At 42.1% G+C, this 253,020-nt stretch overlaps 7 protein-coding genes and 4 long non-coding RNA genes across 32 annotated transcripts; 6 read left to right on the forward strand and 5 right to left on the reverse strand.

Annotated features, from left to right (window-relative positions):
- Nucleotides 1-30,056: 30,056 nt before the first annotated feature.
- On the forward strand, nucleotides 30,057-103,357 carry PHLDB2 (pleckstrin homology like domain family B member 2). Of its 9 annotated transcripts, XM_081002636.1 has the most exons (22): nucleotides 30,057-30,161; nucleotides 45,654-45,757; nucleotides 47,677-47,775; nucleotides 52,082-53,418; nucleotides 62,844-63,227; nucleotides 65,752-65,895; nucleotides 67,154-67,291; nucleotides 78,431-78,559; nucleotides 80,355-80,510; nucleotides 81,217-81,327; nucleotides 82,506-82,595; nucleotides 84,080-84,214; nucleotides 85,942-86,115; nucleotides 88,574-88,708; nucleotides 89,037-89,136; nucleotides 93,726-93,761; nucleotides 94,448-94,655; nucleotides 95,079-95,169; nucleotides 96,324-96,470; nucleotides 97,351-97,570; nucleotides 98,971-99,056; nucleotides 100,071-103,357. In XM_081002636.1, the coding sequence occupies exons 3-22, from the start codon at nucleotides 47,730-47,732 to the stop codon at nucleotides 100,209-100,211; spliced, it is 4,008 nt and encodes a 1,335-aa protein (XP_080858762.1). In that variant the 5' UTR covers nucleotides 30,057-30,161; nucleotides 45,654-45,757; nucleotides 47,677-47,729; the 3' UTR covers nucleotides 100,212-103,357. The 9 variants fall into 9 exon arrangements, with proteins under 9 accessions (XP_080858762.1, XP_080858761.1, XP_080858764.1 ...); XM_081002635.1 differs by lacking the exon at nucleotides 45,654-45,757 and having other exon boundaries at nucleotides 30,067-30,161; XM_081002637.1 differs by lacking the exons at nucleotides 30,057-30,161; nucleotides 45,654-45,757 and adding an exon at nucleotides 30,212-30,310.
- Nucleotides 35,904-61,330, reverse strand: LOC308475646. 2 transcript variants are annotated; one of them, XR_013985335.1, is made up of 3 exons: nucleotides 60,891-61,330; nucleotides 52,387-52,461; nucleotides 35,904-36,432 (listed from the first exon to the last, which is right to left on the reverse strand). It is a non-coding gene; the product is annotated as an uncharacterized lncRNA (long non-coding RNA). The 2 variants fall into 2 exon arrangements; XR_013985336.1 differs by lacking the exon at nucleotides 35,904-36,432 and adding an exon at nucleotides 42,840-43,037.
- Nucleotides 74,198-101,909, reverse strand: LOC308475644. Its single transcript, XR_013985333.1, has 3 exons — nucleotides 101,794-101,909; nucleotides 86,476-86,577; nucleotides 74,198-78,166 (listed from the first exon to the last, which is right to left on the reverse strand). It is a non-coding gene; the product is annotated as an uncharacterized lncRNA (long non-coding RNA).
- Nucleotides 103,358-106,317: 2,960 nt separating the features above from the next.
- ABHD10 (abhydrolase domain containing 10, depalmitoylase) lies at nucleotides 106,318-116,876 on the forward strand. The gene is made up of 5 exons (XM_081002766.1): nucleotides 106,318-106,486; nucleotides 113,189-113,372; nucleotides 113,591-113,702; nucleotides 114,864-115,001; nucleotides 116,171-116,876. Exons 1-5 carry the CDS (start codon nucleotides 106,381-106,383, stop codon nucleotides 116,504-116,506), a joined length of 876 nt encoding a protein of 291 aa, XP_080858892.1. The 5' UTR covers nucleotides 106,318-106,380; the 3' UTR covers nucleotides 116,507-116,876.
- A 5,712-nt stretch (nucleotides 116,877-122,588) lies between these two features.
- On the reverse strand, nucleotides 122,589-125,481 carry LOC308475658. Its single transcript, XR_013985350.1, has 2 exons — nucleotides 125,048-125,481; nucleotides 122,589-124,167 (listed from the first exon to the last, which is right to left on the reverse strand). It is a non-coding gene; the product is annotated as an uncharacterized lncRNA (long non-coding RNA).
- Nucleotides 124,353-137,631, forward strand: TAGLN3 (transgelin 3). 3 transcript variants are annotated; one of them, XM_081002789.1, is made up of 6 exons: nucleotides 124,353-124,559; nucleotides 126,757-126,867; nucleotides 127,576-127,757; nucleotides 128,809-128,983; nucleotides 135,184-135,286; nucleotides 137,085-137,631. In XM_081002789.1, the coding sequence occupies exons 3-6, from the start codon at nucleotides 127,578-127,580 to the stop codon at nucleotides 137,224-137,226; spliced, it is 600 nt and encodes a 199-aa protein (XP_080858915.1). In that variant the 5' UTR covers nucleotides 124,353-124,559; nucleotides 126,757-126,867; nucleotides 127,576-127,577; the 3' UTR covers nucleotides 137,227-137,631. The 3 variants fall into 3 exon arrangements, with proteins under 3 accessions (XP_080858915.1, XP_080858916.1, XP_080858914.1); XM_081002790.1 differs by lacking the exon at nucleotides 124,353-124,559 and having other exon boundaries at nucleotides 126,548-126,867; XM_081002788.1 differs by lacking the exons at nucleotides 124,353-124,559; nucleotides 126,757-126,867 and adding an exon at nucleotides 126,888-127,244.
- A 13,505-nt stretch (nucleotides 137,632-151,136) lies between these two features.
- TMPRSS7 (transmembrane serine protease 7) lies at nucleotides 151,137-176,219 on the forward strand. Its single transcript, XM_081002807.1, has 18 exons — nucleotides 151,137-151,310; nucleotides 152,840-153,026; nucleotides 154,172-154,302; nucleotides 156,762-156,829; nucleotides 157,127-157,320; nucleotides 159,320-159,358; nucleotides 161,494-161,722; nucleotides 162,286-162,416; nucleotides 164,294-164,406; nucleotides 166,618-166,724; nucleotides 168,052-168,188; nucleotides 169,517-169,624; nucleotides 169,718-169,828; nucleotides 170,882-170,998; nucleotides 172,774-172,951; nucleotides 173,717-173,985; nucleotides 175,030-175,166; nucleotides 176,047-176,219. The coding sequence occupies exons 1-18, from the start codon at nucleotides 151,260-151,262 to the stop codon at nucleotides 176,215-176,217; spliced, it is 2,478 nt and encodes an 825-aa protein (XP_080858933.1). The 5' UTR covers nucleotides 151,137-151,259; the 3' UTR covers nucleotides 176,218-176,219.
- Nucleotides 176,220-183,192: 6,973 nt separating this feature from the next.
- On the forward strand, nucleotides 183,193-210,303 carry LOC308475578 (suppressor of tumorigenicity 14 protein-like). The gene is made up of 18 exons (XM_081002684.1): nucleotides 183,193-183,393; nucleotides 183,539-183,707; nucleotides 184,605-184,729; nucleotides 185,780-185,847; nucleotides 186,862-187,058; nucleotides 187,148-187,186; nucleotides 189,551-189,767; nucleotides 191,175-191,317; nucleotides 192,232-192,329; nucleotides 194,099-194,211; nucleotides 195,404-195,537; nucleotides 196,971-197,075; nucleotides 197,671-197,784; nucleotides 199,175-199,294; nucleotides 205,157-205,340; nucleotides 206,404-206,678; nucleotides 207,177-207,313; nucleotides 208,240-210,303. The coding sequence occupies exons 1-18, from the start codon at nucleotides 183,313-183,315 to the stop codon at nucleotides 208,396-208,398; spliced, it is 2,478 nt and encodes an 825-aa protein (XP_080858810.1). The 5' UTR covers nucleotides 183,193-183,312; the 3' UTR covers nucleotides 208,399-210,303.
- A 972-nt stretch (nucleotides 210,304-211,275) lies between these two features.
- Nucleotides 211,276-248,343, forward strand: LOC308475592 (TPA-induced transmembrane protein). 3 transcript variants are annotated; one of them, XM_081002723.1, is made up of 10 exons: nucleotides 211,276-211,512; nucleotides 214,330-214,595; nucleotides 216,180-216,303; nucleotides 218,085-218,242; nucleotides 220,145-220,215; nucleotides 221,613-221,812; nucleotides 241,541-241,876; nucleotides 242,214-242,531; nucleotides 243,980-244,131; nucleotides 245,076-248,343. In XM_081002723.1, exons 2-10 carry the CDS (start codon nucleotides 214,509-214,511, stop codon nucleotides 245,178-245,180), a joined length of 1,551 nt encoding a protein of 516 aa, XP_080858849.1. In that variant the 5' UTR covers nucleotides 211,276-211,512; nucleotides 214,330-214,508; the 3' UTR covers nucleotides 245,181-248,343. The 3 variants fall into 3 exon arrangements, with proteins under 3 accessions (XP_080858849.1, XP_080858850.1, XP_080858848.1); XM_081002724.1 differs by lacking the exon at nucleotides 211,276-211,512 and having other exon boundaries at nucleotides 213,485-214,595; nucleotides 218,088-218,242; XM_081002722.1 differs by lacking the exon at nucleotides 211,276-211,512 and having other exon boundaries at nucleotides 213,489-214,595.
- On the reverse strand, nucleotides 218,741-220,138 carry LOC308475664. The gene is made up of 2 exons (XR_013985356.1): nucleotides 219,216-220,138; nucleotides 218,741-218,827 (listed from the first exon to the last, which is right to left on the reverse strand). It is a non-coding gene; the product is annotated as an uncharacterized lncRNA (long non-coding RNA).
- LOC308475552 (uncharacterized protein) lies at nucleotides 231,822-237,523 on the reverse strand. 9 transcript variants are annotated; one of them, XM_081002587.1, is made up of 6 exons: nucleotides 236,981-237,523; nucleotides 236,528-236,616; nucleotides 235,309-235,355; nucleotides 234,526-234,560; nucleotides 233,733-233,777; nucleotides 231,822-233,206 (listed from the first exon to the last, which is right to left on the reverse strand). In XM_081002587.1, exons 2-6 carry the CDS (start codon nucleotides 236,551-236,553, stop codon nucleotides 233,006-233,008), a joined length of 354 nt encoding a protein of 117 aa, XP_080858713.1. In that variant the 5' UTR covers nucleotides 236,554-236,616; nucleotides 236,981-237,523; the 3' UTR covers nucleotides 231,822-233,005. The 9 variants fall into 9 exon arrangements, 7 of the variants coding, with proteins under 7 accessions (XP_080858713.1, XP_080858712.1, XP_080858710.1 ...); XM_081002586.1 differs by having other exon boundaries at nucleotides 235,309-235,358; XR_013985307.1 differs by lacking the exon at nucleotides 236,981-237,523 and having other exon boundaries at nucleotides 235,305-235,358; nucleotides 236,528-236,974.
- Nucleotides 248,344-253,020: the final 4,677 nt, after the last annotated feature.

Genomic DNA, 253,020 nt, shown 5'->3' on the forward strand with positions numbered 1-253,020 from the left:
AAAATGAATGTCTGCATATCTTCTCAATCTTGCTCTTCTGCTTTCAGCTGACAAGCAATTGCCATTTCCCCCATAACTTCTCCCTGCACAACCTGTGACCATCCAAACCTGTGGCCTTCCAGGTTCTGTTGGACTCTAACTCCCATCAGCCTCAGTGAGCAGTGCCAATGGTCAGGGGTGATGGGAGTTGGAGGGCCACTGTTTCCCCATCTCTGTGCTAAACCAAGTGTAGGTCAACAGCCATGTGCTGTGACCTGCCATCTACTGTATGTGCTCAGTAAGAGTTCTGCTTTGGCAATCCAGTGCAGGCACCTAAATCAGTGTGGTTGGCAAGCACCAGGGAGGTTGTCCTGCATGGGCAGAGGGTTATATATTTGGTCAGGAGGTTTCCAACATGCAGCACAGTACATTTTTAAGCATCATAAAATTGCAAGGTCTGGGTAGAAAATTGAAGCTCTGTGCAATTTCCTGGCCAGTGATGAGGTGTGCGGCTGAGTCTATCTGTTGTTGGTCATAAAGATGAATATACCATAGCTCTTATTTTCACCACTAAAATCACTTTGGTCATGGAAATATGGCCAACTCTTTTTTGTTGGTAGTTAGGAATGAGAATTCCCATGGATTGCATTCAATATGAATTCCTATGCCTTTAGAGAACAAACCAGCAATGAAAGGTTTGGCATGTGTGGCTTCTGCCACTGTCTTGCTGGACAAAACTCTCCTAGTCAAATAGCAGTGAAAGTTGGATAAGCCCTCTTTGGGTCAAAGGTTGGCAAGATGAGTCAAAAACTCTTTAACACTGCATGCATGACCTTGGAACTGTTTCAGTAGCAAATCTCTCTTTTAGGGCACCATCACATTTGCTAAATGTTTGGCCCAAACGTTCCGGGTGACAGCAGGCTTATTTATTTTATGGTTTTTAAAAAAATTGCTGTCTGTGTGACTTCAGATAATAAATCCCTTTGTAGGGGGAAAAATGTTCGTTTAGGGAAACTGGTTATTAACTTCAACCTTCCTAGAAGGTTTAATAATACACTGTGTACAACAGGACAGCTGTGGTTGGAACAGGAAGAGCCAATAGGAGAAATAGCATTCTGTGTTTGCATATTAACCAACATCCCCCAAAGAGCATATGAGGATGGTTGGAGCCCAGAGTTATTTGGCAAGCAAATGGGCCATGTAAATATGAGCTGCATCTGGTAGGAACAAACATACAATATTCAATTGAATAAAGCTTGATTTTCATACGAATATCTACAAGTTTTTTGTAACAGAATATATACAGTGGTACCTAGGGTTACATACACTTCAGGTTACATATGCTTCAGGTTACAGACTCCGCTAACCCAGAAATAGTACCTCAGGTTAAGAACTTTGCTTCAGCATGAGAACAGAAATCATGCTCCGGTGGCGCGGCAGCAGCAGAAGGCCCCATTAGCTAAAGTGGTGCTTCAGGTTAAGAACAGTTTCAGGTTAAGAACGGACCTCCAGAACGAATTAAGTACTTAACCCGAAGTGCCACTGTACATATATCTATAATATGTAACTGAGAGATTTGTCTCAGGACAGCCTCAAGGAATATCAGGGTGATATCAAATAGCCATATGTAGCATGGGAGATACTTTAAAAGCTCCTTCATCAAGGCTCAAACACTGTAACCTTTCCTGAAATTCTTTAATATCAGATCAGACCCCTCCATGCCTTTCAAAGGATGGAATCTGTACGTGTTAATGCATCTCTCCTTTGCAGCAAGCATACACACACACAAACACTCTGAGAAGTAATTGTTTCCACTCTTAGACTGTGACAAATGACTCATGCTTTCCAGCAGAGCATGGGGGACATTTAACATCCCTCCCAATGATGTTATGTGGGCTGAGTCCTAAACAGTTACAATTAAGAAGGTTTTCCCTCTTGCAAGCTTATCAGCAAAACATTTGTTTCTGAGCCTTGATAGCAGCAAGGGTGTGTAACCTGTGGTCCTCCAGATGGTGTTGGACTCTAATTTCCATCAGCCTCAGCCAGGATGGCCAGTGGTTAAGGATGATGGAAACTGCAGTCCTCCAACAACTGGAAGGGAAATAAACAGAAAAACACGCACAATCAATTTTTAAGAGTAGTCATAAATACTGGGTGATATCTCATGCAACCTACTCAGAGTGAACCTATTGAAGTGAATGGATGCAACTAACTTAGGTGCATTAATTTCAATTATTATTGAGTTTTATTCAGCTCCCAATCATCATCATCTTCTTTTTTTTATTTTATTTAATATTTATTAAAGTTTTCAAAAAAAAAAAGAAAATACAAAATACAAGAAAAAAAAACAAATAAACAAAAAACACAACCATTATACAACAAATCATATCCGTTTTAGACTTCCTTCAACGTCACTGACAATCATTCGTAGTTATCCTTTTGGTACACATTTCTTCTTTTTTTCCATATTGCCAATTATTCTTCCCTTCCTCATAATCTCTACTAAACAATATTTATTATTTCTTTACAAAGCCTCTTTGAATCCCACTAGCGTTATTTTTACACCATAGTTACTTTCCAGATAACACACAAATTTCTCCCAGTCCTTTACAAATTTTTGATCTTTGGTATATCTGATTTTCCCTGTTAGTCTATCCAATTCAGCATATTCTGTCAATTTTGCTCTCCACTCTTCTACCGTTGGAACTTCCTCCTGCTTCCACTTCTGAGCTAACACAATTCTGGCAGCTGTCACCGCATACTGGAAAAGTTTATAGTCCTTTCTTCTGACATCCTTCCCTACAATACCTAATAAAAATGCTTCTGGTTTTTTCACGAAAGTGTACTTCAACATCTTTTTCAACTCGTTATAAATCTCTTCCCAAAAGCTTTTAACTTTCTTACACTCCCACCGCCCAATCATCATCATCTTCTGTTGTTGATAGCGTCCTCTCTTCTTATGTCTCACCAACTGTGGCTTCCCACAGATATGTGGCAAAAGCCATAATGTGTGTGTGCATGTACAGTGGTACCTCAGGTTACATACGCTTCAGGTTACAGACTCCAGTAACCCAGAAATAGTGCTTCAGGTTAAGAACTTTGCTTCAGGATGAGAACAGAAATCGTGCTCCGGTGGTGCGGTGGCGGCAGGAGGCCCCATTAGCTAAAGTGGTGCTTCAGGTTAAGAACAGTTTCAGGTTAAGTACGGACCTCTGGAACGAGTTAAGTACTTAACCCGAAGGAAGGTAAAGGTAAAGGGACCCCTGACCATTAGGTCCAGTCATGACTCTGGGGTTGCGGCGTTCCTCTCGCTTTATTGGCCGAGGGAGCTGGCGTACAGCTTCCGGGTCATGTGGCCAGCATGACTAAGCCGCTTCTGGTGAACCAGAGCAGCGCACGGAAACGCCGTTTACCTTCCCGCTGGAGCGGTACCTATTTATCTACTTGCATTTTGACATGCTTTCGAACTGCTAGATGGGCAGGAGCAGGGACCGAGCAACGGGAGCTCACCCTGTCGCGGGGATTTGAACTGCCGACCTTCTGATCGGCAAGCCCTAGGCTCTGAATTTAACCCACAGTGCCACCCGCATTCCAAACCTGAGGTACCACTGTATATATTTTGAAGATTTATACTATACCTTCCAATCACATCATTCTCAATGTGACTTAGAAACAACAGGTTATTTTTACACACACACACCCTGAAAAAAGCCTCTCTCATACATATGCACTCCCAGCAGCTATCCCTGATGGATCGGGCCAGAACATCTTCTCTGTGTGTTTTGCAGGCTGAGGAAAATGGGTAGTTGGGAGCAGAGTGTCCTATCTGGCAGGGAGGGAGGAAGGAAGGTCTCTGCAGCTGCTGCTTCTCTAACCAACACTTGGGCCAAGTTGATCTTCCCTTTGCCATGATGTTCTTCCTGGGAGGCAGGATGCACAGACTCCCAATGATCCTTGGTCGCCTGACCAGTGGCAAATGTCACTATCTCTACCCTGTGTCTCTTTGAATAACCTTACAATGCACACACATGTTTTATTTCAGTTTGACGCCATGCAGACTGAAACAGCTGGATTTCTCTAACATGCACTCCTCTTCCCAAGGGATGCTTACATTCATTCAGTCAAGCAAACAATGGACCTTTTAGTTTTGATTTATATTTCCTTAATGGTTTGGCTTTGTTTTATTAAAAGCAGCGACCGAGCATAGCCATTCTAAGTAGAGTGACTCTTATTTGGAAAGCGCATTTAATATGTACATATCCCGAGCAGTGCACGCTTAAGTAATGTAGCTGAATGTTTGAGGAACAACAGTGTAGTGTTTGTGGGAGAAGTGGGTGGAATCCCTAAGGAGAAGAGTCAAGCTTGTCTAACAGAGAAAGCCATTCTCCACCATGACATCCATCTCATTCGACCTTAAATGGAGAAATCAAACCATTATTCTAGCAAAATTCCCTGACCTAAATCCGCAGGCCCAGCAACCAGGGAGCAGTCAAACAAGAACCCAAATTGCTCGGAGCAAGGTTTCTGTGGCCTTAGGAGTGCAGGAAGCTGCCTCACACCAAATTAGACTATTGATCCATCTCAATATGGTTGACACAAACTAGCAGCTGCTCTCAGGGTGTCAGACAAGATGTTTCTTCCATGCTCTCTCTGGAGATGCCAGGTATTGGGTCCAGAACCTTTTGTATGAAAAGCACCAAACTGTGGGTAGAGCTGGTGTATTGGTGCAACAGACTCTTCACAACATAGAACCATGGAGGACATTGACATTTTGAGCATTGTATTTTGAAGTGTTTTTCCCCACAAACCAGCTTCTATCTACAACTTCTGTCCAGGTAATTTGTTCTATTTCTCCATGTGTCTGCCCTTTAAGGATGAGGTGGTGTGTGTGTGTGGGTGTGCAGTTTGGTAACATGACTTATTAGCTTTGAATTTACTCTAGTTCCTTTATTTCGAGCCAGTTGGGTTACAGAGGCAGAAAGCAAGACATGTGTATAGCCTGTGGCCAAACAACTTTAATAGGCTTAAGGTTTATGCCGCAAATGAGAAAGCCGAGTTATTATTGTCTGGTGATTGGAATAAATTCAACCCGGAGTGGAAAAACAGTGAAAAGAAGTAATGAGAAAAAGAGAGAGAGAGATTGGCAAGCAACAAGGTGTGTGTGCATGTAAGAAGCCCAAAGTTTTTTGTTTTGTTTTTAGTTAGGAATATTGTCTTAATCCAGTATTCAGGGAATATTAAACTTCTTAGATCAAAGACATATATCCTGCTAAATTGCAACATGATCAAAGACTCCCCCTCTCCCTCTCCCCCACAGATATCTCGCCAGAAAAAACCTTTTAGAAATCCATGTTCTACATCCCTTCACTTTGTTCTGATCATTTTATAACTCTTGTGGTTACATCTGCAGAGTCTTGTGTGCCTCTTGTTAAGGAAAGACACATACGTCCATGAATAATCTATTTTTTAAAGTTACCCCCTCTAACTATGCAGCAAGAGGCCTTGAATTAACAGAGTAAAATAAGAAACATTTTGTGGCCCAGTGGGGCTCAATAACTCTGGAAGTAGTTATTTAAAACCGCAAGACATCTGTACACTTTATTGCTGTGTTTTGACCTTTTCTGCAAATGGTATCTGATACCAGAGAATGCTGGAAGTTGGAATAGTGTTCCAATCTGATATGGATTAAGCATTCCTGTATAAAAGAGAAACTTGCTGTCTGGTTACTCTTACTCATATTATTCGTTCAGTTCTATATGGTTTTATATTTTAAAGGGAAAAAATCTCAAAGCAGTTTACAACCTACATCAAATTAAAACATCAAATAAAACAATCCAGTATGAAACATAAAACATAATCCAGTAGTCAAACATAAAAAGTATAACATTCAAAGAAACATGATGGTGTTCAAGCGATCTTAGGATCCAGGCCATTTAAAATGGTCTAATTGTTTCTTGTTTGCAACCCCCCCCCCAAAAAAAAAGACCTCACCCACCCTCATTTGTGTGCATTTTGTAATGGTAGTAAATACAAAACGGCTGGAAGACTTCCTGTTTCTAGTATTGCATTTAGTAGTACATGTATAAAATGTACCTTATATGCTCATTGATTCCTTGCAGTGAAAGAGTGTTCTGATTGCCCTCTTGTATATTTGCTGTGGTTGCTGTTTAAACAGCAGTTATGATTGCAAATATAGATCTCAATGAAATTCTTTTTATTTCTTGCTTTCCTCACCTGTGTCTCGGAAATAGGTGACTGAGCACTCCGCAGGAAACAGAGCACCCAATTTAAATAACCATGTGGATCAATATTCTTCCCATGTTAAAAATGTGTTTCCTGAAGGTGCTCCAAGCTTGCGGGTTTGTGAAATGTTAATTATAGAGGCACTGACCTCATGCCAGAAGTGAAGTTTCTCTTCACTGCGTGAACCGGATTTCCCTTCTCGATTTATAAACTTTATAAATAGCACCTTATTCCCCGGGAAAGTACTGTCAATGAAACAGTTCAGTTCAGTCAGTTCAGATGTACTGTTTATAAGCAACCGTAAGCCATCACAATATAAAACAAATACTACTGAACTAAAAGTCCCAGTTTTAAAAAATCAAGCCAGATTTGGCAACCAGCTGCTTACTTTGCAACTCAGGATTTTTGCACACTTGGACTACGTGAGGCATAATCACAGATTAAGAGCCCTGCTGGATTGGACTATCTAGCCCAGCATCCTGTTTACTCAGAAGTAAGTTTCAAGACCTCATCACAGAGAAACGCATGCAGCTATACTCATTGTCTTCATGACCTCAGTTCAGTTCAGTGACGCAGGTGGTGTTGTGGTCTAAACCACTGAGCCTCTTGGGCTTGCCGATCAGAAGGTTGGCAGTTCAAATCCCACCGACAGGGTGAGCTCCCATTGCTCTGTCCCAGTTCCTGCCAACCTAGCAGTTTGAAAGCACACCAGTGCAAGTAGATAAATAGGTACCGCTGAGGTGGTAAGGTAAACAGTGTTTCTGTGTGCTCTGGTTTCTGTCACGGTGTTCCGTTGCACCAGAAGCGGTTTAGTCCTGCTGGCCACATGACCCGGAAAGCTGTCTGTGGACAAACGCCAGCTCCCTCGGCCTGAAAGCGAGATGAGCGCTGCAACCCCATAGTCACCTTTGACTAGATTTGACCGTCCAGGGGTCCTTCACCTTTACCTTTTTACCTATATGTGACTATTTCATTTATTTGTCTCATAAAATACAATTGGGGAAATCAATAAAAATCCATATAAAACAACAAAAACAATATTCAAATAAGTATCCTTTTAAAGCTAAAAGAAAGCAGGCAAAAGCTATATACGACAGATAAAACTGAGCAGGGCAGAAAAAAGAAAATATTAGGAATTAGGAATCAGAGGCAGAGAGATATGTCTTTAAAAGGCTGTTTAAAGCTTAAGTTTATGACCAGGATGTGCCTGCCTCCCGTCTTCATTACAACTCTGGCTCTTAAGAATGCAGAACACTTTGAAGTTCTGATCGCACCACCTCTCCAGTTCAACAGTTCGTCCTTCGCTTTGTCACATTCCCAAGTCTTTTTGTGAGAGAGGGTGAAGCGGTCATTTCCTGGAAAGGATTTTCACCACCACCCCAAATATGGAGCTTTGTACTGAAGACATCTAATGATTCAAACGCCACCTTCCCCAAAGTGATGACTTCTTCAGAATCGCCTTCAGAAGTTTCTGCCATCAAGAGATGAGCTAGAAGTATTGATGCATATATGAATAACGTCATTGGCTTTATTTCTACCTTCCTGTAAACTATTGGGCTACAATGCAGTCTGATGCCGGTAACCCAAGAAAGTCATGTGTATCATATATCTCAGGGAAGGTCTTATTACTTGTTCCATGATTGTTGTTTGAATCTCAGTTTGTTTTGAGCTGAGTGTGACAACTATAGAGGATAAAGAAAAAGCCCTAATGTGAGAGGCATTAATACAGAAAGTAGCAGATCAAACCAGAACTGATGAGAAAGCTGGCATCTTTCCCTTTATGTACAAACAACACCTTAAATGGAGCTCACAAAAGAATTGGCACACCTCTGGGACATTTTTTGTGCACAGTTTAAAAATCTGTTGACTCAAACAGCAAGGATGCTTCCAGACCACTGCTATTTGGGGGTGGGATTCAGTTATACATCTGCAAACTTAGGCTGTTCAATTAAAGCTGCTTTGGAGTTGTTGCACAACAAAGCCACACACACACACACACACACACACACACACTGAAACTTTCACCCCCTGCCTGAGCTTTTGAGATAATTCATATAATGGGAAATGCACAGAAAAGTGTATGATAACTTTTGCTGGAGGCAACATTGTCTAACCTCTCTACAAACAAATTGGACTGATTGGAAGTAAGATAGCTCAGTTGGTAGATCATGAGACTCTTAATTTCAGGGTTTGAGCCCCACATTGGGCAAAAGTTTCCTGCCTTGCAAGGGGTTGGACTAGATGAGCCAGTCTTTTCAAATTCTACAAGTCTATGATTTATGAACTCAGCATGGTTTTTATTATTGTAACACAGAGAGAAATAAGTGCACCCCACCTTTTCTAATGGACGTAATTTAGATGTACAGAATTTGGGGGCCTTAATGCCATAACTCACTGTTCTTTGCAAATTTGTTATTCACCATAGCATAAAATACTGGTCATATTTAAAAAACCTCTCAACTGACATTCAGTATTAATACCCAAACCTGGCAGCTCAATCAGTGACTCCAGAAACCTTAAGGCATCATTTCACAGACTATTATTAAAAATCATAAAATTAAAAGTCAAAGCACATTGCCTTATATCAGGTCTGACCATTGGTCCATTTAGCCAGTGCTCTTTATCTAGAAAAAGAGGTGCCGGAGCTCACCATGAACTTCTCTCTTGTTCTCTTAGAATGGCAAAGGCACCCACCTGAGAAGTGCTGAGCTCTGGTGAACTCTAGCTGAAAAAAAGGCCTTGCATTCAGCTCAGGATTGTCAATTACAGTGGTACCTCGGGTTACATACGCTTCAGGTTACATATGCTTCAGGTTACAGAGTCCGCTAACCCAAAACTATTACCTCGGGTTAAGAACTATGTTTCAGGATGAGACCAGAAATCATGCTCCGGCGGCACAGTGGCAGCAGGAGGCCCCATTAGCTAAAGTTGTGCTTCAGGTTAAGAACAGTTTCAGGTTAAGAACAGACCTCCAGAACGAATTAAGTACTTAACCCGAGGTACCACTGTAATAGCAATGGCTCTCCAGGATTCCAGACACGGAATTTTCCCTTCTCATACCTGGAGATGCCAAGAACTAATGCTAGAACTTTTTTTTCCATGCAAATCATGTGCTCTGTCACTGAGCTACAGACTTCCTTCCAAAAGTGAAAAAGACAGCATAACAAATCCCTATTAATGGGGCAAAACTCACAGTTTTTTTTCAGTCACTGCAAACTGTAGAAGGCGATCTCTTTTACTTTCATGTTTGTGTGCATGTGTAGATTTGAAATATAAGTTTCTCTGCTTAGAAACAGAAACTTTGGAAGCCGTACTTGCCTTGCAGCGTTCCAAGATCTGCCTTGGCCAATGTAGAATAAATTGCCTGGAGCTGTTGCTGATTCACTTTTGACTTGAGTCGAGTGCTGTCATCGTACCATAGGAAGGAATTGAGAAAATCTGCATGTGAACCTGTCAGTTATTCTTTCGATGCTTGTGCCGAGGCCAAGTTTCCAGTTTATATATACTCAGCATGACTCCATTTTGTTTGGAATTCAGCACCAACCATATGCCATTTCAATTTTAACTTTAAAAGTCTAATCAGGTTTTGGTACACATTTTTACCTAGATACACATTTTTACCTAGATAAAGTATGTCTTAAAGAAAGTAGCAGAACTGTTATGGGTATCATATGTTCATGCAGGTATATGGCTATCATATGCTCCTGCAGGCACACACACACACAGAAAATTAAGTGATTTGGAATTTTGTACTTGCATTACATACAAGTTAATACTCATTTGCAGGGGTGGGGGGAACCAGTGTAGTGCAAAAAGCAACAACAACGTAAGTAAAGTTATGTTTTCTCAAAGCATCTCCTTATAGTTTGTCCCTGAGAAACACAAACTAGTATTTATATCTTGCTTTCCACAACAGTGAAGTCCCATAGATAACTGCCACCATATACAGTATGAAGTTTCTACTTTCTGTGTTCATAAGTTCATAAAATCACTTTGAAAAAATTCAGCCTGACATTGTAGAGCATTGTTGAAGGCCCTATGCATCAATTCAGCCCTCCTCTTGTACTGTTTGTGTGGAGAGGTGTTGACAGAGATTTTGACACAGTGCATTTAGCTCCTCCCACAAGGCCATGCTCCGCCTCCTGCCCCTGTTGCTGTCATCAGGTTCAGCATTACAGCGGTACCTTGGTTCTCAAACTTAATCCATTCCAGAAGTCCATTCCAAAACCAAAGCGTCCCAAAACCAAGGTGTGCTTTCCCATAATAAAGTAATGCAAAACGGAGTAATCCATTCCAGACTTTTAAAAACAACCCCTGAAACAGCAATTTAACATGAATTTTACTATCTAACGAGACCTTTGATCCATAAAATGAAAGCAATAATCAATGTACTGTACTATAAAATGAATAAGACAGTATTGTAGATGATAAAAAAAAAAAATTTCCCCTTACCTGCACTGATGATAGTCATTGTTTGGATGGGAGGCTTTTATCCATTTCAACAGTCACACAATCAATCAATCAGTCAATCAGTAGCCGAACTGGGTTCCACACAGCCACAAAAACAAAGTAACTGAAAAAGCCTCAAAAAACAAAAATGCAAAATAAATAGCAAAAACAAAAGTGCCAAACTTAATCCATTCCAGAAGTCCATTTGAATTCCGAAATGTTAGAAAACCAAGGCAAAGCTTCTGATTGGTGCAGGCACCCCGGAAACAATAGCCGACCACCGCATGAGACGTTCGGCTTCCAAAAAACATTTGAAAACCAGAACACTTACTTCCAGGTTTTCGGCGTTTGAGAACCAAGGTGTTTGAGAAGCAAGGTACCACTGTACATCAGCAGTGGGAGGCCTTCACAGTGACTGGAGGCTCCCTCTGTGATTTTGAACCCTGGCCAATCAGGATCGGGCTTCTCATTGCAGACAAGCTAAACATTAGAGCAATGGTGGGGGCGGGTGGAGAAGCATTAATTCTGGATAAGCGCACAGGCTGTAGTTTGTGACCATGTGCATGGAAAATTTGCAGAACAAAGTAATTATAGAAGTACAGTGGTACCTCGGGTTAAGAACTTAATTCGTTCTGGAGGTCGGTTCTTAACCTGAAACTGTTCTTAACCTGAGGTACCACTTTAGCTAATGGGGCCTCCCGCTGCTGCCGCAGCTTTTCATCCTGAAGCAAAGTTCTTAACCCAAGGTACTATTTCTGGGTTAGCAGAGTCTGTAACCTGCAGCGTCTGTAACCTGAAGCATCTGTAACCTGAGGTACCACTGTAGCTGTGTCACCAGGCATCCTACATGGTTAAATAAGCTAATAGCTGCCTGAAGAGCAATGCTTGTGTGATAGAGAACTCTGTATTTTGGAGCAATCCTGTAAATGTATTCTCCCAGGTAAGTGGATATGAGATAGCAGCCTTAATACCTCTCCATGTAGAGGAATACTTTACTTAATGACATGGTAACTGCATTCTTCATGTTAAAAAATAAATTTAAAAAGCACAGGCAACTGTATCTAAACAAGTTTCTGTCTTTATTTTGAATGGAAAAACTCCAGAATTCCTGCCAAATGTGTGTTCCAAGTTTCAGAAACTCCAAGAAGTTTGTCATGCCAACTGGGTCACTGAAAGGCTGCCTCCACTGTGGTCCAGGATTGCATCTGGCCTGTCCTTTTGGGTGTATTTTTTCTTGCAGAACTTTAGATAAATATAAAGATTGTTTGTTTGTTTGTTACATTTTTGACAATACTCCATATGTTGAGAGAGAGAGAGACGAGACAGCACTCTTCAGCTTTAGGAAATGTTTGACAAACTGGGCTGCTGTTTGGGGGAATTAGTTTGAAATATATTCTTTTTTTTCATAAACAAGTTCATAAAGAAGTGACTTTTACTTTAAAAATCAACAGTATGGTTTTTGGAAAGAGGAGGAAATGTATACAATTATTTCCCATTTCCGTGGTCTCTCTACACAAAGGACAATGGGCCAATTCACATTATCAGACTAGCATGGGACATTGTTGTGTTCAGAGCATATTATGTGGTAAAGAAATTAGCTCATTTCAGACCCTTATGCTGTTCCTCTTAAGCACACATACAGTGTGGGATGTGACCCTAGTCCTGATATAGACCCTGATATAAATATGTTCCCATTTGCAACATATCCATGCATGTGCACACACCACAGAAATGTGAGAAACATGCATCCGTTTCACTTTGCCACTGTTAGCCAGTTCCTTGCTTGACTTGCTAGTTAAATGCTAAGTATTATTGTTATGACAATTATATTATTATTATTATTATAATCTTGGAGACTGTGGTTTATTAAGTGTGCCGGGAATTGTAGCTCTGTAAGATGTAAACTACAGCTCTCAGATTCTTTGGGAGAAGCTAAGTGCTTTAAATGTAGGGTGTGGGTGTGTTTGGGGGGGAAGACACTTGGAATAGCTGTAATCTTTTGTTTTTTTGTGGTGGACAGTCTATGATTGTGCTCAGGTTTGAGAAAGGAATCAGTGGTAGTGCTGTTCTGCAGTCACTTGCATGATGCTGGCAAGTTTTTGTGTGGCCCTAGACCAGCAAGTCTGATGAGTTCTTATATATAAGCTCCTACCAGCATCTGCCCTGCAGGGCTGGTTTAAGATGGGTAATTACAAAACAACCACAAAATCAAAGAATGAGTAATGGCATAAAGAACATACGGTAAGTAAATTACTGCAATTTGAGGGGGTTCTTTTAAAAAGAAGCCCCAAAGATGTCTTTCTCAGCAAAAAAAGGCTGCAAAACTAGGGCCTCAGATGTTTCTTCACTTAGATGTGCTACCCAGTTTCCTCAGTCAGATCAGAAAGCATTCTGCCGACCTAAATAAACTTACCCAAGATGCCCTTTCTCTGCACATAGAGTCTTCTGTAGTTCCAGGACATCAGTTGCAGTTTCGGAATCCCCAAAAGAGAATTGTTGAAAGAAAAATAACGTATCTATCCAATTTCTGGTTACTGTCAGGCCCAACTGTAATATTGCAATTGCATTGAGGACAAATTTAAAGCAGACAACCAAAGATTAAATCCAGACGTGGTAGTGATAGAGAATTTCTTCAAGAGATTTCAGATATTTATACCCTATCTGTACTCCAAATGGGTTTGAGTGAAATTCATGTTCCATTGTGGTCAACAGCAACATTTTTAGATGTTGCTCACAACCTTTGTATCTGCTGCAGCTAATATTTAAATTATGTCTTTTGCATATCCAAAACGAGCTGAAGTCACAGACTTCCAAGTCAGTGGGAGGATGTGAACTACGGGCTCCTGCATGTTTATTCAACATCCATTCTGATTTTCTGGCATAAAGCCTATGCAGTGATTAGACTATGTCTGATCTTCACTGAGTGTTCATTCTGATTTGTTTACAGGGAGGTCATATGAGAGTGCACCCTGCATCTGTCCGGATTTGCTTGTGAGGCGTTTACACATCTTCCCAGGAAATGTTCATTTGGCACAAACTTTTCAATGCATTTCCCCATCACTTTGCAAACTGCAAAAACCTCCAGAAAGCTGAAGACTAACATAAAACTTAAACTAAAGGATCACATAATGGTGAGACAGCAGGTAGCACACTACCCTAGCATATGCATTTTTGTACATAATACATGGCTGGGGAACTACATTGCAAAATTCAGAGAAATACGAATTTCAACAGTTTTTGCATATTGGTTTTGAATGTGTGAATTGGTTACGTTCACCTTTAAATGAATCCTAGCTGAATCTTACTTAATTGTTCCAGTCCTGAATAAACACACTCTGTTTTTCAATACATGCAAATCTCCCAGACTTTTAACTAGTTACTAATCTAGAGGAAGACATGTGACATTTTCCTAGTTTTGGCATATTAACATTCTGGGAGATGCTAACAAATAAGTTATCATTTCCATTCACCCTGGATCTTGTTGATGATGGTAACCCAGTATTTATTGCTGCTGCTGTTGTCATCATCATCACCATCACCATTTCTGATATAACTAAATCCCAGATTACTTGAATATTAGTGTGTGCCACATAATATGAATTACATTAGCTCCTGGCATGTTGCATCTACAACAGTGGTCTGCATTGTTGCTCACCATCCCAATCCCCGAGCAGTGTGAGATTTCAGGGGTTCCAGGTACGCTTACCTAATGTTCCTGTTTCCTTTGGAATGAGGGACAGCAGAGAATGTGATCTTTAGGATATATGGTTTATTTACATACACACATATATAACTGGAACTTGTGATGGAGAGATTCTTCGTTATTCCAGGAATTGAATCTGTACTGGATTCAAGAATTAGAAGGGGGCTCAGGCATACTGCCTACCCACCCTCCAAACTCACAATAGTATATTCTTGGTATATATTTTTCAATCTAACTAGATTAGTAACTTGTAAAAATTTCCTTAACTTTCATACGTATAAACGTGAAACATTATTTTAAAATATTTTGTTGGGTCTAAGTTTTACTTCCTTTTTAAAACCCTACTTTCATCCATGAGATTCTTTTAAAAATCGAGTGCCATAATAGCTAAGAACTATGATTAAATAAACACAAAACAATATCAACATCAAAACAAAGTGTTCAAATAGCCATAGAAATGATGATGATGCCTAGAGGGGAGTGCAAGATGGCAAACATCCCATTTCATCCTCAGAACTCTATGATGTAGTTATCCTGAAAGATCATGATTGGTGCACGGTTAACCAGTGAGCTTCAGGGGCAAGAACTGAGGTCTTCTTTGTTCATGCCGTTATACTATCTCACTTACTGGCTTTTTGTGAGCTTCGAAAATGCTCCACAACAGAAGCGCAGCAAGAAAGATGTGAGGAGTCTGCACAATAAATGAGAAACAAATGTGCACTTAATATGCTATAAACCTGATTATGTGAAAAGGCCCTTAATCTTGAACTGATAAATTGAAAAACAGCAATGTGCGTTAATGTTCTACTTATGTAAAACTAAATGTAATTTAAAGCATATGTGCTATTTTCTCTTTCTGTGCGTCAGCATATAAGAATCTTGGCTATAGGATAACATGACATGATTGAAACCATATGTTCTCTCACAAACAGGTGGGGGGAAGCTGATTAAAAATGTGTGAGAAAAAGGATGGAATTGTTATTTCTTCCAAAAAGGTGAAGAACCTTGGGCCGGCACTGTATTCCAATTAATTCTTTTAAATTATTTAATTTAAAGAATGGTTTACTTACCACTTACAAGAGCAAAAAGCTGGACAGGAGGTTTATTATTCTGATGCATTTTTGGACCATACTGGTTGGTCCTTCTTCGGGGCAACAGCATGAAAAGAAGAGAAACAGACAGCACACCTAAATGTTTAAGCTTCAATTCTCTGAATTTCCCTGAAGAAGGACTAGCACTGGGTTGACATATTGGAACACTGAAAACAAAGCAGGTACTCCAGATGGATGGAAAGGGCAGGCAATCTCACTGTGCTCCTCAAATATTGGCTGAATCAGAACTGTCCAACCCAGAGACATCGCCAAAGCATGATAGAGATGAAGCCTAAGGCACACTCATTTGTGGAGAAGCCCATTTAATTCAGTACACAGTGTAGTTGATGTATCATGTTTTCCTGGGATTGTGACCCAGCAAAAAGTCTAATGGTCATAGCCTGAGTGCACATTATTGTTCTAGGATTAGGGCTTTGCGCAGATGCTAGAGCTGATGTTTGAGGCAGTAGCCAGCTGTTGCTGAGTTTAATTGTCACCTGTTGTTGGTAACAGCGTGACTGCCTAAGTTCCTGCTCACCCGCTTTTCATCACCATTGCATTACCCATTGCACCATTATTTTAAATCTCATATGTATGCATAGACATGTGCATACCTAAAAGGTAGACAAATGCAGAAGTGCTCCTGCCTCCTAAGAACTGATATTAAAGGAATGGTATACCCTATGCTTGCATGCTGATATGCCACATAGCTTTTTACTGGGCCCACATGAGGTCTCTGGCATAGGATTTATGTCATGTGGCGGATCTGAAGGAAATTTCCGGAGCCATTTTTTTCAAAACCACACCCCTATAGGAGAAAGTGAAGAGAAAGAAAATATTTGTTTCGCTTCCTGTTGAGTGTGTTCCATTTGTAAATTGAGTCCCCTGCTGCTATGGGAAAGCACGACTTGGTTTAAGACCGCTTTGGTTTAAGAATGGACTTCCGGAACGGATTAAGTTTGTAAACCAAGTTACCACTGCAATGAGTTTTAGCACATCAAAGGAGGGACCTTCCCCTGAGTTATAAAAGAGACCAGAACTTAGGGTAGGGGAGAGGAATGGGGTTAGAGATGGGAGTGATGTAACCAGGAAGCAGAGAGAGGAGCTGTTATTGCTGCTTTGATTCTGCTATGGAGTAAGCTAGCACTTTTTGGGGTGCTGCTGCCATGAGCCCCTCCACTGAAAGCTCCAGGTTGTATATAAGTGTAAATAAGCCAGATATCATAAAGACACTAGTCTCTACTGAGCCTCATTCCCAAAGAAAACACTAACACTGGGTAAACACTAATCCCAAGTGCACCGCTCGGCAATACTACTGCCCCACTGCTTAACCCTCAGTTGTGTGGCAGTGGCAGCATCCGGATTCTGGCGAGATCTTGTGAGAGAACCCAGAAGCTGATGTCATTTCTCCCCTGATGGGGTGGCTCAGTCTATCTCTTGAATAACCCAGTCCTGGTGATTCCTGTTAGCTGCTCTAACATGTAGAAGTATACCACAAATAGGAACTTAATGTGGAGGTAACCTGAAATCAGACAGGACTATAGCTTATTGCAATAATTTCTCCCCTTCTGTGCAGTTCATGTTATATTTTGCTTAGGTTTCCAAAGTCATATTTTAATGTGCAGATGGAGGAAGTGGGTGGGTGCTATCCTATTATTTCCCCCCCTTGTTTTATGATACTGCCTATGGAGGATACAGTTGCTAAATAATCTTGAATATTCTTGAGTAAAACAAATTTTGAAACAGCAACGAAAACAAAACAAAAGCCCACAAATAATCATTAGACAAAACTAACATACTGTTAAGTGTGGCCATTTAATTTTTATTTTTTTACCATTAGATGTTGGTTTTGTAATTTTGCTTAGTAAATGAAGTCCATGATCCATTTCCAGAAGTTAGTTCTGCTTGGTGACTGTGCGGGACTGAATATGCCTTTTGTCTGACCTAGAAGAGCTTGTCTTACAATCTTGATGCTCTCAACAGTTCTGGTAGGTATGTGAATCAGTCTGTGTGTTTGTGACAGGAGTAAAATGACAAATATCCATAGCTGGTAACATTTGCAGTTGCAGACTTACGTGCAAGGCTGCATACACCACCAATTTTGTTTTTTGTTTTTAATACTTTCTGAAATGTAAATTGGTGTGAAATACATCCAGATATTTTTCAAGCATTGTACATGAATAACTCCTGCTAAATATTTTGTAGAGGTAAGTTTGTGGGTTCAACAACACATGGGAGTATTTTTGCATTCAAGGCTGCTTCCATGTAAGGCAGTTGCTGTGAAATGGTCATGCTTTGTTCATTCATTTTATTAAGGGTGTGGAGAATTAAGTGGCCTTAAAATATTCACATGAACTAGCAGAAAATAGAGCAGACAGAGGGAAGGAAAGCAAATAAAATAACCCACTGTTTTTCTCAACGTTGGAGCTTATCCCACATCGAACAATGCTCTTTTCAATTCACGACCCCAACACAAAAAGGGTATTGCAGTCACAAAATGTGTGCTGGGTTCACTTTACTGCAAATAAACTTCTCCAAATAATTTGATAATATTTATATTCATTTGTCAACAAGGGTTCTCCGCTTAAAATATTTATTTAAGGTTTTGTGAAGGAAGGAAGGGAGAATCTAAATATTACAACGTGGAGCACCAATTATGTTGACTGTCTCTTGGGCAATGCAGATTTTTGAGGGAATATGTCCTGAGATCTTTTGTGGAAACTGTTGGTGCCGTATTGGTGACACCTGCCCTTACCTCTGAGCCACACTGCAGCAGCAAACATGAAAGACACACGTTGTGGAACATTTGTCTTGCCACCCAACTGCTAGACTCAGCCACAGATGCCGTGTCAAGGGAAGTAGTAGTAGTAGAAGAAGAGTTTGGATTTGATATCCCGCTTTATCACTACCCGAAGGAATCTCAAAGTGGCTAACATTCTCCTTTCTCTTCCTCCCCCACAACAAACACTCTGTGAGGTGAGTGGGGCTGAGAGACTTCAAAGAAGTGTGACTGGCCCAAGGTCACCCAGCAGCCTCATGTGGAGGAGCGGAGACGCGAACCCGGTTCACCAGATTACGAGTCTACCGCTCTTAACCACTACACCACACTGGCTCTCAGTGTGTCTTAGCTGCCTATTTGTCACTTCCAGGGAGAGGTTAGAAGTTCAAAGCAATGCTTCTGAATACCAAGAGCTGGAAACAACAGGAGATGAGAGTGCTCTTGTGCTTGAATCCTGCTTGCAGGTCTCACACAGGCATCTGGTTGGCCACAGTGAGAACAGGATGCTGGACTAGATGGGCCATTGGCCTGATCCAGCAGGCTCTTTTATGTTCTTAATGCTAGAAGAACAGTGGCTTCAGGAGGAGTTCTAGCTGCCTGGAATTGTTCTGCCCGTGTATCTTTTGTGCTGGTCTCATATTGTAAATTCCCCTGGCAAGGAGTGGCTTCTACCAAATCCTTTAGTCCTTCAGCCAGCACACTCTAAATAGAGGTTGACGTGTGACTTGATGAATCACCTTTTTCAGTCTAATATGGTTTTGTGTGGGCTAGTTTGGGTATATCTTTAGGATGTTTTTGCCCAGCTTGTATAAAGCACGTTCACTTACCTGGAATAGTTTTAATTTTTGGTTTAGGAGACAGGAAAAAATATTTTTATTTCTGTGGAACAGCCTCTGTCCACTTATATATTAAAAAACCACACCAAAAACTTGTCCACATTGGCAAAGGTTCCCACTTGTTTGGGTTGTCTCAAATTTATGTTTTGATGAAGAAGAAAAAGGGTACCTCAAGGTCAGAAATGAAGGTTTGGAGGCTACCAGGCTAATATGTTTTACAACCACATTATTTATATATTCAATATTTATCCATAGCAAATATTATAATGCTCATATTGTAAACTACTCAGTGATAAATGAATGAAGGGTAGTATATAAAATGAATGAATGATGGTAAGATAAGCATTGTCTCAAACTGAGCCGTAACCATATCTGTTAAGTGGTTGGTGATGGAATACTAGCTATTTGGGGAGAATTGTACATATTAAATGTGCATCTGTAAGAATAGTTTTATTGTTTTTAGAGTTTGTATTTTATTTTTATTGGCCTTTTGTTTTATAGGCCTTTGGTCTGATCCTCTTACACTTTAAGGCTCTTCTTTAAGGCATTTTGCACATCCTCAAAGGTCTGCTTCTGGAGCAGTCTGGGTAAGCCTTGGCCCCAAATAATCCTTGATGTTACAGTTGCAGACCAGGCTGACATAAGGAATTCAGAACAGATCTAAATCAGCTGCACCCCTAGAATGGAATGTTATACTAGGAAAGTATTTTATAAATGTCAAGGACCCCATACTCCACCCCTTCTCAACTGTAAGTGGCTACGTCCAGTAGAAGCAACTTGTAAAACACAAGCGACAGAAATTCAATGCAGACAAAAAGTTTTCTCTTACTAGTTAGGCAAGGGTCTGATACAATGTAGAATGGCCTTTCAGTGCTTGGCACCTACTATTCTAAATAGTTTTTTTAAAAAAACATCCTAAGTCAGTGACATATTTTTCTTCTGAGTCAACATGTTTAGCACCAGGTAGTTGGTCATTTACATTAATCAGGAGTTTGATTAAGGGAATGTTTTGACTATTTTCAGGAAGCTCTTAAGGGCTTAAGTGAATGGAAAACACATACAATTGCTGTAGCAACAAAGACAACAATTTTGTTGTGGCTGCAGACTGGCTTATGCACTAGCCTACTTAATCAGTTTCATGTTATCAGTCACTATGTTCCTTGTCTCACACAACCCCCTCTTTTTCATCCCTTCTCTTTACACACACACACACACACACACACACACACACACAGAGTCATTGTTGATCACTATTGAAATATACTCAGAGTCGCAAAGTGATTTCATGCTCTTTATTCAGCTCATAGTGGTGAGGAGGAATGAATAAATGTCCCCTCACAGTATCTGCTTTATATACATTATTTACACAATGGGCTGCACATGATTGGCTAATTCTGGAATTCTACTGTAAGCCAATCAGGTTGTGGATTCACTTCTATCTGGAGCAGGATTGGGTGGTTCCTGCCAACCAATCATACTGCTGCATTGTTCTAGGACCAATCAGACTGCTGCATTTTGGATCCTATTGTTCTAGGACCAATCAGACTGCTACAGTTTGGATCCTATTCAACTCAGTACATAACACCCCTCCCCTCTAAGTTCCAGTCCTGCCCGGGAGGTCGCATTCATAGTCCTCAAGGTATGCCGGCGGCCTACGTGTGCGTTGTGGCCTGGGGTGTTCCCTGGTCCGGGCTCCGGGTTCTGGCTCGTGTTCCAAGGATGCTGGCTGTGATGCGGCTGTTTGGTCTGGTGCAACCGGCTCGCTCAGTCGTGGTTCTGGTTCCGGTGTCCTTTCGGCCTCACGGGTCCTCTCTGTATTTACTGATTCTGCCTCTCCTGCTGGCCCCTCCTGCTCTATGGGCCTCACTGCCCCGCTGTTCCCTTGGGACTCCTCTGACCTGTCCTCCTCCTGGTTTTCTCCCGGGAATCGTCGCCGTATCTGGTCGCAGTGGCGGCGCCAGCATTGCCCCCCATCCGTTAGCACCTCGTACGACACGGGGCCAGTGACCCTGGTGATTGTGGCGGGTACCCATGCTGGGCCTGCCCCAAAATTCTTTGCATACACTGGGTCCTGGGCCTCGAAGGTCCGGGGGTTCCTGCCTTCCCCCACCACTATCTCATCCTGAGCTCTATCGGGGTGAAGGCGGTCCAATCTGATTGCAAGGCGCCGACCCATTAGTAGTTCAGCGGGGCTCCGGCCAGTCGTTGAGCTGGGGGTGCTGTGCTGTGCTAGAAGGAATGTGGCAAGGCGGTACTCCCAGTCCCCTTGCGTCATGCGGCGAAGGGTGTCCTTGGTGGTCCGCACCATGCGTTCTGCTTGGCCATTGGTGGCAGGGTGGAACGGCGCCGAACAGATGTGGCGGATGGCGTTCTGCGCTGTGAAGGTTTGGAATTCTCCTGACGTAAATGCAGTCCCGTTGTCTGAGACGAGAGTGTCAGGGAGCCCGTGGGTTGCAAACAGCCTGCGTAGTACCCGGATGGCTGCGGACGTGGAAGTGGACGGTACCAGTGCGACTTCCAGCCATTTGGTGTAGGAGTCCACCACTATGAAGAATGTTTTCCCCTGAAAGGGGCCAGCGAAATCCACATGCAGGCGTGACCATGGTGCTCGGGCGGACTCCCAGGACTGGACTGGGGCCCTTGGGGGATCTGGGCGGGATTCTTGGCAGGCCTGGCAGTGTTTGACCCAGGCCTCTATCTCTCCATCGATCCCCGGCCACCACACATAACTCCTGGCAAGGGCCTTCATTCTTACTACCCCTGGATGTGTCTCGTGTAGGGCTGTGAGGACCCTTTTGCAGAGGGGCTGGGGAACAACGACTCTGCTTCCCCATAACAGGCACCCCTTGTGGGCCGACAGTTCATGTTTGCGGGTTGTGTAGCCGGCGAATTCTGGCCCGGGGCTGCTGCTGGGCCATCCCCTCCACACCCAGTCCAGGACCCGGGAGATGACCCTATCTTTCTTGGAATGGTGTGCAACTTCTTGTGCCTGAATGGGGCGGTCGGGAAGCAGCTCCAGGCTCATAACCTCTTGTGCAGGTGCTGGGTCAGGGCCTGTTTCCGGTAGTGGTAGCCTGCTGAGGGCGTCCGCATGGCCCATCGCCTTCCCAGGTCGGTGAATCAGTGCATACTGGTAGCTGGCAAGGAAAATTGACCACCTGAGGACGCGAGGAGACAGCACTTGGGGGGTCTGCTTTTCGGGGGCAAACAAGCCAAGCAACGGCTTGTGGTCAGTCACCACGGTGAAGGGCCGCCCGTACAAGAAATCATGGAATTTTTTTACTCCCTTTACGATTGCCAGACCCTCCTTGTCGATTTGCGAGTAGTTCCGCTTGGTTGTGTTGAGTGTCTGGGAAAAGTACGCCACCGGTACCTCTCTTCCATCCGGGAGTTGGTGCCCCAGGACAGCTCCAATGCCATAGGGTGAGGCGTCGCATGCTAGCACCACCGGCAGCCTCTCGTCGAAGTGTGCCAAGACCGAGTTTGAGACAAGCAAGTCCTTGACTGCCTGGAATGCGGCCTCCTGGCGCTGGCCCCACACCCAAGGGGCCCGCTTGTCCAGGAGTCTGTGTAGGGGCTCCGCTACCGCCGCCTTGTGGGGAAGGAAGGAATGGTAAAAGTTCAATAGCCCCAAGAAGGCCTGAAGTTCAGTCTTGCTCTTGGGCGCTGGGGCATCACAAATGGCCCGTACCTTGTCCCCAGTCGGGTGGACCCCTTCTGCGTCCACCATAAATCCCAGAAAGTCCACCTGAGGCACTCCTAGTAGACATTTTTCCCGCTTCACCTTGAGACCCGCCGTCTGGAAACGGTGCAGAACGGTGCGGAGGCGGTCCTCAAACTCCTCTGGTGTGGGGCCGGCAATCAACACATCATCGAAGAAGGGGGTGACGCCAGGAATCCCTTTAAGGAGAGAGTCCATTATATTCTGGAATATGCCTGGTGCCACGCTGACACCGAATTGCAGCCGCTTTACCCTGAACGCTCCTCTGTGCGTCACAATCGTCTGTGCCTCTGCTGTGGCCTCATCTACTGGCAGCTGTTGATATGCTTGGGCCAAGTCCAGCTTGCCAAAAATTTTCGACCCAGCCAGGGTGGCAAGGACATGGCTGACCACTGGCACTGGGTATGCGTGGGCCGTGAGGGCCTTGTTTATGGTACATTTGTAGTCTGCGCAGATGCGGACCGAACCATTAGGCTTGACGGGTGTGACGATTGGGGTTTCCCAGGGAGCATTAGGCACCGGCTCCAGCACTCCTTGCTCTACGAGTCGGTCCAATCCCTCGTCTATACGGGGTTTCAAGGCGAACGGGACCCGGCGGGCCTTGAGCCTGACCGGTCGTACTGCGGGGTCAAGCTGTAGCGCAATGGGGGGGCCCGTATACTGTCCCAATTTCCCATCGAAAACCCCTGGAAATTCCTTGCATATGGCGTCCACGTCCACTTGTAAGCTAGTGTGGTTCACCCCGGTGACAGCTAGCCCCAGTGGTCCAAACCATGCCAATCCCAGTAAGCTAATGTAGGGGCCCTTGACCACAAGCAAGTCCAGTTGCCGCGTCCGCCCTCGGTATTGCACCCTGAAGGTCCCCACCCCCATTGTGGGGACCTTACGTTTCTGGAAGTCCCGGAGGGTGAATGGGGCCGGCCTGAGTTTGGGACCCCCAGTGGGACACAGTTTCCTTAAGGTCCTTGCCGAGATTATGGATAGAGTTGAACCCGTGTCAAGCTCCATGCGGCATGGGGCCCCCTCTATCTGTACCTCTACATAAATTTTCTCTACGTTGGGGTGGGGCAACTGGTATACCTGGAAGTCTGTGAGCTCCGTCGAGTTGCCTTGGTGCGTTGGGCCCCGGGACCTGGGGCTCTTGGATTGGTCATCTGATGCCTGGTGTCGGGTGGGCCGAGCCCGACACACCCGGGCGATGTGTCCCGATTTTCTGCACTGCCTGCACTCTGCGTTGCGGAAACGGCAGGTCCTCCTCTCGTGACTCTCCCCGCAGCTTGCGCAGTTCCCTCCTTCTCGTCGAGGCAGCTGTGGTCTGTGCGCTGCTTGAGTGCGCTGCTGTACTCGGTGCACCTCCTCCCTGTCGGATCCTGAGTCGTCGGTGAGGTCTTCATGGTGGACCCTCGGTTGGGATGGCAGGCTCGGCCGTGCCTCTTGGGTCGACCTCTCGGCAGCTTCTGTTGCCAGGGCCTCCTCCAGAGCGACCTGGAACGTTAGGTCCTTCTTAGCGTAGAGGCGTCGTTGCAGCTTCTCATCCTTCAGGCCACCGACGAGGCGGTCACGAAGCATGTTCTCCAGCTCTGAGAAGTTGCAGAACCGGGCGGCTTGGCGGAGAGAGGTCACAAACCCAGTTATGGTTTCCCCAGGGGCTTGCCGCTTTGCGTAGAAGGCATTTCGACGAGCCACCACTGAGGGCTGCGGCGAAAAGTGCCCCTTCAGCTGTTCCATTATTGTTTTGTATGGAACAGTAGCGACGTCTTCAGGCGCAAGGAGAGCCCGGGCGATTTCAAACGTCTCCTCTCCGCAGACGCTGAAGAATATCGCCCTCTTCTTGGCGTCTTCTTCGTCGGTGACCCCTTTGGCTTCTAGGAGGAAGGTGAAACGGGAGGCGTACGCTTCCCAGTCTCCAGATGCTGGGTTGAATGGCGAGAAGCTGCTGTTGGCTGCCATTCTGAGTTCCTTGTGCCCCGGAGCTGAAGCCTGGATACACGGTGCGAGGCAGCGGTGCGGCAGTTGGCGGTGCTGCGGTGCTGTGTGTGGCAGTCAGCTCAGCGGGATCCCACCTTCGTCGCCAGTGAAATATACTCAGAGTCGCAAAGTGATTTCATGCTCTTTATTCAGCTCATAGTGGTGAGGAGGAATGAATAAATGTCCCCTCACAGTATCTGCTTTATATACATTATTTACACAATGGGCTGCACATGATTGGCTAATTCTGGAATTCTACTGTAAGCCAATCAGGTTGTGGATTCACTTCTATCTGGAGCAGGATTGGGTGGTTCCTGCCAACCAATCATACTGCTGCATTGTTCTAGGACCAATCAGACTGCTGCATTTTGGATCCTATTGTTCTAGGACCAATCAGACTGCTACAGTTTGGATCCTATTCAACTCAGTACATAACAACTATCATTTTAATATTTTGTGTATTTGTTTGCTTGGCACATTTATGGCCCATCCCTTATTGGAGATCTCTGGGCAGGTTACAACACACAGGGTGCTTATTAACTAAGTTTTACTCTGAGGAAACTCATTGGCATAAATTAATATTGCAAAGTAAGGTCATGTGATTAATTTCAGTGGGTCTTTGATGAGTAAAACTTTGTTGAGTATCACCCACAGTTACAAGCTAAAAATAGCATCAAATCTCATCCTAACTCAACCATCACTTGGTGATACTGGACTAGTCACTACCTTTCACCCTAACGCATACCACAGGATAAAATGGGGGAGGAAATTCCTACCTTGAGATTTGTAGAGGGAAAGTGAGATGCAAATGTTTTTCTTATGTTGCTTTAAACATTTATGGCTTCCCCCAAAGAATCCTGGTGTAAACAGTCTTCACGAAGGCTTCACTCAACTTTATTGAAGTTGGTTAAATCACAGCGCTTGCCTTGCCAGGTCGTAACCATCACACCATGAAAGTATATGTGAAGCATATTGAACTCTCTCAAATCCTACAAGCTAGTAGCACATTCATAATTTGAACATGGATCCTTACATAAAGAAAATGGCGCCATCTAGGAATTAAGAGGAAGTCTCAGCTGGCTTGAAGGAGCCCCGAAATTTACAGAAGTCCACTATCTCTTGAGAGGAAAATAATAAAGGGGAAACCCAACACAGTGAAGACTAAACGTGTTAAGTAAGCAAGGAATGATGACACCGTGTTGATGGGGGGATCAAATGGAATGGACACTGGCATGCTTGGCTTCAGCACAATTGTCCTGTCATCATCACTACCATGCTGATGAAATGCCAGCTGGCTAATGGATCTGCCATTTTAAAAATAGTTGTGGGGGGGAACACACACAGAGTTTTCAAAGAGTATTAACATCAGAATCCTATACATGTGAACTCGGAAGTAAGCCGCATTGTGTTCAATGGGACTTACTCTGAGCTGCAGCCCAAGTGAAGCTATACATGCCTTTGTACATGTGGCATCTATACAGGATAACATTTGGAGTGTGCATAATCTGGCATATTTTATCCTAGTTTCTTTGCTGGGGTTCTAAGAGCTGGCAAGACTATACTGATGCTTCAAGATTTGCATCATGCTGTTGTTGTTGTTGTTGTTTAGTCGTGTCCGACTCTTCGTGACCCCATGGACCAGAGCACGCCAGGCACTCCTGTCTTCCACATTTGCATCATAAAGGTAAAGGTACCCCTGCCCGTACGGGCCAGTCGTGTCCGACTCTAGGGTTGTGCGCTCATCTCACTTAAGAGGCCGGGGGCCAGCGCTGTCCAGAGACACTTCTGGGTCACGTGGCCAGCATGACGAAGCTGCTCTGGCGAGCCAGCACCAGCGCAGCTCACGGAAACGCCGTTTGCCTTCCCGCTATAAAGCGGTACCTATTTATCTACTTGCACTTAAGGGTGCTTTTGAACTGCTAGGTGAGCAGGAGCTGGGACCGAAGGACGGGAGCTCACCCCGCCGCGGGGATTCGAACCACCGATCATGCGATCGGCAAGCCCTAGGCACTGAGGTTTTACCCACAGCGCCACCCGCGTCCCAACATTTGCATCATAGCCAAAACCTATTCCCTTCTGAGTATCGGTTTTATTTTATTTTAAAAAGATGAAAAAAAGCAGTAGAGAAGGGCATGACAAAGTATTTCTTTTTGTTCAGCAATATAACAACAGTACTTTTAAATATACTAGAGGTGTTGTTGTTATTCTTTAAAAAAAGAATAAATGTTTGTTTTGTTCTTGTGGATATTAAATAGGTATGCCTCTGTGGAATTGCTATAAAAGAACAAGATATGTGGGCTTTTGCCAGTTAACATTCCATGTCAGGGATCTTTTATAATCTTATTTATATAATTTACAGTAAATATTATGATAACTGTGGTTCTTTCGACTTTTGTCTAGACATTAGGAATTTTATGACTAGTTTTAAACTGCCATGCTACACCATGTTGTTTTGCAGCCACATGACATATCATCTTGAATTAACAAGTCACTAACTAACAACTAGACACGATTTACAAGACACTTACCAGAAAATGAAACCTAATTTCCCAGCAGTTACTGGACCTCTTTGCTGGATTCTGCATTTTGCACGCAGCACTCAATGGCTTCTGATAAACAGTAATCAGAGTATTGCTTGCATGGCAGATGTTGGTGTGTGGACTAGAATGGGAAATGGGGAGAGAGGAAGGGAAGAGAGCGTATTCGTTGTCCTTGACAAAGAAGGCATTTTGAGCTGATGCTGTTGCTGTGTTCAAAATGCCAGATGGCCACCATGTGGGGCAAGAGGCACAATAACGGTGGGCATAAGACCACTTTCTGGGTGAGAGCCAGGATGGGATGTCTACAGTGCCCTAGCTGAAAGTTGGGGTGGAATCTATGGATGTTTGAAGATGGAGTCTTGGATCCAAACTACAGATACATCATCTGGACCATGGTGGTGCTTTTGTGCAACAATTCTACTTTTGTATTGGTATCATTTTCTCCTCTGTTGAAACTATATATTGATTTTATATTTATTGATAAGATTGTTTATAATTGTTTCTATTTTTTAAAGCTATTGTTCATTTTATATGTTGTGAGTGAGTCGCTTTGGGCACAATTTGTGGGAGGAAAGCTGCATCTACGGCGATGGTACTTTTCTGAAAACAAAGGGATTTTGTCAAAGCCAGAGGTTGCAGAATGGACCCAAAGCAATAAAACAGCAGCCTGGAGCAGAAGCAAGAGCTACAGGCAACCTCTTGCCTTAGTAATGGAGGAAACTCTGGCCAATGTAGGCACAGACTTAAAAGGATTATGTTGAACTCAACACAACATTATCTGGGCCAACTAAATGAATAATGACAAAACAGAAAAGGCCCTCAGCGTTTCCTGTGTAAGATCACACATGACCAAAACAAACCCTCTTTTTTTTCCTCGTGGGGTTGCTATAACCATTTTGCAAGCAATTCAAAATAGCTCTCCAAAGCTCCTTTAGAGAGCAAGAGTTTCAAGGAGGCGAACTTATCCCAATCTTTTTTCTAAGGAAGTGCTATTGAAGGCTTGCTGCTTAAGCAGTCCAAAGGGTGGATGCTAAGCAGTCCCCCTCTGAAATGTCCTCAAGTCTCTGTGCAAGAGGGGAGAATAAACACAGCTGGATTCCTGAGAGAGTCCGGCTGCAGACATCCTTTTCCTGCGAGTCTGACTCCAGTCCAATCTCTGGACAGGAGGAGGAGAAGGAGAAGGGGGAGTCTTCTGAGACTAGACTCCTTTCCCTTCCCTCCCCTCTTTCTGGCTCTCCTCCTATTTTTCTTGCTGATGTCACAGATAGGAAGCTGACTCATGATGAATAACTATTTGTTGTTCCCCGACAGCCTGCCCTTTTGCAGAAAATCTGTGCAAAGTTTTACAAGAGATTTCTCAACCAGCTCCCCTAAAGCGCTCCAGGCACATTGCTCCTAGCATGATGTCACGGGGAGTAGTCCTGGAAAGGGGGAATTGTATTGCCGCAATCCAGGACTTTAGCCTGCAAAGGCTCTATCTGCAATGTGCTCTCCAGCAGCAGTGAGGAACTTGCGCCCTACAAGTCCGCCAAGGGAGAGAGTAGGAAGTGTGGCACCAGTAGTGCAATGACATAACTTTGCACTCCAGAGCTAATGCTTTTATGTGGTCTTCCTCTTTAGATGGTAATAGGTCAGATTCAGATTTACACTGCAAGCCTAACCATGCCAATGGGCATTCTTACTCCCAGGTAATTGGGGTTAGAACTGCAGCCTCGTTCAGGTTAAGTGTGCTTAGGACAGCAGACACACTTTCTTGGAAGTAAACCCCACTAATTTAAGCCCCACTGATTTTAATTGGGCTACTCCAAGTATGAATAGGTCTGGATCCAACCCTTATTTTTTTTAAAAAGTGACAATCCAGCCCTGCTGCTTTTGGGTGCCTTCCTGCTCATCTTGCTTTCATTGAATTGCAGAGTTGGAAGGGACCCCAAGGGTCATCTAGTCTAACCCCCTGTCATGCTGAGTGGCACCTTGGCTTTCTGCCCCCATCCTGCCCTAAAGTGGGTGTCACTGCAGCATTGGCAGCCACTGAAATCTACTTCCCAAGAGCCTCAAGGGAGGATTTCACCTTGTTCCCCAAAGACAAGCTTTCATCTCCAGAACTGGATTCAAGGCCAAACTGAATTTCTTCTCCAAACGGAGTCTTGTAAAGACATAACGGATTTACAAGCGCAGCCAATAAATGTCCACTCAGAAGAAAATCCCACTGACTTCAACGGCCTCCTTCCTAAGTAAGTGTGACCAGCAATGCAGTTTATTATTCGTATTACATCTTTATTCCAACTTTTCTCCAAGGAGCTCAAGGTAGTCCAGGTGGTTGTTCCTTCTCCGCTTTATCCTCCCAACAACCCTGCCAGGTAGGATAGGCTGAGAGACAGCCACTGGCCCTAAACCTTCGGGGGGCAAAGTGCAATCAGATGCAGAGCGAAGTATTTGGAAGTTTCCCCCCCCCCCCCACTCCTTTTCCCCTTTCTCCCAGCTCGTTAGCTTTCCTGTGCTCGGAAAAATCCTCTTTCTTCCTGACTCTGCGCGCGCCCCTCGCACCCCTCCTCTTTCGAGCCTTCCCGCTCTCTGTTATCCCGGAGGGAACGAACCATTGTAGCCGGGAGGGGGGGTGTGAGTTTGTGTGGCGGCGCTCTTTGGCTGGAGCTTGGATACCCTAATGGGCGGGACTGGCTTCGGCTGCGCGGGGAGGAATAGGAGCAGCAGCAGGAGGAGGCGGAGGAGGATCCTGTCGGGCTGAGGAAGGAGGCGGGAGGGGGGGGTGTCTCTCTTGGTAAGACGCCCGCGATGGGAGTCTCCGGAGTGGCTGGGGAAAGCGAAGGATGCACAAAAGGCAGCAGCGCCAGGAGGTGAGTGAGGCGCTGCCTGGAGCAACTGCTTTTGTCCCGCGCGCGTTTGGGTATCTGCGCGCCCGCGCGCGCAACGTGCGGGGAGAAAGAGCGCAGAAAGCGCGCAGCAGGCAGCTTGTGTGCCGGGCAGGGAGCGCTGCTTGAGAAAGGCAAGTCAGTCTCTCCGTCCGGAAGCTAAACAAAGCCCAGGAGAGGATTGTAAACTTTGCCCTGAAGTTTTGTTTTTGTTTTTGGAGGGAATGAATTTTGGAGGGCATCTCCGGAAAAGGCACCTACTTAACAACGCAAAACCTGTCTCTGTTGCCCACCAGGACTCCCTGCTCCTTTATTCTCTGTGGCAGACAGATTTGTTTTGTCTTTCATGGGGGAAGATTTACCGGTCGCTTTGCATGCATTTTAATCTTGCTGGGCTTTTTGCTTTTGCAAACTGTGGTGCGTTTGTTTTTCAACTTCTACAAATTTCTGCTAATGGGCTTGCTTAGATTAGGCTAAAAGCCTCTGCTGAGAATAAACGGGGACAGCACAGCGTTTGTTTGGTTTTTTTGAAAGTCCAGGGCACTGTTGACTTAATGTAAACTGTTCCCTTCCGCTGAGAATCATTCAGCAGAGCTTTGGTTAGGAACCCGCTGTAGCTGAAGGATTAGTGCTTGCCTTGAAAGAGACTTTGTACAAACACAGCTAGGCAGTTTCCTCTCACCCACTTGCTGTTTCCTCCTGTAGGGTTTCCCTCTTTTGTATGTTATCCCAGATGATTGTTGCCCTTTAAAAATGTCTCTTAAAGGAAGCTTTTTGTGTTCTGTTCTCTCTCTCTCTCTCTTCATAAGCCCAAAGACTTCATCTGTGCATTCACAAATAGGATCTGTTTGGTGATGCTCTCCTCAGTTTTGCGTAGAGTTTTTCTAAGCAAATGAAGATGTGATTTTACTGCTCTTATTCAAGCAAAGTTCATTGGTTGTTGTCAGGAGAGCACAGGACAGAAGTTGAAACATGTGCTTCAGATCACATAATCCAGAACTTGAGCCTGGAAAATGATAGCTCTGTTTGTCTGTTACAGCAAACACACACACACACACACACACACACAAAGAGAGAGAGAGAGAGAGACGTCTTGTGGTGTCTTAAAGACTAACAGATTTATTGTGGCATAAGCTTTTGTGGACTCGTCAGACACACAAAGTGCTAGTCATGGTAGACTGTTTATGTATTTTAAATCTGTAGGATAATTTACCCTGAGATGCTTATGGAATGCTGAATCAAGTTTTCTCTAAGATGTCACTAGACTCTGTCATTTTTGTGATCAAAGTGTAACATGCTGAACTCACAATCAGGGTGGTCAAGAGTTGGATAGCCCCTTCACCGCAGTTTGGTCCAGTACATAGACTGAATGGTAGCCAACATAAGGTCTTTCCAATGTTACTGGATTCTATCTCCCATCAGGCCCAGCCAGTATGGGGTGAATGGCCAGGAATGATGGGAGCTGAAGTTCAACACCTGGAGAACAATGTGTTGGCTCTGCCTGGCATAGGTTGCTGAACTGTGATCTTCTGGACTGGAGTTTAAGTCTCAGTTGCCAAAACTGTCAAAAACACAGAATGTCTTTGGATAATACAGTCAGTGCTACCCTTATGTCAGGCATGGGGAACCTCTGGCCCACTGGATGTTGTTGGACTCCAGGTAGCATAGCCAATGTTCTGGGAGGGGGAGAGCTGTGTCCCCATCTCTGCCTTAAGTGAGTGCACAGGTTCCTTGCACTGGCATTTTTGCTCTTCCACTGCAACTTGTGCAAAATTGGAGGTCAAGCTCGCACATCTCTGTGCAAGTACTGTACAGAGAATGTGAGCACAGAGAGTTCATTCACTTGCTAGGTAGCACTTCTAGTATCATCCAAAGTTGCCGTAGTGTGTAGTAAATCTCTGATCATCTTTTAAGCAGAAATAATGGAAACCCACTTCAAAGCTATTGTGAAGACAAGAAAGACGGCTAAATTCTTTACAGAACATAAAGGCTATGTGCATAGGTTGTACAGATGTAAGCAGTAACTTCCCTTAAGTTATACTCTAGTAGCAGTCTTCTGCAGGTGATGGATTCGGTGAAGTGCGTCACCTTCAATGAGTAGACCTTGGAATTCAAACATTATCATTGACTGACATGAGAGAACTGGTTGGGACTGGTTGACTATTATGGGAAGTAAGTTACAGTGTAGCGCCACCATCAAGATTCTGGTTCTTATGATGATTAGCTACATGGGAGGTTAAGACTGTGCCTGCACCTCGGAGTATTCTAAAGCTCATAATACAGCAGTTGCTTCTTCATAAAATTAGGGAACTGAATAAATGTTTTCAAGTTAGGAAAAACGTCAAGGTATGAATAGCTTTTCCAATTAGAGGGGTAGAATGCTACCTATATTATAGACAATTTCAGAGTCTGAGCAGAAGGAAAGGAGGCTGTGTAAATCTGAATTTATATTCCAGGACCAGCAGGGATAAAATAATGGGTGGCAGACTCATTGGTTTAGCATAGGATCCCCTATTCCTTTAAGCCTCAACAGTCTGCTGAAACAAAGATACATTTGCAGGCTTTCAACCTTTGAAATAGACTTAATGTTTGCATGCTTTCAACTTCCTTTGCTATACTTCTTCCTTCTTGATAATTATGAGACATAATTAATTCTAATTAGTTTGCACTGATGCACCCTCTGTTTGATAAGAGATCTTGTTTGCCCTTGATAAGGCTCCTATATAGTTTAGTTTGACTGGTTTTCTGCGATTCCCTGACCCACAAAACCACTGTGGAATGAAACCTCTTGGTGGTGGTTGGCCTCTGTATAGTGCAGCCTAATGCATTTATGACAATGTCACTCAAAAATCAAGGGGGAAAGAAAGCATATTCAGCTTGCATTGCTTTAAAAATTGATTTAACTTTAGAAAAAGGCAAAGGGATCACTGACCTTACAAAGAAGGGCAATGTCTGCTGTTGGCAAAGGTCTTTTCACAGCTCAGTGTGAGGTTTGGGAGATTCAAGGAAATCTAATGAGAATGAAAAATGCACTTGGTGAGAACACTTAGGAACTTATGCATATTTTTACTGGAAATTCTAACCTAGGAACAGGTTGCCTGAAATTGAAAAAGGTAATATGGAAGGTAATATAGAACCCATAAAGATTCAGATGTTGCAGCTCTAAACCTCTATTGAAGTGATATACAGTCATATCTTGGTTTTCGAACAGCTTAGCTCTCAAACGTTTTGACTCCTGAACGTCGCAAACCCAGAAGTGACTGTTTCGGTTTGCAAACTATTTTTGGAAGCCGAACGTCTGATGGGGCTTCCACGGCTTCCGATTGGCTGCAGGAGCTTCGTGCAGCCAATCAGAAGCCACACTTTGGTTTCAGGTTTCCAGAAATCTTTTAAGGTTTTGTCCTCCCACTGGGGTGGAAGATATGTTGACTTGTATTATCTCTGAAGCAAGGGAGCTATGGACTCTTATCTCCTTCTCCCACTGAAACAGCAGTGGATCTTCCTATGGTATATGGAAGCCCTGAAGTACAAAATAAATGCCAAAAGCTAAGGTTGCAGAAGACTTCTACCCAATTTGGCATAAAGTTCTTTAGAAAGACCATGTGATGACAGTGGAACGATCTTCATCACCACCATTGCATAGTATCATACTTCAGTCATTGGCTGTAATAAAGAGATTTATAATATTACTTTGGCATGTACTGCGTGGACTTCTTTCTTCCCACCTGGGTGTCAAATTATCTGTCGTTTCTGCAACAGATTTGGAAGGCACTTTACAGATAAAATTCGCTAATCTCCAATCTGACGTTGATAACATATTTGAACCAAAGTCCTGGGATTATTTTCAGTTTGTTTCCCCCTTGACAGATTGCTTGGTAAGAGGGAGTATCCATACTAAATGCTTGCCCTTCCTGGGTGGTTAAAATACATGGGAAAGGCTGGACCTCAAGAGTGATTTTTAGTTCATGAAGCGAATGGAAGTTTGCAACTGCTGAACACAGGGTTCATTTGGCTACTGTGTTAGAAATATTTACTTTATGTCAAAAAGCTCTTTTTCATTCTGCCTCCTCCTTTGTGGGAAAATTGGGGAAATCGTTACAGCAAGTAGTTGGCGTACAGTTCTAGGCATCTAGGCATTCTGCCTTGTCCTTTTTTCAATCCTGCTTCTAGCTTTGGAACACAGATTGCTTCAGTTGTTTTGAGATCAAGTTAGGAAGTTTCTGACCACTCTGGACCATCTCACACTATGGATGCCCAGATATTGATAAACCATAATCTTTATTTTGTGAGCACACAGGGGTTATCCTTGAATGCATGTGTGAGTTTCCTGGTTGATAACCTGTGGGATTCTTTAGTGATCATATCTGCACTTGTTGTTACCAGCTCTGTTTGTTGAAAGATAGCAAGCAGCCAAAGGTTCAGAGTAAAGTGTGGTAATACCACTCATCTCATTCTCCACTGCTCTAGGGGCAGAAACCTCTCTTCTGAATCACTGTCTGGGGTCAAGGTCAAATTATGACATTGGATCTGAAGCCATACAATACAGAGGTGGTGGCACTGGGGATTTTATTTACTCATTTAACGTATGGCAAAGATGTGACCTAACACAGCTATCCTTCTAGATGAATGGGACATGGGTGGCGCTGTGGCCTAAACCACTGAACCTCTTGGACTTGCAGATCAGAAGATTGGCGGTTCGAATCCCCGCAATGGAGTGAGCTCCCATTGCTCTGTCCCAGCTCCTGCCAACCTAGCAGTTTGAAAGCATGCGAGTGCAAGTAGATAAATAGGTCCCACTGTGGCGGGAAAGGTAAACGGCGTTCCCATGCACTCTGGTTTCTGTCATGGTGTTCCGTTGCACCAGAAGTTGTTTAGTCATGCTGGCCACATGACCCAGAAAGCTGTCTGTGGACAAATGCTAGCTCCCTTGACCTGAAAGTGAGATGAGTGCCGCAACCCTATAGTCGCCTTCCAGGAGTCCTTTACCTTTACCTTACCTTCTAGATACTGTAAGCACTGTAGGAGGACCTTATTATTTGAGTTGGCTTATATCACTGGAACTATTTGTAGTGGTGGAATTTACCTTAAAGCTTTATATGCTTGGTAGATAATACCTGTGTGCTCGTTTTAGATGTGCTCTAAGCCTCTGAGATAGGACGGAATACAAGTCATGATTAATAAGAATAAATGTTCTTCAGTTTTAGAAAATGGGTGTGAGTTTGAAAACTGAAGAGAAACTATTTTATAGAAATATATGGCTACTGCCTACTAAGAGCAGTTTGTTCTGGGATTGTCTTATTAACATTCTGTAGCACTCAGACATTCTTGAATAAGTACCTTAATAATTACAGTATTTTATGTTAACTGCTGCTTGCCACTTCCATCGCTGATGAGGTTTACTTCACATTTGGCAACACTGATGCAGTAGTTCTTGCTCTTATTAAAATGCTTTGACCATATGGAATTATGAAGCAGTCAAACATGTTCTAGTTGTTCTAGTTGTTACCTCAAATACATTGTCAGCATATGACATTAGGGAGAGAAAAACGAAGAGGAGGTGGTAGTTGGATCCAAGTATAGATAACTATTGGGACACGGGTGGCACTGTGTGTTAAACCACAGAGCCTAGGGCTTGCCGATCAGAAGGTCAGCGGTTCAAATCCCTGCAGCGGGGTGAGCTCCCATTGCTCGGTCCCTGCAAGAGCAATTAAAAGCCCCAAATGCATTTTGTTATGCTCTTATTCTTCCTGTATGTTTTATTTCCATTGTTGTGCCAGTGAAGTAAATACAAAACTGCATGTGAGTGCCGGTTGTCTCTTTTCTGAGGATCCTGCAGTGACAGGAATGGTGATATATACTACTCTCTGGTACTTCATGTGTTCTTTCAGGGATCAGGGATCTTAATCATGCTTCTGGACAGCTTTAATACAGTTCCGTCTGCTTCCCAGCATCCAGAGTTAGTTTGCCTTAAGCCAAAAACAACACCTTTGTAATGTTCATTGCACGGGGACAGGGTCCACTCATTGAGGTTTGAGGTTTCTTGGACTGAAAGGTCATTGTTCTAAATTTCACTCGAAATGAAATGATTTCCTTGCCATATGGTCAGAGTGTATGGTTTTTAAGCCTCCCCTCCTCCGAGATTATTAACCTTTTAAATGAGGTCCCAGCACTGTGGCTCAGTGGTAGTGCATTGGCTTTGCTTGCAGAAGATGCCAGGTTCTTCAGAATATCCTGGTAAGGCTGGGAAGGATTCCATCTGAAAACCAGGAGAAAAAGAACAAAATGAGAATATAAAATCTAGGTTGATTGGCTTATACAATCTTGAATTCATTTGTTTCATTTCTGTTGGAAGCTCCCATTCATCTTCATGCACCCATGAGATCTACAGCTTTGCCTACAAAACCAGCAAGGTGAAAGACTAGCACATTTGCTTTGCGACACACTCATATGTATGAAGTATTGTCCTTAGTTAGCATAAACATATATGCATAGATTTAGACAGATGATAGTCAGTGGGTGAAGGATGTTATACAAACGATAGGTGTGTCCTGTTGCAATTGACAGTCAAATGCAAACAAGGTGATGCGAAAAGGGGAAATGGCAAATGAGTAGGAAGCCTTCTCGACTTGTAAGGAACCTTCAAAACAAGATGAGTCATTGACATAAACACTGGATAAGGAAGAATTCCTTTCTGGAGGGAGCTATCTGCTCTCAGGCTCTCTTCACTCCCTATTTGATAGGTGTCAGGTCTGCAAATGAATTCCAGCTCAGCAGTGGCTGGTAGGTGGAAGCCCACTAACGCAGGGGTGGAGAGCCTCAGGGCCACCAAGCCTCTCTTATCTGGCCCTTGGAATCCTCCCCAGGCCACATCCCCTATTGGTCCTGCTTTGTGTCCTGGTTTTGCCTGGTTGGAATGTGTTCTTGAATTCTGATAAAAACACTGTGATTCTCTAAATGGAGAACAGAGAGGGGTGTGTGAAACTCGGTCTCCTGTACAAAGGTAAAATCTGCAACAGTTGCTCAGCTGCATTTGTCACCTGCTGCTGGCATTTGGCCCTAGAAGGGAATGTGGCCGCCAAGCTGAGGAAGATCGTATCCCTCAGTTTCTCTGTTGAAAATAAAATAAAAATCAATTCATCTCATCACACCCATACCCTTCAATAAAGTGTTGGATATAGGCTACAATTTTAAACACTCATCCAAGTGAGATACATTTTATTGGAGCTGGGATTATATATTACTCTTGTATAAACTGCCCTGGGATTGAAAATGTCCTATAACTACCTTAATTAAAATCAAATCAAATCTTTCCATTAAATAGAGGGAGGCTTACTTCCACAAATGATCTGCATGAAATGCAGCACAACTTATTTGCAAGTAAGCGTAACAATGATAAATCAGACTGTATGGACTTTGCATTTCAGGTGTATGAGCTTCTTGAAAAGGAGAATGTGAGCACTAACTTCAGCTGTGGAACTTCTGATTTTTCTCCCAAGAATACTAATAGTAGATTTCTAAACAGACTTAACATCAGAGCTATCTGATGATGACTGTAAACCAAACCAAACAACGATACCCTTCCTTTCAATGTAGAATTGGTTGGGTTTTGTTTCAAGCCAGCAAAACTTTTCTCATCTGTACGTGTGTATCCTACCTATGTACATCCTGAAGACAGCCTTAAAAAAATATTTTTTCAATAGATGTGGTCACCAGAAGTATAGATCATCTAGCAAACTACTGTAATACTACCCGTTTGTTAAAAGATGCTGCTCTTGCAATGTTCCACATGATTTCCTCTGAGGAAAAGAAAAAGTCATAAGAGCTTCCTCTGCCAGTCTTTTCCCACATTTGTAGTGTTACAAGGGCAGTACTTTCCAGTGGTAAATTGTGGTTTATATGTCAGGTTCTTTCTATAACTCTTCTGTGACACTAGCCCCTACCAGAAAGTTTAACATGCAACAGTCTGACAGACACCAATATCATCTTACTTCATTAATACATATACCCCAGATGTTACCGAAATACAACCTCAATGAATATTCAGGTTCATTGGATGATACCAATTTCTAGTCTAGTGAGAGAAGAAGAGAAATGTCTTTCTATCCACCTTCTCTACACCATGCCTGATTATATATAGCTGTACATGTCCCCCCCCCTTACTTGCCTTTTCTCTAAACTGAAAAGCTCCAGGTTTTTTAATGTCACCTCACCTCACTGCCTGAGTTGCTGTAGGCCATTGTTCATTGTTGAATATTACTTCATTTGATATAAGTTGCTTATTTTAAAGTTATGTTTTATTATCACATTTCTCTATTGGATTAGATTGTTATAAGGTGTACATTCTTTGTTTCTTCAGCTTGTAAACTGCCTTAGGTATTGTAAAAATAGAAAGACGGTATTCAAATTAAAAGTGATGGTGCTGCTGATGATTTTGGATGCCCTTTCCTGCCCCTTTTCCATCTCTACAATACCCTCTTTGAGGTGCAGTATTCCAAGTGTTCTCACAGCATATATTTGTATAATGGCATTATGGCAATGGCAGTTTTATTTATTTTCAATTCCTTTCCTAATGATCCATGACATGGAAATCTCCATTTTCATAGCAGCTTCCCAGTGGGTCAACACTTTAATCAAACTATCCATTGTTGGCCCTAAAATCTCATTTGTGGTCAGCCACTGCCAGTTCAGGCCCCAAGAACATATATAGCCATACCTCGGGTTACATTTGCTTCACATTGCGGCTTTTCAGGTTACGAACATGGCAAACCTGGAAGTGTTTACTTCTGGGTTCACCGCTCGCATAGAAGTGATCTGCACGCTTTGCTCATGCGCAGAAGCACTCTATCGCGCTTTGCGCATGCGCAATAGCAGCACTCTACTTATAGACTTTTTGGGGTGCGAATGGCACCCCGAAACAGATCACGTTCGTAAGTAGAGGTACCACTGTATGTGAAATTAGAAATTTTTACCCCAATGTGTATTACTTGACACTTCTTTCATTGAGTTTGCCATTTTCATACACCTTAATGCAGTTTGGATACATCCTTCGGAAACTCCCCATGACCCAACCCTCCTTTAACCACCTCAAATAATGTGGTATAATCACAAACTTGGCCAGCTTACTTCTGACTCCAGGTCATTTTATGAACAAGTTAAAAAGCACAGATCCCAGTCCTGATTCTGGGGGGACTCTGGTTTTTGGTTTTTTGTTAATATTTCCATTGTGAGAACAGTTCATTTCTTCTTCTGCCTCCTTATATCATGACTGCTCTAGCAGTCTTTGGTGTCGTACTGTACCAAAAGCTTTTTGAAAGTCCAGATAACTTCATCCACATGCTTACTGAAAAAGCTAACTCCAAGAGGTTAGTTAGAAATGACAAATTTTTGGAGGCCATGCTGGCTCTTCATAGAAGAAGAAGAAGAGTTTGGAGTAAGGAGTCTCAAAGCGGCTAACATTCTCCTTTCCCTTCCTCCCCCACAACAAACACTCTGTGAGGTGAGTGGGGCTGAGAGACTTCAGAGAAGTGTGACTGGCCCAAGGTCACCCAGCAGCTGCATGTGGAGGAGCGGAGACGCGAACCCGGTTCCCCAGATTATAAGACTACCGCTCTTAACCACTACACCACGCTGGCTCTCAATATTTCTTCTTCTATGTGCTTTCCTACCAGTGTTCCTAGAACATACATTAAGTTAAGATTAAGTTAACATTAACATTAACATTAACATTAAGATAATTTCCCATATCCTCCCTGAATCCCTTATTTAAAATTGGTGTTACATTGAACACTTCCTGGTGCTCAGATAAAGAAACCACTCTTAGGGACCAGTTACAGGGGGTCAGGAATTGTTTTTGTTTCTTTTTTAAAAAGAGCAGCAATCACATATTTAAGTTCTTTAAGAGCTGTTGGGTGGGTGCCATCTGGACCCTGCAATTTGTTCATTTTAAATCTGTGATGTGGCTGCTGTTTGCCTCAGTTCCTCAGACTCCCTCAGAAAGTCCCTTCAGCCACAGGATCTGCCCTCCATCTTCCAAAGTAGAATAAGACCTTAAATGGTAATAGTAGCTTTCAGATGTTTGTGTGTCTCAAACAGCTTTATTTTCACCTGGAATGGTTTTGAAAAGAATAACGGGATTGGGACAATTAAGAAAAAAAATTCAGTGTTTTAATAATAAATTGTTTGGCCATGAGAGAAATGCATAAAACAGGATCCACACAGATTTGATGCATTGCTTTGACTTTTTAAATGGCTCTGACAATGTTGTAAGTGTACTTCTCTGGGGGAAGGGTTAATCTGAAACATCTGGATCACCAAGGTTTTTCTTCTTCTTCTTCTTCTTCTTCTTTTGCTGAAATACATATTGCTGGATAAACTCTCTCACTGCCAAATTCTCTCTTAGTTCAGGATTTCAGAACTTAGTAGCTGTCGAATGTGTCAAAACACAGCCTCTTAGTAAGTGATCTGTAGAACAGATGCCACAAATCGGTAGTCCTGAATCAGATTACAGATTTTGTAGTTGCAAATTTGGGACTCTCACCTTACCCCACAACTTTAGAAACGGGACCTTTGTTCTGCGTTATCATTCTGATTGCATGATTTGATTTTGATGGTAAATATGTGAAAACCTTGCGTGACGTTTCTGTGATCATAAAATTCATTTTGGGAGGCAGAAATGCATATTGCAATTAGACTTGTGAAATGTTCAGATGTGTGCCATATGGGGAATTTTTGGCCTTTCTATCATCGTCAGCTCTTTCTGGCATCACAGTTGCATTTATTATGTTCTTTGCTTCTAAGGTATAAAACTTGGCTTTCTGCTGTTCGGATGTGAATATGCCGCATTTTGCTTATTAAGTGAAGATAAGGTTCCTTAGGGACGTGGGTGGTGCTGTGGGTAAAACCTCAGCGCCTAGGACTTGCCGATCGCATGGTCGGCGGTTCGAATCCGGGGTGCGCTCCCGTCGTTCGGTCCCAGCGTCTGCCAACCTAGCAGTTCGAAAGCACCTCCGGGTGCAAGTAGATAAATAGGGACCGCTTACCAGCGGGAAGGTAAGCGGCGTTCCGTGTGCTGTGCTGGCTCACCAGATGCAGCTTGTCACGCTGGCCACGTGACCCGGAAGTGTCTGCGGACAGCGCTGGCTCCCGGCCTATAGAGTGAGATGAGCGCACAACCCTAGAGTCTGGCAAGACTGGCCCGTACGGGCAGGGGTACCTTTACCTTTAAGGTTCCTAAGAAAAAGAAGTTTAATGAACTAAAAGTTTTGCAGAATACGGTATCAAATACACCACGATTCAAGGAGGGGCAGTAAATAGACCTGCATTGACACAACTGTTATTTTCACAGAGAAGTTCATCTCCCTTAAGTTCTGTTTTATAAAGCAGGGAGGGAAAACTTTCAGTCCTGCAGAAGTTGTTGGACTCTAAATCCCATCAGCCCCAGCCAGCATGGCCAACAGTCAGAGATGGGAGGAGCTGTTCAACAACATCAGGAGGGTCATACTTTACCATCCCTGTCATGAAATGTTTAGTTTCTCATTGAGGAAGGTTTTTTTTGTGTTGTAATTTTTGAGTCCAAGATCTAAAAGAAAAAGCAAAGAAGGCCCTTCAACATGATTTGTTGCTGCTTGCTTCCTCCAACCAAATTGTTGTCCATTCCCTCTTGACTGCATCTCCTACTCTTGAAAGAAAATAACTTCACAGCTACATATCACTTTCAGTACATATATATGAATTAAGAGTACAACTTAATGGCTTGGATCCTGAATTCCTTTCCATGGACCTAACAGGGCTCTGTTAACAGACTCTACGCATTTCTCTGTGTACCCTGAAAACATGAAACAGGGTTGGGGGAATCTTCTGAACAGAATGACATTATGTTATGGGGGTGCTTCAACAGAAATAGGTAATGGGGAGCATTCTCCTTTCACAAACAGAACTAATTCCACTTGCCCAACACTGAACCTCTGATCCTATGATACTAGTAATAATGTGAATTTTAAAGTTTTAATTTTGATTGATCGATGTTATCTTTCTCTCATTCTGCGAAGTATTTGTAACGAAACCCTTTCTTTCCCAACAATTCCTTTCCTTTCAGTGCACGAAGGAAATGGGTCGAGTTATGTTAGTTTTGTTCTCAGAGTGTTGTTACTGTACTCACAGGTGTGAAGAGTGGGGAAGCTGAGGAGAGAAAATATGGATTTAACTTGTTTAAAATATTTTAAGCGTAGCTAAACCGTTAATTTAGCATAGCTAAACCTTGAATTATGGTGCTGGAGGAGACTCTTGAGAGTCCCATGGACTACAAGAAGATCAAACCTATTCATTCTTAAGGAAATCAGCTCTAAGTGCTCATTGGAAGGACAGATCCTGAAGTTGAGGCTCCAGTACTTTAGCCTCCTCATGAGAAGACTCCCTGGAAAAGACCCTGATGTTGGGAAAGATGGAGGGCACAAGGAGAAGGGGACGACAGAGATGGTTGGGCAGTGTTCTTGAAGCTACGAACATGAGTTTGACCAAATTGCGGGAGGCAGTGGAAGACAGGAGTGCCCGGCATGCTCTGGTCCATGGGGTCACGAAGAGCTGGACACGACTAAACACTAAACAACTAAACAACAACAACAAACATTTAATGAGATTTTAAATTAAGGTTAAATCTAGTGTTGATCTGATACTGCAATCCAGACCTGGCTTTACACTCCCATTGGCGTCTGCCTGTGACTCTTTGTTTGTGCGGAGCTCCCTATTCTGCATTGCTGCCACAGGTAGAAGTGTCGTGGGTGGCATCTCACAGATGTGGTGAAATGTGGTCCTGAACAGACAGGCAGTTTCTTATACAGCACAGCATGGGAAGTCAAACTAGGACTGAAGCACAAGTAAGGTCTGCATTAGTGCATTTTGCTAGGGCTGCTGTATAATCAGTTTCACAAAATAAAGGAGTTAACATTAATCCAGGGCAGTCCTTGGCATTCATGAAACAGCTGCTGGTGGTGGCCCTGACAGAGGGCATTCCCAGGCAGAGAGAGACTGTGTTGGTCCAGGATCACATGACTGCATAGGCCTGGGTTCGGTTTCTGAGCCTGCTCTGGAATGGTGCATCAGTTTGCCTGCCCCTGACCTGTGTGAGTTGATGGGCTGCTAAGTCCTGCTGCCACTTGTCCGGAGTTCGAAATGTGCCCTAAGAGGCTGCTTTTTCTTTCAGACAAATTCTTAGTGAGGCTAAACTACTTCACAGATTTTCTACATTGTACATTTACCTTCCGATTTTTAGACAGGACAGATTAAGTCTTCTTTTTTTTTTTTTTTTTTTGGATCTCATGAACAGTTAATTTATTATGTGATTGGAATGATTTTGGTTTACTCAGCATGTTAGCATACTTGTCCAAATATAATGATGATTGTCCTTTTCCCTCTCAGATGAAAATGTTAGGGTTGAAAGCTGTCAAATGCTGTGAGGTAAACTGGTGCAGAAGTGATTTTTAAAAATATATTTTTAAAAAACAGTATTTTGTGGAGAGAACCTTGTCAGTCAGAGGAAACATTGATACAAAATGGCAAGAGAGTACAAATAATAAAACCGTTGTGTGGTGTTTTCTGCATTTGATTTTTAGAGGGCTCCATTTGGAGAAATATCCAACAATAAATGCTATACAAAATATTAACCTGCATTTTAACAGTGGGATTAGTAACATTTGATATCTTGCCTGTTTTCAGCAATATTTCTTCTTCTTTTTTTCATAATAAAATGTTTCAAGAGTAACACATGAAATGATTTAAACAGAAAATGTTACCAGCAGGAGCTAAAACAAAACAAAACAAAGGATAATAAAATGTTCCACAAATCTATTGACAAGCTGGAATGTGTTCAGAAGAGGGTGACCAAGATGATCAAGGGTTTGGAAACTAAGCCTTATGAGGAACGGTTGAGAGAGTTGGGTACGTTTAGTGGGCTAAGAGAAGATTGAGAGGACATAATATAGTTGTCTTTGGATACTTGAAGACCACAGGAGTGATGGGGGGACATTTCTGCCTAAGAGCAATGACACATTATCAAGTCCTGTCACTCTGGGGAAGTGGAAGTGTGGAAGGTGGAAGAAACTCCCCAAGTTGGCCATTGTGTGGTGTTCAGTATTATTCGGTGTAGACACAATGAAATTAATGAACATGACTAAGTTAGATACATTGATTTCAGTGAGTCAACTCTTAAGGAAAAACTTAGCTGAAGGTATTTTGAAATACCTTTTCAAAAAGGTAGAGAGAGGGGGGGGCACCACTGCAGGCCTTTGGCCACCTTATGTATATTTATTTTATTTTTAAAAAACAAATTTTGCTTTTGTGTTTCCCTACGTATTTTAAGCATATGCCATTAGAAATCTGCACAGAAGCAGGAAGAGGCACACTGGACTTTAATGGGTCCATTCATTTCTAGTGCTCAGTGATCACCCCCCTTTTTTTAGCGGGTGGAGAGTGTTCCACTGAAGCTTTCATACTGGAAACAGTTCCATTGGGCCTCATTGCCTTACTTGTCTGACCCTAAACTCCCTATTTTTGCATGCCACATTTTGAGATTCCTAAATAAGAGCACAAGAACTTGATATTACCTTATAGAGAGCTAGGCCTTCAGTCCATGCAGCTCAATCCATTGTCTACCCTGACTTGTAGCAGCTATTCAGGGTTTCAGACAAGGAAACTGATGAATCTGGGATCTTGAGTTATGGCACTTCCCTATACAGTAGTACCTCAGGTTAAGATCTTAATTTGTTCTGGAGGCATGTTCTTAACCTGAAACTGTTCTTAACCTGAAGCACCACTTTAACTAATGGGGCCTCCTGCTGCTGCCGTGCCGCCGGAGCACAATTTCTGTTCTCATCCTGAAGCAAAGTTCTTAACCTGAAGCACTATTTCTGGGTTAGCGGAGTCTGTAACCTGAAGCGTCTGTAACCTGAAGTGTATGTAACCCAAGATATCACCGTATTAACCTTCTACCAGATTTTTCTCACCTATCAGCTCTCTATAGCAAGCATAATACAGTCGTACCTTGGAAGTCAAACGGAATCAGTTCCAGAAGTCCGTTCGACTTCCAAAACGTTCGGAAACCAAAGCGCCACTTCTGATTGGCTGCAGCCAATCGGAAGCTGCGGAAGCCCCATCAGACGTTCGGCTTCCAAAATAACGTTTACAAACTGAACAATCATTTCCGAGTTTGTGGCATTCAGGAGCCAAAATGTCCGAGTTCCAGGGCATTTGGGATCCAAGGTATATATTTGAAAAGCAAAAACAAATGTTAAACCTTCAGGGTTTATCCAGAAAGTTACTTGCTGTTTACCAGCTTTATTTTAGCTTGTTTCTAAACCCTTTACTGTTTGCTTGTGGGTTAAAATATTTTTTTTATTTATTTTTGCTCATAGAAGGCAATAGAAACTGTAAGCTTGGATTAAAAAAAAATCTTTATTTTATTTTCTTTTGGTATTATTTCCTTAGACGCTTCAATAGTGAATCATTCTCCCACTGTGTTTTCGACAACTTGGCTCATGGCTTCATTTTGATGGAAGATTGTTTGTGAAGGCAGAGCCGTTGGAATTAAAGTTCGTTCCCATTTTCTTATACCAATAATATTTGTGCGGCACCTTTGATCTTTCTTGAATGTTCTTCAAACATCCATGTCTTAAGAACCTGCATACAAGGCTGCTTGCCGAGATCAAAATATTTTTTATGCATGTCCTCAAATAGCTTGCCTGTGTGTGGTATGCCAGCGAAACGCAGTGAAGAAAATAAACAAGCTCTTCCTCATTATGATCTTTTCTGATTTTATTAAATATTTTCTTCCCACTCTTCTGCTTAATGATGAAGTACAAATTACCTTATTTGTGTCAGTTTTAAAGAACTTATCTCCTGTGTGCCTTTTGGATGGGGCAGACTAAACGTGAATAAATATATGTTAAAAAAGAGATCACTTAATGATCTTTGGTGGAAAACATGCTTAGGCAGTAGCTACATGAGTTGTGTCTGAGAACCACATTCCCTTTTGGAGCCAGTATGGTGTAGTGGTTAAGAGCAGTGGACTCGTAATCTGGTGAACCGGGTTCGCGTCTCCGCTCCTCCACATGCAGCTGCTGGGTGACCTTGGGCTAGTCACACTTCTCTGAAGTCTCTCAGCCTCACTCACCTCACAGTCTTTGTTGTGGTGGAGGAAGGGAAAGGAGAATGTTAGCCACTTTGAGACTCCTTAGGGTAGTGATAAAGCGGGATATCAAATCCAAACTCTTCTTCAGTCACCCGAGGTCCACATGCCAAGGGTAGGAGGGCCAGAGGAAAAAGGGAGCAGAGCAGTGCAAACAACTTTTACCTTTCTACAGTTGCCTAGTTTCTGCAAAACATAGGGTCATAGACTCTTAGAGTTGGAAGGGATCCAAAAGTCATCTAGTCCAGGAATCTCAACTAAAGCATCCATGACAGTTGACCATCCAACCTCTGCTTAAAAATCTCCAAGGAAGTTTTGTTTTTCGTTTTTTTTGAAAAAAGAGGTTGCACACCCCTCTCTAGCCTTCATCCAGGCAAGTATTATCATAGTTCAAGGACACATTTCTACCAGACAAAAACAATTCAGTGGAAAACAGAGCTAGTTCTGGTCTGGAGGTAGGAATGTGGCCTGAGAAGAATTTCAAGGGTGTGTGAGAGAGAAAGACCTTGGAGGGCTGCTTTTGGCCTGAGGTTCCCCACCCCTGGTATAACTGAGTAGAAAGCATTGTTGGCATCCATCTGTCTCTAGAGACAATGCAGGGTGCTTCTGGGGGTGAAGTCAAACTGCTATGTTAGCAGCACCAAAGTGACCTCCCTGGATGCACAGACCTGTGTATGGAAGTCCTGGGCTGCCCAAATGACAGGACCCCCTCCTCTCGGACTCACTGATGTGGTCCAAAGGAAAGCACAGCAGTTGGTTTGGCACCAGCTTGGGTGTGGTCACTGTCACATGCTGACAGCTTCTAAGAGCCCCAGGTCAGAGCCCCTCCATTTATGTCACTGAAAGGGACCAAACAGCATATGCAAGAGGAATGACTATGTGGATTGACTCTTTCTATCATCATGAATGTGACTGGTGACACATATGTGTCCTCCGAATGCAGATTGGAGAGAATGGGGAACTTTGGAGGACATTGTTTGAATGTTAAAATCTTTGACACATATCAGTGAAATGTCTATCCAGGGCGTGTGTTTATCCTTTGACCCCACAGAGCTAATCTTTTTCTTGATTTGACTGTTGCTTTGGGGCCTCTTTCTTTCTGTTCTGCCCCCAGCCCACTCCCAGCTTCTGGTTCTGTCTTATTCAGATTTTTTATTTGTAATTTGTTTTTGGATTTTACGCTTATCAGTTGTGCTGCAGATCTGCTTAGTTTCAAATGGCAGGTATAATGCTTCAACAAGTAAATCAGTTTATGTTTTCAAAGCATTTGTGGCCATTACGATGATTGGTTTATTAAAGTAACACTCTTTGTTTTATTTACAGGTGTCAATATTTACAGGGCTCAGCCTGACCGTCTGCTCCTTCTGGCAAATGATATGATGTCAGAAAGAAATAATCTCACTTACCAGAATCTTGGGACAGGTATGAGTTGTGTCATTTATATTTAGAGGGATGTTTACTTAACACAGGGGAGGAAGCGCTACAGTGAATGGATTCTTTTTTGGCAGTGTGTGTACCCATGTTTTTTGAATGTGAGAGTCAGAGAGAAAGAGAGAGAATGGGAGGATGAGTGAGATGTGCTTTTGTGTGAGTGGAAATGAATTGATGTACACTTCAGGCTCTAGCCAAGCTCAGTTTTGGCTTCAGACTCACCTGCCACTGGCATATGCTTCTGTGAGGAAAATGTTCCCCACCTCGGTCATAACATTTAATGGTTCTGGTACTGTTTAAATGTTGATGCCCAACTCTGCTGTACAATTCTTTCTCCACCCCCATAATTCAGCCTAGACACTGAGGTCCAGCTCCAAGAACCTTCTGGTGGTTCCCTCCCTGCGAGAAGTGAGGTTACAGGGAACCAGGCAGAAGGCCTTCTCGGTGGTGGCCTGTGGAACACCCTCCCATCAAGGAAATAAACAACTATCTGACTTTTAGAAGACATCTGAAGGCATCCCTGTTTAGGGAAGTTTTTAATGTTTGATGTTTTAATATTCTCTTGCAAGCCGCCCAGAGGGGCTGGGGGAAACCAGCCAGATGGGTGGGGTAGAAATAATAAATTCTTCTTCTTCTTCTTCTTCTTCTTCTTCTTCTTCTTCTTCTTCTTCTTCTTCTTCTTCTGGTTACTTCAGTAATTCACAAAATAAACCTGCACATGCTTTTTCAAAAGTGAGTCCTGTATGCTCTGTGGGGCTTATTCCTCAGTAGATATGTTTAGTATTGCAACTTCACGTATGCAACTGTGGTCTGCTACAGGAAAACAAGCTTCATTTGGTTAGTCTTTCTGTTCAATAATGCTGAGTCTCCCAATTAGCTACCTATTTTAAGAAACCGGACAAGTAGGAAAAAGACAATGTATCCGTATAGCTTTAACTAGCAAATCCAGCCTATACAGATGAGACAGGCACTCTGTAATGAAAGCTAATCAATTTCAACTCTGGCTGACCTTCAGCTGGAAAAGGTTCTTCTTGCACCTATGAAAACAAACTGTTTTATCTGTGCTACATTGGAAGTGCCAATAAAACCATCTCAGAAGTCATACTTAAGCAGGGAACTCCATATCTGAAACAGCTTAAATGGAGTCTAAATTTAAAAATAAATGTACCGTATTTTTTGCTCTATAAGACTCACTTTTTCCCTTCTAAAAAGTAAGGGGAAATGTGTGTGCGTCTTATGGAGTGAATGCAGGCTGTGCAGCTATCCCAGAAGCCAGAACAGCAAGAGGGATCACTGCTTTCGCTGCGCGGCGATCCCTCTTGTTGTTCTGGCTTCTGAGATTCAGAATATTTTTTTTCTTGTTTTCCTCCTCCAAAAACTTATGGTCTGGTGCGTCTTTTAGAGCGAAAAATACGGTAGATCTGTGATCAGTGTGGTAAGGAGAAATGTGCACTTATTAACAGGAAATATTGCATTAACTTTCTGTGTTCCTAAATCGTCTTGAAAAATCCATAGCATTTAGCTGGAACCAAATCTCAGTCCCACAAACCTGCTTTGGCTACCTTAGTTCAGCTCCGGAACAAATGATGTGCTTTTCTGAACATATATTTTACCATCTACCACATTTGAGGTTAAGGGGGAGAGTTTTCCATTTCAGGGCAATTTTCCAGATCTTTATGGGTTTGCTGGCATGTTTGTCAAAGTTAAGTCTGTGGTTGGTCAAGAAGGGAAGTAGCAGAAACTTTCTTAGGCAATGGGCATCTGGTTGTGGATTGCTGGGATATTAAACATCCAGGCTCCAGTCCTTAGGTGGCTGGTATGTGAAGCTGCACATAATAACGCCAGCAGTTGAATCAAATTGTTCTTGTGCATGTTGGGTGGAGTAATGGAAGATACTTGCCAATGAATAAATTTTTCCATGTGCTTTGACTCCCTTTCACAGATGGATAGTCTTTTGCATCACCACTGATAAATCTAAACTGTGTTGTCAATAACTTTCAGGGGGAAATGCTGTGTGTTTTGTTAACTTGAAAACCTGGGTCCTTCCATCTAAGATTACAGGCCATGCTTAGGCAAAACAAACAGGTTCCTTCATAGTTGGAAAACAGAAATAAAGAGAAACAAAGCAATTTTATACAAACCGAACTGGTGATTAGTTTTAGGGGGTTTATTAGGTTAAAAAAAAGTAATAAGCTTCAGCTCTGTTTATACAGAAACTTCATATACCAAGGAACCTGTCTGCTTTTGCTATTGATGGAGACAGACACCTGGGGAATAGGAATTTTAAAATATATTTTCAAAATATGTAAAATCGTATACAGTGGTACCTTGGTTCTCAAACTTTAACCGTTCAGGAAGTCCATTCCAAAACCAAAGCGTTCCAAAACCAAGGCACACTTTCCCATAGAAAGTAATGCAAAGTGGATTAATCCATTCCAGACTTTTAAAAACAACCCCTAAAATATCAATCTAACATGAATTTTACTATCTAACAAGACCGTTGATTCATAAAATGGAAACAATAAACAATGTACTGCAGACGCACAATCAATTGATCAGTAGCTGAACTGGGTTCCACACAGTCACAAAAACAAACAAAAAAGAGCCGCAAAACTCAAAATAAATAGCAAAAACAGACAGACCTCAGCTTAACACTCAAAACAGAAGTCTGGTACTCAAAATGGAAGTGTGGCACTCAAAATGGAGCATGTTTGGCTTCCGAAAAATGTTCACAAATCGGAACACTTACTTCCGGTTTGCAGTGTTTGGGTTCCAAGTTGTTTGCGTACCAAGGCATTTGAGAACCAAGGTACCACTGTATGCATATTTGTCCCTGCAGTACTTTGAGGCAGTCCTAGATGCATCTGAAATGCGCATAGCACCTAATCTAAGCCTGTTGCCTCCTCACACAGCACATTTAAAATAAAGATGTATGTCCATCAAATTTGCTGTGGGTTTTTCCACACATACATCCAAGCAGATTTGGGGGTGGTGTGATGGGGGAAGAGAGGGAGGGGAATTCAATCCCTGTGTGGATTTAGCTGGAAAGAGCCCTATATTTTAAAATTAATCTCATGGCTTCCATCAGGATTCTAGACATGAGACTCCTGCCCAGGTAAATGTACTTAGGATCTTAGTCTTAGCCTAATGTGTCTCCTAGAATTTTCTGGGATTCTAACCCTTCTCAGGCATAACTAATTCTGTGTTTTTTGAGAACTAGCTGCTGCCATCCCTGATAAAGGCAGGATTGCACTACATAGTTCCTGTTGTACCGTTTATTAGAAATGACATCCCATTAAGTATGAGAAACTTTGAGACTTCAGGTTGGATTGTGCTTCTTGGCAGGCAGGGGCAAAATAAAATACTTCTCCATGATAGTATTTTGATTGGAACTGTATTCATATTATAAAACATGAGTTTTTGTTCAAAGTCAGTTTGCCAGCTGAATCCAGAGAGCTTTGGAAAAGGAACAGCATAGATTGTGAATCATGCTACTGTGATCTTTGCGAGTAATCCTATATAATTCCGCTATCTCGGCAAGATGAGAGACCTCATTAGGGGAGGGTATAAAGTGATTAGAGTGTTGGATTAGAACCTGGAAGACAAGGGTTCAGATCCCACCTTGGCCAGGAAGCTCGAACCAGTCACTTTTTCTCAATCTAACCTACATTTCAGGGTTGTTGTGAGGAAAAAATGGAAGCCGGGAGAGCCCATGCACACTCCCTTTTGCTTTTTGGAGGAAAAGTGGAATATGAATGTAATAAATTTAATAATGTGGTCTGATCACCAAAGAAATTCTGGGTAATCTGGAAGATTTAGACAGGCCAATGGTACCTGTGACCCAGCAAAGCCTAATGAAACTTACCACCCATATACAGTAGCCAGTCAGATCTTTAACCATCCAGCCCTTGTACCCCATTTTGCCAGGCAGGCAGCTAAAATAGGTTATTGTGTCCCTGGTGGGTCATTGTACATTGCTGATTTGGTAGAAACACGTGCTGGGCAAGTCTGGTGTAGTTATTGCTTCCACTACATTGAGATAACCCTCTTCTCCACCTTGATTTTTCTTACAAGATGGTTATTTGAAACCTCCCCGAATTTTTATAAAGTATTTTGGACACATTCCCTGAAAGTAACAATCCTTATTGGATTATATGACCATATTTACTAGAAAGGCGTTATGGATTTCATGCGATGTGAGTTTCTGCACATGAATTGTAATCTGATTGCAGGTTTAATGCCAAATAATTCACTTGCTGAAACTTTTTTCTTTTCCTTCTCTTCCTCCCTCTTTCAGATGCCAGTAAAATGATGGAAGAGTATGGTCACGTGCAAAACCAGGTGGAATTACAAAATCCCAATTTAGGGAAGGAGGGAGTGATGAATTCCCTTGAAAATGATCTCCAGGATATAATGGACAGGCTTAACCAGAAAAAAAATTCGCCGAGTCTGAGGTTCAAGGCAAACGGTGATTGTGCCGGTTCTTACTTAACACTCTCACAGCCACTGCCCCCCAAATCCAGCCCTGCGTCTAGTGTTAAGAGTATGTCGTCTGCTTCCAAGCTCCAAGGAAGCAAGCCATTGGCTTGTGAGAGCTCTTACCTTTCAGAAAAGAACATCTCTGGGAAACATCTGGGCTCCATTTCAGGCACGTCTCCATCCTTAAGTGGGTACAGCCTAGGGAAGAGAGACTTTGATATTTACATTGCCAGAGAAAATGAGAAACAGTTTGGACATCTGGATAAGTTTCCCTACTCAAAGTATAGTCAGAAGAATAAATCTTACGATAACGTCTACTTCCCAGGAGTGCTAGATGGGCGGAAAAACGCTGCGTCTCTTCTTGCCATGTGGAATGGAAGCTCAGGGAATGAGATAATTCTTTCGCCACTCGGATGCTCAGGAGCCGCTAGTATGCCCTCCAGCCCAAAGCAAGGCAGGAGGATGAATATTCAAGATCTCCTTTCACTTCAGACCAGACCAGCTAAACAGAAGGACCCAACCGTGGACATGTTGGGGTCTAGAACCAGGAAGTATTCTGGAGGTTCCCTGAGCCATATGGGAGTTTATAGCCGTTCTTTACCCAGGCTTTACAAATCGTCAGAAAGCCAGCTGGTGCCGCTAAGTTTACCCCCAAGGAGCTCCCTTGGGAACACCAAAAGAAAAAAGATTGTGGAAAAAGATCTTCTACCTCAGAGTATACTGGATGCTGACAATTACCTTAACTTTTCTTCCTACACCTCAGGGGTTTTGCCGCATACGAACTTTGCATCTGAAACCAATTCCTATGTGAATTCAACTCTCAGTGTTCCTGCCAGCCCCCGCATAGCTCGAAAAATGCTCCTGGCTTCTTCTTCCCCGTATGGGCCCGACGACTTTGACAGAGTTGGACTCTCTGGGACCAGCCCAATCAATTCTTTCACCCCTGCGGATCCCGAGAGAGTGTTCCCTATCAGAAGGAAAGTTTCCAGCAGTTCCATGGAGTTTGAGGAAATGGAGCTGGAAAGCCTCAGGCAGACCCCTTCCATCCGGGAGCGAAAGAATAGCATTAGTTCTGTTTCCGGAAGGGATGACCTCATGGATTACCACAGGAGGCAGAGGGAAGAAAGGCTGAAAGAACAGGAGATGGAACGACTGGTAATGATACTTTCTGGTTAATTTTTAACAAGATGTTCTGCTTCCAAGCCTTTGCCCAAGTTAAAATTATTAAGGTGTGTGTGTGTGTGTGTGTGTGTGTGTGTGTGTGCAGGCGCTCACACACTGCTGTTGTGTTTTCAGATTTGGGTGTCTGACCTTGTACATGGGTGAGACAGTGTTTATTCTGTCAACCTCTGAAGTCAATTGGCCATGTAGTGTCCTGCCTTGAAATCTGGGCGGTCTAATGAAATCATATGTATGATGTAGGAAATTGATAGGAATTTCAGCCATTCATCCTGCATGTTCTGCCAAAATGACCATATACTTAAAAGCCACAAATTATAGGCTGCAAGGATACAGCACTTAAAGAAAAAAAGTTGATGTCATTGTTTTGTGGTGGCTGGGTAAGTAACTCATGTCTCCAGCCTAAGCTGTTTGGAGGCATTCTTGTGTGCATTTTGTTGAAGGGAGCAAACTGGAAAATTTTGTGACAGCATGCAGACCAGAGTATGGTCTGAAGGCATGTGATGGCACCACCTTGTGGGTGGCACTGTGGTCTAAACCACTGAGCCTCTTGGGCTTGTTGATCAGAAGGTCAACGGTTCAAATCCTCATGATGGGGTGAGCTCCTGTTGCTCTGTCCCAGCTCCTGCCAACCTAGCAGTTCAAAAACACACCAGTGCAAGTAGATAAATAGGTACCACTGTGGCGGAAAGGTAAACGGCATTTCCTTGTGCTCTGGCTTACATCAAGGTGTTCTGTTGTGCCAGAAGCGGTTTAGTCCTGCTGGCCACATGACCTGGAAAGCTGTCTGTGGACAAACGCATGAAAGTGAGATGAGCGCCGCAACCCCATAGTCGCCTTTGACTGGGCTTAACCGTCTGGGGGTCCTTTACCTTTTACCTGCTGAAGCTAAACAGGTCTGGGTGGGTGGCCACCTGGGAACCAAATGTATGCTGCCTCAGGTTCTATATCAGAAGAAAGGCTGAATGTACTGGTAATTGCAAGAAAATAAATAAATAGATTGTTCAGTCGGAGCATATTTCCATTTGGGGGCATCATAGCTTGTGCCAGGCAGTTTTTAAAAATGGTGAGATAGCGCAGGACTAACCTTCAAAGCGCTTTTTTTCCAGGGAGAGTTCACACATGCATGTAAATCACTGCACGACTTGCAGTAAGTATCAAGTGGTGACTTGAATGTGTGAACGAGCCATTCCATAGAAAACAGAATACCTCAAATAACAGTGCAGCTGTAAGTCATCAAGCCCGTAAGTGATGAGAAATCTAACAATGTGTGTGCATTCTGCACTGGCTCTAAGCCTCTTGTCATTGGTTTGCAACAGTCAGCAAGTATTCTGGTGGTTCCTGTTCCTAGTGCGTTCTGCTTGAAGGATGGAATGTGCAGAGAAACATGTTTCAGAGGCCTAGTGGGACATTAGAGAGTCATACTAGGTGCCCTGTGGCCCCACACGATAGAGGATATTCATTGCTGATGTGGGTATACAGAGCTAAAAAGAGAAATCTCTTAATGAGAGATTTGGAGGAATCAGTAATTGTACCCTTGTGAAAGCTTGAGGAATAGTACTTATCATAAAGATAAAATGACAAAATATTTGTTTCTGATTCTGTTTGGCTGTTGTTTCCCTTACAGCAGCACTTTCTTCTCCCTTTTAACAGCTTTCATCCTGTAATAGGATGTAGGCCTGCTGGTTTGTGACATGTGGAAAGAGCCTCGGTGTTTACATATGAAGGAATTTCCTCCCACTTAATTTAGTTTTCCATTTTTAGCATTCTAGAAGGGTAATTGTCTTTCAAGTTGGCCACTCAGAGGGCTGGGATTGAGGACTTTGTGTTCAAACCTTTGAAGGGCGTTAAGAACCAACAATAACAGCTCTGGAAGGAAGCGTGTATTTGTTGGGCAGACCCCTTCCATCCTTGGCTTAATGCTTTTTTCAAAAGGTCAGCTGTTCTGCAGCTTTAATTGTACTATCCTTCAAAGGAACCTCTTGGTGTTGTGCTTAGTTACAGGGCAAGCTGTGACGCCAGACTCGCTCTGTGTTTCTGCCCTGTGTGTGGAGAATCAAGCAAAGAACAATCTAGATCCATTTCCAGTGGATAAATAAGAAGCTAGTTTTAGCATCTTCTCCTCCTTACTTAAAAAAAAAAAAGTGTTCAGCATTAATTATTCTCAGATCACAATAATTTATTCTGTTTTCTTGAGAACTCATTCAAATGCACAAGTAGGGATGTTACATTGTTACATTTCCAGGAACCTTGTAAGTATGCCATGGAGGATTCAGGGAAAACAATGAAATAATATGCAATATTAGTGTCTCACTTTGAGGCTACAATCTTAGGTCCAATTTATGTGGGAGTAAGCCCCATTGAAGCAAATGGGAAATACTTCTGAGTTGGTATGTATAAGATTTCTCTGCAAGAACATAAAATGTCCAACGTCTGGATATAATTCAGGGCTGTTTATTTGATAGTGACAGTGTGGGGTTGCTGGCTTTCTGGGTGGCGCTGTGGTCTAAACCACAGAACCTAGGGCTTGCCAATCAGAAAGTTGGCGGTTCAAATCCCTGTGACGGGGTGAGCTCCCGTTGTTTGGTCCCAGCTCCTGCCCGCCTAGCAGTTCGAAAGCACATCAAAGTGCAAGTAGATAAATAGGTACCGCTCTGGCGGGAAGGTAAACAGCATTTCCGTGTGCTGCTCTGGTTCGGCAGAAGTGGCTTAGTCATGCTGGCCACATGACCCGGAAGCTGTACGCCGGCTCCCTCGGCCTATAGAGCGAGATGAGCGCCGCAACCCCAGAGTCGGCCACGACTGGACCTAACGGTCAGGGGTACCTTTACTTTTACAGCACCAGAGGAAGAATTGTTTGACTCTTTCTCCTGCTCTATATTCCTGATCTAACTTACCCCCAATACAGTACTAGGCCCCTGTGAGTTCCACTTCCAATGAGGCAGATAAATGACTAGCAAGCAGGGAGAATTCCAGCTTCTGGAATTGTGCATAGATCCTTTGTTTACCAAGCAGAGATAAAACATAGATTTAACTCATAAAAGCCGAAGCTCCTTCCATTTCCATAGCATGCCTAGTTCCTTGTTGGCACATCAATTCAGGAACAGTAGTCAATATCATGCTTGATCGTGGTACTGACCCCTTTAGCAAGTTAGCATATTTTTAGTAACAGGGTTCTTCTGCGTGTCTGACAAGAGGCAGTGCTGAATCTTCTGGGATCTTTCAGCGACACGTGGCCAAATGATTTGGCCCAGTTGGTTAGCCTTTGCTTCTCTGTGTTCAAGCATTGGACCATGGGATAGCTCAGCTGGTCAAGCAAGAGACTCTGAAAATCACGGCATGGGTTGGAACCCCACGTCAGGCAAAAAGATTCCCGCATTGCAGGGAAGTTAGACTAGATGAGCCTCATGGTGCCTTTCAACTCTACAATTGTCTGGTTCTATTATTCTGTCTTGCTTTCATGCCTCAGGCTCCTGACATGTTGAAGTTAGGGAATGGACTGCTGAGAAGAAATGGACAGCTCTGCCTCTGGTGTCCAAATTGAGTAAAACCAGTCTGCAGTTTAAGGACGTGCACAGTTTTGCCTCTAGATGGTGCTACTTAATAAAAAATTCTGTAATAGATACGCAAAAGCACACATAGGGTTGGTTTCAGTTGTTTTGCATCCCATCTCAGTGATTAAAATAGCAACAAAGGTTATTTATGTATGCCACTACTGCGGCCCGGGTTTTGTTAGCCCTAAAATGGAAAACGAGCATGTCCCAACCAAAGAAGAGTGGCAACTTAAGTTGATAGAATATGCGCGGATTGCAGACTTAACATATAGAATAAGAGAACAAGAACATATGTTTAGAGAAGATTGGAAAATGTTTATTGAATATATGGGGCGAAATTGTGTACACTTGAATACATTGGCAGCATTAAGATAAATTCAAGAGCGCAAATAAGTTTCGATAGATGTAACAATGGAATATGGAATGGTTTAGTTTATGTTAAATATGCAGGGATTTATGGTATGCAAAATGAACTATGGAAAGAGAAGAAGGGAAGTCATTGGTATTTTAAGGATGTTTAGATGAGTATTCAAAATTGTAAAACAGAAAATTTAATACAAATTTAATATATACATTCCAGTCCAAGTGATCAGGACATGAAGTTCTCTGTCTGATGTTTAGAGAGCAATCCGGATCCTGGAGATCTGGAGATGAAATCCACTACAGCACTAAGATCAGAACATAAATCAGGCATAGGCAAACTCTGGCCCTCCAGATGCTTTGATACTACAATTCCCATCATCCCTGACCACTGGTCCTGTTAGCTAGGGATGATGGGAATTGTAGTTCCAAAACATCTGGATGGTCAGAGTTTGCCTATGCCTGATATAAATCCTCTAACTCAAGAGCAGCCAGAAGGATCTCAGTGCTCAGCACCGCAGCACTGGGAGGAGAGATAAAGCCCTCTGCCTGCTCTTTAACAGTAAAGAGTCAGTATTTCACCTGTACCTCAGGGCCGGAGTGGAGGATGTGTGGACATGTTCATTTCACGTTACACGTAGCTTTCTGTGGAGAGTAAAAGCCACGCTCCCCAAGCATTGGAGTGGAAAGGGTTGGAAATGCTGATTATGTGTGTATGCATCTGCATGTGTGAATGAAGGGGTGCTGTGTTCCTGCATGTTTCGTGAGTGTGCTGTGTATGTACATGTGCTAGTTCATGTAGCCCACAGAGAGGCATGTGGCCGTCAGTGTGACCTTAGGGCTGAAAAAGATTCAATCACCACCCTGTCACAGAATCATAGAGTTGGAAAATATAGAGTTAATTAATTCATTTTATATAAGGAGTATGTTCCGATCTGTGCTACATCTTGATTAGACCCTTGAAGCGAAGCAAAGAGAATAGTAACGTTTGCTCATCTCCTTGTATCACAAAGATCTCAGGGCTACTTGCAACAAGATAAAAAAGGGGGAAATATAGGAATTCGCACACACCAGGATGTAAGTGGTCACACACAAACAGGTAAAAAGCCTCATTCCCCAAAAACATCAGAAGGATCACTGTTAAAGCAACCACCACCAAGCAGCCAGAGAAAAAATTAAAATCCAATCCCTGGGAGTAGAGAAGAGTCTTGGCTGCTGGAGAGGCTGTTTCTTCATGCAAAATGGGGTTCTTATTTTGCTCTTTCTAGTGCAGTTTATCACTTTTCCTGCTTGCAAAAGGTCCAATAAGAAAAGTGACAGAAAATTGCACCGGAAAGTGCAGGATAACAGCTGTTGTCTCCCAGTGCCTCCCAGATACCTTTGCATGAACATATCGGGATGAATGCTCAGTAACTTTTGTATGAACACGTTAACATGAATGCTCAGTTGAAAAGCTGGTTAGGAAGCTCCCTAGTCCTGGCACTAAAAAAGGAAGTAATGCTGCCACCTGGTGGTTTTTTCTGGGGAGAGCACTCCATAGTCAGGGACCTACAATTGAAAAGGTTCTCTTGTTGCCACCTTACTGCCAGAGAGGGTACTCTGAAGAGGGCCTCTGCTGATGACCTAAGGGTCATATGGGAAGAGAGTTTCCTTAGGGCGCTGAGCCACTGAAGTCTTCATAGATCAAAGCCAGTGCTTCTCAAGGAGACACTGATCACATTACTCTTATTATTGTGCTATTCAGGATGGTCTCAGAGGCCATTGGTTGTGCTGCTAGTGTGTGTATAATAATAATAATAACAATTTATAAATTAAAATCTTATTGTCATTTCACATAGCAGATGTGGGATTTGCTACCTTTGGGGTGATAGTGGTGAAATATAATAGGCAAAACAATGACACATTACCTAAACGGCCTTGGCCCAGTCTACCTGAAGGAGTGTCTTCACCCCCATCATTCTGCCCAGTCACTGAGGTCCAACATCGAGGGCCTTCTGGCAGTTCCCTCACTGCAAGAAGTAAAGCTACAGGGAATCAGGCAGAGGGCCTTCTCGCTAGTGGCGCCCGCCCTGTGGAACGCCCTCCCATCAGATGTTGAGGAAATAAACAGCTATCAGACATTTAGAAGACAGTCCTGAAGGCAACCCTGTTTAGGGAAGTTTTTAATGACTGATGTTTTATTTTTATTATTTTTATTATTCATATTCTGTTGGAAGCTGCCCAGAGTGGCTGGGGAAACCCAGCTTGATGGGGGGGTATACATTATTATTATTATTGTTGTTGTTATGATTATGATTATTCCTCTTAAATTAAATCCATATATTGAAATGCTGAATTATGAATGTGCCAAAAGCCTGGTTGATCTTAATATCCCCATAATCCCTATTGCGGGTTGTGGTTGAGAAGTAGTGACACCTTAAAGACAGCAAGTGAGTTCATGCCTGAGGTGAGATTTGACACAAAGATTCCTAGTTCACAGCTCTTACCTGTAGACTAGAAAACTCAGGAGGTAGGGAAGCTCCAATTTACATTTGCAATAACATATTGAATCTATGTAACACCCTAGAACGTAAGAGACAGCAGTACAAATGAAACAGGTGGAACTTGTAAGGGCTGGAGATATGCACGTCTGCTTTGCACTCTGTTCCACCTTAGCAGAACCATAGATTTCACCACAGATTTCTTTTGTGTGAAAAGGTGGTTGTGACCCTATTGTTGAACTATGAGGCAGAGGAGTTGCTAGAACCAAGGACCAAGAACCAAGAGCATCTTCTGTGGCCAGCCATGGACTAATAGTGTCAAAGCATAGGACCAGAACCCCTTTCCTCACCTGAAGGTAGCTCAATCACAGAAAATAGTGTGCGTTTTTCACAGTCTAATGGGAAGTACTTGGAACCTACTGAGATACTTTAACATCTTAGGTGGTATTCAACTGCATTTTACTCAGCTTAGATCTGTTGAAATTAATGAACCTCATTTAGTCATGTTCATTCATTTTAATGGGCCTACAGTGAGTTATGCTTAGTTGAATACCACCCTCTCTAATAATCTCATTGTGTTTTTTCTGCTCTACCTAATTTCATGGTGGATTGTGCCCTTTGAATCTCCATAGAATAGGCAGTTGTCTTATAATGCGATGAGTGTCATATTTTGTGAAATATGCTGTGGTAATAAAAAGAAACTACGTGTGCACTGTTAATGCCTGTGAGTCTCCCGGTTGCCTCTCTGTTTTCCTGAGTTGCAAAAAGAAATTAAATTTATGGCATGAACAGAATGCAGGTGCAATGAAACCACGACTAGCTGGCAGCCAATAGGATGATGTGAACAGACAGCACAGAATAGCAGCCGACAGAACTTCCTGTGCATAAGCTTTCTCATACCACGTTGTGCAAGTCAAAATAGAAATGAAGCAACGCAACATAGTCTCCTATTACCTCTATAGCGAAAGGAAGCTATGCTTGTTATTTAGGCATAGAGGCGTTCTTTCTTGCAAATATAGGCATTTAGGGGCTTGTAGTTTCTCGCTGAACCTACCTGTTTTCAGCTTTTCCAGATTTAAAATCCACATCTTGAGTTGTATGTTTCAAGTATCAGCAGTTGCATTCAGAAAGATTTTCTCTGCATTCTCAGTGGTTGAGAATCAGTTCTTAAAATTGTGATATCCTCGAGATTTTTTCCTGCATTTTTTAAATATAAAAAACACCCGTTCACCCTAAAGTTTGGTGCATTCTAGACTGTCTTGTCAGTTCTGGGTTGAGAGCAAAACTCAGCCCGTTGCATTTGAGAAAGGCTAAGGTGAACGGCAGCCACGCAGCCTTCCATTTGATATGCCCTGTCTTCCAAAGAGTGGGTGAGGAGAGACGCCAGTACAGACACATCCTGTCGCTCTGTGTGGGGGTGGAGTTTTGTTTATCCCAACCGTTGCCGTGAAGGTGTAGCAAAAGTGCCAGCACAGTAGCCTGTTGCAGCATCAAGGGATGGATAAATGTTCCTGGCCAGCAGTTAGACGATGCTTTCAGAAATGGGTTGGCTACTCAAAGAATACGGGTTTAAGAGGAAGAGAGAAAATACGGGCTAAGCAAATGAAGAGGGAGCTGGAGGCTTGTGGAGAAAATGCATGGAGGGAACAAAGGAGTTTTGAGGTGCAAGGATTTTGTTGTCATTTTGTCTTTTCATTTTACTGTCTTGAGAGAGGAGAAGAGGGGAAGTCAGGTTACAAGATAATTCAAGAATGCATTTGACTAGCTACGCTAGCTCAACTATACTGATATTTTCTCCATGACTAGAAGGTAGAATTCAGAAGCAAGTACAGAATTTTCTCATAATCTTATCTTTTTTGGGATAGCATTGGGCTCTTTTTTCATATACTTGCATGTTTTTCATGGATATGCAGAAAATCTTGATTTCACAAACTCTGCTTGCCTTTCCCCCAAGATTTAAAAAAAGGGGGAGGAGGAATGAGTCCTTTCTATAACATTGTTAAGCATTCTTATTTATTTTTAAAACTATCTGTATACGACCCGCTTGCAAATCACCTAGGGGGTGCAGACACACTTATCCTGGAATAAATTCTATGAGACTTGTTCCTATATAGACATGCATCAGATTGTGCTGTAACATTGCAATCCTGTGCACATTTACTTGGGAGTAAGCTCCCTTGGACTCAGCAGGCCTTACAATCATAGGCTTGGACTAGATCTTATTTTTTGTGTCTATTCTTATGTTCAGTTTGCAGACAGATTGAAGTTGAGTACTCGGAATAAGGTTAAGGTTAAAGGAGCACTTCTGAATGCTGAAAATTAGGTAGCTGGCAGCTGAGACTCTAGTTGCCCTAGTTGTCATGTACAGTGCTTTTGAATGCAAGGTTAAGGCTACTGTAACATGTTTAACTTGCATCCTGAAGAACCATCCTTTAAAACTTGACTTTATACTGTACCTGGAGGTATGTAAAGCTATGTGTTGGTGACAGCTTTCTCAAGCCTTTAGTGGTGTAATTCGGCCAAACCCTCAGCCTTGCAGTCACATGAACTGCACAAGTACAGAGTACTCATATGTTGAAATGCAAGCATGAAGTGTGGTTTGCAGCGTTTCTCAAGAGGAGATTCAGCAATCACTGATGTTGATGTAGTCGTAATCCTTCATAGTCTGCTTAGATCCTAATGTTTGCATTACCACAAATGTTTATTTAGAAGATTTGCCCTTCTGAAGTCCATTGTTTTCTGTGAGTGATCATAATTTACTAAAAGTTTATGCCTTGCATGACCTTTGCATGTTGCTTGCTTAAATTTATAAAGTATGTATGAATTGCTTGCTAATTAGAAGAATGTTAGATTGAAATCCATGATGCCTACATTCCAGGATATAGGATTCAGGATCAATGTGCCAGTTTTTAAGTACCCTTTTCATTCAGTTTGATGCTAATATTAATTTATGCATGTATCCTAGCCCTCACCTTTAATGGTTTTCATTGCTTCTTTCAAATATTAGGAGCGTCAGCGGCTGGAGACCATTCTTAACCTGTGTGCAGAATATTCCAAGCCAGACAGTGATCCTGCCACTGTCACAACTGTAGCTGATGTTCAGAAAATCAATAAAGAACTTGAAAAGCTTCAGGTATCTGAAGAAGATTCTGTCTTTGACGATTCTCAGATGACTCCCGAAACGAGATTCAGAAATCACTTGCAGATGCCAACTGGAGATTCCGACTTCTCTGAGTTCAGTGATCTAGGTCAAAATGCTATGGGATTCTTTACCCCCCGAGGGATGAGAACAAATAAACATTTAGGTGACAACAGGACAACATCACCCTTACCTTCTTCTCCCTTCTTGAAGAGTGCCAATGAATCGTCCTACCTGAGCATCATGTCCAAGGTAATGGCAAATACTTTATAAGACAAACTGGCTGGGGATCCCGTTCTGTGTTAGATCAGTTACCATGAGAAATAGTTAAAATCCACAAGTTTCAATTGCAAACCTGCGTTTATATATATGTTTAGCTTAGAAATGCCAGTTTTGAGGCCACAATCCAGATAAGTGCAAACTAACACCTTGTAACTTCTTTTCTGAACAGCACCAACCTCCTCTTCACAGACAGGTCCCAATGCTGTTTGTTAGTGACTGACTGCCACTGCCAAGGGGGGGGGGGTCTACTTGATTTTCAGCTGCCATCACTGTTGGACAACCAAAGAAAGAGAGCCCAGTTCATATAGTAGTGCAGGCTACATTCAAGGCTGCCACACTGTGGCGGCATCCAGGAAGTGCACCGTCCCCTTGGCACCAATCAGAGCAACGGATGGGAAGTGAAGCCATTGCAAAATACGCAACCAGATCAGTATTCAAAAATAAAAGCTGGTGACTTCTTTTCTTTTCAATGCTGACATATGGTCCAAATGAAACAACAAGTAGCTGTCAGTTAGACCTTTCTTATGCCTCTGGACGTTACTTTTTTCTAGAGAGCGAGAAAATAAAAAGGGGGGCAATAAGTACTCTTGTCTCTCTCAAAGTGGTCTTCGTTAAACTGTTTGTCCACAAGTGTAGTGTGATGCTATTTGAAAGGGAGGATTCATGATGTCTGGGTGTGCTCAGTTGCCTCCAGGAAACACAGAATGTTATATGTCAGCCGGTAAAGTAAAACTAGGATGAGAAAAGTGAATTCGCATCCTCGAGCCCTTTAGACCTTATAGTATCCTGTACTAGAGAATGGCATGGTGCCAGGAACTGTCAACACAAGCACTGCACATCCCACTGAGCTATGATCAGCAGACTGCTAATGGTTTTGGGAGGGCAGAGAGAGAGGGGAATCCAGGCTGCAGTTTTTTCGACACCCCGAAGAGATCGGAATTGACTTTTTAGAAAAATTGAACCCTGAATCTTCAGGTCTTAGTAGAAGTGTTGGGCTCTCATGGGATCAGCATAATAATTTTTCAGAAGTTAAAACACTCTGCACAGAGCTCCCAGGAGGCAGATGCTGCTGTGTATTGTTGGTGAACAGGGAATCATATAAGAAAAAATGTATTATTGTTGCAGCAGTGACCAACTGGGTTAGGCTGAGGATGAGGGACAGTCCTGTTAGTTTCTCCCTTTTGGTACATTCTTCATATCATAAGGAGAGAGAGAGATGTATGGAATTGTTCCATGTCACCTTTATACTTCTTTCCCTCTCAAAGCACATAGTGCTGTTCCTGGGGTGATGGGCTATACTGCTCACTATACTGCTATATGAACTGACCCACACCCTGCAATAATCATCTAGTCCCTTCTTCATGTGCTTGTTTATAATGTCCCCCCCCCCCTTTGTCTTTACAGGATTGTGGTCTTGCATCTCTTCCTTATGATTATACTTTGCCTCCTATAAGTGAGGAGCCCTGTTGTTAATTCTCTGCTAGGAAGGTGAAACCCAAGCTGCAGTGTTAGAAATAGCTGAGCAGGGATTCTTGTGAAAAGGGGGCTTTCCTGTTAGGATTACTAGTGCTAGTGAGGAGTACAGTTCATTAAAAAAAATCTGTTATATTATGTTAATAGCAAGAGCAGTGATCACTTGAATGCAATTCATTATTTGTTCTAAAATGCCAGAGTTGTAGCTCCAAAACTGTATTGCTTAACAGATGTCTGAGAGAAGGGCATATGGTTTAGTAATTTAAGGCAAAGGACAGAGAATAGGAACTGAGTCCTGGGTGTAGTTCTGATACTGAGAAATACTCTTGTGACCTTATGCAACTAATTTGCCCTCTGAAGACTAACCAGCCCCCCTTGGAACACAAAAGCCATAGTCAGGACACCAGGGATGCAGTCCTAAGCACAGGCAATGTGTGAATTAACCTGAAGAGATTGTTGTGCTATCAGTCTCTGCCTGTGCTAGGGTTTAAAGCAGTTTGATGCAGGCAGTGCTTTTCTTTCTATTAAAAAAAATGTTTAGGGGTACTCTCATTTTGACTCAAGAAAATCACCATTTTATAGTTCAAATCGGGGAAAATAAATACAGTAAGTGGACAAAAGTACAAAGATTCACAAACTGTTTAGGAGTATGTGTATCCCTGCATCCCCCCAGGAAAAAAATCACAGGATGCAGAAAATAGTTGCTCAGAAAATAGCCTTGACACTAGTTTTTGTATCTTCCCATATTGTCCAATAGGTAAACGGGTAGGAGTTTTGAAACAGCACCTTTGAGGAATATGAGAAAACAGTATTAACAAAGGAGGGGAAAAATCTGATTTATACAGTGCAATTCTGCTGCTGTTGTTCTTAAAAATCTGCTGGCTTAAGCAACGTTTTGGGCCTGGTATTTTTAGGTAATACTAAGAGCAGTTGTTGGGGTGGGGGTGGAGCAATGAGAAAACATACATTTTGGGAACTTGTATTTTTAAAAAGTAACAACACTTCCTTGTTGTTCTTTCAGACACCAGAGTGCATAAGTGATGAACAAAGAGCACTGGAGCTTAATCAGATGGAAGAACAGCGCATTATAATACTGAATAACTTGGAAGAACTTGAACAGAAGGTCAAAGATTTAAATGATCAGATGGATGAGTCCTCTAGGGAGGTATAAAAAGTATTCTCTTTGTTTTTATCTGATTAGATTTGAGCCTCTATCTTGCTGCAAGAAGCTGCAGGTGTACATAAAACACATTCATCTGATTACTGAAATGTTGGTTGCTATGAAACAAGGCTGGAGAGCCACTAGCCCATGGATCAAACCTGGTCTTCTGGTGGGTCCAAATTGCCCCCCCATTTCCCCCCAAGCCATGCTTACCTGCCTATCAGCTGAAGATTGACAGGTGGCTCTGCCCACCTGTCAAAGTTGGCCTATGGCTTGGTGGGGAGATAACCATCTGTTCAGCTGGGCCAAAAGGGTACCTTGCCCGTGGTACAATGGTCATCATGCCACCACATGTATTTTGTGAACACATGAAGGCACCATAGCTGTCAACTTTCCCCTTTTTTAAGGGAAATTCCCTTATTCTGAATAGGATTCCTTGCAAGAAAAGGGAAAAGTTGACAGCTATGGAAGGCACAGCAAGAATGTGCCTTTTACAGTAGCTGTACTCATGATGCTGATATACCTGCTGGCCACACTCCTTAGCACCAGCACATTGGGTGTTAGCATTTATTTTTAGTCCTATGCGAATGATAGCACAATAGCACATCCAAGTGAAGGGTGCTATAGCAGCTTGGGGTGGGGGTTGGTGATCCTCATTGGGACAACAGCTTGGATCTTGGTGTCTAATCTATAAACCGCACTATATTCAAGGGGGCTTACCCTCTAGTAAGTGTGTTTAGGATTGCAGTCATGTAAGTAATGAATGCTACAAAATTGCAAATATGAACTGCGAAGTATTACTTGGGAGTACTGCAGAGGTATCTGCCATAGCCAAAGCGTAAGGAAATGAACGGCACCGTTAAATTATAAATCCCTTCTGAATTCTGCTTTACTTGGGATCTCACATTGCCAAAAACAACCTGCAAATGACTCAGTTCCTAGTGAATAACCTTAGTAAAGGGGGAGCAGCTGTTGCAAAAGGGATCAACATAACAACTGTGCCATGAGGAAGTGAAAATACTACAAGCAGACAGAAGCAGAAGCACTAGAAAGTTCTTGAAAAATTGCCAACTTTGGATTCCGTTTTCAATAGCATGCTGTTTTTGTACATGTCTTAAACTATCTCAAGAGAAGTTAATGTGGCTTTGCATCACAGTGTGTTTTAAAATATGCAGCATGCATGAATAGGCCTTCAAAAAGTGTGTGTCAGTATTTCTTTGTGAGCTGGCTTGAGGCTGAGAAATTTTTTTCGTGTTCTTAGATGGATATGGAATGTGCCCTATTGGATGGGGAGCAGAAATCTGAAACAGCTGAACTTCTCAAGGAGAAGGAAATACTGGATCATTTAAACAGGAAGATAGCTGAGCTGGAGAGAAATGCCATTGGTGAAAAGACCAAGGTAAATAAAGTTATGGTATCCCTGTTTTAATTATATTTTTGTGCAGAATTGGAATTTCAGTAACTGGTATTTTCAAAAGAAAATAGTGTGTCATGGTGCATTGTTTTAAGATGAAATAAAAAATTATGTGAACTAATTTAGAAGCCACTGTGGAAATTAAAAAAGAAAGATAACTTGAACTTGGTATGGGTTTTGTTGGGCATTGGTGCTATAATTAGTTACTTATTGAAGAAACACAGTTATTAAGAAAACACACAACATGTTGAATTATGAAGAATGAGAACTAAGGCTGCAATCATTTGCAGTTTCCTGGGAGTAAGTCAAATTAAACTCAGATTTTCTTCTGAGTAGACACGAGTAAGGCATAACAGGGGGGATTCTGCACTTTAATGTGGTGTCTACAGTCTTTTTCTTATTGTGCATGTTCAGCAATTTTAATAATGTTGTCTGCAATGGGTTTCCTTCATAGTAGTGAAAATCTTGAGAATTTTATTTACCTCTCATGGCTACATATTTTTAGCTTAAGTACATTAAATTTTGCACGCCTGTAATTTGCTCTCCTAAACATAATGTTTTGATAACCTGCTACAGAATACTGAGGGGGAACTCAAAATCTAAATTGCAAAAGAGCATTGAACATTACATTAAATCATTTTATGTGTAACGTGGAAGCCAACGTGCAAATACTGTAACATTTTAATGAAATGTTATCACATTCCAGAAATTCAAGATTATGTAAAAATGAGAATCCACATAATCACTAAATTAGGTCCAAAGTTGTGTGCCAGTAAAAAAAAATACCCCATGGCCATAGCTTTTAGGAATGTGAGAAGTGATGTGCATATGTGTATATAAATGGTTTACCCTTTCAGCAGTCCTCCTACATCGGTCCTCCCATTGGGAACTCTTGTATGGAACTTGCCTCAATGGAGCATGCATTTGGCATCAAATTTAAAAGCTGCTGGATGCAAGCTCTGCTTGCAGAGAAACAATCTGGAGCACATTGCGAGGCTCCTGCTTGTTCATTTGCAGCTGCAGCTTTAGCCGTCCCACATCTGCCTTGATGTTCTATGAGATTCAGTGTTTATGGCTGTGGAAAGACAGTTCCATGGGCCAAATTAGGATGCCTGTAACTAAAATTCACCCAACAGAGAGAAGATTTACACTGCCTTCACAACCGTTGGCAGTTATAAAAATAATAATATAATTTTATTATATATACATTATTATATATATTATTGTGTTATATTATAGTATATATTTAGAGTTTGACCAGTGGAAGACAGGAGTGCCTGGCGTGCTCTGGTCCATGGGACCACGAAGGGTCGGACACAACTAAACGACTAAACAACAACAACATATTTAGATTGCAGCTTAATGTATGTAGGAGATGCACTAGTTAGGATTGCTCTGTGAGTTCTGTTTTTTAACACGCTGTTCCTGAAAGAACCATTGGAATAAATGGTTTTGTAGCTTCTAGTTTCTAGTGGTTTACAAATGGTTTGATGATACTGTATTGACGTGAATCTCATGCGCCATCGAATCTAATGCGCACCTAAGTTTTCAAAACCTATGAACCCCCAAAGTATTTGCTGCATCAGCGGTGCTTTTCAAGCTTGCAATTGAATCTAATGTGCCATGAAACCTAATGCACACCCTAATTTTTGTGACATAATTTGGCCAAAAAAGGTGCGCCTTACACTCGAGTAAATACGGTAGTTGTAAGGAGCAGCTGTAGTTCACACCTGCATCCTTCCCATGTATCATTTTGACTCCTTCAGTATCTTCCTTCAGCCTTAAAGCCCATGTGGTATCATTTCCCCACTCGTATTCCGTTTTCTGGTATTTCTGTTCACTTCTGAACAGCTGTTCTGATCTCTTCCACCAGTGAATGGAGATTTGTGAATAGTGAAATGATATCTGTGTACAACTTGTGAAAGACAAAACCATTTCATTCATAAAAATATATAGCACAAATGATGGCAGGTCTGTTTTGCGGTGGTGATAGCTTGATGTTTATGGAAAGAGTTAAGACTGGAATTAATTGCTGATCTAGGCACCTGTTTGACAGGAAGTCTTATGCAAAGTCATCTGACCGTTTAAGGACACCTGCTTCAGAAGCTTGTGAAATTCTTAAGAGATATCATGAATGAAAACATAATCAGCTTTCCATCTGCTTGCTTAAAATAGACTAAAGGGAGAATTTTCATATTACTTGTAATCTTATTCATCTACTTCAAAGACCATAGACACCATACAACACGCTGCAGAATATTGAACCACTTATGCTTTCACAGTAATTTACTGCAAAGCAAATCCCATTGTTCTGCAGCAATTGAAAAGGAAACTGCACATTCACAACCACCTGAGTACGTTATATTAAGTTAAAATGTTTTGAATAAAATCGAACCTAGTTTACTTGATTTCTTAATTTGCAGGAAGACTAAATTCAATGTCAGCAAAAAAATGCCAGCATTATGAGACTACCGCTGAATTTAGGCTGTGTACTATTTGCTAATGTTGAATAAAAGATGAAGGATCAGTGGAGCTTGGATAAATGTTCGTAGGACAGACAATTAGTACAAAAGAAGAGCTTCACTGCATTAAGCCAAAGATCCATAGAGCCAACACAATGCCTCTGGGATGCTTCTGGCAAGCCCACATCCAAGGCATGGAAGCAACATACATTCCCTGAACATGGAGGTGCCTCATAGCCATATAGACAGGCATATCCTCTTCCATGATTTTCTCTAAACTAGTAGCCATCATCACATCCTGTGGCAATGAGTTCCATAAGTTATGTTGGGTGGTGAGGCTATATGCACTTTGCTCTATCTGCCTAGAATCTGTTGTTAATCTCTTTCTTTGGATGACCCTGAGTGTTTAAATCTTCACATTATGGATAATTTTTAAATATTTTATCCTAGGTGTGGGGAACCTTTTCCAGGCTGTGGACTGTATTCCCTCATGGGGCAGAGTTCCCACATGCTAGTGGTGGGAAGGGGCCAGAGCAATAGATGCGAATCTTACTTTTGCACGTTCTAGCCATGCAAAAGTTGGAAGTTTCTACACAGAGAGATGCGTCTCTGCATCCTGACAAACAAGATGCAGTAATCTCAGATCAAGAACACATTCTAGCTAGGCTGAAGCACTCTAGCAAGGGTGCTGAGCAGTGTTTGTGAAAGGTGTGGCCTGGGAGGAATCTTGAAGGCCAGATGGAGGATCTTGGAGGACTTCACATGGGGCCTAAACTAAGCTTATTCTTCTGGTTTGTTATCCTTAATTAAGGTCAGTTTCCCATTTCAAATGCACAGGGAACTCTGGCCTAATGTAAGCCAGTACAGTGGTACCTCTAGTTACGAACTTAATTTGTTCTGGAGGTCCATTCTTAACCTGAAACTGTTCTTAACTAGAGGTGTGCTTTCGCTAATGGGGCACACGATTTCCATTCTCATCCTGGGGCAAAGTTCTCAACTCGAGGTAACTCTTCCAGATTAGCGGATTTTGTAACCTGAAACGCCTATAACCCGAGGCATTTTTAACTTGAGGTACCACTGTATCTTGATGTTGAAAGGAGGGGTGAGGGAGGAGCATATGTCTATGATGCTCATCCTGGCTTTATAAACCATGGTTTATAAACCAGTTTATAAGCCATGGTTTATAAAGTCTTGGCCAACCATCTGACAATGCCAATGGGTACTAAGCTTATTGAGTGCTTCTGTTATAAATTTAATATCAGTTTATAGAATCATATTGCTAATGGGAATGTAAAACATTAGACCTGAACTTCACATGGTCCAGCCCTAAGGCAGGAGACAAAATGCATTACTTAGCCCAGCCATCTCAGTTATATCTTATTTGGGGTGACATTTTTTTTGCAGTTCAGAACTGACTTTCATATTTCCAGAACTTTCTTAAAATTATATTTAGGCTCTATGCAATTATACAGGTTGTATTTCTTAGACATGTATAAAATGCCCTTTTCCCATAGTGTAGCTTATATGGAATTATCTTCCCAGTGGGAAAATGGCTTTGATATAAGATGAGACTGGTGAAAACAGGTGTACTCAGTGGAATTTCCTCTGTAGGAAAGAAGTTCCTTGCCTTGTTTGTGCATGTGTAGGGAACAGATAGGATTCACCGCTTCCAGCTACAGCTGGGAATCCAAGCAGCGACTCTTGACGGTGATATTTGACACGGTCACAGCTGCCAGAGAGGAAGGGAAGGGTATCCAGGATGGGCTGTGGCTCTTAACTTCCCCCTGCCGCTGGACCTCTGCCGCTTCCATTTCTCTGTTGCTGCTTATCTCCTGGTCAGGATCTCCCAGCTCTTCCTAATAGCAAAGATCTAGTGGAAAGGAAAACAGTGAGCTGCAATCTCTATCATGCATGTTCACCTGGGTGGAAAAAGACCTCTCGTGGCTAGGGGAAGGAAATGGAGGATGGTGGCGGCAGCACTAAGAAACAGGAGTTTGATCTGGGCCAGTTCCCAGCTGGATTCTTGGCTAAGCTTGTGGGTTCCTTTCTGGCATCAAAGGGTATGTAGTCAGTATGGGATTGGCTGCTCCACGAGATCCTCTAAACTGCGCATGTGCATGCATTCTAGGACTTCCTAAGTGCCAGAGAAAAATTATGATTCTTTACTAGCATCACAAACTGCTGTTCAGTGTTTTGTAACTGTCTCATTTACAACTTCCCGTGTTACTTGTTTATAGCTGCCTGGTGTGTCCCATTAAATCTGAGTCTTTTCCTGCTAGTAACAAAATGCCTAAGTTGTGCAAAGGACTGCAGATGTAGTTGTCAGTAAAAAACAAAACAAAACCCTGCATAACATAAAGAGAAGATAAAGGAAATTATTGTTCTCTGGTTGAATGCTGGACAAATGTATTAAAGAGGTGTGGAGATTCACCCCTTCTTTAAACAAAAATATTGCAAAAGTGCTAGCATCCTGTCGAGATCTAATTTGACAGGTTGGGGGATATGAATCATTTTGTTGCTTGTTCCATGTGATAATCATGAAACTGGACGTCAGCCCAGATCATAGCTTACCATGCAGAAGCGGTATGCTAGTCTGCCTCATTGCATCAATTTTGCACCTTAGCTTGCATGATCAGGAGCAACAAGCCAAGAATACAGACACTCAGGAAGCCAAGAACAAACCTTGGCTTCGTGATCATGGTTTACTAGGAAAAAATAAAGCATAATTCTGAGTTTGTGCATAGTGATAAGCCAAGCTTAATGGCTTGCTCTTCATCCCAGAAGAGGAGCAAAGGGGCAGCAATTTGGATAGTATGCACTAGTATACTACTTGCTCGTGGTAAGCCACAAACCACAGTTTACTGTGATGTGCAAAGTTGGAACATTATATATTTCTCTGCCTGAAAATTGTGAAAGGTTTTGGAGGTAAAGGATAGAGCCTTCTGCTGATTATTCATGTCTTCCGCTTGCCCTTTTTTGTTCTATAAAACATAGTTCTTGCACATATCCATCATTCATCACATTCATAGCTGAATAGCACAAAACACATTCAATAGAAATGTTTGCGCTAGTGAATATTTATTTCAGTAGAGAGGATTCAAATTATTTTGTGCTTGGTTTTTTTTTTTTTTTAAGAGTCCATAGGAGATGCTGCTTTGGCTTTAAGAAAAAGAATTCCTCTCTTTATTGAGACACCGCATCCTAAAAAGAAAAAGGAAATGGCTCTTCCACTTGGTCTCAGGTTTCCTTCTCCATCCGTAGCATGCAGCTGTTAGCCTCCCAAATTAACTGCTTCCCTTGTAAGATGAGCTCAATAACAGCCTTGTATTTAGCACCACTGTGCAATAAACTATGCTAGCTTTTCTCTGTAGCTTCCCTGTTACCCCAGCAAAGAAGAGTGTTTGAAGTAGAAGCTCTGGAAATGCAGAAAAAGTATTTAAGACTATACATAAGACAGAATAGACAGTAGCTGTTCAGAGAGTGGTATTTAGCTCTGCCATTGCCTATGGTACATGTGTTCATCTTTCCTGCCCCATCGCAGGAAATGTTCAAACCATTTTCCAGGTATTTTAAGCCATAACATATAAAGAACTACCTTCTATCTTCAGAACTGGCAGTGCTCTCTAATATATATGAGCACCTATTGGACAGTGCCTACTGTGACATGTCTGGTGACATAATCCTTATCCCAGATTTCATTGCAAAGGCATAAAATCTTGTATTTTCTTTCCCAGCACATTGAAGAATCTTTATTATATTTTCTGGTTTCCTTTGGGAGTACAACTGTCTAGATCAGGAGCTTCCAAAAATCCAATCCAATCACTTTTATCATTCCATTGATCTGCATAATGTAATGGAAATAGCTGCATATAGTAAACAGAAAAGTTTGCCTACACTTGGCTTTCCCTTATTGTATATGCACAGCTGTCAACCTGCTACTGATAGACCAGAGTTGGAAAGTCACTCCTATTGCTGCTATAAACTACTGCTAATATTTAACATCAGCTAGCATTAGAGGAATGCTAGGTAGAAGTGTTTTTATCATGAGTGGTGCTCAGTCCTTTTAATGGAATAGCAAAGCTTAGGTTTGAGAAGCTGTTGACTTGCAAGACTTGTTGCACCAATCTAGTAAATACAGGCGCCTTCACTGTACTGTTTTTGATGCCTGCTAAAAAAAATTTTGTTCAGACAAGCCTAGTCAGACATGTAATTTGATTATGTACCGGTATGTATGTTTTTAAAACTGATAACTTTAGCTACATTTTGATAATTCCTTTATGTCTATATGTGTTTTATGTGTTTACTTTATTGGGATTTTCTTGTGAATATGTTATATAAACTGCTTAGAGATTTTTATTTATTTAAGCAGTATATAAATATAGTTAAATAAATTGGAGAACCCATTTTGCACTGAAAAGTTTGTTGACAAAACATTACATAAAAATAGATCAATTGCATTGATCGCTAAATCAGATTTGCATTTGTAATGTATATTTGTCTGGCTGCCTTTGAAAACTTGCTCCAGAATTGCATTTTTCTTGTGGGTAAGTATGCTGTTGCAATTTAAGGATAGGACCCAGAAGAGTCCCCACTGACAGTTTAGACAATTCAGCTGCTCAGCAGTTTAGTTTTTATGCTTCTGTGGGATTGCAGTAATCCAGTTTATAAGGTTATTGGTCTTGTAAATATAAGCCATGCTTCCACGGACCTTTATGATCTCAGATACAAGCTTACTGGAGATCAAAAATAATGCATCTATCTTGCGTAATTGTTGTCCTAGGCACCAAACCAACATGTAGCGAATAGCACTGGTCAAGGTCACTTGACTGTTTGCAGAACGCTTGTCAGCGATAAATGCTTAATATATCAATTCCTGCTGTGGTTAAAAGAGTACTGGTTGTCTTAGATAGCCTCAGTTCCCATGCAGTGAATAGCAAACTTGTGGACATCTTGTCACTTTGAGTGATAAATAGGTTGCTTCTTTCTTGAAATAAGCCATATTCTCTCTGTTGTCTTTTTCAGTGGGGCAGTTTTTCACTGTGATTGCTGAAGGAGTATCCTCATACTCTCCCTGGCTCCTTTTTAAAATTATCAAATATGCTAAGCTATTTGTTAGGCTGAAAATATCCTTAGAAACCCATTGGCAACCTCAATAAGGATGCTGCAATAAAAGTCTGAAATAGTTCTTCCTTGCTTTGGATTTTTCCTCTCAGCCAGGAATTATACTCCTCAGGACATCTGATATAAATCAGTATGGGCAACAGTGTGTGCTTATTTATTAACCATGTTCAAATGCCACTCAGTAAGGAACGTTCTCCAGGTGGCTTACAAAAGCAGTATAGATGTGGACTTGTGAAACTTTCAGAACGTAAGAGCCTGTACTCACTGTGGCTGCCAGTCAGATGCCTATGAGAAGCCCAGCAGCGTGACTTCAAAACACAACAGCCCTTTTCCCACTTGTGACTCCCAGCAAGTGGCTTCTGATTGTGGAGATGTAACATAGTTGTTGTGGCTGGTACCATTGCTAGCCTCTTCACTGACAGCCTGGACATTAAAACCTTATGTGGAATTTCAACATGAGCATAGGGAGAATGGTGCTTGTGTCTCCCTTGGCGCATGGGGAAGAACAGCAACCGGGGGGCCTTACACATCCATATGAAAATTGTGTAATTGGAACATCGTGTAAAAATGTAACATGCCAAGTATGTGTTCCCATCTATGTGTGGAAGTCCCTGTGTGGAATGCCTAGACTTTGAGGGTTGTGAGGCGGGCTGGAACTGGCATGATCCAACCCCCCCCCCCGCCCTGACCCTGTATAGGGCTGGCTTCAGTGCCAGGAATAGCACATTCATGGGAAGAAGCAGAATGTGAAGAGGCATTGAGCTACTGGTATTTACCTTCTTTCTTTTTTGGTCATACACTACTTATCTATTTTTTTTCTTTGCTGAAGCTGTTGTTTGCCCTATAGGACAAACATATAGGTTCCTATATAATGCCTGCATGTTTCCTCCTTTGGGACAAAAAACACCCAGGTGGGATTTAGTCAGAGTGGGGCAAATGCAGGAGGAATGCACAGAGCATCTTTGTCAATGTTGGGTATAACAAGTAAAGAAAAAAGGGTATCAAGGTTAAAGCAGCCCAGTGTTAGGACAATTAAGATGACAGCTTTTAATTGTGAAGTGCCTTCCGTGCTTGTTATGGCAGAATGCTAGACTACTAATCTGAAAAATAAAGGAGTAAATACAGATAGGTAATATCCAGAATTCTTTAAATTATAGAAATCTTGGTGAGAAAAAAAAGAGAGATGTCTAGTGGAGAGTGATTCCTGCATATAGAACTACTGAAGTGTGTGACTTTCCTTCATCTTGTTATGAATCTTTATATGCACCCATATGCTAGTGGGAGCTGGGGCTGAATAACCTAGAATGGTCTGTGGGGAAGAGATGGGACCTAAACCCAAAACAATGTTATGTGCACTGGAAAATCTTAACTGTTCTTACTAGTCCAAGAAATACTTTCCCCGCATGAAACTGCAGTTGTTTGCAGCCGAAAGTACGTGTGACAAAGTATCCTATTGTTGGTCCCTGCTTCCAATGCCTATAAAGTTTCCAGGACATCTGTAGTTTAACAGGATGGATATACCCCTTAATATACAAACACAGTAAGTGAATGAAAAGAGTGGAATCCAGCTGGATGTGCTGCGAAGATTGATGTTGCAGCTGTATGAAGCCCAGCAGTTGTTGCAGCAAAACAATGAACAATTAGGTTAATTTTCAACTAATGTAAAAGATTACTGTGCACATTGTATTGTCCACCACAAGTGGAACAGTGTGCCTTTTGCTGTTTCAGAGGAGGCGCTCAGGATAAGAACATGTCCTTCTATATATGTGTATATCAATTTTGAACCAGTCATCATTTAGGCACTGCATGAGGCAATCTGGGCTAGTGGTGCAGCAATAAAACCGCTAGCATATTTACAAGGGGTTGGACGAGACGATCCTCACCGTCCCTTTCCGTCTCTGCAATTCTATGATTCCATGAACAATAAGTATAGGAATTAAACAGATGGCAGAGCACATGTAAGCAGATACAGCTTGCTTATTGGCAACTTGAGTCATATCTGCAATTCTTTCATTAGTGTGTTTAAAAGCCTTGAAAAATTGCAGAACTTTGGTGACTGTACTATTTTTCCAACAAAATGCTGTGGTCTGAAGTATGTTGTTCTTCTGCAGTAAAAGTTCCGTTTTAAAAACTGAAACTGTAACACTTACATGAGTTGTTTACTGAAAATATGGTTTCAGATATAGGACAGGATCTAGTCCTATAACTAGAAGGAATGATTGATGTTTTTCTAGATCTGTGTGTCTAAAAGGTTTTGTTCTGGAGAAGTCCCAAAGTCTTATGACATGCTTATCAGAAACACAGAAAGACACAAATTTAACATATTTTAATCTGCATTAAAAGAAAAGTGCATACTATGGAATTCCTTTCATCTTCAAAATAGGGACTGAATGTCTTGAAAGCCAAATTTATATTGGAGGTCATTATAGCATTCCCTTTAGGGTGAATTGAACCAGTCCTGTACATTCAGCATGTTTGATTTCTGAAACAGAATTTCCTGTTCCAAACCAATACGCTGTGCCTCAGTTCATCCTTTCACTGCTTATAAACTATTAAAAACCATCATTATTGTCCCCTCTGCCTGTTACTTCTGTGTTATTCTGGATAGTATTCTATTTAGTTTGCTTTGTAAAATCTCACCCTTTTCTGTCCTTCTCTCATTTGGAGACTAACATACTACTGATTCCATTTCTAAATAGCTAGTGTCCCATTGATCTTGAAAGTACTAAAAGATGCCATTTCTTGTATATATATATAAAAAAGCATTGTGACACTGACTATTGCAGTCAAATTACAAACCCACCTCTTAAGTTGATTAGTTTCTACTAATCAATGTCCTAGATCCAGTAACATGTTCTGAAAAATCTAAATTTAATTAATGGAATTTACTGTGCAGCGGGGATGAGTATACCCACAAATTATATATGTGTAGCACCTGATCTTTCCAAGGTCCAAATTTAATGGAGGCAAAATTCCAGCCTTAATGGAGCTGAACTTTATGGATGGTAGAGAGAAGTATGAAATAATTCGGACCAAGCAAACCTTTATATTTTATTTCAGTTTCCAAGGTTTGATGGTGGATGGAAATTGCCACAAGGAAAGTGGTCGTTGCTTAACAGTTTGCCATGTGGCATCTGTATCCTTCAACCATACAGTTTTTAACCTAGCATTACCATCCCTCTGCACTTTTAAGGAAGCTTTGAAGTGATTCTTATCCAGTCTTCTGAATCCATCTTCAGAGTCTCCGTTTCGCAATGGAGAACCCACCTTTGTGCACCTGAGACATAATCAATAAATGTTAATGTATGTCAACTAACCATTCTTTAGCATCTGCCAGGTTTATTAATATGATACCTAGATTATGCTGTGGCACATGAAAATTAGCCACAGCCTTCCAGCATGTTTAAGCATCCCTGCTACAACCTTTAGGACCGATCCTATCCCTGCCACCCAACCCTGCTCCATGTGCCATCAGAATCACTAACAACTGCTTTGGGTTTGAAGGTAATTCTGTTCTTTATTTTTCTGGTTCAAACTCCAGGAAAAAATAAAGCTTGATGCTCAGAGGGAAAAACTAGAAAAGCTTCAGGAGCTTTATACCGAGCAGAAGACACAGCTTGATAATTGCCCTGAGTCCATGCGGGAACAATTGCAACAGCAGCTAAACAGGGTCAGTAGCATGGATTCCTCTTTTCTTTTCTGTGGAAGCACAAGTGTTGAAAGACGACTTGCTGACTGCCTCTCATCTCAAGGGTTTACTGGTTTTCTGCACTGCTATCAGGATTGTTGCATGGCGATGAATAAACAGAATGTGAAGGGCTGGATTAAAAATTCGTTTGTGATACATACTTTAGAAGTTGCCAACCAGTTAATGTTTAGCACCCTTTGGCTGTTGGCAAATCAGAGTTGTGTGTGTCTGTGTTTGTGTACTTGTGATGTTTAGTTGAGCTTTAGGGTAATTTGCTGTAAGCATGTTGGATAAATTCTTGAGTCTAATAACTGCACTTAGCTATCTAATTTTAGCCCTCATTATGTTTGCAGTTGCTTTTAAGTTTCCCTTTGCCACCACTATGAAATTGTTTCCTCCTTCAAAGTTGTTTCTTACCCGTTGAACGAAATCTGTTTTATTTTTTAAATTCTTTATTAAATTTCAAGGGAAAAAGAGGGAAAAAATCACTGTTGGCATAGATGCTGTTTCAAAATTATAGCTATGCAAGTTCACCCACCCGCATTCAGTGGGCTTTCTTTTGTTTTGGGGAAATTCACCCCCCACAATACTGAGACATGGAAGCGTTCTTGGGACAGTGAGAAGGAATAAGCTAGAATATAATGCCAGAAGAAATTCCAGTTCAGACGCATTCTTAGTGTAAAACATTACACTTTCACCCCAATGTTGAATAAAACAATTCTAAATGGAAATTAGCTACATATTCAAGGCATGCTGCTTGGCATATTAAGTGTTTCTTTATGGAGTTCTGCTAAAACCATAGATTAGAGGTGAAGACATGTGGTCCTTCAGATGTTGTTGGACTCCAACATCTACCCCCAGTCAGCATGACCAATACTCACAGAAGATGTGAATTGTGGTCCCGCTACAGCCTCCCCATCCCTGCCATAGACAGAGAATTCTGTCCTTCAACAGCTTTGCTTGCCATATTGTCGCAAAAGAACACTCATCTATTTATCCAGGATTTAGCTCACCATTATGAGACACTTGGGTGATGACCATTCATAGACCGAAACAAGATTTCTTTCCCAATCTTCCATTTAGATTCTGTTCCCCTTTTTATTATAGAACCTGCTTTCTTGAACTAAGGGAGACCAGAGTTTTAAACAGCATCTCCTGAATTTCCCAGTTCATACTTAAGACACAAATTCCACATTAGGTGGAATTCTGTATAAATTTCACTTCACTTTTTAATGCTAATGTAGCTTTTGGAGGTTACAGTGGTGGAAGGGTATGTGGGGGAGAGCTGCATACTATCATTCCATTCATCTGCTTTTCATCCATCTTAAACTTGGTCATCAAGAGGCACAGAACTAGCATCCCTGGAGAATGAGGTAAGAGGGAAGTGAGGTCAAGCCTGTTGGGTGTCCCTTTCCTTGCTTCTTAACTTTTTATCCTTACATCTGCATAGTGCTAGATCATCTTTTGGTTGTGCTGAACTGTGACCAAAAGATCATTACACGGGTGGGACACTCAGATTGATCTGCTATTCAATATCGCGAATTTGAGGGTGTACATGATCCTTTTTAACATCCAGGCAACAGTTCAAAAAACAATGTAAATGTCATAAATAGCTGTTTTTTGTCTTCTTTTTTAAAGGTCTTAGAGTGTGATCTTCTGCACAATAACTTGAACTTCCTGAGCCTTATTTTTGTTTGGGATGGTGCCACATGCCTACTTTTGCTAATGATATACAACTTTTAAAAAAATATATATACACTGACTTTTGTTGTTAAAGGATGCTGACCTGCTGGAGGTAGAAAGCAAACACTTTGAAGATCTGGAGTTTCAGCAGCTTGAAAATGAGAGCAGGTTAGATGAGGAGAAGGAGAACTTAACACAGCAGCTCCTGCGTGAGGTGGCTGAATATCAACGCAACATTGTCAGTAGAAAGGTAAAATTGCTTTAAAAATAAAGTAGGTAATATCATTGCTTTTTTGTGGCTTGGTTCCATTTCGTGAGATGTTGTTCTGGCCAATTACTGGCCAATTCAGTAATTCAGTAATGGATATATGTTCCAATTCATGTTGAAAAATGTAAATACTATTCATAGGACAGTGAAGATTCACAAAATGTGGCTGAACAAGTTCATGTTAACAGAGCAATCCTAAACACATTTACGGAGGCTTACATTCTTGTGAAACTGCTTCCTTTAAGGCCTGAATACTGGGAAATTCATGCAGTCTTTACTTTTTGAAATATGGCAACCCTACCACAAGGTGATCTGATTTGCTTTGGGTTGTTCCAGTTCAGGAAAAAGTAAAGGTTTCCACTGGTTTTCAGCTCAGATTAATTTAGATTCTGCAATTAAAGCTGGCATCCATCCTCAAGTGCTTTCATTTGTGTTTCTTGATTGAGTACATCTGCACCAGCTAATGTTGTAATCTACACTGCAAGTTAACATTTCTATATTTGTGAAAATGTTTGTGAAAATGGTCGTTGTATGAAATATACGCAACAACAAGAACTACAGCCAAGAGTTACTGGTGCAGAAGTGTCTTTAGTTTCCTTCCTGGGAGTGTCTTCCTGATCAGTAGTGCATACGTACATTATACTCCCAAGCTCATATTGACTATGTTTTGGTGCTATCTTTGCCATAGGAAAAAATTTCTGCCCTCAAAAAACAAGCCAATCATATTGTCCAGCAGGCGCAAAGAGAACAAGATCATTTTGTGAAAGAGAAGAATAACCTTCTAATGATGTTGCAGAGGGTAAGCACTTTTCCTTGATTCAAAGACAACAACATTATTGAAAGAGAAGTTGCTGAATTACAACTTATTACTAAACTGAAAACTATGGAGAGAGCTGGTCTGAATAGAAATATTGGATTCTTGTCTCATGCTAAAGCTATTTTTGGTCATCTGCATACTATCCCTTGCTTTTTCCTGTAGGACTAATTGCAGTCGTTAATAGTCATCAACAGGTTTACCATACCCATTGAGTCAATCACCCATCTCCAACTATCCTTCTGAGAAAAACCCCACCTTCCCACTATATATAAGGGACTGGTGACTTCTGTTTCAGTGTATCTTGAAGAAGTGTGCATGCACACAAAAGCTTATATTCAGAACTAACTTAGTTTGTCTCTAAGGTGCTACTGGACTATTTTTTTAGTTTTTTATTTCGACTGTGTCAGACCAACACGGCTACCTACCTGAATCTAGCAATTACTGTACAACTACAATTATCGGAAGATTTTCTTGACAATTGCTCTAAACTGTGCTGTCATTTTGCAGAATGTTTACTAAACGGAATTGATGCCATTCTGTTGTGGGTGTCATCCCTGTTTGTACAGGTGATTTCACAAGCCCTTGGACATGGCCCACTCAGGATTCCAGGCGCATAAACACAACCCACATGTGCATGTTATCCAACCATATTTTATGTGCTTGCCATAGGAAATACTGGTCAACACATGCCAAAAACCAAGATGCTTGTCAAGCTACCCTAAATACATGGCGAGATAACTGTGTACTGGGATATGATTTGATGATGGGGGGTTGAAAGGAATGAACAGAGATACAATGTAATTCCAAACAGAGGCTGATATCCAATGTGAGTATACTCAAGAGTAGACCCATTGAAATGAATGGCTTCAGTTATTTAAGACATTGGGTTGCAGTCAAAGCTAATCCTATTCTGAGTAATCCTATTCAAATTAATGAAGATGACAAAATTGGGTCCATTAATTTCACTGGGTCTCTCCATGACCTACTTGAGTATCTCCCAGAAACATTTATTCATCACTTCATTAATTTTTTAGTCTAGTTTTGTTATTTCTGAAGAGTACAAACAAAGCCTGAGACTGTTTGTGGTCCTCTGTGTGTGTTCTGTCATAGAAGTGACTGTCAACATTTGTATCTGAAATATAACTTATATCTGCTAACAGGAGAAGGAGAACCTTTGTAATCTAGAAAAGAAATACTCTTCACTATCGGGAGGAAAAGGCTTCCCCCTAAGTCCCAGCAGTCTAAAAGAGGTAAAAATGTGAAACTTGGGAGAAGGAGAGAGAAAGCAGTTACTGTTCTCCATATTAGATGGTGATTTAGAGCTGCACATTTTATAATATTCAGTGTGAAATGACATGTGGTCCAGTCTCCTTTGTGTGTAAATGGTCTGCATAGATGTTTTCAAAGATAGCTTAGCCATGCAGGATTTATATAAAATTTGACATAATTGCATCCCTTTTTGTCGGGTTTGGGGTTTGGAGGTTTTTTTGTGTATGTCTGTAAATATGCATCTATTGTGCTTTCCCCAGCTTCCATACAAGCACATGTCCTTGTGTCTACTTTATGGTGACGTGGTATTCCTGTGTTGAAGATAATTACCAAAATGACTCCTTCCAGTGTGCACATGCAAACACGGTGGTCTCACCCTTCATACAAAACTAAAATAATGAAAACTAAGTCCTACAGATATAATAAGTGTTTTTCTGAAGCCATTCTAATACCTTCCAAAATAGAGTTCATCAAAACCAGAGTTAAAATGTCCAGATATTTCCATCTGTTCCAGAGTATTTCGCCCCAAATCAATCATTCATTTCTAGACTATATGAACAACTCTGGCAGTGTTCTTGCAAGAGTACTTTTCAGGGACTAAATTCAGTTAGGATTTTTAGAAAGCACATTCTCTTCCAATATATCCTCCTGCAGCTTGCTTTTGCCTAAAACCCTTCTGCTGCTTTTGCTACTGCTGCTGCTAATGAAATCCTAGACTTATTTATACTTTTAACAGAGAATTGCAGCTACTCTGATGACCTTAACAAAACCCTAGCTGATGAATGTGTCCCTAAATTATTAAATTGTCAGTAATGTATTTTGATATTAACCAAAAAAGTGAAATTTGCAGGGAGGGTGTTGCTTAGGACCAACGAAAACCTGCATCTAATTGCAGTATAGTAACTTACTGAAATGCACTGGAATAAAGGCAGCCTCCCTTTGCCAGAGATTCATGCTCTTAAATGATTTTTACCATTCCTTTGGAATTTTTCTTTTTCTCTCTCTCCCCCCCCCCCCATCCTCCAGCACACCGATAGTTTGTAAACTGTGCTGGGAGCCAATTTTTCAAAAACATTTTCTGTTGAAGAACTGCCCTCCCAAAGCTACCACATTGTAATCTGTGGTACATGAAATAGCCACATGAGGGGCAATAGTGGGAGCTACCTTTGAAATCTAGCAGTATTTTTACATTTAACCGTATTGAACCAAACGTATTAAGTTATGATGGTTCTACCTCATTATGAAAAGCACTTCAGATATAATAACAATTTTGCATTCAGATTTTCAGTGCTTGTAATTTCGATGATTTTTAAAAAATATTTTAATGAAACGTTTTTGTAATACCACAGAAATTGGCTGGATCACTCTAAACTAACTTTCACAGCACACTGGGAACCTTAATACTCTTGCATGCCGTTTAGCTTGTGCTTCTTCTTATGTTTAACTTCTGAATTCCTCCCTTTAGGGTTATGTGAGTGTAAATGACATTAGTGAGCCGTATGGCAATTCCACGAATATATCCCCTTCCACTCAAGCCCCCACGGCTGCTGAGGCTGTTCCTTCCACAGCTGGCCTGATGAGCCAGACACAAAATAAAGAGGTTTGTTCTGAGAGACATTTCCCGTTTGTATGCATTTTGCTTGCAACGTTCTGTTCCCTTGGTTTTTTGCAGGTCGTGGTAAAACTGCATATATCCAATTTAAAAGAGAGCTAACCTAGAGTCTGTTTCAGGGAGAAAACTCAGGATTAAGACTTGGGGTCATCTAAACATCTCCACACCTTGGGAAGAATACTGCAACTGAACCAGGAGCTCTATACAGTCGTACCTTGGAAGCTGAACGGAATCCGTTCTGGAAGTCCGTTTGACTTCAAAAGCATTTGGAAACCAAAGTGTGGCTTCATATTGGCTGCAGGAAGCACCAATCAGAAGCCACAGAAGCCCCATCGGACATTCGGCTTCCAAAAATAGTTCGCAAACCAGAACAGTCACTTCTGGGTTTGTGGCGTTCAGGAGCTAAAACGTTCAAGAACTAAGCTGTTCGAAAACCAAGGTACAACTGTACAGTGTTCATTTGCAGGTGGCCTTCCATGAAGCACACAACACCGTGAAACCACACACACAAACCTTTGTTTCCAGGGATAACAGCAATGTCAGGAAGATTCAGATTCACATTCACATTCACATTCAGATAAGGCCCAGTTAACTAATTACTTTCTCTTCAGTAAGGGCAAAGGATGTTTCAGAGGTATACCAGGCTGAAATAAGGGACAAGCTTTAGAAAAGGAGGTATATTAATTATGGATCCCCAAAATTTGGTTTCTCCTCCTCCAAACCTGTGCCAACGTTTTGCAACGAACCCCACCCCTTTTCTGCAGCACTGCCTAAACTGAGTAATTGATACATCAAACCCTGAAAAGGTACATTGACATTGTAGAGTCAGCCTTTTAGAAAGCTGAAAATCATATGGCATTCGGACAACAGACCAAGGACTTCTGTGGAATGAGGTTTAAACCACATAAATTTGGTTTTACTAAATTGTGGAGTTCACTCAAACATCACTTGGTGGAATTTAACATTGTGAGTGTAGAATGTTTTACGCTCTTTATGTCCCGTTAATTTATACAAATTTAAGTATATCCTTAGATGGTATTTTCTTCACACTGTTCCCTGGTTGCTTTCCCAGCTGTTTCCTGTGACTGTGTGAGGGGTGGGGGAGAAGACCTTTTTAGCTATGAAAAGAAGTAATTCCATATCCAGAAATATTTAACTGCTGCCATAAATAATACATACATAATGTACATTAGCTGCAGGAATTGAGCCTGGTATATCTAATTTTAATCTAAACACTTTAGCCACAAAAGCAGTTAAATCTGTAAAAACATGTGTTTTTCATTTCACCATCAGCATTCATACATTTTATTGCTTTGGTTTGGATAGCCCCAGATTTGCTTTCACCCAGTAGAATGCCCTTAAGTAAACTCCTTCAACAGAAAATGCCACTTGCCTGCTTTCTCTGCACCTGCCTGTTATCACCTGTGGGTTGCACCTCATGCTTCTCATCACGTAGGCTGACGAAGCAAGTCCAGATGTTGTTGAAGCCCAGATTCCCCAGATGTTGTTGAACTACATCCAACATCATACCCAGGCAGCATGGCTAGTGGTCAAGGATGTTGAGAGTTGTAGTCCAACAACATCTGGGGACACAGGGTTGGAACAGGCTGCTTTGTACTACCATAAAATGCTTCTCTCTGTGTGTGTATTGCTGTCAGCTTGTGTGTCATCCTGTTTAGAAGCCTCTGAATGTAATTTCTCTCTTTCCTATAAAGCTAAGATCGCCTCTCTGTTCTGGATTTGTGTTTCCTCACTCCCTTTCTCCTCGCCCTCTTGCACAACTTTCACCAGCCCAATGGTCTGAGGTCAGGGCTGCAAATGTAGAGCCTTTTCCTTTGCCCGACACACCACCACCTCTTCCAGCTAAGAAACACCGAAGGCAGTCACAGGTAACCTGCCTGAAGGCTGACTGCCTTGATAACCATGTAATTATTTTTGCACGGAGTTTTCTGCTTCAGTCTGAGGGAGTGCATGCAAAACAGGCAGCCATAAAATCCTGCCAACCAATCAGGTGTTGGAAGGGAGTGAGGAGGGTGTGTGGGGGAGGCTGAATTCAGTACCACATTCCCTTTCCATTACAGTTGATGGGTGGAATTCTAACATTTTCTAAAGGACTTTGCATGCACAGCGCCCCCAGCAGCCTTTTTTTACACATGCATAGTGCCCTGAGCTGTATCACAGTGTTCATCTCACAGTTTCTAGGTCAAACTAGTAGAGTTCAGTGCATAAGGGGGGAGAGACCCACTTACAATCTGTTCTTGCTTCTGTGGACATCAGTAGTTATTTGAATTATGTGTACAAGGTTTTTAAAAGTCATCAGCATCTTCCTGATGTTTGCCACCTGATATTTTCTGTTAATGAGAACCACACAGTAAAATATATTACAGTGAAATGTTTTATTCAACAACTTGGTCTTGTATTTATGGCATGTAGAAATACTACAGCTGTTGCTTCAGAAATCTCAACTGAGAGAGGCATTTGCAATCAATAGTTTACAACAGTAGGAATGCCAGTGATAGATCAAGTTTAAAACATTTATTTTAATAGAACAGGAGTTGCTTATTTTCTTTCAGTACTGTGTATGGCTTAAGCTTCTAAAAGGTAGTAGTAGCCAGTTTGAGATCATACTAAGCTGAAACTGTAGGACAATTAGTTGGATCCAAACCTAGCACTCTGATCATGGAAGAAATCTGTGGACGCAGAGAGCCTTTCTACAAGTGGAACCTTCCTTCATGAGTGGAGCATTGTTCGGATGAAACACATAAAATAGGAGATAGAAACCTGTAACACCCAAGTTTTCTTATTTATGAAATTTGTATACCGCCCTTGATCCATAGATCTCTGGGCAGTACACAACATAAAAATACAATATAGAAACACAAAATACATAATAAAAACAGTAACAACAACAAAACAATCACTACATCCCCCCTCACTTTCCCACAAACACATTTAAAAGGATATAGGATCTCAGTCAGCCAAAGGCCTGGTTGAAGAGGAGTGTTTTCGCCTGGCACCTAAAGGTGTATAAGGCTGCAGGCAGACCTCCCTTTGTGGGATTAAATCAGATTTGTTTTAAGTCTGTTGGCCTGTATAAATCTGTGTTGTTGTGTGTGTGTTTTTTTAAAAAAACCTACTATGAATCAAATCACAATTCCACGATTAGACCAAATAACATTGTTCTTTTGTTCAAACAATAGTTGGCATTATGTATCACATATGTAGCATTGTTTCATGTCCAATGTGCTTATCATAGAATCATAGAGTTGGAAGAGACCACAAGGGCCATCAAGTCCAACCCCCTGCCAAGCAGGAAACACCATCAGAGCACTCCTGACATATGGTTGTCAAGCCTCTGCTTAAAGACCTCCAAAGAAGGAGACTCCACCACACTCCTTGGCAGCAAATTCCACTGTCGAACAGCTCTTACTGTCAGGAAGTTCTTCCTAATGTTTAGGAATCTGCTTAATCTTTTTACCTTAGTGAAAATGTCACAGTAACTTTTGGTGATTTTTAACCATCCTAAAATGGGACAGCAGATTCACGGTCAGTAAGATTTGTATCCAGTGTCCTATTCAGAACACAAGAGGGCACAAACTTTGCATAAGAACATAAAATGAGGCTGCAGGATCAGGTCAATGGCCCATCTAGTCCAGCATCCTGTTCCCACAGTGGCCAACTTGGGGTGGCCATGAGAATGAGGCTGTACATGCTTGTTCTGTCTGCAACACTCTCTACTGTTCCATCATGAGCAGGAATATCTGACGGACTATTCTAAGTGCCTTCATCTGAACATACTTAGAATCCTATACACAGTTGGGAGCCTTGATTGTGCAGGGCTCCCAGTCACAGGGAAGAGTCTAAGCACTCAGCCAAACACACTTAGAATCCCCCTACAGAGTTTTCTTCTCAATGCATGAAGGTTGATGTTAGGGCAGGAGTAGTCCACATGGCCCCTTCCTGCTCCTTAGTTTCTGCCCTCGCATGTTCTCTTGGATGCCTGAATGATTCAAAATCTCCTTAAGTTTCATTGAAACTTGTCCAGGGAATCTTCCTTGTCATTTGTATTATATTAAATCACCTTTGGAATTTTTTTTAAGGCACAGTTAGTTTAAATCTGTGAAACTGTATAACATTTCTCTTTTTGGTTTGTGTGTGTGCTGTAATTCCTATGCACTTAATAATTTTTAAACAGAGAAACTCTCCCCTACTGGCTTTTCCTTGTCCTGTTTTGGACTGTGTTTTCAAACAGCATTTAGGTTTGTTTGTGAACTGCACCTTGTTTAATGCCAACATTTACAGCCTGCAGGCTCCCATATGATCACACTGCAATTTCATATTTTTAAGCACTTCCGAAATCTGGAAGAGAGGAAGAAGCAGCATAAAGAAGGCCCATACATGAGTGATACTTTGCCACGCAAGAAACCAGTTCCCTCCGTGTCTCCCCATTTCAGCAGTTCTACTCTTGGAAGGAGTGTTAAGGTGATTATAGATTATAATATCTAGGTTGCAGAAGTATTTAGTTCATCAAAGACAAGCAGGAATGTAATTTCTCAATTTGCTTTAATTTTTGCATCCCGTTGTGTAGTCTGTGATTCCTTTTACTTTATTCCTGTTTTACTCCTTTGTTATTTCTTACCTTAATCTCTTTGTCTTAAATTGAGCATCCCGGATTCTTTTGACTGTACTGCAGTGTGACTGGGTGTGCTGACCGAAATGAGCAGAAACAGTTTTCAGCTAAGGCAAAGCCACCATTGGACAGCATGGATGGCTGATATTTGTGAATGCTAATCACTATTGTTTTATGCAGGGTCATCCTCCACTTGGACAAAGCAACAGCTGTGGCAGCGTACTCCCTCATTGTTTGGGAACTATGACCAAAGAGTCTGAACCAAGGAGGATGCATAAAGGTAAGGCTGTTTAAAAATTATCTTCATACACTGCAACACAATGCCATTGAAAAGGAAATCCCATTTCACACTAATCAGTTTTTCTTTTTAATTTGATAAGTGGAAAATGCATTCATTCAGCTGCAATGCTTTTTTGAGTCTTAGATTAATTAAGTTTTCTTAATATAATTATTGATTGCACACCAAAATGGGAAATGGCATGATTCTGTTCGAATTATTTTATACACAAACCACTCTGCTCTTGCATAAGTGTGTGCATAATATTCTCAACAAGTGGGCAGTATCTTTCCCAGTGCAACCTTATTTGTGTCTGCTCAGAAGGAAGCCCCCTTGAATACAGTAGGACTTGAATATGCTTAGGATTGCGCTGTGCATAGAATTATAGCTTTAGACTGATTAAAAGCCGGGTGCCCTGTTTAGAAAACGGATAATCCCATGAAACTTCATGGTTCTTGATCCTGAATGTTATTCTGATTGGTCCTTGAGCGTACCAGCCTTCCAGAGTCTGATGCTCTTACCTAAGATGTGTTTGTTCAGTCTATTGTGTGGGAAGATTTGTGCATATCCATTCCCTGTGCATTACAATGTGCACATTATATAATGCATTTATATTGCATAATATAATGCAATTTAAAGTGACAGCTTGGACCTTAAATACCCTTTCCTTCATTACGACTGGTCCATTAGATGCCCCAAAATGCCTATACAGTTGTTGTTGTTTTTAAATAATTTTTATTAAATTTCATATTTCCAAATTAAACATATCAAATCAATTAGTCCAAATTATAACAATACATATCATATAATCCAATTGTTTTCCAAATTATAATTTTTTGTGGGGGGTACCCATGCTTCTTGATTGGCAGGAGTCCAATCCTCAAATATTTGTTCTGCTTCCATATTAAGAATGATGTTTCCAGTCTCCTCTTCTCAATACTTGTCATTACTCATTTTCCTTTCCATTTTCCTCCAATATGCTCCGCAAGTGGGTTGAAAAAGACAGTCTTATTTGTATTTCTGTGTGGGCTTTGTGCTGCTCTCTCGTAAATCACTCTCCTCCAACAGTCCTTTCCGCTCGAGCGAGTAATCGCCATTTTTGTCGTTCCGATGAAATACAGTCTAGAAACTCGCTCTTTAGCTTTTCCGACCTGTTGCATCGTAAATTAGTCTTTTTCCAGGAGGGCTGCCCCTTCCAGTTCGCAATCTCCTCAAAAATAATATATCTTCGGCTCGCCCTCCCCAAGACCAACTCCAGCAACACAGGTCTCTTATCAAGTCTCCATTCTTTCTGCGTCACAAGAGAGAGCCCTTCTTCTTTCCAAATCCTTCACAGAGTAAAACCTTTAAGTTCATAATTATTCCCACACAATTCATTTTTAGTCCCATTTGCAATTAATTTCTGTGACAGATCTTCAGAGGGAGGGTTATTAGTAATAACATAGAGCAAAAGAAATAAAAAGTTGTTTCCCCCCCCCCTTAGTTCCGGCATTCCAATCCACATACCATATTTGTAGTGCTTTGATGTAATCTTCCATCTCAGTCCGTCTCAGTCTTCTTCCTTTCAGTGGTAAAATTGTTAGCAGATAAAAACCTCCTGCCTCTCTTGAAGCATGTGCGTTATCTTTCCCAATTTTTTTTCCTTTTAAGTAACGCAACTAGTTTCGCACCTGGAAGCAGCTTCGGAGGAGTTCCGAGGCCCGCCGAGGGTTGTACACCCAGTGCCTCACCCCCTCCTTCTTCTGAACTCGGGGGTGATTTATGGCAACAGCGGGTGAAAACGGCAACTCTCCCCCCTGGAGAGATGAAGGGAGACTGATATACTCCCCATAATCAGCCTCTAATTACCTGGTGCGAGCTGGATAGATGTTAATATCCGCCATCTTCCAAGGCGCCCCTAGCGGCCCCCCTATACAGTTGTACCTTGGAAGTCGAATGGAATCTGTTCCGGAAGTCCATTCGACTTCCAAAACGTTCAGAAACCAAAGGACAGTTTCTGATTGCGGCATTTGGGAGCCAAAACATTTGAGAACTAAGCTGTTTGAAAACCAAGGTACGACTGTAGTAACTTCTTCTCTCTTAATGCTTAAGATAACTACTGCAGTACTTGTGTTGAGTCTTAATGAGTCTTCATTTGACATTAATTACTTACTACAGAAACTATTGGCTAAGCAAAGTTTTATAAGTTGGTGACTGGTTAATATTTGGACTAACCCAGATGCTGTTGGACTCCAACTCCCATCAGCCTCAGCTGGCACAACCAATGGTCAGGGGCGATGGCAGCTGTATTCCAATAGCAACTGGAGCCACTGTTTCCCCATCCCTGAACTAAACCATTAATGGAATGGCCTATCTTAGTTGTGAATCTTCTGCAACCGTTCAGATGATTGCAGCATTACAGCTATGCTAATGCACATTAAAGGGACCTAAAGAGAACTACATAAAGGCAAATGGAACCTTATAACCTTAGAAGCCTTTATTTCTGCAGCTGCCTTTTTGTCTGTGGACTAAGGCAAGGCGAGTTGGGCTTTTCACATCTGCAGTAGTAATCAAGTAGTGTAATCCTAAACAGGGAATTTATTCCTGGTAAATGCATGTAGGATTGCGACCGAAAAACTGATGAAGCTTAAAATTATTAAAAGTAATTCAGACTTTTAGATTGTGATGTGGTCTCCCAAGAGCTAGGTAACTTTTAAATTATTTCTTAGGGACTTACAACTGAAGCATATGTCCATTTATTTGAAATTAAGTTCAAATAGGACTGTTGCCCAGAATAAACTGTACTAAATAAAATTGTGCCCCAAGACATAAATTAGCTAGCTTATCTTTGCCATGTCTGCATTCTGTGCTTGTAGCTCTTTTTAGCCTAATTATTTTATCCTGCTTTTAAATGTCTATATAGCATAACACTTTTTTATTTTTTTATGTCTTATTTAAATCAGGAAAAGGCAGAAAAGGTATGAGGAATGTTCTTTGTGTGGCTGTATGTGTTTGCTTTTGTGGTTGTCACTGAAAAAAGGGACACCATCAAGTCATTCAGAACCAGCAAATGTGGAAATTCTAAAGTTCCTTTAATTTTTTTCTGGTGGATGCGGTGATTTTTGTAGTTTCCTTCAGGCTACATTCATGTGCAAGCAGCCTGGCTTCTACCATTTTGTCTGCCTATCTATGTGATGGGGAAATGTCTGCAATGGAGAAGTCTGCTGCATGTGTGAAGGCTTGCATGATCTAGAACCCTGTGGAATCAGGGACCCACATCACAGAGAGAGCTTAACTGCATTTTCAGCAAGTTTCCGCATTGCAGTCAATCCCCTAACATGTGAATAGCAGGGGATGAGACAATGGAGACAGCATGGCTCCACGATCCCTATTATAAGATACAATCTCATGTTGCGAAACACCTGAAGAGGGCTTTAAAGAATGAATGTTTGAAAGTAAACTTTGCTCACTGCTGCTGCTGCCAGCTTGGATTTGCAAATGAAACTTGAAATGAAAACACACTTAGGTTAACCACCCGATTCCTTCTGTATTGTCTAGTCTCAAATATTTATTTTCATGCAATTCCTCTGCTGCTGACTATAAACTTGATGTTTCTTCAGAGTCAATCTGGTTCATATGTCAGCAACAGAGGATTCGCATGAAAATAAATAAAAGAATACACAGATTCTAGATATCTGTTCAGACACTTGGCAGTACAGCCACACCAACCAGTTTTAGAAAACGTGCTAATCCACAAAATTGTGTAGCATCCTGCTTTACTGTAACACATGAGTCTTTTCTGCCCTTCTGTGCTGAAGGATGCAAAAAGATTATCCAGCATAATAAAGAAGCAGCAATGGAACAAAACATTGACAATAAGGTTGGACATCTCCATGTTTTCTGGGTTGGCAACTTCAGAAAGACGTTACAAATTATTTGTGTGTGTAGCACATAGGAGAAGTAGACTGGTCTGTATAACACTGATCCAAAATAATAAAAAGGGGGTATTTTGAAGGATTTATGTTTACTTGACTGTGTTCCTTATTAAAAAACAAAACCTTTGAAATGAATAATTGTGATTGCAACATAGATTGCATTCAAAAAAGTTATTATAATATCATTTAAATAACTGGCATTGCTTTTTAAAATGTATTTTTGTTTCTTTTCTGTAGACTTCTAGTAATTTTTCCCCCCTGTTTACCTCTAAAAACCTTTAACCCAGTTTGCTTTTCTATCAGATGTAGTCTTGCATGTCTTCCTGGATTAAAGCTAAACTAAACTGAATGCTGTAGTTTTCCTCTGGATTAATAACTTCAGATTTAGTAGAGTATCCTTGGTGCTTAAGTGTCTGCAGCACTCCTAAACAGCTAAATGCTGTTGGAGGTAGAACAAACCTCCAAAATAATTCCCCCCTCATCCCCAAAATGCCCACCCCTGACCCAACACTTACTGCGGTGCTGCATGTTATGAATAAAAGCAGTTAGGGCTTGAGTACTTTTAAGTGCTCTCATCTGGATTTTTTTAACTCAAATTCCCCAAATGGCAAAATTATAGTAATTTCTCTTTTCTTCTTTCCTTCTCTCTCTCTCTCTCTCTTTTACAAAAAAAATAAGGAGCAATTAATCATTCCAAAAGTGCAAGTATTAAAGGTAATTTTTCTTTGTTGCAAATTATATCCTCATAATTTTCTCCAGTGTTCTAACAATGAAAGCTTCTTGCGTATTAATGCTTGCCTTTAAGTTACATGCCATACTGTTATTGGCTTTATATCAAATTATGTGAGATACAAACTATTCCAATGTGATTTATTTATTTCTTATAAAATATTTCTAGGTCACCTTTCCAGCCCTATCCAAGGCTGCTTACAACAATAAAAAAAATACAAAAAGACGAACTCAGCAATACAAAAGCTAAAATTATCAGATCCCATCACAATAAGGACCAATAAGATATACATATGAAGCCAACCAATAAATCGTTTTTCAGCCAGTAACTTACACACAGTATTCATCTACTTGCACACGTTTATCTAGCAAACAGTGTTGCAGATATCATTAGATGTTGTCCAGGTGGCCAACCCTGTAATCTGAAATCTCATTTTACAAAAAGAGACAAAGACTGACAAAAGACATATACTAGAATGCTGATCAGAAATATGTCAGATACATAATCCAATTAGCTGCTGTTTTACTAAGAAAGATGGTAGTAATAAACATTTGCAGTGCTTCGAGTCCGGTCATAATAGCAATGTTCAAAATGCTTCTCTTTTTTAAAAGTTTTTTTAAAAATATAAAAGGTAGGAAACCGAACTCATATTTTCTGCTTCTCATTCTAGGTTATAACAACCAACATATTTGTGAAGATCAAATCCAGAAATCTCCCCAGTTCTACAGCAGAACTGCTTCTGAATCAAATGTGTATCTGAACGCCTTCCATTATCCTGATCATAATTTCAAGGACCATGCCTTTGATACTCTAAGCTTAGACAGTTCTGACAGTATGGAGACCAGCATTTCTGCCTGCTCCCCAGATAATATCTCCAGGTAAATATTTTTTTTCCAGTAAATTTGACACTTTAAAAATATTGTTTTTTAAAAATATGCAGTTTAAGGGCTTATCCAGCCAGCATCCTAACATTATTTCTAAAGGCACCCTTAGTCCACATTTAGTGGATTGAAGAGGGTCATACAGAACAGTATTTTTCAGGCATGTACATGCATAGTTTCATTGACAGAGCAGAAGTTGCACTTCTCCCTGTAGTTTTGCTACAGGTAATTTCACAGTTTTACATATATTGTTTGCACTGAGGTTGTGTCTAGTTCTCTGCACATGTTAAGGTAACCAGAGCATACCCAGATCTTGTATCCAAACTTATCATATCAACAAAACGACTGGAATCTTTTCGTATCTCTAATACAGAACTGTTTTCTGAAAGTCAGACTCTTTTTTTCTCTCTCCTTTACTAGTGCCAGTACTTCAAATGTTGCAAGAATAGAAGAAATGGAAAGACTTTTGAAACAAGCTCATGCTGAAAAGACTCGATTACTTGAATCCAGGGTAATCTAATATTAGCAAACATTGTTATAGTACAAATTGACTTTGTATCCCCAGCAGGGGTTTGAAAGGGTTCCGTTTTTACAGAATTCGTTTTGAGCTATATCTTTGCTCCTGCTTCAGTCCCTTTTAAAATTACAATTTTATCCACTCGCCACAAATATAAAAATATTTGGTGGTTCTGCCTGAGAAATAGCAGTATAGTACAGAGATTCTGTGCTCTAAATTCAGGGTTATCCTAGAGCAGGCTTCCTCAACCTCAGCCCTCCAGATGTTTTTTGCCTCCAACTCCCATGATCCCTAGCTAGCAGGACCAGTGGTCAGGGATGATGGGTATTGTAGTCTCAAATCATCTGGAGGGCCGAGGTTGAGGAAGCCTGGCCTAGAGGAACAAACAAAACAGGTATTAGGGCCAGTAATAAAGCAGGACATTGTCTAAGATATGCACCCCAAGAGGTCCTTGCAACATGAAATAGGACATTGCAACCAGGGGATATCAAAATGTATTGAGCTGCCTCTGACTCAATTGCACCCTTGCTTGCTCTAAGAGGAACTGGAAGTAGGATTAAAAAATAAGGGGTTAGACAAAAAAGAGATTATTGGACCCTACTGGTCCTACTTCAAGGAAATTCAAAGAAATACAGGTTCAACATTTAGATGTGTTACCTCATCACATCTAAACATTGAATCTTTATATGAAATCCCCTGAAGTACATATGTTCATACGTACCTCCACATGTTGTCATTTGCAAACTTCTATACACAGGTGTTAACTAAAATAATTAAAAAGTAAAAACCTTGACACTGAGGCAAAAAATATTTACTTTTCATTTTGTGCCAAGGCCTCATCATTTATATTTATGTTCGGTTCCGGCATTATTTCATAGTCTCATTTTTATGCGCATATCTTAGACTCAGACACAAGTGGTTGGGTAGTAATAATATATATGTGTGAAAAGGCCACGTTTGTGTCATTAGAACAAGAGTTTAGTTACGATTTGCCATCAGGCAGTACAATACTGTAGAACTGGACCACCGATGAATGAATTGGTAGGGAATGTGTTTGAGCTTGATGTGTATTTAATAGGGTTGGGTTTTTTATGTTGTTTTTTTAAACCAACATATTTCTAATACAATGTTGGTGGGGTGGCTTTTAGGAACGAGAAATGGAAGCTAAAAAAAGAGCACTGGAAGAAGAAAAGCGTCGCAGGGAGCAGCTAGAAAAAAGACTGCAAGAAGAAACTAGCCAGCGACAAAAACTAATTGAAAAAGAAGTTAAGATACGTGAAAAGCAAAGGTCACAGGTAAGAAAATGCAGGCATTGAATGGGAAGACAAATATTAAGAGATGGGAGGGAAGCCCTATTGCAAGCAAGATGCTATGGATTCTCACTTGTGACAGGCCTTGCGTCCCAAGGTATAAAGCAGGGGCTGTGCCAACTTTTTTTAGGCCTGTGAAAGCAATTGGGTTTTGAGTGACTGCTGTGAAGGCCACCCACTCTGGTCGTGTCTTTCCCTCTCCCCTGGATCAGCCACCTCAAGAGCAGGAAAGAGGGTGTAAGCACACAGACTTTGAAATGATATTAAGCCTTTAAAGGCTTCTAGAATGAGACAGATGCAGTCAACTTAAAACTAGGCTGCTGGTAATATATAGCCAGCAGAGGTCACTGTGCTACCTGTCATGCCTTTATCTCCCAGGGTAAATACTGAATACCAAACTAGACAAAGCAACAGAGATCTGTGGTCAGATGTTTCCTTACTCTTTTGTAAAAAGCAGCCACTCTCTCCTCCCTTCCAGTTCTCTTCAGTACCATGGCACTCAGTGGTGGGGTTTATAACTCTTTTACACTTCCACCTAAAGGTTGAGAAAACACACATTTATCTATTTCAGCTTCACATATTTACATGTGCACTTAATATATGTGAGGGGTATGTACACCTTCAAAATGTAATGTGTGAAATTGATGCCTTTGTCAAATAATTTAGACTGAGATTATATATCATGAGGGCTGTCGACATTTGGTTTCTAAGGTTGTGACTAAGCACTCTGTGTGTAAGCGTGCAATAAAAAGCGTAAGTTTCAGATTGGGTACTTTATTTCAGGTGTTGAATGCACATGAATATATTTTATATATAAGCGGAGAAAGGAAAAATATTGATTTTTAATTTTTGCTGTTCCCATTAGTCCCGCCCTTTGACTCGTTATTTACCTGTCAGAAAGGAAGATTTTGATCTACGCAGCCACATAGAGACAGCAGGACACAATATAGAGACCTGTTACCATGTCTCACTCACAGAGAAGACCTGCCGAGGTTTTCTTATTAAGATGGGAGGGAAAATTAAAACCTGGAAGAAGCGATGGTTTGTGTTTGATAGGAATAAGAGAACATTTTCTTATTATGCAGGTAAGTTGTATGGAGCCTACCTATGGTTTGTCTATTAAGTTGCATCTGTGCTGCTACTTGTAATTTAAGTTACTTGTTGCTTGCCTAATCTTACCCGTTTACATTTTATCTTGTAATAACTCACGGAGCTTCCTAATGCTCTGATGCTTCTAGTCACATGACTCAGATAAAGACATGCAGGTAAATCTCTTTTTGCAAACCGAGTCATCCTATCTGTTTGGAACTTTCACCAAGTCCAGTGGGACTTACCTCTTGGTAATACAGTTGTACCTCGGAAGTCAAACAGAATCCGTTCCAGAAGTTTGTTGCGACTTCCAAAATGTTCGGAAACCAAGCATTGGTTGCAGGAAGCTCCTGCAGCCAACTGGAACCTGCAGAACCCGCATTGGATGTTTGGGTTCCAAAGAACGTTCGCAAACCAGATCACTCACTTCTGGGTTTGTGGCGTTCGGGAGCCAAAACATTTGAGTCACAAGGTGTTCAACTTCCGAGGTAAGACTGTAATGATTTGGGTTGCTGTCTCCAGCACCTATAGACTACAATCCTTGTTAGTAATTTCATTCTGTCTTTGCTGTTGGATCATGTGATCCACTGTTTACATTCCATAGTGATAGGAGTGTGGGAATGGAACTCAGACACTGTACTTCCATTCTATGTGCTTTCGTACTCTCTTTCTTCTCTGGTTTCGGACAGAGAAGACGTGTGTGAAGCTGCTGCTGACACTCAGCCATGTTTGTTGTTTTGATCTGCTGTAAATAAAGAAGCTTTCACGATGCCAAATACCTACAATCGCTTCTTGCTGATACTCTGCTAATAGCGTGCCCACGGCTCCACTGGATGTGAGTCGCTGGACACCTGCATACGAGGAAGGAATGTATGCATAATCCTAACCTGTGGCTGGGCTTTATGGAGTGGCACAGCTAGCACCACAGCCACAGCCCCACTGCTTATGCCAACCAGGGCAGAAGATGAGAGAGCAAGAAGAAATGCTCCATCACTGCACCAGCTACCAGGTTGGCACAGCAGAGGCAGATTATGCCCCTTGCTGTCACCTGCTGGTTGCATGGCTTTCTCAGGATGCAGCTGACCCTGTGCTGGCCCTGTCTGTGCCTGGCTCCGTGGATACAGTTTTGTGTGCAGATAAATGCCTGCATATGCTTTGTTCTCCTTTACAAAGCACTCAGATAAGAAGTACTGTACCTATATTTCCCTTTCATGTACATATATACACTGAATTAGTGTGCTATAATAAAGGTAATCTAAGTGAAGAAAGAAGTAGAGGTTTTCCTGGAATAGCTTTTTTTAAACTTCTCTTGTTGTTGGCAAAACATTTTGTATAGATTGATCCTTCAATCCCTTTGGTGGGTTGTTAGTTTCAACTTTTCTTTTCCTTATTGTAGACAAACATGAAACCAAGTTAAAAGGAGTAATTTATTTTCAAGCCATTGAAGAAGTCTATTATGATCACCTAAAGAATGCTAATAAGGTAAAAAAAAAATGTTTTCCTATAAATATATACTTATTTACTCTTTGAAAGTATCATAGTGCCTAAAGTGGGTTAGAACCTAGTTTTAGTAAATCACTTATTTGCTGCCAAGATTTTTTGATGTAAAACACCACTTTAAATTTTTCAAGTATGTACAGTAATACAACAGACAGAAAAAGTGAGACACGTGATTTTGATGCTAGAAATCCCACTACTACTCATTATCATGTCTGTGATAAATCAAGGCAAGCAGAGTTGTCATTTCAGTAAGTATACTGTCAGTATACTGTTTCAGTGCTCCTTCAAAAATTCACAGTGTTTTTACAGTTTTAAAGTGGCTTTTAAGGAGGAGCAGTGAAAACTTGCAGGCCGTGGCACGGAAAACTTGAAGATATGTCTAGTTCCCATTGCACAGTTGCAAAGAACAGAATTCACAGAACTTTCATAGTTGGGCAGAAGAGAAAATTTTGACAGGTGAAGTCTGTCAGGTGGGAGGAAAGCTGTGCCTGTGGAAATTCCCTTGCCTACAACAGTTAAGATTCAGAAATCCTGCCCTCCTGTCCTACTGGCATCTGTGGAAGGCAGAGAATCAGAATCAGTAACACTCACCAACTTAGTAAATTGATATATAAACACATCTTTTCAGCCCCTTTGCACATGTGGGCACAGCAACCAAGATGTCTTCTATAACCTATAGCTTCCCATTTGACCAAACTAGGTAAATGTGGCTATTAAATGAGTGGCTAAGCTATGGGTATCCATATTTTTGGATTCCGGCTTCCATCAGCATGGCCAGTGGTTAGGGATGATGGCAGTTGTACTCCCTGGACTAATGGAAAACCTACTGGTCTGTATCCTAGCTTGCACGACAGGTCTCTGTGGATGGCCAAGGGCTCGTTCATATTTCAGCTTACTAAGTTAAAATATGAACTTCCAATGCATGTAAACTTACTCTGCAGCACACAGGTTGTATTATGCTATTGACTTTATGTATTCTTTTTTCTTTCCTTCCAGAGTCCTAATCCATTGCTTACTTTCAGCGTTAAGACACATGACAGAATATATTACATGGTGGCCCCCACACCAGAAGCTATGCGGATATGGATGGATGTAATAGTTACAGGGGCAGAAGGCTATACCCACTTCATGTTATAGTAAAATGGGGCAAAGTTTCTTTGGCAGGGCATAATGCAATAAACAGCCTCACATTTGGGGAAGGTGGGGAGAAGCCATATTTAATCACGTTGGACAAGTCACACACAAAAACAAGAAGCCACAGGTCAGAAACGGAACACATGCTGTGTACGGGAACATTAATTCTTAGATTTGTTAATCACTGACATAGCAGAAGAAAAGAAAAGCTGCTTAAAAGATTGTAGTGCTCCAAAATGGATAATCAGATCGCCATAAGCCTGGCACAGAGATTCTATGGCAATTTCCTGCACAATTTCCTAATAAAAAGAAACTTCATAGCATAAAAGTGTTAATATACTCATCAGTATTTCACTATTAAGAAATGAAAGGGAAAGGTATGATGTCTGTATTTAATGCACAGAATTTCTGTATAATTTTAATTTCCTTATAGGTTTTATAACAAATTTTTAAAACTACAGTGTGTGATGTTTTTGTCTTAGTTTACTGCAGAACCAAAGATTCACACTGTATAATGAGATTTAGCTTTCATGTGATAGAAAAGCATTAAAACACTTCATAAATATTATTGGGGCATTTCAAAATATTACCATTATCTTCTTCTTTTGAAAATACTGAGCAGAAATACTGTACATGAATTGAGTAACTTCCAAACATCACTCGTTTCACTAAGAGGGCAGTATCAGCTGAAAATCTGTATGTAGAGAGGTTCATGTCCTGCATTTCTTCAGCATCAATGACTATTATTTAAATTCTTGCAACATTACGACATTCTGCCTGCTAAAATTGAAGAAAGAATTTTGTGGGTAAAGAATATTGGTAGAGGTAAGAACTGCAGCTAAAAAGCCAAGACTTTAAAATTATGTGTTGGTGGTTTTAGCATCCCCCAAAGGCAGAAATTTTTCCCAAATGCAAGATTTTGTTGTATATAGCTACAGAGAAATCTTTGTTCAGAATACCCAGGACCTCACATAGGAGATATACAATCAGCCCACAGATGGGTTAGGGAATACCCTGTATTCGCGTTGGAAAAGTTCACAGATTTCAACCCTTTCGCATAAAGACTGTGACAGATTTCAGCGTAACTGAATACCCTCCGAGGGTAGGTTGACAGAAACAAGAAGCTGGGGCAATTTTCTTGGGCACACATGAGACCAATCATCAACCAGACTCCTTCAGTCTGACCAGAATTTTATATGTACTTGTGATGAAAAAGGGTAGGAGTATTTCTATCGCATTTCACCAGGACCAGCAGCTATGTTTCAGTGCCTGAATAGAAGCCATGTAAGCTTACTCTGCATGATAAACAACGCAGCTGCTAGTTCCACTGCCCATTTGTCTTACTGCTACACTCCCAATTCAACCCTCCAGGGTGCCATCACAGCCTTATGTCATCAGTTACCGCATGCATTTGTACTCACACTTTCATTTGACCTGTATTTTGATCGTATTGTGTACCTATTAATTCTCCCAGGTCTGAGGGCTTTTCTTGCCATTCCGCAGTTTCCCTTGCAAAAATCGGATTTTGCCCGCTGAATCGGACCTTACCAGATGCATGAAAAAGCTGAAGAGAGATTTTACTCACCAAGCTTCTGATTCAGTGGGTAAGATCGGATTTTCCCAACGCACAGCCATGAAACAATAAAAGTTCTTGGACCTGGGTGAATCCATCGGTATATAGTTTAATCGAAATACAGGACAAGTGAAAGAGTGAATTAGCCCCAAGACAAGTATTTTATTTTGTGAACCACCATGAGATCTGAGGATGAAAGACAATATACAAATGTAACAAATTATTATTTTCTTTCCCACATACTTGAAACTTTCTTACAAACTAAATATAAAACAAATGTAAAAAAAATATAATACATTTCCCCTTAGCCCAAATACAGTGAATACAGTATTTTCTGTGCCCTGTGATCTCTAAGCAACTGATATGGGAGATTGTAGATCAGTGGTAGAAAAGATGTTTTGAGTGCCAAAAGCACCAGTTTCAATCCATGTCCTCTCCAATTTAAAAGGTTCAGGCAGGTGATGTAAAAAGGCTTCTACCTGAGACTCTAAGAAGCTGCTGTCAGTCGGAATGATAGGTAATACTGGACTAGGTGGTCAAATGGTCTTAATTTTCTATAAGACAGCTTCCTATTATGATATGGCAAACTGTTTTAGACCCAGTGGATCAGTTAAAGTTCAATAGTCTGAAGCTGGCTGCTACATAGCATTCACCCAAGAAAGTCTGAAGTGTTTGTGTAATTGAAGGGATTACTGTATCTCTCTCATAAAAATTATATATTCCTTGAAGATCTTTTCCATTAAAAGAAAACACATTTTAATCCTTAAATATTGTGTTCAGATGAATGATTGAATTTTTAAGTTCAAGTCTGTGTTTGATATTCTCTTTTAATAATCTGAATTTGTAAGTGCCATATGCTTTTTAATGTAGGAAATGAAAATCATTGTTTCTGTTCAAGAAAAATATAGATAAATCACACTCGCAGAAGTGGTTTAAGTTTAAATATATCCTGCATGAAAAGAGCTGTTTGTTTGTTATTGTTAAAAAAAATCACACAATATGGTATGGCCAATAATGTGGTTACAATAGTTCACAAATGCCGCAGTCCTGAAAAATTACGTCCAAGTGTGCTTGCAGCAGGGTTAGAGAACCTTTCTCAACATGAGAGACCTATTCCATTGCTCCCCAGCCTACTGGGGACCACATGTCAATGGTGGGTGGGGCAGAGGCAAAAGTGGGCGGAGCAACTGAATGAGACTGAACATTTTTCAGTAGGCTACATTACAGCCCTGCAGGAGGTTTCTACAGAAGCAGCCTACACAGCTCACCATCCAGGCAAAGAAGAGGCATTAACAGAGGCAAAAACACTCCAGGAGGGTGTGGCACAGAACTGGTAAGGGGTGTGGCCTATGGAGGGGGCGTGGCCTGCATATTCCCCCCCAAGGGCTTCCTGGCCTGAGTTACCCCAGCTCTGACTTGCAGCCTGACAAGCATGGTTTAAGGCTACATTTGCTTAAGTTTGATTAAAGTTCAATCTACTGTGATGTAAGTGATTTTTCAGGAATGCAGTATAAATGATAACATTGTGAATAGAAAGAAAGGATCTCTTATCACAAAGCCTAATTAAAATCCTCTTTTGTAAAAAAAGAAGACGACTGGATAAACAGCTTAGATGGTTTTTTAAAAAATAAAAATTAAGCAGTATAGAAATTCCCATAAATAAAAACAAATGATGTTTGCAATGTTTGAGGATAAATTCCAGAAATGAGTGGCATTGGGTTATATAATTTTTGTCATGTATTTTGATTTTACTTCTATATCGTTTTACAGGTTTTCTAATCTTTTTGTATCTTCCATGTTGTAATAACATTCAAATAAATGTTTGAAAATACCTGATCTTTTATTTTCAAATAATATGTCTGGTTTCTTACAGCAGGAAGCTTTAATCAGTGTGCAGCCCTGAAGGTCTTTAGCTCAGTGGTAGGGCTTCTGTTTGCATTCACCAATCATTATGAGCTCCCCAGTCCTTAGCAGACTAGCAAAATTTGCTGCAGGATACCTAGGGCATGTTTACTGGGCATGTTTACAAGGCTGATCACACCCTATGTGCTCATGCAATCCTAGCCACATTTCCTGCAACAAGAGCGGGGAACATTTCTTCAGCCTGGGGGCTGTATTCCCTTTGGGGTACACCTTCTGGGGAGCCACAGTTGGGTGGGAAAAGAAGCAAAACTTGGTGGAGTAATAAATACACATTTTACGTTTCTACAGAAGGCTAGTTTCTACACGTCCCACTCTATCTGTCATCCATTAACAGAGTTCAAGGACACACATTGTGACCAGCAAAAAAACCCCACAAAAATTAAAGGACAGGGCCAGCCAGATAGTGTGGGTAAGGAGAACCTGTAACTTGAGGACTAGACAGGAGAGCTGCATTAAACTCCCAGGTTCTCCACTCCTGTTCTAGGCCACAAGCCCTCTTGAACAGAGTAGGACGTAAGGTACATGTCTGGGTAGAATCAGACTGAAAACCTTGAATCTATTTTAAATCCCCATTCATTTATTGTGGGTATGGGAACATAGAAAGACTAAGACTGTTCAAGACACAATCTGTTTCTTCAAACACCTAATTCATTGGTTTTCAACCTGGTGTGCCTTGAAGGATGGCCTTGAGCAACACTGGCCTCTGTCCCTCTTTCCTTCTCTCCTTCTTCTGATGCCCTCTCTTGTCTCTGCCTCCCAAAGGCTTGCATGGCTTTTTGTTGCAGCAGCCCCAGCTACAAGCTCCCCACCTGAATGGTGCGCCTCGGGGGCTGGCCAGGGGGTGCTGGTTGCTGGGAGCTGAGGCAGCCTCGGAGTAAGTAAGCAAGCAAGCAGACGATGGGGCCAATCAGCTAATCCACCAGCCCTTGCTGTTGGGAATGGACAGACAAGTGGGATGCCAGGCAGGCAGGTGCTGCACTGGCCTTGTGCTTGCTGTGTGCAAGGCCTGCCTGGGAGCTGAGTGCCCGGTGCTGAAAGGGAGCCTTTCCGCCATGCAGGCCCAGCAGCACCCATTGCTGCCATTGCAGCCTCCCAAGGTAAGGTGCTAGCTTCATGTTCACCTCTGGCCAGTCTCCGTTGGGCCACTAAGGCTGGGGGCATCCTCTTCCCAGCCCCTTGTGGGGCAGGGCAGGAGGCACCTCTATTTGGTGCAGTGAGGGGGGGGGGGAGAGAGAGTTCAGAGACCAGGGGCAGCGGCTGCCCAAAGGACTCTCAAGGAGAGGAGCCTGAGAGAACACTCCACAAGGGAGGGTGTTCAAAAAGGTTGAGGGGCTGCCAGTTCTGCAGGCAAGGGGTGGCATAACTGCATAACTGGGGTCCTGAGGCCCACAGGGGTGCCACAGAAAGAGTAGTTGGTCAAGGGAGCCGTGGACTCAAAAAGGTTGAAAACCTCTGACCTAATTGTATGTGGCAAACATAAACCAATGTGATGATCATTTGAAAGAATGTATCTAAAGATAGATTTTCTGTAGGCTTTCCAATAATAACACTAAGCAGCTACGTGTTTGTACTCCATTAACATCAATTCCAACACATCTTTTAAAGCTGCGTCTTTCACAATACTGAAATTTCTTATTTTAAAGCTATTTGAACATATATGTTGTTTCCTTAATAAATTCAAATTTAATACTGAATTCACTCATATGCTTGGCAGCATATGGGGTGGAGCAGCATCCAGGCAGGACTGGGGTCTCTCTCTGGCAGCAGTCAAGACGCCGGCCTTTCTTCCAAAACCCTTATATTACACCAGACCCCCAGTCCCAAACCTGAGCTAGTCTCCTACAACGTGCAGCTTCTAAGGCTAAGGATTAGTTGGATGTCTGAACACGAATGTGGGGGAATTGCGCCCTAACTGGGGAGAGGCTGTGCAGTTCACACAGAAGCTCACAGGTTCAATCCCCAGCATCGCCACATAGGGCTGGGAATTTTCCCTGCCTAAATCCCTGAAGAGCCTCTTTTGAGTCAGTGCAGACTAACAATACTGCTCTGGGGAAAAGGTGTACTTTTCCCTCCCTAACCCCAAAGCATCCGTCCATAGCGTAGGGAAATGAGTTAAAAATAATTAAACCACCCTCGGGGCATGCATAAGATTCCCCATAGGGAGGTGAGACTGGGAGGGGAAAGCAAAAAAATAAATATAATAAACACGTTTACATCAGCTTCGTAATAGGCCGGTTATTGTGTTATTATTTGGGACAATCTAATACACCGTAACTAGTGTCACCGGAATTTGACGGCGAGGAAGCAGCAACCGGCAGTTTCCATAGAACTGGTTTTCAAAAGGGTACCCCAAAGGTCATCCAGCCCAACCCCAAACTTCCCTCCCATTCCCTCTCAAGTGTTCATTTTTACCCCGCCCGTAAGGTTCTCACTGCGAGCAGTCATGAAGACGGACAGCAAAATCCTGCCTCCTTCCAAGCCCAGCTTCCACTTCCCAGCGGCTCTCCTCACCTTTCCCGCGTTTCCCACAGAACCCTAGAGGGTTTTCCGAGCATGCGTAGTCTAAAACCGACAGGCTCCACCCACCACCACCTGGCCATGCGCATGCGCGCTCGCTTCCTCGCCGAGCGGCCCGAGGGGAAAGGGCGCTCGCTCGCGTGTCTGTGCTGGAGGGCGATGGCGGGGGCGGCGAGAGTCCTGTGGCGGGAGAGCCGCCGCCGCCGCTGCTGGGGCCCAGAGGCCGCTCGAGCGACGGCGCTGGTGGGCTTCCCTCAGCTGCCGGGTAAGTGCGAGGGGGCGTGGCTCGGCCGGACGGTAGCGCGATGGAAGCGCCATTCCTCCGCCGCCTCTTTTTCTTCTTTCCGTGGGTTCCTTCCGAGGCTTCACGCGGGCGAGGCTCCTGCGTGGCTCCAGGTGTTGTCGGACTCCATCTCCCCTCAGCCCCGTGGCGAAGGATCATGGGAGTTGTAGTCCGACAACTGGCGGGCAGCCAATTCCCTCCCCCCCCCATCCGCGTCCTTGCTGGGTCAGGCCAATGGCCCGCCTAGTCGGGCATCTTCTCTCTCGGTGGCCACCTAGGTGCCCCGGAGGGAAGCCAGCAAGCAGGATTCAGAAGCGCCTCTGGCTCCAAACATTAGCGATCGTTTTTTGTTTCCCCCCCAAAAATTTTTTATTAAATTTTCCACAATTACAACAAATATAACATAAAAAAGGAAAAGAAAACACACAAAAGAAAACACAATACAATATTTAAAAAAAAGAAATCTTAAACACATATTCCTTGAAAACCTAATTTCTCTTACATTGTTAATTGACTTCCTCAAATCCCTCCCTTCTGAATTTCATTAGATCTGCATGTAACAGCTCTCCAATATCATTCTTAAACTAAAATTATATCCAGCAATTAACTATCTTATTCTCTTTTCTTACTGTTCTAAATCCAATTTACTTGCAATTAAATCCTAATTTAATCCTAGGCCTTTTTGGTGCTTTCAAGTCATTTCTAATTATTTATATTACAATATTTATTCAAATAGTCCTTAAATTTCTTCCAATCTTCTTGATATTCCTATTCTTTCTGGTCACGGATTCTTCCAGTCCCTAACCCTAACCCTGACAAGCAGTAGCCATCGTGGCCGCCAGTGGTCCTTTCCTCCATGAATTCGGCCTTTTTTAAATGCCACCCGAATTGATAGCCATCATTGCCTCGTGCCTGCCCAGCCAGAGGCGGACTACGAAGGCTGCCTTTGTGGTGAGAAAAAGGTGGGAAGAGAAAGAGAAGTTGGCAGCCATGAGGCTTTAAAGAAAGGCCATGGGGTTCTTCTGTCACTCCGGATTAAACACTCTTGTGTCATTTCTGTGTGGGCACTGGCGTTGCGCATGGTGTGGACAGGTGGCCACACCACTTCCCACCGCACTGTTTTGTTTTTGCAGAGACAGGCGAGTCCCTGGAAAGAGCAGACTAAGCCTCCCTTCCTCCTGCCCAAGAAATCACACTCTACCGTAAAGCTGATGCAAGCTTGTTTGAAGTTACAAGGTTTTTCTCATGTAGTCTCATTTTGAAGCACAGGCCAGAAGACCCGGACCTGCTTATTATTATTTGTACCCGGCCCATCTGGTTGGGTTTCCCAAGCCACTCTGGGCGGCTGCCAACAGATTAAAAACAGAATAAAACATCACACATTAAAAACTTCCCTAAACAGGGCTGCCTTCAGATGTCTTCTAAAAGTCAGATAGTTGTTTATTTCCTTGACACCTGATGGGAGGGCTTTCCACAGGGCGGGCGCCACTACCAAGAAGGCCCTCTGTCTGGTTCCCTGTAGCTTTGCTTCTTGCAGTGAGGGAACTGCCAGAAGGCCCTCGGCACTGGACCTCAGTGTCCCAGCTGAATGAAGGGGGTGGAGACACTCCTTCAGGTATACTGGACCGAGGCCATTTAGGGCTTTAAAGGTCAGCATGGATACATATGCTATAATTTTATTGTTTTATTTAAATAAATTGTTTAAATTGTTATTAGTGTTGGAATTCTGCCTGGGTCAGAGGAATGTGCCACAAGCAGGCACCGGCAGATATTCCTGTCGACCTCCCCGCGTCTCCCAACCTCTGCTGATAAGCAGGCGAGGTCCGGCGATTCTTCTCAGATGTATGAGAGGAACACACCGTTCTTCCTCTCTCCCCTTTGGTGTCCCCAGGACGGGGAAAGAAGCAGACAGAAAACTATTTACATCATTTATTTCTGCCTCTTACATCAGTACAGAGAATCATGTCTGCACTCAACAACAGCAAGAAGAAAACTCCTCCCACGTACATCCAGTACGGGTCATATGACACACACACACACTGAGCTAACATCCGGTGCTCAGTACAGAATGGACTGCCCCTTTGTTCCCATGGCAACAGTCACAAACATCCTGTCTGGCTTTCCAGCCACAAGCAGCTGGCTGAGCTGCTAGAGCCTTTGCTTGCTGCAGCATTGGTGCTTTATGGTAACATACTCCCCCTAAAGTATCAATGTGTGCTGCGAGCAAAGCGTCATCCAGAGAAGAAAACAAACAGTTGTTATATTTATAACATCCCCCTGTTGTTTCAGTTCCACCCTTGGAACTACCCGCCACTGGTTTAACCAATGTACCTCTCTGGTTGTGTGACTTCGCATTACCTCGGTTAACAACTCTCTGTTGTGCCTTTGTCTCTGACTCAGACACAGCTTCAATCTGTCCTTGGTCGTTTACAATAGCAACATATGCAAGGTTAGCAAACTCCTTTGAATACCTCTTGGGTGGTACACCCTTCGTTGCTCTCTCAGACCTACGTAAAAGTTGCTGCTCTTCTCTGCTTTCTGGTTCAGCCTCTGAACTCTCTGGAGAACCAGTACTAAGCTTAATCAATGGTTCATCCTCCTCTTCTGAGGGTCTAGTCATTATGTGAGATTTCCTCTCAATGACTGTGACAACTGAGCTGTCTGAGCTATCGCTGTCATCATCAGTACTACTGAACTCAATAAGATCAAACTCATTATCATCATCATCATCAGAATCGTCACCTGTGGGAAATGTCTGTACTACCCGCTCTTGCTTTGGAGCACTCTCTAGGAACTTTGTGAGAATCACCTGACCAGATTCAGACAAAATTACTCTGTAGAGACCCTTTTCATAACCCACAAAAATGCCTCTGGCATTCTTTACACCACCTGGAGCTTCTGTTCTCACATGAGACCCGAAAACCTTAAAATAGGCAACAGAAGGTTTTCTTTTGAACAGCTTCTCAAAAGGAGAACATCCCAACTCTGTTGAGACTTTTCTCAGCCACACATGAAGATAGGACGCTAGCGATTCGGCCCAATATTCATGTGGCAAATGTGAACTCAGCAATTGCGCATTCATTCCCTTTTGCAATTCTTTGTTCACTTTTACACAGACCCCCCTATTCCACGCTTCTTGCGAAACTGCCACTTTGTGGTCTATCCCTTTTCCATCCAGGAACTTCTGAAACTTCTGTAACAGAAAAACTTGTTTGTCATCTGTGAAAAGACAATCAATGTTAGCATCATGCATATTTTTAACCTTGTCACAAAATTCCTGAAACTTTTCTAAAGTTTCTTGCGGTTTCTCCATCATATAAACCCAAGAATAATTAGTGAAACAATCCACACACACAAGGTAAAATCGTGCACCGCCTCTAGATGGTTCTAGAGGACCAATCACATCAGCATACACCCGCTGAAATGCTCTGTCGACCTTCTTGGTCTTAGTCACCTTCCTGGTGCTCACACTGGTCTTGGTCACCCCTGCAAGAGAGATTTCGTTAGAAACATCAAAAGAATTACATTTCATGTAATCACTTTGATCAAAAGTCAACAAATACAGTCCATCTTTCTCTTTGGCAGTAAGAAACAGTTCTCCATCTTTGTAGATCTTGCAGCTTTTAGCATCATAGGACAGTTTCAGTCCTTTCTTTGCAATCTGCGACACGCTCAGCAGATTAAATCTCAGTTCTGGAACCAGGTAAACATCATTTATAGTCAAGTTCAGACTCTCAAGATACACAGTCCCAATTCCAGTCGCTTCCAACTCCTGACCGTTGGCCTGTTTCACAGTGAAGCTTTGCTTCTTCAACGTCGAAAACAGTCCTCTGCGGGCACAAATGTTTTGTACAGCCCGTGTCGATTATGAATGCGTTCCCAACATCTGGCGTGGTTCCTTTCGCCATCATAGCCTTTGCAGGTTTCACCTGGCACTTGGTACGGCTTTTGCCTGACGCCTCAGGCTTCGTAGAGCTGCTCTTTGCTCCTCTTGACTGGCCGGCTTCTTACAGTTTCGCTGTAGATGCCCAGTCTGTCCACAATTGTAGCATCGGACAGCACTCAATGCTACTCCATGCTCTCCAGTAGCATCAGCAGTGGGGGAATTAGAACTCTGTTCTTCCCTCCCCCTGTCTTTTTCTTCCAGTGCAGCAAGTCTGTCGTGTTCATTCAGGACCACAGCACAAACTCTCTCCGCGGTCAGCTGCGCGGCCGGTAGGGAACCAAGCTGACTGGCAACAACCTTGTAGGTGCGGCTAAGGCTGTTTATCATCATGAAGCAAAACACTTCCTCCTGAAGACGAAAATTGCGTTCCACCATCTGTTGACGCAGAAACTTCATTTCTGTCAGGTGCGCTTGAACATCTCCATCAGGCGCAAGTCTCAGATTGGTCAATTTCTCAAAATACAGCAACGCTGAAGAACCAGCATCTCTCTGATGCGTTGTACGCAGCGTGTCCCATACCTCTTTCGCATGTTCTAAATGCTGAACATGCACCAACTGATCATCTGAGACACACAGAATTATAGCAGTCCTGGCCCTTACATTCTGTGACTCCCAACCTCTGGTTGGTGCTGCAGGGATGGGGTTTTCAATTACATCAAAAAGCCTCTGATTCTGCAGCAGGGCCTTCATCTTTACAGACCAAGATGAATAATTGTCATTGGATAAGGGAGGTGGGCAAGGCAAACCTCCCCCTTTCTTGGCATCCATCTTGAAGCCAAGCCTCCAGCTCACAATGTCAAACAAACTGCAAAATCCAACAGTTGTTTTTTCCTTTCTCACGCAGCAAACTGCAAATTGTTTGTGCTTTTTGCACCTGGCAGCTAAACTCAGGCTGCTATTGAAAAGTCCCTTCCAAGAGCTCGTAAACCTTGTAGCCAAAACATTCTCTGGTTTTGTTTCGCTTTCCCAGGCTTACACTCAGAGTCCAGCCCCTTTGCCAGTAACTTTCCAACTTTCCGTTACCTAGCAACAATGCATTTCAATAGGACTTCTTATCTACCACAAAAATTTGTGGAATGCAGGCTTCAGCCTTCAAGCTGCAGGCCTCTTCTCCCGGAGCTCTTGTTTTCTTTGAAACGCAGCTCCGTGAACCAGGGAATTAATCTTCCTGCGTTCACACTTTTAGCCCGAAATGCAGCATACCTTGAACTTTGTTGCTCTGGAAAACACCTCTTCTTTCCACCAGCGGTCTGTGGAGCCTCTGGCTGCTTTCAGACGCTTTTCTTCCTCCTTGGAGCAGAGGAGGACAATCCACCAGCCTCTCATGCAGATGTCCGATGAATCGTAACCATCCGAAGGCTGCCACTGTTGGAATTCTGCCTGGGTCAGAGGAATGTGCCACAAGCAGGCACCGGCAGATATTCCTGTCGACCTCCCCGCGTCTCCCAACCTCTGCTGATAAGCAGGCGAGGTCCGGCGATTCTTCTCAGATGTATGAGAGGAACACACCGTTCTTCCTCTCTCCCCTTTGGTGTCCCCAGGACGGGGAAAGAAGCAGACAGAAAACTATTTACATCATTTATTTCTGCCTCTTACATCAGTACAGAGAATCATGTCTGCACTCAACAACAGCAAGAAGAAAACTCCTCCCACGTACATCCAGTACGGGTCATATGACACACACACACACTGAGCTAACATCCGGTGCTCAGTACAGAATGGACTGCCCCTTTGTTCCCATGGCAACAGTCACAAACATCCTGTCTGGCTTTCCAGCCACAAGCAGCTGGCTGAGCTGCTAGAGCCTTTGCTTGCTGCAGCATTGGTGCTTTATGGTAACAATTAGAGGAATGATTATTTTTCTCCTTCCAATAAAGTACAGCAGGAAAGCTGTCCAAATATAAACAGTTAACTTATTAAACCTCACCATAATTTCATAATTGTATGTCTATGTATTTCTAATAGTATAACCAAATCAATAATTTTTGATATAACTGTAAAAACTACTCTGAAAATTTATTATTCCAAAAATGAACATTCTTCTGGTTGTGAATATTAAGATTACAGTCATACCTCAGGTTGAAGTTGCTTCAGGTTGAGCGTTAACAGGTTACGCTCCACAGCGACCCAGAAGTAACAGAATGTGTTACTTCCAGGTTTCGCCGCAGACGTTCAAAATGACGTCATGCGTGGAAGCGGCAAATCGCGACACACAGACGCTGGTTGTGTTTGCTTCAGGATGCAAACGGGGCTCCGGAACGGATCCCGTTCGTATCCAGAGGTACCACTGTATACCAGTAAAAATGAGTCTGTCTATAAAAAATAAATAAATTTTAAATCGTCTTTCTGACTAGTGATTTAAATCAAATCCACCCTGATGTTGATGGATGTGCGGAAGGTAAATTTAAAAAATAATGGTTTGTTTATTTTCTGTATATGCGTTAATTTGTTGTATAGTGTTTGTCAAATCAATGGATATAATTTTAAAACATTCATATGATTCTTATTTCTATGATTATCTACCTCAATAGATGACAATGTTTGCATATGATATGTGTGTTGCACATTCTGGTCTCTGGATTTGTTTTTGTTTTTTACTTTGAAAACAATTATAGTGAAAAGTTGCAGATAGGACTGTTCACCAGCTGACTTCAGACCACTTCTAGCTTTTGCAAATGATATGTATCAATACTGTCAATAGGCAAAATATACATGGCTTAGAAATGTCTTCTGTTTAGGTTGCAGACAAAAATCCTCACACAGTTTTCTTAGCCGTCCTGATAATCCAAACCTAGCCTATCACAAGCTAAAAGGCAAGAATCCTGGAGTTGTCTTCCTCTCAGGTTTTCTTTCAAATATGAATGGTAACAAGGCACTTGCACTCGAAGACTACTGCAAATCAGTGGGCCACGCTTTTGTAAGGTATGTCTTAGAAGTATATGCTAATTAAATGCAAACACCGTTCAATAAATTACATTGATAAATTATTATTATTCTGAACCTTCTGTAAATGTTAATGAAATGTATTCCAACTCTTTGTATTGTTAATGTTTTCCAGACTTTGCATTTTGTGACCCTGTTGAGTGTCGTTTGCGCAATCTATGCTTTTATTGAGATCCCTCTCTTGCCTAATTTCACAGGTTTGACTATAGAGGCTGTGGAAGTTCAGAAGGCGATGTTAAAGAATGTACATTGGGAAAGTGGCGGAAGGATGTACTTGCGGTATTGGATGAACTTACACAAGGACCACAGGTTGACTATGTCTTTATTTTTAAACCTAGCATAAAATTTTCTCTCAGGTACAAGTACAGGGGTTGCTAGTGTGGTGTTCTGCTTCCTGAAATTAAGCTCCCCCTCCCTTTTTAAAAAAAAAGGTTTCTGCTGTAGCCAGTAGAATTGGTTGTGCAGGGTTTGTGGTGCCTAAATATCCCCACAGTTCCGGAAAGGTTGGCAGCCCCTCTGAATGTAGTCCAAGCCCTCTTTCGTGAATAAAAGTTGTTGAATATGTTTCCATTTTCAGCCTGTGTAACTTTCAAAGAAGCAAACATATGCAACTAAACAGTTCCACTAGCGCAAGGAGTTTCCCCTCTCCCTGCATGCCTTACAAATATGCCCCAGGGAGATGAGAGCACCCCTGCAACAGATTTAGGGAGCACCCGAGTAGAGAGCAGGAAGTTGCATGGCACAGCTAAAACTCCTTGCACTGGAGGAACTGTCTAACTCAGGGGTCAGCAAACTTTTTCAGCAGGGGGCTGGTCCACTGTCCCTCAGACCTTGTGGGGGGCTGGACTATATTTTGGGGGGGGAAATAATGAACGAATTCCTATGCCCCACAAATAACCCAGAGATGCATTTTAAATAAAAGGACACATTCTACTCATGTAAAAAGCACACTGATTCCCAGACCATCTGCAGGCTGGATTTAGAAGGCAATTGGGCCGGATCCAGCCCCCGGGCCTTAGTTTGCCTACCCATAGTCTAACTGGATATCGCTCACGTTCCCACAGTGCTGCTGGGAATCTGGCTTCTGGTTGATAACATTTGCTGGATGATTGTTGTTCATGAGACAATTGAGTAAAACTGCTTTTTTAAAAGGTTCATTTGAAAGCATATTTAAGCATGTGTGTTACGCAGCTCTAAAATAAAATTTTAAAATATGTTTAGAGCAATAGAGCCAACATATTTAAACCACCCAAGAACGATGCTAAGTAATAACAGCCCCCCCAAGGTACTGATTGAAGTGCAGAAGGTACAAGACTGCAAATGTGCTTGCCATGTCAACTGGTGTTCATATTCTCTTGGACAGTCCTCATAGCACTTAAAGTGGCTTTATCTCCTGACCCTTTTTGTTTATGGTGGCACAGTTGATTAACGAGCTCGCAATAAACTAACGAATACTGGTCTCACATTAAGATTTTAGTTGGTTCCAGTTTGGGCGGATGGTTGATGCTTCATGCTGCAATTGCTCGTCCAGAGAAGGTGGCTGCACTAGTTGGAGTAGCTGCAGCGGCAGACTATCTAGTATCAACTTATCAACAGCTTCCTGTAGAGGTAAGGAGGAATAATAAAGCTTTCCTGATCGAAATAGGCACTCTTTTTTTGGGTGTAGAAGTAGTGTTCTGTCTTAAGAGTACACAGTGTATGTCAGACAGAAAAAGCACAGAAAACAATTCTTCCTACTTTTGCAAGCCGTTTGAGGATTGTCAAATAAACACTTCACATTTTTAAGATGCCTTCACTAATTTCTTAAGTGACCCTCTTTTTTTGTACGTTTTACTTCACTACCTAAAAGGATTTTGTTATTATAGACAGCATGTGTGTGGAGAAATGTCACTTACATGACTGGGCAACAGCTGATTGGCCCTGTGGCATTGACAGTACAGGGTCCTACAGGGTTCCATCGTGTCCCCCAGGCTCTTAAAGGAGTGCTCATTGGGGCAGAGCTTCAGCAGTGGATTTGACAGTGAGGTTGGGGTTCACAGGTATGTCAGCAGCAACATTAGATTGGCTCTGCCGGTGTGTTTGTGTTGCCACAACTTTAGCATCAGTGATGCTATTTCTGGGAGGTCTATTGCTGTGGCTCCACCCACTGAGCAAGGCTCTCCTAAGCTATTTAACATCTCTATAAAGCTGATGAATAACATTATCTAAACCCTATCTAAGAATCTGGGTTTGTTCACTTTCCAACTGTTGCAGATTGTAACTTGTTAACTTTCCCAACTAGATCACAGTGGGAATTATTAAGAATAGATCTGGTCCTTTGCACCTTCACTTGAATATTCTGCTTTGAGTTTTATTTCTTCTGCTGGTGCTTGGTGTGACAAGTCCTGAAAATGGTTTTTGGATGTATTGATAACTGAAGAATCTTCATAGTGCATTGACAGCAGAATCAAGCTTTGTCCTTCCTAGTTTTTTGTAGCCCTTTTTCTTAACCAGTACACAACTGCAGGTTGAGCTTGTGACAGTTATTTACTTGATAAAAGCACTACTTTACATGTGGCCTATCCCAGCTGTGAAAAAGATTTGTTTTGAACTTCCTCTCCTACTCTTGGTGTTCCTTTGATGATGCAAGTCCATAATTATGTGATGGTGAGGTGCTGATATCAGTTAACACTTGGAGAAACTCACCTTAGGATGGAGAGTGACTTTCAAGTCCTGCCTTGTGAGTTTAGTTTGTAATAGATATATATATATAGATAGATATATGTTTTTATTCCTAGTTAAAAAAGGAAATTGAAGAAAAAGGTGAATGGAAGGTGCCAACCAAGCACAACGAAGAAGGGGTTTATTCTGTGCCATATGGACTCATCCAGGAAGCAGAAAATCACTGTGTGTTAACTAGCCCCCTTCCCATAAAATGTCCTGTGAGGCTTATCCATGGCATAAAAGATGAGGATGTCCCGTGGGAGACTTCTATGAAGATTGCAGAACGCGTTGTTAGCACAGATGTGGATATTATTCTCCGCAAAGCTGGTCACCATCGGATGAAAGAGAAGGAAGATATCAAACTTATCATATACACAGTGGAAGACTTAATTGAGGAGCTCAGCACTTAGCATGAATTCCCTAATGAGAGGCAGAGGAAGTTTACATGGGCCCTGTTGCTCAGTCAGGGCAGCAGGACATTTCAGAGGGTAACTGGTCAGCTAGATGCACTTGGAGCCCTACCATGGTTTCCTTGCTTAGTTTTCTTCTCTTTTTTGTAAATATTCTTAATGATGCATTTGCACAAATAATAATGTGAAGAAAATGCTGCTGTTTAAACCCTTCTGCTCAATGCAAATCACCACTGACCCTTTTATGCAACATACATTTCCTATATTTTTGTACCCAGGTATTTTTGTGCCAATGATTACTACTTGCAGTACGGTGTGACTTTTTCACCCTTTTGTACACCTTAAAAATAAATATGCATTGTAAAGTTTTCCCACTTGAGTTGTGAAATATAACTTGACAAGTCAAACTTTCTAGAAATGTACCTGAAATATATGTGCAATGTTTGTTATTTCTAGCATGAATGAATGCACCTGGTTTTCATAGTGTAGAGAGAATGTAAGGAGAAAGCATGCTTAATATTGAATTATTTAAAATGGGTTTCAATTATTGATGTACTTCCTATAAAGGAGTTACATGCCACTGGAACTGTTCCTTATTATTTTTTAACTCAGTCACCAAAGGAAAAGCAAAAACAATTATCTTTCCACCAAAGAAGGAACATGTGTTGGGGGAATTTCACGTTCAGAAGCCTAAACACAACCGGAAATTAGAGTGAGTGGGGCTTGATTCCAACTGTGTGTAGGGCCTAGTACATGCAAACAAGTCAAAGATTGCTGTTCCTTTTTGATAAACTTCTGTGGGTAGTCTGCCAAAGAAGATCAGATTTGTAATGTGGACTTTTGTGTAATTTCACAAGCCTGATCTTGTGGTTGTCAGTGCTTCCATTTGCCAGTGGTGAGATCGTCAGGCTTTCCAAAACAGAAGACCTGGTTTGCAAATAAAATTCTGTTATAGGAATTGCTCTGTGCTAGTTATAAGATTGTTACTAAATAATACTGTTAGACATGTAGTCTTGAGGAAGCCATTCACCATTGAATCCTAAGGTTAACATTTCTCACAGTTCTTGGTTTTTGACTACACAACATACCCTTTCTTAGGTGAGGGGAAGCAGGTCTTTTATCATTCATTCCTAATAAAAAATTTTTTATATAAAGTTCATTATAATATTAAAAGATTTATACTTGAAGCCACATTTCTGCAGCAGAAAGGCAGTATTACTAGATCATGCAACTAATGGTTCAAATGTGGGATGACCTATTCTGTTGTAATTCTTGGTTATAATCAAAAACCTTAACGGTTGGTTCATGTTGCTGGTTATTGCAGGTAGAATTGCCTTGACTATATGGCATTTCTTCAAAGGATATGCTCCCTGTGCACACGGAGGGCCGCTTCACTGGATTCTAACCAGTGTGTGAAATGCAGAAAAGTAAAACTTTTACTGAATAATATATGGAAGAAATAAGTTCTAAATTATGTTGTGGTTTTTTTGCAGCATTTAACCAGATCTTACATTAAGTTCTTACATGTGGAAACCCTACCATCTCAGAAGGTGCTATTCCCACTGAGACTCTTCAGCAATTGGAGTTCAGTGGTAGACCTTAAGGATTCGCAGCACAGCATTTCACATCTCTAGGGAGGAGGATGCCTTTAATTGCAAGGTTGCAAACGTAGTTTTGCAACTTGAGAATGTGATGCTACATGTCAACACAAGCCTGGGTGACCTGAGTCTGAACCTGTCGAATAACATAAGCATAAGTTTGTAGTGCACCTGTAGTTTTCTGGTTGACATTGTACCTTCCTGTAATCAAGAATATTGCATAAGTACATCTGAGGACATTTATTATTATTTCTGAGTACTTGATATGAGAATTGTCGCTGATAATTTCTGTATTTGGCTACAGCCAGTTAATACTTCTGAGGTACAAGAAAAAGCCTTTTATCATAGCCTTTTATGCAATTGAAGAGTTGCCTTTTTCAATTTGGGTAGATTTAGTATCAGCTCTTGGTCTCTTCTATCTTGCTGTTGTGTATCTCCACAACTGCTTGTGCTGGTGAGAGGTTGGAGCATACAGAATGGTCCCATACTATAGAAAGTCAATGATAAAACAGTTATCTCAAATTTGTACTAAAAGAAATGCCATATATATGGAAGTGCATGTGTAGTAGAAACTTGTTTTAGGTGCTAGAAATTAATCCACCGAATGGGCTTTGAAAGGAATTAAATGATGCTGCCTAAACTATAACCTGAATTGAACTGTAATGACAAAAAGTAGCTCTTCATTAACATTCTTATGCAATTATTCAGTACGTTTAATAACACTGGTCAACAACAAATTTGTTGTCTGCGTTTTTTCAGCTGATTTAGGACGAATCTGATGCACTGAATCCAAAAATCACATTGGTTTTGCTCAATCAGGTCAAGTTTTTGAGTTATGGCCACATGTCTTTTTTTACATTTTTGTTCACATGTACGCTTGTGTGGAGCATTTTAGAAGAAGTTGGTGGGGGTAAAATGCCATGTCGAATAATTGTTTTGATTGGAAATGATTATTTTAATGACAAGAAGTATTCAGGTTTGATAGTTCTGGGTGATTATGTCGAAAAGGGATCAGTTTGAAGTCATAAAACCTCGAAATCTTCCATAAATTGGTGCGGCAAAGCATAAAGTTGGGGGATCAAAACCCCTGGCTCACTCGAGTACACTGAAGGAGAACTATGAAAGGGTGAAGTATGTGCTGGAGAAAATTGGTTATTGAACCGTGCTCAGCATTACACGAAGAAGGACTGGCCTGTGCGGGAGGAATTGGTGCCTTGCAAAAAAAGGAACATCATCAACGACCCTCTGGTGGACAGAGACAGAATACTCTTCCCACCGCTGCACATCAAGCTCGGCTTAATCAAGCAGTTCACCAAGGCTCTGGACAAGGATGGTGACTGCTTCACTTACTTGTGCCAGGCTTTTCCAGGATTGACCATGGAGAAGTTGAAAGCTGGCATCTTTGACGGTCCTCAAATTCGTCAGCTCATCAGAGATCCAGAGTTCAGAAACTCAATGAACGAAGTGGAACTGGAAGCGTGGAAGGCATTTGTTCTGGTAGTGAAGAACTTTCTTGGCAACAATAAGGCCAGAAACTACGCAGAACTTGTCAACAACATGCTGATTGCTTTCAGAAACCTGGGCTGCAACGTGAACGTCAAGATGCACTACCTATTTTCACATATGGACCGGTTTCCTGAGAACCTGGGTTCAATGAGTGACGAGCAGGGGGAGAGATTCCAACAGGACATGAAAGAGATGGAGACCAGGTATCAGGGTCGCTGGGATGCAGTCATGATGGCTGACTACTGTTGGACTCTGAAAAGAGACCTCCCCGCCGCTGAGCATTCCAGGAGTTCCAAGAAATGGAATTTCAAGCCCTGAAGTTTGAAAAATGGTGAAGCAACATGCAATTTACGTGTACTTACCTATATCAATGCCCACCATTCAGTTTACAGTAATTGATGTTTCTATCAGGTAATCAATATTTGTTGTTGGAAAAACATTTTTTTCTCTTAAAAACATATTTAGGATGATATGTGTTGAAAAAAATCAGCTGATAATGCCACAAAAATGTAATCGATTTTGTCACAAGATCTGATTTTTTTTCAAATCAGCATAGCACAAAAATCTGACCTGATGGAGAGAAACGGATGCCATTTCCTGATTCAGCAGCGCAAAAATACCCTAAATCAGTTGTAGAAATCTAGACAACATTCAAAAAGTAAAAAATTGTTGCCCAGTGTAATAAAAAAGAGATGCTGTTCTGAAGTGTGTTTTTATACAATATATGACACTATCCAACAAGACAACTGAATGGCTTATCTATAAAGAGTTTTGAGTGGGATGTTTTACTCCGCAAGCAGCTAAACCACTGCAGGACTTTGTCCTCTGAATTTCTTTCCTCCATGACTTACAACATGCTTACATTTTTCATAGTAGGTTTCCTGGATTAGTCGAATAGCCATGCTAAAATTTACTCTGGTGCAGACTGTAAAGGAGTGGAATGTCCTTCGTAGTGTATATGCAATGCTCATGACTGGACCATTGAACCAATAGTAAGAAAAAGGTCAGCTGATCACTTACTACGGGCCTGGAGTATGGCTGTGCTTTTCATACTTATCTTGGAAGCAAGTTCAGTGGCAAACTGAGGCAGCCCTGGTTGCTTATTCCACTATAAAATGTTACTGAGTAACCAAATCACCATGTTCCAAAGGTGTAGATCTAATCTTATCCTCCTGATAGTATGTTGATAGTATGTTGCTTTCCTATATATCAGTTCCTTCAGAAAATTCAGATCCTAAAGTGATTTAGATTCTATATGCAGATTATCAGCAATAGTTCTTCCCTGCAGCTTCATAATCTGAACACCTACAGCAGGGGAAGGGGAGAGGACAGGGAAGCAAAATTGGACAATAATTTTTCATAAAACTACATAAATGTTTATTGAAAAGGTGCAAGAGACAATTCTAGGAGTGAAGAAACCAGCTGGCATTTCATCCTAGCGAAGATGAGAGTGGACATGGTCAAAGCTTACTGCAGTCAATAACTGCTGAATATTTTTTTTTTCTTCATTAGAAATAAAGCTTGAAATTCAAAATGCATTTTGAATTAACATGACTTTTAAGAATCCTTGTGTAGTGATCACAGTGTTGTGCAGTAGCTAAAAAAGTGATACTTAACATCTATGAGTCAGTCTTTGGAGGAAGCTGCTACCTCACAGTCATATCCTTATCTAAACTAGTGGCATAATACTAGCTTGCTTTACCTTGTATTAGTGTGAGAGGAATGTGAGATCCGTGTTGGACTTCATCAAAGGCCTATTGAATTCAGCATTCTTTTCTCTACTGTGGCCAACCAGTTGCCTGAGAAATGCACATAAGCAGGAAATGAGGGCAATGTATATGGAGCATGTAAAAGCTGTTGTGTAAACCCAATTATTACAGCCTTTTGACCCAGGATCAGACATGCTGTGAAACAGTAGTTTCAAGAAGCAGAAGCAAAAAGGAGTGTGATGCCTTCCTTTCAGTCATTAAAACAGCTGGAATGAAACTGATGCTGTTTTGACCTCACCTCAGATGTCATCATGTCCAAAGCTATAGTTCCTTCTGCTGTGCGATTTGAAAAGTTGGCCATTACTGTCTTGTTTTAGGACATCCGTACTTAAAATAGAAATGAATTATCTGTTTTAATATTTTTTTTCTACACCTGAGCAAAGGAAGATGACTTTAAGGGCAGACATTTCTCTTCTCACAAGTGCAGAGTTAAATTTCTTTTAACGTTCATGGTCAATAAAGACAATCCTGTTCTAATCGCCAGGTTTCAATTAATTTGAAATGCTTCTTGCTGTGGCAGGTTTGATTAGGTTTGTAGTGCTAAAACTCTTCATTATTGTCCGCCCCTACAGATTTGTCTGGGAAATAAAACAGCCCCAGCTGTCATGAACGAAATAAGCTGGTAACGTGTATGGGGAAATGGGTGGAATTTGATTTGAACAGTTAGAAGGCTGATTGAGATGCAGTGGATATTTCATAGATGTTCAGCTCAGGTTCTATATTCTGCCACAAGCAGCCATGTACTCATTGTACTGCTTTTATTGTTTTAAATTTTGGAGTTTAAGAGTTCTTATTTTAAACATAGTATTCTCATATTGATGACACCAAACTCAGCGGAGTAGCCACTGCCGCTGGAGACAGAAACAGGATTCAGGTTGACCCAAACAGATTGGAGAACTGTGCCAAAACTAACAAAATGAATTTCAGTAGTGACAAATGAAAGGTTTTACACTTAGGTAGGACATCTGGCTTTCCAGTAGTACATATGAAAAGGATCTAGTGATCTTAGTAGACCACAGACTAATGATGCAGCAGCAAAAAAAGAAGCCAATGCCATTCTAGGCTGCATCAGCCTAGTTTCCCAATCAAGGGATGTAATTTTGATGGACTGAGCTGATTTTGTTCTGCTGTTAACATGCTGCCAAAGCTTCCAGTGACTGTTACAGGGCATTTGTTTTTTGTTTTTGTTTTTTAATTTTTGTGTGTGTGTGTGTGTGTGTGTGGTGTTTTAGAATGTTAGTATTTTATATGAATTTCATTGGTATAATGTACATACACTTATGCTTTTATATGTAAATTGCTTGTAGACCATGGAACTAATAAATCTTAGAAATAAATCTAGGTGCCTGAAGAAATCAGTCATGCAGATATTCATAGCTTTGTCTGGTGACTGAGAGTTCTGCACACGTGAGGGGCATCTGGGCCCCGTCTTTGTTCTTCAACAGCTGTCTGCTGTACCATATGGCAACCCCTTTCTGAAACTGAGGAGACTAGCAAAAGCAGTTCATGATTGTGCATGGGTCTGCCTGCTGTTCAAAGAAACAATGGCAGTCAAAAAGCCTTAAAACCATGCCTAGGCCACAGGGTGTATTTAATAGGGCTCTTTGGAGCAAAACCCATATTTTGAATTTACTGTGTTGATTTTTAGCAGAGTGTGAAGCAGTAACATTTTTCATTTCCCTTGATTTACACATCCAAGTCCCCACTGGCTTTTTCTCTTTAAGATACTAGATCACCGTAATGCCTGCTCAGTTTCCAAGGGAAGCAGGAGGAATCACCAGCTGGACCACATGACCTCTTACCATGTCCTTTGGAAGACTGGGGACAAGGTTGGTTGCTGACTCATGGTACCACAATCAATATGGGGAAATAGGTGGCGTTTTTTGTTTTTCAGGCATCAGCTTGCAACTGTCTTGTTTTCTTGTCTATGCAGCAATGCATTCAGGGTTCAAGTGTGCCAATTTAATTCTGTGTATATTGGCCAGGTGTATTTATCAGTGCCATTTCCCACCATATTTTCTCCTACATTTTAACATGTTCCCCCCCCCAAAAAAAAAAATAGAAGTAAAATATTTATCATTTCAAAAGCCTGGTGTTTTTTTTGTTTTAACTCACCCTAACCTTAGGAATTGTACAACTGCTATTCATAGCACCTCCGGGGGGGGGGGGGGTCTCAGATCTTGACCTGCTTCCTGCCCTGTAATTTCTATGCTAATTCTGCCTACATTTCCTGTGACCTGGTGACATTCACTATTCCATCCTGCCTTTGTATTAAAGAAGACACAGTTCTTGAAAGCACATGTGATGTGATATCATCAATGGGTTTCAAAGATGCATATTTGACTGTGGGCACTAAGATGTCTGAACAATCCTTCTGGTCTTACTGAAAAACTCTTGACATGAACGGCTTGTCTGAAGCCCAATTTTTCAATAAAACTATATTGGACTATATTGCATCTGTTGTTTGCGCTGTCTCCATCTGTCTACTAAGCAGAAAATAGTGCCCATTGTGTACCCATGGGAACAGTTTTCAATGGCTGATTTTGATTGTGCACTGCATGAGGAAAGAGTGACTATGAAATAAGCACATGCTAACTGTAAAACATACCGCACTTATCTACATTAGAGTACCATTTTTTGAGTGCATTGGCAGAATCGTTTAATTTTTATTCAAGTGTGCCAGAATTCAGAATTCTTCTTTTCTGCCCGCCACCAATATACAGCCACATATATAAAAAGTCATGTTCTGTTTCCTTCTTTTTTAAAGTACACCTTCAGTATGTCTGGCCTTGGGAGGAAAAGAAAGTAGCATTTCAGCTTGGAACATTGATTTACAGAGGCTCCACTCTCCACTTAGCATCAGCACTGGTTAAAGAACTACAAATCTCATCATCCCTGGCTGTTGGCCCTGCTTTGAGCAGCTGCCTGAAGTTAATAATTCAGAACTTTTGGGGGCCAATGGTCCTCCCCACCAAGAGAGAGAGTGCTCTTTCCTTGAACATAGGAAACTGTCTTACACTGAGTCTGACCACTGCTCCATCTAGCTCAGTATCGTCTACATGGAGAGCAAGTGGCTTTCTAGTGTTTTAGGCCCTACCTGGACATGGCAAGGATTGAACTCGGGACTTACTGCATGCAAGGAAATCTACCACTGAGGCGTGGCCCTTCCAAATGCTTACAGTAAGTATTTTTATTTATCCATTAAATTTGTATACCACCCTTCACCCAAAGATCACAGGGCAGTTCACAACATAAAATATAAGGTGATGGCTATTCATTTGTTGACTACAATCCTTACAGTATGACTCATCCTGTTGGAAGTGGATCTGAAGTGACAAATAACCTTCCACTGCCATGTTATAGAGTTGTATGAATTAATTCAAAGGAAATGCAGTGCATTAAAATCCCTTTTGTATTACAGGGATACTAGAATAATAGACCCTCTTCACAGCTTTCTTTTCCAGAACAAAAAAAATTCAATTTTATCAGTATATGCAACCTAGCTGTTTGTACACGATTGAGGCAGTACTTAAAAAAAAAACATTTTCCACAGATGCCTCATTTCTTTATCATGAACAGCATGCTGTGTGTGCAGTAGGATGAGCTCTAAGAGAGCTGAGTTACATAAGAAATTTTTTCAGGCGACTTATTTAAAAATAAATACATACCAGTACACAATATGAAAATCTTGCAGGGAAATGAGGTCACCCACTGAATTTTTCATGTATTCAAGTCAAGCCAGGAGAGTCTGAGAATTATATAAACCAGAGAGCTCACGTCTTTAGCATCTGAACTGTCGGGAATGTATGGAACAGGCTTCGCTGCAAATCTGAAAAGATGAAACATAGAATGACTATATATGAAGTACATGACGGCAGTTCTCTTGAGTGGCGTGGAAAGGAGGGAGAAGGAAACATGATCAGCATACTCATGTGACGAACCTTTTGCTGGACTCAGGGCCAGCCCTAGCATTAGGCAGAGTGAGACAGCTGAGTCATCTCAATGGCAGATACTGTGGTTGTGTAGAAGTGGAAACCCCCAACCATTTCTCCTGAAGATGCTGACCTTTTCCTTCTGTTGAAGGACAGAGTTTCAATTGCTAAGTTGGTGGGCTTCTGTAATTGAAAAGGAGGTGCTGCCTTGTCCTTCGTTTCAGGACTGGATATCTGAATGCTTTCCCCATATGCAAGGGAGGAAAACACACATACCTACAAAATGGATGTTGTGGGGAAGAGTTCTCCCTTTGCTAATTTTGCACGGCAGGAGCTTTCAAAACACACATGGGAGCCTTCAAGGCATCATTCCCCAAGCTTTCATATGAACCAGTACAAGCCAACATTTTGGTGTAATGCCTGCAATGCAAGCAATAGAATGAGATCCTCTGGTCTAAGTTCACCATGGTGGTGTCAAAGGCCATTGAATAATGAGCTGGTACTATAGATAAGCGGGACGCGGGTGGCGCTGTGGGTTAAACCACAGAGCCTAGGACTTGCTGATCAGAAGGTTGGCGGTTCGAATCCCTGCGATGGGGTGAGCTCCCGTTGCTCGGTCTCTGCTCCTGTGAACCTAGCAGATCGAAAGCATGCCAAAGTGCAAGGAGATAAATAGGTACCACTCCAGTGGGAAGGTAAACGACATTTCCGTGCGCTGCTCTGGTTCACCAGAAGTGGCTTAGTCATGCTGGCCACATGACCCGGAGGCTGTACGCCGGCTCCCTCGGCCAATAAAGTGAGATGAGCGCTGCAACCCCAGAGTCGGTCACGACTGGACCTAATGGTCAGGGGTCCCTTTACCTTTACAATAGATAAGCAGAACTGAGGTGTTCACCTCAGGTTAGATATGAAAGGCAAAGAAATTGCTAGCTATTTAATTTACTATTATCATACCATTACATTTGCAGGCACAGATGCTGGTGGGCTTTTCTTCCTCAGCTGCCAAAACAACTTGTTCATTTGATGTCCTGGCCTTCGGTGCCGTGCATCTTGCCTTCAGGGTTGGAGCACCATTTGCTGTCTCAGCTCAGGCAGCAAAGCATCTTGGGCTGGTCTTGAACAGCTGTTGTCACGGCCCACCATGCACCTTTGCTTGCTACCCACAGCTCTGCATATGACAAAGCTTGCTTAGTCAGAACTGGAAAAGTTCTAGACTTTTAAGAATGTGGAATATTCTGTCCGACACTGCATTGCAGGGAATTGGGGTGGAGGATGGGGAACTGTGTCCTTCTCTGAGATGGCATTTAGCTGCTTAGCTTTCTTATTTCCATTCAAGCAGATGAAAATAGTCACCTTCTTTGAATTTACACTGGTGATTTTTGCTGTTTATTGACAATATATCTTTGCTGTTGTTTTACGGGCTCTGTTCCACGCATTTTCTGCAGGTTTGTCTTGGGTTTAAAGAAGCCAACACCGAACGGATGTAATCGGGAGAGTATTTTTAATAGCAGTCTTCTTGGGCACCATGACAACGGCTGCAGCATAAGAACGTAGAAGTGAGTACCAAAGCCTAGAATACAAGGAGTGACAGCAGCAGAAGTATGTGCAGAGGAGCAGGCTGCAGAGGACTGAGATGAATAGGGATCCTTTTCTGGCCATGACAGAGTAGGAGGGCCTCTTTAATAGCTCTTAGCAACGCCCCTGCTTTGACCCTCCTCATCTGTGAGGAAAATCAAATCAATACAGCCTTCTTCAGATCACGATGCTCCCACAGCAGCAGTTCCAGGAGCAGCAGAGCATCGCAGCAGCCTTCGACTCTTCATAAATTTTACCAACATTTCTTGCTTCGATGGTCTCCGCATTTCTGGACCCAGATCACTGCTGAAAATCACCAGATCACCTGCGTCACTGAAAGGCTATTCCAAGTTGTCCTGTAATAGACCTTTTTTTCTTTTGGCCTTCTTTTTGCTTTTAATTCCTTTGGATTTGCTGGCAATTGCAATGTTAATATGAAATGCTTACATCTCTTCCTAGCAACAACAGAAATTTCACTTGCAGCCGAAATGTCAGCTTTGATGATTTCATGCAAGCACACACAAACCCTTTACTGGCCTCGCAATTTATGAGGCTTTTGATTTTTTTGTAATGCATTTGGGATTGTGTAGTAATCCCTTTCCAGGATGTTCAGAATAGATGCTGGGTAATAGATGCTCAGCACTTTGCACCTCTTGCAAATTAAATAAAGTGGTTTTTCTTCTTCCTAGAGATGGCCAACAGAGGACCCAGCTATGGTTTAAGCCGAGAAGTCCAGGAAAAGATCGAACAGAAATATGACACAGAACTGGAGAGTCGGCTGGTGGACTGGATTATCATACAGTGTGGTGAAAACACAGAGCATCCCCCTCCCGGAAGGCAACATTTCCAGAAATGGTTAATGGATGGAACAGTAAGTAATAGTCTTGATGTTGCATCAATAATAATAACAACGTGTGCTTTAAGATTTGCTCCTTAGCTTTTGCCCTCCGCAGCTCCTTTGGAGAAAGCTAATCAATTACCTTGGACAGTGTTTCCCCACCCCCCACCCCCGGCAACAACCCTACTTCCATATAAACCCTGTAGAAATCATTAGGTAACAAAGTAATATTTTGGGATTGGAATTTAACTTTACATTTTACCAAGAGTATCAATTTCATTTCTAAACTGTTTTTCTCTTTTAGGACAATTAAAATATTTAAAACAATTGCTTATTATGATCAGGAGGTTTTAGAAACAATAGCCAGTATATGTGCATAGAGACAGATGGGCAGATTATATAATTCGGTAACTATTTCTCTGACAATTAGAAGAACAGATTTGCTTTGCTTTTCTTTTTTTTTAGCTGAGCTTTTAATACCAGGTTTATCTTCTTTAGAAACCAGTCAGTGTTGGTTTTTAAAAAGAAAAGAAAAAGTAAAATGTGCTATGCTACATTCCTGATCTGTTTTTGTAAACATCCTGAAGACTTTAAATGACATGTTGGATTTATTTATTTTTTAAAACCAAATAAGCACAAAGATGCTGTCCTTTGCCCTGGAGATATAAGACATGGCAAATTATTGAGCCTCTGTCATTGTGTTTTTAACAGTATACCAAATGGAAGCACTTACAGTTGGACTCCAGCTACCGTTTTGCTCTCCCACACAACTGTCAATTGTTATGTAACCTTTAGCGAATGATTTGATTTTGTCCGCCTGAGTACATCCATGCATGTTTGGTCCAGCTGCAGAAATGGAAGCTTTGGCTTGCATTTTTTTTTAAAAAAAAACTTATTTGCTTCTAACACATTCAGAATTATTCTCAGTTGTTATTTGATTTGATTTTTGAGAAGATTTCCTTCCGTGAGTGGCACCAGAGCACCCACACCATAAACTCAATAGCGTGTACATGTTGTCTTTAGTCAGCTGGAACTAATTGATTTTCCCCCCTCTTCATTTCTGCTTCTATCTTTAATCTCCCAGCTGCTGTGCAAGTTAATAAACAGTTTACATCCCAAGGGGAAAGAACCCATTCCAAAGATCACAGAATCAAAGATGGCTTTCAAGCAAATGGAGCAAATTTCCCAATTCTTGAAAGCGGCAGAAATCTATGGAATACGAACAACAGATATTTTCCAGACAGTGGATTTATGGGAAGGTACCAATATCCATTTATATGAGCTTTTATTGAAGGGACAATTGCCTTCTTTATATTACACTACTTAGACTGATGCTAATCATGCGCGTCTCTAGGGTGGAAATTCCCTGATGTCATTATCTTTCTCTTCTGTTTCTGTTGTGTCACAACCATGTTTTTCCCAGCTTGTTATCTTCTCTGAGAGATTTTATATTTTTTCCAGGAGTTTATGACATCTTTTGTACTAATCCATAACTGAAAAATATATCACTTTGATGGAAACCTATCAAATCTAAGAGAAAGGGTAGTTTCTATAGAAGGTTCAGCAGAAACTGTGGTAATATCCAATTTTCACTATGAACAGTATTCCCACAACAGTGTCCATTTTCATGCTTGAGTGAGGCAGTTATCTAAAGTAACCTAGTCAGGGCAAACTGTTGGATTGGGCCGGGCCTGGAACTGGACCTGGACCGGAACCCCAAATCTACATGGTCTTACTCCATCGCTGGAAAATGGGGCAATTCACAGCTAGCATTTAGGCCAAAGATAGGGAGACTATGGCCCTCCATTGTTGAATTCCAATTCCCATCAGCCCCAGTCAGCATGGTCCACAATAAGGTTTCTGAAATAAGGAACACGGTCTCATTTCTATGCTGCTGTTATGCTCTGGAGTTAAAGCATGCTCCTAAATGCCAGGGAACATCTAGTAACCTTGAATGTTCATACTCACACGGGAAATATCCACTAGCAAAGTGCAGGACTTCTTTTAACAACTTATAGATCAACCACTAATCCTCTTCTTGCCAATATCAAGCCCAAACTGTTAAGCATGTTGTCCATCACTTTCTAGAAGGCCCATAGCTCTACATACAACTGCTTTGTATGTAGAAAGTTCTGAGTTCAGTCCTCAGCATCTTCAGATATGAGCTGGGAAAGACTTCTTGTTTGAAACCCTGGAGAGCTGTTGCCAGTCAGTGCAGCCAATATTAAGCAAGATGGGTCAGTGGATCTGACTCAATAGAAGATAGCATCATGTGTTCCTACCATGAACAACATGTGTGCATTTTGAAGATGTTTGCCCAACTGTATGATCATATTATAACTCAGAAACTCAAAGGAAGAGAGTTGTACGTAGTCATGTACCGCATATAGAGAATTCTTGAACTAAATTTTGCTAACACTTTAAGTTTTGGTCAGAATTTTGGGTTAGGAGATAGGATTCAGAGTCATTTGTGATTTAGGCTGCAATCCAAACCTCCCTTCCCTTTGCCGGTGGGGTTGTATGGAGCAGTGAAACCACCACCACATCTGTAGTTGTAGTCCTGCAATGCACAGTGGGTGGGGAGCAGGCAGATCACTGAAGCAGTCTGGGAGTTGGTGCAGCGATCAGGTCCTAAGCCATTGCAGGACAGCAATGGAATCAGCTCAGGGTCCAATCCATCCAGGGTCCACACTGGCTCAGTCTCTGTCAGTCACCCACGGAATGCCTTCTTTTAAGGCTTTCCACTGGCTCCCACCAGCAGGAATTTTGCGGCCTACCCACCAGCTGACACATCCAGCAGGTGATAGGAGGCTGGCTTAGCAGGGCAGAGGGACATCTCTGTTCATTTCAACCCCAGTCAGTGGGGCGCAAGGAGGGGGTGCAGTGTTTTGGCCACTAGTGTTTTGCTTGTTTTCTGAGCTCAAGATTGCAACATCTTTCATTTTCACAATCTGATTCAACAATTTCCCTTCATCTTTGATTTGTTTTCCCTTCCTAAAACTCTCTCTCTCTTTGGAGGACTAGAGTTAGCGTCAACCCATGTGATGATTTGAATCCACTTTACACAACAAGTTGTTTCCCAGAACCTCTACTGGGTGTCTATGTATGTACACCTTCCAGAAAAGTAGCCATGTTAAAATCTTTTCACGCATGACATTTTTCTCACATGGAGCTAATCCCTGTGTAAGAAAAAGCATGCATGCAGCAGCTGTCTAATCTGTGTACATGATTCAAGACAAAAACACAAATCAGTTTTCACAACCAACTCATTCTTCCGTTTTCTTTGGTTTTGATTATTTTCTATTTCTTAGTCCTACGTAGCAATCAACAAACCATCCACTTCCCCTCCTTTCTGTTCATTCTGTGTTTTAAATTAGATTATGAGCTTGCAGGCTCGTCTAACCCATTTACTGTGACTTTTGCATCCATGGTCCTTTTATAGATATGTAATGACGATAATGGCCAGGAAGGCTTGAGACAGTGTCAGCTGAAAGCCCTGAAGAATGTGACTACTAGCTCTCAGGGGAGAAGGCTGAAGCAAGCTCTTCTTCCTGTGGCTGAAGTCCATTCTTGGGCTTATTTACACATTGCCCCCCCCCCCAAAAAAGGCAAATTGCATGTGCTAATTTATACGTATTTGCAAATAATGACTATAATTTACACAGAAATACAATACTAAAATAGGATAAATAGGTGGCCCGTTTGCCTGCTTGGTCCAGGTGCTAAATATTGATGAGAAACTTCAAGGACGCTGCTCTCCTCCCTTCGTGTAGGATCTTTATCTGTAAGCTGAACTTGGACCAAACTTGGACCTCCTCAAAGAGGATTGTGTTCTGTAAAGTAAGACATATGGCCCACCCTCTCATTTCCCTTTTGCCTCCATGGGGCCAGATAGGGAGTAATCCTACAGGAAGCTGGTGAAAAACATGCAGGTGTAAAATAAGCTCACATAAAGAAGCACCATATCCAAACTGCATTCAGCAATGGAGCTGCTGCTGCTTCTACTCTGCCAAACCCTGGCAGAAGGGAGCCATTAAAACTGTGTTCTGTGCCAGGTTGCCTGATTACATGACTGAGTGGAACAGGCTTAGGATCCAGCCTTGGTCTGCTCTCTCTGGTGCTTCCTCTACCATGACCTTGGAGTGTCCCTTTCTGGGGACTTACACTGGCCTCAGATCAGTGAGCTTCACCTCATTTGGGACGGGCAAGTTACACCAGCATATCTTTGACTGAGCCAAGGTTGGAAATTTAATGTCAGCTGAGCCTGGCTGAGCAAATGGACACAGAATGTAGAGAGCTGAATTTAACATTCAGAAAATGGGTAAATGGGAGAGCTAAAATTGAAGGATTTGCCTATCCCTGATTATAATTATTATAAGGGACACGGGTGGCACTGTGGTCTAAACCACTGAGCCTTGGGCTTGCGGATCAGAAGGTCGGCGGTTCGAATCCTTGCAACGGGGTGAGCTCCTGTTGCTCGGTCCCAGCTCCTGCCCACCTAGCAGTTTGAAAGCACGTCAAAGTGCAAGTAAATAAATAAATAGGCACTGCTCTGGTGGGAAGATAAATGGTGTTTCCGTGCGCTGCTCTGGTTCGCCAGAAGTGGCTTAGTCATGCTGGCCACATGACCTGGAAGCTGTACGCCGGCTCCTTCGGCCTATAGAGCGAGATGAGCGCCACAACCCCAGAGTTGTCCGCGACTGGACCTAATGGTCAGGGGTCCCTTTACCTTTACCTAATTATAGAACAGGGGTAGGGAACCTGTAACCCTCCATATAGTGGTGGGCGCCAACTCCCATAAGCCCCAGTCAGCATGGCCAAGCATCAGCAGATGATGATAGCTGCAGTCCAGCCATGTCTGGAGAGTCACAGATTCCCCAGCCCTGTAAGAAAAGCTTAGAACAGAACTTGAAGATCCTGGATGTATTTATTCATCATTCGTTGATCAGTTGTTCTGAGTTCCTGAACTGTACTGAGATCAACTACTTGGGACAGCCATTTTCAAGCCATGATTTGCAGTGTGCTATAACAGAATGCAGGGCTGGAAAAGGCTTCTGCTTGGGCCATTTGCAGGAGTTTAAAATATGTGTATGTTTGTGGAACATTGTGGGTGCAGGCTCCACTCTGTGTGTTCATTAAAGCACCTGTGCTCCTGTTCATTCAACAATAGAAGATGTGTTGGATGGAATGAGGAGCTTGTTGCTATGATGCTCTCCCCTCCATATTTCTGGTATGTGTTTTGTGTTTGTGTTTTATGTTTATTACATTTATACACCACGCTTTCTTCCAAGGAGCTCAAGGTGGTCTACATGGGTCTCCTCCTCCACATTTCATCCCCACAACAACCCTGTGAGGAAGGTTAGGCTGAGAGACGGCGACCAGACCAAGCTCACCCAGCGAGCTTCATGGCTGAGTGGGAATTCAGTTTGGGGCTGAGATTAAGAAATCATGTAGGAATTTACGGTTGGGGTGAGATTTGAACTAAGACACCTTCCCAGTTTAAAGCTCAGACTCCTGGCTCTCACACCAGCCTAATTGATCAATTGACTGTATTCCTATGCTGTTTTAAAGGTAAAGGTAAAGGGACCCCTGACCATTAGGTCCAGTCGTGGCCGACTCTGGGGTTGCGGCGCTCATCTCGCTTTATTGGCCAAGGGAGCCGGTGTACAGCTTCCAGGTCATGTGGCCAGCATGACTAAGCCGCTTCTGGCAAACCAGAGCAGCACACGGAAACACCATTTACCTTCCTGCCGGAGCGGTACCTATTTATCTCCTTGCACTTTGACGTGCTTTCGAACTGCTAGGTTGGCAGGAGCAGGGACCAAGCAACGGGAGCTCACCCTGTTGTGGGGATTCGAACCACCGACCTTCTGATCAGCAAGTCCTAGGCTCTGTGGTTTAACCCACAGCGCCACCCGTGTCCTGTTTTAGATTCAAACAAATCCTCAAACTGCTTGCAAACGATAAATAACAATAACAGAACAGAACCTCACAAGTACAGCATAAATCATATAATGTAATTAACCAATTATTGGTAAAATAATCCAATCTGGTGCTCTGGCGATTGTCAACAGGCTTGCACCAAAGCGTCCTTGTGCCAGAGCGCTGGACCAAAAAACCAGATATTCCAGGATCCAAACTGAAGCCAGGATTGGCTTCTGTGATCCAGGATAGCCTGCTTAAAATGGGACACGGATATTTGGAAGCATTGTGTGGTTGCAGAATCTAGCCATCAAAGGCCCTCGCCTCCTACTTTAATGCTACCTCTTTCTGTTGCCCCAGACCATCTCCCTGCCTTTGTTAAATGAAGATAGCAAAGCTGATTTACTTTGGGACTGCTGGGAAGATTAATGAGTTGAATGATGTTTCTAACAAGGATTGGTATGAAATCAGTGGCAGCCTATTTCCACAATAAACACAGTCACTTTCCTCTGCAGTAGCTCCAGCAGTGAGTTCTCTTTCCACACGCTGCGCTCCATGGTTTTCAATATTGTTGTGCCACTTTAGATTTGAGGTTAAGTGGGGTCACGCATCAGTCTCTCTGCAATTAGGTCAATTTAAGGCCCCATCTGCACTATACAGAGTTCCTTGGGAAGAGGGTTTGACTGTTAAACCTCTTCGGGAATCTTAGCTCTGTGAAGGGAACAGGGCTCTCAGCACCTTTAACAAAAGACAGGATCCAAAGTTCTTTGGGAGAGGCACGGTTGTTTAAAGAGGTATGATACAGCTTGAGATGTATGGTGGAGATGCAGACCAAGCTTTGCAAAGGGGATCATTTTTATGTGGAAGGATTGGCTTGCTAAAATGGGGAGACTGAGGGATCAGTGTAGGGTCTTGTCTTGACACAAGGAAGGGATCTGGCTGGTAGTGGAAGGGCAATGAGTTCACTGGACATGGAGCAAAGTGTGAGGCATAAGCAGAGAAGGCGTATGAGCGGTCCTAAGTTAAGTGTGCTGTATACAGTGCTATACACAGAATGGGCAGGCCCAGACTTCAGTATTCATAGCTTTAGGAATTAGGGATGAAGGAGAAATTTGATTCAATTCACCTTTAAAGACAAACTTATCTAATTCCAAAAACAATTCATCCTTCAAAATTCACACTTCTCCAAATTTTACAATGTCAGGTAGCATTCACAGAGATGTGCACACTAGTGTAAAGTGTTGGGGGGAATGTATATATTGGTGAAAATAACACCCCAAACTGCACTGTATTGGGGGGAATTGCAGAACCACCCCAGTGTCAACTGCAAACCATGCAGTTTGCAAGGTGAAAGAAGCAGCAGTTCTGGGTGAGGGAAACCCTGATGGTGCCCACGAGACCAGAAGAGAAACAGAAAACATAATGGGATAACAAAGCCTTGGGGATTTCTGGGATTGAACTGGTGTCTACAGTACTGTCAAAACTACAACCGAACAACGTAGCAGTAAAGAATCTCTCTCTTCCTCTGCCTTTCTAGGGAAGGACATGGCTGCTGTACAAAGAACTTTAATGGCTTTGGGCAGCGAAGCTGTCACAAGGGATGACGGATGCTATAGAGGGGATCCAGCCTGGTTTCACAGGTAAGGATCTATAGCTCTTCCCTGGATCCCCTGGGACCATTTTTTGGGTGTAGACTAAATGTGTCAATCAGCACCAAATTCACCGTTTGCTGAATTCATATTGTCAATCTTTGAGCGGGGTGGTTCCTAAACCTCCGTTCCCCCACCCACCCCAATGGGTCACATGAAAATTGCTGAGAGTTTTGGTGGACCTCTTAATTATTTTTCTGTTGTTGTAGGAATTCTAATGCACTGGGAGGTATGGCCTTAAATTGTATTTTTCCTAGGGCTGCTATATGTCCAGAATTTGCTGGACCCTTTTTTTTTTGAGATTTTGCTAAAAAAAAGGCTCCACAACTTTGGCCAATTTTTTTGAAATATGGCAACCCTAGTTAATGGGTTAACCAGAAGGTTGGTGGTTCAAGCCCATCCAGGGGCATCTGTGGGCAGGATTATTTTTTAGCAAAATCTCAAAAAAAAGGAGAAGTTTTTGAGGTATTTTTAGGGAAATTCACCAAAATCTACATTTCCAACATGGGTTGCAATACATCTGGATTTTTCTGGACATTTAAGTCATTTCTGCCTGGGCGCTGTTACAGTCTGCTGAATCCCGGCTACATCTTGGAAATTCCGAACATATGGCAACCCTACATTAACTGACCCATTGCATCACATAATATAGTCATCTAATTGTCCACAGATGATTCTAAACTTCTAAATAAATTTCTAAATTATTTCCCACTGTATTCATATGTGAAACCAGCAGGAGGAGGCGATACTCCAGAGGCTGACTGACTGAATGTTGGGGGTGGAATGAAGGAAGAGTGCTATGAAAGATTGTCATGAAAAGGCTGCTAGAATTATGGCACACGAGGCCCTTTTTCAAATTCTGATAAGCAGTTTCATCCCCCTAGGATAATTCCAAAGACATTTGTATTCATAATCAAATAAATGTATTGCATGCTGTGTGCTTTTAAAAATGGAGTCTTTCCTCAAAGTTTTGTTCTATTATCCGATTTGTGCAAATTAATCGGCAGCTGTGACTAAATCATCCAGAACCTGCAATGAAACCTTTTTTAAAAAATAAAAAAGCAAGTATACACCAGAGTAAGAGAGCCAACTTTTCTGGACAACTCATTGCAGAGTTGGCATTTTATGGATTTTGTAACACCAGCTCCTGGGACAATGGTGCTCAGTCTTCAACATTCTTGCCTTAATCTAGCAGATCATTTGGGCATCCACTTAAGTGTTTTGCTGGATGGTGGCCAGATTACTTAAGACCTCAGCCATTGGGAAAGCGTTATATTGATTTGGCCATGCTAAAAGATTTTCCCCGTCTATTTTGTGGGCATAGCTAATGCATCAACAGCAGCAAACCCAGGAGATCTAGTTTTCTGATCTTTAGGGTGGATGGGAACCTTTCTAAGAAGGATCAGAAGCTATCTAAACTCTAGAACAGCCTTCCCCAGTCTGCTGCCTTCCAGATACGTTGGGACTCAGCAGTGGCACAATAGTCAGGGACGATGGGAGTTGTAGTCCAATTGAAAACATCTGGAGGACACCAGGCAGGAGGAAGGCTGCTCTAGTAGGAGTCTTTCTCTGATCATGCCCCACTTGCTTTGCCCTTTGCTGTCCTCTGGATGAGAGCTTCAGCACTTACTGTACCTGTGTTCCTTTTTAAGGAAAATGAATGCGAGGAATTAAAGCCCAGAACATGTACCACTTTAGATCTGCTTCACCAATCCACCTAAGTGCTCAAAGCGATGTGCAAATGAGAACTAACTTCAGGCTTGTCACATTTACAAATTCTTCTTCACAGGAAAGCACAAAAGAACCGGCGAGGGTTTTCGGAAGAGCAACTTCGTCAAGGACAGAATGTCATCGGTCTCCAAATGGGGAGCAACAAGGGAGCGTCTCAGTCTGGGATGACGGGATACGGCATGCCAAGACAGATCATATAGGTCACATTCTTCACCTTTAAACACACACTCACACAATCTACAGCATGGCCTGACTGGGGAAAAAAAATATAGCTAGTTAATGTTCATGCTAAAAAGAAAAAAAATCTGCTTCTAATTTTTCCCTTCTAAGATTTTTGGATTTCTTTTTCCAGCTGCAACCTTTCAACCTGAAATGTGGACCTGTGTGCTTGATGTGTACCACTTTGCACAGCACATTGATGCCCTGTGATGTTCGTTTCTGAACTATGCAAAGACTGTTTTTCTGTATTTATTTGCAGTTTGTTACCTTCTGTACTTGTGTCTTATTGAACTTGCTCTCTTGCACCTCGGCAATCTTCTTCTCCACTCTACTGGTGAAATAATTTGCTCTTCTAAAAATAAAAATAAATCAGGGGGAAAAAACAATCTGGAAAAAGACTTGCTCTGTAAAGAGAGAAACACAAGGCTTTCTATAGAGCAAAGCCAGGGTCTGATTTAATTGCTCCAAAAGGCAAGGAGGGAGAATATGTTTTGCAGTGTTTGATACCAATGAGAAGAATGTGCCTAACTTTGAGCTCTAACATGGGCTGTGATGCTGTTTAGGATGATCCCAATAAGGGGGGGGGGGGACACCAAACCTGCAGCTTCAACCAGGTGCCATTTGGATCTGCTATACCAGGGATGGCCAACAGGTAGATCGCGATCTACTGGTAGATCATGGGGAGCCTGTGGTAGATCGTGGTAGATCGAGGGACCGCTTCCACCCCCTCCCAAAAAACTTTGAGCTCCCCAAAAAGGTTCAACAACTTTTACTTTTCCATAAAAGCTCAGCAACTTTGACTTTCCTCCGAAAGCTCAACAACTTGATTTTCTAAAAAAAGCCTAACAACTTTGGTCAATCCAGTGGGTAGATCACCACCAGCTTTTTTATAGAGGGAGTAGATTGCAGTCTCTTGGAAGTTGGACAAGCCTGTGCTATACCTAGAAGAAATGAATGGGCTGACCTATCACAGGAAAAGTTGAATGAGCCAAACAATCCTATATTTATTTTAGGCCTGGTATGAATGTTTGTTGTTGCTAAACTGGCTTAATGGGTGCTTCATCCAATATATTCTCAGCCCTGGAAAGGAAGGAGAAACACAGAAGAAATGTTTATTTAAAGAATCCCAGGCCAGCCACACACCCAGCAGGCACATCCCAAGCAGGCCAGCCACACACCCAGTTTTTAATTTTGTTTTTTGGAAATATACCAACAGCATCCTTGAGAACCTTGCTGCTGCCAGAGGCAGTAATGCTTCTGATGCCAGTTGCTGGATGCCCCATGAGGGTGGGATGCTGTTGTCCTACTTGTGGGTTTCCTGAAAGTGTCTGATTGGCCACTGTGAGAACAGGATGCTGGAACAGGATCCTGTTCTAGGGTAGGACTCGAACCAGTGGCTTCAAGTTACAAGAAAGGAGATTCCGACTAAACATACAGAGAAACTTTCTGACAGTAAGAGCTCTTTGACAGTGGAAAAGCCTCCCTCGGGAGGTGGTGGGCTCTCCTTCTTTGGAGGTATTTAAGCAAAGGCTTGGTGGCCTTCGGTCATGGATGCTTTAGCTGGGATTCCTTCATTGCAGGGGGTTGGACTAGATAGGGTCCCTTCTAATTCTACAATTCTGTGATTCTATGATTCTGTGACTGGATAGGCCATAATGTTCTTTTCATTGAATTGTAGGGTTGGAAGGGACCCTAAGAATCATCTGGTCCAACCCCCTGTAATGCAGGAATCACAACTAAAGCATCAATGGCAGATGACCATCCAACCTCTGCTTAAAAAGCTCCAGGGGAGGAGAACCCACCACCTTTCATGGGAGTCTGTTCCACTCTTGAACAGCTCTTACTGTCAGAAAGCTCTTCCTGATGTTCAGTCAGAATCTCCTTTCTTGTAACTTGAAACTGTTGGTTCGGGTCCTCCCCTCCACAGCTGGAGAAAACAAGCTTGCTCCATCCTCCATGTGACAGCCCTTTAGATATTTGAAGGTGGCTATCATATCTCCTCTCAGTCTCCTCTTAGGCTAACCATATGGAGCTCCTTCAACCATTCTTCATAAGGCTTGGTCTCCAGACCCTTGATTATCTTGGTTGTTGTCCTCTGCACATGGTCCAGGCTGAAAATATTCTTCTTAAATTGTAATGCCCAGAACTGGACACAGTACTCCGGGTGTGGTCTGATAGAGCAGGAATATGCCTCCACATTGCCCAGAAACAGAGGGCTTCTTGCTGGCCAGCCTGGCGATATGGTCAGACAACATGCAGAACACTAACAGTGACACCAAATTATCCTGAACATAAGAGTCCCAGGCTGCTCCCACCATGGGCACTTACTATGAAACCAACTCTATTGGTTTATCACTTCCCTTTCTAATTCATTTTCTCTCCTCCTCCCTTCCCATTGCAGCGGAAAGTAGGCAGGAGTGGGAGTCCTACAAAGCTTAGAGGGAGCATTTAAACATCTCACTACACCCAATGGTCTCAAGGAAAATTGTCCCCCAACTTCTGGGGTTGGAAGGAGAATAGCTATTCAATTTCTAAAAGCATGCTTGTAAATTGTCTACATCTGGAAGCGCCCTTCTCCCAAATAATATAGAGAGTAAACACACAGCTCCTGTGGGATTCCCAACAGGCCTGCAGGAAGGCACCTGAGACCCAAATACTGCACTGTGCACACACAAGCATCCCTGGCCTTAGCATTAATCAGTCTAAATTTGGCACCATTCAGCCTGTTCCATTTTTAGAGAAATGTGATGCCATCTTCTTCCTCTATATACTGAGTCTATGATGAATTATGGTTCAATAAAACCAGGCACAACTAAGGTAATAAAGACTGCAATGGACAATAGGATCCTAAAACATCATCTATCATACCCGTATCCTGCTATATTTCAAAGAACACTTCTTTGAAATGGCAAACGCTGAAAAGGTTTCTTAACTATTATAGAGTAAGACACATCATAAGCTATTCCGGACCTGCATTGTTCAGGGGTTTGTGCACTAGCAAAAGAACCTTGAACCTGGCACATGCAGCATTGCTGCCTAAGGCAGTCACCTCACTCTGCCTAATGGTAGGAATGGCTGCAGTGATAATCCATAAAGCTGCAGGCTTTGCCTGCTAGATGATGACACATACTAAACAGAAGCTGCTCAAAGTCACATGATCATAGCAGTCCTCCAGTTTAGTATTGGTCAGACAATGGCCTCCCACAAAAGTAAGAACCAGTATGCTTCTCTCTTCCTACATCCAGCCTGCTCTGCTCTGCTCTGAATGCGTCAGCCCAAGCAAAGCTTATTACAACAGGCAGGAAACACAATAAATCCTAGGATATCCAGTTAGCCAGTTCAATCAAATCAGGGCTTGGGAACATTAGAGTAATACAATACAAGTAAGCTTTAATTGACAAAGGGGGGGGGGGGAGATGGAAGGAAGGATCCCGCCTGCCACACACACTGTGGGAGTTTGCTCATTAGCAAATGTGGCTGTTTTATCGTGAAACATTTCAGTTGTTCCTGTCACCCACAGTTACTAAGTAAGCGAGAGAAATGGTGTTGAAACGATCTCCTACAGGCCTTTCCACACACCCCTTCCATTTACTGCTCATCTGCTCCCTCTTCTTCAAATCCCCATCTTTCAAGCCGGGTTGTAGCCATGGGAGGTTTTTGGGGACCTGGCCATTGAGGTGATTCAAGTTTCCTCCCTTAAATGCCCAGCTTTCACTAAAAATAAAAGTTCCTATGGAGATATAAAGATATATCCCCATATAAATCTGGCACTGTTTTACTTTAATCTTAAAAAAAAAATCATCCAGCAAAAGAGAAAGATAATCTTGGTGCTGATGACATTTTAGTATCCTATTGTTGGCTGCAGTTTTTATTATCTTAAGTGATGCCTGGTTTTATTGTGTTTTATTTATCAATTTTATTTATTCATCATGGGTCCAATATATATTGAAAAAACAAAGTATTTTTTTGTCTGAATTTAGCAGCTTTAAAAAAAATGGAAAAGGCTTGTTGCCTTTAGCAGCAGCATAATGTTCGGGTACCACTAGATTCATGCCTATATCCTCAAGCTGCAGTAACATAAACTCATCCAAGCAATAGCAGCTACCTGGGAATGCTTGACGGCTATACTATATACAGAGTGACAACTCAGTCAGAACAGATGTGAAGGATGTTATCTTAGAAGCGATCAGTAAACATTCTCAGCGTACAGTTTTCTGAGAGAATCTGCATCAGGGATGGGAAACCTGTGGCCCTTCAGACAGGGTCAGTCCTACCATTAGGCAATGTGAGACAGCTGCCTCAGGCAGTCTATAATCAGTTCTGTATGCATAATGGGAAAGGGAGCACCATCTAGCCAGTGTGGTGTAGTGGTTAAGAGCGGTACTCTAGTAATCTGGGGAACCGGGTTCGCATCTCCGCTCCTCCACATGCAGCTGCTGGGTGACCTTGGGCTAGTCACACTTCTCTGAAGTCTCTCAGCCTCACTCACCTCACAGAGTGTTTGTTGTGGGGAAGGAAGGGAAAGGAGAATGTTAGCCGCTTTGAGACTCCTTAGGGTAGTGATAAAGCGGGATATCAAATCCAATCTCTTCTTCTTCTTAATCTCAGGCAGTGAAATGTTTTGAGCCAGCCCTGCCTCCAGATGCTGGGGGACTCCTAACACCCAGAAGTGCCAGCCAGCCAGCATGGGCAGAGATGCTGAGAACTGGAAGGCAGTGATATCTGCAGGGTCATGGATTAGCCCCGCCAATCTACCTCAAGTAGAGTCTCCATGAGTCAACTCTGTGTCTGTAAGGGAGATCTTTCAGAAACTTTAAGAACCGCCATTCCACTGGCCAGTTTTGAATGGAAAAGTGGTCTTCCCATCCTTCCAGGTGACTGGAAAATTAACATTTCCAGTTTTGTGTGTATTTCACCCACACCCAGACGATAGTTGTCCAGGGCTGCAACCTCAGATCTCTGTCAATGCATCATCTGTGACCTTAAATAATGTTATAAAATAGAGACTTACTGCTGTGTTGGAACAGCAGGAATAAATATGGCTAGAGTTGTGATGAATTTAGTACTGCATACTGTGCTGTGACCTTTAGTTCTAATGAGATTTCTCTGGAATGGCCCCCATGATAGAAATTCTCTCTTGCTGCCCTGATAATGGATCAATCCTAGCAGAAAATGATTAGTGGCAGCAGATAGACAATGCTTTGGAGCTGAGGCCTGTAACTGTATAGTCTGGAGTGCAGGCAGATCTTCTGCTCAGAAGAAGAATCAACAAAATAGAATCCTTTAATTGTCTAGTGTCTTAATATTTGCTGATATGGTCAACAACCAAAGGGAAGTCAGGAAAAAGAAAGGAAAGTATATACAGTATTTGCTTTGGGACATCTTCATTTTCTTCTGTTCTGTCTTATTTAGTAAGCATGTAAACAATAACAGGTATACCCATTTAAAATGTGTATCATTCAAAATCTCAGATACAACGTAATCTGTGGACCTATTGCAGCTAACCTTTTAATAGCTGTGCATGCAATGAATTCTTATACTTTGGTAATCCTGGTTTGTATAAAGAAGCACTGCTGAATCAGGATAGGCTGAATGAGAGCTTGCTCATACAAATCAACCTTTAGTGATTTATGATTTAGTTGATTATATAAATGACTCTGAGATTTTCCCAGATATTTGCCTTGTTGCTGTGTGTGCAGTTGAGACAGCTAGACAAAGACAATTTTTGCTATTGATAATGTTCATTCAATAAATCATGCATATCAAAGGAGGATTGGATTGTAAGGGGGGGGGGAAATATACAAGTCACACGGCTTCACAGATGATAGGGATATGGCAATATATTTATAATCTTTGGGGCTTATTATGTCTATGGAACTGTAAGCTATTAACTGGTTAACATTTCCCATTTGGAGGACAGTTTCTAAAAGCCACATGTCCATGTCCCTAAGCTATCTCTTGCTAAAGTGCTTGTTCAATAATGTGTGAAATGCAATGAAGTGTGATGGGTTTGCACATGACTGCTTGGTTTCTGTTGATGGGTAAAGGAAAATATAAAGGTGCAAACAGAGGCCTGAAATGCTAATTTAGTTTGGTTATCAGTCCGGCGCTTTTAGAAGTGACTAAACTATTGTTTTAGGTAGAATTCTTACAATTCCTAAGATACACTATAGGTCTTGGCTAGTGAGCAATCCACTAGGATTTCATTTTTTGAAGATCATTTCTCAGTCTTGAGCAGCAGCAAACTAAAGGAGCCAACCTGAATCTTAGTAGTTTCTGGGTGCACCAATCTATTCAATATTATTATCGCCTAGCTTTTAAGACTGGCGGTATGAAGGATGGGATGTTCTGTGGAGAGAGGAGATTCCTTCCTATTTATTCTTCCTCCCATTGCTGCAGTCCTGCTCCTTCACCATCCAACTTGTCTTGTCTCCTGCCAGGGATGCCACGTAATCTCCCTGTGCTTTGGTTCCTTCCCTTTCAGCTCCTCGGGTTGTATAGTGTGGTTTGTTGTCTGCTGCAGTACTGACACTGGTGTGTAGGTCAACCAAAGATTAGAAGGACTCCTCTCTTTCAAAAAACCCTCCATGTAACAGAGATAGCGCTGGAAAGAGATGTTTGTCAACACAGTTCAGGTGACCTAAACTGTCCATCGCAACAGCATCTCTACAACGGGGACACTCTGGTCTGCGGTGGCTACTGTTTTTTTGATGCAAGGGCCACATTTGCCCTTAATGAACCTTCTGGGGGCCACTCCACACAAGAGTGTGCACATATCTTGCGACCAGTGATGGCTGGTGTCCACTGAGACTGGTAGGGTGAAAGGTTGGGAGACTGACAGCAGATGGAGTCAGAGCCAATGACAGGAGGAGACAACAAATTCTAATTTTGCCCCCATCCTCCTCCCTGCTGGCTTCTACGTGAGCAACAATGCAGACTAAGGAGGAGGAAGCTAACAGGCCGTGCCACTCCTGCAGTGTGGGTCTGGCTGAAGCTGGTGGGGCGGAGCCCCATTTGCTCCTATGAAACACTGCTTGTAATCATAAATATAGTTTAGTATAAAAGGATTAGCATATTGTGTAAACTGATGGCATCCCATTCCTTGCAGATGCGAGAATTATAAGGTATGGGTTAAACAACAAAGGGGCAAAAATGCAGTTTTGTCTGCTGCTGCTGATAATTGTGATGGTTTTAAGAATTACAGCTTAGAGTGAAAGAGTAAAATGTTGCGATGTTCCAGATGGTTTGTGAAAAGGCTGAATAATTGCTAGTATAATCACTCATTCGCGTAAGTGGGATTCTCAAAAGATGGCAAGAATCTGGAGTGGCTGCCATAATAGTTGGAACAGAAGTTGCTTTCTAAACTGCAACATTCAACCAGAATGCTTTTTGAGCTATAGCGGGAAGACTGCCCTAAATGTTTGATGGACAGTGAATCTGATCCCTGTGAAATGCTGAGCTGTCCAATTTCTCACAAGGAATGGGTCGAGAATTCGGTTAAGCATCTGCATGTCTGGAAAAGAATCAGCTGCTCAATTTCTGCTCGTCATGCAGCTGTTGAAAGGCACAGGAGCCTTGCCAGAATAAAAAGGATGGAAACGTTCCCTAACTCTATAGAGCAAGAGAACACCATCCCAGCAAAAGAAGAAATTTCCAGTGTGAAGATTACATATCTTGAGTTAGAGCCTTTAAATATCATACAAGGCAGTTATAGCCCACAAGGCAGTGGAGGTTTAGGATCAGAGTTTTCCTTCTCTTAGATGGACTACCTTCCCAGGTTCTTGAGCCCCATCTGCCCCTCACTTCCCTCTGAAGCACATGCAGAAACTGCCTTCTTGACCATTGAACCCACTATTGGTGTCATCTCCTCCGTTTACCAGAATCTGTATTTGCATGCAGGGGAAGTCCCTAAGTCATTAAGGGTTTGAGACCCATTGACTACCCTCACTTGGTTTTGCTGGCCAGTTGAAGATGTTTCCAGGGTGTGACCACTGTTGTTGTTGTTACTGTTGTTGTTGCTGCTGCTGCTGTTAATAATAATAATAATAATAATAAGCCATCCAGAGGGGGAGGAGAGGAAATGAGAGTCCTGTTGCATGACTCTGTTGGTACAGCATTGGATACACAGCCCCTTTTTAATTGCTTTTGTAGTCAATTTCATAGCACAATTTCACCCTGCCCTATAAGACAATGCTGTAAATCAATAAACTAATATATTCCAAACTGTTTATACTGTTTGTTTTTGCTGCTCCCTCTTTTTATGCACAGGGTCCCTTTTCCAGACAACCATTCAACAGTTTACCTTGGCACACAACTACAAGAGCAATGTCTTAAAGGGATTCTTGTTCACATGATATGTGTATTATGTGCTAAGCATGAATTCTGACAGAGAGCTCAGAAGAAAGAATGCTGTCTGGTTGCCATTGTCAGTATTGCAAGGCCACTGCTATAAGTGCCACATGTGCCTCTCACTCACAATAGGCTGTGCTTTGAGAGCAGCAACTGGGTAATGTGAGCAGTCCCTTAAGAATTTGAATCTATGATTTTCTGTACCTTGAATTCCCGCTGGAATAGGTTGATGCAGGCAAACTGGATCCACAGACGTAGATAAAGGTAGCATTTCACAAAGCAGTGAGAGATTGCTGGCTTCAGTTGAATAAAAGCAGCTTTAGGGATTCGTATAGCAAAGAATTGTGATACTCCCTGATGCCTGACCTTCTGAAACTGTGTCTAGAGAGATGGACCTAGTTTACAAATTTGGCAAATCACTTACACGACTTTAAGTTGATTTTACGCTTATGACATATATCAAGATGAACTTGACATTCAATAATGGAATCGACACAAGATAATATCACCAAGGCAACTATCGGTAAACAAACAATAAACGTCCATAAAATGGCAAAAGTAGTTTCTTTCCCAAATAGGTTTTATCTTAAACAATAGCAAGCACAGTAAATAAAGAGTTCACTTTTAATATATCAGTGGTTCAGTGCTCATTACTTCTCTTTCCAAAATAGATTTTATCTTGAACAATTGCAAATGTAGTAATAGAGAGTCCAAGTGTGATATAACAGTGGTTCAGTGCTTGGACATCATTCCGGTAATCTGACGTTTCATCACTAGAGAGCTTAGTCATCGATAGTAGTACATAATAAACAAGAGAAGACAGTATGTAAACGACTTAAAGCAGGGGTATATCTGTCCCCATCTGCCTGTTTTCCATCAGGAGGAGCACAGAAAGAGAACGGTGTCCTTCAGTTTGTTGAGCTTTACAAATGACATGATGGGGCACCACCGCACACCTGACCTTCAGTTGGTCATGTTGCTGTTGCTTGCTGGGAGGCAGGGGGCACTGGGGAGGTTGTTGTGATGCAAATACACCAGCAGAAGTGTTGGATGGGCTCTGCCAGTGCATTTGCACTGCACTGAAGTTGCCACCACCTCCCCCTCTACTACCCAGTATGCATAGGAGCCACCTCCTAGGGTTTGAGGGGTCTTCAGCAAACCCAAAAAAATATTTGAGGGGGCTGAGGGCCCAAAAGTTGATGGGAATTGCCATCCAAGTGGTGTGTTTGCACCACATCATGTGATCGATTATGTGGGGTAGGGCTTACCTGTTCCCCTGCCCCCAATATTTTATTCAAGTTGGCACCCCTGCCAGTAAGCAGTAGGAAAACACCCAAGTGGAGGTCAAACGCCTACCACTGGTATGGCACATTACACAGAGGCTGTTTTAAAGTAGCAGCTGATACCACATGGCCAGATTGTTTGCATGGTGTGGCTCGTTCTGCTGACTGGATGATAGTCACCCTGCCATCTCAGAACTTTCATGCTGGGCACTTGCAGTCCAGTTTTGTTAGATGACTCTGGGTTTTAGAATTATGAGAGAGCGAAAGAAATATCTCTGCATCTCCTTTCTCCAAGCCAAGCATAATTTTTGCACCACCATACAGCCCCTGGGAATCACAGGTGACTTTTGGGCCATTATTCCAAGGAAGTGAACCCAACATTTTAAGCCCAATTTCAGATCTATGTTGCTTTAGAGTCCACTAATTCCAAGCACAAGGATCTTTTTACTATTTAAGGCTTTATCCCTAGCCCTACTTACCTGTGGGGAAAGCCCCACTGAATTCAGTAGGACTTCAATCTGTATCTGTATCTCTTTCCTGCAGAATGGGACTGTCACAGGTAGTACAAAATAATAATCAAATCCATTCTCTGTAGAGTGTACAAGAACCTCCAGGGGAAAAGACCACTCCCTTTTTATGGCAAAAAATTTTTTAGACAAATATAATGCTTGTCAGAGACAATGATGTCAATATATATCTTTAGCACAATTAAATTTAATATTATACTCTCTTTCCATCTTCTTGATTTCATTTTTAAAAATCTGTCTCGCTGAGGGGGAAAGCAGGATATTCCTTAAGTAAATCTCAATATATATGGAATACCTGTTTCCAGCAAAGTATAGGAGTAGTTTTTGATTTGTTTTGTTTTCTATGCTGGCAAAAAGGTGCTTTTCAAGATGTCATAGGCTACATAATTTTAATGGAAGTGAAATGTTTGGGTTTACTTCTACATCTAAAAATAAGCTATTGAGCTGATGACTAAGCTTCCTTGCTCATTTAAGAGCCTCTCTTTAAATACAATAATGGTTCAATCACCTGGGATACATATTCCTAATTTTGGAGGAAATTATTGATTGAATGAAACTGAAGGCAGTGTCCTTGTCTGTCTTCTTTGCGATACGAACTATGGAGAACAAAAAGTCATTTGGCACCTCAAAGACTAACAAATCTGTTATGGGGCAAGCTTTCATGGACTGCAGTCCACTTCACCAGATGCATGATGCAATCCTAAATTGGCAAGCACCTGTCCATAGGGGGTGGAAATGCAGAGCAGTAAGGTCAGGGGGCATGAAGGGCAAAAACAGAAGAGTACAGCGGTTAGCAGGAAACAGACTAGTGACAGTGGAAAATACAGCATTGGTAATAACACAAACATTCTGGCATTGGTAAGCCAATTAGTACCAGTTGATGAAAAAATGCATTCACACTTCCACCACTAATAGTTTCAAAGTTGACAGGAACAGCATCTTCCAACCATCAACTGCCTGTTCTCAGCATCTGTTACTCTAAGATAAACCGTTCAAGAGACTGTTGATATATCACATCAATGGAAAGAGAAGCTGATGAGACTTTCTTTTGGTCACTTGGATGAAAGGGTAATGAAGCAAAAATGTTAGCCAATAGGAATTGATGCCTCTTCTGTGTCCTTAAAATGTCACAGGGAGCTGAATGGATGATTAGCTATAATATATGCTCTGTTACCCTTTCAATATCCATGGCCTATCATAGAGAAGAAATATGCAAACTTCATCTACATAAGTTCATTTCAATTTGCTGTATTACACTTGTTACAACTGCGTTATAAGCCAGACGTTTTATTCTCGAAGCTCTGTTGGTGACAGTTATATATCAGGTCTGGAAACACTATGAAACTTCTTTTTTAAAGAAAAAAACCCCCCACCAATCTTTAATTTTCACAAGTCAAATGTTGAAATTCAGCAGAAATCGATGGATTTCAATTACAAGCTGGATATTAATCAACTAAAGAATCTACTGCCAGCCATAAGAGTCAAAGATCTGAGCTGCCCATGTGTTTGATTGTGAGGAATATCCCTCAAGAAAAGAACTGAAATCTAGTTGTATGTGGTGGTGGTAAGGGACCATTTTTCAATGATGTTGGGTTTCTTTAATATTGTGCTGGTCCTGCTACAATGCAGGATGGTCCTGTTGGATATGAAGACAGTACAAAGAAACAGCTGGGTTGAATTATCTTTGCAGCTGGTGTGACAGGCAGCTGGTGTGACAGGCAAGAGCCACAGTGTCCTCTAGTGGTTGTGAGTTCCAATTAACACAGGAGACTGACTTATACCAGGCTAGCCCATTGGTCAGCCGCATATTAGCTACTCTGACCAGCTACAAGGCTGAGGTAATTCTACCTACAGAAGATGTACTCTACCACTGAGCTCTCTGCTGCCTTTCCCAGCATCTCACAGGAGAGTTTACAAAGATGGTTGAAAATTCAGGAATAGTTCCTTATCTGTTTTTTGGAAAGGACTAGGGTTAGTGACAAGAGTTTTCTTGGCTTTGCTTTACTAGCTGTACAACTCCACTGAATTTGTGCTGTTTGTGAGCAGTGGTTCACCTTGTGTGACAAGTTATATCAGGGCATGCCATTTTAGGGGGTGCAATGTAGTTTTTGCCATTTACTTCAGTGAGGAATCTTAAAAACATGCGCTTTTTTTGGTGTGAGGAATTCAAATATGCTATAAGTTTTGTGGTCGGACAACACTCAGCTTGGTCAAGGTTTGATGAAAGAGCACATGAACTGCTTTCAGAAATCCAAGAAATTTAATTTCACCTTCTGAAAATGTCAGGGAATGCTAAATAATAGTAATAAGAAATAAGAAATAATACTGATATATAATATAACTGCAAGTGCTAGGCAATCATTTTAAATGATTTCTATGAAATTTTACGTATGCTTTACTTACCAAGCAAAGCTAAATTATATTAATTTAAGCAGAATAACTTTTGAATTCCCAAGTCACGTTACAACTTTTTAGCACTGCGCATTTTTTAAATTTGAAGGTCGAAAAATTCAGTCAAAATGCCCTAATGTTATATGCAGGAGATGTGGTAGGGCTGAGTCTCAGCTTCAGGCATGCCTCTGACCTGGGTTGTATACCCTAACCACACAACCAGCTCATCTGTTATCATTTATTTTCTTTATACAAGTTACATACCAGTTAATATAAAAAAGCTCCCTCTGCTATCCTTATGTGACCCCCTGCACCTCACCCCCATCTGCCTCAAGGGGCTAGAGAAATAGATTTGGATGGTGGCACAGGCTCACACCTGATTATCTTGCAATGTTCTACCACACTTTACTGTTATATTCAAACAGGACTGCTAAACTACTTAACGTTTGCAGCACAGTTATACTCTTAGATTGATGTGCGAACCTGAATGTTCTGTTTAATTGAAAGAAGCAATGCATAAATCACTAAGAGGAGGCAAAGGGTATCAAAAGGCCACATCCATCTAGGTTCAGAATTAGGTTAGTGCAAAAAGATCTTATGCAACCGACATGGAGAACTCTGCTGTTCTAGTGATGCCCAGCTGCAATGCCAGCATCGCCGTGTGCGAGGGAGGAACCAACTCCCTGGACCCCCGCAAAGTTGATGGGCATTCCCATTCAAATGATGTGTGTGCACTGTGTCATGTGATAAATTATGTGTGGCAGGGCTTTCCTGGGCCCCCACAATACTTTATTCAAGTTGGCATCCTTGGCACAGTACTGGGTTTCCCAATAAGCAGACTAAGCACTTGCTTAGGGCACCCATGAAGTGGGGGCACCAAAAAAGGAGATTTTTAAAAATAGAATATAACATCTGATTAAAAATAGAATATAACATCTGATATTTCAAAAACAACAAGTAGTCATCAAAAACAGAACTTTGTGAGACTTCTTTACACCCCATTACCTCTTCTTTCCCTGCTGTTCTGTTTTAATTACTTTTCATTACTTATCCTTACCTAAACCAGCAGGCAGCCTGAGAGGCACTGCCATTGAAAGGTGTCTAAGCCTTGCTGCTAACAATGTTAAAGTATACATAACATACAAATACATTTTTTCTTAATGTACTATAGTATTAGGAAGATAATTTGAGCAGCCAAATTTGGAGTCCAGTGCTGCCTGATAATGTTTTGTTTCTTTTGAAATGTTCACAGCAGCAGCAGAAAAGGGCAGATGAAATTACCAATGGAAATTCTTCGATGTAAATTGATGCCACCCCAGGAAAGTCTGCTTTGACGGTGTTACCAGTTCTTCTTCAAGCATAGTTTCTAACAGTCCTTGGCAGTAGATACCTGCAGCTCTCAGTGTGCAAGTTCTGTTTATTTGTTTGTTTCCTTGCTTGTTTGCAAAGAATCAGCCTCCTACAATGGACGAACAAGGCAGCGACAGACCTGCTAATCCTGAAGATGAATTAAGTGTAAGTAAGTAAACTTTAAATGCACTGCAATGTTGTGCCTGGTTGAAATAACAATGTGTTCTGTTTATCATATACTTGCTGAACCCATGAATTATGAAAGCGATATCTGGGAACTAACTGGCGCTGTCAATGCTGTAGCTGATTTTAACTGTTTTTTTTGGTGAAATATGATGTGCATTTATTTACATGCAATTGATAGGGCACGAGATCAGCCCTTGAGAGCTGATGGCAGGAGATTTGCATCAGGAGGCGGAGTGAGGTTCTGTTAAAACTTATTTCATTCCTGGGTGCAATTTTTGAAAAACAAATCAATTAATTATACAGCATATCTAAATATAGTTCGCATTCAGCTAGTTGGCATAGTAACTGTTATCCTGGACTGCTAACAGGTGGTTAAAAGGAAGAGGAGGACTTAAATAATTCAGTGTTCTGTGATACTTAAATTGCTTTATTAATGGGAATGAATTCTACAATGCATAATCAGAGGTGGCACAAGCGAGGGGGCAGGGAGACACATTGTTCTTTAACCGATTAAAGGAATAATTTGAGATACTTAAATTGTAGCAGTCAGCTATGAAATTTGCTGGATAAAGTAACCGTGCTGAAAATGCACTGTTCTGCTGTTGGCGTCTGACCAAATAGTATGATGGAAGGAAAAGCAAGGAAGTTCAAAAGAGTTTATAGTCCCTGTGAAATATTTAAAGGGAGAAAGGGTTGACCAGGAAAAATGTGAAACCCTGTTAATATGATTTGATTTATATCCTGCCCTTCTTCACAAAGAAGCACAGGACACTTTGGATATGGGAGATGGCCCTTTTTGAACTGAGTGTTTCAATAGCAAAAGGTGCTTCTTTGACGGCTACTGATAGCTGGAAAATTGAGCAGCAATGACAGTTGATGTCTGGTGGCTGCTATGTACTGACTCCACCTCACCAGCTTGGGCTGGAGAGAAACGTTTTGTGCTGTAGCCAGCAAAGTAAAGGGAGGGGAAAGCAGATGTGGCATTATTTGCACACATTTATAAAATTATTATTATTATTAGTGGTAGAAGTCGTAGTGGTAGTAGTATTACAAATTGTAAGTACCGTAGCAACCTTAGGGCTGCATGTGTAGGGTGCTTCAAGCCTATCACTTCACCAGATTCCAGATTGTCACCTCTGCTGATTGTGTTGAAATTCTTTGCTGCTGGTATGTTATTTTATATAGTGCACCAAGGACACAGTAGTAAAATAATAAACAGACCATGAGAAACAGTTTTAGGAATGTATGGTGGTCCTAACAGAAAAGTAAGACTCATTGAGATTTACATTTGTGTAAGCAAACCGGGATCGTGTGGGATATCACAACTGCTGTGGCATTTTGATGAAGCAATAGAGCAATCAAGAGTCACTCATGACCACACCGACAGCAGAAATGGCAGGCAAGGCATGCCATTCAAGTGTGGAATGAATATGTCTGCCTTTGGGAAATGCTGAATTGAGAGATACTGGACATTTATCTATGTGATTCTTTCCCCCACTTTGATTAAGGTATCAAATGTATCAGTACAAATGGCAGATTCAGAAGAAAAGTGGGAAAGAATTGCAAGGAAACTCAATAGGTCAGCAAAATCAAAGAGGAAGTCTCTCTGGAATTTTCAAAATAAAATCATCCTGTTTACAGTGGTCCTCTTCATTGTAGGTGTTATAACTTGGACATTGTTGTGGCTCTTTATTGGTGAGTATCTGTATCTGCATTGTAGGCAATGCTTTATGAGGCCTTTCCCCATATTTACATTTGAAGAACACTCATAGATGTATAAACAATGCTCTAGAAAATCATTTTCTATTATGTTGCTTTTTATTGGCTCTAGAAAAGGGTTTTCTATTTACAATGGAAGCTGTTTTTCTCCTTCAGAATATGTGTATGCCGGAATGTCAGTTAAAAGAGAATCCTAGCAGCATCTTGGAAAACCTGTCTCACAGAGCCCAACATTTAACTAGATATAGGAGAGTAGTCTGGATGAGAATTTGGTTCTATAGGGTGTGCACCCACAGCTCCAAAGTGAGAGGAAGGTCTCCATTAGCTATTCTTCTTAATGAATTGTCCTCCACCATAACCAACCAAAACCCAAGTTTGTGTGTGTGCTTTATGTGATTTTCTATAAATGCATTTCTTCCTTGTTTTGCTTCATGATTGAGAATGGGCTATTGCATTATTTTTCTGGCTCTATAGTGAAAAACTTTTTAAAGGGCAAAATGCTAATATATTATTATGCAGTGAAATTCCAACATACTAAGGAAAACCTGGTTATCATGTGAGGGTCTATTGGCTAGTGTCTGTGCCCTTGACAAGATACTTTCCGCAAAGCAGTTTACTCGTTTTTAAAGTAAGTGTTCATTATATGTAAGAATGGACACACACATGACTAGATATATGTTGCTTTAATATTTTTAAAGTAGTACTTAGTCCAAAAGATAAGGTGACGCACATGACTGATTACTGATCTACCATTCAGATTGCAGGACTGTGTGCAAGACTGCACAGACTATCATTGTGTGCTACCTGGTTGGTGTTGACCCATATCAGAGCCTTCTTGGTAGCAGTTCTCCATCTGTGAGATGCTTTCCCTGGTGAGATGTATCTGTCTCCCTCATTACTAACATTAAGGAAAGTTTGAAAAACACTCCTGTTCATCCAAGTGTTTGATGGCTGAAAGATACTATTCCTGGCAACCTTGACATTATTATCATTAGCTATTTGGATACGTTACTATTTTAAACTTTGAAAAATGTATTGTTTTGATGCTTTGTTGTGCTCTTTTTATTGCCATAATGAAAAAAGGAAAAATAAAAATAACACTCACCTTTTTTGTTTTACAGTTCAGGCAGAAAACAAAGATGCACTGTATTTTGTTGGATTATTTCGTGTTGCCAACATTGAGTTTCTCCCAGAGTATCGGCAGAAGGAATCCAGGGAGTTTCTCTCTGTTGCACAGAATGTGCAGCAAGTGGTAAGGAAAAAACGCCAACCCTTGTGTTCCACATTATCACCAAAGCATATGCAATAATCAGCTGGTTGTGTGGACCCAGCAATCCTTGTCTTTTGTAGTGTGTCAATAAAGGGAGATAACACATTCTGGAATTTTCTCTCCGTGTCGTATTTGCAGTACCATAGAAAGATTACTGCTGGATCAGGATGAAGGCTCACCTTATCCAGCATCCTGTTCTCATAGTGGCCTGAAACAGAACTCTCCCTGCTGGCGTTTCCTAGCAACTGGTATTCAGAGTAATACTGTCTCTGGCTGTGGAGGTAGAACATAGTCATCATGGCTTGTAGACACTGTTTGCCTTATCCTCCATGGATTTGTCTAATACTCTTTTATAGCCAAGCTGATGGCCATCACTACAATGCCACAATGTCATGTAGTCTTCCCAGGGAAAACAGAGAGAGAGGGAGGGAGGGAGGGAGGGAGGGAGGGAGGGAATAATAGAATCATAGAAGTGTAAAGTGGACCCTGAGGGTCACCAATCCAACCCCTTGCTATGCAGAAATCTCAACTAAAGAATCCAGGACAGATGGCCCTCCAACCTCTGCTTTAAAACCTCCAAGGAAGGAGACTCTAAAAAGTTTCAAGTGAGTCCATTCCACTGTCAAACAGATCTTACCACCAGAAATATCTTCCTCATGTTGAGTCAGAATCTCCTTTCTTGTAACGTGAATCCATTGGTTTGGGTTTTCATCTCCAGAGGAGGAGATAACAAGCTTCTTCCATCCTCCATGTGACAGTCCTTTAGATATTTGAAGATGGCTATCCTCTCTCCTCTCAGTCTCTTAGCCAGGCTAAACGTACCCAGCTCCCTCAACCGTTCCTCATAAGGCTTGGTTTCCAAACCCTTGATTGTCTTGGTCACCCTTCTCTGTACATGTCAAGGATTGTCAATAGCCTTCTTAAATTGTGGTACTCTGAACTGGACACAGTACTCCAGGTGTGGTTGACCAACACACACATGCAGATAATGAATCCCCCTTATACTGAGTCAGACCATTGGTCCATCCAGCTCAGTATTGTCTACACAGATTAGTGGCAGCTGTCCAGGACTTCAGGCAGGAGTCTCTGCTAACCCTCCCTGGAGATGCCAAGGATTGAACTTCGGACCTTTTGCATGCAAAGCAGATGCCCAACCACTGAGCTGCAGCCCTAATGTGGCTTCTTGAAGGAGTACGCAGCTTTCAAAGAACTAAATTCAATAGAAAGAGGGAAGTGGAAGGGCACTGCTGATGGGTGGGGGTTCAATAGTTGTTGGAATTTGGTACATTCTCTCCAATAATGAGTGCTTGAAATGGTGCAAAGAAGAGCAAAGGCATGAGTCTCAGTCTTTAATGAATATGCTTAAAATACAAGATGTGTCTGTGTGCATGAGTTATGCTGCACAGTCACTATCCAGTAGGTCCCATGCAACTTGCACAGCCACATCCCCAAAATAAATGGGTCTTGGTGGACTGGATGGCTCAAAACTAACTGACCAAACTTTCAGCACTTTTTGCTGGTCTTCATTGTATTTCCCCTTTCTCTTAACTCACTGTCTCTGTTATTTACTGATTATTCATTGTGCACTGGAAAACCAGCCAAGAGCTGGAAGAAAAACATGATTCCCAGGGAAGCACCACTTCCCAAGGATTCCTTATGCTTTACATTGAAGATGCACCTGTTTACATAGGCATTCCCTCAATCTCTCAATCTGAGTCTTCTGATTTACTGCAATCATGGTGCTGTCTTGATAGTATTGTTTTACTGCATATTTTATAGATGTGCTCATTTTAATTTTTAATGAGATTGATTTATTGCATAGTTTAAATATGGATGCTTATATTTTAATGTTTGCATAACTGGGTGGGATTTTTTGTGTGTAATCTTGTTTAGAATTCTATATTGGCATTAATATGAATAATGCAGTCAACAACTTAAATACCTTATCATAAAGGTACTACAAATCTCCAGTACTCCCTCCTTCAAAGCTGAGAATGATATCCTTGTTATAAATAAACAGGGCTGCTGAATCTGCTGTACTGCATATCAGGCAACTCTCAGGGTGCTTCCAGACTTTCGCTATTTTGGGGCAGGATTCAATCACATACAGACAAATTCAGGTTGCACAATTAAAGTTGATTTGAAGGTCTTGCATAACCTATTTCCTTCCCCTAAAGATCAACTCTTTTGTGATAAGAAAAGGAATGGGGGAATGTACCAGAAACTGTGGGGGTAACACCTCCTTGACACAACATTGTCTAACCTCCCCACAAAGAAATCAGAATAAATGCTCATTAAACAGCCAACATTGTCTAATTGCCCTGCAAAGAAATCAGGATGAATATTCAATAAGCTAGTGATCTGGAAGTGCCCTCAGCAAGATTAATTTTAATTTAGTCTGTGTGGGATTGCCCAACCATTCTGTGCATCTTCTCTTTCAGATGAACTTGGTATATACCAAATCTGCTTTCTCCAAATTCTATAAGCAATCCATTGTCTCAGATGTCAGGTGGGACATATTTTCCATTTCATTTGTGGCTGGGGGTCTTAGCGAGAAATAATGTCGTGTTGCAGCATTTACTATCCATGTACTGTCTCTTGTTGCAAACCAAAAGCCTCATCATATGTGACCAAATCCAAACACAGAAAGCACTCCCATGTCCCATAAAGTATCTTACATTTTAAAAATGTTGGTACATTAAAAACAGCAACAGCAACAACAACAATGATGAGAAAAGCTATAGATTTTCAATCACCCGAGTCTCAGAAACACCGTGATGTAATTTGCTTTTTCATTTGATTTCAGTAACAACAACAATGGGGGTCTTCTTGTCCATTTCTGGATTGTGTTTGTGGTGCCACAGGCTAAAGGCCAAGTGTTTTGTGAAGATTGTGTAGCTGCTATTTTAAAGGACTCAATTCAGACAAGCATCATCAATCGAACCTCAGTAGGGAGTCTTCAAGGCCTTGCTGTCGATATGGACTCCATTGTGCTTAGCGGTTGGTATCCCTTGGCAGTTGCTATTATTCCTCTGAAGAAAGTGAACCTTCTGACACAATTAATAGCTTGCTGTACTGAAAAAAACTAGAATCCATAACTTTTGCCTCTGAAATAATCACCTCATGGAACTGGAAAAGCAGAAATGCTATGTGGAGATCTGAACTGGGCCTAATGGTGCTAATCCAATTTTCGCTCAACAGGGTGATGGTGATAATTGGATTTATGTCCCTTTGTGTTTATCATCAGTTGATGCCATGTGTCATTGGAACGTCCTCCCTCCTAATGACTTTCCTATAGAATTCAATCCATTCATATAGGAATGTGCTCACGTGTCTGCTTTGATATATATGGTGTCAGAGCTAGCCATACATTAAGTAGAATCATAGAATCATAGAATCATAGAATCATAGAGTTGGAAGAGACCACAAGGGCCATCGAGTCCAACCCCCTGCCAAGCAGGAAACACCATCAGAGCACTCCTGACATATGGTTGTCAAGCCTCTGCTTAAAGACCTCCAAAGAGGGAGACTCCACCACACTCCTTGGCAGCAAATTCCACTGTCGAACAGCTCTTACCGTCAGGAAGTTCTTCCTAATGTTTAGGTGGAATCTTCTTTCTTGTAGTTTGGATCCATTGCTCCGTGTCCGCTTCTCTGGAGCAGCAGAAAACAACATTTCTCCCTGTCTACTTCAGACAGCTAGTTTTTGATAGGGTTGTGCCCAGCGCCCCTGCCTGGCCTAATTTGGGCCTCCAGGATCAATCCAAACCAGGGAAACCTGCCCTGGATTCAGCCCAAAATAAATTAAAATGCTCTCATTAAACATACGGCCAGGAGAAGCACTGGGGAAGGAGATGCTGTATCTCCACCCACTTAATCCAAGAGCATGGGGGTTCCCACCTGCAGGGTGCTGCTTTGCAAGTGGCTCTGCTAAGGGGAAGGAGCTTGTGAAGAAGCACCCTGAACCCCACAGGCTGGAATCCTCAACTCAACAGAGTGGAGAATTAATGTATTATTTTTACCACCAGGGAGAAGTGAGAGGCGCTCCTGGGATTTTCAAGCTCAGGTGGTTGGCCTTGGGACTGTTACCTTACCTTGCGGTGTGGGGGTGGGTGGGTGGGTGCTTGAAGCAATAAGAAATGTTTTTGGCCAACCCTATGTGGAGTTCCACAGTGAAACCAGCTGGCAGGATCCTGTATCCCTCTCCCTGCAAGTTCATTGCAATGCATTTTAAGTCTTTAAGTCTGAATAAAATCCTGGAAAACATCCTTTCGTGGTGGCTTCACAAATTCACATGAATTATTGTCATATCAACAGGTCCCTATTCTCAAGTTCCAAATTAACACTGCAATGCAGTGCAGTCTCATATTGTGTGGTGGTTACATTCCGGAGATGGCGCTTATATGCAAAAATGTGTATACTTCAACTAGCCCTTTGGAGCTACCCAGTGTGAGCATCCTTACCTTTCCAGAGTTGTACACCATGTGGGCCTTGCCTGTCCCCCAAGCAAGGCAGAGAGCTTTTACCAGGCTCTGGGATGCTCACACAATATCTTGTGGGACTGTTCAAGCTCCAGCAAGATATCTCAAGTGCATCCCAGAGTCCAGTAAGTCTGAAAGCTTAAATGCTCTGAGGAATAGTTCAGTCAATAGAGCATGGGACTCTGAACCTCAGGGTTGTGGATTGAAGCCCCACTTTGGGTGAAAGATTCCTGCATTGCAGGGATTTGGACTAGATGATCCTTCTGATCCCTTCCAACGATGCTACTGTGATTCTTTCTGCACTGAGAAAACCCTGCACAGAAAGAACATTTAAGCTCTCTGCCTTCTCTGCATGTCATTTGTGTGATTACTACTGGCCAGACTTCAGCCACTATATGTTGAAATCACACATGTTAAATGCATATATGTTGTGATCATACTGTATTACATTCATATGTTGCCTGCTGGTCTGTTTGTTTAAATATGCGCAGTCATTTGTATTTTCTCCTCCCATGCAGTTGGACTTCGATCAGATTACTCTTCAACAACAGGAACAGGTACATGACTGAGTTTTTTAAAAACACATTTCCCCATTTAACACATTTCAAAATGGGAAACGTATTTATGTGGTGAAAATTGAATCCTGCCTGTATCTGTATCACCTTCTACAATGTAAACTTTATACAGGGCTAAACATGGGATCTGTTGGGTAATTTAGCATTTAGATCATGCTTTTGAGTGTTCAAAGATGTCATTCTTACAACAACCTGAAAGGGAAATCAGTATTGGGAAATGCTTCCTGTTTCCCTGGGAGATAATGAGTTTCAGAAGGAGACACTACCATGGTTTGGGCTTCTTTAGAGGAAGGGTTTGTGATATTTCAAAAATATTTTGTTTGCAACTATAGAAGTATAGAATCAGGAGGGACAATCAGTGTGTACACTGATACCAGACAGCAGAAGTGCAGCCCTCACATCAGATCTCCCAAGACCCCAAGACGCTCCTGATTTCACAGCTAGAGATGAGGGGGAAATTCACCTTCAAACCATTATGCAAACCTAAGCACAGTTATTATTCAAAATTCATATTACCCATCTTTGATGTGGTTCTTCCAGCAAATAACGTGTACAGAAATGTGTTTATTAACAGGAAGTATAGATAAAAATGCATATATTCATGAATATATATAATATGCATTATATCAGGACAATTGTTTGCAAAAAGGGAGACATCTGCACTAAAATGCTGCCACATTTTAATGAGAGGTGTGGTTTTTTTTTAATTAAATTGATGCAGAAATATGGAGAATTAAACTTAAGACTGGAAAAATGAGAAACTGAAATCGATAGATTTGGCCATTCCTGCTAGCAACTGCTTCTTCTAGGTCTGCTTCTTTCAATCTGAAAATGGCTTTTATTCCTCTGCTCACCCACTCTCCCACACATACATCCACACCACACATCTCTCTTTCTGTCTTTCCCTCTCCTCCTGTCTCGTCGTTTCCAGAAGACCTGTTTACTGAATATTCATTCTGATTGTTTGCACAACTTTGTGGGAATGCCAGCTCTTTACTGAGTGCTCGTTCTGGTTTGTGGGGAGCACTGCAGGCCCACATGTGAGGCAAGGTGAAGCAACTGCTTTGGGTGGCAGGATCCTCAGGTGACAAAATTTCTTGGTCTGGCCCTATCTAATACACTCTCTCTCTCTCTCTCTCTCTCTCTCTCTCTCTCTCTCTCTCTCTCACACACACACACACACACACACACACATACACACACACAGAAAGAACTCCTTTGGTGTCTTCCCCTCCAATGCATCTCCTGACTATTGAAGTAAGAGGCAGCTGGTTAGCTTTTTGGAACGGGGAAATAAGGAGTATCTTATCCTTTGCCTCAGGCAGCAAAATGTCTTGGGCGGTTTTTGTGGGAAGGTTACATGATGTCACATCAAGCAATTATTATCTCACACTTTTCAGCACATTTTTTCCTGTCACTTTTCAAAAGGCCATTTTTTAGAAAAGTGGCTGCAGCAGCATTAGGTGGGGTGAAGCCATTGCCTCAGGTGACTGAATTCCCATAGGGGGCGTCCGTGTGGACACCTCACCTGCCCTGCAACCACTGCCACCAATGTCTGGTGATATCTCTTTGAAATCACATTAACTTGGTTTTAACATCTGCTTTTATGGGCATTTTTAGTTTATATGATGTATTGTTTTTTTTGCAAACTGCTTAGATTGAGTGGCATTTAAATCTAGTTAATTTTTTTTTTTTTTAAATACAGTGGTACCTTTGTTCCTGAACGGCCTAGTTAACGAACAAATCGGCTCCTGAATGCCGCAAACCTGGTTTTGCGAACATTTTTTGGAAGCGAATGTCTGTTTCGGCTGTCGGCATTGTTTCTGGGGCCAATCAGCCAATCAGAAGCCGTGTCTTGGTTTTTGAACATTTTGGAAGTCGAACAGACTTCTAGAATGGATTGAGTTCAAGAACCAAGGAACCACTATACAGAAATACATTTTTGGGGGGTTTGAATCCAAAATTAAATGGGCAAATCTGGTTATAAATGTCAGTAGGATCAATTGATATTTTATCAGTGACATGTGAAAAATATTATCTTGCCTTTCCGTAAAGCTTAAGCATTGTCTTTTACCAAGCATTGTAATCTCCATGATACTAATCAACATTTACTGTAGGTTCAAGTTGCATATATGATCTGCATGCAGACCGGCTGCACCAGCACTTTCCATTGGACATTTCAACAGCATCTGGAAGGGTGATCTGCTATTTCAAACTGATTGCATTGGTCGGCTACTTAATCCGCCTCTCCGTAGCATCCATTCAGATTGAAGCAGACAATTGCATCACTGATTCGTTGACCATTTATGACTCCCTGATGCCAATCAAAAGTAAGATACTGTATCGGTAGGTATGCCTTTTCAGTACAATTTCTTTGGTTTCTGCAAGCAGAAAAGAAGTTCATTTTTTAAAAAACAAAAACAAAACAAAAACAAAACAAAAACGTGTATATTAAACTTGTCCATTGGCAGCCATTGTAGATTCCTTAGCAAGGTATTGCGTGCTAGCAGTATGTTGCTCCTAACAGCAGATTGCAGACCAAACTTTATGGGAAGACCCACAAAAGAGTGTGTTGCAATAATCCTACCTCAATGTTATCAGTCCACCTGGGAGTCATTTGGAAGGAAGGGCAGGATAGATTGGGGCAGGGGTCCCAAAGGCATGTGATTGGCAAGCATCTTGTCCATGTTATTGAACTGCATTAACTGATTGAAGCAGATGGGGCTTTGAACACCCCTATAGGATCTGCTGTGACAACAGTATCAAAGTCTAATATGAGTTTACCATCACAGTTACTGTGGCTTTCTTAAACTATTGGCTAGCCAAAGGGCCAAATCTAGTAACGAGGCTAATGATGCATTGTAATTCCCATACTTTCTACACATGAAGAAAAATCAATTTATTTTCAGAATTTGTGAACCAACCAATTCATTCCTGTCTTTCGTTTCTACAAATAATTTGATGCTGGTTACTCTGAAGTCCACACAAGTGAAGAAAGTGAAGGAATTTCATGGGTACTTTGAGGTCATCCCACAAGAAAGTAAGTGTTCTCATTTGTTAAATGTGGAAACTCCAGCTGTAGACTCATCATTAGTTAAGTTTTTCCCCCTACCATCAAAAACAGTACACATCCTACATCAGATATGTGAGACATACCTGTCTGAATTTATGTTTTCTGTCACCTTTATAACATTTCTCTCTTTCATCTTTCCCATGACCTGCCTAACTTCAGCTCTTTTTACAACCAGTTGTTTGTTTGCTTGCTTCTCAATGTCTTCAGTCTCCAGGGCTGACCCAGCTGTATAAGTAATCCAAGTAATTGCATGGAAGGGCAGTTTATTCAGGTGCCATTGAAACAGCATGTAATCTAAGAACTGCACCTCAGCATCTTCTGTGACCCCGCAAGGGATTCTGGGGTCTCAGATCATGCAGTGCAGCTCTGCAGCATGGAAAATCCCTTGCTGCCCCAACCATTTGCAGATACCACAACATGAAACATCAGTTGCGTTTTCATTATAGAAATAACCAGTATCCCTTTTACTCCATTATGCCAGCAGATGGAGTAGTTGTCAAATACACATATGACATGAGATTGTTGTTAGTTTCACCGTAACAAAAGAATATAGGAGGCTGCCTTGAATGAAGTCAAACCTCTGATTCATCTAGTTCAGTATTGTCTTCAGTGACTGAAAGTGGCTCTCCAGGGTTTCAGACAGGGGACCTTCCTAGCCCTACCACAAACTGAATCTGGGATCTTCTGCATGTGAAGCAGGGACTCTGAGTGATGGCCCTTCCCAAACAATTAGGGGCATTTCAAAATAACAAAGGTCATTATGTCACTGGAACCAGGTATACGTTTTTCTTGTTGACATGCTTCCCCATTATGGGTCCTTGTGGTCCATTTCACCCTTTTTTCTTTATCTGTCACATCTTTTCCAATAGGGACAATAGGGATAGTTGTTGGGTCAGTGGGACAGACTGGGGGTGCTGTTGGTTAACTACCCACCCAGTTGCCCAATGACCACCTTAACCAAGCTGTTGGAGGTGGTCTCCATGATTATAGTTCTGCATGACTTCAATATTCATGCCAAGGCTGCTATCTTTAGTTCAGCTTGGGACTTCATAGCCTCCATGACAATCAGGGGGCAGAACAACACATAAGTGCACTAAACTTAGTCTTCACTTTAGGGCAAGTGCTGGAGTAGATGTTGGAGGGATGGAATTGATCTTTTTGTCATGGTTAGATCCCTAGTAAAGTTTGGGCTTGCAGCATCGGTATACCCCCATAGGGGTGGAGGACCGATTCAGATGGTCTCAGAGACTTACAGAATCTGATCTGGGGGATTTTCCAGTAGCCATATCTGGTTATTCTTTTGAGGACCTAACTTTACTGTGGAATACTGAAATGGGGAAGACAATTAACACTAAATCCACAGAGTGCCCCATCTGACACTGCAAAGCTTGCTGTGTTCCTTGGTTTCCCCTAGAACTACTAGCAATGAAGCAGGCGGATGATGGCCAGAGCAGAAGTGGTGCAACTTCTGGTGTGAAACCAACCACACAGTGGTTAGGAAGCACAACCACATGCACCATGAAGTGAAGCGACGATGGTAGCAAAAAAGACCTATGTCTCCATCATGTCCTCAAGTAGTCCTCCATGTGATGAAAAAGCTGATATTGCTTGCCCTGGTTAATTTTTATGCACCTTGTTTTGTGTCTGCTGTTTACTATGTTTTGCCTTGTTTTCATTGTTCACCGCCCTGAAACATACATAAAAAGGCAGGACAGAAATCCTAAAACAAACAAAGTATTACTTAAAAAGAAGAAAGCCATACTGGAAGTAATGACTTCTTCTTTTGGCTGATTCTCGGTTTCCAGATTGTGCAATAATATGGAAATGCATCTTTCTTTTCTCAGAATGCGGCAAAGCTATACTGGCATTGGGAAGTCCTCGGTTTGAAGGGAGAATCATGAGTCCTTATTACCCAAGTTACTACCCTCCAAAATGCATTTGCACATGGAGTTTCCAGGTAATTTTGAAACCCCATTGTGCAGGTGTTTCGCAACTGCCCTTTGGTGTGACAGACAGGGCTCTCTGTCTGTCAGTCTCTCTTTGCAAGATTCTGAGCCCTTTGATCTTAGCACAAAGCTTGGATCTCGATCTCTCTCTTTGTGGGTCAAGTAGCTGTAGTGGGAGATGAAAGGTTCCCTTGTGAGGCGATGGAAAGCTGCACTTCCTCTTGGCCACTGCCAGTCTGACCTCTTTCCCAAGGCTCTGAGGAGCTGGCATCTGAGCTGCGGCAAGTGCTGTTGCTCCCTGTAGCCTGGCACAGGGAAAACAAAAAGTGCTACTGCTGTGATGGGGACCCTGTGGTCAGTTTTGAACCAGCAGCATATTAGTGCTTAAACTTGGGCGTCACTGCTCAGATCTGGAAGCCCTTATTCACAGCTGTATCAGACCTTGATGTGGCTACTCAGTGGGGAGAATGAAGTTACAGGGAACCAGGCAGAGGGCCTTCTCGGTAGTGGCGCCCACCCTGTGGAACGCCCTCCCATCAGATGTCAAAGAAATAAACAATTATTCTGACGTTTAGAAGGCTTCTGAAGGCAGCCATGTTTAGGGAAGTTTTTAATGACTGATGTTTATTTAATGTATTTTTAATCTTTTGTTGGAAGCCCCCAGAGTGTCTAGGGAAGCCCAACCAGATGGGCAGGGTATAAATAATATTATATTATTATTATTATTATTATTATTATTATTATTATTATTATTATTTAAGATCATAAGCAGGCTCCTGCTGGATCAGGATAATGACCCGTCCAGTCCAGCATCCTGTTCTCAAGTGGCCAACCAAGTGTATACAGGAAACCTACAAACCAACAGTGGAGGCCACACATGCCAGCATCCGAGTGAGAATGGTGGCACAGTGTGTGATGCCGCACGCATGACATCCTGACATTGTACGTGTGATAAAACAACAACAAACCTTTGGTTACGTGAAACATATTCAATAAACACACAAGATGTAACCGACTGTACGTTTGAAAAGATAAGATATACTATTCATTGTATTGAATTGTAGATTTCAACAGAAGTAGCTCATAAAGTTCAATGAAAAAAGTAGAAGACCCAGTGGATCAGTTCATTCTCTAATCAATTTATGCATAAGGTCCATATATGTGAAAGTGTCTGTTCCACCTGTCTGTTCATAAAGTCCAACAATGCACACAAAAGGTTGTTACAGTTCCACAGAATCCTTTCACAGAGTCTGACAAGGATTTCCAGAATATTAGCCAGGACAGTGGATCTTATAGCATAGTAGTAGTGATATCATATATGAGTTTGTACTACTGATGAAGCCTAGGACGGTGAAACAAGGCTAAACAAGGCATAAAATGATTAGAGAATGAACTGATCCACTGGGTCTTCTACTTTTTTCATTGAACTTTATGAGCTACGTCTGTTGAAATCGACAATTCAATACAATGAATAGTATATCTTATTTTTTAAAACGTACAGCCAGCTACGTCTTGTGTGTTTATTGTACATGTGATGTCATGACGTCAGAGGAGCTGGGGTGAAGCCTAGCACAGCAGCAGCGCATTAGCAGCACAGCTTCAATGTCCATGGCTTCTCTTGCTCCTGCTGCCGCCACCAGCCTGGAGCTGCTTCCAAACTCCTTCCCGTCCGTGGCAGCAGAAGCAGGAAGAGGAGCCCAGAGCATTGAGGCTGCCCCATGCACAGCTTTGTGCTCAGCCTCATGGGAGGCCTTTTGGAGGGCTTAACCCCCAAAATATTTCGGGGCCCAAAAGGGCTCAGCCCCCAGGAGATGGTGCCCCTGGTGGAGGTAGAACATTATTCCCCTTGAACTTGTTTAATTTTATTTTAAAGCCATCCAAGTTGGGAGCCAATCATACATACTGAGGGAGAAAATTCCTTAGTAGACATTCGGTGCCTAGTTTGTAAGAGCCTCTACCCAAAGCATACTGCAGGAATAGCCGGGTGATTTTTGTTGAGGTAGCAAACGTTAGCACACTTAACCTACTGCAGAATGTGGTTCTCATCAGATGTGTTTCCATTTTATATTGTAACTGGTATCTGCATGAATCTTGATGAGCTCTGGGACAAGTGAAACCCTTGCATGTATCTTATAGTAGGAGTAGTAGGAGTAATATCAAGCTGAATTGTCCACAGTTGTTAAAAATATTTTTAAAATGTATCCCTTATTTCCTTAAAACAGACTCCCCTGAAAAATCTTGGCATAGCTCTGAAATTTCATAATTATACTATCAGTGAAAAAAGCATTAAAGGCTGTGAGCACGGATGGTGGAAAATTAACGAACACATGTAAGTATATGAATATAGGCTATATATTCTCGAGGAGGTAGGCAGCAGATTGAGGAAGCTGTCATAGCAAGTAGTCATGTGATCATTACATCATCCTGATGGCCTTTATTTTAATGTGCATGGCAAGATACAAACTGTTCTCATTTGCTTCATGTTCATTCTTCAGCATCGTTTGGATATGAGGTATCCTGTCTGGCTTATGTCAGTTGTAGAACGGGGAAGGCTTTCGAGCCGAAGGCAGTAGCTGATGGTGCAGTGAGACAACAGTGCTTACCTGACCTCCCAGCAGTGGAGTTGCTGCTGCTTACTGGGAGGGAGAGTGGGAGAATTAAATGGTGGAGAGGCTGGTGCTGAGCGAATACACCAGCAGGAGCTCTGTATTGACTTAGCTGATGCGTTTGCTCAGCTTGGGCCTCTCCAACACCTTGCCCCTCTTACTCTCTCTTGGCTTCCAGTAAGTTGTAGCTACTCTACTGCCATAAGGTAACATAAATGATGATGCCCTGCCACACTGCCTGCTACTGGCCCAAGGGCCACATTCGTTTCTGGGTAACGTTCTGAGGGCCACATGCTGCTGATGAGTTGGGCAGAGGCAAAAGCTGGAAGGATATCATTCTCCATTCCAGTTGACATTAAGCCCAGATATTTACAGGGGCAAATACAGAACATGCTGGGGTGTGTGTCTACATAGAAATGTATAGCAGCACCCTAAATTATTTGACCTCAGAAACTTGTGACCATAGGAAACATACCTAATGATGCTATTTGTCCATTGGCCCAGTACTGTCTATTCTGACAGCAACTTTCCAGGCCGGGTGTGTGGAGAGAGATGCTTTCCGTTATCTACTGCCCGGCTTAACTGTGGAGACAATTAGAAATTTAACCTGCAACCTTTTGAATGCAAAGCACATCCGTCACTGTCACTGAGCAAATTCCCTACTCGAAGCATACAACAAACATACAATCTCATATTAAAATACTGAGATCACATAAGAAAGCTTTACAGAGAAGGCAGCAACCTATGAACCACTTTGTTTCGCCATGTGCTGTTTCCTCTATGTTCTGTTCTGGCAGTTCTCTTGACCCTCCAAAGTGGATTTGGGGGAAGTCATAGGGGTGCACATAGAGGGAGGAGAGGATGGGGAAAGCCCAGTTGTGCTAGCAGGAGTTGAACCCTACTCTTACTCTTTTGTACCAGGTGATGATTTTAGCATGCAGTTGTTAAAAACGTTGAGGAATTCAAATATACTACAACTACGACTGTTCTTGTCTTTTGGTGATGAAAGATGTTCCATGCCCCACAAGTTAACATACATTCATCCCACAGGTATTGCGGTTATTACATTGATCATCAAACAATATTCCGAGTTGCAAGCTTTGCAGTTAATGTTGAGTTTCAATGTAGTTCCAAAATTTCAGAGCAGCCACTGCTTGTAGAATATGGAAGCTACAATATCAGCCAACGTAAGACTGATTTTAATTTTCCTTTATAGCTTTTGGAACACCACCTGAATGCATCTTTACTAAAAAATACTGGAAGCCATCTTTGGCATGCAGGATAATGCTGAGTTTTTGCATGTGAAGGTTTTTTCTTTCTTTCTGTTTTCTACTTTCTATCCAACAGTTATAATCCACATTTCAGCTATATAAGCTTGATGTGACATAGTTTTAAGAACATGTGTATAAGATGGCAGCCGCTCCTATTATTTTTTTAAAAAAGCATGACTTGCTAATGCATGCTAAGCAACATGACTTGCTAAATATGCTGAAATATGAAATTATAACAGATTTCCCAAACCTGGTGTCTTGGCTGGGGTTGACCTGGCTGGGGTTGATGGAAGTTGTAGTCCAAAATATATTCAGATCACCAGATTAGGGAAAGCTGAAATAGATTACACCTATAAATGATTTGGCAAATCAGCTATTGAGTTAACCCTTCCTAGTAGAGCATGGCATGAGACTGAGATGTGTCCTTGTATGCTATCTTTCTTAGACTATATGCCTCAGCTTTGACCAATATCTTCTTTTCCTGATAAATTGGTAGTTTTAAATTTTATCTCAGGTTTATGAGTAACTCACAAAATAATATTTCATTGAGTTTTATTAAAAGGCAGTACCTTCCAAGTAGCATTCCTGCCCCCTTTGTAATAAATAAGAGTGATGCAAAAGCACCTATGAAGCACATTTCATTTTGGGAGAACCAACTGTGTCATTAACTGGTGTTATGCCATTAATTTCTCCAATTTTTCTTTTTCTTCTTTTTTACAATTTCCCATCATTATAAGAAAAGGCATTGCATTTGAAATATATCAGATAGTGAAATATTTAATGAAATATTCATGACTGCAGTGCGGAATTTGTGTTGCTCTTACCTTACTTTGGAGGTGTCCAATCACTCAACAGATCATCTCACCAGAGGTCTGCACTCTGCGGCCTTCCCAGGTCCCCGTGCTTTGGTTAAAGCCCGGGGAAGACATCATGAAGTAATTCCTTCCAAGAGATTTTAAAGACTGTGAAGTTCAGGCAGCCAGGAATGCAGCAGAGTTACTGGGCAAATGTTTACTGGAAAGAGACATGCACACATACCACACTTGGAGACCTCACAGTGCTCAGGTAGGCTCAAAGCCACCACACCTACAAACATTCCACAGAAATTCTCAAGTGCCCTGAGCGTATGGCAGGAAAAGAAAACTTTTGAGATAGTTGAGAGCAGGCTTCAGCACAGTATAAGTGTAAGAGCCAAAATTACTTTGAAAGCTAGAGGTCCTAACTGTTTTCCCTCTTGCCTTCAGCTTGTCCACTTGGAACTTTTGAATGCCACACAGGTTTATGTGTTCAACAAACTCGGCGCTGTGATGGGATCAATGACTGCTTTGATGAAAGCGATGAGCTCTTTTGTGGTTAAGTATCCGTAGCAGATGAGCCCTGAAATATTATGACCACTCTTTAAAGTTACCTTTCTTAGTGACTTGCTGCCTTTCTTCTCATTTTAGGTGTTCCCAAACAAAACTGTAACACCAGTTTCCTAACACAGCACCATTCCCTTTTCTGTGATGGAATAAATGACTGTGAAGATGGTCAAGACGAACGACACTGCACTGAAAGTGAGTCCCACCCCATAAAAGTTGCACTTAACAGTTTCACCTTACAAATTGCTCGTTCTAGTTATTGGAGTGATCCACAGTACTTTGGGCTTGATACCAATTCAAGACCGTTATTTTTGGTTCTGGTTTTTCTAATCAGGAGAGGAGAAAGATCTGTTGAACGGGCTGCTTTCTATTCATGCAACCATTGGATACAACCCTTTGCCTCTGGAGTGATCCACAGTACTTTGGGCTTGATACCAATTCAAGACCGTTATTTTTGGTTCTGGTTTTTCTAATCAGGAGAGGAGAAAGATCTGTTGAACGGGCTGCTTTCCATTCATGCAACCATTGGATACAACCCTTTGCCTCTGGCTTAAAAAAGACATACCAAGTACTGGTGTCAAAAGTGAGCTGGTAGCACCTCGTCTGGATGTGAGCCTTTTGTGAAACTGAATGTTGGGATATTCAGGGCAGACGAAAAAAAGTCCTTCTTCACAGAGCACAATAAAAATCCAGAATTCACTACCACAAAATGAAGTAATGGTCATTGGCATGGATGGCTTTAAAAAAAGGATTGGACAAATTTGTGAATGATAAGGCTATCAAAGTCTACTAGCCTTGAGGGCTATGTTCTACCTCCACAGCTGAAGGCAATAGGCCTCAGCATACCAGTTTCTGGGGAACACAAGTGGGGATAAGGCTATTGAGCATCAATAGCCTACTGGTGATATTCTGATAGACATCTGTTTGGCATCTGTGACAATTCCCCTCACAGAGCTACAATTCTCAGAGTTCCCACTTTGTGCTCCAGACCCAACCATCCCTGGCACATGTCTCTTGGAAGTTTGCTCAGGCAGGTGTGCTCAGGCAGAATAGGGATTGACCATTAAACATTTTTGAGAATTGTAGCTCAGTGAGGGGAATTGGGGGTCTCATAACAGCTCTCAACACACTTAACAAACTACAGTTCCAAATTTTCAGTGTCTGAGCCAGTGCTGAATCATTTTGATGAAAAAAATGAATAAAACAGAAACTGCTGAAGCATTTATTTTGTCACTGGTTCTTTTTCAGGCATTCCATGTACCAATAATACATTTAAGTGCAGCAATAATATTTGCTTCAGGAAGCAGAATGCAAGATGTGACGGGATTGTAGACTGCCTCGATCGAAGTGACGAAAACAATTGCAGTAAGTCTGTTCAAGGCTGCAATCCTTAAAAAATGCTTACTAGGACAGCCCTTCCTAATCTGGCATCTTCCAGATGCTGTAGGACTACAGATCCCATCAGTCTACAGCATGGTCAGTGATGATGGGAGTTACAGTCCAAAATAACTGTAGACGACCAGTTTGTAGAAAGCTGTGCTACAGTATTATGGTGCATCAAATACTTCATTGCATTCAGTGGTCTTCTGCTGCACTCCACCTCCAATCTCTTTCAGATTTTGAGGGTGGGGGTGGATGGGACAGGAGAGGGAGAGGAAGTTCCATTGCACGCATGGAAGTCCCTTGCACAGGGGTGTCGTGTGGGTTGCCGGTGCCCAGGGTGGGGCAAGTGTTGTGCCATCCTGTTGGCCTGGGCAGCGTTCAGTCCCTTCACCAGCCAGAGCCTAATCAAGGGAGTCTCTCCTTGCAAACTAGCCCCAACTAGCCTTGCAAACTCTGCTCTGGGAGCAGAGATAAGGCAGAGAATCTCGAAGCCATTGTTTCATTGATTCAGATTGACTAGCTATCAATTGTTGGGTAATATTCTGAGAATATTTGAAAAGGATCACAGGTGGCTTCAATAACAATGTGGGCAGAAATTCTAGTCAAAGCTGATGGGAACATGACTCATAAGAAACACTCAGCTGGGATGTCCACATCTGAATGGGGAAGTCACATCTCCATTTAAAAACAGAAACAAAAACAGCTTTCCGTTTCACGTGAATTATTGGCTTCATTTTTCAAAGCTGCACATGCTTCTCCCAGCCCATGCACACTGCTCTGTACAACACAACAGGTATTCATTAGCATATTTTAGTCCATAGATACTGAAAGATACTTTATGCCAGGTCAAACTGCTCATTTAGCTCATGATAGTCAACTCTGCCAGTGGTTTTCGAGGGTCTGAGGCAGAGGTCTTTCACATCCTTTGCTTCCAGATGCTTTTATTTAGAGATATCAGGGACTGAACCTAGGAAGCAAACTGAAGCTATGGGAACTCTTCTTCCAGCTGAATGTAAATAGCTTATGGTGCTTGATCCACGACAGAAAATTCCTAGGCCTAACTAACAGCTGCATGAATTAATCTGCAAATCCTCAGTCCCTAATAATAGATGACGATCTTAACTCAGTATAGAATCGGAGATAATGACATCTACCATTTGCATTAATTACCAGTGGTCTCTGTAAGGCAATCAAAGTGTCACTGGGTCTCCACCCATCTAAGCCATGCAGCTTCTCCTGCAGGAAACAGGACTTTGCTTATCTCAGTCTTTCCCCACCACCCACAGTGTGTTAAAGGCCAATGAATGATGTGCTACATGGATTCCCATCCCTGACTAGGCTCTCATTGCACCAGCCACAGGTTTGCATAACAAATTCAGAGGATATTGTGTCGGTCTCTATACAGACAGTGGGACTTCCGACTTTTTTCCTAATGGCAATTGTACACAGTGTTTGAAACTTGGGGAGAGTTTTTTAAAAGTTGTGTGCCCCCGTGCAAGGGCCTTGTGTAAAACAAAAACATAAGTCAGAAACCCTCCTGTGCATAAATAAACCCTTAATTTGCACCTGAATCAAGACCACTGTCATGTATTTCCTGGCACTCCAAATAGGCAGACCTCAGTTTGCACATGAACTAGTTATATTTAGAGTGCTCAAGTTCAAAAAGATTAGTTAACAGATCATCCAGTTGGAAAATCAGTATTCCGCCATGGCTGCTACTGCAAGGGAAATGTTGAACTGTTAACCCTCTTCCAAAGGCTGTGGCAGCACTAAATACCGCAACATGCCCCACCGGATTGTGGGAGGGCTGGATGCCCACGAAGGTGAATGGCCGTGGCAAGTCAGCCTCCATTTTGCTGGAGTTGCTTACTGTGGAGCCTCTGTGATATCAAAAGAGTGGCTTCTCTCTGCTGCCCATTGTTTTCAAGGGAACAGGTGAGTAATTAGAAATCCCTTCATCCATAGCTTCTCCTTTCTCATAACTCCAAAGTAGTGGCATGTATGGGATAGACATGGAGTACAATGCGCTCCTTCTTCTCCTGTTAATTTGTAACAGTCAACCATGCAGCACAATTATGAGATTTCCAATATGCAGCTTGAAAAATAGCCTGGCCTCCCTTTGCATAGGCGAAGGGTCAGTGAACAAGGCTGCCTAGTGCTTGGCTTTTCCAATATTCACCCATTTCCATCTGTCCATGGCAGATCCCTGCTCAGAGCCCACTTTGTGCTTCAGGCCCAACTACCCCTGGCATGTGTCTCTTGGAAGTTTGCTCAGGCAGGTGTGGTCCTTGGCTGAACAAAATCCCCTGCTCCCATCTTAGTCCCACAACCCTTGTTTTAGATTCCTCAGTTGCACACCCTCCAACATTCCCCTGAAGAAAACGGGGGCACAAGGGCGTGGTACCAAAAGACGCACAACTTTTGGTGCTGTGTCCTCGCCCAAGTCAGTTGACTCACACAACAGTGTGGCATCACTGCCAGTTCATCCCTGGGACATTCTGGGCAGTGGTGAGCGGTCAGTAGACTAGGGGGACTAGTCTATTCCCTAAATTTTCCCCTGGCACCTCCTTACCAAAGCCCAGAGCTTCTGTCTGGCTTAGGAAAAGAGACATGATGCTCTAACAGTTCACAATTGAGGTGTGTGTGTGTGTGTGTGCACTCCAGTTACTGATGCTTGCATGATATTCTGCTTTCCTTAAGGTTATCTGATCCTAGAATCTGGACAGCTCATTTGGGAATGCGCACTCAAGGAAAAGCCAAATTTGTCTCTACTGTGAGAAGGATTATTGTGCACGAGTACTACAACAGCAGGAATTATGACTACGACATTGCCCTGCTCCAATTAAGCACACCATGGCTGGACACAATGAGGTGGCTAATTCAGCCAATCTGCCTGCCTCCCATCACACACAGAGTTCACACTGGGGAGAAGTGCTGGGTAACAGGATGGGGGCAAAAGCAAGAAACAGGTGAGCTTCCTGCTCCTTTTTGCCAACATGCCGGGACTTGCAATGAGAGATTTTTTGTTTCACTTTTTTATGTTTAGCACAGAGTTTGTATCTGCAACATCAATGCATAATCATATTTTCTCGAAACAGATAATGGATTAGGTGACAAAGCAGAAGCAAAGAGAGTCCATGTGGTGTCGTGGTTACGAGTGCCAGACTCGGACCTTGGAGACCAGGGTTCAAATCCACACTCAGTCATGAAACTCACGGGGCAGCCAGTGCCTAGAGCCACAGCCACAGGGTTTTTGTGGGGATTAAATGAGGAGGGGCGAGAACCATATATGCCACCTTGAGCATCTTGGAGAGAAAAATGGGACATAAATGCAAAAAATAAATAAAAAGTGACTTGTTTTGCTCATTTTAAGCAGCATCTGAATTCTGACAAGCAAGGTAGAACTTTTTGAAGGAAGCATCAGCATTGTGCCATCCATGCCATCCATGCCAGGGATGAAGAGGAGCCTATAATACTTGGACTCCAACTCCCATCAGTTCCAGCCAGCATGGGCAAGGGTCAGGGATGATGGGAGTTGTAGTCCAACAATACCTGGAGAGCCACACGTTCCCTGTCACTGACATGCTTTCTGTAATGGTTCTACTGGTGATGATGGATCATGAGGGCACCAGTGTAAAAGAAAGCCCTTTTTGTCAGCCTCAGTTGGCCACTTGCAATATGAGGACGGTAATATTCACTTACCTCACAGGATTATTGTAAAGATCATTGAAACAACAAGCGCTGATTTGATCCCTCTAAACTCATAAATAATAACAGTAACAACAATAAGAGCTAGGACAGAAGCCAACATCACCTTTCCTTGGAAGAGAACCCCATTTCAGTATAACTTACTTTCTATACATAAGATATATAAATAAAGACGTTGCTGGTTTTCTTAGATTTGATAACAGCCAGGTTTAGTGTAGTTGCTATAAGGGTTGCTATCTGGATCTGGAGTGAGAGATCAGGTTCTCGAGAATTATCATCTTGCCTAAATTATTAAACTTTTCCAGATGATGAAACCTCGGCAGTTTTGCAAAAAGCAGAGGTAGAGATTGTTGATCAAACACTGTGTCATTCAACGTATGGGCTTATTACAGCCCGCATGCTGTGTGCTGGGATGCTGTCTGGGAAAAGGGATAGCTGCAAAGTAAGTACCTTGCTCTCTCACATACTTGCCCCACTTATACTTGCTCACCACCGCTGCTTACTATTCCTCACCCCCCCCCCCAAAAAAAATATCACCACTGACTTTTGACTGCATTCCAGTTCAGGTCTGTGCTAGGAAACCTAATGACACTGGTCTCAACTGGATCTTATATACCAAGGGTCAGCAAACTTTTTCAGCAGGGGGCTGGTCCACTGTCCCTCAGACCTTGTCGGGGGGCCAGACTATATATTTTTTGGGGAGGGGAATGAATGAATTCCTATGCCCCACAAATAACCCAGAGATGCATTTTAAATAAAAGGACACATTATACTCATGTAAAAACACACTGATTCCTGGACCGTCTGCAGCCCAGATTGAGAAGGCGATGAGGCCGGATCTGGCCCCCGGGCCTTAGTTTGCCTACCCATGTTATATACCCTCCCCTGACTGGTTGCACTCCTGCAGCCTGAGACTTCTTCTGCATGAAAGGTGCCACTGCTCTTCCCAATTCATACACCTTCTGGTTCTGGGAGATGGGGTGGGGGGGGAGAAGGTAGTGTGTCTACTGACCCATCTATTGGCTGAACAGCCTTTTCTTCTCCTGCCACATCTGGTGTACCTTTCTCTATCTCAGACTGTCTTGACTCTTCCTCCCCCCCCCCCGGATCCCACCTTGTGGGTGGTGCCAAACCCCATAAATCACACGTCTCCTCTCCTGGGTCATTCCCCATGCCTCCACCACATACTCTTCAGAGCCCTGCCTGTCCCTGACACCTGGGGACAGCTTTTATCCACATTGGTAGATAATTGATGCTATCAACAGAAATTATCTAAAATGGCAAAATGTGTTGACTTTTGAAAACAATGTCTTTTTTTTAAGGGAGATTCTGGAGGACCCCTATCATGTCGAAGCAAAAGTGATGGAAAGTGGTTCTTGATGGGAATCGTTAGCTGGGGCTATGGCTGTGGAAGACCCAATTTCCCCGGAGTATACACAAGGGTGTCAAATTTTGCTACATGGATACACAAATATGTGCCTTCAGTTTTTTAATTTAGCGGCAATTACACTTGAAACAGAGTCAGCTCTGAAATGTCCTCATTAAAACCACATTTACTAAATGATTAGTGGTGTTTTCAGTTTGTCATTGTGTCTGCTACACCCATGGCCTCGGAATGAATGGCTCGACCACATGCTCAATAAGCAGAATTGTACAGAGGTCTTGAAAAGACTAGGTTCCTACCTTTCTCACTCTCAAGTGATGCCACAAAAACTTAATTTTTGGTATATTTTTAATGATTATTTGCATCAAATGTAGGGGGGAAGATATTTTATAAGACTACAACACTAGGCATGTGTCAGGATGTTGTCAGTGGCTCCCGGCTGGCTGCCCAAGAAAGTATAAAAACAAGAAAAAAATTCTTACCATCCTTTTAATTTCAATATTTACAGAGAGAGGCTATAGAACCCAGCCTCTTGGATAATGGCATTGTCCTGAATGAATCTCCACCCCAGTCTCTTCCACTTCCTCAATTGCCACTTCTACGGGTGCTGCTACATGCCCTCTGTCTCTGAGCTCTTTGCTCTCCTACTTTTAAGGCTCGTTGGGTTCTGGGAGATGGAGGGTCTGGGATGCTTTCTAATGACACCGTGTCAGCCAGCTGCTGCTCTGGCTCTGCCTGCTTCTCCTCTCCTATTATTTCTCAACTTTTCCCCTCATCTGCCTCTGAGCTGTGACCTCCCACAAACCACTGTTGTAAATCTATACTGTCTTCCTCTTCCTCCTCTCTGGAAGGGTCAGGATGGGGAGGCGGTCTCCACCATTCCTTCTCTACCCAGTCCCTGGCAGCATGACATAGGTTGCCTGTGACTATTATATTTCCAGCATTCAACTACAGGGGCTGTAAAATATGGGGAGGGAGATATCATCTTTGAATATTGCTTGAGGAAGGCAATGCTGATTGGAGGAAAAAAATACTCTATGGGGAAAAATTTAAGTATCCCTTTCCCCTAAATCACCTCCTCTTCACACTGCCATCTGGCTTCATTTCAGCTAGGAGATTAATCACTGGGTTCTCAAATTGCATGTAGTTGGGTCATTTCCCCCAGACAAAACTTGAAAGTGGAACCTTATTCAGGGATGCAACATGGAAAAGGACATAACTCATTTCAGAACGCTTAGGACAAACCAGTTGTGTTTCTTATAGTTTATACTTCTTGTTGACATCCATCTGTCTCAGGAGACAATGAAAGAGTGCCTTCAGGGATGAAGTCAAACTGCTGGAGAATTACAGTGCCTGCTGTGGCTGAAGAAACATACAGGAGAGATATGTTTTATTGCAGCTGGAGCAGATGAAGGCGTCCAGTTTTGCTGCTACAGGTGTACCATAGTGTTTCATCTCTAAGCGCTCCTCCCATCAGTCATTTCTCCTCTGGCCACTGCTGCAGATACAAAACCTGACTCCCTATTTCCAGTTTTTACTAGGGGTGGGAAACTTCAAGCCCATGGAAATAATTCAGCTCTCCAAGCTTCTCCGTCTGGCTCTCAGGACTTGCTCCAGGCCACACTTCTCCCCAGCGACACACCTCACCTGACCTGCTTCACAACCTCCCCAGGTGTTTTTACCGGGCTGGAATTTGTCCTTGAACTCTGATCATGCTTCTGGTTTGCCTGGACAGAGGATAGAGATGGTTATGTGTAGAAACTAGCTTACTATACAAAGTTTGTTGTTTAGTCGTTTAGTCGTGTCCGGCTCTTCGTGACCCCATGGACCAGAGCACGCCAGGCACTCCTGTCTTCCACTGTCTCCTGCAGTTTGGTCAAACTCATGTTGGTAGCTTCGAGAGCACTGTCCAACCATCTCCTCCTCTGTCGTCCCCTTCTCCTCGTGCCCTCCATCTTTCCCAACATCAGGGTCTTTTCCAGGGAGTCTTCTCTTCTCATGAGGTGGCCAAAGTATTGGAGAATCAGCTTCAAGATCTGTCCTTCCAGTGAGCAGTCAGGGCTGATTTCCTTCAGAATGGATAGGTTTGATCTTCTTACAAAGTTAGAATTTACAATTCTTGCTCCCCTCCCTGGTTTATACACCCGCATGAATGCAACTTCAATGGATGACTTGCAGATGTGAAAGATTACTCACAAGTTGAAACACATGATCTGATCTCACTGCAAGTGCAATACTCTTCAGTGGAAAGGTCTGCCAGATTCAGGTGCCAGTGTCATAGTGCTGAGAAAGCAAATAATAGTTCATACATAAGTGGAAGTCTAAAACACCGTAATGAATGCTCTGCAAGGGATAGACGCCCAAGAGTATTAGAACATGCTCATTTCATGATATGATTGGAGGCCAGAAATGTTCTCTAGGACTTCTTTCCCCCTCATGTCACTATTCTGAGGGTTTATCCACACCTCTGCTTGCCCAGACCACATTCCCCATGGAAAACCTGCTGTTTATCTCTGAATTGGAGCGAACATCAATGAGGTTTTCTCTGGACTGATGTTCAGTATGATTTAGCACTGAAGAGTGGATTTTCTGAGGGAAAGTATTGAGGCAAAGGCAAAACAGCCCAGATCCGTGCCTAGAAAGCAAGTGGGAAACAGTATGGACATGTGCTTTCTAGGCATTGGACAAGCAGAAGTGTGGATGAGCTGCAGTTCGGGATAAATGAAGTATCACTTCTGCAGAAAGTGACCTCAGCTCAGAGGGCTGCCAGGATTTGCAGACAACAAAGAGCTGCTGGGAAAGAAGAAAATAGAAGCATGCTTGGGGGAATACCAAGTTCTACAGAAATAAACAAAAAAAGGAAAAAACATAAAACATCAGCCAGCAAAAATCAAACAAATGGCCCAGCAATAACGGAGCATATTCAATAGCCACATAATGTAGATTGTTAGTTGGAAAAGAAAGTGGGGAGATGGGAAGTAGAGTACTCTGCTTGAAAAGAATTACTGGCTGGAGAAGGCACCAACATTTTGTTGCAGGTCCCACTTGCTGGCGTTTCATTTATGCCATTTTTTGGACTAGTTACAGTGATTGGTGTTAATAGAATCTGAGCCATCCTGAGTCTCTAAAATAGGGCAGAGAAGAAGTATGACCACATGGATCCTAATACAGTGGTACCTCGGGTTACATACGCTTCAGGTTACATACGCTTCAGGTTACATACTCCACTAACCCAGAAATAGTACCTCGGGTTAAGACCTTTGCTTCAGGATGATAACAGAAATCATGCTCTGGTGGTGCGGCGGCAGGAGGAGGCCCCATCAGCTAAAATGGTGCTTCAGGTTAAGAACAGTTTCAGGTTAAGAACGGACCTCTGGAATGAATTGTTCTTAACCCGAGGTACCACTTTATGTGGTTGTTTTACACATTTATGAACCACATTCCCACTACAGCAGGACACAAGACAAAGTACACCTATTACTCTGGTGTAAAGTAAAATGAGTTAACTTGGGCTACACACATACATCATATATTTACAGCACATGACTTCCCCCAAAGAATCTTGGGAGCTGTAGTTTGCGATGGTTGCTGGGAACTGTAGCTGTGTGAGGGGTAAACTACAAATCCCAAGAGAAGCAATATGCTTTAAACATGTTTCAAATTTATGGTGTGTATTATTACCCTTCACTACCTTCAGGGGGAATGCCCTGCTATTAAACCGTCAAGAGAGGAACCGCTTTACTACCTCTCCTGCTTGAAAGTCCACAACACAGCACAGTGAAGAATACCGACAAATGCCAGTAAAATGTTGCAATTCTGATCTCATCATACCATCAAAGCATGCCAGCATGCCAAAGATGCACAGGGCAACTATGCTATATATTAGATAACCTTGGGTTTTAGTATGTTCATAATAGGCTTTTAATTTAACTAAATTGTTGATAGATTTTCTTTTTCTATTTGGGGTGGGGCGAGGTTAATAATAACATCATTCCAGAAGCAGATTTTTTTTATTTTTTTAAAAACCCTATATCATTTAAATACCCCTCCCGCCCCGTGTCCTGTAAACAAAGAAGCCAAGAAGTTCTACTCAAAAGGGTAAAGTGTGTGCAAGTTTTTCAGACTTTTAAATACGTCCCTCAACCATAACCATGCTGTAACAAAATCCCTCTGTGTTCTTAATTACTGTTCTCAGTTCACTTGGTTTTGTTGCAAGGATGTAAGCATTTTAAAAGGGTCAGTAAGTTCCTTTGATTTCACTGAGGCTATTTCAGTCATTGTCCGAGTTGCTCATTACAGCCGATATTCTTTCCCCTCCCTTTGTTTTAAGAAATGCTGGTGCGCTTGGGAGTATATTTGTTTGAGGATTTGTAGGAAGTTGGGGCCAAATTTCATGTTAGTTAGTACTGCTAATATGTATTTCCACTCTAAGCAATCAAAGGCTTTGAGGATGTATAGGGACATAATTGTCAATGGGAGTTTGGTTGCCTTGCTGTGTTCGATCAGGTTCAAACAAATAAACTCCCAAGCCTCAGCAAAATGCAGAACTAACAATATGGATTCTAACACTATAGCTATCCAAAGAGGCACGAAACAAGGATGCCCACTGTCTCCCTTCTTATTTATCCTGGCTCTGGAACCCTTAGCAATCCGCATCCGAGCAGCCACAGACATCAAGGGAGTGGAAATAAAAGGCAGAACCTATAAATTAGGGCTCTTTGCAGATGACCTAATGGTCACAACACCAGACCCCATAAGCACAGCAACCTCCCTAATCAGAGAACTCAACACATTTGCAATGGTGTCAGGCCTACAGGTAAATTTTACAAAGTCAGAAGCTATGTGCTTCAACACCCCTCCTCACACCCAAAAAGAACTCACGAAGGTCACCAAAATAAAACTTTGCCACACCAAGTTCAGATACCTAGGGGTACAAATAACCAGAAACCTCAATAAATTGTACCTCCACAACTACAAGCCCCTGTGGCGACAAATTAACAAAGACCTAAAGAGATGGAATAACATGAATTTCACTCTCTCAGACAAAATAGCCATGATCAAAATGATCACACTCCCAAAACTAACCTACCTATTCCAAACCCTCCCAATCTGGATCCCCTCAACCCAACTTCGCAGTTGGCAGAGAAAACTACACTCTTTCATCTTCTCACATAAAAAACCAAGAATAAGCCTCAAATACCTGCACCTCCCCACCTCAGAAGGAGGATGGGGAATCCCCAACATAGAAGCATATTACAATGCCAACCAAATACGCCATATAATCCCATATATACTAGAAGATGAGACAAAACAATGGGTACACCTAGAGAGGGACACAACTGAAAATACCTGCACCACAACATACCCACTCCTCCCAAACAAACTAAAGAAAATTCCCACAACACTTAACAGGTACACACAGACCATGCTCAAAGCATGGAAAACACAAATAGGCAAACTATCCCCAACCCCATCCCCACTAATCCCCCTGGCGTACCACCCATTATTCCACCATGCAGCACAAAACCTCCAGATAAAAACCTGGCAAACCAAAGGCTTATATCGCCTAATAGACTTTTATAAAAATAACAAACCCTTGTCAACACAAGAAATACAAGACAAACTAGAAGACACCCAAATGCCCTGGTTAACACAACACCAACTACATGCCCTCTTAAACAACCCAACAGTAAAATCAGCAGCAACTAGGCCCTTGACAACCTTCGAAAACCTCCTCCTAACAACAAAGGGAAATGGTAAAGGGACGGTATCCGCAATATACAAAATACTACTCCAAAATCCCGCAAATCCCCTAGATGCAATCAAAAAACAATGGGAGAATGACATAGGCTATGAGATTAACCCTACTCAATGGACCAGAATGTGGTCTAAACCCCCCTTTAAATCCATATCAACGAAAAGAAAAGAACTCACACTGAAACTCACCTACAGGTGGTACCTAACACCAAGGAAACTAGCGCTAATACACCCAGGAACCTCACCAAAATGCTGGAGAGGGTGCACCTCCACAGGCACATACCTCCACATGTGGTGGGAGTGTCCCAAAATCCAACTATTCTGGACAACAGCCATACAAGAAATATGTAAAATAACTAAGCAAGTAATAGACATCACCCCAGAATTGGCCCTGCTAAACATCTTCCAAGACAACAATGCCCATTTACACCACGAAGAACTCATAACCCACCTACTATCAGCAGCCAGAAACACCATAACCAGACACTGGAGAGATCTGTCAGGAGTAAACATGGACCAATGGTACCAAATAGTATGGGAAACAGCCCTACTAGAAAAATTAACTAATAAACTGAAACTGACACGGGGACAAACAGAAGAAGACGCCTTCACCCCAGTATGGCTCCCCTTTATCACATACACAGCCCAACAGGACAATGACAATAATCCACCAACAGCATACAAATCAATAATGGCTAACCTGATCCAAAACACCCACCCACCTCACTCACACACGAAAACAAAGATCACCACAGCCAATCACAAGCAAACAATCACACCCTAGGCCAACCCCAACCTCTCTCACCACCAAAGGAACACAAGTGAACAACACAAGCAACACTGACACCAAACTCTACATACATTAAACATAATAGAAACACCGCCACCCGACCCCACCCCCATCCATCTTCCCTCTCTCCACCCCCCCTTTCTTTTTTCTTTCTTTTTTCTTCTCCCCCAATGCCTCAACAAATGAAACGGATTTGTAAAAATGTTACATGGAAAAAAAAATACGAGGCATTACACTTACTTCTGTAAAACAAGAAAATCCTTAATAAAATATTTTTTTAAAAAAAGAAATGCTGGTGCGCATGCTGTAAAGCGCTGCTATCAAAGTTTTTGCATGAATAGCATTGGGGTTTGTCTCATTTGTCCATTTTCAAAGGAGATGCTATCTCACCCAAGATTCCTTTTGTGTAAACCTAATCCCATCTGCCCCGTTTGGAAAAGAAAGAGTTACAGTCAGGGTGGCTTATTTTCCTTCCCACCTACTACCTGAACGACAGGTGCTTAGCTGGGAGGCTGTTTAGTCATATAGCAAAGGAGAACCAAGGACAACAATAAGAGGGAAAGGCATTGTTTCCCCTGAGGTTCCAAATACAAAAGCCCTAGTTGCTTCAAGGATTTTGATATGTAGAACGGCAGAACAAACCAGGGAAGCATCATCATGAGGTCTTTCCCATCCAGGCGCCTCTCTGTTATATACAGCATACCTACTCCTTGCGACTCACAGTTTCTCTCTGGACTGGTAAGAAATTGCAATTCGGTTTCCTAACACGCTTGTAAATTGCTCATGAATAATGCAACGATTAATTCGCTTGTCAGCTGAGCAAAGGCAGACTCATTTTCCTCTATTTGCTTGCCGATTTCTTCCTTCCTTCCTTCTTGAACAGGGTCTGCCTTTTCATCACAGCCAGGCTTCACAAGAAGATATTGCGAGTCGAAAGCATTCTTTTGGCCAAAAAGTGCATTTTCATTTCTGGAAAAGATGTCTTTTACAAACGTTACCTGTGATTTCCTTGACTGTCACTGTGATTCTGCTGGTGCTGTACTATACGTTATGTAAGTGTCACTATTGCAAGCTTTTAATTTCTATAAGCATGTAAAGGTTGCCTTCATTGCTTTTCAAGCAGGTTAATGTCAAAGCTATTTTTAATGGGTTTTTATTTAGTTCCGGGTTGCCAATGATGTATCGTGTTTATGACAAATATTCATAACCAACTAGTTTTGGCACACTATGAGAATCTTGTTTTTTGTGTGTTTTTGTCCTAAACTCATTAGATAGTGGTCCCAATACAACAAAAAGGAATCTATGAGCTGAAATTATTATTATTATTATTATTATTATTATTATTATTATTATTTGTAGCCCCATCCATCTGACTGGATTGCCCCAGCCACTCTGGGTGGCTTTTCTTTAACAAATCTGCTTTCCACTAATGCAAAAAGTTGATGCATTGGGGGAACACTCTGTACTCAGGATCTATGGTTTGCAAATATTGCTAATTCTACACTATCTGCAAAGCCAAATAATTTAAAAGTGTTGCCCCTTGGGTATGAATTTAGCTTGAACCTTTTAAAAAAATGGTTAGAAAACATACAGATAAAAATCAGTAACATTTCAAAGTTAAGCATTTGCATAGTGTGTATAAGAAAGTCCTACATACACCTTCTTGATCACTTGAGAATATTATGAGCAGGCACTGACAAAAGTCAGAGTCATCCAATAGTTGTGTCTTCAATTGAATCCAGGAAAGTGGATTTCCATTTGAATACGGAAGATCATCTGGTGGTATTTTTTGAATAAAATTTTGTAGTTGACTTTGATTTGATGTTGTGTATTAAAAGGAAGGGTCTTCCTATTAATACAGAAGTTATGCCTTTTTAAGCAACCTCCCCCCCCCCAGCACGAACTAACCTGTTTTTGTTTTGCTAATATTTCCCCTCCCTTCTTTTCAGCTCCTGCATTCTCTTTCATCTACATTGGTGGAAGCCTAGAAATTCCTAACTTGACCTACACAAGTGACCTAATGCACCCCAAATCGCATACGTTTATATTGCAAGCTGAAGCTGTCCAGAATTGTGTGAGTTTGCCTATGGAAAATATAAAGGACTACATTTTGGTTCAAATTTCATTTGATAGGTTTTGTACTTGGGATATGCTGCTGATGAAACTAGACCTGCTGAGGCACGGTTAAGGGACATGCTCCTATCTTTTTTTGAGTCGCCTTAAAGGGTGGGTTGTGGTGGCTTGATCAAAATTGAAGACCATTACCAATGTCAGTCTTCCCACTAAGCATGCCGAGACAACCTGGTATGGGCAGCACTTTTCACACCCACCCAAAAAGTGGTCAATTTGTATTTTTGCTGTTGAACAAGGGTGCCACTTTGACGTTATGCTTCAGGAACTGAACTATCTTAAGCTTTCTAGAATTAGAAAAACACACTCTCTGGTCCATTTCCTGTAAGCAGAGTTGTGTCTTCTTTGGCTTTGCACAGTAGATATTTCATATATATCCTCTGCCTACTCAGAAATAGTCCCCACTGAGTTAAATACAACTTAGCCCCTAGTAAGCTTGTATATGATTGCCGCCTTAGTGCATTTCTTTGTGGAGATTTTTGGACAATTAGTTTATATTTAAAGCAAACCCCTTTTCAAATTCCCTCTTCCAGCACAACAATACTTGCTTTCTTGCACTTCTCTCCCAAGTTTACTCTATTTGCGAGATCAATACACTTTTCTAGCTCCGTGCTAACAGAAGGCTTGAAAATACAAAGCATCTCTCTGTTAGCTTGCATTTCCCAACTGAATTCACCGGGTGCCTCAAAGCTGCTTTGTGCATGGGTTGCATGAGTGGCCCATGACCTGATTAGAAGCCAGAAATGACAGAGATCTTAAATAGTCTAAATCAATACTGATTTTTGTCATTCAATAACTACTATTTCATGAAGAATCAGTATCATGCTGCCTTGTAAAAATGAATCGACCAGTGCTGGCTACCTACTTATTTGTGCTAGACATAAAACAATGGCAAGAAAATGTTTTTGTTACTTGGAACACTTTTAAAAAACTGTATATTTTACAGACTTTTTCTTGTTCTTTATATGTAGTTTTCTAATCATTTAACTCTCAGTTTCCAGAATTGTATGGATCTTCTGCTTTAGGGAATTATTACTTGACATCTGTTATTACTGCTTTTAGGTAAGTACCAGAATTTCAAAACCCCTTTTTCAGACTGTAGGCATTTGTTGTCTTTTCTATTCATGTTTTCAAGAATCAGAAGATAATAATATTAAGTAGAGGATCTCATTAGGCATTTAGTCTTATTCCAGTTCAGATTAGACTTTGGCTGGAATTCTAAATAAACTTCCCATTCCATCTCAGATGAATCATGAGCCTTTTTGAAATAGTCTAAGCAGGGGAAGTGAATGTGAAGGTCAGTGGATGGTTAGCACTGGTCTAAGACTATTTGCTGCCCAAGTCAAAGAACATGTACAAAAGCAATGAAACTTAGTTCATTGCAGCTCATTTCTGCCGTTGCTGCATACACAATATACCCTTTAAACACATTCAAAAGACATTTCCCACCTCAATATGAGCATTATGCCTCATGAGATGAATGAGGCTGAGAGACAGTGACTTGGGCTGGGTACACATTACCAGCTTAATGTGAATCTAGGTTGCTCTTTTTCTCTGTTTGGATCAAAGCTGATTTTGTTTGTTGGTTGGTTTGTTTGAGGGGGAAGATGGATATTAGAGAATAGTATTTCATAAGAAATTGCAGGATACCTAAGGATTGTGGCTAAAATGGTGTTTATACAGCTTCCCAAACCAATGGTGGGAGCACGCTAGATGCAGAATAGACAGGAACTGGTCTACAGTCATGTATAATGCCACATAAATATTGTGCAACTGAGGTTAAATGTGAACCAAGGACTTCCCAGTTCACCAGCTCTTTGCAGATGTACATAGCCACATTGTTAGTGGTTGCATTTCACCCTTAGTTTATGGTGAAGTGCAGGATCTGAATAGTAAACAACTATCTTCACGTGAGCAGGTGCTCGTAGTTTGAATGTGTGACCCCATTTAACTCACCAACTTCTCCCTATGTGCTGCAAATCTGCCCTGATACCCTTGAGCACAGGCAGAGAGGAACAAGACATCCCTCTCCAAGCCGATGCTCTTCTTCAATCTTATTTTGTCATCTTCCTCCAGTGAAGGAAAGAGTGGCCTTCGAGCTTATTACTGGAGTACATTTTGGGCCCCTCAAGATATGGTTCTTTCTATTCAAAATCTGTCTTCGACGAAGCAAAAGCAAATACTCAGTAAACGGGCACCTGCAACTGAAAACAGCACGGCTGAAGTATATTCTTTGGAGGAGGATTTTGATGTTATTACCATGGAGCTCTTTGGTAACATTATTTTTTATATTCTTTAGAAGTTCCAATAATTCATAGGAATGCATATGCCACTAATTTTGAGGATTCTTCATCATTTTTAGTTTCAGATTCTATGGACTACGATGTGACATGGAAAGCAGGTAAGAGCTATGTTTGTCCCCATTGTCCAATGGCACACCATTTCAAATGTTGCTCTAGCACAACTTTCTTTTGTTTCATCAGTGCTTGCTCTTAAGTTGAACCTAAAGGATTCAGTGAATAAGAGGAACATCTCCAGCTCAAGAGTCATGGAAATGAACAGGGTTGCTCAAGACCACCTTTGCACTCCTATGCAACTCATTTTCATTCCAAGGCTGCTTCTGCAGAAAAAAAGTATTGCACTCTGAGTCAGTTGCAACTATTGTCTGCAAAGATGGATGGACCTATTCGTTTCAGCTCTCCACATTTCTGCAGCAATCTGCCACTTTAAAAAATCTTTGCGAAATCTTCATGAAAATTCACCAGCCCTTTAGCATGACATGAATTTATCCTAATAAACACATTTTTGCATCCAGTGTTGACTAATATACATATTTATGCAAGCAATTTTCCCTTACAAAACCCTTTTTTGTATGTTATGTTCACTAATAAAGATATTTTGCATAGATGCTCCCCTAACAGATGCCAGAGAGAGAGAGAGAGAGTTCAGATGGAGAACTGGACTGCAAAATTTTGAAAAGTGAGAATGTTGAAGGATAGTTGTGTTTTGATTCACCCTGCGGTTTGAGAAATGCAAATTATGTAGTTCCTTGTTAAAATGCAAACAAAATTAAATTTCTTCTGCATCCCTATTTTCAGCTTATAAAAATGAATCCAGACTATTTAAGCATTTCCAAAGGGCCTTCTCCTAATCTTCTAAATCTGGGACTGTAATCCATTCAAAGTTTCTCAGTAGATGGTGTTATAACAGTGGCAAACTGAAGTCTGTGTATGGATCCCTATGTTGCCAAAATAGCACTATCCATGCATAAGAGGGAGGGATAATAATCATACAACAGGTGGAGAAGGGACATAAGGAGAACTGAACCCCAAAATGAGCACTGAGCTGATTGACAGTTATGTGTACTTGTGACTGAAAACTGAGGAAAAGGGGGGATGGAATGGACTATCTTAGAAGAGGACATGGCTGGCTGGAGAGCTCCACACTGCAGCATTTTTCTTACAGGCCCCACTTGTCAGTTGCATAATTGGCCAATTTAAATCAATGTTGCACTCTCAAAATGTGAGGTATGTGGAGTTATTTGCTTATTTTATAAAGGCTGTATAAGAACTTGCTAGAGACATGTGGAAGAGAGTGGTGGTGGCGGCGGCAGCAGTAGATTATCAGGAGTGCACCTGCTGGCCAGCTCCTGTATCTTGAAGTAGTAAACAGAGCACACATAGGCTTTGTCCACAGCTTTAGGTGAACAAGCAGATGGGGAAAATGAGGGCAGCAAGACCAGTACTGTTCCCTCCATCCATGTATTGCTACCCCCACAGATGTCATCTGAGTAGGATCTCTGGAAGGGGCCAGAAGCCTTGATCTCTGCTCCAGCCCTTCACCAAAGATAAGAACAAAAATCTCCCTCTCTTTTGGGAATTGCTTCTGTGCCTTGAAGCATGCTGCTCAAAGATTATGGCATGATAACAACAGATCAGTTCCGAGCTGTTTTGTCCCTACAATATGACTGTAATTAATGGGATGATATGTGAGAAGAACCGTAATTGTTTAGTCCTGCTGGCTGGGCCACAATATGGTCTTAACCTCTGGATAAAGTAAAAAGAAGAAGTCCAATATGCTGACATGGTTTATGGATCTGAGAAATTTTGAGCCGGCTTGACTTAGTGGACTAACAATTAAACTGTTCGCCTTGACAGCTGTGGACAAGTCAGTCATGATTCCTCATCCGCACAATGGGTATGGTGAAGCTCATAATGATCTTTTTCATGCCGGAAGAGTTAGATATTATACAAATGATGTTTGCTGTATTTACCTTAAGGCTACAGCTGTAGTCGGGAGTAAGCCCCATAGACATCAGTAAGATTTCTGAACAATTGTGCTTAAGATAGTGCTGTAAGAAAGAGGAATTGTCTCCAACTGTGTGCTCTACTTAAGCTGATGTGTTTCATCTGCTTTTCCCATTAGCTGATGCACTTAGAGCTGCTTTGCATTCAATTGTCTGGTGAAAGGTGCTGGCTTGGTACAGAGAAATTCAAGTCTTCTAGCCACTAATCAGGTGCCCAGTGTAGATCCTTTTTCATCTCCTTTGTGCCTCCGCCTTGTCCCAAAGGAGGACAACTTCATGGGGTGAGAGCATAGCACAGAGCTGTCTCATAATGTATTCAGTCCTTGTCTGATGTGATGGACAAGCCTGCCTTTTGTGGCGTAGACAACTGGTTCCTGGGATCTGGGCCGACAGGGTCTGGATTCATTTCTCTGCTTTTCTGCTTTTCAGCCACTGATCTATTTTGGTTTTGTCTACCAGTGGCCTTTGACCTCTATGCAAAGCCTGGTAATAATAGGACCTTAACACTGATGAATCCTAAGAGACCTTTTTATCAGTGGAGGCTGCGAGTTCCATCGGACCACGTTGTGAGACTAGTGGTTGTTCCCTTGCATAGCGTGACTCCTGGGAGCTGTGCATCTCACAGGCTATCCGCATATGACTTCCTTCTCCCTCTGCAAAACAAGATCATTACAAGGTAAGAGCATTTTAAAAGTTTGCTCCATGCTGGAGATCTAATGAGGTTGAGGGTACGTTTTATCATATGTGGTGGACTTGTAAAAGAGTATTGGGAAATGATATACAGTGGTACCTCGGGTTAAGTACTTAAATCATTCTGGAGGCCTGTTCTTAACCTAAAACTGCTCTTAACCTGAAGCACCACTTTAGCTAATGGGGCCTCCTGCTGCTGCCGCGCTGCCGGAGCCCGATTTCTGTTCTTATCCTGAAACAAAGTTCTTAACCTGAAGCACTATTTCTGGGTTAGCAGAGTGTGTAACCTGAAGCGTATGTAACCTGAAGTGTATGTAACCCGAGGTACCACTGTATAATGAACTGGGGGGAAATGTTTAAAAGTACCTTTCAAAAAACAAAAACAAAACAGGGTCCTTTTTGTTGGGGATAAATTCCCAGGTGTCAAAAAAGACTATTTATGTATGCTACTACTGCGGCCCATGTTTTCCTAGCCTCAAAATGGAAAATGAGTGAGGTTCCAACCAAAGAAGAATGCCAATTTAAACTGATGGAATACGCACAGCTTGCAGTTTTATCATTTAGAATAAGAGAACAAGAAGAATGCATGTTTAAAGAAGACTGGAAAATGTTTACGGTATACATGGGTGAAAACTGTGTTCATTTTAAAATGCTGGTGGCATTAAGATAAATCCACCAGTGTAAATAAGTTTTGATGGATGTAGCAATGGATTACAGAATGGTTTAGTTTATGTAAAATATGCAGGGATGTAAGGTATGCGAAGAGACGTGGGTGGCGCTGTGGGTTAAACCACAGAGCCTAGGAGTTGCTGATCAAAAGGTCGCAGTTCGAATCCCCGCAATGGGGTGAGCTCCTGTTGCTCGGTCCCTGCTCCTGCCAACCTAGCAGTTCGAAAGCACGTCAAAGTGCAAGTAGATAAATAGGTACCGCTCCGGCGGGAAGGTAAACGGCGTTTCCGTGCACTGCTCTGGTTCGCCAGAAGCGGCTTAGTCATGCTGGCCACATGACCCGGAAGCTGTACGCCGGCTCCCTCGGCCTATAGAGCGAGATGAGCGCCGCAACCCCAGAGTCGGCCACGACTGGGCCTAATGGTCAGGGGCCCCTTTACCTTTAAGGTATGCAAAATGAACCGTGGAAAGAGAAGAAGGGAAGTCATTGGTTTAAGGTTGTTTAAATGAATATTTTGAAATGTAAATTAGAAAATGTAATAAAAATTATATAAATAAAAATTAAAAGTTTGCTCCATAGACACAAAGCAGTGCTCTCTCTCTCTCTCTCATTATATGGGATAGAGCACCCTGTGTCCCAAGGCCCCTTAGGTGGTACGTATAGTAGTGGAAGAGACTTTCTGCTCTCCAAATCAGCTTTGTAATCTGCCTGGATGTATTTCAGATGGTGTGGGTCGTCCGGGGCCTGGACATCCCCAGTTATACGTTTAACTTCATCGAGTAATGTCATGTTGGTCACATTCTCATTGGACCGAAGAAAAGAGAGCAATATATTGAATGCATATTTTCAAGCAGTTCCTAAAATTGGTATGTAGTTGCCAGATGCCAAGCATTGTTTGTGAACAACTTTTGATGGCTCACATGCAGTTGTTGTTATATTTGAAATATTTATGTGGATTTAAAATGGGGAATAAGACACGGATTCAAGGATTATTTTGACCCAACTCTATAATAATATTAGGGTTTTCTAAGACTGACATGGGGTGCACAAGTGCTGGAGTGAAACGATCCACTTTTTGGCTGTATTGAATGACTCGTGATTCAAGTGACTTGGGACAGTAGCTCTCTCAAGTTCACAATGGCATTGAGAAGAGTGAGCCAAGTGATGAAAGATGCTTTGGGGGGAATACTAATTCTGTCACCCTTCTTATTACAAAGGTATACAAATCTGTTGCAAATTTTTCTCAAAGCGGATGGTGGCAAACTGAGCTGCCTCCGCATATCATCACTGTGAAAGCATATTCTCTGAGCAGCAAAACAACCAGCTTCTGAAAGTCAGTGAAGGGGGTTCCAAATGTCATTTGTTGTATGATGCATAGGGGGAAATAAGTGAATCATCGTACTTTGTATGTGTTTTCCCTTGCACAATGAGAAAGGAAGAACCCCTTTGGCCTAGCAGAGTAGAGAGAGTTATTTCTATGCCATTCTTTCTTTCCTGAGGGAAAAGCCAGACGATCTATTAGCTCCACAACTGTGCACTTAGATGCAGGTTTTTAAAATCAGGCTGCCCACGCAGAACACCTGATCTATATTTGGTGGTGGTGGTGAATTTAATACTACCCACCTATAGTAATTCTTTTTTGCTCCACCACCTCGTACCAGCTACTTGCATATGAAAAAAAACCTCCCATTCACTTCAATAAGAGCTTTTCCCATGCTTTCCATAACAAGAGATGAGCAGTTCTTCAGAATAATAATGTTTTGTTTTATTTTCTCCTTAGTATGTGGTGGTCGATACATCTCTTGGAATGGGACTGTAATTTCTCCATACTACCCAAGTTACTATCCACCGAATATTGACTGCCACTGGATTATTAGAGTATGTACTCTTAGAAGTAACAGGGAACTTTTTAATGAAAATCTTTTAAAAACTTGATCCCCCCCCCCCAAAAAAATAAGCTCTTCTAAAACAAGGAGACCAGAAAAACAGAAGGAAATAATTTTAAATGAAATGACAGATCTTACATACATGTGATTATCGTTTGTGTGGTGAGGAGAAATAGGCATTATATCAGCCTAATATGGATTTTGGATTGTTATAACATTGTGTCCTAATCTTCCTCGAAGAGACTAGGGTAGCATTCATGATCCTACTGCACTCTCTATTGCAGTCAACTCACATCTTGCACACATGTAACGTGTGCGATCACAACTTTACGCTCTTGGCAGCTGGCCAGCTGCAACTGGACAAATGAAACACACACAAGGTGAAGAGCTTAAAAGCTCTCAGATTTTCTTACCAGGCTCAGGGAAGATCTCACACAGGCTCAGGAGGCCCTTGTGGGATCTCTCTGGGCCATCTGAGATATCATTACATTTTGCGAGCCCACGTAAGATTTTCCCAGAGCCTGGTAAGCAAGGCAGAAAGCTTAAAAGTACCATATTGGCCTGAATATAAGCCTCACTTTTCCCTTCCCCCAAATTCCGACCATGAAAAGTTAAAGTGTGGCTTATATTCGTGATCTTACAGTATGCAGCCAGGAGCGTGGCAAAGCGGCGCCCACCCCACATGTAGTCCCCCGTCCTCTCCCCTAAGGCCGGGAAGGGAGAGAACGAGGGAGGGGAAAGGCCGCCAGCAACACAGTGCAGTTCCCACCTCCCTGCCCAGTATGCCCAGGAGCAGCGAGGAATGGAGCAGCTTATATTCGGGTATTTTTTCTTTCCCCCCTCCAATTTTAAAGGTGTGGCTTATATTCGGGTGCGGCTTATATTCAGGCCAATATGGTACTTTTTGCAGTGGGAAAACCGGGGCACATAAACACCTTGAAATCTCATGCTCATTGAAAGAAGGCGGTTTGTTTTCCCTTATCATCCAGCCTATGTTCAGTTGGGGGGGGGGGTATGTTGGAATCTCCACTACGACCGAGCTACTCCTCTGGTCGAGCCCTCCGGAATCTCCTCCAATGATGATTAATGACCTGAGACTTTGATAAGGCTCCAGGCACGTTCCCCATTCACCAGAGTATCCAAAACAGCAGAAGGGATGAGAAATATGAGCTACATTGCTAGGCTTTATTTCTCACTACGCAGACAGAAAAGAAATATACATGCTCTCTCTGTGAAAGCAGAGAGCAACTGAACAACAAAGGAACAGGAAACCAGTAACATCACATCCGTCTCCTGTCTTCCGTGAGACTTTCAACAGCCTGGAATCTCTGGAATGCAAAACAGAGTCTTGTGACTCCAAGCACTGCACAGTGGCACAAACAGAAACCAACAGGGGAGAGGGTATGTTCCAGGTATGTGTGTAATGGATCCCATTCTATAATCTAGGGTAGGGAACCTGTGGTCCCCTGGATGTTGGTAGACTCCAATTTCCATCAGTCCCAGCCAACTTGAGCAGTGCTTAGGAATGATGGGAACTGTAGTCCAACAAGATCTGGATGGCCACACAAGTTTCCCATACCTTCTATGCTCACTTCCCTGGGTGTACCACTGAACTTGGTAGGACTTACATCTCAGTAGACCGGACAGGATCGCACTGTTCATGTGTTTAGGATCAATAGACAGGTTGTTTTTAAGTATAAAAAGTACAATAAATGTTCTTCCCCATGCTTTTTATTTTTAAAATGCTTTTTTATATCTTAGGCACCACTGCCTGGCTATAGATTGCTGCTAAAAATTCTTGTAATACAAGTTCAGGAGCCATCCCTTGGATCCAATAGATGTGATAAAGATTGGTTGGAAATTGATGGAATTAGGTGAGCTACAACCTTTTCTGCTACTTTTCTTGAAACAACTCTGTTGACATTCATAGGTGAAGAGTCGTTTATGGTTATAGATAATTAAAAAAGGAAAGGGTTGTAAGTAAAATTAGAATGATAAAAATTGAAAAACTGACCACATTTTGCCACAATGTAGGGTTGCCATATTTTTAAGAGCAAAAAAGAGGACGCTATGATGACTAAATACCCCTACTATATGTAGGCTATAGAAGCTGTGATATATTGCTGAGGGGGGCAGGAGAAGAGAAGACCATTCATTATGTCTATGTCACATCCAGCAAGTATAGCCAGAGACATTTTGGCAAATTAAAAAAAATCTACCCAGACAGAAATTATGCCCCTGAAAAAGAGGATGTGTATTGGAAAATGAGGACACATGGCAACCCTACCACAATAGGACCAAATTTCAACTGACTCTGAGTGGTTTAACAGACACCCCCTCTTACTTCTGAAAAATGGAGCTCTGTGAGGAGAACAGGGGTCTCCTAACAACTCTCAGCACCCTTAACAAAGTACAGTTCCTAAAATACTTTGGGGGAAGCCATGAATGATAAAAGTGGCATGATACTGCTTTAAATGTATAGCACAGATGAGTCCTTAATCTGGACTGGAATTCTGAAAATGACAACTGTAACACAATCTTGAGTCATGAGAAGTTGTCAAAATGACAAGTTATGATGAATGCAATTAAAGAGGAGCAGTCCTGTGCTGCCTGTGATGGAGGCTGAGAGACCATAGGATGCCATGGACATCCCTTTCCACAGAAAGCTCCACTGCTATTTCTCTTCCACTGTCAGTGAGCTGAAGGCAGTAGGAAGAAAAAGGGACGCCTTGGGTCCAAAGACCTCCTGGTTTCTCCATCACCTTCTCACTGCCTCGCCAAACCAGGGAAAGAAATGTGCCAGCCTTGGAGATGGGGTACTTATTTTCCCTTCCATTGACCCTACTTCTACACCGTCCACTATAGAATCTCTCCACCACCATCTTATGGTTGCTCCGCTTGGTTGCAATCCTATACTTACTGACCTGGGAGTCCCATCGAATTCCATGAGGCTTACATCTGAGTAAGCATGCACTGTAGAATCGCACTGTAAATACACTCTTTGATTAGTTCTATTATAGTGATGTATTATATATCTGTAATTTTGTTGTGTTTTATTCATATCAGATATTGTAAACCTATTGGGGAAGGCAGCAGAGTCAAGGAATATGGCTATTCAGTGGCCATCCATTTCCATTCAGATGAACTGGTCACACACAGGGGTTTTTATATTGAATTCAGAGCTTTCAGCCACACAGACCGTAAGTGGACACAGATGTACGAAGTATTAATAGCATTATCATGGTCATTTACTGATTGAGTATGAACATATTTCTTCTAGCTTGTCCCAAATGTGCCTCCTTCACACCTATGTCTATCCCTATTATGAAGCAGGAGGAATCAGCAGATCTGAGGCTACAATTGAAAGTTCAGCAAATGTTTGATTTTTTGGTTTGCTAGAAAAATGCTTACCCCTAATGATTGGTATACATGTGGGTTGAGGGCTTGTGAATAAACAAATAGTCAAGGTCATCCAAGGTCATCCAATGAGCTTCATGGCTGTGTGAGGATTTGAACTCTGGTCGCCCAGGTCCTACAGGTCCAACACCCTAACCACTATACCACACTGGATCTCAATGGGTTGGTATCTCTGTGGGTGATGGAGGACTGTTTGGTTGCCTGTAGAAAGACATGGGCAGTGTGATGAATGACTTAAAAAGGGCTGTGATCAACAAGATACTATTCCATTCCCAACCAAGCTCCCTCTCTCCTAGTGGCAGACCGAAAGTCTGTATTGGGTTACTAACCTGTTTGAAAATATAGTGTAGTCATTAGTCATCCATCCCATATAAGAAATTGCACTGAAACTCTGTCTCCAATGACTGTTATGTTCCTTGTGCTGACTCATACCCTTCAGGGAAGGATAAATAATAAATGCTTGGCCAGCCATACCAATAAGTTCACTGGAGTGCTCTGCATTCACCAACAAAGGTGTATGAACTAGGGACCTCACCAGCATTCATAACCTTTCTGTGACTCCATGTCAGTGGTCATGCCACCAAACATTGTCTAGCTGGTACATATTTTAGGTGCAGAGACAAAGGTGGGACACTCTGTAGCTAAAATCCTTGCTGTCTTCTGCTTGGGTTAAGAGATGGATGGTGTCAGAGTAGTCTCACTTGGAGATATGGGATTCCTACCTGGATCTATCAATGTGTATGCCCTGTATCTAGTTGCAGCAGTGGAAATGGGATTCATGAAATCTGTCACCATCCCTGACCATTGGTGATGTTAGCTGGGCTTATGGGAACTGTAGTCCAACAACAGGCACCACACGATCCCTTGTCTCAGATTCTGAGATACTGTAAGATCACAGTTACCTTGTTAGTGCTTATATGCTTCTGGTAGAGTGCTGCTATTGGCTGCAAAATTAGCCAGAACTTCTAGCCTCTGCTGAGTCTATAGGAGCATGCTGGGAAGAGATGGGGAAAGTCTAAGGTGTATGTCCATTGCCATTTGACTTTGGTCCTCTGGTACAAGGTTATAGCTATTCTAATATGTTTTCCCCTGTCACCAAAGTGGGTTTGGGACAAATCTTATCCTACTCAGCTGTCATAACAGTACAGAATTTTACTCTGTGACTCAGTGTCATCATGATTATCTATGGTAGTCTGATATTTTTCAATTCTTTCAGCTTGTCCTAGGCAATTTAAATGTTCCGACAAAACATGTGTCTCTTTAAACAGTAGATGTGATGGGTGGAAAGACTGCGCCGATGGAAGTGATGAGGTAAACTGTGGTGAGTTCATCGTGAGCTAATTAGAATATTGTAAATATAGCTTGGTAAGGTATTGGCTGGAAAGAAAACAGCTTGCAGGGTTGATTGGTTGGTTGGTTTTAAACAATCAAACAGTTTATAAATTTTATGACATAAATAAATAAAATCAGAGCCATTAAGCATATAGAGCTTGAATATCATTACAGGTCATCAGACCCTTCCCTAACCCATTCGTTTATTAAAAATACCTTTCATTTTGTGAAGTGTTTTAACAGCTCAGTCAAGAATTGAGATTCGTTTCATATAAAGAACTTTGAATAGCAAACTAAGCAGTGGTGATGCTAAAGAAAGTAAATTTTCCTGGTCTACTGCATGAGAAGACCATGTTTTATTGGGACATATTCTCATTTCATATTGGTTTAATAGTACTTCCTAGTTTTCAGTCCAGGATTTGGACTTGTTTCAGGTGGGACTAGGTCTCTCTAACTGAATTCTAAGGTTGTCAACAATTCCCAGGGTTCATCTTAAAAGAAGCAACGGCAGTGGATATGTGCTTTCTGGGGACATCTGCTGTTGAATGAAACACCACAGTCTTGATGATAAAATTCTTCCCTAGGTTGCAATCCCGTGAAGTCTAATTGTGGTAATGGGAAGTGTAAACACCATTCCAGGCCTTGTAAAGGAGATGGCAGCTGTGAAAGTGAGAGTGATGAGGAGGAAGACAATTGCGGTAAGAACAACATAAACAAATTTTAGACTGGGAATTACGAAAATGCCAGCAACGTAGGGCGTTCTTGCATCATTTTCTCATGGGTTATGTTGATATGCACCATGCTCTTATTTATTGCAGGAACAGTTGGCAGGGAGGGATGCTGCTACCCATCTGGTCTACCATTAGTGGTCTCACTAGTGTTTATGGGAGAAAGAGGGGGAGGAGCAAGGCAGGGGTGAGGTTGGTAGCTCAGGCACACTAGCAGAGCTAATCCAGTGCTCTCACTGGTGCATCTGCACAATGTTGACCTCTCTGCTGCTGCATCCCTCCCTCTCTCAGTAAGCACTAAGAATGCCACTGATGGGATGCCAGGTGCAGTGCACTGCCCCTTCCTGACAGCTCTTTCTGATTTATCTTATGCTTGCTTAATGCAATATGTCTAAAACATACATTATATTTGTTCCCACCACACAGGAAAAAACCCCATTTGTGTGCTTTTTCTGAAGACTAATATTCATACTTTTAAAATTATTAAATGCATGAGTACCCAAAGATGTTGCAAGGATGTTTTTTAACAGTCTGTTTTTTAAATCTCCACAATAAGACATTTTGTCCAGGATAAGCACAAAACATCTTTTAGACATGGCAGTGAAAGCAATGAAATAGTGACTGCCTGAGAGTAGTATCTCAAGAATACTGAAGAACGTGTTCTGCAAATGGGGAAAAGTTTAAACATTGTGAACTGTTGTTTTACTTAATCAAAAAGTTTACGTAAGGGCAAACAATTGCCAAGCAGAAAATTCTTGCCGAAACCTTTTTTAAAAGAAGACTAGCTCCCCTGGGCACTTTAGCCACACAACAGACTGTGCGCACACAGAAGAAGTGTGCGTTGTTTACTGGGCCCAAGGTTTCAGAATCAGATCTGAATATCTTTACATTAAACAGCTTTTCCAGTGGCAAAATGGAACTTTTGGCATGTGGAAGTCAAGGATAGAAAACAGATGTTCTTAGACTGCAACTTCAGACAACCTCAGACAGCATGGCCAATGCTAATAGATAATGGAAGTTGAAGTTTCAACAACATCTGGAGAGCACCATGTTGGATAGCCCTGGTCTAGGTTATCAAACATATTGCCAAGACACCTATGAAATTATACATTTAGCTCAGTCAGTAGAGCCTGAGACTCTTAATCTCAGGAATGTGCGTTTCAGTTCCACGTTGGGCAAAAGATTCCAGCATTGCAGGGAGTTGGACTAGATGACTGTCATTGTCCCTTCCAACTCTACAGCTTTGTGATTCTATGTATTTTTAGAAAATGCATTGCTTTAATTATGCTGCATGACCTATGAGGCAGCACCATGAAATGCATCATTGCTATGTTTCTCATCTGTCACTCTATTCTTTCAGCCTATAGAAGCTGCTCACAGCATGCATATAAATGTCTAAATGGAAAGTGTCCAATAAAGCAAAACCCAGAGTGTGATGGAATAAGAGACTGTGCAGATGGATCTGATGAAATGAACTGTGGTAAGTCAATAATGAGTGAACAACGAAGTGAGCTAAAATGTGTCTGTGTATTTCAGATCAGGACTATGTACACACTAATGTGCACATGGAGCTCCTAGGTACCCATTATCTAGGAATATGGTACTTTTTCATCAGTGACATAGCTGCTATATTATCTCTTTGCTCTATGCTCTGTCCTGATGGCCCAGGCCTACACTGGAGCTCAAAATCTGTCCAGTACAGTAAGGAGAAGAGGTTCTCATATAGTAATTCCTAAGGGTTGTAGTTTAGGGAGATTGAGAAGAAGAAAGGATGCCATTACCATGTCTCACTCCAGTTGCTATCAATCTCTTCTACAGGCCACAAGCTCTACCATAACGTGTGTACTTCCCTACATCTCCTTCCTGACCATTATACTGAGGTTCTCGTCATTCACAGAGGCCTTACATCAGAGATAGCCAACATAGTGCCTTTGAAATGTTCTTGGACTACATTTCCCATCAGCCCCAGCTACCGTGACCAAATAACCTTATTTCAAATCAATTGAACAGGAAAACTTTATCTGAAATAAAAAACCAGTGCCTTTCTCCTATGATACATTGAAGGCACAGGAGAAATCCCCTGCATTGATGGGGGAAAGGAGCTCTAGGAGTTGTCATAACATTTCTCATCATTTAATTGGAAGGAGTAGCTCTATGTGTTCAAAGGGATATGCTGACATGTGTGATTTCTCTGCCGAAGTAAGAATCGGCAAAGTGTGAGAGCATTGCATCCACTGCAAGTCACACATGGCTCTGAAGTAGGGTTTATCCTTAAAGACCTACATTGGCCCCCAGTATGTTTCCGAGCACAATTCAAAGTGTTGGTGCTGACCATTAAAGCCCTAAACGGCCTTGGCCCAGTATACCTGAAGGAGCATCTCCACCCCCTTCGTTCAGCCCGGACACTGAGGTCCAGCTCCGAGGGCCTTCTGGCAGTTCCCTCACTGCGAGAAGTGAGGTTACAGGGAACCAGGCACAGGGCCTTCTCAGTAGTGGCGCCCGCCCTGCAGAACGCCCTCCCATCAGATGTCAAGGAAATAAACAACTATCAGACTTTTCGAAGACATCTGAAGGCAGCCCTGTTTATGGAAGTTTTTAATGTTTGAAGTTTTATTCTGTTTTTAGTCCTCTGTTGGGAGCCACCCAGGGTGGCTGGGGAAACCCAGCCAGATGGGCAGGGTATAAATAAAAAATAAAAATTTATAAAGCTAGTTCCTCAGTAAGGAGTGGATTGTTGGAATTCTGCCTGGGTCAGAGGAATGTGCCACAAGCATAGGCACCGGCAGATATCCCTGTCGACCTCCCCGCGTCTCCCAACCTATGCTGATAAGCAGGCGAGGTCCGGCGATTCTTCTCAGATGTATGAGAGGAACACACCGTTCTTCCTCTCTCCCCTTTGGTGTCCCCAGGGAGGGGAAAGAAGCAGACAGAAAACTATTTACATCATTTATTTCTGCCTCTTACATCAGTACAGAGAATCATGTCTGCACTCAACAACAGCAAGAAGAAAACTCCTACCAAGTACATCCAGTACGGGTCATATGACACACACACACACTGAGCTAACATCCGGTGCTCAGTACAGAATGGACTGCCCCTTTGTTCCATGGCAACAGTCACAAACATCCTGTCTGGCTTTCCAGCCACAAGCAGCTGGCTGAGCTGCTAGAGCCTTTGCTTGCTGCAGCATTGGTGCTTTATGGTAACATACTCCCCCTAAAGTATCAATGTGTGCCGCGAGCAAAGCGTCATCCAGAGAAGAAAACAAACAGTTGTTATATTTATAACATTCCCCTGTTGTTTCAGTTCCACCCTTGGAACTACCCGCCACTGGTTTAACCAATGTACCTCTCTGGTTGTGTGACTTCGCATTACCTTGGTTAACAACTCTCTGTTGTGCCTTTGTCTCTGACTCAGACACAGCTTCAATCTGTCCTTGGTCGTTTACAATAGCAACATATGCAAGGTTAGCAAACTCCTTTGAATACCTCTTGGGTGGTACACCCTTCGTTGCTCTCTCAGACCTACGTAAAAGTTGCTGCTCTTCTCTGCTTTCTGGTTCAGCCTCTGAACTCTCTGGAGAACCAGTACTAAGCTTAATCAATGGTTCATCCTCCTCTTCTGAGGGTCTAGTCATTATGTGAGATTTCCTCTCAATGACTGTGACAACTGAGCTGTCTGAGCTATCGCTGTCATCATCAGTACTACTGAACTCAATAAGATCAAACTCATCATCATCATCATCATCAGAATCGTTTCCTGTGGGAAATGTCTGTTCTACAACCCGCTCTTGCTCTGGAGCACTCTCTAGGAACTTTGTGAGAATCACCTGACCAGATTCAGACAAAATTACTCTGTAGAGACCCTTTTCATTTCCCACAAAAATGCCTCTGGCATTCTTAACTCCACCTGGAGCTTCTGTTCTCACATGAGACCCGAAAACCTTAAAATAGGCAACAGAAGGTTTTCTATTGAACAGCTTCTCAAAAGGAGAACATCCCAACTCTGTTGAGACTTTTCTCAACCACACATGAAGATAGGACGCTAGCGATTCGGCCCAATATTCATGTGGCAAATGTGAACTCAGCAATTGCGCATTCATCCCCTTTTGCAATTCTTTGTTCACTTTTACACAGACCCCCCTGTTCCACGCTTCTTGCGAGACTGCCACTTTGTGGTCTATCCCTTTTCCATCCAGGAATTTCTGAAACTTCTGTAACAGAAAAACTTGTTTGTCATCTGTGAAAAGACAATCAATGTTAGCATCATGCATACTTTTAACCTTGTCACAAAATTCCTGAAACTTTTCTAAAGTTTCTTGCGGTTTCTCCATCATATAAACCCAAGAATAATTAGTGAAACAATCCACACACAAAAGGTAATATCGTGCACCGCCTCTAGATGGTTCTAGAGGACCAATCACATCAGCATACACCCGCTGAAATGCTCTGTCGACCTTCTTCGTCACCTTCCTGGTGCTCACACTGGTCACTCCTGCAAGAGAGATTTCGTTAGAATCAGAAGAATTACATTTCATGTAATCACTTTGAGCAAAAGTCAACAAATACAGTCCATCTTTCTCTTTGGCAGTAAGAAACAGTTCTCCATCTTTGTAGATCTTGCAGCTTTTAGCATCATAGGACAGTTTCAGTCCTTTCTTTGCAATCTGCGACACGCTCAGCAGATTAAATCTCAGTTCTGGAACCAGGTAAACATCACTTATAGTCAAGTTCAGACTCTCAAGATACACAGTCCCAATTCCAGTCGCTTCCAACTCCTGACCGTTGGGCTGTTTCACAGTGAAGCTTTGCTTCCTCAACGTCGAAAATAGTCCTCTGTGCGGGCACATATGAACCGTGGCGCCCGTGTCAATTATGAACGAGTTCCCAACATCTGGCGTGGTTCCTTTCGCCATCATAGCCTTTGCAGGTTTCACCTGGCACTTGGTACGGCTTTTGCCTGACGCCTGAGGCTTCGTAGAGCTGCTCTTTGCTCCTCTTGACTGGCGCGGCTTCTTACAGTTTCGCTGTAGATGCCCAGTCTGTCCACAATTGTAGCATCGGACAGCACTCAATGCTACACCATGCTCTCCAGTAGCATCAGCAGTGGGGGAATTAGAACTCTGTTCTTCCCTCCCCCTGTCCTTTTCTTCCAGTGCAGCAAGTCTGTCGTGTTCATTCAGGACCACAGCACAAACTCTCTCCGCGGTCAGCTGCGCGGCCGGTAGGGAACCAAGCTGACTGGCAACAACCTTGTAGGTGCGGCTAAGGCTGTTTATCATCATGAAGCAAAACACTTCCTCCTGAAGACGAAAATTGCGTTCCACCATCTGTTGACGCAGAAACTTCATTTCTGTCAGGTGCGCTTGAACATCTCCATCAGGCGCAAGTCTCAGATTGGTCAATTTCTCAAAATACAGCAACGCTGAAGAACCAGCATCTCTCTGATGCGTTGTACGCAGCGTGTCCCATACCTCTTTCGCATTTTCTAAATGCTGAACATGCACCAACTGATCATCTGAGACACACAGAATTATAGCAGTCCTGGCCCTCACGTTCCGTGATTCCCAACCTCCGGTTGGTGCTGCAGGGATGGGGTTTTCAATTACATCAAAAAGCCTCTGATTCTGCAGCAGGGCCTTCATCTTTACAGACCAAGATGAATAATTGTCATTGGTTAAGGGAGGTGGGCAAGGCAAAGCTCCTTTCTTGGCATCCATCTTGAAGCCAAGCCTCTTCAGCTTTCCAGCCCACACTCTCAAACAAACTGTAAAATCCAACAGCTGTTTTTTCTTTCTCACGCAGCAAACTGCAAGTTGTTTGTGCTTTTTGTGCACCTGGCAGCTAAACTCAGGCTGCTATTGAAAAGTCCCTTCGAAGAGCTCGTAAACCTTGTAGCCAAAACATTCTCTCGTTTTGTTTCGCTTTCCCAGGCTCACACTCAGAGTCCAGCCCCTTTGCCAGTAACTTTCCAGGACCGTTACCTAGCAACAATGCATTTCAATAAGACATCTTATCTACCACAAAAATTTGTGGAATGCAGGCTTCAGCCTTCAAGCTGCAGGCCTCTTCTCCCGGAGCTCTTGTTTTCTTTGAAACGCAGCTCCGTGAACCAGGGAATTAATCTTCCTGCGTTCACACTTTTAGCCCGAAATGCAGCATACCTTGAACTTTGTTGCTCTGGAAAACACCTCTTCTTTCCATCAGCTGTCTGTTGAGCCTCTGGCATTTCTCAGACGCTTTTCTCTTCCTCCTTGGAGCAGAGGAGGACAATCCACCAGCCTCTCATGCAGAGGTCGATGGATCGAAACCATCCGAAGGCTGCCACTGTTGGAATTCTGCCTGGGTCAGAGGAATGTGCCACAAGCATAGGCACCGGCAGATATCCCTGTCGACCTCCCCGCGTCTCCCAACCTATGCTGATAAGCAGGCGAGGTCCGGCGATTCTTCTCAGATGTATGAGAGGAACACACCATTCTTCCTCTCTCCCCTTTGGTGTCCCCAGGGAGGGGAAAGAAGCAGACAGAAAACTATTTACATCATTTATTTCTGCCTCTTACATCAGTACAGAGAATCATGTCTGCACTCAACAACAGCAAGAAGAAAACTCCTACCAAGTACATCCAGTACGGGTCATATGACACACACACACACTGAGCTAACATCCGGTGCTCAGTACAGAATGGACTGCCCCTTTGTTCCATGGCAACAGTCACAAACATCCTGTCTGGCTTTCCAGCCACAAGCAGCTGGCTGAGCTGCTAGAGCCTTTGCTTGCTGCAGCATTGGTGCTTTATGGTAACATGGATAACTTCTGGGTTTCCAGATGTTGCTGAACAACCACTCCCATTACAGGGGCAGACTTCAAGTGGTGCCCTGTGTGAGGTGAATATTTAGTTCTCCCTGCCTCTCATCTTCCATTCTGCTCAATTCACTACATCCTGCTTGTGCTGCCCTGTGACACCCCCTAGGCTCTGGGCGTAGTGTGTCAAAATCAGTCATGCTGCCCTCAATGCCCTCTGCCCATCATCCTTGACCATTGACCATGCTGGCTGGAAGTGACAGGAGTAAGAAGTCAACATCTGGAAGGCTTCAGGATCCTAACCCTGTCACAAACCCTTTACATGAAAGATAGATGTCCCAATATATTTAGTAGGTCTTTTGTCCATGTATGTGCAATTGCACTTCTACAGTGCAAATCTAAGCAGATTTACCAAAGAAAATCTAGTTAAACTAAATGGGACTTGTGCCCTAGAAAGTCTGTTCAGGATTGCAGTGCATGACTGGTAGAGTATTTTGTTTTTACATACATAATCTCCATATGTATTTCATTTTTTTATTAGCATGTGGAAGGAGTCAGGTAAAAAGACCCAGAATTGTTGGTGGTGAAGATGCAAAGTATGGAAAGTGGCCTTGGCAAGCCAGCTTGCAGCTAAAAACATATGGCCATATATGTGGTGCATCTATTATTTCAAATAGTTGGCTGGTATCTGCTGCCCATTGCTTTCAGGACTCCGATTCGATAAGGTACGCATTATATCATGTGAAGCATTCATTACTGATAAATAATCACTAGGGGAGTACAGTAATCACAAGATTTGCCTTCTATGTCTGTAGCACTTGGAGGCAGCCCAGTCTGTTTCAGATCCTCTCTGTGTTGTTCTGATTAGAATCTTTATTTCCAGATTTAATTTTTGCAATGTGCTCTAAGAGGGTTTGAAAACTGTGACCTGGTCCAGAATGTAGCAGAGCACAGTTGCTGGTGGTTGTTCATGGCTCGACACCATACAACGTAACCATCCTGATTTAAGGAGGAATTGCAGAAATCACAGAAACCAGCTTCTTATCGGATCCTGGAATGTCCCCTTTTTTGGTCCGGTGCTCTGGCACTTGTCAGCTGGCTCTTGCAAGAGCTCGGGACCAAAAAACCCCCAAGCATTACAATTTAGATCACCTGGATGTTGGAGGCTATGCAAAACCCATTTCATCAGTCTTGAAAGTGCCAATGCAATATGGAGCCTAATTAAAGGTGGTAACACCGACATATACACAACTTGGGTCCCAAATATTTGAATGAGTGCCTTTTCTTGCATCAAGCTGCCTGGGTGTTAAAATCAACAGGAGAGGCCATGTTGACAGTATCGCTGCCTTCCCTGGACCGAGAGGTGAAGATACAGAAGAGGGCCTTCTCTGTGGTGACCTAGGTTGTGGAATGACCCCTCCCCAAAAGTGTATTTTGTGATAGCTTGAGGGTTGTTTTTTTTAAAATGATTGATCAAGATCTAGGCCTTGGGCTGAATGGAGTCTTCCTTCCTGCTGGATTGGTGAACTGTGCTGTTGCCCGCTTTGGTTATTTTCTTAGTTTTGTTGTTTTATTTTATGATTTTATTAGAACTTGTATGTGTTTTATGTGGAGTTTTGGGGGAGTGGTTTTTTGGTTTTTTTTAGTAACCTGCCTTTTGAGCAATTTGGTGAAGGCTGAGCTATAAATACAAATAATAAAATGAATAAATTATGCAATTCCCATTCAAATGAATGAGACCCGTATAAGAAGAGCACATGGAAAACTGCACGTTTTGTTGTTTTTCAGATACTCTATAGCATCTGGCTGGACAGCATATATGGGTATAAAGGTCATTAACAGAAATAATGATAATCACGTAGCGATGAGATCGATCAAAAGGATCATTGTTCACCCACATTATGACCAATATATCTCAGACTATGACATTGCCCTGTTGGAAATGGAGTCACCAGTATTCTTCAATGAGCTGGTACAGCCCATATGTTTACCAAGCAGTCGTAGACTATTAATTTATGGAACTGTCTGCTATGTAACTGGCTGGGGAGCCGTAAAAGAAAATAGTATGTTCATTTCTGGATATGTTTATTGCAAATGCCAAGCATCCTAATATATTGTACCTTTTTGTGGATTGTAAATGTGAGCCACTTTGGGATCCATCCTTGGCTAAAAAGTGGAGTATAATGAATGTAATAAATAAATAACATTAATAGAACTTAAGGTATATGGCCTAGCTCAATTGGATATCACTTGTGGCAATTCTAAATACATATCCTCAGTGACAAATGATGGAACTCTTTAATTTTAGTTTATTCTTAGAGGATAGTAAACTTAAGAAGCCACTAGGAAGGTAATATGCTTAGATTTGGAAATGTTCAATTAGATTAACCTTTATTCAGTTTAATTCACCATGTGCTGTGCCAATCGTTTTTTATTCTGGGAACATATAGGCAAGGAAAAGTTAAAAGATCTAAGGCAGATCTTGATTATTATTTTTTTCACCTCTCACTTTGCAATCAGAACCATCATACTCAACCCATACAATGTTTCTGTTGTTGTAGGTGAACTTGCAAAAACACTGCAAGAAGCGAAGGTGAAAATAATTGATCAGAGTGTTTGCAACAAGCTTTATGACGATCTGATTACTTCTCGGATGCTGTGTGCTGGGAACCTTAATGGTGGCATTGACGCATGTCAGGTAAAGTGGAAAATGATTGTGAAAAGTGATACTGATTTGTACATCAGTCCTTTCAAAATTATTTTTTCCAGGAATGTTTTCTTATTCCCATAGAAAAAAAGACATTAGACATCTCTGGGTTGGATCCAGACTTAGTCAGAGTAGACCCACTGAGTTTATTTTGAAAATTAGGTAGGATAGAAGTTTTTTAAATAAACGTAACCACAATGATATCAATGGGAGTAAGTTAGTAGCAACTAACTTAAGTCCCATTGATTTCAATGGGCCTACTCCAAGCATGACTAGAAAATTATCTGAGGTGTCCATTAAAGATTTTTTAAATATTATGTTCTTAACTTTTAATTTCAAGAATACTTGCATTTGAATCCTAAATGAGTACCAATTTGTACTGACATATGCCTTCTTGAGCCATATCAACCTCAACCTCATTCCTTTCTGCCTTTGATGTTGGAGTAAAATAAAATAATATCTGAGGCACATGCAACATACACCTACATATTAACCTAATCTCCCGGATCTCTGAGGCTATGTTGAAGCAGGCTTCCTCATGGTGACTCTCTTCCCAATCCTGGCTCGTCGTGTACCTGTAAAAGCATATTGTCTAGACTGCAGTAGTATGTTAGTTGGGAATCAGACACATTGTGCCAAACAGTGTTAACAACAACACTAATCACAGGAGTTCAAGCATTCATTTAACCAGTCACACCCATCAGGGAACAAGTATCATCTAACACCATGTGAACCTGATAGACAATATATCGTCAGACCACAATTACACATGGTGACTTACGGGTTTGGGGAATGACTGTATAAGAATTGATAAAACAGCACAAATGTGAAAGTGTGTATCATATCACAATCCTAACTGCAAATATGCATTAGTTATGCAATGAAGCAAAAAGTGAGGCTTCTGTCCTTCCTTTTAGGGTGACTCTGGGGGTCCGTTAGCCTGTTTAGGAAGAGGGAACAGATGGTACCTTACAGGCATTGTCAGCTGGGGTGAAGGATGTGCTCGACGGAATCGCCCTGGCGTTTACACCAAGATCACAACACTTTATGACTGGATTCGTCAATACACAAAATGACGGATGAGTTCTGGAGAAAGCCAAAAGTATGCACACATTCTTATTGATGAACCAAACAGGATTTATACTATGATAAAGGAGAGACATTACAGATATATTTTGTATGGGCATATGGAATGTATATAAAATTTTAGCAGGCAAAAATCAGTGAATGTTTCCCACTGCAAAGGGCAATATGAACGCAACCACAAGGTTTATTTCACTGTCTTTGTTGATTTTCTTGGTGTTCCATCAACAGGGATGGGTAAATGGAGTAGCACATTTGATCACTATCTGCCTGCAAGTATTTTGATGCAGCTTTTGCTTTGCATTAGCTTTGATCTTGCTTTTGATGATTTGCTGTTAAGAGGCATGCAGGCTTTCTTCTTCCCTGACAACAAAAATTGTCCATTTCTGAGATGTATGAAGACCTTTGGAAGATACCAAATATGCTGAAAATAAAGGATGCTTTAATTTTTGGGATGGGTGTTAGAGACTGATGAAGCTTCAATTTCCCTTCTCTGTCAGTTTCCAGAAGGTGGTTGTGTTGGTTGGCTGCAGCAAAAAGTCAAAAACCCTTGCAGCATTTTAAAGGCTAACAAGTATAAAGTTTCACAGATAATATCCCACTTCATCAGATACATGAAGTGTTATCCTGAGTTACAAGTCTATAGATACTAATTGTTGGAAGAAGAAGGGGGTTATAAACAGTGAGGCCAAAGGTAAATGAAATGCAGAAATGCAGTGATGAGTTATTTTAATAAGTTACCACTGTCTGTTCTTCCTACATTTCATTTTCTTCTGAAGCCACTGTGGATTTACACCTGTTACCTAGGCTAACATTTTGATACAGTGAAGAAGTGGGCTGTTAGCCTACAAATGTTTATACCATAGTAAAATGGTTGGTCTTCAAGGTGCCACAAGATTCTTCACTCTTTCAGAATTCCTGGTATTATTTTGCTCTTCTCAGTGGACTTTTTAACCATCTATTCACCCACCCATCATCAACTCCTGGTAATATGAGTGTTAGGTTAGACAATGAATTGTATAGGACCTTTAGCTAACTGTGTAACAAGCTAAGCCAAAGAGATTGTTCCATCAGTTTGAGTGAAAAGTCTGTTCAGCATCCTTGTTTTGTCAAGTTCCTTTTGTACAATCAAACTATGTCCTTCCTGCTAGCATTTAGAATCACCTTCATTTCACTGAGACTATTCACATGACACCTTGTATTTAAGTTCCCTCTTTTTAATTTTGTATGTAAAGCACAGCTTCTGGCCTGGCAAATGTAATCTAAATCACCAGTAGCTCTTAGAATGCCAGTGTGATATGTTCCATGATTTGAAGGCATAGGAGGCAGCAAGCTTGTTGAAGATAAGTAGGTCTGAATGTGGTCAGTTCCTGGAGAGGAAACGACCTGGGAGCCTTATACACAAAAGCAAGGGAGACTGAGAAGCAAAGCAAGAGAAAATAAAAGCAAAAGGACTTCACCAGAGGACTGTGGCTGTAAATGTTTATTTATAACCTGCCTTTCTTTCACCACAGAATGCAAAGCAATGTACACACACTTCAGAACATAAGAGCCTTGCTGGAGCGGGACAAAGGCCCATCTAGTTCAGCATATGGTTCTCAAGGTGACCAAGTGAAGGACTGCGGGAAACCTTGAAGCAGGATCTGAGTACAAGAGCACTCTCCTGCCTGGTGGTTTCCAGCAACTTATATTTAGAAGTATACTGTCTCTGATGGTGGAGGCAGAGAATAGCCATCATGGCTAGTAGTCCTGTCCTTTCCTTTAAGGGTGGGTAGTTCTTCAGGTTGTGTGTGCTTTGAATGATACTGAATATGCCAAGAGGCAACTGCCCACTCTTACACCTCAGTAACTTTGCAAGTAGAGGTGGATTTAAGACATGGAGCCTAGGGGGCACCGTAACTATGTTGGAGAGTGGAAGGTGAGAGGTGGGGTGGTCTTTGCTGGTCTTTCGGGTAACCCTGTTGCAAAGTTGCTTTAAATGCAAGTAATTTTTAAAGTGGTTTGGTTTTAATAGGCAGCCAGTGGAGATCCTTCAGCAATGGTATGTGACATGCACCACCTGGGCTTCATTATTCTGCACCAGCCACAGTCTGCCCCAGGCAAAAGGGAAGCCCCACATAGAACACATTGCAATAGACTAAACCTAAAGACACCAACACATGTGCCACAGTGACTACACTATTCCTGACTGGGAAATGACACAGTTGACACACCAGCCAAAGCTGGGGGTAGGTGCTCTTCACCATGGAGGCCACCGGAACTCCCATGGACAGCAGTGATTTCAAAAGCACCTCTAAACAGTTGAACAGTCAATGTTTCCAAATGAACGCATGCCCTACCTATCTTCCAAGGTTGGTGTTGGAAAAAGCAGTTTTTCATTTGGTGATGGGGCTAATGAAAGAGAAACAGTCTGATTTTTTTTGAGATGGAAGTAACTTTAGGGAATTCAAAGGGCTTATACAATAAGTACTTATACAATAAGTATGGCTAATCTGTGGTCTTCCATATACTGTTGGATTCACATCCATTCTAGCTTTCGGAGGGTCAAAGGTTACTTGACCATGTTATACAGGCTGCCTAAGAATCTGCTTGTTCCTCTACATTCAACTTGTTAAAATAAAATAAAATAAAATAAAATAACCAACATCAAGCATTACAGGAGCACTACATGACTTGTCAACATTAACCTTGTAAACACCTGCCACTGCGACTTCCTTCTTCTCAGGAAGTGGTGAGTACGAAAAATGTAGAGCCGTAACATAGTAATAAACAGATAAACAAATAACAGAGCGATATACTAAGTTATACTGAAGCTAAAGAACTGTGAATGAACTCTGGACATCCGGGTTATGTGGAAAAGTGAAGCAACCCACCAGCACAGTTAATGATTCATCTGCAGTTTCACCTCCTGAGCAATAACACATAATATTCCCACATTCTCCCCTGTCTGGTTAAGAAAGAACCAATGGAGAGTGAAAGGGACTAAACATTAAAAGAAAACAAGAGAAAATTCCGTTGGAAAGATAATGGGTTCCAGGCACACATTAAAAGATTGCAGCTTCAAAGTGAATTCAGAATTTCAGGCTGCTGGACTGCATAAACTTAAGGTATGCATTTAGATTCTTCCTTTACATGTATACTCAAATAAATGTGATGACAAATGCTCTTTTTATTTTTTAAAATATCCTTGTGTTTTGTCAATTTTCCCTTTTGCTTAACTTGACCTATTTTGTCTAATTCAATATAGTACAGCTTTGATGCCCTAGGTAGTGTTACATCTGCACAGTTTATTACTATAAACTCACATGTACACTCACACAGTGTTGTAGCCAAAGTCAGTGGTACTCAGAGTGGGCCCACTGAAAGAAACAAGAATTTCAATGAACCTACTCTGAATAGAACTTAGTTGGATACAACCCACCCACACAATATTGTGTGTTGTGAACTTGGGTAATTAACCTGAGTCATGGAAGGTGCTTTCCATGTGAAAATACCACTGTATCAGAATCTAGATTTGTCTGACAAAGCCTGATAATCTTCTGGGAAGAGATGCAAGACTTTTCTTGTTTAGATGAAAGCCAAGGATGCAGAAAAGTGACTTAAGTATATTATGCAAAAAAGGACCAACAATGTAATCCTCCTCACATTTACTCAGAAGTAAATCCCATTGAGTTCTCTTGGATAAGTGTGTATAGGGCTACAGCTTAAACTGTGTGCATTTTTAGCTAATATACACATTTCTACAAAGCATATTTCCCCGTAACAATGCCTTTTTGTATTGTGTGTGTGTGTGTGTGTGTGTGTGTGTGTGTTTTAGTTCAATCCATTCTGCAAATGCCCAGAGTTGGTAACGGTTTCTGGAGGAAACAGCATGAACATCCACATCAACAGCAACTATGTCATAGTTCTATTTGTTTTCTATACACACCATGTTTCGTTCCTTCTGAGTCTGAACCTCAGAGAATAGCATCAGTCAGGAATCTAAAAGAAATAAATTATGTAATGAATAAAATGTTATCCAGCTCTTTCAAATTCCAAAGTCTGCATTTGCTCCACAGGTGGTAGTGATTGTTGTTGTTTTGAAACTACAGATGTGTCCCCAAAGATCCCCACAGGGCTTTTAAAGCTGTAAAACTTTAAGCCCTTTGGAGGAATTGGAATTAAAACTAATTTTGGTAAAAAGCAAAAACAAAACAGAAACCTGTTGTATATGACATTTCTTACTGGGTTTATTTTAAATGGCTACGACAGACTTTAAACTCTGTGTTTCCTATTCAGCTTAAAGAGTAGTGTTGTCATTTTCAAACTGGGGCTTTTGTGGGAGCAGGAAACTATTTACCATAAGTTGTGTAAATAAAATGTGCTCATTTGGATTGCAATATAAAATGAATTGAGCAAAAAGTGACTCATATTCATTACATGAAAGGACTGGTTAACATCACTGTTCATTTGGGGGGGGGTCCACCAAGTGCATGGTGAGAACAAACACAAATGCACTTAGGTCAATACTACACCTGCCATGGGATGTCTAATGTTTCTCAGAAAGCTGGTTGCAAATTCACCAGTGATCCGAGTGAGCGGTGATCGTATTCATTTTCACAGGACCCCTGGAAAAGACCACCTGAAACGATCAAGATAACAGGAAGGGTATAGTGCAATCACATACATATTTCTGATTGCACTATTGTGATTACAGTGGTACCTCAGGTTACATATGCTTCAGGTTACAGACTCCGCTAACCCAGAAATATTACCTCGGGTTAAGAACTTTGCTTCAGGATGAGAACAGAAATCGTGCCGTGGCCTCCCGCTACTGCCGTGCCACCGGAGCACGATTATAATATTAAGGCTGAACTCCTATGCAGACTTATTTGAGTCACATAAAATATGATGGCACTTACAGACATCAGGGAAGTTTTTAATATGTGACATTTTAATGTATTTTTAATCTTTGTTGGAAGCCGCCCAGAGTGGCTGGGGAAGCCCAGCCAGATGGGCGGGGTACAAATTATTATTATTATTATTATTTTATTTATTTACTGCTGGGTGGACATGCTTTAAGTTTAGCTTGAACTAGTCACTGTGAAGTTGAAGATGCATAACTATAGTCTCAGATGACATACCTTTACAGCCATGGAAACCAAGTGTGATATCTCAATAGTAAGAAACAGACACTAAAGTTGCAATAATAAACTCACTTACCCAGGAATAAATCCCACTGAAGTCAATGGGGCTTACTTCTAAGTAGACATGCAGAATATTGTGCTATGAACCCTTGCAACAGTACTCTAATGTTACAATTCTGCATTTGTTTATTCAGAGGTACTGTAAGTGCCATCATGTTTGATGCGACTCAAATAAGTCTGCATAGGAGTTCAGTCTTAATATTATATTTCATTCTTTCCCAGTTGGCTTAGTAGGTCCAAGTCTATATTTACAAAATTCCTTCAAGGAATTAATGATCAAATGTTCTTTGAAAATGCCAGGGTTCTCCTGGGGTCCTTTAGGCAAGATTATTATCTAGATATATGTAGTTATTAGTCTAGCAATTAGCCACTGTCAGACAAAAGAAGCTTTGTATATAATTTGAATTTTTCCAGCTCTCACCTACAATCATGGTTTTTTGTGCTAGCATTCTTTGATATCTAATAAGGCCATCCCTGTCAAGGATCTAGTTTCATTCTTGTACAAGCATGAGCTTTTATTTGTCACTCCAGCAAGGGCTGGGCTGCCTCAGGTTATATTACCTGCTTGTGTCTGCAGAAGGCAGGCTTACCAAACTGGAAAATCCAGCCTTTCTTTGCACAACCCTTAAATGAGACTTTGCATTTCCTGAACGCTGATAAAACTGGGACTTCTCAACTTTTACGTATTGATTTTTCCAAGCGCTCACTTGAAATCTATTTTTTGTTTTTGTTTTGAAGCATTCCAGTCTATCGTCCTGTTTCAGGGGCACAGGATATGGGACACGGGAACAATAGAAACTTTTCGGCTCTGGCGTGTTATCATCAGAAACATACCCAGGGCTGAAAATGCAGAGGAAGTTAGTTTTTCCTGCTCACATGTCCTGTGTGGAAAAGTTCTTCGCAGGGAATAAGAAGCAATGAATGGCCATGAGACCATTGATTTACCAGCATTAAGCAATGAAGAACGGGAGCATGAGCCTCTTAATCCTGAAGCCCATAATGAGGTAAGCCACTGAATTATTCACTTTCTGTTTGGTAAAAGTGAGTTACTACAATTAATCTGCATTGTTTCAGAATAATAAAGAATTATCTTGGGACAAGCTTTGACTTTAACAGTTTTAAAGGTGTGTGTGTGTGTGTGTGTGTGTGTGTGTGTGTTTCACACAGAGAAATTGGAAAATTCAGTGTGAAACACCCCCATTTAACAGATACAACACCTGTTTCTCACTAAGATTAACAACATATCAGTTTCAGGGGCGCAACGATGCATGAATCAGCCAGTTTCAGTTTCTCTCACTTCCTCATTTTTCTAATCTTAATCTTGCCACATTTCCACATCAGTTTGCAACTTTTTAAAAAGTTGTTGTGAAAATTCACCAGCATTTTCGTGTGTGAATTTCGTGTGTGAAAAGTCTTACATTTATGTATCTTATATATACATGGTTTTTGACTAGTAAAACCAAGGTGGGTTGTGATTAGTTTACAATTAAGCCCTGTGTATGTCTGCTCAGAAGCAAGAGCCATCAAGTTCAATGGGACAGGTAAATGTCTCTGAGGTGGCTGCCTTAAAAGAGTTATCACTCTCCCCCATTCATTAACAGTTCTTAGAGTGGGGGGGGGGAGAGAATCTGCACATAAATAAAAGATATACCCTATACTTTTACAAGTTCAGATATTAAAATTCAACATGCTAACAACAATCTCAGTTCTCAAAGTGTTGCTTCTTATAAAGCAAACAATAATACACAAACAAGATGTTGCCATCAGCAGGTTGAGGTGATCCCCAAGGCTCGCTGAAGTACAAACAAATCTTGGGCGGGGGGGGGACCTAACATGTTGGGAAGGTGGGAATCTGGTGAGAAGAGGGATGGAATGGAGTATTGTGGGGGAAGCAAACAATACGGTCAACAGTACAATGTGTGAACAGTGCACTCAGGCACTCAACACTGCAACATTTCATTGCAGGTCTCAGTTGTTAAAATAAAATGTTTAAATCTGCATGTGATTTATTCCTAGGTAGTCACACACATGTTGCAACTCTAATTTTTTTGTAATGTGATGTGCTCACTATCATATTTATGGCGCAAGAACATGGATTTCAAAGGCTACAGCTATTCACACCTGAAACTGTTGTAATCCTATCGCTCTTTATTCTCAACAAAGAAGGTGCTGGTTTAAGCAAGTATGCATGTGATAGCAAACATCCTGCTTAGCAAACACAGATGTTTACTAAAGGTGTAACAGTTAGCTCTTCAAGCTAGGAACTTAGTATGACAGCTTCTACTTGTTGAGTTCTGAGCTCCAACATCTCCTTTTGGGGTTTCCAATATTGTTATAGACTTGGGAGTAGGAAGAATGGTGCTCCTGAGATGATGTTGGACTCCAACTCCTGTCAGTCCCATCCAGCATGAGCAATGGCCAGGGATCATGGAAGCCATAGTTCAACAACATCTAGAGGCATTGGTTACCTTGATCTACAAGGTCAAATCTAATACATGTGTGTTGGAATAATTCAATTAGAGACTGCTTTCAATCTTTCACACAACTTATTAACATATTTCCCCCCTTTTACTCTTTTTTTGTGACAGACGCCAGCCTACTACAAGTCATGTTTTGAAACTGTTTTTTGGAAATGCAAGCTGTGGATGATTTTAACTTCCGCTTTTCTGGTGTTGATTCTTGTGACTATTCTAAGTTTGGTTTTCTATTCAGGTATGTACCCTTCTTCCAATATGAAATGACATCAAAGATATGTGGGGAGAGCTACTCCCCACCATGGTCTCAATCCATCTCAAGTTACTTGTGACTAATAGGGCAGTCCTTATATGATGTCTACACTGAAGTAAGTCCTACTGAGTTCAATGGGCCTTACTTCCAGGTTAGTGGGTATAGGATTGAATCTGAATTCCCATTGGAAAGCAATGGGACTTAATGTAGTCATCTAGATTGGGACTTCTATGGCAGCGTACACACCATACCTTTTAAGGACACACATACCCAAGAATCCTGGTACTTATAGTTTATCCCCACAGAGCTACAATTTCCAGAACCCTTCACAAACTACAGTTCTCAGGATTATTGGGGGGGGGGGTGCTTTAAATGTAGAGTGTGTATACCGACAGTGTTTCTATGATAGTTCTTTGTGAGGAGGGGGTACTCCTGTGGATTAGAAATGGCAAAGTATTTAAAACCAGCATTGCCCCTGCAGTTAGACATTTATCTGAAGACTTGGATCAAGGCGCACCTCTGCCTTGAATTTCTTATTTGATCTTGGGCAATGTCTTTCACCTTTCTCCATCTATGAAAGAAAAATTAGGATTCCTCCTCACAAAGCTGTTTTGACAGGCATAGGCAAACTCGGCCCTCCAGATGTTTTGGGACTACAACTCCCATCATCCCTGACCACTGGTCCTGTTAGCTAGGGATGATGGGAGTTGCTGTCCCAAAACATCTGGAGGGCTGAGTTTGCCTATGCCTGTGTTTTGACTATGAGGCAAAACTGACAAAACATTCAAAATTTAACATGTTATAGTTGGTTTAAAAATGGCTTTCAGACTTATTCAGTTTTCAACACATTTTTATTTCTTTGGGGGTTATAGATCAACACTAAGAGTGAAACATGTTTATTACACATAAAGTGTGTGTGTTTGCATAAAACGGATGTGTTAATTTAAATTTCCCTCCTGAGCACTGTGATCCAGTCTGAACTTTCACCACAGCCGCTTTATTTATACAGAGCACATGATGCTATTCATCCTATGCACTGTGTCTAGTTAGGTCCCAAGAGATAGCTGTGTCCGTATGCTGTGAAAAAGAGGCACCACAAGAGTCTGGGTATGCTAGCATTACTTCTGCTTTGAAATTGGCCCTGGGAGTAAATGTAAACATGTCATCTGCATGTGTATTGGACATTCACTGAACATTCAACTAAAAATGTAAAAGGGGGAGAGCGTGAAAGAGCCTAAATGTGTACAGACTGTACATATACTTAGAAAACTTTTCAAAGACAAGGTCACTGGTTTTATTTATTTGCTTCACATTTTTTCCATGCCTGTTTTTCAAGAATCTTGATCATGTGAATTGAATTTTCCATGTGCAGTTTGTATGCAGATAGAGTCATCTGTGCTTGAATGCAGGTATATGACTGGGCAGAAAGCCACCATTCTACTCTCTGCCCACCCACTGCTGTCCACAGGTACATGGGATAGAATGGGCTGTATTTGCAAGGTTCCTGCACTGAGCAAGAAGTTTGTCTAGATGTCCTCCAACTCTAATCTCCTATGATTTTGCAACAGCCCACAGCCCAAACCACTGATCTTGATTTAATGAAATTGAAATATAGACATACATTTCATCTCATTGAGAGGAAGGTGTTATTGTTATTGCTATTGTTGTCATTGTTATTGTTGTTATTATTTAGAATCACTATATGATGAAAAATATATTGGCTAGCTTGTGAGAGTTACTACAAATACTTTTTATTATTATTCTAGCAGTTTACATAGATGAAGATGACTACTGGGACCCTGAATCAATAGCAAATGGCAGTCTTCATAATTTCACAGGGATATTAAAAATTCACTGTACTAATCCTGACCTGGAGCTCTCAGAATCAGCATTTAAGTTGATTTTTGAAAATCTTAGTAAAAGGGTAAGTTTTCCAGCTAAAGTCCCATGGTGGTATCCAATGACATCATTACACAAACTGAACAGTTTCTGGCAGTGCAATAGAATTTCCTTTACATCTCCTCCTCCTCCTCCTCCTCTGCCACTTCATCCTGCATTGAGCAGTATATTGGACTGGATGACCTTCAAGGTCCTTCTAACTCAAATGATCACATGATCTCACACATGAACGTATTTTCTGTCCCATTCTTATAAGGCACAAGAGCCTCATCCTTAGGAGATGGGCCATAGGTCAATAACAGAGCATCTGTCATGCATGTGGAAAGTCCCAGGTTCAATCCCAGGCATCTCCAGATAGGGAAGAGAATGGCCCTCTGTCTGAAAGCCTGGTGAGTTACTGCCAGTCAATATAAGGAGGGAAAGATGGGACAGTCATCTCCTCCACCCCATACAATCTCCAGGTAGGAAATTATCATGTGCAGTCATTTCTTGGAAGTTTGTTTACACACACACACACACACACACACACACACACACACACACTGTGCAGCCACAAAGCTGCTCTAAACAAACCAAAATATTTAAAAGGTTGAAGAAATAAGGAGGCAGCCTTAGGACCAATCCCTAAGCACCTCCCTCCCTCTTTGTCAAAGTGGGTGGATTTGTCCACCCATCAACAAGCGAACATGGAGCCAGTTCTGGGGGCAATGAAATCTGTTCAGAATGGCTCTGTGGTGAGCCATCCATCCTTACTGTTGCTTGAGGTGGCAACAATGAGCCAAACAAGGTCTCCATTTTGAATAGAATATTCCAATGAGATCATTCTTATGTCATGATGTGTTGTCCAGAAGCACCAGCTCTATGGGGCCAAGGTGTTTTTGCCCCCCCATATCTGCTAGGAGCCCCTCAGTGTTGAGGGGATGGAGGAGACCCAGTGCTGAATTGAGCATTGCACAGTTTCAGTGGCTGGCTCCTGAGTGCGAGAGAGGAGGAGCCACCAGCCATTGAAGCTGTGTCATGCTGGGGTCCACACTCAGCCTCCTCCCAATGACGCTTGTTGCGCACAAGGGCGCCATGCACTGGGGCCCCTCAATCCTGGGTGCAAGTCAGCATCTCTGGTGTTGTCGTTCCCAGGATCATTCTTGGGGGAAGAAGATGACTCCTCTCATTGCCCAAACAGGTCAGCTGCACCCCCCCTTCCAGGAATGTCCCTGGGAATAATATGATGCAGTGACAATTGCACCAGGGCCTCCTAAGCTACACAAAGCCTGGTCCAACTGATGGTGGTATTTTTATTGTGCATCCCTGTTAAGACAACATTTCCCCCTTTAGAAAAGCAGGAAGGATCACTACTTGGGAACTAGTTGGGAAACAAAAGTGATTGGAAGGTGTACTTTTGCCTTCAAGGAAGGAAGGCAGGATGCCAGCAAAATGTCAGAAGGAGACTTACTATTTATCTAAAGTAATTTGTAACTCTGTAGCGGACATTTCTGAAATGTTATAACCCATAATGTCATGGAGTGTCATGGAGAATAGCTAAACAATATCAATGCAATGTGCAATATCAGGAAGCAGTGTGGTGCAGTGGTTAGTGTGTTGGTCTAAGACCTGGAAGAGACCTGAGTTCATAGCCTTTGTTTGTTTGTTTGTTAAATTTGCATACCACCCTTCATCCAAAGATCACAGGACAGTTCACATCATAAAAATACAAAATGAAAACACATGAAGCCCAATGCTTGACCTTGGGCCAGTCACTGTCTCCCAACCTAACTTACTTTACAAGGTTGATGTGGGGAATAAACTAAGAGGATGAGAACCATGTACACCACACGGAGCTCCTTAGAGAGACATGAAATAAATAAATAAATAAATAAATAAATAAATAAGTGAATAACATGTGTCCATAATTAATGTCTTCTCTCTCAAGCTTACAGATGTATACAGTCATTCACCTGCACTTGGACGGTATTTCGTCATGGCTGAAGTTGTTTCCTTCAGGTAGGAAAGGGGAGTCAGCTCCAAGGATTCAATTATGTGATTTAGAACACCTGAAACTGAATGGGGGGAAAGTGTGTTGAGAAAATTTTAACACAGTCCATATTCGATTTCTTAAAATGTTCAGTCCACTTTTTTTTTAATTGTTTCTTGGTGGCCCTGTTTTGGCTCTACTTCGTTCAGCACTCACCAACGTTGTAGGGTTACTATTTCCCCCAAAGTGAAAATCCGGACGGAGGCTTTTTTTTGTTGAAGTTGTTGAGCTTTTTTGGGGAACACTCCCTCATTTTTTTGTTAGCCCAACTTGCCAGTTCAGCAAAAATCTGCCAGGACGCCATTTTTCTCAGTGATTCCTGTACGTGTCTGAGAAAACCCGGATGTATGACAGCCCTAACCTGTTGCTATTAAAGTACAGTGGTACCTCGGGTTACATACGCTTCACGTTATGTACACTTCAGGTTACAGACTCCGCTAATCCAGAAATAGTACCTCAGGTTAAGAACTTTGCTTCAGGATGAGAACAGAAATCATGCTCCGGCAGCGCAGCAGCAGCAGGAGGCCCCATTAGCTAAAGTGGTGCTTCAGGTTAAGAACAGTTTCAGGTTAAGAACGGACCTCCAGAATGAATTAAGTACGGTACTTAACCCGAGGTACCACTGTATTAAGGATGGCCGATGCAATATCAGTCTGCCCAGCAAGCTACATTCATTCCTCTCCACAATGATTAAGGGTGCAGGAGCCCTACAATATAGCTTTGGGGCTTTAAGAAGTTGTTGGTACACACTCCCAGTGAGAGATTTTTTAAAAAAGCCACTCCAACATGAAACAGCCTTGGCCCAGTATACCTGAAGGAGTGTCTACACCCCCATCATTCAGCCCAGACACTGAGGTCCGGCGCTGAGGACCTTCTGGTGGTTCCTTCACTGTGAGAAGTGAGGTTACAGGGAACCAGGCAGAGGGCCTTTTCGGTGGTGGCACCTGCCCTGTGGAACACCTTCCCATCAGATGTCAAGGAAATAAACAACTATCTGACTTTTAAAAGACACCTGAAGGAACCCTGTTCAGTGAAGCTTTTAATGTTTGATGTTTTATCACGTTTTTAATATTCTGTTGGGAGTTGCCCAGAGTGGCTGGGGACACCCAGCCAGATGGGCAGGGTTTAAATTATTATTATTATTATTATTATTATTATTATTATTAATTCTTATTCTTATTCTTATTCTTATACTGCCAGCTTACATTCCTTTGATGCAGAGGAGAACACCCCAGTCTTTCTTTGTTTTTTGCTCCCAAATGTGCATTTATCACATTACCTCATGAAGTGTATCAAAAGTACGGGGAAGAATAGCTGTATAACCCAATGACTTCTCATCCCCACAATGTTTCTTTCCTTCTTACAGTAAAGAAAACAACTCAGCATCCTACCTTTTATGGTTCGCAGTGCCACCTGAGACTGAAGAGTTTATGAAGTCTAGAATGAGTGAAGGGTTTGTGATGAATATTTTAAGGCAAAATATTTATGACAAGGAAGAAATGGATGGGCTGAATATACCTGATTGCACAAACATGATGCTTGATCCAACTTCCCTTTCAGTAACGCGTAAGTACCTCATGCAATGAAGAACTGTACTCTTTATTTTTAAAAGTGTGAATTTTCTAGAAAGGGTAAATACTAGAAATTTTCTAGAAAGTGAATGAACCTCTCTGTAATATTTCACTCCCGTAGCATATACCCAGGGAAGTTATCTGATTAGCACAATAACTTACACCTGCACAATGGGACTCCCTTTCCTCATGTGCCTCCTCCAACCCTAATCTGTTCTGGGGTGTCTTCCAAGCTTCTGGAGAAAATTTGAAGGTGGGGATGCAGGGAAAGGAAGACCTGTTGTGCTGGCATGCATTCTTGTGCCAATGGAACAGCTTTGCTCTATGCAACCTTATATGCAGATTCTGTGAATATTCTGATTCCCTTACTGTTGTATAATTCCCAGAGTATAAAACAACAGTACAGTCACACCTTGGTTTTCGAATAGCTTAGTTCTCGAACGTTTTGGCTCCTGAACACCGCAAACCGTAAAGTGACTGTTCTGGTTTGCAAACTATTTTTGGAAGCCGAATGCCCAATGCGGCTTCCACGGCTTACGATTGGCTGCAGCAAGCTGCACTTTGGTTTCCGAACATTTTGGAAGTCGAACGGACTTCCGGAACGGATTCCATTTGACTTCCAAGGTACGACTGTATTGTCATTGGTTTTACATAGTGGAGTTAATAACCACTTGCTTAACCTGCTCAAACAAGTGCAGCCCCTAAGATTCTTTTGAGGGAAGGCATGGCTGTTTAAGTGGTATAATAGTGCTTTAAATGTACAGTGTGGATGTGGCCTTTATGTCTGATCAAATATTGCATAGATAATAACTTTATGATCCAGAAATAGGCTGTGTGTGTATGTGTTGTGTTGTGTGTGTGTGTGTGTTTGTATGTATGGCACATATATAACAGTTGATTATATGTTTGTATTTTGTGGATGGGTGTAAATTAGAGAAGATAAATTAGGGGAGATGTGCCAATCAGTTATTAGTTTTAGCAATGGTTTTCTTTCTTCTTCTCAAAAGTAATAATATTATTGTTTCTAAAGAAATACAGACTGGTGAATAGTATGAGGAAGCGTGAATAGTAAGCGGTGGAGCTCCAAAATGTCATCAGAGGAAGCGTCATATATAGAAACAAGGACATCTTGTTCAATGAACTATGGATCATTTCCAGCATGTCCTCAGTACTTTTACTGAAATCAAGAACTTCAGGAGAATATGACTGCATCAGTCAAGTGGATAAGATGGTGGCCCCTGGCAATGTTACAGATGTCTGTTTAGAAGAACATATGAGTTTGTTGGACTATCTGACCACAACCAAATCTGGTTGTTTGAAGCTTGATGAAAGGAGAGTTCCAGAACATAGACATATAAGGCTTCATTCAAGCTTGAGCTGCTCCTTAGTATCATGAACCCAAAGTTAGTAAGGGATCATTCTGAAAGCCATTTTGGTTTCTCAGATATGAAAGTCTTTCCAAGTTTCTCAGCAGACTGCTGAACTGTGCGTATTAAGATGTCCAGACTCATGTTTTATGGTGGGTGTGTTATGACACTATAAGAGTGTTTTAGTGGTGGATATATTCTGATTTGTTAGTTGCTCTGTTATTCTTGCATCCACATTACTGCTGCCTGGAGGGGTCTATAATGTGACAAAATCTGGACAAAAACCCCCAAACATTTGTGTGGTATGAAAAGTTACAGGATAAACTCTGGTTGGCAATGAAGTAGTATGACCACCCCAAAACATGTGCAGGCATAAATAGTATGGTAAGCAGGATCATGTGTGAGCCAATAGCATCAGAGGCATAAATCATCATGAATGTGCAATGAAAGGGACATCTAGAGGGACACAAATAGAAACAAAAGCTCAGTTGTTGTATAATAAAATGATTGTGCTAAAATGCCTTAAATGTTAAGCAACAAAGTTCTATTTTTTTAATTAACCAATTTTTTTTTTATGTCGGTTGCTTCCTCTTATGGTGGATGAAATGTGCCGTCAGTACAGTATGCTTGTTTCAAAACCCTGGAGTGAGAATCTGTGTGTTTAGTGAATGGACAAAGCAAACCATATTGGCCCTACAAGGATAGTTTTGTTTTCTGAAATCTGAATTCTCCTCCATTGCATCTAATGGCAAGAAGTTGCAAACCCTGGGAGCTGACGCTGAGAAGGTCCACTCAAATTCCCACCAAACATGCTTGAGAAGTTGAAATGTATAATATCTTTAAGGAGGCCTCGGACCATCGGCTGGGTGAGGACTGCAGGGCCTGCTCCCTTCCAGGGCCTTTTCCAACTGGCCCAGGGGGCGTGGCCCAGGCCCTTATTTGGAACAAACTTTTGGGGAAGTGTGGGAAGTGTTCTGCCATTGCTTCCCTGTTCCAGGTGGTTAATCATACCTATAATCATGAAGTGCTTTAAAAAGCTGGTACGAAATTATGTCATTGCCTGCCTACCAGAGGGACTGGACACATTCCAATTTGCTTATAAAACGAAAAGATCGACAGAGGACGCTGTGGCGATTGCCCTCCATGCCGTCCTTGCACATTTGGAGCAGCGGGGGGGTTATGCCAGACTGCTTTTTTTAGATTTCAGCTCGGCATTTAATACCATTCTACCACAACGTCTAATGTCTAAACTGGAAGATCTGGGGCTTCCGTTATCACTTTGTGGGTGGATATTGGACTTTTTGTCAGACCGCCCCCAGAGGGTTCGGTTGGGCCCCTATACCTCTAATATGCTCAAGACTAACATAGGAACACCACAGGGATGCGTACTCAGTCCGCTCCTTTATATTCTCTACACGTACGATTGTGTCGCTACTCACCCTAGTAATAGGGTTGTCAAATTTGCAGAGGACACAACCGTGATTGGGCTCATCTCTGAAAGGGAGGGTGAAACGGATTATAGAGATGAGGTGGAGCGGCTGACAGAGTGGTGCAGAGCTAACAACTTGCTCATAAATACAAGGAAGACAAAGGAGCTTGTGGTGGACTTCAGGAGACAGAAGAGCAACGTCCAGCCACTATTGATTGATGGGGTCTGTGTGGAGAGGGTAACAACGTTCAGATTTTTGGGCATTGAATTACAAGAGGATCTGTCCTGGAGTGTCAACACAAGGGGGCTTGTGAAGAAGGCACAGCAGAGACTGTACTTTTTGAGAATACTAAGGAAAAACCATCTTCCGCAGAAACTGCTGCTTGCCTTCTATCACTGTGCCATTGAGAGCGTGCTCACTTATGGCTTATGTGTGTGGTACGGAAGCTGTACTACCCAGGACAGGATGGGGTTGTGCAGGGTTGTTAAGGCAGCAGAGAGCATTGTTGGCTGCCCACTCTCCACCTTAGAGCAGATTTATGCCACAAGGTGCCATAGGAAGGCACTGGACATAGTAAAAGATCCATCGCATCCTGGTCACTGTCTCTTCGAGCTCTTGCCGTCGGGACGGAGATACAGGACGATGAAGACAAGAACGAGCCGTCTTAAGAACAGCTTCTTCTCCAGAGCGATCTCGGCCCTGAATGGGAAGCCCGGACTTTGAAAGTCATCTAATCTCCCTTGCTGTATTATACTGTATTGATTAATTAGTGTTTTTATGGAGCAGTCAAGTAATTTCGTTGTCCCCGAAGGGGGCAATGACAATAAAGATATTATTATTATTATTATTATTATTATTATTATTATTATTATGCTTTAAAATGTCCTCAAGCAGTCGGTGGCAATTTCAATTTTTATTCCTTTTCCCCTTTTTTCCTTTGTTGGGGGTGGGTGGGTGGGATGGATAGTTGGTTGGGGATTAATTTTAGTATAATTGTTCTGTTCCTTTTTGTTGTTGTTGTTTTATTGGTTCTGTATAGTTTGTGTTTTGTTTTTAAGGGGCAGGATCAGGGCTGCCTGGGAGTGGCTCCCCAGCCAACACGATGGCTGGGACAAGTTCCACAGGGGGGGAAGCACTGGGACATCCGATCTCGGTGATCATGGGCAGGAGGCGGAGTTACGCTAAGACCAGACCATGTCATTACCGAGGAGGCAGGTTTAGTCGTTGTTTGAAGACTATCCCTGCCTCCGGGTCTGGCCTTGACCGGATGGATACTGGAATCAACAGGGGAAACCCACATGACCTGAAAGTGTTGCTGTGCAATGCCAGGTCAATGATGAATAAAACCACTGCCATCCACGACTTGATTGTGGATGGAGGATTTGACCTGGCATGTGTGACGGAGACCTGGTTGGAGGAAGCAGATGGGCCTGTCCTTGCCGCTGCTTGCCCACCAGGTTTCTCTTACGCACAGCAACCCAGGTCATGTGGGCGGGGAGGGGGGGTTGCAGTGATTTTTAGGAAGTCACTAGCTTGCACCAGGCGTCCTACTGGGAAGATCCAGTTCTCTGAGTGCATGTTCTGGAAGTTGGGCAATAGGGGCAGTACAGGATTCCTTTTGGTGTACCGACCTCCCCGCTGCACCAAGGATTCCCTGTCCGAGCTGCTTCAGGTCGTGGCGGATTTTCTCCTGGAGACACCTAGTTTGGTTGTCTTAGGGGATTTTAACATCCATGCCGACACGACCTTACAAGGGGCCGCTCGGGACTTCGTGGAAAGCATGGCCTCCATGGGGCTGTCCCTGAATAAGTTTGGCCCAACTCATAGTCATGGACATGCCTTAGACCTGGTGTTCACCTCTAGTGACGTGGGTGATCTGACACTAAGTAAAAGTGAAACAAAAGAAGTGCCATGGTCAGATCACTTCCTGGTGCAACAGGACTTCTCCGCGACCCTTCCCCTCTGCAGGGAGGTGGGACCAATTCGGATGGTCCGCCCCCGCCACTTAATGGATCCAAATGGTTTCCAGAGAGTGGTAGGGGATGCTTTATCCCATGTTGATGGTCTTTCAGCTGATTCCCTGGTGGCCCGCTGGAATGCAGAGTTAACCAGGGCTATTGACTGTCTGGCTCCGAAGCGCCCTCTCCGATTGCATGGAGCCCGGACAACCCCGTGGTTTTCTTCAGAGCTGAGGGCGATGAAACAATCGCTGAGACGGCTAGAGCGTCGGTGGCAGAAAACTCACTCCGAATCTGACTGGACACAGGTTAGAGCTCAACGTCGAGCCTACCAAGTGGCGATAGCGACGGCGAATAAGACTTTCTTCACCGCCTCTATTGCATCTGCAGAAAATAGTAGCAGGAGACTCTTTCAGGTGGTTCGCAATTTAACGGAACCACCTTTACCACGGGGCATTGTAAAGACCCCAAGATCTCCTGCAACGATTTTGCAAAGTTTTTTGCAGATAAAATCACTCATATTCGGAAGGAGCTAGACACCACCGTGGGAGCAGGGCCAGGGCGGGAGAGTGCTAGAGCTCTGTCTGGTCAAGTTGCATGGAATCAATTTCAATCCATTACCCCCGAGGATGTGGACAGGCTGCTTGGACGCGTGAAAGCAACCACCTGCCTCCTTGATCCTTGCCCATCCTGGCTAATAAAAGCAAGCCGGGAAGGGCTGGGCGATGGGCTCTGCGGGGTGGTGAATGCTTCCCTCTGTGAGGGAACATTCCCAGATCCGCTGAAAGAGGCAGTCATTAAACCGCTTCTTAAAAAACCATCTTTAGACCCGGCCAGTATGGCCAACTATCGCCCAGTCTCAAATCTTCCATTCTTGGGCAAGGTGACTGAGCGTGTGGTTGCTGAACAACTCCAGGCACGCCTGGAGGATGCGGACCATTTGGATCCCTTCCAATCGGGATTCAGGCCTCACCATGGGACTGAAACTGCCTTGGTCGCGCTGGTTGATGATCTCCGGCGAGCTAGGGACAAAGGTGAGAGTTGTTTCCTGGTTCTGCTGGATCTCTCAGCGGCCTTTGATACAATCGACCATAACATCCTTCTGGACCGTCTAGAGGGGCTGGGAGCTGGGGGCACTGTTATAAGGTGGTTTCGCTCCTTCCTCCTGGGCCGTGTTCAGAAAGTGGTGGTGGGGGATGAGTGTTCAGACCCCTGGGCCCTCACTTGTGGGGTGCCTCAGGGTTCCGTCCTCTCCCCCATGCTTTTTAACATCTATATGAAGCCGCTGGGAGAGATCATCAGGGAATTTGGACTGGGTGTCCATCAATATGCAGATGATACCCAGCTCTACCTCTCTTTCAAATCAGAACCAGTGAAGGCGGTGAAGGTCCTGTGTGAGTGCCTGGAGGCGGTTGGAGGATGGATGGCGGCTAATGGATTGAAGTTGAATCCTGACAAGACAGAAGTATTGTTTTTGGGGGACAGGGGGCGGGCTGGTGTGGAGGACTCCCTGGTCCTGAACAGGGTAACCGTGCCCCTGAAGGACCAGGTGCGCAGCCTGGGAGTCATTTTGGACTCACAGCTGTCCATGGAGGCGCAGGTCAATTCTGTATCCAGGGCAGCTGTCTACCAACTCCACCTGGTACGCAGGCTGAGACCCTACCTGCCCGCGGACTGTCTCGCCAGAGTGGTGCATGCTCTAGTTATCTCCCGCTTGGACTACTGCAATGCGCTCTACGTGGGGCTACCTTTGAAGGTGACCCGGAAACTACAATTAATCCAGAATGCGGCAGCTAGACTGGTGACTGGGGGCGGCCGCCGAGACCACATAACACCGGTCTTGAAAGACCTACATTGGCTCCCAGTACGTTTCCGAGCACAATTCAAAGTGTTGGTGTTGACCTTTAAAGCCCTAAACGGCCTCGGCCCAGTATACCTGAAGGAGCGTCTCCACCCCCATCGTTCTGCCCGGACGCTGAGGTCCAGCGCCGAGGGCCTTCTGGCGGTTCCCTTATTGCGAGAAGCAAAGCTACAGGGAACCAGGCAGAGGGCCTTCTCGGTAGTGGCGCCCGCCCTGTGGAACGCCCTCCCATCAGATGTCAAAGCGATAAATAACTACCTGACATTCAGAAGACATCTTAAGGCAGCCCTGTTCAGGGAAGCTTTTAATCTGTGATATTTTACTGTATTTTTTGTTTCTATGGAAGCCGCCCAGAGTGGCTGGGGAAACCCAGCCAGATGGGCGGGGTACAAATAATAAATTATATTATTATTATTATTATTATTATTATTATTATTATTATTAAGATATTAAGATGCAAGGAAACTCATATCAGGGAATAGTTAGTCAGATATCTTAATTTTGATAGATCATAATCAGCACTTTGAATTGTGCCTGTAAACAGGTTGGTGGTCACTGAAGCTGCTACAACATGACATGAGAGGTATATGCTTCCTATCACTGGCCTTGGTCGATAGCCTGAGTGTAATATTCTGATACAGCTGGAGTTCCTGAACACTCTTGAATGGCAAGCCCAGAGATGTAACTAAGGCAGGTCTCACTGAATCCAGATCTGACATTTTGAGGAACAGAAGCAGTGGCAGATACCTGTATAAAATCACTCCAGGCACTGGAGGAGGAACAGGGGTGGGGTGAGGGGAGTGCACCATCCCTGGCACCATCGGGGAGGGGGTTACCATCGCGGCTGCCCTCCAGACATGCACCATGCACCCCCCACTGCACCGGGTACCACGCCCCCACAGGTGACGTACCATGCCCCCAGGACGCACGTCACGCTCCTCACGGGCGACGTTCTATGCCACTGTGCCATGCGCCCCCCCCCCACAGGGTGGTGTGCCACGCTCCCAGAATGCGCATCACCCCCCCGGTATATGCACCAGCCATTCCCTTGCCTGCTCTCCGCCCCCGGTGCCGGAGCATACAGCTTTGTCACTGACTCCAGGCAACTTCTGATACCTGGGTAGCCAGTTTCAGGGCTGAATCCAGGAGTGCGCCCAAACTACAAACCTGAGTCTTCAGAGGAAGTGCAACCCTATTCAAGATAGGCTGAGCCCCTCTTCTCTGATATGCCTTATTACTGACCAGAAGCACCTCTAACTCTCCTAGATAAAGCTTCAGTTTGTTCATTCACATCCATAAGATCAGACACTGAGGACTTCACATGACACTAAATACATGTTTGTATTTACTGTGCTGGCTTTTTCAAAATGCAAATTATATCAGTGGTGTTGATAATTAATGGTATCAGAGCTTTCATGTGGGGAAGGATTTAACTCTTTCCTCCTGAGGAAAACCCCTCTTCTGGTGTCAGTAATGCTTTGGTAGGAAAAGCCCCATTAGCTCCAATGGGGGATTTCCTACCAATACAGATGTTTGCTTCAGTGGAGGGTTTTTCCTCAGAACTGCAACAGGTGGCTAAGGAGTTAAATCACTCTTCTCTACCTGCTTTATGGTGATAATTATGCTATTTGCATTTTTTTAAAAAGAAACCCCTACATTTTCAATGCAAAGCCATATTTAATGTCATGCATAGCTGGAGTTTGATTCAGAACTTGAACAGCTCCCTTGGATTTAGATGGAAAGAGAAGGAGATGGTCCTGGGTTGTATCCAACATAGTGCGTTTGGTGTTCTACTCATGGAACAGGGCTTACCCTTCCTCTCCTTTCCTGCCTCCCCCCAATCTGCTCCCTCTGGGGCAGATTATGAGGGTGTACAAGGAACTGTAGGGATAGAGAGCAGAATGAACCTTCATTGCGCAAGTGGGATGGCTGTGTTGGAGCCAACCCAATGAACTTCAAACCTCCAATGACCTCACCCAGAAATTTCATGTATGTGTTAAATATCATGAGGGACAAGATGGATCATAGGCAACAGGAGTTTCCCCAGTATTCCTTTCTGAAACTACCCTTCTGAGAATGACTAGAGCCACCTTAACAGGGATATGTTCATAATTAACAAATCACAGTATTAAAGAAAACCAACAAGGAATTCTTATGAAGGGATCCCAGGAGAGGAATCAGTAGGTGTTAGTTTCTTTATTCAATAGATTTGTAGCTCATTGTTCAATGTGAATAATTTCCAGGGTGGTTTACGGTGACAGCTCAAGGCCCATCACAATCATCAGTCACCACACTGTGACATTTAAAGAGAGAAAACACCTTTTTTTTATTTCTTCAAAGTTTATTTCAGATGAGGAAGTACCCCAAATTAGGAGAAGCCCAGGAGACAGACCCTCATGGGCAAGCAAACTCTTAGATAGGTTTCCATGATTCTGTGGAACTTCCTCCCAGTTAAGATTAAGCAGGGGCCCTCACCATTCAACTTCAGGAGCCTGACAAATACCTTTCTTTTTCAGCAGGCATTTTTCAGGGAGCTTTCTGCTTTTATGATTACTTTTGATTGCTTTCATCCAATGTATAAATTTTAATAATTTTGGTGTACACTACTAGATACTTAGGTAATTAAGCAGCAGATAAATATGTCAAATAAAATAAAACTTGGCTACTTCTCTCCCATGCATTAAAACTCTGTTGTATCCACTGAAGCCAACCAAATGCCAGAATGACCTAAATCAGCCCAATTCCATTTGGGATCTGGGATGTGATCAGATCCAGCCTTTGACTGACAGACCGTGGCAGTGGACACCAGCCATGCTGACCAAAGCTTTCTTTCCTTTCCACTCATCACCTTGAGCTTTATTGCTGCTGCTGCTGCTGCTGCTGCTGTTGTTATTGTTGATGACCTACATTCACCATAACTGCCAGATAACAATATAAAAATGCAACAAGAAAACCAGGTAAAACAATTTACAATCAAAAGAGCAGAAAAAATCCTAACCCAATATATATACCGTATTTTTCGCCCCATAGGGCGCACCAGCCCATAGGGCGCACCTAGTTTTTTTTTTTGGGGGGGGGGGAATAAAGGAAAATAAATTTCCCTTTATTTCCCCCCCAAAACCAGGTCGGGGAATCCAAACCAGGTCGGGGAGCAGCGGGATGGCGGTGCTCCGCCACCCCTCTGTCCCCCGAGCTTGTGGGGCTGCCCGATATCTGCATGAAGCCCGGGGCGCGCTATGCAGCGCGCCCCAGGCTTCGGGATGCAGGCTGCTATCCGCAAGCCTTGGGAGCCCGCGGAGTTCCCAAGGCTTGCGGAGAGCTTCCTGAAGCCTGGGGAGCAAGAGGGGTCGGTGCGCACCGACCCCTCTCACTCTCCAGGCTTCAGCGAAAGCCTGCATTCGCCCCATAGGACGCACAAACATTTCCCCTTCATTTTTGGAGGGGGAAAAGTGCGTCCTATAGGGCGAAAAATATGGTATATATCTTTTGAAGGCATTGATTTAGATTCTCTCCCTATTCCCTATGAACCTTTCTCTGATGCCTCTGGATCTGTGTGGATGTCATTATACAGTGGTACCTCAGTTTATGAACTTAATCCATTCCGGACATCCGTTCTTAAACCAAAGCCGTTCTTAAACCGAGGCACACTTTCCCTAATGGGGCCTCCCACCGCCGGTGCCCTTCCACCGTTCGGCTTCCATTCGTAGACCAAGGTAAAGTTTGCTAACCAGAACACTACTTCTGGTTTTGCGGAGTTTGTAAACCAAATAGTTCATAAACAGGGCTGTTCTTAAAACGAGGTACCACTGTACTGCACTATGAAGGTCTTAAGGTCCTAATGACTACAACAGCAGTGCTTGGATGAGAGGGATGTTTATTGTTATCTATTTTGTAAAATTTATACACCACTTTATTATTATTTTTAAAAAACCTCAATTATCACTAACTACGATAATAATTAGTGATAAATAAATTGCTAAAATAAAATTATCACTAACACAGTAAACAGTAAATTTATCACACTAAAACTAACAACAATCATTTAAGATACTGGAAAAGTTAAAATAACAATAGACCAAAATTCGATTAAAACCCACCCCAGCTTTCTAAACATCTGGGTAGGCTGGTCTGGACAAAAATGCTCTTAGCAGGTGCAAAAAGGAGTACAGTGAAGGGGTCCTTCCTGATATCAATAGACAGGGAGTTCCAAAGTGGAGTTGCTGCCACATGAAAAGATCGAGTTCTTACAAATGCAGAACAAGTATCATTTGACACCTGCAGCCATGTCAGTTCCACTGCAGTTGAGTGGTCATATATGAGGGGAGGAAATCTCATAGGTAAACTGAAGTTGTTAAGGGCTTTATATACTAATAGCAACACCTTGAACTTGGCCCAGTAGCAAATTGGCAACCAGTGCAGATCTCTGAGCGCAGGTGCTTATGCAATGCATGTGTCACCACCACCCAAAATAACTTGAGGCACTATAGCTGATGTAGTGGGAAATATTTATGGCAATGAAATTTTCGTCATTATGCTACGAAATGTAATGTTTTCTTATCCCAAAGAGGAGAACTAATCTTTCACAACATCATCATAGTCACTGTTGTACTGGAAGCTGGAAGAGCTCACTCTTTTCGGAATAATGATGACATCTTCATAGATGGTGGTAGTGCTTGTTTTGTGTCCTTTAATGTCATTTCCTCTAATAATATGGTCAAGGGTAGCGTAGCATATTTCAGAGGGCTCTGCAGAGACTTTGTCATCCGTGTTCTCCTGGGAAGAAAGAAATCAACTTTAACAAAAAAAATGCAGCTTTCAATTGTGTGTGGAGTCTGTAAATGAAATTATTCTGCCTAATACTGTTACCAATCATTGGTAGTGCAGCTAGGAACTGGATAATCTGTCAAGTTTGGTCCCCTCCCCCCCAGTTTATCATTTTATCTATCTTAACTTCAGTTTTCCAGGTTTCCACACTTAGTCATGTTTGTTTGTTTTTAATGCAAAATAATTTGGCTTGGCCCTCCCTTGAAGAGTTTACTCCCCTACCCCAGTCACAAAATTGTTTGATGGGAGGGGTGCCATTAATTATTTACTCCCAACTTCATTTAGCCACTCTTTTTGAGGTATTATTGGACTCCCAGCAACTGTATACATGACCAGTAGCCAGGGGTGACTGGCTGGATTTGGAGTCCTGTAACATCTGGAGTCCCTGTAAGTATTTAACTCCACACTTCAGTATCATGGATTTCAGCAGGGCTCAGTCACAAATATATTTTGTTGGTTTGTGCTTGGCATTCACCTGAGCATAATGAGATATGAGTATCCCAGAATAACTCAGCCATTCCTATAATAACAAAAAATTCTCTCAGTGGTTACCTCTGCTGAACATTGTAAAATTTCCCAGTTCATATGACGCCATCAAGTTCACACAGAATTTATGACTAATCCTTATGCAAAACCCAAACTTCTCTTTACACTCCTTTGCCTCAGAGCATGATACCAGAATAGGAACCAAATGGGACAAGAGAGTTCAGAACGCAAGTAAATAAATAATCCCTTGTTAGTGTAACACAATTATGCTCTAGCAGGGCCTCTTTTTCATTTATCAGCTTGACCTTAGGTATTACAATCTGCCAGTTTTCATATATGACTGAAAAGATATTGAAGCAACATTTTGTAAACCTAAAGAATTTGTTGTCTTTTTAAAAATATGATTTTTAATTATTTAACTCATGCATTTATATCTTGCCTTCTAGAGTAAACAGCAAAAGAGGCAGCTTTTACCAATTAATAAATACAATACGGCCTTGACCTGTGCTATGTTTAAAGCAGCATTGCTCCACTTTAAACAATCATGGCTTCCCCCAAGGCATCCTGTAGTTCATTAAGGGTAATGAGAGTTGCTAGGAGACCCTGTTCCCTTTACAAAGCTACAATACTCAGGTTTCCTGCGAAGAGAGGTTTGCTTACTAGGAACGTAAAATGGGAAGGGAAATAACTATTGCCACTTTGAGCTCCTCAGAGGAAAAACAGGATATAAATATAAATAATAAACACAATCTTGAAGAGGACAGGAAAAAATCTTTCAGTACCTCATCATGAACTGATGAAACGTCCTCAGTTTGTACTGGAAGAAGAAGCAGAAATAAGATTTGAGTGTAAAAATAACGACGACGACATTGAGGTAGGCATGAGAAACTACAAATATCATAGATCCTGCTCTGCTCAGCTGCATGGAAACATCAAGCATCTTCAAACTATTCACTTGATCAAATCCCTACTGCAGGAGTGTGCAGAAGGTAGATCAGGATCCAGTGGGCAAGGCTTCCTGATTTTCAATAGCAACAACAAAATTACCTTCCCCACCTAAATTAGGCAGCAGAAATAAGAAAAGCTTATGGTAACTAGGAGTGGGCTTTTTTGTGAAAGATCACCTCATTTCTAATACTGAAAAAACCCCAAACCCTTTGCTCAGAGGCACCCTGTCCTTTAATTTGATCAGTTATGGTAGGCTCTAGTTTGTAGATCTTGGGGTTCTGGTAGATCTGAAAAGCCCGAAGTTCTGCTGCAGTGCTGTCATTTTCTGGAGACGGAGGTCACTTCTACACAGCCTGTTTATCAATATTTCATTCTGGTTTCCTTCGTTGCGTCAAGCGAGTTGTGATCCACACTTTCCTGTGCAATTTCCCATCATGTGGGGGAAAGGCCAGTCTTTGGGGAGAAATGGGTTTGTTGTGCAAGACCTCCAAACCAAATTTAATTGCACAACCTGCCTTTGCCAGTGTGCGATTGAATGCCGCCCCAAACTAGCGATGCTCCAGAAGCCCCCCTAGCCAGGCTCTGCAATAGGCTTAAAGACATAACTACTCACTCACTTCTGATGTGAAAGCATTTCTTTCTCCTCAGGCAGGGCAAAGGCTTTCTGCTGCAACATAAAAACCAGAGAAGCTGTTTGAGAATGGAGTTCAGCCACAGTGTACAAGTACTCTAAATGCTTTCCCCTTCTGAATATCTGTTCCCTACCTGAGATGGGAAGACCTCTCCCAGATCAGGGCAATAGCTGAGTGGTAGAGCATCTGCTTTGCATGCAGAAGGTTTCAGGTTCAATCCCAAACATCTCCAATAAGGGCTGGGAGAGTACTCTGCCTAAAACTCTTGGAAGGCCGCTGCTATTCATTGTAGGTAATTCTGAGCTAGATGGTCCGGATCAGTACAAGGCAGCTTCCTATTTCCCTTAGCACCCATTTCTCCAACTCCTTGTTTCATCTGGGTGTCTTACTAAGGCAGAGGCATGTCAAAGAGAGATAAACTGATCTTACATACAGAAACTCTTACATGAATGGGTATATGAAGTGATTCGCAGCACAGTAGCAAACACAAGACATTGGAATTGTCTTTCTTTCTTTGCATTGGTGTCCATTTTTATATGAAATAATGCCCACACCCCATCTGGATATGAAATGGTCCTGCTAATAGGGAAAAGGGAAAGTTTCAGTATAATGAGGAGAGCCCACAACTTAACATAGGAAGCTACCTTATGATAATGAATTAATAGAAATAACGAATTAATAGAAAAATGCATAGAGTTCATGAAAGCCAAATTGAACGGCATCATCTAGTGGATGGAGGGCTTATCCCCAACACCTCAGCCTCATCCCAAGGAAGTCCAGCCTTAAGATGGTAGAACATCACAATCCTTCAGGTTTAGGATCCCTCTTCTGTACATCTAGGTTTGAGATCCTCACGCATTATTTAACCCAGCCTTTTTCCCTGGCAGGGACTCAAGGTGGCTTACAGATAAAATAAGAACAGTTAAAACATAGAAAAAGAATAATTAAAAAAACATTTAAACATTAATAGAATTAAAACTATATCTACATATCTATAGCTATATATTATAGATTAAAAGCATGCAGACATAGGATGCCAAGTATACAAGAAACCTTGTCTCCCGACATCATTTTATAAGTACAGCTTTTATTAAACCATTGAAGAAGTTTGGTCCATTATCTGCTTGAACTGGGAAAGTCCAAGGTTAAATCTGGAGTTGGGATAACCTGACTCCCGTCCCACTTGAAGTAACACTAGACATACCTTTCTTTGGTTCCTTTATTCCCCATCTCTTCTGTGAGAGTTTTCAACTTCCCCTTCCTTCCTTTTTTGAGTGTGTTATAGTAATTGCTCTGCCAATAACGTTAGAAGAGTGAAATCCCGTCAGAAGGTATAAACGTTCTTTCACATGGTTTCCCTAACCAAAATCAATAGAGTAAAATGACACAGCAAAGAAATTCCCCTTTTACATCACAGGTAGGTGTGTAGCTGCCAAAGAGATAAATGATGTCACTTCTTCAAAGTGATATGTCAGAACAGGCTAATTGTGGCTTTCTAGTAACGAGAGAGGAAAGACCCAGGTGATATGGCTGGGATTCTTTTTGGGGGTTCATCATGATTCATCATCTGACTTTCAATGTGCATCACCTTATCTCTGACTAAACATTTTGCCCACGTGATAAAATAGCATAAGAGAAGTTTGCTCATAAAACGTACCACACAATGTTGTTCCTCTTTCGTTTGCAAAGCAGCCTGATGTCCACCTCCTCATTTTTCATCCAGCGTCCCCAAGCACAAAAATAGAAATAAATCCTGGAAGAAGGTTTAAACAATCATCTTACAAAAACTGTGTTTTAAGGAAATAAATAAGAAGAAGTTGGTTTCTTGGGGATAAAGAACTGTGTGTACGGTAAACTTTTTGCTATCTAGTGGTTTCTGGGTGTTTTCCTTTTATAGCACATATCGTAAACTGACAACATGTGGTTTTGAAGTATGATGAATTATGCAGCCAAAGTGATTAGTAAAATGTTTCTTCTTTAGAATGCTGTGTCATGGATGTAACACTATTGACAGGGTTGCCATACGTTTAGGAATTCCAGGACACGTCTTCTTTTTGGGGTCCTACATGCCCACCTGGGGAGGATTTTACATTTTAAAGCAAATGTTCAGGATTTTTGGTTTTTAATTTTTTGGGGTGTGTGCAAGGGCAGCTCTGGTTCAGGTTCTGGCTCTGGCTTGGCTCTAAAAAAGCTCAACAACTTATTGACCTTGTCTGCTATGTATGTGACATCTTGGGTCTGTAGAACCAGCTGAGCATTGGAGTCCATAGAAGTTCAGGGTAAAACATGATTAAATTCAGTGCAATAAACAGTATTTGGTCTTACTAGTCTTTTGGTGTCTGGCCTACGAGGAGCTTATGCTGTTGTAGGAACATAGGAAGCTCCCTTATACAGAGTCAGAACATTAGTCTATATAGCTCAGTACTGTCTACACTGGAAGCTGCTCTTCAGGCAAGGTTTTCTTCCAGCCCTACCTGGAAATGTTGGAGTTGAACCTGAGACCTTCTGCATACAAAGCAGGTGCTCTACCTGAGATATGGCCCTTCCCTGGTAGAATCTCACACTAACTTGGGCGCATAAAGGCTAAGAAAGTGCAAGGCTAATTGGCTGGGCATCTGTCCCCACAATTAAATATGTGAGCACTCATGGTGAAAGGATCCAAGCAGGGGTAGCCAACACGGTGCCCTCCAGATGCTGCTGAACTACAGTTCCCATCACCCCTGGCCATTGGCCATGCAAGCTGCGGTTGATGGGTGCTGGAGTCCAAGAACATCGAGAGAGTATCACCTGGCTATCCTTGGGCTAAAGTCTTGAGCCAATGCATTGCCTGAGGATAGCATTAAAAGATTTTAGTTGGTATTTTAAAAAATGATTTTTAGATGTCCTTTATTCTTTTTGAAGGTTTTAAATAGGTTTTTTATTTTTAATTATCCTGTTTGTTGTTTGCTGCCTTGTGCTCTTTTGGGAAGATAAACAGACTAGAAATTTGACTCCTTTACCATTTCACCCCTCTGTCTCTCCTTCTTGGTTACAGACAGTGGGGAAGTCAGGTAAGCAGCACTGCCCTGCTGCCTATTGGAGAAGAGGTGAAAGAAATAGGTGCATATAGGCACATGTGGCGGCCTTGCCTGAGAGCACAAAATTTGGGGGGGGGGGAAAGAAGATTTAGAGAAATAAGTGTTGTCATGGGTCAAAGAGTTGTAGTGTGCTCAGTGGTTTTATTTACTGTCTTAAGTGTGAGGAATCTCAGACCCAAAGGCTGATTATGGCACTCCAGGCCTCTCTATTTGGTACTTAAGTCTCTCTCTCTAGGCCATGCCCTTTTTGAGTGCTTTTGCCTGGCTAGAATGTGTCCCACATTCAAAACAGGGACAATAATATTCAGGAATGCAAAGCTTCCTTTAGCTTTAATATGGAAATGTTTCTCTTCTCACTATCCAAAGCCCTGAGATATGAAAATATCAGAGACTCTTTTGAAATGGAAAAAGATAAGACCGATTAATTTAATTTGTTTATAGTTAAAATGGGCCGGTGTGGGTGTGGGTGTGTGTTCAATTACCATCAAAATGTAGCTGTTATGAAAGCAAGTTCCCCGGGGAGTATCCAAAGCAGAAGTAGCTATATTTCTGAATACACAGTGCAGAACTGATCAGTGGACAGTGGACTACAGAGGCAAGATGTACTCTGTGTTTCGGCTCACCTTCGTATTCTGCATGATGGTGCTATCTGGTGAGTACTGCAGCATGGCAAGCTAGTTTAATTCAGGCCCTGGGATGTCAGTGCCTGGGGTGGCAGGGCAACTGTTGGTCCCATTAGGTCTGATGCTACCATCCCCTTTTACATTTTTTGGTCAGGACTCCAAGTGAAAACTTGTGGTTTTGCTGCTATATGGCAGCTGTCCATTGCTCCTGGAGGTATTTTAAGGTAATATAGCGGTTGCTGCAACAGCAGCTGTTTTCAAAGTGCAGCTAGCCCATCTCCACTGCTGCTCATTAGCTTATGCAGGGAGTGGCTGCAGGAATGGGTGGTGGTGCTCAGCCCAGAAACATCAGCTGAAGTGCCTGCAGCAGCCACTGCTGTCTTTGTTTGTTGAGAGTAGTGCAGTGCAGTGCGGCGGAAGGTAGCTCAGACCTGGTTTTACCCTTACTGTATGCTGTTTTTATTTACAGATGAATGCACATACAGTGGTACCTCTAGTTACAGATGCTTCAGGTTAAAGATGCTTCAGGTTACAGACTCTACTAACCCAGAAATAGTACCTCGGTTTAAGAACTTTGCTTCAGGGTGAGAACAGAAATTGCGCAGTAGCGGTGCGGCAGCAGCGGGAAGCCCCATTAGCTAAAGTGGTACCTCAGGTTAAGAACAGTTTCAGGTTAAGAACGGACCACCAGAACGAATTAAGTTCTTTACCCGAGGTACCACTGTACTGTAGTTTAATTACTGTATTTGCAAAATCCCGGTGAAAATGCCACTGATTCTCTAGCACAGCTGTTCCTAAACCTTCCCCCACTTGAAAATGGCTGTGAGTCTTGGAAGACCATTTAATTATATTTCTGCCTTTTGTAGCCATTGCAACACCACATCGTTTTTTGTTGTATTTTTATTCATTCTATTATTTCTCATGTATTGTACTTTTATTATATAACAATTTGAATTCCATTGAGTTCCACTTGTAATCTAATAAAACACAACAGAAGAAATAGAAGAAGCATTAAAAATTACAACTGAAAATCCATATGGATATTTAATGTGATGGATGTGCCATCTCTCATCTTCAACCGCAAATCCATAGACACACCACAGACAACCTGATCGAAGCCCATGGACCACTGGTGCTCCAAAGACTACCATTTGACATGTAACAAAAATGTAATATAAATGTAGTGAACTAGACCCTGTAGTGAATGAAAATTATCTGTGCCACGGAGCAACAGGGCTGAGCCCTGCCACCTACTTTTTATTCAAGGTTCAAATCTGGAACATAGTAGAACATATGGGACAAGGCATCTCACATTTCAGATCCTGCACTGAGAAGGTGGTTGGACTGCTTTATTCATTCATTCATTCATTCAGGAAAATGTATGAATTGCTAAATACAAAAGGTAAATATCATAAATGGTGTACAGAAAATGATTATAAAATAATGATCAATAAAGACTCAGATGAAATCAGAAACATTTTTAAAACAAGTCTACATAACAGACTATATGTCTGGGCTAGAGGTGAACTCTAGGGACTTATGCATCATCTCTGTGTCATTCAGGTGGGCCCTGAATGCTGCTCTCTTCACAGTTGCCTTCAACTATTCTGACCATAGGTGGTGTCTCCAGAGCAGCTTATCACTTATCATATGATACATCTATTCTTTTGTTATTGTACCTGTTCTGTCACTCTTATACATGTTGTTTGCTGAGAGTGTGGCTTTAAAAAGAAGCTTGACATAGTTCGAAGTCACTTCCAGTTCTTTGATTCTCTGATTTAATGAAACAAGTACCCCTGAGCAGGTGAAGTGTGCATTTCTTACATCAGTGATTATGGAGAAATATTTCCAGATCAGAGAATGTTACTTCAACACAGTCTTGAGTTTCCACATGACTATCAGGAAGGTGGGAAGTTTGCAGTGTGTTGCTAAAGCTGATGATAGGGGCTTTCTTTGTTATTTTTTAGGGATGGAAGAGTTCACATTTAAGTTCCAGTTCACATTAAAAGCTGAACCTGCTATATTTGCCCTTACCAAAACAGGACATGAACAGCAACAGAAATCAGTTTAATTTTGCAGTGCAGTTTTGCAGTCAAGTAGTGTGTACAAAAATGCATATACTAGGGTATAGTGAAATGCATATATTAGTGAAAGGAAGATATAAAAATGCATTCGGGGAAATTATTTTGCAAAAATTGGTGTATTAGGCAAAATCTGCATAGAAACAGGTACATTATGTGAACTTTGCACGGAAATGTAGATGCTATTCTTGAGGACTATAAAAAAACAGAGGTGGAAATTTGGAGAACTGAGCTTAAGATAGGAGAAATGAGAATCCGAGATTGCCGAATTTGACCATCCCTATTTATGAAAATACTGTAGGCGTCTGGTTGGCCATTGTGAGAACAGGATGTTGTGAGAACAGATGGACCTTTGGTCTGATCCAGCAGAATTTTTTTATGTTCTAAGCGTTTGTTGAGCTCCTAAGAATTTAAGCAGTCTTGGCTTCTTTTGCAGGTGCAACACAGGTGATTCACGAGCGGTTTCGGAACATCACAGCAGGAGAAAATGTCACTTTGCAATGTCGTCTGGCCAAAAAGCACGACGTTGTTCAGATCACCTGGCAGCAGGAGCAGGGGGAACAAGAGACCAACATGGCTACTTACAGTGAGGCTGGTGGCACTACAATACTGAGTAAATTCAAAAGAAATGTCCACATGTCCCAAAGTGGACTGATGGTTTCTGCTATCACCTTCCATGCTGTTACACTCAAGGATGAAGGCTGTTACAAGTGCATCTTCAATGTATTTCCCATAGGACCCATCACAGGCAGGACATGTCTCAAGGTCTATGGTAAGAGTCATATGATCTTAGAGGAAGCCTCCGATCTTACTGGAAGGCCAACAATGCCATATTATTTCTTTTCAGCAAGCACATTTGTACTTGAAAGGGCAACGTTTCCTACATCAACCCTTCCCATGCTCTCAGATCAGCAGAGGGGGCTCTCTCTTTTTTACATCCAATGGCAATGACAGATACAGCCTTCCCTTGGTGGTGCCTTGTACTTATGAGTATACCAAGACCTCTTGACATTTCAGCACCAAGTGAAAGATGTACCTGCTTTCTCAGGCTTCTTAGTTTTTAATTAGCAGTTACAAAGACATTTTAACTAGCTTCTTTTGTTTTAAAGCTCTAACACAACCCCAAGTGATGGTGAGGGGTGTATTGGATCCAGGCAATTTTGAAGAAGAAGTGGTGGAGATAAGCTGCTCAGCAACAGGGAGACCAGCTCCAGAGATCACCTGGAAGGTCACCAAACCTCTTCTGGTGGAGCCAAAGCAGTATGTCACCCAGCACCTAAACCAGACAGTGACTGTTGTCAGCAATTTTTCTTATGTCTTCCGCAAAGATGTCTGGGACAACACAATAAGCTGTGTTGTTCATCATCCATCTTTAAACACTGAACAAGAGGTGACTTTACCTGGGATTATACCTGGGATTATACATGGTGAGTTTGAATTTAGATGATTCTGGGTTTAATTTACTTACTCTTTTTTTTTAAAAGCTGATTGCATAGAACATTAAAAAAGAAGAAGACAACTTGATTGCAGGGTGTGCCCATCACCTCTAGTCTTTTAGCCACTTTTCTTCAGGGTGCTTGAAATTTTGTGGCTCGTTGTGATCCGCATTGTTGGGCACAGGTTTCCCCATGAGTGGAGGGTCCTGCTTTTGGCCAAATCAGTAGTTCTATAACATTACTTTTACTTGGCACTCCCAATATTTTTTAGCACTCTGTAGAATATGCATCTTCTAAATGCACCACCAATGCCACAATCTGAACAAAACATGGATTTTTTTGGAGGTGGGGTATACGAAAGAGATTTTGAAGACCATACTACACTTTTGGAATAGCTAAAAATGAGACATTGTTTTCTGGTCGGTTGAAAGAAAGGCAGCTTCACAAATCATTATCTTACATGTGTTAAAATCCAGGCAGAAGATGGGGAGTGTTGACTGTGGTTCTGGCTGTGTTGTTTATATAATGTGATGAATCTTTCCATGATAAAATACATACAGTGATACCTCAGGTTACATACGCTTCAGGTTACATACGCTTCAGGATACAGACTCTGCTAACCCAGAAATAGTGCTTCAGGTTAAGAACAGTTTCAGGTTAAGAACAGACCTCCAGAATGAATTAAGTACTTAACCTGAGGTACCACTGTACGTTTATAAAGAAATGACATGTTAGGAAACAAGATAGTACTTATGCCATGGCACTTCCTCAGATACTGTGCATATGCCAGTGGTAGCAACAACAACAACAACAACAACAACAACAACAACAACAACAACTTGTATGACCAGCATCCACACCTGCCTACAGCACAGATGTTATAGTGCTGCCAAAATGCACACCTTTCATGACACACAGTGTAGATCTTGGGGATCAGTTAAAGAAATGGAGGGACAAATCTATCAGTTTCAGTTTCTCTCAGTTTCTCATTTTCCCAGTCTGAGATACATTTTTCTACATCAGTTTTTAAGTCCTCGTGACATTTCAACAGCATTTTAGTGCTAATGTCTCATAATGTACACATGTCTGTCTGCACATTTGCATGATATACACATTTTACAAGGCAGGTTCCCTTAAATAATGTGTTTTAGTATGCTATTTTCACTTATGTATGCATTTTTATGCGCACATTTCCCCAACATATGTACCTTTGCACATGCTACTTGGCTGGAGAACGACATTGCAAAATTCAGATAAGTGTAATTTTTGAAGGATGGCTGTGTTTGGGTTCATGTATTGTTTTTAAACTACTAAGTGAATTGAAATTCCTCCCTATTGGTATACATCTGCTGAGCTTATTATGTATAGACATAAAGCCATTTTCCACTACTTTTTCTGGTGCTGTTTCAGTAGCAATTCTTATTTATTTATTTTTGCAGTTCAAAATGAAGATCTGCTGCCCGGAACTTCTGCCACTATTGCCATTTGCATTTTGGTGGCCATCTTTTCCCTTGGTCTATTGCTCTTTTTTATCTGGTACCGCTGGAGGAGGCTACACCCAGCCAATGAGAAGCAAGACCTTCTATGCATGGTAAATATATTGATTGATTGATTGATTGATTGGTTGGTTGCTTGACTGAGTCAGAAAGAAAGAAAGAAAGAAAGAAAGAAAGAAAGAAAGAAAGAATTTGACAAAGTTGTACAAAAAAGTTTTTTTGAAGAAATTATCCACAAGACTTAAGATTTCAGGCTTCTAGACAGCCAGAAAACTGAATTTCAAAAACAAGATTCAAAAGTTGAATTTGAATTCTAAAATATTGCTGCATTTTGTTTTTTGTTTGTTTTGTTTAAAAAACCTCCAAACTTCTTAATGCCTTCTTAAGTAGCAAAAGTTTACCATCCAGCCTCTTTTATGTTCTAGATATTGAGGCAATTGATTTTGCTGTCCTACAGAGCATCCTTAGGTGGCAACCATCATAAAGTTCACTAGTAACTTGGCACCTCGGAATGTTTGTAATGCTTCAACATTCTGTAGAATTGACAGAGAAGGAAGAGAAAAATTGGTACAAGCTTTACAGCAGGAATGGTTCATAAACTTTCCAGCCTAAGCTGCAATACTAGAAGGTGCCCTTTCTCCATTCTGTGTACAGAAGTCTACTGGACTAGCAGTTGAATCTGATTTCAGAACTGGTGGTGGAACAGCAGACTAGCTTAGGGGATGATGGGTAGACCATGTAGTACATGCAACTCCAATAAAGGGGACCATTGAAGCAGGCCACCAGTTCTTACCAGCACCTGCTCTCTGAGGTCCTCTGCGTAACAGTAGGGATGGCCCTGCTGCAAAAACTAAACTCCTTTGCATCTTTAGAAGTCATCATACTTGCCAATGGTTTGAAGCCAATATATATGGTCAATGTGAGAAGATATTTCCCTGCTGCAGTTTCTGAAGAGAACACATTTACATGCAAAAGTCAGCGTTCTTGAACTGCCCATCTAGTTCACCATCTTTAAAGTAAAATCTGTCTCTGTTGATAGGTTCTTTCTGTATGTCCTGGATGCACGACGGGTGCAAGCTATTCCTATACTCAGGAACAAGTTGTAGTGGAACCATTTCCTGAAGAAAGCCCTCTGAACAGATGAAATATATTTTGGACAAACAACACCAGACTTTTTAGAATGTGAACTCAGAATGTTTCTGTGTGAACAGAGAATTGCCTGCTGGATTCTATATTATGTTCATATAAAATCTTCAGTAGGATCTTCAGGAATTAAGCTACGTTGCGCAATATTGTGATTATTTATTTGAAAAATCTGTTTATATAGACTAGAATAATAAAAACAGAACATATTTATTTGCTACATATTTTATGCATTGTGGCCACTGGAATTCTGAAACTGTGAACTCCGAGGGCCAGTTTGCTGTTGTGACACTTAAAAATACATTGGAAATTCAAATGAAAAATGACTCAGTCCATCTGATAAAAGTGAGACAGACATGACTGGCTTGAAGATAAAGTTCTGATTCTGTTGCTGGGTTAAGGCAGGTGACATGTATGGAAAACACATATCAAAATACTTCAAGACCATTAAGGGAAAAAGGAAACTCGTTGAACCTCTTTACATCATGAGTATATATGTGAGGCAGTCACAATAAAACATCTCACTAAATATTGAGAAAGCTTGGGTGTATATGTTATATTGGTGAATCATAATAAGAAAAAAAAAATAGATGACTCTCATTCACCCCGACCTTTGCTAGTGATCAGGGCTGCTCCCTATTTTCTGGTATCTAAACCTGGTAGAACGCTTCTGGTTTGCCTTTTGGAAAGATGTTAGGATGCTTTAAAAAATACACCAAAGGGTGGTTCTAAGCTGGAGTTGACCTTAAAAGCTCTAAACCATTTGAGACCAGCCACTTTCTCCCATGTATACCTACCTGAGTCTTGACATCCTCTTCAGAGGTGCTTCTTCAGATGCTTCTGGCAAGTGAAATGAGGCTGGTGACTACCGGGAAGAAGATGCTCTTGGTGGTAGCAGCCGGTTGTGGAATATTGTAGAACTGTAGAGTTGGAAGAGATGTAGGGTCATCTAGTCCAACCCCCTGTGATGTAGGAATTTCAGCTGGCTGTTATAATTAAACAACATGAGGAATCACAGTTCTCATAAAGGTGTCTCAGAGGGTGGCCTCCGAATGAGATTGTTATAATGGTTGCTGTTTTATTTAATTTATTTGTCAGTGGTTTATATGAGAAAAAGTCTCAAAGCAACTTTCTAAAAACTTTTAGAATCCCTAGTTTTAATGGTGTTAGCAATGTCCCAGTAAGCCAGAGGAGTGAGAGTTAATCATAAAAGGAAAAGGAGACAAAATCATTATTAGCCTAAGCTTCCCCGTGACAGGGTGAGCTCCCGTTGCTCGGTCCCGGCTCCTGCCAACCTAGCAGTTCAAAAGCACGTCAAAGTGCAAGTAGATAAATAGGTACCACTCCAGCGGGAAGGTAAACGGCGTTTCTGTGCGCTGCTCTGGTTCGCCAGAAGCGGCTTAGTCATGCCGGCCACATGACCCGGAAGCTGTCTGCGGACAAATGCCGGCTCCCTAACGGTCAGGGGTCCCTTTACCTTTACCTTAATATCTCCAGGTGGGGGCAACAGCTCATTCATAAAAGAAAAGGAAAAATGCCATTGGGGAAAAGTGGTGTCATCATTCAACATACCTTTTCACAGGATAGTCTTGTGAGGGGACCTCAAACTCCCAATTCTTGCAATGTTCTTTTTTGTCAGACCCCATGCATAAAACTGTGGCTCCTATTTAACTGAAGTCATTGGCTATATAATATTTTATTATGCAGTCACATCATATTCCATTCTACACAAATAATGCCAAGAAGAGGGTTGTATTTTCTTGGGCTTGAGTTTAGTTGTCATTTTTAGCTAAATGACTCATTGTTGGATGGGAAGAGTGTCTGATGCCATCTGGTGGTGCTTCTGCGATCAACGGCAATGCAAGCTGAAGTCACTTCTGAGCTTCTTAGAGAAACACCACAGACTTCACCTCTTGCATTTTTGGTCTTCCTCCCTCCTCCACTATTTACATTCCCCCCCCCCAATACTTATAAATGTGTGTGAACTGAGCACGCCTTATGCCTCTGGAGAAGGTGGCGGTGGTGTGGTTTTGTCAGTGAAAATTCATGCAGCAATATTCATGCACCACCACCTTCTCCAGAGGCATAAGTCATCTGCCTTTAAGGTGCTATACTTTGTGTGCTTGCTGAAGCATATACAATGCAGAGTCCTTTGAACAGACATATCTGCCAATGTGCAAGGGCACAGTGTAGGGGGGGGCAGTGGAGCAGTGGTCCAGGGTGCATATTTTTGAGGGGGTGCAATGCAGGCGCCCCTGGTGCAGTGTTCCTCTCCCAGTGTCAGTGGAACCAATAGAGAGGTTACCAATGGACTATATTGTCTAAATTTGTTCATGCAATAGTGATAGACTTTTATTTTCTGCAAATCTATTACATATTCTCTGTTCAAGAATTGCTACGCTTCTATTATCGCATGATTACAGGATTGGGACTATTGAAAGGCTTGTTTGCCTCTGTGATATTGATTGATTACCTTCCGTATTTTGTTCATACAATATTGATTTATTTTATTATTTGTATCTCCATCATATATTTCTGTTTAAGAATTGTGAAATAATACAGGTTATATATATTTTGTTAGAACATTATTAGCCTCAAAATATATAATGAGTTTAAAAAAAAGTTCAGATACACCTTTCCAAAGAGACCTGAAGCATTTATATTAGGAATGATTGGAGTGGAAATACCAAAAATAGATCAAAAACTGTTTATGTATGCTACAACGGCAGCAAGAATTTTACGAGCCCAAAAATGGAAACAGCAGGAGCTACCAACAATAGAAGAATGGCAGGCGAAAGTAATGGAGTATGCGGAAACGGCAAAGCTGACCGGACACATCTGGAACCAGAGTGAGCAAGCGTTCCAGAACGAATGGACTAAATTTATATTATACTTAGAGACTCACTCTACACATATAAAGACACTAGCAGGACTGAGATAGTGCTCACTTCATGAGAAGAATCAACATTCTATTTCAGACAAGTAACGTTAAATATAGGATGGAGATGTTATGAATGTGCAAAATAAAATGTAACAAAAGGTAACCAGAAAAAGGATGGAGGGAAGACGAAAGCTCGGCAGAGCAAATGATATAATGGTTGTTATGTTATGGTATTATATAATTGTTAAAAGTTGAAAATTAATAAAAAATATATACACAAGAACATTATGTTCGTGTTGCCTGTTATTGCTTAAATAACAATATTGCTTAGGAGAGGCAGGACTGAGATGTGGAGATATGCTTCAGAGGTCCAGACTATGGAGAGCTCCAAAAAATTAATAATTATAATTTGGATTATAATTTGGTCTTCTTTATTTTAGTTTTTTATTTTAATTGGATTATGATTGGATATATTAATTGGATGTTTTTTTATTGGAAAATTAATAAAAGTGATTTTTTTTAAAAAAAATAACAATACAGTGGTACCTCTGGATACGAACAGGATCCATTCCAGAACCCTGTTCGCATCCTGAAGAGACCGCAACCCGCCCCCGTGCGCGATTCGCCGCTTCCGTGCATGACATCATTTTGGCCGTCTGCGCATGCGCAAGTGGTGAAACCTGGAAGTAACATGTTCTGTTACTTCCGGGTCACTGCGGAGCGCAACCCGAAAGCACTCAACCTGAAGCAACTTCAACCCGAGGTATGACTGTATTGCTTAATACTGTCTGTTTTTGCAACACAGGGGATTTCCTTTGTTAGATACCTCTCCCAGAGTCAGCGGAACCAACAGAGAGGAGCACCGTGTCAGGCCATGCTGGGGGCACGCTGTGGGTGTGCCTCATTCATGCCTGCCAAGTACTGTGTTGAGTGGCCAGGCTCCTCCTGTGTGGGTGGGCAGTCAACACAATGTGGCTCTTCTTGTGTGGGGGTCGCTCTGGCGGTGTCAGCGGTGAGGGCTGGGGGGCTGGGGTGAGATCCTCCACCCTCCACCCTTTGTGACCCATTCCCTGGCACACACACATGCTCCCCCCAGCACGCTTGCCCGCCCCGGGTGCTGGGAGCTCATGGTACGCGGCTGCCTATGTGTGAACACCAGGATGGGGTTGAGCCGTTATACCATGATGGAATGGAAAGGGAAATAAGTGTAGACCCACTCTTGACCTTCACATGGTTACAATGGCTTGGAAGACAGGACCTCAAGAGGGCCAAAGAAACAGCCTGCACACGAAAACATATTTGGGTTAAGCATATTGTCTGTTTCTTCAGGACACAGCCGTTTCAATAATCTATGTAAGAGCCTAAACTGTTTTAAAAGAAATTGAACAAAGTTGGTGCTAGAAGACCAGTATATTATATCGCCTATTAAGGCCTTCAGACAATGCCGTTACTCTTCCAAAGTCACTAGAGTGGCACTAGCTGTTTAATGAGAACTAATTCAGTGCAATTGTGTTTTGTTTACTGCTGTTTCTGCCAATTTCGTCCGAGGCCTTATCTGATCTCAGAACTGGGTGCCCCTTTAAGATCTATGAACTGAATACCTCTTAAAATAGTCTGTTACCTCTTGACTTTTTCATTGTTAAACAGGCAGGCAGAAAACAATGCTCTATACAAGAGTATCCTTTTCAAAAACCTGCTTTCCCCTTTATATCAGTTTCATGAATCTGTGACAATAAAGAAGATGGCTCTTGTACAAATTCAGCAGGAACGCTTAAAAAGCTGACTGGTTTGACTGCTAAGCTTTTTCCTTAACACTGGAACAAAAATTATAGATTCATTTCATTGCTTAAGGAAACAGATGTGCTTAATTTTTGTTTATTTTCAAAACGGGGTAGTGCAAATTCATCCAGTAATTAAGAAAGAAAGAAAGAAAGAAAGAAAGAAAGAAAGAAAGAAAGAATATATATATTCCTCTGGAGCTGTTAAAGAGAAGACACCATCATTTTGATGACGTAATTATGGCTGCTGATAACAATAACAGTAATTTGGAACTGTTAAAGAAGAGGCCATATTATTATAATAATTTATTGGGGGGGATTCAAGGCAACTTACATGTTACAGTAATATATATTTTAAAAAACCAAAAGAAGTAGTAATTAACATATAAAAAGTAATCAGGACCCTTCCCAAAGGGCACCTGGTGGTAGAGGAGAGAGTTCAGTTATAGAATTAAAGAGTTGGAAGGGACCACAAGAATCATCTAGTCCAACCACCTTCAATGCAAGACTATTTTGCCCAAATCTTTGCCCAAAGATTAAGAGTCTCATGCTCTACCAACTGAGCTACAGTCTTTACAGAATCTTTTTAATTTGTCAACTTCTCAACCCAAGCCTTTCAAAGCTGAACAGATTTATTGGGGAAGTGAGATCCCAGAAATGTCTTTCTTTTTCTTTTTTTGTTAAACATGATAGCGTCCTATTCCTCATTTGGCATCTCTTGAGATTTGCTATACACAAGAGCCCAAAAAATGAGCAGTTGAGAGATTCAGAAGCAAAAATAATACTATGATAATAGTTGGAATAATTTTTTGCATTTTATTTTTTTACGTTTTTCTTAATTTTTGACATTAACATAACAATAACAAAGAAATAAACAAGGGAAGAGACCAAGGCTGGGCAATACATTTTTGCACCTGAGTCAAACCAGAAAATGGCTGAGTTTGGTTTGAACCAGGGGTCAATTTCTCTTGCAAAACCTATTTCCAAACTGTGAAAAGTGTGGAATGAATGGATGAGAGAAATATTTTGTGAACAATTCAGAAATGAAGATGGGATCAGTGCCCGATTTAGGGTATCATAGGATGATTTCACCGCAAGGGGCACTAAGCCGAGGGCACACAAAATTATAATAAATAAAAAAGGAATTATTGTGTAAATAATAAATATTTAAGTGGAGGACACCAAATTTTGTCCTTGCCATAGGAAATGTCCAGGGGTTTGGGGGGTATTTATTGGGGGGGGTGGCTCAGGTGTGGGCAGCTTGGGTGCAGGCTGCTCTGCATGCCATGGCTGCTGCCAGCCTGAGCCAGCAAAAGAGGCCTGCATGAGAGCCAGTGTGGTGTAGTGGTTAAGAGCGATAGACTCACAATCTGGGGAACCGGGTTCGCGACTCCACTCCTCCACATGCAGCTGCTGGGTGACCTTGGGCTAGTCACGCTTCTTTGAAGTCTCTCAGCCCCACTCACCTCACAGAGTGTTTGTTGTGGGGGAGGAAGGGAAACAAGAATGTTAGCCACTTTGAGACTCCTTCGGGTAGTGATAAAGTGGGATATCAAATCCAAACTCTTCTTCTTCTTCTTCTTCTTCTTCTTCTTCTTCTTCTTCTTCTTCTTCTTCTTCTCCTCTTTCTCCCATTCGGTCTGGTAGCATCTCAGGCTGTCCTCTTTTTGTTCTTCAAGATATGGCAACTATATATATCCTGTATGTGAACTTCGTGCAAGGAAATCAGGAAGAAAGCTCGATAAACCAGTCATCTAGGAGCTCTAAGAGCAGCAATCAAATTTGTGTTCCTTAGGAAGTGGCAGCTGGATGACTCAAAGAGCTATTATGACTCAAAGAGCTATTATGCAAGAATGCAACCCAGACCATTCTTCCAGACCGCCTTGCTCACTCACTGGCTGCACACATGAGAGGAGGAGGCTGAGGTTGGTTAGAAGTTGGGTTGCCATATTTTAAAAAGTAAAATTCCTGACGCCCGCAAAATTGTGATTTCCCCATTTTTACACCCCAAAACCAGGACATGTCAGGAATTACCATGACTTATGGCAATCCTAGTGACAAATTTTCAGTTCCTTTTTTCCCATGAATATTCAAAACAGAATCTAAAATGTAGTTCCTTATTGGGGATGCTCATTCAGTATTGTATAAAAGGCGGGACGAACAAATTGGGAACGAGTAACCAACTCCAGTCAGGTCCTAAAGGGCATCTGTTAAGACAAGAATGCAGAAACACAGAAAGCTGCCTTAAATTGAGTCAGATCATTGGCCTATCTACTTGGAGATGACAGGATTTGAAAGCTGAGGTGTTCTGCGTGCAACACAGAAGCTCTACCAGTAGCTGAGGCTCCTGAACAGCTGAGGCTGTTGTTAGTGTTTTATTTTAGATCTTGTGATTTATGTGGAAATTGTTGTTTGACTGTGTATTTTTTAATGTTTGGTTTATTGTTTATGACTACTTTTGCTATGTTGCAGTTAATGTATTTAACTGTTGTATTTTTTCCCCATGGTGTAGGCCATCATGGTTTAAATGGTATGGATGTATGTATGTATATATGTCTGTATGTACCACTGAGTTAATGCCCTCCCCCGATGAAAGCTGCTATGGAGATTTTCTCCTTCGTAATACTAGACTAGAGCTCCAAGCATCAGCCAATCAAGATGCAGGGAACTGAGGAGCACAGGAAGCTTCCTTATCCCAAGTTGGACAATTGGTCCACCTAGCTCAATAGTATCAACACCGGGGATGGGGTGCATAAAGGCCACCCCCACTTCTGGGCAAACCTCTAAGGTCCAAATGCCTGCGGTGATGGAGGCAGAGGCAAACATGGGCACAGCATTGAGTATACATTTCTTCTTTGCGTAGTAGGGACATCTCCTCATTGCTTGTAGTTTCTCTTACTCCTTCTATGTGTGCCAGCTATGCCTCTGTGTACCAACTGCCTTGCATTTACAATATTAAGAAACAATATTTAATACTCCGGCTCTGTAGAATATATAGGGTGGTATTCAAACATGTTTTACTCTTAGCAGATCCACTGAAATGAATGAACGTGCCTAAGTTAGAGCCATTACAGTAATTTCAATAGGGCTACTCCTGAGTAAAACTTACTTGACTACAACCCATAGGTCATTTCTTACTTTAGAATATTCTATGGTCTCAGGACTTTGGGATTTGTTTAAAG

The sequence above is a fragment of the Podarcis pityusensis genome, assembly GCF_964106645.2.
Source record: "Podarcis pityusensis genome assembly, chromosome: 4".
NCBI classification, from domain to species: Eukaryota; Metazoa; Chordata; class Lepidosauria; order Squamata; family Lacertidae; genus Podarcis; species Podarcis pityusensis.

Coding starts and splice junctions, on each gene's coding strand:
- PHLDB2 (XM_081002636.1), top strand. CDS start 47,730: ATGATGTCAGAAAGAAATAATCTCACTTACCAGAATCTTGGGACAG. Junction 53,419..62,843: donor AACAGGAGATGGAACGACTG/GTAATGATACTT, acceptor TTCAAATATTAG/GAGCGTCAGCGGCTGGAGAC. Junction 88,709..89,036: donor CTCTTGGAAGGAGTGTTAAG/GTGATTATAGAT, acceptor TGTTTTATGCAG/GGTCATCCTCCACTTGGACA.
- ABHD10 (XM_081002766.1), top strand. CDS start 106,381: ATGGCGGGGGCGGCGAGAGTCCTGTGGCGGGAGAGCCGCCGCCGCCGC. Junction 113,373..113,590: donor GTGGGCCACGCTTTTGTAAG/GTATGTCTTAGA, acceptor CTAATTTCACAG/GTTTGACTATAGAGGCTGTG. Junction 115,002..116,170: donor ATCAACAGCTTCCTGTAGAG/GTAAGGAGGAAT, acceptor TTTTATTCCTAG/TTAAAAAAGGAAATTGAAGA.
- TAGLN3 (XM_081002789.1), top strand. CDS start 127,578: ATGGCCAACAGAGGACCCAGCTATGGTTTAAGCCGAGAAGTCCAGGAA. Junction 127,758..128,808: donor AATGGTTAATGGATGGAACA/GTAAGTAATAGT, acceptor TTAATCTCCCAG/CTGCTGTGCAAGTTAATAAA. Junction 135,287..137,084: donor GATCCAGCCTGGTTTCACAG/GTAAGGATCTAT, acceptor TCTTCTTCACAG/GAAAGCACAAAAGAACCGGC.
- TMPRSS7 (XM_081002807.1), top strand. CDS start 151,260: ATGGACGAACAAGGCAGCGACAGACCTGCTAATCCTGAAGATGAATTA. Junction 153,027..154,171: donor ATTGTTGTGGCTCTTTATTG/GTGAGTATCTGT, acceptor TTTGTTTTACAG/TTCAGGCAGAAAACAAAGAT. Junction 172,952..173,716: donor CATTGTTTTCAAGGGAACAG/GTGAGTAATTAG, acceptor GCTTTCCTTAAG/GTTATCTGATCCTAGAATCT.
- LOC308475578 (XM_081002684.1), top strand. CDS start 183,313: ATGAGGTCTTTCCCATCCAGGCGCCTCTCTGTTATATACAGCATACCT. Junction 187,187..189,550: donor CGATGTGACATGGAAAGCAG/GTAAGAGCTATG, acceptor TTTGTCTACCAG/TGGCCTTTGACCTCTATGCA. Junction 207,314..208,239: donor GTGGCATTGACGCATGTCAG/GTAAAGTGGAAA, acceptor CCTTCCTTTTAG/GGTGACTCTGGGGGTCCGTT.
- LOC308475592 (XM_081002723.1), top strand. CDS start 214,509: ATGAATGGCCATGAGACCATTGATTTACCAGCATTAAGCAATGAAGAA. Junction 241,877..242,213: donor GACATGTCTCAAGGTCTATG/GTAAGAGTCATA, acceptor TTTGTTTTAAAG/CTCTAACACAACCCCAAGTG. Junction 242,532..243,979: donor TATACCTGGGATTATACATG/GTGAGTTTGAAT, acceptor TTATTTTTGCAG/TTCAAAATGAAGATCTGCTG.
- LOC308475552 (XM_081002584.1), bottom strand. CDS start 237,042: ATGAAAAATGAGGAGGTGGACATCAGGCTGCTTTGCAAACGAAAGAGG. Junction 235,359..236,980: donor AAGAGGAACAACATTGTGTG/GTACGTTTTATG, acceptor TTTATGTTGCAG/CAGAAAGCCTTTGCCCTGCC. Junction 234,561..235,308: donor GAAATGCTTTCACATCAGAA/GTGAGTGAGTAG, acceptor TTCTTCTTCCAG/TACAAACTGAGGACGTTTCA.